At 41.7% G+C, this 285,339-nt stretch overlaps 16 protein-coding genes, 2 long non-coding RNA genes and 2 other non-coding genes across 34 annotated transcripts in view; 16 read left to right on the top strand and 4 right to left on the bottom strand.

Annotated features, from left to right (window-relative positions):
• The first annotated feature begins 10,706 nt into the window (after positions 1 to 10,706).
• On the top strand, positions 10,707 to 15,979 carry si:ch211-106h11.1 (volume-regulated anion channel subunit LRRC8D). The gene is made up of 6 exons (XM_051387972.1): positions 10,707 to 10,796; positions 11,449 to 11,802; positions 12,267 to 12,857; positions 12,989 to 13,239; positions 13,757 to 14,134; positions 14,289 to 15,979. Exons 2-6 carry the CDS (start codon positions 11,476 to 11,478, stop codon positions 15,409 to 15,411), a joined length of 2,670 nt encoding a protein of 889 aa, XP_051243932.1. The 5' UTR covers positions 10,707 to 10,796; positions 11,449 to 11,475; the 3' UTR covers positions 15,412 to 15,979.
• A 1,022-nt stretch (positions 15,980 to 17,001) lies between these two features.
• ddx39ab (DEAD (Asp-Glu-Ala-Asp) box polypeptide 39Ab) lies at positions 17,002 to 22,630 on the top strand. Its single transcript, XM_051388037.1, has 10 exons — positions 17,002 to 17,129; positions 17,960 to 18,176; positions 18,410 to 18,537; positions 18,992 to 19,268; positions 19,400 to 19,518; positions 19,642 to 19,773; positions 20,766 to 20,875; positions 21,102 to 21,246; positions 21,463 to 21,610; positions 22,029 to 22,630. The coding sequence occupies exons 2-10, from the start codon at positions 17,969 to 17,971 to the stop codon at positions 22,043 to 22,045; spliced, it is 1,284 nt and encodes a 427-aa protein (XP_051243997.1). The 5' UTR covers positions 17,002 to 17,129; positions 17,960 to 17,968; the 3' UTR covers positions 22,046 to 22,630.
• A 786-nt stretch (positions 22,631 to 23,416) lies between these two features.
• si:ch211-106h11.3 (CCN family member 1) lies at positions 23,417 to 31,867 on the bottom strand. The gene is made up of 5 exons (XM_051388038.1): positions 31,652 to 31,867; positions 30,014 to 30,227; positions 28,925 to 29,365; positions 28,272 to 28,450; positions 23,417 to 26,103 (listed from the first exon to the last, which is right to left on the bottom strand). Exons 1-5 carry the CDS (start codon positions 31,700 to 31,702, stop codon positions 25,798 to 25,800), a joined length of 1,191 nt encoding a protein of 396 aa, XP_051243998.1. The 5' UTR covers positions 31,703 to 31,867; the 3' UTR covers positions 23,417 to 25,797.
• An 11,415-nt stretch (positions 31,868 to 43,282) lies between these two features.
• txn2 (thioredoxin 2) lies at positions 43,283 to 47,402 on the top strand. 2 transcript variants are annotated; one of them, XM_051389345.1, is made up of 4 exons: positions 43,283 to 43,382; positions 44,902 to 45,179; positions 46,771 to 46,894; positions 47,041 to 47,402. In XM_051389345.1, the coding sequence occupies exons 2-4, from the start codon at positions 44,902 to 44,904 to the stop codon at positions 47,155 to 47,157; spliced, it is 519 nt and encodes a 172-aa protein (XP_051245305.1). In that variant the 5' UTR covers positions 43,283 to 43,382; the 3' UTR covers positions 47,158 to 47,402. The 2 variants fall into 2 exon arrangements, with proteins under 2 accessions (XP_051245305.1, XP_051245304.1); XM_051389344.1 differs by lacking the exon at positions 43,283 to 43,382 and having other exon boundaries at positions 44,887 to 45,179.
• A 7,128-nt stretch (positions 47,403 to 54,530) lies between these two features.
• Positions 54,531 to 87,194, top strand: LOC127357124 (myosin-9). 2 transcript variants are annotated; one of them, XM_051389338.1, is made up of 41 exons: positions 54,531 to 54,757; positions 67,193 to 67,524; positions 69,052 to 69,208; positions 70,389 to 70,416; positions 70,554 to 70,647; positions 71,350 to 71,370; positions 72,784 to 72,876; positions 72,975 to 73,038; positions 73,230 to 73,328; positions 73,440 to 73,583; positions 73,697 to 73,792; positions 73,969 to 74,240; positions 74,347 to 74,520; positions 74,637 to 74,810; positions 75,017 to 75,131; positions 76,289 to 76,476; positions 77,413 to 77,534; positions 77,629 to 77,698; positions 77,783 to 77,943; positions 78,145 to 78,253; positions 78,389 to 78,520; positions 78,602 to 78,808; positions 78,894 to 79,031; positions 79,217 to 79,340; positions 79,487 to 79,658; positions 79,818 to 80,030; positions 80,145 to 80,289; positions 80,391 to 80,597; positions 80,819 to 80,923; positions 81,525 to 81,677; positions 81,790 to 82,038; positions 82,154 to 82,366; positions 82,472 to 82,684; positions 82,981 to 83,142; positions 83,239 to 83,367; positions 83,463 to 83,551; positions 83,661 to 83,784; positions 83,983 to 84,191; positions 84,806 to 84,914; positions 85,207 to 85,379; positions 85,529 to 87,194. In XM_051389338.1, the coding sequence occupies exons 2-41, from the start codon at positions 67,198 to 67,200 to the stop codon at positions 85,635 to 85,637; spliced, it is 5,883 nt and encodes a 1,960-aa protein (XP_051245298.1). In that variant the 5' UTR covers positions 54,531 to 54,757; positions 67,193 to 67,197; the 3' UTR covers positions 85,638 to 87,194. The 2 variants fall into 2 exon arrangements, with proteins under 2 accessions (XP_051245298.1, XP_051245300.1); XM_051389340.1 differs by lacking the exon at positions 71,350 to 71,370.
• A 162-nt stretch (positions 87,195 to 87,356) lies between these two features.
• LOC127357125 (mitochondrial glycine transporter A) lies at positions 87,357 to 93,557 on the top strand. 3 transcript variants are annotated; one of them, XM_051389343.1, is made up of 9 exons: positions 87,357 to 87,375; positions 88,442 to 88,514; positions 89,761 to 89,839; positions 90,773 to 90,897; positions 91,167 to 91,251; positions 91,365 to 91,544; positions 92,082 to 92,250; positions 92,361 to 92,521; positions 92,680 to 93,557. In XM_051389343.1, the coding sequence occupies exons 2-9, from the start codon at positions 88,459 to 88,461 to the stop codon at positions 92,800 to 92,802; spliced, it is 978 nt and encodes a 325-aa protein (XP_051245303.1). In that variant the 5' UTR covers positions 87,357 to 87,375; positions 88,442 to 88,458; the 3' UTR covers positions 92,803 to 93,557. The 3 variants fall into 3 exon arrangements, with proteins under 3 accessions (XP_051245303.1, XP_051245301.1, XP_051245302.1); XM_051389341.1 differs by lacking the exon at positions 87,357 to 87,375 and adding an exon at positions 88,118 to 88,351; XM_051389342.1 differs by lacking the exon at positions 87,357 to 87,375 and adding an exon at positions 88,121 to 88,224.
• Positions 93,558 to 94,975: 1,418 nt separating this feature from the next.
• rpsa (ribosomal protein SA) lies at positions 94,976 to 97,748 on the top strand. Of its 2 annotated transcripts, none has more exons than XM_051387397.1 (8): positions 94,976 to 95,117; positions 95,732 to 95,903; positions 96,045 to 96,163; positions 96,423 to 96,668; positions 96,966 to 97,094; positions 97,204 to 97,363; positions 97,469 to 97,504; positions 97,608 to 97,748. In XM_051387397.1, the coding sequence occupies exons 1-8, from the start codon at positions 95,046 to 95,048 to the stop codon at positions 97,700 to 97,702; spliced, it is 1,029 nt and encodes a 342-aa protein (XP_051243357.1). In that variant the 5' UTR covers positions 94,976 to 95,045; the 3' UTR covers positions 97,703 to 97,748. The 2 variants fall into 2 exon arrangements, with proteins under 2 accessions (XP_051243357.1, XP_051243359.1); XM_051387399.1 differs by having other exon boundaries at positions 97,469 to 97,489.
• Positions 96,211 to 96,350, top strand: LOC127357219 (small nucleolar RNA SNORA62/SNORA6 family). The gene has a single exon (XR_007882179.1). It is a non-coding gene; the product is annotated as a small nucleolar RNA SNORA62/SNORA6 family (small nucleolar RNA).
• Positions 97,749 to 98,081: 333 nt separating the features above from the next.
• LOC127357220 (small nucleolar RNA SNORA62/SNORA6 family) lies at positions 98,082 to 98,221 on the top strand. The gene has a single exon (XR_007882180.1). It is a non-coding gene; the product is annotated as a small nucleolar RNA SNORA62/SNORA6 family (small nucleolar RNA).
• Positions 98,222 to 100,490: 2,269 nt separating this feature from the next.
• On the top strand, positions 100,491 to 111,121 carry ubn2b (ubinuclein 2b). 2 transcript variants are annotated; one of them, XM_051387395.1, is made up of 17 exons: positions 100,491 to 101,187; positions 102,040 to 102,168; positions 102,282 to 102,383; positions 102,987 to 103,118; positions 103,274 to 103,380; positions 103,602 to 104,100; positions 104,618 to 104,688; positions 104,803 to 104,932; positions 105,326 to 105,432; positions 105,532 to 105,642; positions 106,176 to 106,319; positions 106,463 to 106,513; positions 106,613 to 106,655; positions 107,189 to 108,481; positions 109,415 to 109,622; positions 110,137 to 110,205; positions 110,446 to 111,121. In XM_051387395.1, the coding sequence occupies exons 1-17, from the start codon at positions 100,834 to 100,836 to the stop codon at positions 110,490 to 110,492; spliced, it is 3,597 nt and encodes a 1,198-aa protein (XP_051243355.1). In that variant the 5' UTR covers positions 100,491 to 100,833; the 3' UTR covers positions 110,493 to 111,121. The 2 variants fall into 2 exon arrangements, with proteins under 2 accessions (XP_051243355.1, XP_051243356.1); XM_051387396.1 differs by lacking the exon at positions 110,137 to 110,205.
• A 128-nt stretch (positions 111,122 to 111,249) lies between these two features.
• trir (telomerase RNA component interacting RNase) lies at positions 111,250 to 113,175 on the bottom strand. Its single transcript, XM_051387400.1, has 3 exons — positions 112,306 to 113,175; positions 111,838 to 111,909; positions 111,250 to 111,744 (listed from the first exon to the last, which is right to left on the bottom strand). The coding sequence occupies exons 1-3, from the start codon at positions 112,594 to 112,596 to the stop codon at positions 111,637 to 111,639; spliced, it is 471 nt and encodes a 156-aa protein (XP_051243360.1). The 5' UTR covers positions 112,597 to 113,175; the 3' UTR covers positions 111,250 to 111,636.
• Positions 113,176 to 114,801: 1,626 nt separating this feature from the next.
• On the bottom strand, positions 114,802 to 128,273 carry hook2 (hook microtubule-tethering protein 2). The gene is made up of 22 exons (XM_051388176.1): positions 128,068 to 128,273; positions 127,142 to 127,224; positions 126,552 to 126,624; positions 126,357 to 126,407; positions 126,102 to 126,234; positions 125,705 to 125,772; positions 125,308 to 125,373; positions 125,079 to 125,159; positions 122,979 to 123,145; positions 122,520 to 122,660; positions 121,297 to 121,498; positions 121,021 to 121,131; positions 120,292 to 120,379; positions 119,929 to 119,995; positions 119,423 to 119,560; positions 118,482 to 118,569; positions 117,797 to 117,831; positions 117,628 to 117,710; positions 117,438 to 117,541; positions 117,080 to 117,184; positions 116,917 to 116,988; positions 114,802 to 116,705 (listed from the first exon to the last, which is right to left on the bottom strand). The coding sequence occupies exons 1-22, from the start codon at positions 128,110 to 128,112 to the stop codon at positions 116,577 to 116,579; spliced, it is 2,130 nt and encodes a 709-aa protein (XP_051244136.1). The 5' UTR covers positions 128,113 to 128,273; the 3' UTR covers positions 114,802 to 116,576.
• Positions 128,274 to 131,826: 3,553 nt separating this feature from the next.
• On the top strand, positions 131,827 to 134,761 carry LOC127356478 (uncharacterized). The gene is made up of 3 exons (XR_007881993.1): positions 131,827 to 132,060; positions 132,364 to 132,483; positions 132,658 to 134,761. It is a non-coding gene; the product is annotated as an uncharacterized LOC127356478 (long non-coding RNA).
• A 7,082-nt stretch (positions 134,762 to 141,843) lies between these two features.
• On the top strand, positions 141,844 to 163,460 carry LOC127356477 (uncharacterized). 2 transcript variants are annotated; one of them, XR_007881992.1, is made up of 3 exons: positions 141,844 to 141,929; positions 151,492 to 151,614; positions 160,710 to 163,460. It is a non-coding gene; the product is annotated as an uncharacterized LOC127356477 (long non-coding RNA). The 2 variants fall into 2 exon arrangements; XR_007881991.1 differs by having other exon boundaries at positions 141,850 to 141,929; positions 151,502 to 151,614.
• Positions 163,461 to 166,737: 3,277 nt separating this feature from the next.
• Positions 166,738 to 168,526, top strand: junbb (JunB proto-oncogene, AP-1 transcription factor subunit b). The gene has a single exon (XM_051388250.1). It carries the CDS (start codon positions 167,070 to 167,072, stop codon positions 168,042 to 168,044), a length of 975 nt encoding a protein of 324 aa, XP_051244210.1. The 5' UTR covers positions 166,738 to 167,069; the 3' UTR covers positions 168,045 to 168,526.
• Positions 168,527 to 174,651: 6,125 nt separating this feature from the next.
• On the bottom strand, positions 174,652 to 185,639 carry rtbdn (retbindin; the record flags this gene model as incomplete). The annotated part of the gene is made up of 6 exons (XM_051388732.1): positions 174,652 to 176,086; positions 182,385 to 182,481; positions 183,007 to 183,135; positions 183,772 to 183,871; positions 183,986 to 184,165; positions 185,363 to 185,639. Coding segments are annotated over 6 exons (1,140 nt in total), but the record flags the coding sequence as incomplete, so codon positions are not given.
• Positions 185,640 to 198,935: 13,296 nt separating this feature from the next.
• LOC127356443 (microtubule-associated serine/threonine-protein kinase 1-like) lies at positions 198,936 to 243,473 on the top strand. Its single transcript, XM_051388177.1, is given in 28 exon segments — positions 198,936 to 199,916; positions 209,349 to 209,380; positions 220,660 to 220,754; positions 221,951 to 222,026; positions 223,356 to 223,428; positions 225,255 to 225,415; positions 226,447 to 226,522; positions 227,309 to 227,518; positions 228,519 to 228,620; positions 230,517 to 230,649; positions 231,092 to 231,159; positions 231,664 to 231,740; positions 231,835 to 232,043; positions 234,000 to 234,138; positions 234,295 to 234,427; positions 235,272 to 235,437; positions 235,614 to 235,715; positions 236,134 to 236,256; positions 236,624 to 236,733; positions 236,831 to 236,991; positions 237,202 to 237,461; positions 237,564 to 237,788; positions 237,879 to 238,108; positions 238,348 to 238,470; positions 238,582 to 238,715; positions 238,819 to 239,006; positions 239,751 to 240,982; positions 240,984 to 243,473. Coding segments are annotated over 28 exon segments (5,133 nt in total). The 5' UTR covers positions 198,936 to 199,877; the 3' UTR covers positions 241,440 to 243,473.
• Positions 243,474 to 245,466: 1,993 nt separating this feature from the next.
• Positions 245,467 to 252,938, top strand: LOC127356077 (cysteine protease atg4da). 2 transcript variants are annotated; one of them, XM_051387511.1, is made up of 11 exons: positions 245,467 to 245,619; positions 247,149 to 247,399; positions 247,523 to 247,606; positions 247,716 to 247,889; positions 248,673 to 248,976; positions 249,055 to 249,119; positions 249,927 to 250,054; positions 250,327 to 250,405; positions 250,515 to 250,591; positions 251,063 to 251,182; positions 251,361 to 252,938. In XM_051387511.1, exons 2-11 carry the CDS (start codon positions 247,207 to 247,209, stop codon positions 251,529 to 251,531), a joined length of 1,395 nt encoding a protein of 464 aa, XP_051243471.1. In that variant the 5' UTR covers positions 245,467 to 245,619; positions 247,149 to 247,206; the 3' UTR covers positions 251,532 to 252,938. The 2 variants fall into 2 exon arrangements, with proteins under 2 accessions (XP_051243471.1, XP_051243472.1); XM_051387512.1 differs by lacking the exon at positions 245,467 to 245,619 and having other exon boundaries at positions 247,221 to 247,367.
• Positions 252,939 to 253,922: 984 nt separating this feature from the next.
• Positions 253,923 to 268,755, top strand: smarca4a (SWI/SNF related, matrix associated, actin dependent regulator of chromatin, subfamily a, member 4a). Of its 7 annotated transcripts, none has more exons than XM_051387503.1 (34): positions 253,923 to 254,071; positions 256,130 to 256,393; positions 256,736 to 256,868; positions 257,609 to 258,067; positions 258,431 to 258,529; positions 258,620 to 258,875; positions 259,531 to 259,657; positions 259,814 to 259,987; positions 260,305 to 260,478; positions 260,616 to 260,783; positions 260,877 to 260,927; positions 261,050 to 261,180; positions 261,298 to 261,373; positions 261,451 to 261,560; positions 261,684 to 261,831; positions 261,979 to 262,142; positions 262,267 to 262,333; positions 262,459 to 262,569; positions 262,655 to 262,897; positions 263,052 to 263,165; positions 263,373 to 263,480; positions 263,596 to 263,682; positions 263,819 to 263,865; positions 263,984 to 264,150; positions 264,317 to 264,480; positions 264,651 to 264,917; positions 265,306 to 265,383; positions 265,485 to 265,703; positions 265,827 to 266,089; positions 266,265 to 266,373; positions 266,505 to 266,606; positions 267,051 to 267,183; positions 267,270 to 267,409; positions 268,059 to 268,755. In XM_051387503.1, the coding sequence occupies exons 2-34, from the start codon at positions 256,172 to 256,174 to the stop codon at positions 268,089 to 268,091; spliced, it is 4,944 nt and encodes a 1,647-aa protein (XP_051243463.1). In that variant the 5' UTR covers positions 253,923 to 254,071; positions 256,130 to 256,171; the 3' UTR covers positions 268,092 to 268,755. The 7 variants fall into 7 exon arrangements, with proteins under 7 accessions (XP_051243463.1, XP_051243464.1, XP_051243467.1 ...); XM_051387504.1 differs by having other exon boundaries at positions 266,268 to 266,373; XM_051387507.1 differs by having other exon boundaries at positions 264,651 to 264,878.
• Positions 268,756 to 274,762: 6,007 nt separating this feature from the next.
• Positions 274,763 to 285,339, top strand: part of ldlra (low density lipoprotein receptor a) — a 12,540-nt gene continuing 1,963 nt past the window's right edge. The window contains exons 1-18 of the mRNA XM_051388270.1: positions 274,763 to 275,005; positions 278,293 to 278,418; positions 278,533 to 278,655; positions 278,837 to 279,217; positions 279,311 to 279,433; positions 279,541 to 279,663; positions 279,807 to 279,926; positions 280,193 to 280,318; positions 281,449 to 281,620; positions 281,705 to 281,932; positions 282,051 to 282,169; positions 282,285 to 282,424; positions 282,595 to 282,736; positions 283,217 to 283,354; positions 283,478 to 283,792; positions 284,386 to 284,466; positions 284,572 to 284,735; positions 284,909 to 285,339. The exon at positions 284,909 to 285,339 is cut by the window's right edge and continues 1,963 nt beyond it. Of these exons, the coding sequence (XP_051244230.1) occupies positions 274,921 to 275,005; positions 278,293 to 278,418; positions 278,533 to 278,655; positions 278,837 to 279,217; positions 279,311 to 279,433; positions 279,541 to 279,663; positions 279,807 to 279,926; positions 280,193 to 280,318; positions 281,449 to 281,620; positions 281,705 to 281,932; positions 282,051 to 282,169; positions 282,285 to 282,424; positions 282,595 to 282,736; positions 283,217 to 283,354; positions 283,478 to 283,792; positions 284,386 to 284,466; positions 284,572 to 284,735; positions 284,909 to 284,965 (2,763 nt within the window). The 5' untranslated portion in view covers positions 274,763 to 274,920 and the 3' untranslated portion in view covers positions 284,966 to 285,339. The remainder of the gene's footprint in view (positions 275,006 to 278,292; positions 278,419 to 278,532; positions 278,656 to 278,836; positions 279,218 to 279,310; positions 279,434 to 279,540; positions 279,664 to 279,806; positions 279,927 to 280,192; positions 280,319 to 281,448; positions 281,621 to 281,704; positions 281,933 to 282,050; positions 282,170 to 282,284; positions 282,425 to 282,594; positions 282,737 to 283,216; positions 283,355 to 283,477; positions 283,793 to 284,385; positions 284,467 to 284,571; positions 284,736 to 284,908) is intronic.

Consider the following 285,339-nt stretch of genomic DNA (forward strand, 5'->3'; position numbering starts at 1 on the left):
AACATACCTATGAATATTATATTCCAAATCTGCCAATAGATCCTCCTGAATGTTTCACATGTCTTCTGTGTCTCTGGAGCTTTCTAAAGTCTGAATAATTATCCTGAATGTGTCATCAGGTGAAATTAAGTGAAATACTGAATCACTGGAGTACCTTCTCACAGAGAAACTTTAATAAAGGCTGTGTCCATGTTCATCTAACACATTACAGATCTCTGCATAAAGATGGAACCACAACAGCAGAGGATATACATCTACTGTGTATGTATGCATACATGTCTGCTGGCCAGCTGGAGGACACACAGGAACAAGCCCAATAACGGAGAAACATATGCATAGTTTACAGCTCACCAATAGTCCTAACAATGGAAAAAATTATACATGTAAGATCTTGTAATTATGACACACACGCACACATATATGCCGCTGCAAGAAAATTATAATCAGTGGAGATTGAATTGATAAATTAACTGATTTACTTTATATTTCCATAAAATCTCTTTCAATTAGATATAATTTTGATGCAAAGTATAAGCAACAAAGCACATCTAGGTGACAGATATTTGTGTACCAACTCATGTACTTTTCTCAATATGCCTCTTTTGTAGTGCATTAAATTAACGCATCAAATGAACTGTCGTCAGTGATCACAGAAACATCAGGAAATCAGGCAGACTCAGGGTCAGGCCGCAGTCTCAGCTCTTGGTGTTTATCTGTGTAGCTGGTGGCTTACTGTGGTTTCAGTCAGTCCGGGGATTTGAATAATGAAGTGCTATGCCACTTTCTCACGGCCAACAACTTCTCTGTCTTTCTGTCACCAGTTTGCCCCCACCCACCCATTTTACACTCATTTCCTCAGAACTTTTCAACTCTCTGTCACTTTGGTTGGTAAAAGAGTGAAGGTTACAGACAGTGCAGGACTTTCTTTTCCTTGACAGGCGAGGGAAAAGGAAATAGAAAAAAGTCAAAGAGCTTAGTTAGATGCTTGTAAGGTCAAGATTTGCTGTATGTGTTGAGTAAGCATTTACTGCAAAGTTGACTTCACAAAAGTCAAAATTATACATAATATAAAATAAAAGCAGTGGTGAAAAAGTGAAAAAAATAAAAATTGCTTTACAGTACATAATATATAAGCAAACAAATCTATATGTAGTATAGTCATGGGAACTGTGGACCGTACCAACTCTCAATACCACCATATACCGCAGAGTTATATACCAAAGTAAAGCCACAACACTGCTGCTGTGCCTCCCACTGAACAGGAAACAAGTATTCTGCTGAGGTATTTTTCTTTCTATGTTGCAGCTTATCACATCCTCCTACTCTTTTCAATCAATTGCTGTCAGATTGAAAACATCACAGATTCAGATTAAAATCAATCATACTGTTTTCCATCTACAGAAAATGTTGTTCTCCCAGTGTTGTCTATGAATATTAATTAGTTATACAAATATGTTCCATTCTTGCTAAATAACCATATAAGGAATAAAAATGACGGTGGTGGCGATATTGATGATGATAAAGATGATGATGTCACCTTCTCAAAGATGACAACAGATGGGCATCCCCACTCCCACACATACTCTGAGATTTGTATTACTCTGATAATTCAGGGTTACAGAAAGGTAAGGGGGCGTGAGAACTCCAAAATGACATGGTACCCAAGACAGTCAGGGCTTACATCTGCAAAATTGGTGGTGGAGAGAGCCTAAATACATAACCAGAAACCTAAATAGTAAATAATCTTATGATGTATTACAAAATGATTGACTGTGATTGTCATATTCACCTCTATGAAAGACATAGTCCACAGCAATGCCAACAGCTCCATGAGGCTTTGAGCTAAATGCTAACATTAGCATGCTGACGTGATAACACAATGACAATGCTATGTATGTTTACAATGTTAATCATAGTTAGTTGAGCATATTAGCATGCTAACGTGATAACCATGGAATGGCGCCGGCGACAACGGCAGCCTGTCATGGCAGCTCCTTTCATTGTTGTAGTTTTAGTGTGTTTTCAGTGTGTTTTTGCTATTTTGAACTCTTTTCTTACTTTCTTACTTTCTTACTTTCTTACTACTTTGTTCACGTCGCCTAAATACTTTTTTGGCGTTTTTGAGCACTTTTTATTTTTTGTTTACGCTGGTCTCCATGGCGACGGGGAGTCGCATTGTTTTCACCCGCGACCAGATGATCGCCCTGAGGCCCCCTAGCATCCTGACTGGAGAGAGAGCCTCCATACCGGAGGAGCTGAGGAGACGGTGAGGCTGCAGAGCGGGGGTTAAACGGAGGATGAAGATGAGGAGCTTTAAACTCTACATCCCTGCAATCATCGAGCAGATACCGGACTCCATCGTCACCATTCCCGGCTTCCAGACGGTTCGAGCTGACAGGGACACCACCGCGACCGGCATGAAGAAAGGAGGGGGACTGTCCGTGCTCATAAACAACAGGTGGTGTAACGCCGGGCACGTCTGTGTGAAAGAGCGTCTGCAGCCCGGACATCGAGCTCATCGCCGTCGGACTTCGTCCGTGTTGTCTGCCACGGGAACTTTCCAGTGTTATCGCCATCACTGTCTATATTCCTCACAGTGGTCTTCATCATCACCATCACTGTTTACATTTATGATGTCCTATTTATTCTCCTGTACAGCACTTTGGTCAACTTTGGTTGTTTTTAAAGTGCTTAACAAATAAAGTTGGATTGGATTGGATTGGAACATTTGCTAATTGGCGCTCCCTGATGGGAATGTAATTAAACCAAAGTGTGGTACAAATTAAAGTTATAACCGTTCATCCTGCAGGGGACATGCATGTCTGTACCAGGCTAACCCGGAAGCAGGCACTGTGTAAATCAACTTCCGGTTTATACATCCCATTAAACAAGAATGGCTGAAGTAAAGTCTAAATGTCATTGTTCTGTGCCTTCTTGTAAATCGAAATAAACAACAGCAACCTTACTTAAGTTTTCCTCGATTCCTCAGTGACATAATTTAAAGGACACAGTGGGTTCAAGCAATTCGTTGTTATGAAGGTTGGGACTTCACATACTCAGAGGGAGTACATTTGTTTGTAGGCGGCGCTTTAATGAAGCAGATCACAGTTCAGCTACTGGATGCAAGCTGCTGAAAATCAGGACAGTCTCAAGTCATTTTCGGTGGAATAATTGATAGAAACAGTTGATGAGACATTTAATCAAAAACAAAAATAACAACTTTACTCTGAAGAGCCGCAGCACATATTTCAGCCTAATTTCTCACCGCAGATGAAACATACTGGAAAGCTAGCAGTGTTGGTGGTGAAAGTAAATAAAAATAGAGAGGAAAAGGCGCCAGGTCAGGACTTAACATATGATGCACATTTTAGCTCACAAATGTTCGAAAATTCAGCTACACATTTTTACAACTGGAGAATGTAAGAAGCTGAACAAAGACAATAAATATTGAACTATTATATATACTATTAACTATTATATATATATATATGTACAACTAGATGAAACAACAATGAACAACATACAAGTTCTATTTACAAGTCAAACCGTTTATGTAAATTGTAATAAAGACACATAATGTGATGGTCCAGAGTGTAAAGACTGTTGGGATAATGATTAATGTAATTGATATTTTAAATACATTAAAATTTAATGTAAGTATAAAATACAAATTAACCCAGAAGAACACAGTGTTGACCAATCCAAGAACACATTCAGGATAGATCGTTTTGTAAAGTGAGCGATTAATTCTACTGTTTACCTCAACATCGTCACAGCAGAGGATAAAGATGTTGTTAAGTAATAACCTGCCACAGTTGTAAAAGCTTGTCTGATAGTCCGTGCAGAGCTTTGGCACCTGATGAACCATAACTAAAGAAATAGACATTTGGGTGAATACGTTTATTTGCTTTCTTCATTAGAGAAGACTGATTCCACTCTCAGGTCTGTGCTGTAAATATGAGGCTACAGCCAGAAGAAGGTTATTTGTTGAATACGTACTATACTACGGTATAATGTCTTAGCGTCTTATTAATTTTCATGTTCACACAGTCTTGAGGAGGCATATTTGTATACACATTGGCCACAATATAACCCTACATTGGCCATTTGCATTATAATACTGATATTACTGATTGTTCAGAATAGAAACCGGTTAGGCAGCAACATAATATGTGTGTAACTCCTGTTTGAATATAATTAGCTATTTGATATGCTGAGGTCTGTGGCCTGCATCTGGTTTTCTTGTATGATATGGACGTGTGAAGCCTGTCACATAACACAACCCCACCCAAAGCATCCCTGCCTATGGGCACGGTTGTCTGAGCGTGTTAGTGTCTGTGTGAGAGTGTGTGTGTGTATTGCAGATGAAGAGGTGTGAAGCCACAGGCCTTTTAGCAGCAGAAGAACCCAGAAACCGAGGGTGTTGTTAGGATCGGCCCCTCATAGAACACAGGGCCTGCTTTCTAAATTTAAAGCCATATTTCCCTGAAAGAGAGAGCTTGATCGTGAGATCATGAAGCTTAAATGTCAAAACAAACAAGCGACGGGAGGAGGAAAAAACTGAGAGATGAGATATATTAAATAAGATCTTGTTTACCAGCGTTATAGTTGACCACTATTACCTCATTGCCGTGATGTCAGACAGGCTTCATCATCACCAAGCAATAATATGATATATACAGAATCTGAAGATTATGACATAGGAGCTTGTTTATGCAGCATCTAAACATCGGACATTGAGTTGTTGTTGAAGTCGGAGGCTACTCTTGTAAGCAAGCATATTAGTTCATGTTCTTTCTGTTGACGTTCATTTCAAACGTCAAATGGTAGCGTCCTCTTCCTCTTCCTCTTTTAGATCCCTTTCCTCATTCTGTCTCTGTTTTTCAGCAATAAAGCAATCGTAAAAACAACCTGAAAATCTATGGTGATTAGAAGCTGGCTACCAACGGCTGTTGAAAGGTGAAATAGTAATGTTAATAGTAATGCAGCTTTTAAACCTTAACGACTCAAGACAAGCTTGTGATCAGTTAAAGACACTCCTTTAAGTGGGTCGCCCTGTAATGGAAAATCCTTTTCACTCAAGCCAAGCAGGCACATGTTTGTGTATGGAAAATGGTTAAATGTTGTGTTTACAGCTCTTTGCATTGCCACCCAAAAATGAATAATTCAGGTTTAAGACAATAGCAATTAGGGGCGCCCTGATAGCCCCATATACCAAGGCTGAGTACTTACTGCAGCGGCCATGGGTCGACTCTGACCTATGGCCCTTTGCCGCATGTTATCCCCTCTCTCTCACCCCCCTCTTTCTGTCACTCTCCATGAAAGGCAATAAATGTCTGTTTATGCTATTTCAGTCTGCTGGGAGGGTGTGGTCCCCGGTGTAGTGGCTGTGACGATAGTCCATGCCGTCAGTGGAGGTTACACATACATCAAATATACATCGCTTGGGCCCTAGCAGACCCTCGTGTATAATTCCTGCATTGGACCGGAGATATACTAGTTTTTAACTTTTGAACTACACATTCACATGTGCATAATGGTTGCTTCATGTTTCCTGCATCTGTGTGGAGCGTTGGTTGTGCTGAGATATCTGATCATCAGTTATCGCAAGGCTAAAGTCAATAGGAAACTTGAATTGTCCAGGTCAGGTCAGGACACAAGTCACGTGAATAATTTCCTACACACACTGCTCTTAAACAGCCTCACAACAACATCTGAATGTAGTCAGGCTGCCAGTTCGATACTTCCTTTTCCTTATGCTGTTTATTAGATGCTGATACAGATTGCACTTGCAGCAGGTGTCCTTTGTTGCTGAATTTAGCTTTACCAAGTCTGAAAAGCACAGTAATCATGGTGCAGTATACACTGGTAGAGGGTGGTAGGATGTTATCTGAGGAATTGTCAGTGTCCGTCACAGTAACAACTTCACACTTTATCTTGAGATTTTTCTCTGTGGCAACAATATATGCCAATCTCACTCACATATAGCGTACCGTTTAGCACCACTGCTGCAACTACCACACCACTTTTCTTTCTTTGCTCTCTAAAACCCCATACCCTTCACACCCTCCCCACAGCTCTGCAGTGCAGACACACAGAAAATACACACACCAGCTGTGTAGAGTAGATCACGTTGTGGTTCATTGTCAGTTTAAGTCTTTGCTCCAGATTCTTCTTGGCCCAAATTCAGAGAAAACAAAGAGTTACATATGACCCTACTGTGCATGCACACACACACACACACACACACACACACAAAAACACACACACACACACACACACACACACACACACAAAACACACACACACACATTCACATGGGAATTTTGGAAAATGTAATAACTTTACATGGTCATCAGACTTCCTTTACCTTTAACCTCTATGGAAGGACACATAAATCCATAAAGTCGTAAGAGTAACGTGACACTGAGAGCTGCAACATCAACTCAATTACAACTGCTGCTGTCTAACTCACAGTTCAGTGACTTCAGCAGCCCCTGCTGGATAATGCTGGATTCAATGTTGTAATTTTCAACTTGCACATGAGGTTACACAAGAGGTTAGAGCAGTGGTAATCCAAATTTACCAGCAAACACCAGTTTTATTACACAGGAAGTCTTTTAGTTTCGGTTTTAAGTATATTATCCAAGTAACTAATGGAAATGTTTCTTTGACTTAAAGGGGACATATTATGCAAAACCAACTTTTTAATTATTTGATTATGTACATTTGGGACTCTGGAGGGCCTATCAGCAGGCAAAGTATGAAAAAAAATGACTCAGTCATGTTTTTGTGGGCTGCCTCAGTCAGAATATAGGAGACAAATCACACAGGTTCAGAAGTGTGTAGTTTGTGACGTCACATGCTTTGCCTGTTGCCACCCACCTCTCTTTACTTCCTGTTGACTATCGGAGCTCCGCCATTGCTACTATAAAAGGCAAGCTAGCGGCCTGCAGCCTAATGTCTGGGCAAAGGCCTCAGCAGACAAACTGTTCAGTCATTGGCTGCACAGCCCAACACAAATTTACATATGTAAATTTATGTAAATGTATGTAAATTATTTTTTACGGCAATGTCCGACTAGAGTCACAAAAACCGGAATGTGTGTGTGAACCTTTGTGTCGGACTGTTTTCACAACCTCGGTCAGTACAACAGTGGACCGGCTAAAAGACTGTTCCTGAAAGAGGGATTGTACCAACTGTCTGTGGAGAGACGGCAGAGGAAGTCACTGGAAGTATTTTTAATAATTTATGTTTTTCATTGTTCGTGTAGCGCTAGCACATGCTAACCGTTGTTAGCTGCAGGAGCCTCAGTGATGCTAACGTAGTTATTGTTTGTTAAATGTTAAAAGATGAACATGAAACTTATAAGGTGAAGTTAGTGTATTAACCAGCTGGTGCAGATGTCTCCATATTCTCCCCTGCTGATATTTCTATAGAGATTCACACAAAGTTTATTATAAGTTTATACCGAGAATCACTGAGCTTCGTGCCGGAGGGGGGGGGGCTCTGTAACTCTGTAACTCTGTAACTGTTGTGGGTTTTGTGTCCGGGGGTAACTGGCTTTATGTTGGTCTGTATTTAGTTAAACGTGCTCAGTCAGTAATATGTTTGTGTAGCTGCTCATCAGCTGTTAGCTCGCTGAGCTAGCGCTAGCTTTGTTATTCTGGAGCCAGTGTGTGTGTGTGTGTGTGTGTGTGTGTGTGTGTGTGTGTGTGCTGCTGTATGTAAATGTACCGGAGGTAAAGATAGAGCTACCATGAGAGAGAAATAGTCAGACTGTGATCAAGCCTCCTTAGAAGCTAACAGAATACAGAGAGTGAGTTATGGTGATTATTGTGTAACTTTATACTGACGTGCTAACGTTATCTCAGCTAGTGTTAGCTTTGTTGTTTCTCTGCTTCGTTCAGGTGTGTGTGTGTGTGTGTGTGTGTGTGTGTGTTACTGTGTGTGTTACGTGTGTAAATTAACTTGATCAACGTGCACCAGAGTTAACACTAGAGCTACTGTGAGAGAGAAATAGTCAAACTGCAGGGATTCATTAGTTTAGTATTATTGTGTAACTTTGATTAGCACCGAGCAGCTGGTGTTGCTCACTAGGTTGTTTTGTGGAGTCAAACCGCAACGAATAAAAGTTTTCTGATCTGTTTATTTAGCGTTACTGAAGTACTGCTATTACTGACGATATAAGTGTAGGTCCAGTGTAACATCCTATACTCATATAATCTCCTATTGTATTATAAACACTGAGGCTCACTGCTAAATGTCTGTTATTGCACCGGGAACTTGTCACAACATCAGTTACAGTCAGTAAATGTCCTGTGTGTGTGTGTGTGTGTGTGTGTGTGTTTGTGTGTGTGTATCTGCTGCCATTAGATAGACATTGTGTTGGTAACCTCAGACTGTTTCAACAACACATCACTACATTTAGCTGCAACAAGGAACCCACCAGTGACACTGCTTATTATTTTATTTAGGACTACTGTGAGCCACAATGAGCTGTATTATATTACACTGTATATTATATTATACTGTATTATATTATACTGTATATTATATGCTGTCTTACAAGTAACACTGAATCTGCCTTGTTTTACAGGTGACCTGATGAAGCTCAGGTGTTCCTGGACCCATCAGAGGACAGAGACAGCTGCAGCATCAGCATCAGGACAGTCTGGGTATCCAAAGGAAGACTCATCAAGATGAACACTGACTGCAGAGCTCCATTACCAGCTCACACTTCAGTATACTAGAAACCATAAACCTTGATGGAGAACATGATCTGCACAGTTTACATAAAAGTTCTAGCTTTGTTTCTTAACATGTGTAACTGGAATATGAATGAAATATAAATAAAGTGTTTTACTTTTAAGAAGAGTTTTTGTCATTTTTAAATTCAGTAATAAGTGTGGTTTTATATAAATAACATGTTATTTCAGAGGTTTTATGAAGATTTCCTGGATGTACAAGACTTGAAAACCTGATTCGTGTAACATCTATCAATATGAAAATGTGGAACTTAAACCTGTATTAATGACTGTAAGCAACACAATACATTACTGTCTCACATTCAAACTTTATTATATTGGAAGATAAATTACATCATAATATATAATATAAATGATAGAATATTCAGTATATATACAGTATTTTTAATGGGGTTCAAACATAATTGCAACTTTTACACATATCTGAAGGTGAACTTTGGTAATAATACTTTTAAGTTAAAATATCAGACTATGAAATATGGATACAGTACAGTTAACAGTTGGTTACTTGGCAGTTTTTAAACCACATGAACAAGTTACTTTATTAGATGAGTGATTCCTTCAGTTATGTTGACATGTTGTACAGGATAAAGTATTCCAGGTTTCTGTTTCCATGGTCTCAGTAAACTAATGGTTATAAAGAATATAACAGATGGGAGGTTACAGTAATCATTATACTATTACTCTGAATACTTTGGTATATTTACTGGGTGTTTCTTCACTAGAAACAACTGCTTGACTAATGTTGTTAATATTATGTAATATATAATATGTTTAACTTCACTGGGCTGTGTAGACTGTAGGTCACTGCTCACTGCTGTACCTGTAAAGACAAGCATCGAACACAGTGTTGGTTCTCATAGTTAAGGTATAAACACTAACATTATGTGATAGATAGAGGTTAATATATATATATATATATTAGTTATATGTATGTATATGTAGTTAATACAGCAGTATTTACCTGAGGAAAACGTCACAGAAAGCTGTAATCCTGATTGTTGTTGATGTTCATTTCTCTGTGATTTCAGGTCAGACTCCCGCTCTAACATGTCCGCTGGTGAAGTTTTTGGTTAAGACGCAGTTATTGAATTAATATTGACGGTAGAAATGCAGATAAACTCAGTAACAGTGAGGAGCTACCTCCCGGCAACGAAGGGGAGGGGCCGGAGGGTCAGCCGCGTCATCCGCGAGAGCCGCGTCATAATGCCGACCAATCAGAGCAGACTGGGCTTTTCGGGAGGGGGGTCTTAAAGAGACAGGCGCTAAAACCTAGCGATTCAGACAGAGCCTGAAAAGAGGTGCTCAGCTGCAGGCAGTATGAGAAAAATAATGTGTTTTTTGAACATTAAAACATCTAAACCTATTGTAGGAGAGCCACAAAATACAATTATGAACCTGAAAAAGGGGCATAATATGACTCCTTTAATTGACTTTCAGCAAGCATATCATGGAAAGTACATTTACTCTAGTACTGTAAAACTTTACTTTTAAGTATTTCCACTTTATGCTACTTTATTACTTTAATTGGCAACAGTGCAGTTTTTACTCCAGCTCATTTATCTGACCGCTGTCGTCACTATCTTTATACTTTATAACATGTTAGGATTTTATAAACAAAAGCAATCATAAGCTTATATAATATGATGAAAGGTTAATTTATCCATGAGTAGCCTATATAAAATTATCTCCGCCTCAACCAGCTGCAATAATGAAACTCTGAAATGGGCCATTTTGCATAGATAGTATGTTTATATTTGCTCAGTCAGTCCTGAAGGAGTTAAAGGGTGCAGGCATGCCCCCACTGGGTCCTGAACGGGTTTCTAGTGCTGAATTAGATTTTTTAGCCACACATCCTCTGCTGTCATAGCAACCGTTGAAAAGCTGTGTGGTGGCCAGCTGAGGAGGAGTTTGTTGAAAGTTTCAGGAGTTTTTCACGGCAGAACCAGACAGCGCCGGAATGAGGTTTCTGTGAGGCGGCTGTGAGCTGCTCAGAGAGAAAAACAGGAGAACAAGTTATTTGTCCTGGTAGGTGAAAGTTAATCCTGGAATCTAAAATGTTCTGTTATTTTTTGTGTATTTTTGCCAAGAAGTACACTTAATGTTGCCAACAATAGAAATATTTCATTTAGTTTGTGTGCAACCACCAATCACAAGATTTTTAAAGGTGCAGTTGACTTTGATATGATCAGACTTTTACGTACATCAAGAAGCTGATGTAGAAAATTAGTTTTTTTTTGAGGACTTTAACACAGGATATTTGTTTTATTCTATAATCTGATCAGGATATTCCTGGATCAGGTCATACATACTGTACTGTAGTGTAATTGCTGTTACTAATTGTAATATTTATCTAATATTGCCCTAATGCTGCACCTGCTAGTATTTGGACAGATCGTCAATATTTCTACATAAAAGAAAGTTTCACAGTTCTTATGGTCTTATGCGATAGTCTGCCTTTTACTGGCTTCACACAGTGCGTTTCCTTTTCTTTGTGATAGTTTATTTTTCTTGTGAGGACAGCCGTCCATGCTCCCTTCACAGCCACTGGATGAAACCTAGAGTTTAGAAAAGCATCAGTCCTGACTGTCCAAAATGTGGGACATCTGGTCCCCCTATTTGTACATCACTATATCACTTTATGTGTGTAGCCCAATAATTACACAATTATTTTTTACAGTTATCCTTTTAGGACCCAGAGGTCGCTATGTTTTCCCTGTCGGAGCTGGTGCCTCAGAACCAGCATCAGAGCAGATCTAAGCTGTTGAAGCCCTGGTGGGAGGTCTTCATGGACTACCTGGTGGTCCTGATGCTGATGGCATCTGTCCTGGCTTGTACTGAGCAGCTATCCAGGGACCGAGTGGTGTGCATTCCCTTGGATCCGCTTGTCACTGTAAATACTAGTGATCACAGTCCCTCAGTTGGCGGGGATGTGGCTCCACCTTCAAAGCCCACAACCAGCCCAAATCTTCATTCTACAGTCCGGGGTCGACGCACGCATCTGGTCTACCAGCAGTATATTTACATTAGCCAGGTACTGTAATACTAACATTATAATATAACATAAGTTCCCTTTGGAACAGGTGAAACCAATGAAAATATTGACTGTTAAGTCCCTTAAAGCAGCTATAATAAATCTTTTTATATTAATAAAGGATTACATGACTTTTTGTACAAAATGGTTTATCTAAGTGGTCAAAAAGTCAAATCATTTTATTCAAGCTAACGGTGAATCGTCTCTTGTCACTAGAACTAGAACACATGATAATACATCGGCTACGTCAGAGAGTGAGGAAAGAGTCAACGACAGTAAACGTAAAGCTTTAATACATTACCTCGTCTTTGAATATGATTTCTGTCTGAGTCAGATAGACAATGAAGACAAAAACTCCCAAGACCCCACGCTACTTTACGATATCACCCAACTGTGTCTTTTGTAATTGTTCTGGAGACCGCCTAGTGGCTGAAATTACACGTGTGTTTAATCTGTCTCTCTAGGTGTGCTACCATGAGGCTTTGCCTTTGTGCTCCCGCTTCTTCCCCTACATGGCCTTGCTGCAGTCTCTAGTGCTGGTAGCCAGCGGCTCCTTCTGGCTCCACTTCCCCCACACCTCCGCCCGCATAGAGCACTTCCTGGCCATCTTGGCCAAGTGCTGCGAGTCACCCTGGACATCTCAGGCGCTGTCCCATGCCGCCCGGCAGGAGGAAATCCAAGAGAAGGTGGTGGTGGAGGAGAGACGACCACCCCAACCTCCTCCCTCTTCAAGTTCATCTTCACCCCCAGTGACGCGCACAAGACAATCAAGCATAGACTCGGGCGCAGACAGCCCACTTTTGAAGAGGTCAGATAGTACGTCCTCTGCTGCGCCTCCCTCCCCGTGCCCTTCCACACTCTCCTGTAACTCCACCATGTCGTCTATATCCCTCGGCTCCCAGGTGCACTTCCCTTCTTCCAAGCCTTCTCTCATGGTTGACAGTCCCAGGCAGGTAATCAGTCTGGACAGAAGTGATGGGGAACAGGCCAGAGCACTATTTGAAAGAGTCAGGAAATTTCGGTCCCACTGTGAAAGCTCAGATGTCATCTATAAGGTGAGACATCCTCTAGTATAGAAGATATGATATCATCTACTTTGCTTGTTACCTCAAACATGATGTTATAGGGCTTTACAGCAGGTTGCAGTTAATTTGTTCATTATCTATCTATTCTGTTATCTATTCAGGTCTACTTGGCTCAGACGATATTCAAATTGCTGATGGTAACGTTGATCGTGAGTTACACCATCCCTCTTCTCAGTGCCTTCTCCTTCAACTACACCTGTCACCCTGAGGAGCAGGCCTTGGTGGGTTACTCTACCTTTGAGTGTATCCATGTGCTCTCCTCCCTCATACGCAAACTACTGGTAGCCTATCTGACCCTACTGGGGCTGTACGGCCTGCTGAACTTTTACACCCTCAGTTGGATTTTACACAGGTCAGTGCAATGTGTTGTAACAATACCTAAACCCATAACTTTAAAGCTGCACTAATCAATATTTTTACATTACCCTTTATGATACATTACCCATTTCATAAGTCCTGGAAATGGGTAATGTGCTGTGCTCCTGTTGAGCCAACAGTCGGACAACTATATAGTGATATCTGATACAAACGCTAACTTATTTACATCAATCGTTACTTAGCTATCATTTAAGCAGCTTCCTTTAGCATCTTTCAGCTCATTGTTTTGGTTAAATAGGCTTATGAATATATAATTACTCACATTGTTTGAACAAGATGTAAAATGTTTTTTTTATGAATAAATTGTTGAGACTTTAAGTAGACAACACAGGCTTCAATTGTTCAAAGAGCCTTTACACAGAGTAATGCCCATGAGTTTGAGCATACCAGAGGCCTGATAATAGGATTAGAGTGAAATGCTCTGTTTAGTGCTACACTATATTCTGTGTAATATATTTCTCATTCTGTTTTTCATTCCGTGCCCTACTTAGCTCTCTACGGCAGTACTCCTTCCACTCACTGAAGGAGTTGTGCTCCCTGAGAGACGTTCCTGACCTGAGAAATGACCTGGCCTTTCTTTTACACATGTTAGACCAGTATGACCCTTTGCTGGCCCAGCGTCTGTCCGTGTTCTTGTCCCCTGTCAGTGAGAGCAGGCTGCTGGAGGAAAACCTGGAGAGGCGATGGGGGGAGGAGAAGCTGCGTGCCATGATTAGTGTGGATGCAGAAGGCTGCTCCAAACTTCAGCTGGTGGCCCTGCCTCGCCTCCCTCCAGCCCTCTTCACCCTCAGCCAGCTTCAGGTCCTCAAACTGGAACTCATCACAGATGCCAGGTTCACTGCACAGGTCATCAACATGACCCAACTCAGGTGAGTTTTAAGGTGTTGCAATCATTCTTTACACATTTTGAACAATGCTCATCGATTCTAAAGTCGATTACTCTGGATGCTGTTGTGTACATACGCTTGTTTCTCATTTTCTTACACATTTAATAGTCTTTTTAATTGTTGATTGCTAACACAGGGAGCTCCACCTCTATCACTGCACAGCAGCCGTGGATCCTAGTGCACTTGGAGTCCTCCAGGAACGTCTCGAGGTCCTCCAGCTCACCTTCACTCAGGTGTCAGAGATCCCCAGCTGGGTCTTCTCCCTCCGCAGCCTGCATGAGCTCCACCTCTCTGGCCGCCTGAGTAGTGATGGTGGGGTGGGCCGCAGCTGGGCACTGGGCAGCCTCCGCCAATTACGCCACCTCCGTATGCTGGTGATTCGAGGCATGTTACAGCGGATCCCTGGGGAGTTATGTGAGGTGGCAGGCAGCTTGGTGAGGCTGGAGATCTACAACGAGGGCACCCGGCTGCTTGTGCTGACAGGCTTGAAGCGGATGGTCGACCTGACAGAGCTGCTGCTGCAGGACTGCCAGCTGGAGCGTTTGCCCTCTGCCCTTTTGGGTCTCACCAACCTGCGGACACTCGACCTGCAGCATAATAACCTGAGAACTCTGGAGGAACTGCTTAGCCTGGCTCATCTGCGGCGTCTTTCTTGCCTCAGACTTGCCTTTAACCGTGTTCTTGCACTGCCAGCCAGTGTTGGTGTGCTGCGAGGCCTAGAGCTCCTAGATCTATCCAACAACCAGCTCCAGAGCCTTCCTCCAGCGCTCTTCACTCTGCGTCGCCTTCGTAGGCTCCTACTGGCTGGTAACCTGCTGGAGGAGCTGCCTGCAGAGGTCAAGTCCCTGCAGCTGCTTACAGAGTTGGACCTGAGTGGGAACAGGCTAGAGAGACTCCCCCCTGGTCTATTCAATAGCTGTTTGGAGCTGCGCATCCTTAATGTGGCTCACAACTCTCTTAGTTCATTACCCAGGGGGATTGCAGCTTTAAGTCAGTTGTGCAGGTTGGACTTGCGCAGTAACAGTCTGGAGGAACTTCCTGCTGAATTGGGCTGCTGTACAGGGCTGCATGGAGGTGGACTGCTGGTGGAAGACTGGGTATTTCTTTCCTTGCCTCCCCATGTCAGGGACTTCCTGAGTCGTTCTTGCCCCCCCTCTGGTACATACTCAGAGGTTCATTCCCGGCCCGCGTCCGACAGTTTTCCATACTTCTCTCCTACACAGTGGAGCTTCTCTTCTGCTCTGGAATCACAGATATAAGACTAATCTATTTTAGTGCTAACAGTATCCTAACACTGGTTGTACTTGTCCTTTTTGTATATTTTTATATTTTTGAAGTGGGATTTGCTGTTGCAGTGTAAAAGCTAATTCTGTGTACATTTTGCAGTTACACTGAGTATAGATTATTTGTAGTAAATGGGATAAAAAATATGCAAAAGACACCACCGCAGTTAAAACTCCTTTATAGATAAATTGTTGGGGGCTTACTGTAGACGTCTTGTTATTCCTGTAATACACAGTAAGAGGAGATTGCTGAATGCATTGTAGAGTTTAATAATGGTTATCTGGAAATTACTCCTTTAACTAGAAGTGGTAAAACGCATTCTCAAATTTTTCTGAATATTTTATGTGGAGCAGTGTATATAATATTAATACAGAAACTATGAAAATTAGTATTAACATGAGTATGAATATAAATACTATTGATTCGCCCAAAGAATAATAATAATCGCTCTAGATAACTGTATTATTTCAACCGAAGTATGTGCAGCTGTAGTCACTAACTGTGACCGCTAGAACAATAAACATGATTATTATTAATTTCCGTTGGTGTGTTTGTTTTTGGTTGCTCTGGTTTTGCCACCAATGCTATCAAGTTAGACCTGATGCCAGTATGGCCATTTCTACTGGGTTATACTCGTCTCTACACCAAAAAAAACGTTAAACTTAAGAATAAAAACTCTTTATTTACACAATTATGATCAATACTGGGGTCAGTGTCAACAATTATCAGTCTAATTTGGTGCTGCAGTTCCTCATTGTGACCACTGGAGGGCAGTATTCCTGAATGCACTCAGGTCACATCAACGCAGACACAATACCATGCCACAGCCTACTGAGACCTCTGGTAAAATCTTTGAAAATAAAATGATAATTGATTTGTACAGGGTGTGTTAACTCATCTAAGGTCAAACTACCAGTCTGCATCAAAAGATAAATGTATGGAAGTAAATAAAGAAATCAATAGATAATGAAATCAATAAATACAAAGGAACGTGGGTTGATGTAAGTTTTTTAAACTAATATTTGTATTGATCTTTTGGGGATAACAGGAGTATAGAAGAGGAAACTGAATGAAGAAATAAATAATTTCAAAAGAAGAAATAAAATACATACACAATATACATTATCTTGTCCTCTTGTCATCTGTACAATTAATAACAATCATAATTGCATTAAAGTTACATATATTTGAGCCAGGTCAAGTCCCTTTTCCAGACTAGATAAAAGTAATAATTATAAGATAAGAAAGGTTTGTCCTTCAGAGATGAAGAGAAGCCTCAATATATATTAATATACTAATATAACAAATACTACTAATAATAAGGAAACTGCTGTAATCCAAGATAACACATTTTATTTAGACGTAATTGCTCCCAGTTACGTATTAATTTCCTTTCTATAATAATAATAATACATGTATTTTATAGTGCACATGTATTTATTTGATATTGATATGAATGTATGGTCTTCCATTACAGACTCCGGCACTGCTCTATCCCGCTTTTTTAAACTGCGGTGGACTGCGGCACAGTTTTTGTCCAATCGCTGGCCGACTTTGCCGGCGGTTGTCCGAATCCACCAATCAGATCAACGCGCTGTGGCGGAGGCGGGACTTCCGGTTGCCCGTATAAACCAACCGAGGCCTCCCCATGCGGTTGTGATCTGTAGTTGGACGCGCAGCTAACACCGTAAAGGTAACCATGTATTATCGCTTTCATTGTAGCAATTAGATACTTTTTAAAAACGTCGTTTGACGTCTAATAAGTCTGGAATTAGCTTTAGTTTGCTTAAATCCGAGAATAACGTAGTTAGATTGTAATTAAATGGTTTCTTTCATTGTTTGCTTTGAGGAGGCTGCCGAGCTAGCTAGCGTGATGTAGTTTAGCATTAGCTAGATAGCTTAGCCTACCCACCGATCTCCCTCGTATTTCTGTACGTTTACTTAATGCGTAGCTTTTTATATTTCGCCTGTCGCATTCTTTATAATTACTGATATGTTGCCTGGTTATATTAGTTGGTTAGTAGCCGCTCAGTTAGCAACATAGTTGTTACCGTATACCGTGTTAGCTTGCCACGTTAGCAATGGTTATGCAACACAATAACTTCCCAGTGTTGTAAACCGGTGCGGTTAATCCGACAGTGTCTGCTCAACTCAAAGGTTTCATCAGGTTTGGTTCACTTATAGCCAACTAATATCTACATACTCTTGATTTTTTTTCTGAATTATCTAGCATATCTCACTGTGGCCTTGTGTTTTTAATGGGGTTACTGCGGGATGCACGCAACAATGCTGATCTTCAATGTCGGGGTTACAATACTGCTCGTATCACTGTTTATATGCCACCAGATTCATCTTATAATGAAAACATTGAGGCATTTATTCCTGACCCACACACGGTATTTAAATGTAGTTGTGTGGTGAAACCTGGCACAAAGGACGGCAACAACAGGTGGGCTTGGTTAACAGCCCCCCAATGTAAACCCAACAAGGACAGCCATGGTAACTTTGTTTTCTCTCTTTTAGACTAAAACCATGGCTGAAAATGATGTTGATAACGAGCTGCTCGACTACGAGGAAGATGAAGAGCCTCAAGGAGCCCCGGAGAGTGCCGCCCCCACAGGCAAGAAGGAGGTGAAGGGTTCCTACGTTTCAATCCACAGCTCTGGCTTCAGAGATTTCCTGCTCAAACCAGAGCTGCTCCGCGCCATCATCGACTGTGGTTTTGAGCATCCTTCTGAAGGTGAGGGGCACTTGGTTGTAATACAATTACATACCTTACTAGCCAGCATGGACGCTGTATTAGTGTAAAGGTCTGGATGTGGTTACTCGTAGATGCCCGACGAGTGGTTTTCTACTTGTTTCAAGTGTATTAATTGCTGGATATGGGTTTAAAGCAGAGTTACTGTAAATAAAGCCACTGTAGCTGATAATAATAAATGCACTAGTCTAAATCTTTTTGTGTTTTTTATACAGTCCAGCATGAATGCATCCCACAAGCTATCCTGGGCATGGACATCCTGTGCCAAGCAAAATCTGGTATGGGCAAGACAGCCGTGTTTGTGCTGGCCACGCTGCAGCAGATCGAACCTGTTGATGGACAGGTTAGTACATATGTTCAACACACAAGGTCTGTGTATGAATCAAGTAAAGGAAATGTCATCTGTTGGCTTATGACCAGGAACACACATTTGTTTACGCCCTCAAATCTAGTCTCAACCTGATATTTGATGTTTAACTCACATGGTATTTTTAGATTTTATGACTTCAACCTCAGCTGATGGAAGTTGTTGATGGAAAACACCAAAAGTTATGTTGGGCTTACGCCACATAAATAACATAACAATAATGTGCAGATATTTCACAATGAAGGCTGCACAAATTACTGTAAATTACACAAATTTCCCTCGGGATAAATAAAGTATCTATCTAGTCTATTTACACTTTGATTCTTAATTATTTTCCTCCATGACTAAATGTTTACATGCTCCACATGTAAAACTTGCAGCTTATAGAGCCCACAGTGTCTGACTTTGTCTCTGTATGTCTACTCCTCAGGTGTCTGTATTAGTCATGTGCCACACCCGAGAGCTGGCTTTCCAGATCAGTAAAGAGTACGAGCGTTTCTCCAAGTACATGCCCACGGTAAAGGCAGCAGTGTTCTTCGGTGGCTTGGCCATCAAGAAGGACGAGGATGTCTTGAAGAAGAACTGTCCTCACATCGTCGTCGGAACGCCGGGCCGCATTCTCGCTCTCATACGGAACAAGTCCCTGAGTTTGAAGAACGTTAAGCATTTTGTCCTGGATGAGTGCGACAAAATGTTGGAGCAGCTAGGTGTGTCTTTGGTCGAATATTTTCTCGCATTTCTTCTGCATCAGTGTATTCTGTGAGGGCACCCACCCTCCAGCGCAATATTAGATCATAATCATATACATTATTCATGTGAATGCCTTTTTGTGTAACAGACATGAGGCGTGACGTACAGGAAATATTCAGGATCACGCCCCACGAGAAGCAGGTCATGATGTTCAGTGCAACACTGAGTAAGGACATCCGACCAGTCTGCCGCAAATTCATGCAAGATGTAAGTGATCGAGGAGACGTTGCTGCTTCGGAATTACCCTGAATATTTATTTATTATTTATCAATAAGTTAACAGTGTGAATAACTAGAAAGTTCACCTAGCTGACCCTCATCTCCTCTACAGCCCATGGAAGTATTTGTGGACGACGAGACCAAGCTTACACTCCATGGCCTGCAACAGTACTACTCTAAGCTGAAGGACAGCGAGAAGAACCGCAAGCTCTTTGACCTGCTTGACGTGTTGGAGTTCAACCAGGTAAAGTGATGGAGCTGTTGCATAGTGGATGTCTGTCCCAGTACCATTTGGGATATTGTGTTTTTGCTAGTTTAAGATTTGTCCAACATACAAAAGATTAGTAATTGTGTTGCTTAAATTGCCATTACAGAGCTGGAAATTTTGCTTTCCAGGAGTTGATGAGTTTGGTGTTTTGGAAAATGTAACTATAGGTCTTTTTTAATAGACATGCAATGAAACCTTGCTAAGAGTTAGGTGAGGATGTCAAGCAGGTAAATATCAACCTAGCTAGTGAGCATGGCTTAGCATAATGAAGGGAAACAGCTCTGTCTGAAAGTAAAAAAAAAACACTGTCTACCAATGTTTAATCTGTAAAAACACAAAGCAAAAGTATAAAAATGACACCTGGTTTTAGGGGGTGGTTCCAGAGTATTTATTAGTTCTGAGGTTTTCAGGTAGCGGAGACTCCAGGAAGTTACAGGTCTGACACATGCGCTTCCATAAAAGGATGAATTATTTTACTACTTTTTTCATACATATATTGCCATTACAATATGATTCATGATTGGTGTGAGAATGCTGCTATTTTTCCGTCACAAGTTTGATTTTCACCAGGAAAAACAATATAAATTGTGAAAATGTGACATGTTGGTCTGTAACAAACAAATGTTTTCTTACATCTGGAGAACAAGATTTGTTCACTACAGTGCTTCATTATGATGCTTTACTTTTATCAAAATATTGCAACTTCTGTGATTTGCATATTGCACATTGAATTGCCATATTGTGATTTTGATAATATTTAGATTAATTGTGCAGACCTAGTTTTCACACCTTTTGCCAAGTACTAATTCTTGGCAAGGAAGTATATTTACCACAATGCCAAACTGTTCCTTTCTTTTAACGCTGTTCAGTTAATGAGTTAAAATCCCTAATTCGGGATCTGAAGGAAGTCCAGCTAATGCTTTCTGTTGTTGTTCAGCTGCATTTCAATGCCTTTGCTTTGCCTCTAGGTGGTGATCTTTGTCAAGTCAGTCCAGCGCTGCATCGCTCTGTCCCAGCTTCTGGTGGAACAAAATTTCCCTGCCATTTCCATCCACAGGGGAATGGCCCAGGAGGAGAGGTGAGACTCACAGGCACACATCATCCTCTTACATACCTACTCTCATAAACATATGCTCTATTGAGCTCCGAATGCTAAGTATGTTTATGGAGCATGAGGCCTCATCAGTTAACTCAACACACCATTACCTTCAAAGGGGGGATACAGTCCAGTAATGTCTACAGCAGCTGTGTTGGTAATTCTCTCTCGGGCTCTGTGCTCCCTCCTGCCCCTTCCTCCTCCACAGGCTGTCTCGCTATCAGCAATTCAAGGACTTCCAAAGGCGGATCCTGGTGGCAACTAATCTGTTTGGCCGAGGGATGGACATCGAGCGAGTCAATATCGTCTTCAACTACGACATGCCAGAAGATTCTGACACCTATTTACACAGGGTGAGAACTGACAGAGGGGGAATAACTGCACATCTCTGTTATTTGTAGGGCCATTGCAACATTCTGGGAATACCTAAGAGTGTGTCATAACCTCTGCATGCATGAATCGATTGTTAGTTTGTCATTGTTGTTAAAGCATGATATTATTGGTACATGTGGTTTTTTTTTTGTTTTTTTTTAGGATTTAACTTACTCTCCCTTTTCTGAACCCGTTAGGTTGCCCGTGCTGGTAGGTTTGGGACCAAAGGCCTGGCTATAACTTTTGTGTCTGACGAGACCGATGCCAAGACTCTGAACGATGTGCAGGACCGCTTTGAGGTCAACGTGGCCGAGCTGCCAGACGAGATTGACATCTCCTCTTACAGTAAGTCTTTCATTTCCAAATGGCTGCAGAAATGCACGGATGCTTGATGTCCTTCATAAAGTTGGCCTGACGTGTGGAATGATTGTAATTTGTGGATTAACGGGGCTCAAAGCACTTCACTAATAAAACAACATGTTATGACTGCTAATTGTTGATGGTCTGTGATTTGCTGGGCTGTTTTTAATCCAGTTGAAAAGTGCCCCACAGATAATCAGCTGGCGTAATCAACTTTAGCGACATCTTGGCAGCTACAGGCAGCAGTTGGTGCTGCCATTTAACTGTGGGGCTCTCATCAAATGGAAATTGCCCATACATGTTTTTAACCCGCTGGTGAAAAGTTGGTATGGTCAGCTGTTGGTCATCGCACTGATCTTTCACATGCTCAATACATGTCCCTCCTCCTCTGTCCCTCCTTTAGTTGAGCAGTCCAGATGAGTCCTCCGGCCGAGCAGAAGTCTCCTCTCCTTGGATCTTGAGTCTTGTATTTGGAAGTAGACGTACTTCGCTGTTGATTTGAAAGCTCTGCTCTGTTCCCTGTGTTCACCAAACATTTATTTTTATTGTCAGTTTTTGGGGACAGGAGTCTGGTTGATTTTTATTTTTTTTTAATTTGTCTTTTACTGGGTTTTTTTGCTTAATGAAATTAAAACTTTTTATAAAATGCCATTTTTACTATTGTGGTCTCTTGTGAGGCTATTCTTGTCTCTACCCCACTTTCATTTATTTCAGTCTCAAGCAGAGCTTCAGGGAAACGTATAGGACAGTAGTTCTAAGGAACATGTGATTTTTAGCCCCTTTTTAAATGTTCAGACTAGTTTGTATAGGAAGTTTTGTGTATTTTGTTTTAAACCTCCCCCACTGCAAGAGTTGATCATTACAAAGAAATCAAGTAGTCATGTAGTGACTGTTCAGTAAAACAATTCTGGCTATATGGCAGCTCTTTCTTTGAATTTCCAAGTGAATGCCTCCAATAAATGAAGTCACCAAGTGGAGTCCTAGTGGTGAATTTGCCAATTTTGATTTTTATTGTACAGTGTCTTCTTTTGAGGTTAAAAAAAATGTATCGCACAAAACTACAATTAAATTGACACAAATTTCAAATTGTTGTGCCTATTAAAGACTACTTCCACTACAAGCAGCCAGAGAAGTCTGGCATTGATGGGTTTTTAGCCACACTAGCAGCATGTCTGTCCCAACAAATCTTCAATAAACTGGCATGAAATGTTGTACAGATCTGCATAGTCCCCAGAGGATGACTCTATTCCTTTTGAGGGTAAATTTTTAATGTGTCTAAAATTGACATTCCCATCGGCCTCATAACTGTGTGTTCAGTGCATAGTGGCCAATGGTAGCATGCTAACTTATATCATTCTGTTTGCATTTAGCTCAAAGTAGAGTCTCAAAGGTTTTAGCATCACTGTATTCTCAACTTTATCAGTGGTTCCATAAGGGATCCATTTCCTATAATTTAAAAAACTAATGACCTATAAGTGACATTTAATGGTTATATTCAGTATTATTTAAAACTGAACAAAGAACCCAAATGGAGAACTGTAAAACTAGTGATATGGATGAATTTGAGCAGATTATTTCCTGTTTAGGGGACTTTTGGGAAAAAAAATTATTCAAACAACAATTTAACATAGGTTCAAGTTAACAGTCAACAATGAGATATGGGCCCACTGTGTGTATTGTCATTTAGTTTTCTTATGACACAAAATCATGAAGGCCTTGCGACTGCCAGGTTGGGAACCACCAATCTACATGATAAATGATCATTTTGCTAAATATGTTCAACACCAAGTGTAGAAGTGAAAATTTCTTTATTGAAAAATGCAAAATGAACTCATTCCATCTCTTAAAATCAAATGTGTGTCGGGCAGCAAGTTTCCAAAAGAAGTTAATTGTGAGGAAGATGGAAAATTGATTTTTAGTCTGTTTGTGAACAAGTTTGTTTTTAATACGTAATCTTAAAAAGCATGACTTTATCAATACAGATGGTGTTAATGTACCCTAGTAGGGATACAATCATCATGCTTTCAAATTGGCACTTAATGCTCGTAAATGATCTGAACCCTGCCTCGTTCAGTGCTAAACTATACATGGACTAGTATAACTCGGTGAAAGGATTGGCCCTTATACAGCAGATAGAACTACAAAGAAGGTAACGATGCATCTGTACATAGCTGCTCTATAGTGTCCTTAAACAAAACTAGACATACAGTACCAAAACCACAGCGTCTACATAGGCAAATAGCAATGGCAACATGGCAAACAATTACCAAAACACTTTTTTTTTTTTTTTTTTTTTTTAAATCACCTGTAAATTTAAAAAACTTTCTAGGCTTACAGGCAGCAGTCTCTTCACTGAGAAAGTCTGCTGTAGACAAGAGACGGTAGAAAATGCAAATATTTTCGAGTTTTACAGAAGACTGAAAACACGACAAAGCCACTATTTTATGGTACAAGAGAAAACAAATCTTTGAAATAATAAAATTCAGATCACTTAGAAATCACTTATTTTAAAGTGTGTATTCATTGAAGATAGTTTGAATTGACCTTTTAATCCCCCTTTGCACGACATAACAGGTCATGAATCAAGGCTGTCGTAAGGTGCGTGAACTTAACCCAAGTCCCAGTAAAGTAAGATGCTTGGGTTCTTTAATCATATGAAAGGATTTTGGCCATGAAAATTGTAGAATAACACCAAATTCCTCTCCTTCAAAATGTCCTTACAGTTCTTATTGACCTCTGGCCGCCCGTCCTCTGCGGGGCGTTGAAGCTCTTCTCTGCCCCCAACAGTGATGTTAACTGACAACACAGTCTTCAACAGCATTTCCCAGACACCACTGAAACACGAAGAGGCGTGACTTATTGTTTTGTTTCAGCGAGCTGGCATACTGCTCGATTACAGGCCAGATCGGGCACCAGAGCGGTTCCACCCGCCAGTCACAAATTACATGTTTACATCAGTACCCGCAGTTTTTTTATTTTTATTTTTATAGCAAACAAGAGAGTGGCTGATTTTCTCTCACTGCCCCCTCAGAGTCAGGATTGTAATTTGCACAGAATTAGGTGGTTGACTTCTTGGCGCCAGAATCCCAGGCTTGTTCTTCTGGTGCTTGCTAAATGTCTCGGTCTCTTGTGGAGGCGAGGCAGGGGATGAGTCCAGCTGTGTAAACAACCTTCGACGTATTCCCTGATGCATACAAAGCCTCAACCCATCAGGTTTAACTGTACATAACTCCTCTTCTCCTGTAGCCTTCATCGTCCATCATTAGATATGGCTTTCTGACCCACGTGACCTCTGATGCAACCCTGGGGTCAAGCCCCAGATCTGTGGGAGTCTCCCTCTCCCTCTCTTGGCTGACAGCTCTCAGCTGTTTTGTCCCTCTCAGATCCCTGTTCAGCCACTCCAATGCTTCCAAACATAGCAGCACCGCCTTCCCTGGTGGCAGGCCCCTGTGTCATCATGTCTGTCTCAACAATAAATACCAGTGAATAAATACCATAAAAAGACACAAGCCACTCTCCTGTAAGAACATCTGAGATGCTCCTCCATCTTCTGCAATCAAGATCCCAGTCTTTGCTGTCAAGTCTTCTCCACGAGTCTTCCTTTGGTTTATCAATACTAATGTTATTGGAGTGTACAGACGATATGATTCCAGCTGGTTTCGTATTTGGCTCCAAAGCAATGTCAGACCAGCTTTCTATTGCCTAGTCAGACCTGTTGCTCAGTAACTGTAATGTGAATCCACACCATCAACAAAAGGAACACCAACACCTGTGTGTGTGTGTCGGCTCTTACTCCAGTGTCCCCAATAAAGTCTCAGAGTTCGAGGGGACATTTGGTGCATGGCAGCAACATGGTGGCTGGTTGCATCCATGATTTCCATAAAGATTTTGTTACAGTCTGTAGTAGTCTGGCCAGGCCAGAAACAACGTTTTATCTACACTAAAGCAGGGGCTGGTCACTTTGTACTTCCCAAGTTGGAGACGTGCCCATCTGATTCATTCCCCATTGCTCCCCGAATAATCTTCCAGAAAAGATGTTTTGACGTGTGCACCTCGCTTGTGTCTACTCATAGATACACTAAGGACAGCTATTCTATAATGGGGATCACTATGGGGGAGTTAATGTCTTTTTTTTTGTGAGGGAATGTAGGTTGGGGGGTGGGGTGGTACCGCTAGTCGATGAACTTGTGTGTGTCTCCGTAGAGCCATCGCTGTGGAGGCATGGCAGCCTCGTTGAGATGGTTGCACTCGTCGCTGCACTTGCAGGACTGGATGAACATCACGGACCTGTTGAAGCGTTCGCCATCAGGGCAGGCGAAGGTCACGTTGGCGGTACGTGTACGACGGGGAGAGCAGCAACGGCCGTCCCTACATACACCGCAGTAGTTGGGCCTGTACAGGCGAGTGCTCCTGCAGCCGGCGTAGGACAGGCGGTGTGGCTCCGGGGCCTTATGGGTACGAGAGCACTTCCTTCCTTTCTGTGGAGGGAGAAAGAAGACAAAGACAGTGAATTTTCTGGTGAAATAAGTTTAATAAGAGATTCTAAAGCCATGCTCGCAGCTCTATGAGGTTGTACGTTAGAATTCAGTGCTGTAGTCCGCACTTAAGACGTTCTTTCTATTGAACAGGCATTGAAAACAGGCGGCCAATCAATGTCACTTCTGTAATCATATGCTTGGCTGATTGGTAATGGCAAAAACGGTCTTGACTTGGCCACTCTTATTTGGACTTGGACTCGAACCTCTTTGGACTCGGTCACGACTAGTCCTGGTCTTGGACTCGACAATGGTGGTCTTGACTACAGCACTGTTAGCATGCCAACATGCTCACAGTAAAAAGGCAAATATGCATATGATGTTTAGCAGGTAGGCCTTTAATATTTATCATGTTTAGTGCGTTAGCATGCTAATATTTGCTAACTAGCACTAAACAGAGAGCACAGCTGAGGCTGATGTGAATGTCATTAGTTTTGGAGGTATTTTGTCATAAACCAAAGTATTGGACATCGATCTGGTGATAAAATGTTGGGGGATCAGCAAAGTTATTACAATTCAAGTGGAACATAAAGGTCTGAACCAAATTTCATGCAAATCCATCCAATAGGATTTTGTTGACAAAAAGAAGTGGTAGAGATATTTTCAGTCAGGAGTAGATTGACCAAATAACCAGCTTTGCAATCCCTAGAGCCTCATAGCTAGCATGGCTAAACTTCTTTTCTTTGGTTCAGCTGTGATGTGACTCTCATGTGGAGCAGGTTAAACTTTCTAGAGGAAGCTTTATAGGATCACATTGCTATTTGCTTGGAATCGGAACTGCCATACTACACAGCAAAATGAAATAACTCAAGCTCTGAGACATGAATAACAAAGCTAATCCAGTAAGTACAGAGACAGGGAAAAACAAAATAAAGGTCAGAACAACAGATGAGTGCCTGAGAGAGGAGCATGCCAACAATAGTTAAGGCTTGACACTGATGCACATTAACACCCACAGCTGCTCTGCAAACACTGGGAGAGCACATAGAAACAGGTGCATAACAACCCATCAGCCTCCTGAGTGGCTCGTGGCGGGAGGCAGAATGTTTCTGAGGGTGTTGTGTATGAAATGTGAGAGAGCAACAGAGTGGGCGAATCAAGGGCTAGCGAAGAGCCACTGAGTGCAGCTTACAGCCACAGTGTCGCAGGTTCAGTGTGGGAGAGTTGCACATCCAGCCCCCACTGACAAAGGAGGGGAGAGTTTTTCCTTTGTCACATCTCTGAAAGGTTCTGGGATTTATGCCTACGTGAAATAATGTCTTTGCTTATAAAGAAGAGCTGCATTATACATCATATTCTGCTCTTGACAACGTTGACAGTAAAGTAAAGTACAATCACTGCGTTTTTAAAGCTACCAGAGATTGTGACAAAAATATGGTACGTGCCAGACTGCTTATTGGCTCTGAGCATGTTCCCAATCAGGAAATAGTCCGGCACATAAACCTCCAAATAAAACATTGCAATATAATATAAACAATATAGCTTCATATTTACTGTACAGACAATATCAATCCTCTGATCTAACTCTCTGCCAGAAAGAGAATAAGAGTATTTCTTCTGTATTTGACGACCTGGGAATTGGTTTGTCTGTTCAGGGCTACTGGAGAAACATGTCGGTTCAACATGGCTGACTCCGCCAGAAGAGGACTCGCTCACTCTGTAGATAAAAATGTCTCATTCTAACCGAAAACACAACAATTCCTATATTCTGTAGATTATACGCTAATGAAAACATACCTATGATTAATATATGAGATTTATGCCAAGAGATCCTCCTAAATGATACACACTGGACTGGAACCACCATGAACCAAGCATGAAGCTGCACAGGGGAAACGTGGTCTAAATCAGCTCCGTCGTCGTCCTGTGGGGGAAGTTTCCCACACAGCAACAGAACCACGAATAGACAGAATGGACTCTGGCTACAGAGGGATTTAGGGGTGGGGGCTGTATACATGCCATTATATTAATACCAATCTGACCCCTTGAAAGCAATCCTTTCCTAAATCTATTTAGCATGGTGGCTGGACTGCATGGTTGTGGGCCACTAGAGGAAGGACTGCGATCCATCCCTTTATGAGAATCTTAAAAGCACCAAACACATTCCTCACCTTGACAGGGATAGACATGGAGCTGCAGGGCCGAATGTTGCACAGACGCGTCTCCTTGATCAGCTTACACCGGGCATTGTCATTGGTAACACGAGAAGAGACGCCCATCCCACAGCTCCGAGAACACTGGGACCAGGAAGTAGTCTGAACCACACACTGATCTCCCACCTGCCTCCAGGCTGGGGAGATGAAAGACAGGACGTGTGAGGGGGAATGACAATGGATGATGCAGAATATGGAGAGTCAGAGAATGAGATCAGTAAAGCTGGGGGGGAAAAAGGGCCAGCGGGAGAGAGAGGGAGAAGGAGAGGTCCAGAGATGCAAAGCACACTAGCCTCATTCACTGAACAGGCAACACTGACGCATAGAGAGGGTGATTACAGAGAGGGGAAAGCTGGGTGACAGAGGTATGTGCTGTGTGAGAGAGAGAGAGAGAGAGAGAGAGAGAGAGAGCACCTCTGGTGTGCAAGGAGCCAGTGGAAAACAAGCCTCACATAAATGCTGACACACACGCACAGATGCAGAGTGAAAGGCTCACAGTGAGGCCGTTTGTGCATTAGGAGGCTAAAATGGCTAAAACATAAACATGATGCTTTACTGCGTAGAGGAAACAGACGGCACTCTGGAGGCGACATGGCGGCACCCTCTCTTACCCGCCAAGTGCTTGTTTCCACGTGGCTTGTCCCACTTGCGCCCCACCTCCACCAGCTCGTTTCCCAGGGTGTCCTTCTCCTTTTTGGGTTTGTAGGGGTACAGCTTCCGGTAAGGTTTTGGATAAGGCTTTGGGTAAGGGTAGGCCGGATAGGGAATGAAGGGGTAAGGCGGATAAACTGGAGGCTGGGGTCGGCGGTGCACTGGAGGCACGACGGTGGTTCCTTTGTGGCAGTCGATGCTGAGGCAGCACTGGCCTGGCACCTTGACCAGCTGCGGAGCAGGACAGGAAGGGGATGCCAGGGGCACATGGCTGGGGCAAAGGGGCACGCAGCCCACCGCTCCATCGATGCAGGTGCACTGGTGCTTGCAACCAGCGCGGAAATTCTCGCCGTTTTGATAAATCCGCCCGTTGTATTCGCACGAGCGGCCCTCTGCCTTTGCTGAGGGAGAGGAAGTAGACAAACAGGTTGGTCAAAAATACAAAAACATAGTGTTCAGATATCAAATATTCTTGAGCTCATATGTAAATCTTCAATATGTATGAAAGGTCAATAAGAAGAGTTAGTTGAGAGACACACTATCTCCAGATTTATGAAGCAAGCTCTATTCTTAGACCACAGAGGAATTTTGACTTGTTTACAATGTCCTTCCTCTTCGCTCCCTCAGAGGGACTCCCCCACACAACACCCCAGATACCCCCCTTTATATAGAAACACCCCCAAATAAACACACATATAAAAATACCACTGTGCGTGCATGTGTGTTTCATGGGGCTGTTTGTGTACACACTGAACTACTTATATAAATCCCGGACTTGGCCAGGTTTCAGTCGCAGCTCATGAAGGTGCTCTGTTTTTGAAACGTGGCACGGGCTTCAAACCTGAACCCCCTATCAAAGAGAAACTCCAGCCACTTGGCTTGGAAGCCAGATTCCCCACCCTGAAATTACACATTCCCTCACTCAACCCCGAGCTAAACCCCAAACTTTGTGCCCAATCTAAACCCAAAAACTCCTCCTGCATCTGACCCTCCCGCCTTGCCACTTCCCTTCTCTCTTTCAGCCTTCCCACCGACTCTGTGGTACGTACCCCTGCAGATGCCGTGGGTACGGCCCACATCATTGCCATAGTTGCACTCTAGGCCTTTATGGTGGTCGCATGGTCGTCCTTCGTGGCAATCCTGGTTGAGCTGAGCGGCACACACCTTGCAGCAGCCGCAGCCGTCCGGGACTGAGCTGACCCCTGGGGGACAGGATGGAGGCCCCGCCGGACACTCACACACCACGGGACAGCCAGCAGTCACCTACAGGAGGGGACACTTTAGTTAACCTGAATATTGGCAAACCAACTTCATACGGTGCATTTTCCATGTAAGGAGGAGCCACACTGGACAATAGTTTGACTCATGTTACACAGATCACAGAAATTCCTCAGTGTGTGAGGCTTAAGCATTTGGTGAATACCCAGCACTGTCCCAAGCCCCACAGGGATATCTGTAACCCTCTGTCGCCTTCCGCTTGGCATTCGCCGGGCGAGCGGGGATGAAAGGTACGTTCTCGGGCCCAAAGCACCCCCACCAGCCACCCCAACCCCAACCTTCCTGCTCCTACATCTTTTGTTTCTCACCCCCCCCACCACACACCAGAGCAGCTCCAACAACCCCCAGCAGGTATGGAGATCACAGAGAGCTGCCGGCCTGACTGTCCACAGTCAGATCAACTAAAGGGATCCCTTCCTGACTCTGTCTAAACCCAGACCAGGTCCTGGCGTGCCGCCGTCACTGGTTCAAATCACTCTTGTGGGTCTCGGGTAGGCATGAAGGTTGAATATGACATTACACAATGCAGTGACAACAGCTTTCCATTTTTAGCATTACCGTTGGGTTTAACCTGGTACTTCAATCATCCCCTAACCAAAAGTCCCACAATATTCCTGTAGATATTTATAGTGTGCAGGGAGTTCGTATTGACCTCAGTGTATTTTGGTCTCCATTTGTATTACTGTTGTATAATATTACTCTAGGGTAATTTTACAACCCTTATCCACTTTATGATCATATAGTTTGTAAAAGGGTGAATTGTTGTGTTTTTTTCAGGTTATTTATTATAGTTATTTTTTAGTTATTTATATAAATATTGTACTTTTTACTCCACTTTAACATTTAACAACATTAGTTACTATATACTTTCCGGGCTGTGATTTTACATACGAAACACATTATGATAGATTAGAAAATGATTATTAAATATTAAACCTACCCAACTGTAAATAAAATAGTTAAAATTGACAACAGTAAAATGCTATTTACAGATTAATGCATCCAATAATATAATATACAATACTTACAGGGGCCATTTATGCATTAAGGAGTGCTTTTTACTGAACCTGGAAAGTTTTGAGCACTCTTTTCCTTAAATATCCTGATACTCATTTTACTGAGGACCCCCTGAAACATCCCACAAAGACCTCTAATGGTCCCCAAACCCCCCATTTTGGAAAGAAAAAAACCCACAGCTGAACAGAGGGCAGGATTTCATGAGACCATTATTCTGACATGCAGCACTGTACAACAAGGAGATGGATGGAAGATTAGGCTGTATGGCTGAATGTTACCAGACGACAGCAGCTCAAATCCGCTGCAGTTACAGTAGAGTACAGACACGTGAGTCTTTTATTCCTCAGTGTTTACATGAAGCAGCGACAGAAAAGAAACGTCAACACACTCACCAAGCCGACTGTCACCACTTGCAGGACAGCAAATAATAGAAGTATCCCCATGCTGTCAGCTGATTCACATAGAAGAAGAGAAAACAAAAACAAAACAAAAAAAAAAAAAAAAAAATACTTATATCACAGAAGAATAAATCCTCCACCGGCTCAGAAACAATAGCTTTTGTCCACAAAGGTTAAATCCGACACAGGCGATGGTCCTCAAATGTCCTCCATCACTTGTAAATTTTCATCGATCAAAGTTTGAGGCTTGTTTTTATATCAGCCCCGTGCTTTTTATGGCGGCCACGCCCACCCGAGACCTCCTTCAACCAATTAGGAGGCAGGCGCCCGGCCAAGGTATCCCAACAGGGAGGGAGGTGTGGGCGGGGCTTGGAGCTCCGACAGGGAGAGCTGAGGTTTGGCGAGGGGGCGTGGCCAACCATGAATGCAGTCATTCATAAAAATTCAGAATTACTACATTCCAAAGAGGACCTGGCTTCTGGGTGTTTATTTATTTATGTTTGAGCGAAAATAATATTTTTGATGCTTTAAAGTTCTTTTCACACGCATACCTCTGTCCGGCTGCTGCTTTGTGAAAAGTAAAATAAATATACTCAGCTGCTAGTCTGTGCTACATTAATACTCGGGGCAGCCATGGAAAACAGCTAGGAATTTCCTTCCCCCACTTTATAAAAATACTTTGAGACAAGAGCTGGACAGATAAAGTACATGTACAAGGAGAGCAGAGTGTTCCTTGGAGCGGAGTACAACTACGTGATTGAGTGATAGTGATGTTGAAAATGATTATGATAATCTCCCGTGCAATTCATCACTCTCTTTTCCTCCCTCCATATCCTGTCTTTAGCCCCCACATCCCCTTTACCTACTCAGAGGTTCCCAGGCCACCTCTCCCTGTGCACACACTCGTACACACACACACACACCAACAGCTACCCATGTAAACAGACAAGAATTTAGTTGGTTTGGTTTAAGGTTTTCATTGAAGAGTGCAGAGCGGAGGCGAGGACCGCCTGGATAATCTTCCTGTCATCCCCGCAGACACGCACACAGGAAACCAGACATCTACAGTACCTGAGCTGGTGGCTAACATACACACTGATACTCTATGTGAGAGGGTTAAATACATATTCCAGATTTATGTACCCTCAAACATACTAACATTAAACTGTTCACAGGAACACGCAGTGGGCTGCTTGTTGAGATTCAGTGAGAGGGATTGTGGGTGGCTAAATTATTGTTTTCCCTTGCAGTTTCCCTAAAATGTATCATTAAGCAGGGGGATGCCTGCAGTCATTTGTGTCAACAGGGGAGATATCATCCCCCTTCATCCTCTATAAACCACCCTCTGCACTTAACAAAAGGGTCACATGTAGAGCGATGCATTCAGTAGGCTTGTGCTGCACAGGCTGAGGTTGTTAGAGTTGAGTAAAACTAAAAACTAAAACTCGGTGTGAAAAAAATTTTTAGTTCACTGAAATAAGAATAAAAACTAGACTTAATATTCACTTAATAATATATTATATAATATTGTGTACTTACAAAACTAACAACAACAAAAAACTGAACTAAAACTGTATAAGAAATGTCTTTTGGGTTTTTGTCAGTTGGGTCAAATTTGTCAACATGAAGAGACGTTGGTGCATTTGTTTACTGAGACTGGGGGTGTCTACATGACTGTGAGTCAGTGGGTTTGTATCGTAATACCTGTTTTGACCCTGACAAGTTACATCATATTACTGGTTTAAAACTAATACTGAAACTAATAAGAAAGTAAACTAAATTTTAACATTTTTGAAAAATAAAAATGAACCTGAAACACTCTGGAAACTAAACTGAAAACTAAACTGAAATGAAAACAAAAATTAAAAACAAAATAAAGATAAAAACAAATAGAAATTATAATAACCATATTAACTCGTGCACATATACACTCACATTCATACACTTAACACAGACATACAAAAGCACTTTTTGTGCCTCTTATACATTACTGACCAAAGCATCCGATCTTAAATAAACTCCCAGAAAGTCGCTTTCAACCTCTTTGTGCGCTTTTGAGAGTATTTCCTCAATCCTCAAGGACTCTATTTTCTATTTTTTTTTCCAGTTGTTGATTTATGTAATGTGAACAAAATAGAAAACATCAGTTATATTTGTCTATATTTTTGATACTGTTATATTATATTTTTAAATGAAATAACACATTAAAACTTGCTCTGTGAGGCTGTACTGTTGGAAAAACAGGCTTTTCTTTTGGACAGGCTGTTCGGTCCAACATTTTGGTGGATCGACTGAACTACTGACCGACAGACTGATGATACAATTGCAACTTGAAAAATGTTATTGTCCAACAGACTGAATGTTCTTTTATCCTGTAAGTGTTGTTAAACTACCTTTTGGGTTTTTAAAATGTACAGTGGGCCTATTTCTAGGGGTTAGGGGGTTAGGGGTCTCTGAAATCAAAACAATAACAAAGAGGTAGTTTAATGACATTATGAAGTATCTACAGCCAGTGTGTAGTTTGTCCGTTCTGGGCTACTGTAGAAACATAGTGATCCAACATGGCAGACTCAACTCCCTCTGTAGATAAAAACGGTTCAAGGTAACAAAAACAATTATTCTTATTTTCAGGTAATTATACACTAATGAAAACATACCTGTGAATATTATATTATATTATATTTCTGCCAATAGATTCTCCTCAATGTTAAACACTGGATCTTTAACATAGGTCTGTTCATTTTAAGACATTTTAATGTGGAAATATGACATATTATTGACGTTCACAACATGTGGCTAATAACACACTATCTTACATTCATCATACAGTATGTGCTCACACTCTCACAGACACCTACACACACACACACACACACACACACACACACACACACAGCAAAATTATGTATTCACCAAACTTCCATCCTCTTCCCACACAATCCATCTCTCTCTGTCAGTGCGCGGAGGTGATGTAACAAGCCTGCATAAACAAACCCAATATGTAGAGAGAAAACGAAGAAAAAAACCACTGGATTCTCTGAAGCCTGTGTGTGTGTGTGTGTGTGTGTGTGTGTGTGTGTGTGTGTGTGTGTGTGTGTGTGCACCCACCCTCACAACACACACTCATACAGAGAGAGAAATGTGTTTTTGCTGTATTCATATTACGTTCCATTGACTCATCAAAGAATGTGTCTTTTCCACTTTGAGCTCGGTGGCTTCCATCCTAGACATAATAAACAAACATGCAGAATTTCCAACACACCAAAGTAGAGGCATTCATTCGCTCTTGGGGATACGAGACACTGCTACTGGGAAGTTGCCCTGCAGGGTGACCTTTACATTCTGAGTGGACGGCGAACGTCAGCCCGTAATGGTTAAAGTGACACAAGTCTGCTTTAAGAGTTCGATGGAAAACCTCCCTGTCACTACTATTAAAAAGTCAAAGGAATGGTTTGGGGGGGAGCAACGGCAGGTGAGAAACAGATCAAACCTTCAAAAACAAGTCAGTGGAAATACAAGACCGACAGACTGGGGGGGTGAGGGAGAGGGGGAGAGGTGTGAGGCACATGCATGAAAATATCAGGCAAAGAGAGTAGATAGAACAGGATAGTAGAGAGAGTTCAGTGGAACAAAAGCAGCTGTCCACCACAAAGAGCACAACATTGTGAGTCAGGCAGAAAGGTGGTGAGGAGAGCTTTGTGTGTCTGTGAGAAAGAGTGTGTTTGTACACGAGAGGAATGGAAGTGGAGAGGAGGAGCAGAGGAAGACAGGTGTGGAGTGTTTGTTCAGGAGAGCTCCTGCCACACCTGCTGCGACACTCCTCTAACTCTTTATATGGCACAGCCTAAAAACACACACACTGATATGAATATGTACACAGATATACACACATAGAGCAGCTTTTCGTCCAGGCTGGGCTGATCAGGATTTAAAATCTTTATCATGAGTTTACGTCATTTCAGGAAATTAAAACATATAGAATTCCAACAAATCTTGTGTGTGTGTGTCTGTTAATATCTAAGCAATGTAACAGCCTGAAGCTCTGTCCACCCTTTAGAAAATATCACATTGGATGGAAGGACATGGGTGCCTTTATTAAATAATCCCTTTTTTGTGAGGCACCGTATGAAACTTATTAAGAAGGTAGGGGGCCGCAGAAGGGGGAAGAGTGTTGAAAGCAGAAGGTATTTATCTCATCATAAATTGTTTCCTGTCTTCATTGACTGTCAAATTAAGGCAAAACACTTACATAAAAAGGCTGTTTTTATTTGTGGCATGGTTCTTAAAGGAGTATTTTGCCACATGCAGAGCACAGCAGTTCTGTCTGTGTAAAGTTATATAAAGTTATAATAAGTTTAAACAGTTTTCATTATGTCAGATTTTAGGCGGTGCTGCAGCCCCCTCAGCACCCGTACTTCCAGCGCTCATGTGCAAAACTAACAACATTCCCATGAGCCTCAGCTGTAGCTACTTTAGTGCTAATCAGCAAATGTTATCATGTTAACAGGCAAATTCAGATGGGGAGAATAGCGAACAGTAAATGTACTCAACATTAGCATGTTAGCATGTTGTGTGTGTGTGTGTGTGTGTGTGTGTAGCAAGGACAGATATAAGTTGACTGAAAGAAAAAGAAAGACGCAGAGTGCACAGCCTGTTCCAAAACAGAAGAAGAAAGAAAAAATGAGGGAAAGGGGAAAGAAAAATAAGCAAAGGGAGAGGTTAGGAGAGTGCCAGTAAGAAAGGATGAGAGGGAGGGGGCAAGGAATTTAAGTCCGAAAGTTATTTTTAAACCAAGAACAGGAACTCTACTGTTGACTTCCCAAACACTGAAACATAGATCGGTATAAGAGTCGAGCTGGGAAAAGGAGACAGGGAGGGTACACACACACACACACACACACACACACACACACACACACACACACACACACATAACAAACACTTATACAGCTGTCAGGTGTGTCATCCCATACACATGTCTACATCCAAACACATTCCTCTCAACATTCACTATATTACAGGCTCATAAATTCACACTCTCATCAGGATGTGTGCGTGTATAGCCTACTCATCAAAATATATACCCCTCAATGTAAATGCCCTCAGACCTTCAAGGACAGAGGATAAAGGCATTCATTTGAACTTCTATTTGCGCAATTTCTGCATACATATGTGTGTGTGTGTGTGTATATATATATATATATATACACACACACATATGTATGTTGCATTTGGCCTAATTGACTATAATCAAGACATGGTGTACATAAGGAACAGACAGTCAGAATATCCCAATTACAGGCCAGTGGTAAGCCTAGACAGCAAGAGAGGAATCACAACATTTAAAAAAAGATGACCAGCAAAGGGACATGTGAGCAGACTAAAAAATCATGGTGGATACAGTTTCACACTAATTGAAATAAATACAAGGTCATCAAATGTAATCATCCTCTTGGCACAATCTGCTCAACAACCTTTATACTGTGTGCTTTTCCACTGGGTAAAACCACAACAGCCACCAGGCTGTTATTATCAAATAAAGACGTTTGGGTTTCTGGGGACTGAGCTGGGACAAAACTCACACACAAAGACGGGGAGGAGGGGAGCGTTCTGTGTACGCAAAGAACACACACCCTGCCATTCATGTGCGCTTTGTCAGGGGCTGTTATGAAACCTCAGCTTCATCAATGGCTGTTGTATTCCCAACTGCAGGCTTGTGCAACCAGGATGGGAGTGGGAATAAACAGCCCCAAGAGGAGAACGATCAGGTGCAGCGGTTACAATGATCCCAGGAAGTTATTTGTTAGGAGACACGCAGTACAGTCTGCTCTGCGTCACAGAGTATCATTTCCCCCTTGACCTTTAGCCCAGGTCAGCGCCTTCTGTGAAGAGCGGGGTCAGCCTTAGCACGCACTCCAGACCCCGGTGCTCCTGAGGGGGTCAAAGGAAACTGGGTCACCTGTATGTGTTCGTCAGTGGATATGCATCTTACTGATGCTGCCCACCCCACAAACCACCCAAGGCAAGGTCACGCCCTCCCCTCTGGATTCCCCCCCTTCTTCTGCGTCTTCGCCCTCCCCTCACCTCCAAGGTGTCACAGAGAGCACCCTTGTTCTAGCCCTCGCCTCCTTTCCACCGGGACCCCTCAAAAATCCCAGATATCCCTGCAATTTCCGGTGCAATGTTTATTTGGCGGAAAGAGGGCTGGGGGGCGAGCTGCGTTGAAAAAAGAGCCTCACTCACAAACAGTTTGGGCTGCGTTCGAGGGTAAACATGTGCAGGAGGGGTATGCGAGGCGAGCGGTAAGAGGGACTGAGGCTGGTGTGTTCTGGTCCTGACACACAGATCCCACCTCAGCAGGGACACAGAGCATGGCTCTGTTCAGGCCCCAACCGCCACAGTCTAATAAACATCCCCCCGCCACCTCCTGTCTGTTCCATGGACAGCGCCCTCTGCTGGAGAGCTGAGGACATGATGCAGAAAAACATGGTAGAACAAACATACCTGAAATAAATATCTCTCTCAACACTGTCATAACTTGTAAGTTCATGTATCATAGTCAATACAGGGAATGTGTGCAATACCGTAACCATTTCTAGAACAGTGGTTCATGTCTTGTCTACCTCACAGTATCTCTTCATCAACATCAACACCGCCTGACATGTTCCAGATTGAGTTGATTTTACACTGGATGATGCCAACTATTCATTATTATAGAGTAATATGTTTTCATATAATTTAATTTTGTTAGGTCATGCTTGCATTCATACTGATATCACTCAGAGTGGCAGAAGGTGGATGTTTCAACCATTTAGCCTTCTACTTTTAGCAAACTGTTTATTGATCACTTTCAGTCATTTCAACCATTAATCCATAGTTTTTAAACTAGCTAAATATTCTGTTCAATTTTAACCATTAATCTGTTACTTTTAACTATCTAAAATGCCATTATTTTATACCTATTTGAGGTTATTATAATTATAATAAAGGAATATCTTATCTTATCTTATTCATTACTTTTGAAGGTCCAGTGTGAAGGATTTAGTGGCATCTAGTGGTGAAGATTGCGACTAACTGAACACTGCTCGCGTCTTATTTTGTAGACCTAGGAATAAAAAAAAGGCTGTGAAATATGCAGGAGAAACTATGGTGGCTGCAAAACTTGCAAAAGTTTTCATGCCATGTCAGATTTGTTGAGGTAAGTGTCTCTCTGTATGGAATATTTTAGGAGTAATGGAGGAAGAGTATAAGATAATAATGCCGATACATAGCAGCTCCACCGGCTGCACTCAGACTGTACAAGTGTTTGTGTTATTGTGTCCACATCTTGATTAATCTAATCAAAGAACAGATAAAATGCATGTATAGTCGAACTAAGGTTTAGAAGAACCTAAACAGACTTTTTGTATATCCATAATGTTTTTATTATGTTTAGGGAAATCATTCAAGAGCCGGTGAGAACATTGTGAGACATAAATCTGAAACGCAGGTCAGTACACAACAAGAACCTGTAGACCTGAGGAAGTCTCCTGTCTTTGGCTCGCCGACAGCCTCTCACTTCCTCCTCGATGAGAACGGCTGCAGTGGCGGTACAGGCAGGGAATGGATGGAGGGGTCTGGGTAGGAGCAGGGTGAGGGCGGGGGGGTGTTTTCAGGGAGCAGGAGGGGCACATGTAGGAGGGAGTCTGACTGACAGATGGGAGGTAGGAAATGTGGGCGTCTGTCTCTCCTGTGGCTTGCCGCTGTGTCTTTCATCCAGTGGCTTGTCACCCCCCTGCATCTGGATACAAATAGCCCCTGCTGGCTGTTTGTAGTGACTGAGTCCTTCTCCCTGCCATCTGCAATGCCCAGACTTTGTAACCACTCACAGAGCCTGGCATCGTCCTCTTTCTTAGTGACTGATGACACTTCATATTTCTGTTTCCCTGCACAGTCCACCTTATATCTCCTCTTTCTCCTGTTTTGCTGCTGCTTTTCTTTGATCGCAGGATCCTCTGATGTCTGAAGTGGAGTCACCAATCTGCCCTGTCTGCCTCTGTTTCTGCCACTGGCTCTAGCTGACGGACAGAGGTGAGATAACAGCTGTCTGTCCTGCTGCCCACATTGTACCTGAGGGCTTGCTGACATTATAGACTGTGTTTCTGCAAATAGCCCCGACCTTAACACAGCTCTCCTCTGTAGATCCACTTCAGGCTGAAGTGCATTCAGCACTGTGCAGGACTGAATGTCCTCTGAGAGTACATCATTGCACCCCAGAGGACACGTTATTGTACAAGCCTGGCTGCCTGTCTGTATGTCCGTGAAAGTGTGTGTATCTGAGGCTTCAATGGGATGTGTGTTTGCAGGCAGCACAGCTCTGGACCTGCAGAATATAGAGCGCAGTCGTCTGTGTGGGGGCAGGTTGGCAGTGAGCCCAGGCGGTCCGATGCTGCGAAACAGCGGTGGAGGTTGAAGACTTGAAATTCCAACTTTCCTCTCAATGTTTTTATGCATCCTGCTCAAAAGTGTTCGGATATTTTCTGTACACACATCCACAATGGTCCAAAGTGAGGGTGATCAAAAAGACCTAAATTTATAAAAGCAATCTTCTTCACAAGCTTCTTGAAGAACTGAGAAAAAAAGACGTCTAGATGAAGGTAGTTTGGTATGTGGTGCAAAGAAAAATAAAACAGTTAGTGCTAAGGTTAAGGTAGAAGAAGGTGAGCAGAGGTGTGATGGCAGAGGAAAACACGGAGGGAGTCTGACTCTTCATCTATATATCCTAAGAACAAAAGCTTTTCCCCCGTACTCCTGTACTCCTCATCTGGTCCTGGACATGGTTTCCCACAATTACTTGATGCTTTAGTTATCCTCTCTGTTCCTCTCTGTCCAGTGTGTTGTTCAGCCTTTTTCGGTCTGACTTTTTTTCACCGAGCCTTGGATGACACCTATTTCTATTCCAAACAACCCACCCACATTCTCTCTCTTTCATCCTGTTGCCCTCTTGGACATGAAAGGCACAGTCCATCAACTATTCCATCCTAATAAATTATGAATTCATCTTAAACAGAGCGCTGGTGATGTTATTACTGAAAAAAACAAACACATAATTTATCACTTGTTTAAATTCATAATAACACAAACAAAAATGCAAGTGTTATGTATCATACAAACAAGATATAACATGTTTATGCCCAATGTTGAGAGTTGCTGGTAGTATAAAGCTACTGGTTAGTTTAGCGTGAAGACTGAAAACAACAGTTAGTATGGCTCTGTCCAAAGGTAACCCCTCTACTGCTCACTGATTAACCTGTTAAATCTTATGTGTTAAATCCATACAATATATAAGAATAAGTGTAAAAATAACATTGTGTTTTTATACAAGGGTTATGTGCTATTGGTATGTCCTTTGAGGAGATCACACAAGTAAAATATAACATGGTTATATATTTGTGAGCTTTACGGGTGCTTGTAGGATGATATTGTCTACTTTATATACACTTGGGTATTGTAGTCTATAAGATAATTTTAAAAAAACAACATAAATCTATGTTCATGTTTGGAACTTGGTATTTAAGTATAACAGTGAAGGGTAAAGGGGAATGACACCTGAAAAAGTGACAGAGGACAACAATCAGACACTGACACTAGTATAATGTGTTGTATTTTATATCATCTTGTGTTCCTAATCTGTAAAATGATCAGTAACTCAATCTGTTAGATAAACATATTCAGAGGTGGCACAAGTACTCACATTATTTACTGAAGTAGAAGAACACATTCTTGTGCAAAACACTGGTAAAAGTAAAAGTACAAATTCAGCTTTATTACTCAAGTAAAAGTGAAAAAGTACAGGCTCTGAAATGTACTCAAAGGATAAGACAAAAAAATACTCTCTCTGTTAAAAATAGAAAAAAATGTCTAATTTCCCTCAAATGCATTAGAAGTAGAAGAAAGTACAGATGTTTGTGTAAAAATATAGGGTTAAAAGTAAAATAAATAAATACTCAAGTACCTGAAAAAACTACATGGGCACAGTAACAAAGTATTTGTACTTAGTTACTTCTTATCTCTGAATGTAGTTGAGTAAAATGTACAATTTCACTCTGTTTTTACACATTAGTTGAGTGACTGTACTTCTACTAGTTACTTTTCACTACTGACAATATACTACAGAAATCATAACACATGCCTGAATTGTTTTAAAGGATGATTTTCCCCTTTTGTATTGCCACAAGAACAGTTTTTTCCTGTCTGCATCTGGCATCATCAACAAGTCCCTGGACCCCCACTGACACTGACTCTTAAACCCACCAACCACCCTGAAACTATGTGTTACATGAATGCACATCCCTTGGATTATGTCTTTCACATTGAAATATCATTATAGGTTACACTGCTAACTTGAACATTCGCTGAACAATATTTTGCACATTCCTGCAAAGTTCATTCATTTATTGAAATAATTGACAGCAGTGTCAGAGAGGAGGCTGCTGTCCAAGCTACAGGTCATGTTGGACAATGTCTCCCACTCCACAAGGAACTGGTCAAACACTGGAGTACTTTCAGTGCAGGACTCATTCCACCAAGACGTGGCCATCAAACTCTTCAACTCCGCCCTCAGACTGGCCTTTTTAAATGTGCCAGTGGTTAATGTGCAGAGGGAGACACATGTGTGCTATACTACCTGTAGTAATGTTTGAATAACTGGGTTTGGTCAGGTTTTTGTTATCATTCTTTCATTATAAGTAGTTGTGAGGAAGAAACCGTCTATGGCAACAACTATTCTATATTGGGGAACTATAAAAACGACTTTCATTTTGGTCAGTAACTATTTTTTCATACATTCAAACACTGCATGCCATGACCATTTTCACCTTATATCTTGTTGCACAATATGCAAAGCCAACTTGATTAATCTAGCCTTTGGTTTGTTGACTGGGAGACCAAAGTGTGTCAAAAGATTATGTGGCGCACAAGTAACAATGATTTGCTAATATGCTTTAATTTGGTAGTTTACTAGCCACCACTAGCTACTTTAATATCTCAATTTCTCCAAATCAGCTTGGTGCAAATCAGACAACAGGTTAAAAATGTATTGTCAACTTCTTTGGAGACTCTTCTTAACTACTTATCTTATATATTCTACAAATATAAGATAAGATAAGATAAGATAAGATAAGATAAAATGTTCCTTTATCGATCCCCTGTAGGAGAAATTCAAGTTAGACACGGCAGCATAGGGGAATGCAGTGCAAAAGTACGATAAAGAATCACAAAATAAGAATACTATAAAATGTAATAGAAAACATAGACTATAATGAAAATATATTGTTTAATATTGTAATATAACACCTTTTTATCGTTCTTCTTATTATTTCTTTAATGTCTTGTGAGCAGCTTAAGCAACTGTGATAAAATCCCCCCCCCCCCCGATCAATAATGTATTTCTGATTCTGATTGAACGACTCATAATTGTATACATCATCTCTAATGTTATCTTCATTTGTATTTGCTCTACGTTCTCTAGCCTATGTTTATAATAATGCACCAATCCTTGTGAGTGGTAAATAAAACCAGATTCTGGGCGGCTGTTCCCAGGCTGGCCAGCAGGGGGCGCTCCTCACTGCACTGCGGCCATGAGCAGCAGGCAAAAGCTCTCCGCTCCGTTTTTGTCTCTGCGGCACCAAAGCGGAAGTACTTCATTGGTCCGCGAGGCCAAGATCAACGCTAGCTGAACATCAAGGTAAACACGGAGAAATGCTCGCTATTGTTTTCATCCGTCCTTTGTTGTGTGGGACATTTTAAGGGAGGGATGTGTCGTGAAACTTTGAGTGTTTTGAGTGTTTGCACAACGAGAGGAGACGACGGCGGGGAAGATTAGGAAGAGGAGGAGGAGGAGGAGGAGGACGAAGAGGGCAAAGTCACACGTAGCGTAGGTTAACGGAGGAAACCACCGGTAGATACGTAACAAACATTAATATGTGGACACAAGTTGGTTGGGGAGTGGGTAATGAAATATTAATGAAGTCTGTTTTAATGTCCGGTTGTTTCTTTATCTTTGGTTGTGTAAGTTTGTGATTAATCAATCTGTTAATGATGTTAACCTCATTTAATTCTAATATTAAATATAAGCCTATAGACCTTATTTAATTATTGAAACACTGTAAGAGCTGATCAGTGTTTGATAGAGTAAACTACCACTAGTGCTTCAGAGTGCAACTGATTAAGTGATCAATAAAGCCCATGTAACATATAATTATGTATAATAATAATAATAGATCAAATATATGTATGGTGAGTGTTATTATTTCTTCTGTCAGACAGCTACAGGGAGCCTTTTGTCAAGTTTTCTAATCGACTAATAGTTTGTGTTTTCTTCTTTTTAAGTAAAAAAACAAAAGGCAAAAAGTCATCAGTCACTCAGTTTACCAATTATATATAATAATATAATAGTTTCTGCTCATCTTTGTCTTTAATGGTAACAAACTTAGTGTTTTGGGGTTCTGGACATTTTATAACAAATGAAATAAGAAAAGTATCAACATATTAGTCAATAATGAAAATAATTGTTAGTTAGAGACTGAAATTTAATTATTATTAAAGTCTGTGGATTACTATATTCATCGTTTCGGGTATAAAAGGTAAATTAAAAGAAAAAAAATTCCCAAGTTGACTTGCTCAGATGTTTTGTCTGGCTAACAGTCCAAATCCCACAGGTTCAGTTTACTATCATAGCAAACTATGTGAAGCTCAAACCAGTGAACAAGTTACAAACAAAACAATATTAGTAGCTTAAACACGTAATTCATTGTTAACATTGTTGCACAGTTGTTGGCAGACTATCGATTAATTGGCTAAATCTTTCCGCTCTGTTCCTGATCCCTGGGTAATAACTGCTGCCAACTTGTAACATTGCTTGGTATACATAAAGTAGATTCAAGCTCCTTATGTTGCTTTCCCAGCTTACATAATGCTGGTTACCATGACATAATATTCATGGGAGAAGCCCAGTGGAACCTTGTTTGAGCTTCAGCTAAACACACATAAATCCTACAGGACCCCCACACCCACCCACCCGCGGAGGCCCTGCATGTAGAGAATGACTGTAAACATGCTGCTCTTACATAAGTGTCCTCTCTGGTGGTACAGTAAAAACATTGTGCAGTCCCTCTGCTCTTGGCTCAACTAGTGGCCTGAAATCACAATGAACTCTATTAACAAACATTCTTCTTCTGTTCTTTTATTCTATGTATTTGTCCCAGATGGCTCACAGGCTGCTAGTACGTAGAATTTGGACGCTGTCTGCGAAAGATATCCGCTGCCTCCCAGCATCCCCTGCCACCACAGCCTCCTCTTCTTATTCCACCTCCCTGCAGTCCTCCACGGCCCGGGTCTCCTTCCTTTCTCCCTCACGCACTCTGCCGCGCTCCCTTCCTCACACCTCCCGCCGGGAAGTCTCCTTCAACGTTCAGGACCATGAGGACTTCACAGAGAGGGTCATCAACAGCCAGCTGCCCGTGCTAATTGACTTCCATGCACAGTGAGTACCCGGGGGAGGGGCAGTTGTAGACCCACAGACCAACTATATGAAGGCATAGAGTAATTAAAGAGTCCAATGTAATGTGAGATTAGATTACGGTTGTGGTTATAACATTTATTCACAAATTATAAAGAAATGAAGAAAAGCAAACAGCTCTTTGAATTTGAGGGACAAAAAAACAATATAGTAGTTTACTTTTATACTACAATCAGTCAGAATCTACAAATTCTCTGTTTATTGAATAACTGTTTAATTGACTAACCGATGGAAGTTCAGTCTTGTAGCAGAAGTTGGTCAATCAAGCCAACTTTTGAAGATTGTGCAAGCAACAACAACATAAACACCCCTGTAGAGATGTTCTTTAGATCTCATTTTAAAGCCTTAAAGTGTGAATAAATGTTATGTTTAAAATCATTCTTTCAGCTTGTTGGAGCATTTGTTTGCCATCGTGCTTCTTTTCTAATCCTGGGAAAGTTTTCACGCTGGTCATTTATCCAGATTGTATTTACACACAGGGTGATTGTACTGTAATAAGTGTTAGGTATGCTATAAAACCAGCCTGATTCTCAGTGAGTAGGACTGATGAGTGCTGCTGTGTTGGAGCAGTTTAATCCAGGAGAATCTGTATTAACACTGATGGTGTATTGTTTGGGGGATTCAGTCACTGACCTTGAAAAAGACCTTGTTTTATAGCTGCCCTGCCTCTTTAAATGGCTATAAGTGTTACATATAGTGTGTGTGTGTGTGTTGCTGTTTAAAAATACATGCACTCTCAAGTCATGTGAGGTTACACAACAGCAAGAGGGGGTCTTCATCTCCTGAGGTTATTTGACACAAATTCTGTTTCAGACTCGTTCTGGTTACATTTAAACCCATGTAAAGGGTCAAGTAGATGAAGTACATTACAATAAAAAGTTACAGTAAGTAAAAGTTACAACATTAACAGACATTTGATCTACTGTTTACTCGCAGGTTTCAGTAACTCACTACTGTTTACAACTTTAGTCACGCAACCTGATTAACAGGTCCTGCTGTTTTGATAAAAAGTTAATACTTGGAAGTTAATTATTCAGTATTTCAAAACTGACAATAACTCCACCTCCTGAAAAGTAGTAAACAAGGTTCAATGTTAATGTTTTGCCCACTCAGGCAACTGGGTCAAAATTCTACTTGCGTGAAGTCAATTTTTACTTGACCGCTTTCCAAATAGTTTTATTTATTAGCACTTATCAAATAACAACAAAGACTTTAATTGTCGTTAAATCTTTATTTAAGTAAATTAATCAGAACACAGTGTGTCAGGTACAAAGCAACCAAACATTCTTGCAGATCAAAACAACAACCACAAAGCTGTTTATAAGAAATGTTTGGACCTTGTGAATGAGCCAAGAAGCATTTGTAATGCAAAATAACCAATATGGTATATTTTGCACCAATATGACAAATATGCAAAGTTACTCAGAGGGCTGCTTTCTGAAACAATTAAATGAATACGGTAAAAATGTCTGCTTTGGAATTGCTTTGATTACTCAATACTTCTGTCTTCTCGAGAATGAGCACTTTGACGTTGGTTGTGTGTCTGTGTTTTTAGGTGGTGCGGTCCCTGTAAGATCCTTGGGCCAAGGTTGGAAAAGGCTGTTGCGAAACAGCAAGGCCGTGTTGCCATGGCGAAAGTTGACATAGACGATCACACAGACTTGGCTATTGAATACGGGGTGAGACTTACAGTATTTCTGTGTAGTTACTGACATTTGGTTTTGCCATATAAACTCAAATTCTGCCAATTTCTTTCCTTTTTGTCAATGTTAAGTCATAATATTATAAGTCTTGTCTTGTAACCCCCAACTTGGTCTGTCTCCAGGTGTCTGCGGTTCCGACAGTAATCGCCATGCGGGGAGGCGATGTGGTCGACCATTTTGTGGGGATCAAAGACGATGATGAGCTGGACTCATTTGTCAGCAAGATCATTGGACAATAAACCAACTGTCCCACGCCCTGCCGTTGACCACCATTACGGTGCTGTTGTACGATTGTGGCACAGTTGGCAGCCCTTAGCCTCCAAACAAATAAACAAAAAGTTGCCACAGTCCCAGCTGGCAAATGTTCAAATGCTCACACCCATCCCAAGACACACTGCTTCAGCTTTGTATTACTGCGTCTGTCTCCCTGTTTCCCTCCGTTTCTTTTGTCTTGTGATGGGTGTGTGCCTCCAATAACATTTTAGTTCATGCCGTGCTCCATTTTGCAGCAGTTTATTTTCTCTTTTATAATGTGACGGCTCCGTGGCTCTACTCTTACTGCTAGAGCAGCTGAGCCGGTGTATAACAGTTTGCTGTAAAAGTCTGTAGAATGGGGGGGGGGGTAAGACACCGCTGTACTGCACTTATACTTTATAACATGAGGGATGAACATGTCTAGTTTTGGTGGTGGAGAGGATTTAACTTAAAACCTGACGATACTGAATGAGGTCTGTGACAGTGTTACCTGTAGTTCCTGCTTTTGTCCACATGATGGTGGCGTTTGTCTAACATCTCAAAGCCACACATGGTCATTTTACACCATTATGCCTAATAATGTGAGAAAGGAAGATGTGTGTAAGTATCTGTGTGTATGTGTGCGTGTGTGTCTGTGTGTGTGTGTCCTGACTGTAAAATTTAAGTCAAGCGGGAATTGCAAATATGAGTTTAATTTAGTTTATTACTGAAATGAACTCTATGTACCGGAAACATGTCCAAGTGAAGTAATAAAGCAGTCAAAGATGTTCTGTATCTGAATAGTGTTTTTGTTTGTGGTCTATAAACAAAAAAGGGGGTCTTAGCTTTATTCCCCCTAATGACACTGATGCAATATTAAAGTTATGTACTTTCCCTGTGTTGGTTGTTTTGACAGCACTGGGAAAGATGTAGAAATGGGATACTGGTGAGGCTGTGGGAGTTTAAGGGGAGGAGAAGGGAGTTTTTAAGTCTACCAAGTTAAATTTTTTCAGTGTTACTATGATGAGGTAGCTCTCAATCATTACCTGTTTCTTCGTGTTTAGTGGTCTCTGTCACCCATCTCTCCACCTTCTGTCTGAACATGTAGGTGTTACTCAAACTGTCACAACCCTCTCATCAGCACGACTGCCACGCCCACACACCACCCCCCACTTATTGCTGCCCTTTAAATTACCTCCCTTCTGTCATCCCCCCAAATCAACAGTGTCTGCTTTCTTTCTCTCTAATCTTGACCTTTATAATGTTTTGAGTCTCTCACCTGACCAGAACTCTCAACCAAAACCACATTTCTCAGTTGTGCCTAACTTCTCACCTGCCTATCTCACGCCAGCTCAAATGTGTGTGATTCCTGCGTTTGTGCAGTGTAGACACCATACCAACACAGTGTGGAGGCCTCAGACCCCTCTGTGCTGTCGATTTCTGACTTTATGGGCTTTCTGTTTGTTTAGAAGTTGCCACGTCTCTCAATTGTAAAAGCAAAAGCAAAAAACTGGAGCTTTATCACTGGACATTATAAATAATTAACAATGGAATAGCAGGGCAAGTTTATTTGAGTAGCACCTTTCAACAACAAGGACATTTAATGTGCTTTACTGTCCACTAAAGTGTTTTACCTGTGCTGCTGCACAAGGACTAGTCCCTATAAAGACTGTGTGTGTGTGTGTGTGGACTGTAGGATTAAGGCATTTCTGTGTCATCGCCCGCTAGAAACACTCAAGTAAATGAGGTCAAATGAGGCTGAAGGAGACAGGAGAGCACCTGCAGTCGTCATTTCATCATCCCCTCTTCTCTCACGACTCGCTAACCAAAAGCCTTTCCCACCCTTTGCCTGCCTTCCCATCCTGGCATGTCATTACAGAGCCCACAGCTGACAGAATCATGGCGAGGGCCTCCAGACTGCTTATTAAGAGCACATCATTTGACATGTTCCATCTGCACTTTTAGCTGTGCTGGCTTTGATTAGATCATAGCAGACGAAGCCCAGGGAAGTAGCAGAGCTCGGTAGCAACCAGAGGTTTCTGAAGAGGGGGAATTCCAATGGCATTACATGAGCAGGTGTGAGTTAAGGCTAGTGATCCAGATGTAAGAATGCAGTTTTTGTGTGCTTGGATGAAAGGCATTAGCTTTGAGATGTCTGGGACATGCATGACAGTACCCTTTGTTGATCTGCCATTTTAACCTCTTTCTGCCTCTACTTGCTGTTTCTCTGCTTCTTGATAATCAGCAACTAGTCTCTAGACCACAACATTCACACTCATGAACCAAGCTGCCCACCCCCCCTTCACACACACACCTCCCCATGTTGTCTGCTCATCCTCTTTGTCTGCCTTCAGACGGAGGAAAGAGGTGACTGAATAGATGACGACAAGCTCCAAAGGTTCAAGAACAGCACGTAACCCTACACCTCTTCCGCCAAAAACAATAGACCACACCTCCATCCTCGCTCCCGCTGTCTCTCTCTCTTACTCAACCACTCTTGTGACCATATAAGGCAAAAAAAGACAGGGGAAGCCAGCGGCTGCTGCTGAACAAACGGGCCGAGAGGCACAGTTGCAGAGTTCTTGCAGTGACTCTCTCTCAATTTGTCCGCCTTTCTCAGAACCTTAAACTGTTAATGTTTGCTGTTTGTTTGTTTGAAATGAAATCGCCTCTCACTGATCCAAAAGCTTTTGCTCTGTGTGTGTGTGTGTGTGTGTGTGTGTGTGTGTGTGTGTGTGTGTGTGTGTGTGTGTGTGTGTGTGTGTGTGTGTGTTGAAATTTGCGTGTGTGGGAGAGTGAACTACTCTGTAACAACACCCAGATCTGGCACAGCCTGAGAGCATTCTGTGTTTGTAGTAAATACATAGCTGTATTTATATTTGAAACACATGCTGCCCTCCACCTTGTTAGATCTCCATTCTGTTCCAGACAAATACCAACCCGAGACAGACAAAGCAACCACTGTTGCTCTTAATATCACTCTTTTTTTTTTCACATGCAACATACACATGGCTTACCATAAGTGTGCATTAGAGGTACAGATGCTAAAAGAGCAAAGAGACATTTTAACAAAAGAGGGAGAGCTTTGCATTTTTTTCCTTTTACTCCCCAGTCCAGAGTTTTGTGAGTCAACATGTGTCTTATCACTCCTTCCTGTGTGTTAATTACAAAGGAAAGGAGGAGGAAACCGGGCAGACTAAAGGACAGAAGACAGTTTCTCTGCCATAATCCCATTATTGCATTATCTTAAAAGCTGGAGGTGCTCTTAATTATTCTTTGCGGTTTTGGCCTTTCATGTACACACAAACAAACACTTTGCTTTATAATGTCAAGAGGCTGTGTGAACTGAAGCAAGTCGCCTAAATAGTCTTGGCAGGGGTGTGTACATGACAGGGCAGTGATGTTGAACAAAAACACAAGGGTTGGTTGCTCGAATGAACGCCAATGTTTTTACACTCTTGTGTCAGGTAAGAGAATCGGGGTCAGACAGGAGCATTAAACAACCTATTTACTCAAAAAATGTATACAAATCTAAGCTATATATATATACACATAGATATATGTCTCATGCACAGACACACGTTCTCACCAAGACATTCGAGCGTGAATGCCCACACACATGAATTCACACAAGTAATTACACAGCAAGCGTGGTCGGTGAGTTAACATGCCACCCTTTTAACATGCTGTCACTGAATGGGACCCTTTCTTTCTGACTGCATGATATAATGGCTTTACACACCCTGAATTACAGACACACCCTGCTGCTATTACTACCAACTGAAGGAAAAAGAGAGAGAGACTAGGTCACAGTGAAAAGGAGAGTGAGAGGCAGCGAGAGGGAGGGAGATAGTGAGGTCAGAAGTGTCCATATTTGGTAATTCATGCCTGCGTTTTAATCCCACATTTCTTTCTGTGCCCCGTTCTGTTTTTTCTGCGTCTTTTGCCGTTGTTGTGTAATTTGTGCACTTTGTCAGCACACGGTTTTGATTATGTGTGAACTTTTTGTTATGTTGAAATTTGCTTTGCATTAAAATTTGTTTATTGTAATATTTTCTCTATGTAAGAAGTCCCTCTCTCTTATACTCCCCCCTCATTCTCGTCCCCTTGGCCTCTCTCCTCTTACGGCATCTGGTCCTGCTCAAGTAACGGGTGACATGCTGACCTTTGACCCCCTCCGTTGAAATTTTGGATATTTCCCATCCATCCCAGAGAGGGGAGAGAGTGTGAGGTTTTTTTATTGAATTTTCCAGGCAGGCATGTTGACTGTTCAATGTTTTGCTCTACATACATGTGATGCCCAGCTGCTAAACATATAGGACAACACACAGACACATTCCTTTCATAATGACACACAGCGAACATAAATCACACACTGAACAGAAAATGTGATTTTCCCATGTTTGTCAGCGGATGCCAGCCTTTCCTGACTGAGGCCCTGTTCTGATGTGACTTCTTGGGGTAAATAGCCATAAAAGTTGCCTCTGTGTGGTGTGCTGAATGTGTTTGTTGATGTTACCTAGAGAGGAAATATTTGCATTATGTACTTCAGAACAGCAGCATCTGTTTCGTATTTCGGCCTCTTATCTGGCATCAGCCCCTAATTGTACATGGGAAGACAAAACATAAAGGGGCCAAGCTTTCGTTTGTCTGAGTGAAATTACTTTTACCCCACAACACTGCTAGGTATGTATTTATCGTCACCACCTGTCATCGTCATGTTCCAAATGTGCTCATTTTAAACTGGACGTTATTTAACTACACATAAGTGGCTATTGTAATATTTTTTAATACAGTTTAATTTTCAATGTTTAGGTTGGTTTGCTCAAGCATTGCATTTGTACTGCTTGTGGCAGAAGGCAGACATTTCAATCATTTATCCATTAGCTAGCTATTTTAACCACTTATTTCTTCCTTTTAGCTAACTATATAAAAAGTGTATCCATTAGCTATGTCAACCATATCCATTTATTTTAGAAGATTAAACTGTCCATTAGCCTTTTTTTTTAAAATCAATTTATTGATGACTTATAACTAATCCAATTGTCTTTTAGCTAACTATTTAAAATGTTTATCTGTCATCTATAATTTACTTTTAGCTGTCTGTTTCAACCATTTATTCATTACTTTTAGCCAACTATTTAGCCTCCTCTTCTTGGTTGCCAACTCTAAGTTCCATGCACTCTAATTTCCTGGCAACCTGTGGCGCTCAAGTGTCACAGCTGACTCAATAAGTGGATATTTATTTTTTTTTATTAAATAATAATTTCTATTATTCTCAAATTTGGCATCTGCATTTAGAAACCCCCCGAGGTGGGAATCACTGCTCTAAATTATGTTTCCATCTCAGTTTGTGCTGATCAAAGCTGCTGATTTTCAATCCATGGTTCACACTGAGAAGGTACAAAATATTTATTTTCCATTTCTAATGTCTCCCTGCTGGTTGTGGCATGTGCACTGGCTCAGTGCCTCCAGTTCCATTCGACAAACTAGGCTCAGATTACACAATCTGAATCCCAGGACAGTGTTTGAAGTAAACAGGTTCACATTGTACTGTTCCATTCTTCTGTTTAGACTTTGGCAATGGCACCACACGACTTTCATCTCAACATCCATCATTTTACTCATTCCTTTTCTCTGCGTTTTCCTGCAGTGTACTTTCCTCTTTCCTACCAGCGCCACACTCCTCTCTTTTTATTCCTCATTTTATACAGCCAATTAAACAGCTGGCCTATTTTCCAGATATCTGTTGCTTTATTTGAATTTCACCTGTACGTAAATGTGTTATCTCTACATATCTCTCTGTCATCTTCATTGCTTACACTTCACAAGAACAAGTCAGGAAAACAAATGTCAGGAATGATTTGAAGGTTGAACAAGTGTTTCCCTCCCTCACATTAATTAGATCACCTGCAGCGATTCCCATGTAGTGTTAACATGTCTGATCACGACTCTAGGCTTACCTGTTTAGGTGATGGGAACCTATGACAGTAAACCAAACAACTGCAAAAGTCAACACAATCACTGACAGAACTTGCAGAAAAGTGCAGTTACAGAGATGTTAAACTAAAACTGAGTGTTTTTAAACTGTTCTATCCTTAAATTTACAGGTAAACAGTTACAGCTTAGAAATCCCAAATTATTTGTTTTCACTTGCATCTCAAACTCAAGCAAGCAAGAATAAACTGTTTATAAGAAGTTGAAGTAGTTTATATAATATATTCTAATTCCCTTGGTAGAAGTGGGAGCCAGTATGGTAAAATAATTTATTTGAAGCAGTAAGAGGTTCAAGGGCCTTCAGGCCAAACATACACCCTGCTTAAGTGTCCTTCAAACCTTATCAGCACCAGTGGCCCTGTTCTGCTGCTGACCTCTGACTTCCTTTTGGTAAAAGGAAACCAACTGACATTGATAAATAAAGTGCTGTACTATTGGTATAATCCGTATGAATAAATCATCTTTATTCCATTACAGGGGCATAAAAAACACCCCAGCTGCCACCCCAGTTTTATGTTGAATGCTGTCAAATTTAACACATTAATTTAGATTAATTTGGGGAATAACGTGTTAGACTAAGGGTTAAATGAAAATAGACATGTATTCGGGAGAATGTCGTAAGATTTATTGATTTTTAGTGCCTATTTTAAGATATTTCTACCCAATGCTTTCCCTATGTACCACAATAATGTAATATTCAGGGGCTTTTCCAAGCAAATATGTGATTAATTCCCACTCCATGAATATTTCTCTATAGATCCACCCCTGTTCTAATAATGGACAAAGGAAGAGTGTTCAGTATTTGAAGTAACACAAACATATTAGTGATATGAGAAGCAGTATATATAGAGTAGCCCAGACAGGTATGTATGTGTGTGGGGGATTTATCTGATATTTGGCAACCCTACAGAAGAAACACTATCAAACAGTTGGGAGGCATCACTTCTGCTTGTTTTCAGAGCAGACAGTGGTCAGACTAGATCCCGTTGACACACGAGGGAGACCTCGGATGATGCAGTCCATCCTGAGAGTGACTGGTACTTATATGGTCATAAAAATCCTTAGTATGCACATACCTTTCTCATTAAACACAGCTTTATCGGTACCCCCCTCTCCCTCCCTCCTCTCGACTCTTTCAAGTTCAGTTTTTTTTCTGCGCTTTTTGCCCTGCCCAGTGGCTGTCACCCCTCCACTTATGCGCAGACGCCATTGGTCCAAAGTGTGCGGATTATCAGAGCGCGGCTGCCATTGGTCGGAGGGGCGGTGCTACGCGCCGGGGCCCGCCTCATCCTGGACCGCACCCCGGCTCCCGCTGGCTACGTACTGAGTGAAATTACGCGAACCAGTGAGCAGCCAGTGGAGGAGGGAGGGCAGAAGGAAGAAGGGGAGAGAGAGAGAGAGAGAGAGAGAAAAAAAAAAAAAAGAGATAGAAAGAGTGACTGAAGTAGAGAAAGAGAGGGAGGAAGCAAGCACTGTAGTTTAGCCCGAACTCTCTCTGTGAAGCTGCTGTCGACAGGAAAAGAAGTTTGACTCACGGCGACGCTGACTGAGCCACCCGGTTGTTGTTAGCCACCCTCTGAACGGCGTCCTGCACCCAGAAAAAAGCAGGTAATATTCCCCATCTTGAACACTTTTGTCCGCCATGCTCCCTCCCTCCCTCCCTCCCCTCTCCCTCTCTTTCTGTGTACTCTTTTCATAACTCATTCAGTCCGCCCGTCACTCCAGCAAGTGCAGCGAACCAGGAAGCGCGGTTGCTTTTAGTTCACGGCTGCAACTTCAGCAACCGCGCTGGGTGGAGTGGGACCTCCTTAAACAGATTTAAATCCGAGGTTTTCTTTTTAAAACTGTACAGCGCCGGAGTGCTAATATATGTATGTGTGTTTATATATGTGTATATTTATATTTATATGTATATATTGTTCTCATTGTTCTCATGTGTGCGTCAAACATATTTAAGCACCAACGTTGCGGCCGTTGGCGAGACGTTAAAAAGCCACAACGGCAGAGGCAGGAAGTGATTCGCTTGAATGAGTTGCAGAAAAGGCCGGTGGAGAGCTCGAGTGCGGGGGAAATCAAAGGAAAGTTTATTTTTTCAGACGACGTGTACACCGGCTCCGTTAGGGAGGAGGGACGTGTTTGATTAATTTGTGTTTTCGGGGGTTGAACTTCTCGGTTTTGTCAGCGGTCAGAAACGGACGCTGTGTGTGGCCAGTAATACGTCTGGCTCACGGGATGACGTCAGTGGTTCACCGGTGGACTGAAGAAGGGAGAAAAAAAAACGGTGGTGTGCGTTTCCGCCGCCGACCAGCTCAACCTCACTGAACCATGTCATCAGCATGTCTGCTGCTAACATACCGGGGCCCTTGAGGGGTGTTCAAGAGGGGAGGGGGCCCCACGAGGAATACAGTTGACTGTGATTTAGTTCACTAGAGGTTAACTGTGTTGGTTGGAGCTCAGGGCTGCACAATTAATCGAAATATTATAGAGATTTGCGATATGGGCCCAAGTGCAATATGTAAATCCCAGAAGCAATACGTAAATTGCAAAAGCTGCAGTGTTTTTATAAAAAGTGAAATGCGTGACAAACAGCGTTACAATGAAGTACTACAGGGCTGCAGAGATTCGCTGGCCTGCAAATCTAGTTCCAAAGACTTAAGAAAACAAGTTTGTTGTATACATTGCCCCTCCAAAATTTACATCATCATAAGTTGAATGTTTTTTTTGGCAGTATCTGTCAAAATATAGTTATAGTTATAATATAGTTTGCCCTCAGCCTTTGTAGATAGGCCTCCTTGATCCTATAAATTGGAGTAATAGCCTAAGGACATTTCGAAATTCCAGTATATCAATGTTTATTTATCTGTAACTGTAATGTGGGATTCAAAAAGCATTAGGAGTAGCACCATGCCTCGTCACCCCAGTTTAACACACACATTAACTTAGATTTAAAAAGGAAATTACTTTAATGATCTGTTATGGACACAACAAACATCTTCATTTGCGAGCTTTTCCAAGCAAATATTGATATATGTGATTGTTTGCGAATAAGTCAGCCTGTATTTCTGCCACACCTTAAAGTCTCCATGCCACCACATAAATATTTCTCTAGATCCAGCCTGGCAACATTAACATAAGTGACAATATGACCTGAGTGAAATAAAGCGAGAGCGTACTTATTTAAAACATTTGCATTCTTCATAAAACACATTTTGAATGCCTCCATATGAAGGCAGTGTTTCCAAATGAGGTTTGGCTTTTAAGTTACTCCAAGCCCAGAGTGCATAGAATAAAAATGTAGTTTTGACATGCTCCAAAACAGTCTCTGGTGACTGATAACTGAAACAGGAGAGAGCATTTTACACAGGCATTGGTTGTTACATCAATTTGCCTGATTTTAGCTAGAATGATTCCTGAAATACACAAGAACGGCAGCTGAAAATGACCAGGTTTGTCTTCTAATTATAGTGCGGGTCACTGTGATGAACATCAGCTGGGCAGCATGAGTTTTCCATGGTGATTTTATGGGATATATCAATACCAACCTGAGTTAAGATGATTTTATTTACTTAGCCCAGTCACAAATCACAAATTTGCCATAGAGGGCTTCACAAACTGTAAAACAAAGGACACCCTTGAATCTTAGACTCTTGATTCAGATAAATAAAAATTCCTCAAAGAAACCTTCAATGGCGACAGAGAGGAGAAACCTCAGGAAGAGCAACAGAGGAGGGGTTTTGTTCAGTTTGCAGCCAGTATATCAATGGTCACAGGAAACTCTCTTCATGTAGCCTAAAACAAGCTACAGCAACACACTTTATAATCTCAGTCGCACAGGCTAATCTCAGACAGAGGTTTTTACAATCTCAGGCTTTCCTCATTCTCATCAGGCCTATCTATGCTGTGTCATTGTGCATCTATGTAAGTACTGTACTCTGTCAGTACAATTTGTGTTTGCTCTGTTAAATTGCACAAAATTTGTGTTTGCAGTCTGTGAAGCAAACAGACTCTGGTATGCTTCCACGCCATTACAGATTTGAGTAAGGTTGTTTATTTTTGGAGTATTTTAAAAAGAGTATGCATGAACTCAACTTTAAGTCAGGTTGAGCATTGAAGCCTTCCCAACTTAAGTGTTATTTCACCCAAACCTGCTTCTTATTGTTCAAAGTGTTAGAGGTCTCGGAGAGAGTGAGAGCAGCACCTCTTAGCTCTCATTTGTAGTAATCAGAACCATACACAACTTTTCAGCTGCTTCTGCCAAGAAGCTATTAAACCACAGTGTGAGTTTACCACTTTAATAACCTTTTGATACTGAGGCATAGAAATGATTGTGCAAATCATGGTTCATGTTGAAATAGCAATTAGTTGTTGAAATGTCAACCAGTTGTGTGTGTGAGAGTGTTTTATCAAAGCCTTCTCTTTTGATGATGTGATGTTTCTCCGGATGATACACCTACACTCTTTCATAGAGCAGTCCCAGGCGTGCGTGCGTGCGTGCGTGCGTGTGAGATCCTCGTATTGCATTTGAGTCATGCTCTGGAAATGCATTGTGCAACAGCTTCTAACTTATTGCCAGTTTCAGTCTCCAGTGTTATGGAGCCCCCTGCAGAGATCGTTACATTCCATCATTCTCATGTCAGCAATGTCCATACTCAACCCCCCCTGGGAGAGTTATGTACTGTAGGGTAGACAAAATTGCACACAGACATCTTAAAATGTGAACAGGGAGCTGGTGTGCGTGGCTGTTAAAGCTTCTCAAAATGATACAGTCTGAGCCTGTTTGGATTTCATTGAAGGACGGTCATCCTGGCAGAGATAGATTAGTTACAGGCCCCTTGTGTTTTTTTGCAAATGAGAATCCAGTGTGGGGAGGGCAGTGTGACACAGATTGGGACCCTGCGACTCACAGTTGCCTTCTGGTATGAAGTCTCATGGTTCTTTTAACAAACCTGAGGTATTTCTAATCTTTTATCTGTTTTGTGTGTGACCTTCTGACTGCATTCATAAGCTCAATTATCCCTTAAACTCAGACTGTCAGGCTAAGAGAAGAGGAATGCATAACACAGGCTGGAAAAGCTAAAAAAAAACCCTGCTGTATTTGAGCTGAAACAATTAGTCCATCCATCCATTTTGATAATAGATTAACTCTTGATCGTTTTTGTTAAAAAAAAATTATGATAAAAGTTCACTGCTCCAGCTTCTCAAATGTGAATATTTTCTGGTTGCCTTAGTGATGTTTGCAAATGGAATATCTATCATTTTACCAACTCAGAGAAATTAATCAAGAGAATATATATATATATATATATATATATATATATATATATATATATAATGAGATTAACAATAAAAATGTTAGTTGCAACCCTAGTCTGAGCTAAATCCTTCTACATTAACATCCATAATATATAACATATCTAAAGAGTTGCCGAGGAGGCTTAACCACTGTGTCAACTTTCTTTTTTGAGTACATTACTCATGCATTTTCTATCATTACTTGATACTAGTAATAGCTGTCGACGATGATTGGTAGGCCAGAAAGTGCCATGCATATCCTAGTTTCCTACAGTCAGCTGATATTCATTCATGCAAGCACAACATTCCAGTCAGAGCGGAGACTGTTAAGATTCTCCATTAACCATGGCAGAGCTGATCAGGCCATTTCTCAATATGAACGTAGTTGGAGTGTTGCTCATAGTCAGCACTGGATGAAACACACGTTTGTACCCAGAAATAGACATAATGTCTCTTTTGTTTTAAGTATTGTCATGCAGACACTATCAAACAACGAGACTTTGCCTCGTACAGATACTGTCTCTCCGCTGTGCCGTATGTCACTAATGGTGGCCTTTAATTTAGGTCTTTCAAAACAGATTTTTTTTCTTGAATGTCTCGTCTATTTTAGTTCTGCCCAAACATATTTCTTCTGGTTGACATGAACAGCATAATTAAGTTGCCTCAGTCAGAATGGTTGAACTGGCTGGGCTGAAGGATAGTGTCTGCTGTGGGTTTCCCATTTACTTCCACTGCTGTTTATTTCTTACATTTCCTCGTAGGGCTGTGCAGATCACTCTTTACGGCATTATTTTTTGTGATTTTGTGACTGCGCATTGCATTCTTCCACACGGCACAGATGCAGGCAGGAAATTAGCATGAAGGCAACACAAACAAACATGGAGGCGAGTGAACATAACACAGAACGGGGTAATTCCAAGCAGGAGAAGGACTCTGACCAGCCAAGACAAAACAAGGAGCTTGTACCTAAAAGGAGGGGCTACTTTTGTCGCATGGATGTGGTTTGGGTATGAAAAGACTCGGTTTTATATACACGAATAATTCAGTGCATTCAGAATATGTATCGATATGAAATTACCTATATCGGGATATGAGATTTTAGTCACAGCCCTAATTGGTGATCTCTGTTCCCTGTCATTATGTTCTCCTTCATTTCCCTTCCCCTGCCGCTTTTCCCCTGCTTGTGTTTTTTGCCAACACCCCATCCTTTCCTCCATCCTCCGTCCTCCCCCTCACAGCAAGCACCTGTAAAGTTTCAATAGAACCAAACAATACCAGGAAATGGTTGTGCTCCCCCATTGAAAGTTTCTGACTACATTCAGAAAGGACTTGTTGAGGGTGCCGTGATTACTTGAGGCGCAGTAGATGTTTTTTTTTCTTTCTGTTTTGTGGCATAAATGATGAGGTAATGCTAGATAAGGGATTACTGACCTACAGTCTAGCCTTCTCTGGAGTGCCAGTTTAAGGGTTAGGTAATACTCACCACCTGCCTGTCCTTTTCCCTATGTAACTTCCTTGTAGAAAACCGTTTTTGTAAAGTTATTCCAGTTGCCAGTCTTTTAACCATCACACTGGATTGGGACAGGTTATGCAAATGTGAAGTGAAGCAATGAACTTCTTCTGAAGCTGAGAGATATCACATATTGATAATAACCCTAAAACAGAAGAGACCTATATGGTGGTGACTGTGGTAAAGCACAGTTGTGTTACTGTACTTTTCAGAAAATGGACTTTGTCCATGGCTGGGTGAGTGTGAGTTGCACACCTGGCCCCTGTCTTTATAGAGAAGTGGTTACTTTGGAAATTGCGCAACACATTCACCGCAGACACTTTCAACTTCTTTTCCCACTGTGAACTTTGAAACATGCTGCGTAATGGGTCTACCTTCTGTCTCTTGTTGGATATTTTATTCCCATGTCATTCCAAATCGTACTGCTCACCAGATGTCCAGGTTGTCAAACTAGCATGTGGCTCTCTGAAGTCTGTGAATTCATTGTTTGATGAGATGTTTGTCTAAATTAGAGAGCCTGTTATTGTCTGTGAGTGACTCAAAAGGAGTGCCCTAAGCAGAGATAACAAGTGATATAACTAAAACGAGCCATGAGATAATCCAAAAGGGTGAAGGGGGGGGGGGTCTGGTAATTGGATGAACAGTGTGAGAACATAGGATGAATATTATGGAGAAGTGAAGCAGCACATTTTCTTGACAGGGTCTGTCTGAAGTTGTAGCTGTGCCAGTGTAGCATACCACATAAAGTGTTACTGACAAACTGAGGTGTGTATCTTAACTCCCCTCTGCATTCTTTCACCGTCTGTTAAAAGGCTTACGTAACCATCTATCTGTTTATCTAATGGTCAATACTGTCGGGTGTTTTAGTAAAAGGGCAAGCTGGTGCAGTGCAGTCTCTGCACTCTCTTTTTCAAATAACCAGCCAGTTGTGCATTCAATGGTGTAATCAGATGCTGTTTGAATGAGAGATGTGGAATTTGTTCTATGGCCCTGAAAATGATGTGCTTATCAGACCAACGCCCTACTTCCAATTATTTGTCCTCACTGTCATTTAACTTAATTGCTCAACAGGTCTGACTTCTGTTGGAGAAATGGTTGGTTGAAATAACTAAACAGACATTAGGCAGGATGTTTAAACATAGCCGAAAACACCTGACTTATTACTTGCATTTGCATGGTCTACATCTTGTATTCATTTTGGTGCCACTACAACAATAATCAAGCAATACTATCATCAGCAGCAACAACTTCAGTTGCAGGGCTCGAGACTAGTTTGAATTCCACGGCTCATTTTGTTTTGTTGCGTTGTTTTTTCTTTTTTCTGTTTCTGATGATAGCCTGCCAGAATTTCCTGTAATGAGTTGGAAAACCTCAAAACCATCCAAAAAAAAATGACAAATGAGACAAATGAACAATAGCTCAATGTGAGCCGGACTGAGAAGACCTCTTTTCGTTAGACCAAGATTCATCTGTTTGGAGGTTTCACACCTGTAAGTTTGTCATCAGACAAGAAAAGGTTGGGAACCGCTATGTGCTGAGGGCTTTACTAAGACCCAGTAGGGGCCTCTAGTTGTAAATGGGAGATGGCATTGGCGTGCTTACAGTTGAAAGTGAAATTAGATCCTGGTTGTGGCAGGAATGTGAAAAGTAATGTGGAAAGTGATGTAGATCTGTCATGCAGTGCGGTTATTTTCCAGCAAGGGCTTAATTTACTTCTTGGTCCACATAGCCACTCAGCATGTGCTCAAGAAAACGCCACCTTCCCTCCTCCTTGAAAGACTCGCACACAACACAAGTTCCACAAATGGCAAAATAGTTTTCTCAGTTTGTCATTTCCTCTTTCCTCCCCTCTCTTCTCCTTGCCCCACCCTTCCCACTTTCAGAGAAGGAGGCCAAAGGGGAGAGAGAGAGAGAGCGAGCCGATGTGTGAGCCCACAAGGAATTTTAACTGACTCGGTACCTTTCTAGTCCCTGTCTGGCACCCACTCTCACCTTCATGAGAGAACGACCTCGCAGTCAGCAGATCATTGGACTGTTGGGGGGGGGGGTATGAAAGCCAAGACCCGGGAGGAACTGGCACTAGAAATAGAGACTGGAGTATTTGTTGGAAGGGGTAATATAAACAGTTGAAGCCTAACAGACAAGAGTGACAAACAGTATCCACAGCATGAGGAGGACAGCCGAGGACGAGGAGATTTGGCTCAGCTTAAGCTAGCTGGGATGCAGTTGGTGGGAGTATAGTGTTATTGACTTTTCTGTCGTTCTATTAATATTCCTGTCAATGGGACCGTCAACACAGCACCGAACGGTTTATAGGTTCCCTGTAGCCGGAGCAGGAGGGTTTGACTGTACATGGTCATGCTGTGGTAGAGGTTGTCACGACTCCTGGTTTTTACAGTAACTCGGGGAGAGTCAGTGAGGTGGAAAGGAATGAGAGGGAGTCTGACTGACGGATGGATGGCCTCAGTTTTATAAAGACCAATGCTGACCTGCTTTCTAAACGGGACAACCAGGACTGAAAAGGACGCTCTGCAGCTCTTCCCTTTTCCTTTCCTCTCCTTGTTCCTCCTCCACCTCTTTCTCAAAGTCCTGGCTGCTGCTTGACTTCCTCTCTTGTAGCCACATTCTGGTCTCTGTGATCAGGCCAGTTTCTAAAACTGGCCTTCGTTCTCTTCCTTGTGTTATTTATTTAATGGTACCTCTTCCTCTTTCAAGAAGGCTGCTGCTTTGACAGGACACTACTAACTCTGTTTTCATTCGGGCATTTTTAGAATATAATCCTTTAATGGTATCTCAGTCAGGTTTCATGAAGTTCAGGGATTTTTGCCAAGGGTTAGTTTCGAGGTGACTGTGTTTTCTGCCTTCTGCCATGTATTCAGTTAATGAGTAATCCTTGTTCTGAATATCTACACAGGCTAATCTCATCGTAAATGGGTCTCAGCAAGACAGATAGGGAATGCTTTCTCAGCCGAGCGATGTTACAAAGTGACAAAGAATCAGGGAAACCTTGATTCTTAGAGGATTATGGACTACTTGGCAGGGCGGCAGCAGGAACCTGAGCCAACTTGGGTGGGGGGATTTTAGTGCACACAGTTTTATCTCAAAGTCAACATCCATGTCTTACTATAACTCTCAGCTTCCACAAGGAAAGGCCTACGTCTAAAATTGCCTGATGGGAGTTCTTTCTCCCCTCCTCTTCTTTCTACTTTCAATATAGAACAGCACTTGTCAAACTAGAATAGCTGATAGAGTAATTTTAGTCCTCATGCCTCTCTCTGGAGAGGTAGTTTGAAGTGTGTCACTGAGTTATCTGTGGCAAGCATGTGTGTCGGACTGAGGCAGACATCAACAGACCTAACTATAAATAATGTCCAAATTATAGCTCAAACGCTTGGTTGGTTGTCAGAAAATCTATGGGCAACTATTTTGATAATCATGCAAGTCATTTTTTAAGCAAAAATATCAAAAATGCACAAGTTTCAGCTTATAAAAGATGAAAAGTTTTGCCGATTTCTGTTTTGTTTTTTGCATCAGTGAACGGAATTTGTTTGGGTTTTGGCCTGGTGGTCGGACAAAACAAATTTTCAATTTTTTTTTTTAATGTCACTTCATAGACTAAACAGTGAATCTAGGAAATTATTGGCAATTTTAATATAGAAGAAAATAACTTAATTGGTAGCATGTCAGCAGCTCACAGAAATATGTATATGATCAGGATGTTTCTGTATTAAACATTAAATATGAATATGTAATCTGCTGTCTCTTGTGAATGGTCTGTATTGATATTAATGACCTAGTAGGTTTTTTAAAATTATTTTTATTTTTTAAACATACATATATTTACATGCCATTTAACTGCAGCAACAGATGGTGTCTGTATTTGGAGTATTTAAGATGTGGGGGTGTCCCTGTACCTCACCAGGTAGAGTGTGTATGGATTATCAAGGCTGCATGGGCATGTTTGCATATCATACAAATATTATAAAGAAACGTGTTTGAGATGCTGTTTTCATGGTGGCCAACATGTCTCCTTACACTCTGGGTAAAATAGTAAAAAATCTATTCAACATGAACACAGCTTTGGGTGTGTTCAGCCTGTTATATTTCACTTTTTGTTTTTGGCATACAACGAAGCTACAGGGATCATAATCAGTCATGGCTCATATTCTGCATGTGGCCAACCGATCCAAATGTACTGGAGTGAGTAATGGCCAATTGAATTATTAAGGAGCATGGGAACATAGGACTCTTTACTCTATTCAATCTATGCAGCTATGGGTGTGCTGCCAGTGTGAGGTGATGCTGATCTCCCCTGAGTGATGAAACCCCTGAAGGCACACATGACCTGCCAGTTTGATGGGAATAAGAGGAGGGCAAAAAAAGAGGAAGGAAAGCCAGAGAATAGGTCTGAGAGCGATATAAGGGGGGAGGCATGGAGGACAGAAATTTGTGGAATGCTTTTGCTTGCTGTCTATCCCTGATAAAGGGTGAGTATGGGAGGAATGTGACCCTGAAAAGACTGGATAAACAGAAGGGGAGGAGGGGGCGGTTGTTAGGATTCTGGAGAGGGCGAGGAGGGTGTCTGAAGGCAGAGGAGGGAGCGCGGACCCAGCTGAGAAGTATATCGGGACTAATTTGCCCCACGTTCTGTTACAGGATGGGGTCGTACACAAGAGATGAGTTGGGAGGCGGGTTGAGCAGTGATGGACGTCAGCTGTAGTGCAGCCTGACAGAGGGTTGATAGAGGATGGAGGGAGGCAGGGGGTCATGAGAAGAATAGCTCTTCCTCTGCTTTCTTTCTCACAGATCAGGGTTAATGTGCTGGAACAGACAGGACCCACATAACCCTGTTAAACGTTTCTTTCTTTCTGAAGATTCTCAAGGGTCTTTTACCTTTTTCAGTAGAGTTGAGGAATGCTACATAGTTTTATAATTTATTACAACTTTTAACAACTGTCAGAAGTAGATTTAGACCGATAAATTGTCCAGGGTGAAAAATTTCAGTACAGAAATGCCAAACTAGGTTTGAGGTAATTTAGACACCGTGTCATTATAACATTGCTTGCCCCCTGGAGAGAGGTTTGTTTTTTCAACTGTAAAATGCTCCGTATGCATCTTTGTCACAATAAAAAAATAACTGACTATCATCCAATAATTTGTTATATATCGTTGTTTTGAGGCAGTTAAGGATGAGATGCACATATCTCTTTTCGGAAATATGTTATAATGTTGAGCATGAGAATTTGGCACCATAACCTCATCCCACTGGACGGCATTGCAATGCGAAAATGTTCTCATGGACATTTCCAACTAATATATAGTTTCAAACATAATGTTAAGACTGGGCTGAACCTGACCTCTGCTGTGATTTTTCTAGTGTTTGCACAGGAGCAATACAGCATATGCAAACAAGCCTCTATATAGGGCAGCTTTCTGTTTTTTCGTTGGAGGTGAGGGAACGTTGAGAGAGGCTAACGACTGGTGGTGCTGGGAAAACGGTGTCATGGTCCCGCTGTGTTGGAATGATAATTGAGATAGTAAAGTCTGGTGCCCCGGTGTCAGTGAAAGCACCTCATGTTCAGTTAATTTTCCAGAGTCTCTCTGCCCTTCTTTTAGTTTGGTGGGTTGGCTCAAGCACACCGTCTTCCCTGGATACTGGTAATACTCGTCTAGTCACTTTCTTTATGGGTGAAACCGCAGCACTCCTTGTGAACAAAATGTTATTTGTGAGCTTTCTGAGGTGTATTAAAGCAAGAACAGCTTGTGCAGAGCTGGTCGTCTGTATGCCTATACAAGATATGTTTACAATTGGCACTGTGGTCATATTTAATATGAAACTTCTGCACACAGCATTTAATGTCAACCATTTGTTTTGTTTTACTTTTTAAATTGTTTAAGTTTTATGGGAAGCTTAATCTAGCCTAGCTGTTTTTCTGCCTCCTCAAAGTGCAAAGCACATGTTGACTTTCTTAGCAGTTGTAGAATCTTGTGAGCGAGTTTGCTACCAATTTCTACTTATGACCTGCCAGAGATGTGGATCATCATGTGCCTTTTTCAACACAGAGACTTCACCAGTGGAGAGCTTTATCTGCACTGTGACCACAATAATCTATAGTATCTTCAGTTTTTGTCCACATCACAGTAATTTCTGATTACCCAGGAATATTTTAGGTAGAGCTTGCTGTACTGAACATTGCTCAAACACAAACCTCCACGTTGATTGTTGCTAGAATCAATATTAAGACTGGACGTTATTGACATAAAAACAAACACCCGATATCAAAGTCTGAAAAGGGAAACAAGAAAAGAGATGGTAGGCTAACAAACATGAACTTTATTTACTAATTGTTTCAATATGTTTATGTACTAAATAAAAACCTAAATAACCAAGAAACACTCAACAAATCGGTACTTTGAGAACGCTAGAAACTGTAAATTACAAAGATGATGACTCTGTGGTGTTGTATAGAAAGAATTGTTCTCAAACAAACATGCTTTTTATTCTTTTATCTTAACGGCTCTTCTGAAGCAGAAAAAAAACGCAAGCAGGAATGTACAAAGGGGACTTTTGTTTCCTGGTTAGTTTCTGGGTCTATTCCCTGGAACTCTTTGGTTGATAAGGACCATAAGTAATGTAGAGGTTTACGCTATCTCTCCAAGATCACCCACAGACAACACCCCCCCTCCAAACAAATACATGCTCCCTCACAGGCTTTCTACCACCAAAGAAACAGTAGTGTTTGTGGAAGCACTCAGCCAAACTGGAGGCACCTCTGCTGAGAGATGAACTTTAATCTCTGTGATCTCGGGCAAATGTTTCTTCTCTGCCACTGACGGTCCAGCAGCTGGAAATCTGATATAAGTGTTCACAGCAGTTGGCCAAGACTTAACGTTGAGCCTTGTTTGACATGGTTGTGTTTTATGTCGACCCGACCGAACTCGAGCAGACTCTTCCTGTTGTACATCCCATCAGTGGTGACCTTTGCATTCTTCAGAGATAAGATGATGAAGAGGGAAGGGTAGCAAATGTCTGGTCCTGTAAACAAAACCGTTTTTTTTTTTTTTTTTTTGCCTTTCGTGTGTTGATGGATTGCAAATGTTTGAATAATTATCAGAATTAATATGTTTATAATTCTTATATTTCTTGTGGCTTGATGTCTGGGTTTCTGACCTCTGTCAGTGCTTTTCTCAATTTAACGGCACTAACCACAGAAACTCTTTCTCCTTTCTCTCTGAAACAGCTACCATGTCCGCCGCAGACAAGTTCCTGTACGTGGACCGCAATCTGGTCAACAACCCACTGGCACAGGCTGACTGGGCCACCAAGAAGCTGGTATGGGTTCCCTCAGAGCGCCTGGGCTTCGAAGCTGGCTCTGTGAAGGAGGAGCGCGGCGACGAGTGTGTGGTCGAGCTGGCAGACTCAGGGAAGAAGATCAAGGTGAACAAGGATGACATCCAGAAGATGAACCCGCCCAAGTTCAGCAAGGTCGAGGACATGGCCGAGCTCACCTGCTTGAACGAGGCCTCTGTGCTGCACAATCTGAAGGAGAGATACTACTCTGGTCTCATATATGTGAGTATGATGCAGTCATGGTCGCACCCCAAACAAAGTATTCTTTCATATGTCACGTTTAGCTGAAATATAATGTAGCAGTGATGCACAGGGCTTTTGTAGTTTCTTTCCCAGTTATGGGAGTTAAGAAACATTTCTTTTATAAAGAGTCTTTTATTAAATATTTTTAAATTGTAGGCTTACGATATGCTTTTAGGATTAAATTACAGCCATGTATCACATTTTTCTCAGCATTGTGTTGCTTACAATTACAAACAATTATGAGGGTATCATGGTCCCATTCACGTGGTTTAGAGCTTTTTCCTCTTTAATTGTCATGAAATCCCCACTGGCTTATAGAAAACAATCTTCGATGGCCAGTCTCCAAACCAATTTATCACTCTGTCCAACCTCCTTATTATCTCATTAAGTCTCATTGTTTAAGACAACCCATTGTGTGCAAATTGTCACTATAAAGGAAGTGTGCCTATGAACATACTCCCATACTCGTGGTATGCTAACATTCTTTTCCTGCACTCTCTCCCCCTCTGTCTCTATTCCCTCTAGTACTGTCTTGTTTGCTCTCTCCCTCCTCTCTTTGTTCGGGGTTATCTTGTAAACAGGAAGCTGCAGGGAACAATGCAGTCCAGAGTACGAGAGATGTGAAAAGTTAGGGAAGGGAGGGAGGGGCTTCAGAGTCCAGTTTTTTTCAGGGATGGACATGGAATGTAAATTGTGTTGTAACTGCTATTACTACTGCCATAATTAATGTTATTTATCCTATGTGCTGGGCTGGGAGTGATTTGGTCTCTTTTGTGGCGTGACCGGGTCATATCAACACAAGTCAACCCCTCCCTCACTCCCTCCAGAGATCCAGGCCACGGTTGGTTAGAGTTCCTCCAGGCTCTGTAGTTGTTAGATTGACCATCTCTCAGGGGAGAGCTGGTGCACAACAGAGGGAGAAATGCCTGGTACAGAGATGTTGGGAGGGCAGCACAGGAATGCAGCACATAGAAAAATCAGAAATTATGGGAGGAGGAAAAATGAGTCTAGAAACTCAAAAAAGTGATTCAGTGGAGTTTATAGAAAGGAATTGAGGAGGGTTTTAATGTTGGCCTCGTAGCAAGAAGAGATAATTCTACCATGTAGATCTGAGATATGACTTGGCTAACCTGTCAAGTAGCTGTAGTTTTACAACGCCAAGGTCAGTCATCAGTTTAAATTTGCAGCAGGGCGGGGTTGAGATTACATAATGTGGAAGGCTAACAAATCAGAATTCATGAGAAACTTTCAGCTCAGTTGATGGGGGATGGGAAGGACTCATTTGTGAATCAGTGCTGAGAACAATTTCTTTATTTTATAGAAAAACTAATTTCAGGGGAAGCAATTATACTCGCACATTAGCAAATGACCAGCATCCCCGTCCGTGATCCTGATTCTGCTCTGCACAATAAAGGAGACTTCACTTCAACTGGTACCTTCATCACTTCCCCTTATTCCATGTTCAAGTGCAGTTTTTTTTAAATGCCCCCTCCATCTGTCTTTCAGACATACTCTGGTCTCTTCTGTGTCGTCATAAACCCCTACAAGAACCTGCCCATCTACTCAGAGGAGATTGTTGATATGTACAAGGGCAAGAAGAGGCATGAAATGCCACCTCACATTTATGCCATTACTGACACATCTTACAGAAGCATGATGCAGGGTAAGTCACTGTCTGCACTGAAAACTGTTCTGATGAGTATTGCTTGAGTAATTAGAGTAATAAAGTGAAGTTAGTTATTTTAGCATCCCCCAAAGCTTGTAATATAGGTCCCTTTAAGATTTAATTATCAGTGAAGCTACTGTGCTCGAGAGGTACCACACGAAGCTATAAACTGTAAGGCTATTAGGAGACTAGGTTGTATGCATAAATACTGTAATATTGGTAGTTTATTTGTGTCAGTACGCTCTCTAAAAATGTAGACGAGGTGCATGAGAGTAGCTTGTATTGTGGAGTTTTGGCCCTCGAGTGAAAGCCCAATGGGACTAATTGCTGCAGAATATTGGATATGATGCTAGCAAAGTATTTCATATGATTTACCTGCCCCACTGGCCTTGGAAAATACCAGATGCTCTCAGTTCATGCTAAGAGAGTTTGTATTTAAAAAAAGCTCATTTGTCACATTCTTTCGAGGGTTATACAAGGAAAGAAATCTACAATAAATACATATAATTTTGTTAAGCTCATAATATTTCTGTCTGTTCTCGAGACTGATACAGCTAAATTAAATTAGACTATAGTTTACAGTGATTATATTAGGAAAATGTCAAGTTAAGTGCTTCTTACTTTGCAAATGCAGATTTCCTGTGTCTGGCATATGTCATATTACTTTTTTGAGGCTTTTACCCTTGCCACATTACATAAATATGCAGCGTTTTGTGAACATTACTAGCACCTAATTGGCATTTCCTGCAGGGCTATTGTGTTGTGATGTGTTTCTTAAGTCCACCTCCTGTACATACTCTGTTAGCTTGGAAAACAGACCTTTTTTTTAGGCCTGTTTTCCCGCTGTGCTGAGCTGGGTTGTCTGTCAGGCACACCAACCAAAAAACTCCCCTTTGTTCCATTGGTGCTCTTTTTCTCCATTTTTGGCCACAGCAAAGTGTTCAGACCACATTATGGGAGGCAATGGGTAATCAGCCAGTTAGTCAGCAACCCAGCAGCACCGCTTTCCAGTCACAGGAAGCCGGATATTGATTTCCTGTCTGTGGCCGACGTACTTCCTGTTGTACATACAAAAACTGTATGCACTACAGTGATAACATATATGCTCACTTAAAATATACAGCATTGTTGCTCTGCAGAATTTGCATTTACCAACATTTACACATCTTTTCTGCAGATCGTGAAGACCAGTCCATTCTTTGCACGTGAGTTTCAAATCTATGCATAGACATCACATAACTACATATTATTTTGATTATTTTTATCCACTCTTTTTTTGTGTGTGTTTTAGACCATCCCTCTCCAAATCCTTTGACTCTATTTTTCTCTGTTTGTTTCATAGAGGAGAGTCTGGTGCTGGTAAGACAGAGAACACCAAGAAGGTCATCCAGTATCTGGCTCACGTGGCCTCCTCTCACAAGACCAAGAAAGATCAGGTCAGTCCTGCCTCTCATCCACACAGTTCATCTTTCCAACCTTCCTGTAGTACCTCTCTCTTCATTTCTTACTTCACTCCCTGCTGTTGCTTTCTATTTGATTTATTTTCAAGTGAGACACAATCCCCAGTTCCTCCAGTCATTTTACCCTACAGGAACGACATTTCCCTATCCCTCCTTGCACACTCGATCGACCACTTTTTCATTGTGACTGTAATGTGTATCAGTGTGTGTATGTATGTGCACTTGATTGTGTTCATGATTGTTAATCCATCATCACATTATTGTATTCAAACAGCTTATTTTCTTCAGTAGACAAGTTGTACAAGTGGTACAGCTGCCACAGAAAATAACTGCCATCAAAGGAAATAAAAGGGGTGGCAATCAAGATAATAGCCCTGCAGGCACAGAAAAACAGTAGTGCAGCTTTAAAGGCTTCTGGGACTCATGACAATGTATATAGACCAGAGGCCTTACTTCATCTGTGATGTATTCAGTTTTGCTGATTTTATTACAATCTTCTCATGGGAAATAAAACTCAGTCTACCATCTAGCAGTCAGGCATTACGTCAGACTGCAAAACCTGCACTACTGTTATCTGGCCTGCCAGCTTTATGATAGATGCGACACAGTGGGGTTTGATGAAAACCACACGTATCATCCCTTTTTGAGGTTGTTGTATTTCTCTCTTCCCATCAACAGAACAGCTCGGTCCTGTCACATGTGAGTTAACTCTCTCCCTCCATTCACTACTCCTCCCCACCTGCTTCTGTCATCACCTTCCTCCTCCTCAACCCCTCCCCGCCCTCACCCTCATCCTCCCTCTTTCCCCTCGCTGGAGCGCACTGTTGTGGGAGTCACTTTGTATTAAGAGCAGAGGTGACATGTCTTGCCAGCCGATAGGAAGTAGGGAGGAAGTTTGTTTGCAGATCAGTGGCAGACGTATGTGTTCCTGTGAAAAATTCAGCCAGACAATGGTAGGATAAGAGGGTGGGGTCTTTGCTGAAAAACACAGCAATGTTTGGTCTGATATATCTTTTTATGCATTTGTCTGGTTGAATTTTTCATTATTTGTATCGCTACTCTGTGAGTCCAAAGTTTGACTGTGCTTTTCTCTTTTTGCATTAAAAAATGCTTAAGCAGTGAGTGTGTTCATACTATACAATTGCCAACATCATATTCAATACGCTCCACACAGACACACCAAGATCTCATGTAGCGTAATATCCTGTTTTTGTGTCATTAACATACACATAAGTGATTGGTTATCACAGATTTTTATCAAGTTCGATGGAAGAATAGTTTTCCAGAATCAGATTTTCTAAATAATTTATGAATTCTGTCATCAAGGGCCTTCAGTCAGTCTCACTCAGAAATCAGCTCACTGACTTCAGACAAAAATATGTACAGTAGAATATATTGCTTTGAATTCTTATGCTTCCTCTACTCTCACCATATAATATGTGCTTTACCTATAAATCAGCACATTGGTAACTTTTGGATTTTAGCTGATGTCATTCCATGTTTTTGCTGGATATATATGAATGATTGTCAGGCAGATGGGTCAAAGAATAGGCCTTTGACTTTATAGTATACACAGTGTGTACTGTATAGGAGGAAGTTTATTAAAGCTGAAAGGACTGTTTGTTTTTGTGCTTGGGGTACACTGGATTATTCTGCTCTGGGTAACAGGTGATGGGTTAGTGATGAAGGTCACAGGGTCTCTGGGTGTTTGCAGATTTGGGCACTAACATGGCATTATGTGTGGGGGAAAATGCTTGGGTGTGATTTGTGTGTTTGTGTGTATTGCTGGTGTGTATATGGTATCCCTTTTTTATTATCACTTTGTTTAAATGTTTTGTACATTCCGTGTTCTCCCTTCTCCTCAGACGTAAGTACAAGGGTACATTAACACATACTATTATGTCAGCATATGTATTTAAAAAGAAGCAAACTAATCAGTTTCTTACAATCAAGTTAATTAATAGCAGATCATATTATGAGGTTCTCACAATCCCTCATGGTGAATTGCCCATTTAAGTGATGATAAACGTCTTGATCTGAATCCATGGCTATCCTGATACAATAGAAAGTGTACTTTATATTTTGCCTTGCTGTTCTCTTCATTTCCACCAGGGGGAGCTGGAGAAACAGCTGCTGCAGGCTAACCCTATCCTAGAAGCCTTTGGAAATGGCAAGACAGTCAAAAACGACAACTCTTCCCGATTTGTAAGACTTGGTGCTAAATCTTGTGATTCAGACCTCCCATTTAACTGCACTGCTCCTCTTTCCTTACTTAAATGTTCAATGTATTTTTCCTCCCCTAGGGAAAATTCATCAGGATCAACTTTGATGTCAATGGTTACATCGTTGGTGCCAATATTGAAACTTGTATCCTTGATACTGGCATTGCTTCTCTTTTGGTTTGAAGTTATCATAGTACTTGTTGTTGGCCTCTAGTTTAATGCATTTTTTTGGAGGTGATGCATAATTTGTCAATGTCTCACTACAATACACCCACTGACTTCAAAATGTAGTCTTGGTAGTATCAGAAAACTTGTCCTTGACAGATTGCCCACTAGACCTGTTGGAGAAATCCCGTGCCATTCGCCAGGCCAAAGATGAGAGGACCTTTCATATATTTTACTACTTGCTCACAGGAGCTGGAGATAAATTGCGTAGTAAGTAACATATAACATAACCCATAGTGATCATTTGTATTTTATTCTGAAGGCATACAGAGGTCCTTCCTATTTGCCATTTATCTCACTCTGACCATCCTTTTCTCTCAGATGAACTCCTCCTCGAAAATTACAACGACTACCGTTTCCTTTCCAATGGAAACGTTACAATTCCTGGACAGCAGGACAAGGACCTGTTTACAGAGACCTTGGAGGCCATGAAGATCATGAGTATCCCAGAGGATGAGCAGATAGGTAAGTCAGACATCAAATTTAACGTTCTGTCTTTTATGCTTCGAGTGGGTTTAGATAGACTTTCCCTATGTTTTCCTACCGTGTTTATGCTCTTGTGTGTTCTTTTTATACAGGTATGTTGAAGGTGGTGGCCTCAGTGCTGCAGCTCGGGAACATGAACTTCAAGAAGGAGCGCCACACAGACCAGGCCTCCATGCCTGACAACACTGGTATGTCCGACATTACCCTAAAATAGTTGGATGTGTTCTGCTGCAAAATGACAAATGGTGTACAGTAGAGGAGTACACAAGCTGACGATCCTGCAATTATATCCTAAGTCTTATTGTTTCCTTCTCCTCTTTTTCTCTCTTTCCTTGTCAACTTCCTCTTCTTTCCTCTGCAACAGCTGCCCAAAAGGTGAGCCACCTTATGGGCATGAATGTCACAGACTTCACCAGGGCCATCCTGTCACCAAGGATCAAGGTGGGCAGAGACTACGTCCAGAAGGCCCAGACCCAGGAGCAAGCAGAGTTTGCTGTGGAGGCCCTGGCTAAGGCCACATATGAGAGGATGTTCCGCTGGCTCGTCATGAGGATCAACAAAGCCCTGGACAAGACCAAGAGACAAGGAGCCTCCTTCATCGGCATCCTAGATATCGCTGGCTTTGAGATCTTTGAGGTAAGTAAGCAATGCAAACTGTACATGACTAGACAAGTTTCATCCATGTTTTTATTTCTGCTGTTGATCAACAGTGTTCTTAATCATGTTTTCTTGTGTCCCCCAGCTGAACTCATTTGAGCAGCTGTGTATCAACTACACCAACGAGAAGCTGCAGCAGCTCTTCAACCACACCATGTTCATCCTGGAGCAGGAGGAGTACCAGAGGGAGGGCATCGAGTGGAGCTTCATCGATTTCGGCCTGGACCTGCAGCCCTGCATCGAGCTCATTGAGAAACCTGTGAGTTTGAAAAGCATACTCCCCTGTCAAGCTTTCATTTTTTTGTAACTGTATTAAGTACTTCAGGGCTGTTCTGTGCCATGCAGTAAGATCTGTACTCTCCCCTCTGTGTGCAGGCCAGTCCTCCTGGTATCCTTGCTCTCCTGGATGAGGAGTGCTGGTTTCCCAAAGCCACAGACAAGAGCTTTGTGGAGAAGGTGCTCCAGGAACAGGGCACTCACCCCAAGTTCTTCAAGCCCAAGAAACTGAAGGATGAAGCTGACTTCTGCATCATCCATTACGCTGGAAAGGTAAACATGCAGTGTTCATTATGATGCATACTCATTAACATAATATAACATAATTTTCTGAGGCATAATTTGTCATAAATCTATCTATTTTAGACACGCATGTGCCTTTCCTGTCATGCATTTGTCCAGTTCTCAAACGTCATGTCCCAACAATATGTGAGTCTAAGGAAGTAACTTAACACTTCCCGCCCTAATGTTATCCCCAGGTGGACTACAAGGCAGATGAGTGGCTAATGAAGAACATGGACCCCTTGAATGACAACGTGGCTACACTGCTCAACCAGTCCACGGACAAGTTTGTCTCTGAGCTCTGGAGGGACGGTGAGTTGAAGCAGATGTTAACTTATTGCATTAACCCAGGAATCACTGCTTCTCTGGTGGCGGTGTTTGATGTGGGAAATTATTTTATGTTGGCTTTCCTGTTCCTGTTTTTGTATTTCATAGTGCTTTCTCTCTTTTTATTGTCTGGTTTGTGGACCTTTGTTTTTACCTTCTCAAATCCCACTTGTTGTTTCCATCGATTTCTTCCTCTGTATGGCCCCGTTTTGTCTGTCATTTTTTCTTTTACTGGGTCTCAGAGGTACAGAATTGTCAGAGAGCCTATTTTTATCAGCGTTTTCCTATTCTACACTCAGACTCAGGTGACCGTTTCTTTTTCATTTATTTAGCCTTTCCCTCTTACTCCTGTTGTCTGTTTAAACATGCTTATTTCTTCCATAAATCCTCTCTGCCGTCCCTTCATTTCTCCTAAATGTTCAAACTTGTGTTTTGGGTTTAAACTTTCAAAAGATCTAAGATTTTGTGAGTTGTTTCTGTGTCTTTTTAACCAGCTGTGTGTGTGCAGTCTTCTTACCACTTGATGCTCTGTCATTGAACTCTCCTTTTCTCCCTCTGTGTAATAGTGTTGTTTGGGACTCCTGGTGTTGGTCATGGGTACTGCAGCAATGGGTATATACTGCATGGGTTTGGTTTGGTTTGATATTTTTTATCACCACAGAAAAACATGCCCACTGCAACCGCCAAAGTTTCTCACCTTCCTGACACACATACATATTTACCAGAAACATCACACATAGTTTCCACTCAGAACTACAAGCTGGCAGTGTTAACCGCTGACCAGCCCCTTCTACTCACTGCACTGAATATTTTTATGGTGTGTAATCTCTCCACGCTTCACTGGCTTTTTGTGACTCCACTCTGTCATCCTACTCCTGAATCCTGTTTCTCTCCGCATCCACTCAGTGTTTGTGTGGTGTTTCACTGGTCCTGGTATTGTGAACTGCCTCTACTCTCTCCTGGTGTATGTTTGCCAAGAGGAAGTGGAGAGACAATGGTCATATTCATTCTTCCTTGTGACATGCATTTGGTTTGAGTTTGCCTGGTTGAGTATTCAAATTATTCACTGGCTTTAACCCTCTGGCTTCTCACATAATGTCTCACTATTTCTCTATTTTTCTCTCTATTGTCTCGTCTTTCAGTGGACCGCATTGTAGGTCTGGATAAGGTGTCTGGCATGTCCGAGATGCCGGGTGCTTTTAAGACCCGCAAGGGCATGTTCCGCACAGTGGGCCAGCTGTACAAGGAGCAGCTGTCCAAGCTCATGGCCACGTTGAGGAACACAAACCCCAACTTTGTTCGCTGCATCATCCCCAACCACGAGAAAAAGGTACCAGAGAAACGCTGGTATCTATTAGAGCATTTTTACTGTAGGAACTTTCCCTTGGGACCAGGAACTAAACCTAAATTTGGACTGAAGGAACTATGGAATACATTTTGTTCCTGTATGATACAGTTCCTGCTGTTTGGGTTAAACTCTACCTCCTGTGTTTCTCCTTTTCATTCATTAATTACATCCATCTCAAACATCAGAGTCACGCAACTGTAAATACATAGAACAGAGTCATTCTGTGTTTCCTCATTAAACACATGGTTCTCATGTGAACACAAGTCTTTATATATCATCAGATACCATGGAAAGGCAAACAAGAATGTGCTAAAGGGACTTTCAGTTCCTGTGTTTAGTTCCTCTGGTTCTATGGAGCAGGGATGCACAATTTTTCATTTATTTTTATTTCTTTTCAACCAAAACAATAATCGATAAGATGACCAATAATTTAGCATTTTTGTTCCTAACCTCTGTAGTTTGGGTAGTCTGAGGGTAAGAATGGCTAAGCTGTAGTGAGCAAAGATGCACACAACCAACTCTGCATCTAACCTGTTCTAACCAAATCTGACACCACTATTGTTAACACAGCAACAAGCAACAGTTCTGACTCTTCAAATGTTAAAATTTATTTCTTCTAGTAAAGTTCATTAAAAAACTTTGCAAACATACTTTGGCTTTCATAGAGCACAAAGTCAATCAATTGTTTTGCATAAGAATTCCAAATAAACAATTATTAATATCAATTATTAATAATCACTAATTCATTAGCTGTAATAAAATTATCCTCATAATATACATTTCCCATTATCTGCTGATAATGTATCTGTCCCAATATTTATTGGGACAGATATTAAAAAGTGCTACAGGCCACTGTGCAGAATAGAACTTTTGTGTGTTTTGCCACACTGCTGATCAGTAAATGTTCCCCTTTCTCAGGCCGGTAAACTGGACCCCCATCTGGTTCTGGACCAGCTGAGGTGCAATGGTGTACTGGAGGGGATCCGTATCTGCAGACAGGGCTTCCCCAACCGCATCGTCTTCCAGGAGTTCAGACAGAGGTAACAGAATAATAACACTGTTCCCAATATGTTTTGTTCTCTGGTGGGTATGTGTAAGAAAACATTAAAATTCCACCATCTGCCCCTCTCCAAGGTATGAAATCCTGACTCCCAATGCCATCCCCAAGGGCTTCATGGATGGAAAGCAGGCCTGTGTGCTCATGGTAAGAAGTTTAAAACATTCTAGCCAAGCACCACAATAACAACCTCTGCAGTGTGATTGATCGGTGTGTTTACTGTGCTGTCAGATCAAAAGCCTGGAGCTGGATCCCAACCTGTACCGTATCGGCCAAAGTAAAGTGTTCTTCAGAGCCGGAGTTCTGGCTCACCTGGAGGAGGAGAGGGACATGAAGATCACTGACATCATCATCAGTTTCCAGGCCTGGTGCAGAGGCTATGTGGCTCGCAAGTAAGCACGGATAATTGTTACTTTCTATATTTCAGCCTTTATTTTGCCATGAAATTGACCCTGCTGAACCCCTGAATGTACAACTTAGTAAAAGGAAATTTCTTGTTTATTGATGAGTTAAGGGTATTACCTGTAGTTTGTTGCATTGTACTTCATGGTGAATATTGAAATTGCCTGACTCTGTCTGATATTGCTTTGTAGGGCATTTGCCAAGAGACAGCAGCAGCTGACTGCAATGAAAGTGATCCAGAGGAACTGTGCCGCCTATCTTAAACTCAGGAACTGGCAGTGGTGGAGGCTCTTTACCAAGGTGAACCTCTTACAACATCTTCGCCAACATTTTAGTTATTGTTTGTGGGTTTTTTTTGGTGTTTTTTGTTTTCACAACCATGCCCATTCTTTCATTTTTCTCTTTTCTAACTGAATTCCACCATTTTGTCCTCAGGTGAAGCCTCTGCTGCAAGTCAGCAGGCAGGAGGAGGAGATGCTGGCAAAGGATGAAGAGTTGGTTAAGGTGAAGGAGAAGCATTTGCATGCTGAGGAGCAGCTCCGGGATATGGAGGAAAAACAGCAGCAGGTAAACTTTAAGAAAGTTTAATTTTTCATGGTTGGACAGAAGAAGTGCGAGATGTTAAACGTCTTTTTACTCTTTTTGCAGCTGAATGCTGAGAAGATGGCCCTGCAAGAGCAGCTTCAGGCAGAAACAGAACTATGTGCTGAGGCTGAGGAGATGAGAGCCCGTCTGGCTGCCAAGAAGCAGGAGCTGGAGGAGATCCTCCACGACCTGGAGGCCCGTGTGGAGGAGGAGGAAGAGCGTGCCTCTCAGCTTTTGACAGAGAAAAAGAAGATGCAGCAAAACATTGGAGTAAGTAGGAAAGGTCTATAAACTTTATAGAATACACGCTGTACGATTTGCCTTGCCAACCCTACTGTCACTTCTCTGTACACAGGACTTGGAACAACAGCTGGATGAGGAGGAAGCAGCCAGACAGAAGCTCCAGCTGGAGAAAGTCACCCTGGAGGCCAAGATGAAGAAGATAGAAGAGGATGTTATGCTTCTAGATGACCAGAACAACAAACTAAACAAGGTTAGAAACAACCCCTATACCCACTGGGATGGACATTGTGATTGGTCAGTTGGAGTAGTGATTACTCTTACTCTTACTTTGTTTTGATGTAGGTCCACTGACTTAACTTGGATGAGGCTAGTGACTACTTTTGTGATCAATTTAACTATTTAATGTGCTCTTGTTTACCCTGTTTGTGAATACAGGAGAAAAAGTTGATGGAGGAGAGGATCTCTGAGTTCACCACCAACCTGGCGGAGGAGGAGGAGAAATCCAAGAGCCTGCAGAAACTCAAGACCAAACATGAGGCCATGATCACAGACCTGGAGGGTAGGAAGAGAACACAATGGGGACATACAGTCACTTACATGTTAACCATTATAAATCCCACTGGTCCTAAACTGGACAAGGTGTTAAGCACACAGTTTTCTATTTTACTTTCCCTATAATCTCATATTGGTTCTTCTTTATGTCAGACCGCTTGCGCAGGGAGGAGAAGCAGCGCCAGGAGCTGGAAAAGAACCGACGCAAGCTGGAGGGTGAATTCACAGATACACACGACCAGATTGCTGAGTTGCAGGCCCAAATTGCTGAGCTCCGTGCCCAACTAGCCAAGAAGGAGGAAGAGCTCCAGGCAGCGCTGGCCAGGTCTGTATGAGTAATTGTTTGCCATTATGACTCTATACTTAGTCTTTCAGCTAGTAGTAGTATTATAGGTTAATTTAATCAAATGGATGATAGAGGGATGATAGTTTGAAGATTCCCCATCCCCTGCTCCATTTACCTATTTTTGCTGACCTACTCCAGGATTGAGGAGGAGGCAGCGCAGAAGAACCTGGCCCAGAAAAAGATCCGTGAGATGGAGGCTCAGCTCTCTGAACTGCAGGAGGATCTGGAGCTGGAGAGGCAGGCCCGCACCAAGGCAGAAAAACACCGCAGGGACCTGGGAGAAGAGCTGGAGGCCCTCAAGACCGAGCTGGAGGACACTCTGGACTCCACCGCCGCTCAGCAAGAACTAAGGTACAGATATTGGTCCAGGCATAGCAACAACAGTTAAACCTCTGCCCATTTATGCTAGATAGCATTACTTTGAGTCTTGACACAAGCAGATTAACCTCTCTTCTCCCTGCTCAGGACCAAGCGTGAGACAGAGGTGGCACAACTTAAAAAGACTCTGGATGATGAAGCCAAAGTTCACGAACAGCAGTTGGTTGAGATGAGACATAAACACGGCCAGGCCTTCGATGAGCTCAATGAGCAGCTGGAACAGGCTAAGAGAGTAATTTTAAAACCTTTTATCAAACTACTTTGATTTCTCCTTGAGTAACATTTTGGGTTTTTTTGACTGCAGAAACCATTAATACTTGTCCTTCCCTGCAGAACAAAGTGTCCATGGAGAAAGCCAAGCAGGCTCTGGAGTCTGAGAGGAACGAGCTAGCCATTGAGCTGCAGACGCTGATGCAGGGTAAGACAGACTCCGAACATCGCAGGAAGAAAGCTGAAACCCAGGTCCAGGAGCTGCTGCTTAAACATTCAGAGAGTGAGCGCCAGAGGGTGGAGCTTGCAGAGAAACTGGCAAAAGTGCAGGTACAACTTTTTGAAACATTTTGAGGGTTTTCTTGTTCAGTTCTGTTTGCACCTGCAACTATTACATCTGTGTTTCTTGCTGTCTGTCTGTGCACCTGTGTGTGAAAGATGACCTTTACGTGATAATATTAAAGCTAAATCTGAGCCATTATTGACTGAACACTAAGTAGATGACATGTTGTTTCTGATCAATGCTTCATCTGTTGTCCTGTTGTCCACAGGCTGAACTGGAAAATGTAAGCTGTGTGCTGAGTGAGGTGGAGGGCAAGTCCATCAAGGCAACAAAAGACTGCTCTGCTGTGGAGTCCCAGCTGCAGGATGCTCAGGTACGCAAACAACACTGCTGTTTATACCCTCCTGTATGTGTAGAGATAAAACTACCATGGTCTAAACTAGAAAATACCAGAAGTCACAGCCTACGGGATTTAACTCAGTGGAGTCGAAAGTGACTGCTTTTAACTCATCCTTAACTCAAACGTTGCACTGCAGAGTAAAACCCAGCACACATTTGTCGTATGTTTGTGTGCCAAACAGACAGAATCAATACTTAAAAACGTGGTAGAAACCCTCAGCATAGGTTTTTTTATTACATGACTATTTTGGTACATAATAACCTTCCTGAGTCCTCCAAACATGCCTGTAATGGGCTGTATTAACTGGTTTAATTATGTAAAATTGACATTCTTAATATGACGAGTAGAGGGATTAAGACACTTTAATTTATTATTCAAAGCAGTGCTGTGAAAATATCACATGCTAGTATAATGCTCTTATTGATTAAAAATTGTTATTTGATTATTTTTTGTTTTATAGGCTGTAAATTATTAAAGACAGACATATTTTAAGATGGTTTGTGTCCAATAGTTTTTACATGAAAAAAGCTCAATAACCTCCTATATATTTGTATTACTATTATTATTAAAACAGGAGCTACTCCAGGAAGAGACACGCCAGAAACTGGCAAATAGCACACGTCTGCGGCAGCTGGAGGATGAACAGAACAACCTGAGAGAACAGCTGGAGGAAGAAGAAGAAGCCAAGAGAAATGTAGAGAAGCAGCTTCAAATGGTGCAGGGTCAGGTGAGAATGAACATTTAATTTCAACTATTGTTACCTCAGACTGGGATATTTTGAAGCACATATCTGCCTCACAGCGTTGAATATTTGAATGACGCCGCCTCTTTCCTTCTAGCTTGCTGAAATGAAGAAGAAGGTTGAGCAGGACGCAGGTTGTCTGGAGACTGCTGAGGAGTCAAAGAAGAGGCTTCAAAGGGACCTGGAGGGAACAAACCAGCGCCTGGAGGAGAAGTGTGCTGCCTTTGAGAAGCTGGACAAAACCAAGACGCGTCTCCAGCAAGAGTTGGACGACCTGCTGGTAGACCAGGACCACCTCCGACAGATTGTCTCTAACCTGGAAAAGAAGCAGAAGAAGTTTGACCAGGTGAGTTTTTTTTTTTCATTGTGTGAAATTAATATACATCAAAGATAGGAAACACATTTTAGAGACTCGAAGTCTTAGGGTTAAGATTTGACACTGTCCTCGTGATTTTCTGCAGATGCTGGCAGAGGAGAAGAACATATCTGCTCGCTATGCAGAGGAGCGTGACCGAGCTGAAGCTGAGGCCCGTGAGAAGGAGACGCGGGCACTTGCTTTAACCCGTGAGCTGGACTCTCTGATGGACATGAAGGAGGAGCTGGACCGCAACAACAAACTGCTGCGTGCTGAAATGGAGGACCTGGTATCCTCTAAGGATGATGTTGGCAAGAATGTAAGTCCGAAAAAGTGTGTTTTCAGTGCTGTGTGTGTGTTTGCGCTCACATGGTCCTGTTCATACCGTTGTCCTCATCACAAATCCTTGTCCCTGTTCCTACAGGTCCACGAGCTGGAGAAGTCTAAACGTGCGATGGACCAGCAGCTAGAGGAGATGAAGACTCAACTGGAGGAGCTGGAGGATGAGCTGCAGGCCACAGAGGATGCCAAGCTGCGTCTGGAGGTCAACATGCAGGCCATGAAGGCCCAGTATGAGAGAGACCTAGCAGGACGTGACGAGATGGGCGAGGAGAAGAAGAGGTCACTGATCAAACAGGTACTAACAGGATATAGTCTGAACTAAATCTAAAAGTATCATATGTTAACTGTTTTCTGTTGGGAAACTGGTTATCAAGTGCAGCCCTATCGGCTTACAGTCCTAGATCAATATTCTTGTTCTTGATGCTTATTAAATAAATGTTTTTGACTAAACTGCTCTTTAGAAACACAAGACATGCACATAACTCAGGGCCTGTTTGTCCACCTTGACAATCATTTGAAAATGAGAGAGAATATTCAGAGATAAAGTGATGCTTTTTAAATATTGCTGAACTCAAATGTTCCCTCCTTCAGGTGCGGGAGATGGAGATGGAGCTGGAGGATGAGAGGAAGCAGCGCTCTGCTGCCGTGGCCGGTCGTAAGAAGCTGGAGTTGGACCTGAAGGAGCTGGAGGCGGGCATCGACATGGCCAACAAGAACCGTGACGAGGCCCTGAAACAGCTGAAGAAACTCCAAGTGAGTCAGCTGTTGGATTATCTTCAACACAATAAAAGCATCCACATCAACTCAATGATGTGTTTCAATACTAACCGTGTATGACTGTTCTTGTAGGCCCAGATGAAGGATCTCATCCGGGAGCTGGAGGATACTCGCATGTCCAGAGAGGAGATCCTCGCTCAGAGCAAGGAGACAGAGAAGAAGCTGAAGGGCATGGAGGCTGACATGCTCCAGATGCAGGAGGTCAACATGCTTATCTGCTTAACTCTCTATTCTTTTCTCTTGCCTCTGTTTCACACATAAACTTATTGCCGTCTGCTCGTTCATCCTCTGTGCAGGAGTTGGCAGCTGCAGAGCGAGTAAAGAGACAGGCCCAGCAGGAGAGAGATGAACTGCAGGATGAGATTAACAACCAGGCCAGCAAGAAGTAAGAAATCTATCAATCTGCAGTAAAATGGCACAACTGTCAGTTGTGTGTATCACCTGTTACTGACTTATTGTGTGCATATACCTCCCACCTTTTCTTCATCTCTCAGCGCTCAAGTGGTAGAGGAGAGGAGACGGCTGGAGGCTCGCATTGCTCAGCTGGAGGAGGAGCTGGAAGAGGAGCAGTGCAACACTGAGCTGACCAACGACAGGCTGAAGAAGGCAATGCTGCAGGTCAGTGTAGAAGAGTGCAGAGCAACTGGTTATAGTTAACGTGCCTGTTGACAGAGTTGTTAGCCCATATAAGTTGAAGTGATTGGAGGCTTTTGTTAACACCCAGTAGTGTAACCGCAGAGGAAACATTGATTCTTCTCCATTTTTGGATTGAGCCAGTTATAGTGAAGTGTCCCTGTCCAACTTTTGTTTTGTTAGAATGACCAGATGAATGTGGAGCTGACAGCAGAGCGCAGCAGCTCTCAGCGCGTGGAAGGAGCCCGGGCCCAACTGGAGCGTCAGAACAAGGAGCTGAAACTGAAGCTGCAGGAGCTGGAGGGAACAGTCAAGTCCAAGTACAAGGCCAATATGGCCGCCCTGGAGGCAAAGATTGCCCAGCTGGAGGAACAGCTGGACATGGAGACCAGGTGATAGCCTGCTTCACTACATGTATTTTTTACACCACCCTTACTTTCACAGCTTTACTGTTACATACCACATTTTACGTTAGCCGGTATCACATGTAGTTGTCTGGCAGATGAAAACATCAATGGCCCTAAATGTCCATTGGGAAACGTGCTAAATAGACAAATACTAGAAAAATAAAAAACAAAATTAAAAGCATATTAAGCCTAATGTTGTGTGACCTTTTTTAGATATTTTGCCAAAACAACTTAAATGGAAACTTATATTATGCAAAGGATTGGTTCATCGTCAGTTAATGTATTTGTCATAATGTTTGTGTTTTATTGCTGTTTAAATGTAGGCTGGTAGTTAAATATATAATAATAATAACGTCCAGATTGGCCTGTAAGCTGGTCGGCTATGTATAATAACCCTCACAGGGGACATTTTCCTGCACACTTTTACTCTTGATACTTAAATTACAATTTAAGGATTTTCAATGCATATTTTTAATTTATAATGTAACATTTTTATATTGCAATATTACTGCTTATATGTAATTAGAGGATCTAAATACACCACCAGGTAACAATAGCTTGACAGTACGTGAGTCTGACCAGTTGTGCTCTTCACTCAGGGAGAGGCAGGGTGCCACCAAGCTTGTGAGGCGCACAGAGAAGAAACTGAAGGAAGTCATCTTGCAGGTGGATGACGAGAGACGCAACACAGAGCAGCACAAGGACCAGGTCAGAGTTTTTCCATAATCCCAGAGCTTTACGTTGGCCAATTCTGTCTCTCTGTTCTGGCTTTCCTGAGTATTATCAGTGTAATGTGTTTTTAGATCTACATCTGTACTTTCCACATTCCTTGTGACTGATCTGCTATATAAGGGAAATTGTTAAGGGGCCAGAATAAGCTGGTGATTTAAATGCTGTCAGATGAAATATTAGGCAGCTCCTCAGCAATATATCAGACGTATTATGAAGATCAGCATTGGAAAGAGTTGTATATCTAACTAACATCTGTGTCGAATTATAGGTCGACAAGTTGAACTCTCGCATGAAGCAGCTGAAGCGTCAGCTGGAGGAGGCTGAGGAAGAGGCTCAGCGAGCAAACGCCAACCGAAGGAAACTGCAGAGGGAGCTGGAGGACGCCACGGAGTCGGCGGACGCCATGAACCGTGAAGTCACCACCCTCAAGAACAAGCTCAGGTGGGAAAGGGGACTTTAGAGTACCAGTAGCTTTAATTTTTATCTACAGACAGTTGTAGCAGTCATTGAGGTAACGCCCAGTCCTGCTGCGTATAAATGTATTTGGGAATCATTGTGGTCACTGTTTAATTTTCTCTTGTCTGTTTTAGGCGCGGTGACCTCCCCTTCACCGTGCGCCGCACAGTTCCCCGCGGTGGTCTCGAGAGCGACGAGGAGAGCGAGCCAAAGAGCGAGCCCTCTGAGCCCAAGCCTGAATGAACAGCCACAGTGCCACTTGACTCCTTAAACTGCATCATAAATAGACCGACCCAAATTCACATATGAGCACACATTACTGTACCTACTGAACGGAGAGGAACACAAACATGAGAATGTTGTTGAAACTAGAGTTTAGTCGTGCGACAGTGATCTGTTCAACACTGACAATCTATGCATTCTTAACACACTTTCACACATACAGAAGCCAGTAAAGTGGGACAATCACCATGCTGACAAATACACACACATTATTTTTTTTTGGGCCAAATTTTTTGTTTTGCTTCATTTTTCATTCTCTGGGAAAAATAAAATAATATTTTTATAAGGAAACATTCCAATTATAATAGTCCTGATTTAGGATCTATTTTTCTAATTGAAGAAAGAGAAAACAAAGAAAGAAGTATACATAAATGAAGACAGATTTACTGGAAGGGGACCAAAGTAATATCTCAATCTATAGAATTGTATTTTATGCAGAAGTTTTTATAATGGTTAAGAATGGAAGTGCTTCATGTTTATTATGCTCGCGCTCTCGCCTCAGTTTATAATGAAGGTTTATATGCTGAAATGTATTCTATCAATTTAGCTGCAGTTAGTACTCCAGACTACGCTTTTGAGCTTAATGATTTGATCTACACACATTTCATGTGGAAAGTTTTAAATTGGAGGCAGATTTCAAGTATCACAATTGGAGACTCATTGACGCATACTGAAGGCATTTGATTGTGACTGTGCGGAAATTTCTTCATTTTGCACTGAGATGAAACAAAAACAAATACTTAAGCCTTGACATTATAAACCACTGCATTTGTGTGTTTTCATTGAAACGTTGACGGAGAAGCTTGGAAGTTTTGGAAAACAAACCGTGCACATGCTCATTTAGTTTAGTGCACAAACTTGCCGACGCACACTAAAGCCTTAAATACAGCTGAATCCTACTGGGCGGGGTGGTTGGCTTTCTGGACGTGCATTGATTTTTACATTTATCACTATCAGTGTTTTTGTTAATGTTGAAGGTTAAATGGGGTGGTGGGGTAGCTTATTACTCACAGCACACACTGTATTCTCAGAGCACAGCTTGGGAGGGAGGAGTAGCTGAGGTTGTTACAAACCAAAGGCAGATTCAGGAGGAAGGGACGTACTTCATCACTGTAACCTGTACGCTATACTCGGGCTGATTGGGCTTCATGTACACATGGGGACTTAATATGTAGCCAGGTGTTGAGTAGATGTATTAGATGAACAGTTCTATAGAAGGAAAAAAACAAACAAACAGCTCTTTGTGTCAGGATGATGTTAAACCCCTCACAGGCTGCACTCAGGGGTGGCTTTTGGCTCACACTGCTGGGAAGTGAGAGGAATGTGTTGTTACTTAATAACAGCTCACAGCGCACTTAAAAAAAAACAAAAAAACAATGTAAATCCAAAAAAGGAAGGAAAAAAAAAAACCATCTCCAACAATTCTTCTGTAATGTTTGTTTGTCTGCACCTCTGGAATGGAAATCATGTTGTGAAATGTTGGTATTATTGCAATTAAAGAGGCTTTCTAAACTGCTACATGTTGTGTCATTATTTCATATTGATTTTGATTTTCAGAACTCGATCTGAGGCTGAAGTTGATGTTTTTATTGAAGGGATGTATTTTGTCCAGCAGAGGGCAGTCAGGGTTTTCTTTAAAGCAAGTCAGAACCGGTTTCACCAGAGTTTAAAAATAGTAAACAAGGATGAGGATATTTGGGTGAGAACACCTTTTTTATTTGGTCCTCCGTTATAAGACAACTTTGAGGTGAACACTTCTAGTCACGACATGAGCAGTTTGTTGTTACGTTAAGATTTCTGGTACTAAACCACACTTGTGATTTAAATATGGATAGAAATGTCCCGGTTATTCTTAGTGGTGGAGGTACGAACAGGTTTGAGGTAGTTGGAGTATTTCTATGTTCTACAGTAATTTTTACTCTACATCTAGTTGCTAGTTATAAATTAATATCAAATACAAACAAACAACACACATTAAAGCAGCAATAATAGTAATGCAATATGTGAACGTATTAAGCTCAGTATAAAGCTCTTTTTTTACTTTTAAATATATTTTGCTGATGACACTTAAGTACTTTTACTGCGTGTTAAGATGTGCGGGATATTTACATGAGGGGTTTGTTTGTTTCAAAGTAAAACTTTTTTTAATCCCTCAACTTGATGGATGTAGTTTATTAAATACACAGTTGTTCTGCCTAAATGGGTTTTTTCAGATCCATTAAGATATAATATACCTTCTTATATATAATATATCTTCTTATTTTTTATATATATATATATATATATATATATATAAAATCTTAATGGCTCTGGACTTTTCGAGGGGGTCTGGTCTGGTTCTCGGCTCCTGATTGGTGCTCGTTTAATATCTCACGTCACGCTCAGCTGGTTAACCAATCAGAAGCCAGGAGCTCCTAAATGGGGCGTGGCTTCCTCGCAGTTACACGACGCAGCGTCGTCAAACAGGAACCGGCCGGTTGTGAATGGGACAGTTTTCATGTTGCAGCTATTGGCAGTATATGGTTACAGCGCAGAGGTTCAGAGACAGGTGAGCTTACAGGTGTGTCTGTGCTCGGGTTGTTACACTCGGTCAGAAGGATTTACGCTCACATTTAACTGCGTTGGTGTTATTTCTCGGGCTCTCGACGGAGGGACAACTTGCCTGCGACAACATAGTAAGGCCACATATTTAATGGAACAGGGGGAGGGCTGTTAAACACGGCTGTTTGAGTTTTATTTAACGTCCTTTATGTGTTTTACTGAAGGCTTTTGAAGAGGATTCATGCCAGAAGCTCAACAATGGCTTCAGACTTGTCATATCTGTGCGTACTGCAGAAGGTAAGCAACAGAGGAACTCACCTCAACTATAGGCCTATTTAATGTTTGTTTCATATGAATTGGTAATTGTGGCTCCACATGTAGATATCACACAGTAGTCTCATAAGAACATTAATAATCATATTGTAGTGTTTTAAGGAAAATACAGAAATGTCAAATGATATTGGCGTTATCAGGTTGTTAGATAATGAACTATATCTGCTTTCTTTTCCTTTAATGTCCCACTTTGGTTGAAACTGAATACATGTCTGAATACATTATAACCAAAACTTTAACCCCACAATCCATTTAGAGGAAACAAACCAAGACACTGCTCACCAAATGATGTTCCCAGACTATTTTTTACCCCCTTGTGCTGAATCAGTCATTACCCAGATAACTCTAGTGCAAACTTCATTCATGTGCTCCCTTTTGAATTCATATTTCAGCCAAATACCCTCTGATCAGTGCAATACAGCGCTGCACCATCAGTGTCTGATTTATTAGGAAACACACTTAAATTTAGTTTAGAATCCATCACTTTTTCTATTTTTGTCATCACACAATAAGACTGCATTGAAATTGCACTGAACTGCATCTTTTTGATTTAGTGAGAAACTTTAGGCTTGTGCTTCACTGAGGATCTTTGTCATTCTCAGGGAGGTTTTACTGCACCAAACTCTGTTCCAGAGGCAGTAAATGATTGCATTGATAACAGGAATACTGAATATAAAACGTGGTTTGTTGAACTTACGTGTGCATTTTTATTGAACTTATGGTGTAATCATTTTAGGAATAATGCATGACAGATATTTTTTAAATGAACACAAAAAAATTGAGAAGCACTGGTCTAGTGCATCATGCTTTCTAACACACACACACACACACACACATACACACACACACACACACACACACACACAGATTGCATTAGTTCACAATCACACACACGTGAAAAGCATGCAGCAGAGTGACACGCAGCAGATCCATCCTAATATGTAGCGCAGTGATCTTCAGTTAGTTAATGAATAGCTGTGTGTTGGGTGGTCGCAAATAGGAAACGCAGTGTTCGTCAGGTGATCTGTATACTTAGTGTGTGTGTGTGTGTGTGTGTGTGTGTATATATAATCACCTGCAGCCTGACACAGACAGCCAGACTGTGCACATGCTCCCTCATCATCTGTAAGAGATGCTCCGTAAACTGTGTTGTATAAGTGACTGACCCCATTACTCAAAGGCCACTTCTCCTTTTTCCTCTTTTTGTTAGGTATTTCAGAGTGGACGGCAGCAGAGTGAAGACGCTACAAGAGGAGGATAAAGTACTAAGAACTATGGAACTGTCTCTGGTGAGTTTCCCAGCCGGAGCCACAATGTACACTTTATGTTTATCTGATATTAGTGAAAGGTGATGAGGCTTTCTTTTATTCGGTCTGAGTGGAAGGATCACCCTTGTCGTTTTTTATAACTAACTCGAGGTCGGGGCATCCTGTCTGACCTGCTCATGACCCATTTTACACTTGTCTTTCTGACAGGACATGCAGGGAGTCCACAGGTGTTAGTAGAGCTGCAGATAAAGTGAGAGCAGGTGAAAGGCGGCTACAGTATTCAGGTTTATGGAGGGAAACTGTTGTTACATCACAGCTGAATAATATAACTAGGGTGGATATGACAGAGTTCATTTTTTAGTGTCTAGCACAGTGTATACGCAATGTGAAAGTAATGAAGAATAATACATGGTTTGTTTAACCTAACATAATTGTAAAAATATACTTGTTTCAAAGCTGTATTAGTCATTTTAGACTTGACATTATTTATAATATTATTTATAGGGAAAAAAACAATGCGTTAACACCCTCAAAGAACCAATAATTGAGTGAATTCATGTCATCTTAGGACATTAAAACATTTATTTGGAAAAAACGGTAGGGTTAGGGCTAATCATACTATGACTGTTACTTGCATAACTACTATAAGTGATTAAATGCCTTGTGGCTTATCAGTAGCTTTGGAGCCAAGGTTAGCGAAACAAAATAATTACTTACTAATAATAAATAAATGTAATTATTAAACATTAGTAGTTTTTTTTTTTTTGAAGTTTTGAAAATAATTTTTGTGCTCAACAAAGAGGCTTCACGGAGTAGCAATGCTGTAAATCAAATTATTATTAGCTGCCCCCCGGTTTATCTTCCATCGTATCCTCCCTCGCTTTCTCCCACTCCTTTAACTCCATACCTCCTCTCTCCTTGTGTCTGTCTAACCCTCCCCTCTCCTCCCCTCAGGCTCACCCAGCTATCAAAGCCTTCATGTGTGGCTCCTTCAGTGGGACTTGCTCCACACTGCTTTTCCAGCCTCTCGACCTGGTCAAGACCCGTCTGCAGACCTTACAGAGCAGCATGCAGCCTGGGTGAGTCTGCACACACACACACACACACACACACACACACACACACACACACACACACACACACACACACACACATAGTTATCGGTATCACTAGCTTTTCATTCTATCACATGCTTTCTTGCCCTGTGACCTCCAAAAACTGCTCTATTGACTGGATGAACACAATAGAAAGTTTTACCTCAGCTAAACCTTGTATCACACATTCAGCTCATCAAAGCAGTGTTCATGATTTACCATTCTGTCAGCTTATCTGAGTGTTCCTCTTTCAGTTCGGGCAGAGTGGGGATGGTGACTGTGCTCCTGAGCGTGGTGCGGACAGAGAGGTTGCTGGGACTGTGGAAGGGAATCTCACCGGTTAGAACATCTTTTCATACCTTCTTTTCATCCACGTGCTGTCATATAGAAACTCTTCTGTGTGCATTAAAGTCCTTTTCTAACTCTGCTCTCTCATCCATCTGCTCCTCCAGTCCTTTGCTCGGACCATCCCAGGAGTGGGGATCTACTTCAGCACCTACTACTCTCTAAAGCAGCACTTCTTCCCGGACAGCAGCCCACGGGCCATACAGGCTGTGCTGCTGGGAGGCGGGGCCCGGACGGTGGCAGGGGTCTTCATGTTGCCAGTTACTGTCATCAAGACCCGCTTTGAAGTAAGCAGTGGCAGACATTTGTGTGTGGAGGAGATGTGTTTGTTGTGGTACTTTGTTTAAAATGTCAGTCTGTTGGGTAATAGATTTCTCTAAATGCCCCAATACTGTAACTTAAACCAGTGGTTCCATACCGCCACCCTACTTTATGTTGATGAATAGGAAAACATTTAATATGAACTAAAAAAAAACCAAAAAAAAACAGCATAATGCCACTACCTTTCGTTAAACTATTTTCGCCAAGTTTAGCTCAATTCCTGAATGTCCATAAGATCCTGATATGATCACTTTGTGTTATTATAAAATTATAATTTATTAGAGCTGCAACTGATCTTATTCATATCCATGAAATAAGATAATCTCATTTTTAACTGCATGCACAGACATACGAAAGGCATCTTTTAGTTTGTTTGAGTCAGACTTATAGTATAAACTACTAGACAGAACATTAGATTGCCATAAGAATGAGTTGCACAATGTGTGTTGTCTGTATGTGTGTTGTGAGTATTAAACTGAACTAAAGGTGTGTTTTTGTTTCAGTGTGGCAGGTACAGCTATGGGAGTGTGACTGGGGCTCTGTGCAGTGTGTGTCGGACTGAAGGTCCTGCAGCTCTGTTCTCTGGCCTGATGGCCACTCTCCTCAGAGATGTTCCTTTCTCTGGTATCTACGTCATGTTCTACAGCCAGTCCAAGGCCTCATTGCCAAAAGGTAAGTGTACAGCCAGACCTCATTCAGTAATACAAATAACCCTATTAAAGGACACAGAAACTGTGGGTCTTTCATTTGGATTAAATCCCTATTCTCTGTTTTCCTTGAAGAAATCAGCTCGTCTGCGTCCGCCCCCTTGGCTAACTTCAGCTGTGGGATCATGGCGGGTATATTGGCCTCTCTGATCACTCAGCCTGCTGATGTGGTTAAAACACAGGTCCAAGTGAATCCACAGCTGCGGACAGGCGAGGCTATCAGATACATCTATATGGTAATTATCTCATCCCTCTTTTACTTACTCCATGATTTCCAGGCCAGTCCAGGTTATGTTTTGGCTGCATGACGTTATTAATGATTATATCTGACGTATATTCTTCCACCGTTCTCTCTCTCTCTCTCTCTCTCTCTCTCTCTCTCTCTCTCTCTCAGGAACATGGACTCCAGGGGTTCTTCAGAGGGGCAGTTCCACGGACACTGAGGAGGACCATGATGGCCGCCATGGCGTGGACAGTGTATGAGCAGATGATGACTCGTGTTGGACTGAAGTCCTGAAGGGAAGAGTTGATGAGAAGATGTTGAAAAGAAAGAAGAGAGAAAGTCACAGAGTGAAGAACAGGAAAGAACCGCTACAGTGCAGATGAGCCTGATGATGTTTTGCTCATAAGAGCTGCAGACTGGCGAGCGCAGAAATAGAACACTTGTTGTCTATATGACTAATACGCACGATACAAGAGAGATGTGGAGGATTTGCTCCATGAAATGTGCTTTGCTGAAGTTCACGAACCAGGAAGACATTTTGTTTTGTAACTCTGGAGAAAGTATTTTTAATATTAATATAGGTATGCTGTGATGTTCTGTATTGCACTACAATGTTGTAAAAAAGAAATCCTAATCCTTTAAAGAGTATTTAGACTCGGGTGTTTTTAGAAACGCCTCAGTGGGAATTCCTCTGGTTTTTCCCAGTTGTAGAATAAATCCATGTAATCTCAAAAAAACTGCAGTGACCTAATCTATCGTTACTCAAGACAGTGTCCCAGATTCAGCTCAGACCTCTATAATGCACTTTAACCCCCAGCACAAATTTAAAACCTGGAGAGGCTTAAAGGACTCTCCAATAACACAATGGATATTTATATTCTGATATTGTTTGTACACAATATGTAACACATTAATCTGCCTTAAAATGTAATGATTTTTGTTTTGATATTCCTTTTGAGATGTATTTTCATGCAATAGCGTGTTCAACCTTTTTTTTTTTTTTTCTTTTTAAAAAGGATGTTTAAGAAAATAAAACCCTGAACCCACTATTCTCAGTGTGTATGATTTAACAGTTGTGCCTGAAGCCTGGCTGACCTCTGAACCGTTTTAGTGCACACACGGCTCAATCGCATGACATACTGAATTCTTGTCCCAAACTGGGCAGGGGTCACAATGACACAACAGACTTCATATTAAGCTTGTTTCAACTCAGACTTTCAGCTGTGTGCTGAACCAGAAACAGGCTGCTGGATACATAAATCTGATACTTTTGGTTACTTTATTTGTTGATAACTGAATGAAATCCTTTACTAAAAAGGACAATATACCAGAATGGATGACCACTTTCAAGCTGTCTCCTAAAACAATCAAGTTTAAGTACCTGAAGTGCATGTTCTGTACTTTCCTCTCATTAACTGAACAGGATAAAAGACAATGACTGACTGCCAATCTATAATGATTGCAGACTAAGAGATTAGAAAGAAGTTCTGCTCAGCATATTGCAGCGACTACCAGAACATAGATGCCAAAAACTTATCATAACGCTGTGAGACAGAGATAAGCAGCAGAGGGGTTTCAGCTATCTGCTGAAAACAAAGTTAATTATTCATCACAGATCAGCTACTTAGGAGTAATATATGTTTACTAAGCTTATTCAATACTAATTTCTCTTTTTATTTGATTTTGTCTCCAAATATTGTATCTGCAGTTCATCAGATGCATAAATCTCTATATTATGTGAATAATAGCAAGTTTTGGATGACAATCTGTGTCACGTCCAATGACTACTGCTGACTATTTAATCATTTAATCAGGGATTTGACACAGTGTGTGAATTTGTGTCAGCATTATGGACCATGGTTTCAGATGCTGAATGCAAAAGGACAAACCTACCAGTGTCTTTAGTTTGAGTGAGCATAATAAATCAATTATGAGGCTCTGATGGGCAAAACAAATATGTTTAGACAACCTGGATTTTCCCCAGAAATAAAAAACATGTTATTCCACCATGTGACACCACCCCACTCCTTCTTTTTTAGCCTTATTTGTAAGATCCTCTAACGTCCTTGACATCCATCCAAACATAAGTTTTGAATCAACACATCATTACCAGCAAACCTACTTATCTGGCTGTGAGTCAGTTCAGTTTCCCACCATTAACGTGTCCTGTCTGGATTACAGTAAAACTTTCGGCACATAAAAACACCATTAAAATTATTCATCTAAATTATTTCTCAACTCGCTGTGTCATTGTGTACATACTATGTCCCCTTTGCCTGGAACTCTTTATCTCTGCTGGCAAACATAGTTGCAACACAGGTCAGTCTTTCACCGAGAAGTCAGCGTCTCAGCATTATCTTAATATGGTCTTTCCATCTCTATTGTCTTAATATGGGAGACTCATCCGACCTCTGGTTACCTCCGCTGCCATCACTGCGGCACATGGCAGGAAACCCCACCTGGTGGCCAGCTTGCAGAGCTACGCCCGCCCCCATTCGCACCAACCGACCAATCACAAGCGTGGAAATTTGGTACTTATGTTACGTCATTTCCTCCCAGCGCCCTCTTTTTCACCGTGTGGTCAGACTTCCATACGGCGTTGTTTCGTGGTGAGTTTTTAACCGGTCGTATTTCGGTAATAAAGCATTAATTAACCACAAATAGAGAAAGTAACGATAGATTGAGAATAAAGCGAGCAGCAGGGCAGCATAAATCCGACCTGTCGCGCCGTTAATGTCCCAAATTATCCCAAAGTAGAGCATGCTAATGTGATAGCTAACTTGCTAGCCGTTGACACGCGCTCATCTTGCAGTGTTCCTCTCGCGCCTGATTATAAATACTGAACAGACTTTGACACAGTTTTTTTTTAAACTGGGAGCTTACCAGAAAATGAAATACAGTGACAAATGTGCCATTAAAGCCGTAAGAATGAGATGAAGTCGGTGAACACTTTGGTAGCAGTGGTTGTACGCGCCTACAGGCCGCGTGTAACCCGGATGCCATTAGTTAACTCCCCTTGCTATGCTGTAGTGCCATTTTTAAGGAAATTTAAAGCCCCATCAAGTCAGTTTTATAGCCAACAAATCATCCTGGTTTCCCTGAATAAGAAATAAACCTTGTTGGGTCACATTAGTTCATGAGACATGGAAGTTTTTATTCTAAACTGCCTGCACACACTTGACACAAACTTGCTGTGATTGACCTGTGTTCATCTTATTCCCAGCTCTCCCATCTAACTCGTAACGCAGGGAAAGTGGTCACGATGTCCGGAGGTCTGGATGTCCTTCAAATGAAGGAGGAGGATGTGCTGAAGTTCCTGGCTGCAGGAACCCACCTGGGAGGCACCAACTTGGACTTCCAGATGGATCAGTATGTCTATAAGAGAAAAAGCGACGGTGAGTGGTCGAAGATGGCGCAGCAATTATTTGTTGTGTCCTTTCAACAAGATAGACGGATTAAGTAGTGAATAAGTCTGCACCATGGTGATACATAAGTTATAAATGAATGAAATAAGTTTCTTCTCCCTCAATCATCAGGTGTGTACATCATTAACCTGAAGAAGACCTGGGAGAAGCTGCTGCTGGCAGCCAGGGCCATTGTTGCCATTGAAAACCCAGCTGATGTGTGCGTCATCTCCTCCAGGAACACTGGACAGGTAAAGTTAAACACTGACGTGGTGATACATCAGTACATTAACTTTGATATGCACTCTGTTAAAGCCGGGCACTGATGTCGGTGTTCAGGTGTCGGAAGAGTGCAAGAGAAAGCGGGCCAGGTATTCGCTAACACCATTAGGACGGCTGTCCCATGAATGGGGTTTGATAGCAACCTGAGTCACAGTTCAACCTAACGAATGAGAATAATCATAAGAAGTGAACAGATTTTAAGTAACTTGTTCTTTCTGGCCACTTTAGAGAGCAGTGCTGAAGTTTGCCTCTGCCACCGGTGCCACCACCTTCCACGGTCGCTTCACCCCTGGAACATTCACCAATCAGATCCAGGCTGCTTTCAGGGAGCCCCGTCTCCTGATTGTGACAGACCCTCGTGCTGACCATCAGCCACTGACTGAGGCTTCCTATGTCAACATCCCCACCATTGCTCTGTGCAACACCGACTCTCCACTGAGATACGTGGACATTGCCATCCCCTGTAACAACAAGGTGAGAACAACTGAATAATGATTCTGACCACAAATGTTTTCTGTTGATAAACCACGCACACTGTTAGAGCCCGGCGCTGCCCTCCGTGCAGTGCTGGGTGTAGGATGTGTGCTAAATAATAATGCTTGACCTCTAACCTCCACTCTGAACCACTTGGGGATGGGGATAGTGGTTGCGCCACAAGACAAACTGTATATTTTCATCCCTCTGTGGCTATTATAAAACAATGTATAATAGAACCACAGCAGGTCTGAATTTTATTCAGTGGTTCTCACAGCCAATCTGTGACTATTGTAGGGACACCACTCTGTGGGTCTGATGTGGTGGATGTTGGCCAGAGAGGTTCTCAGGATGAGGGGAACCATCTCCAGAGAGCACCCATGGGAGGTCATGCCAGATCTGTACTTCTACAGGGACCCTGAGGAGGTAAGACTCAATCAGTGAATGTTGAGAGGTGTACACAGGCTTGAGGTTGTTGCACATGATGGTTACACGAGTTGGTTTGCACACTCTAATGCACACATCTCCAATGCAGATCGAGAAGGAGGAGCAGGCTGCAGCTGAGAAGGCTGTTGGAAAGGAGGAGTTCCAGGGTGAATGGAGCGCCCCTGCAGCCGAGTTCACCCAACCTGAGGTTGCTGACTGGTCTGAGGGTGTTGCTGTCCCATCTGTGCCCATCCAACAGTTCCCTGCTGGTACAGTTTCTTTTGATTGACCAAACTTGATCTTTATTCAAACCTGATGAAACTACAATTTTATGATTGTGACTTAACTGTCTCTTGTTTTGTTTTTTGTTACAGCTGCTCCAGCTGTAAAAACAGGTGAGGCGTTACCTAGTGAGTTATCTAAAATTCTAATTAGGGGGGTGGTTTTATTTCATTTTTTAATTTTAATTTTTATTTTTTATTAAACACTGAATTTGCTTTTTCGCCCTCACAGAGGACTGGAGTACCCAGCCTGCCACGGAGGACTGGTCCACCGCCCCCACTGCCCAGGCATCTGACTGGGGTGGCGCCACTGCCGATTGGTCTTAAATCATTGACTATGGCAACAATAAAACAGTGTTTTTTTACACTTGGACTTTGTTGTTCTGTTGGTTCATTTGACATTTACTGAAGATCACTGTTGGCTGTAATGTTGCTGTATTTCAACATCAAGTGCAGCCACAATTTGTTGTGTGAAACGAATGTGTTGCGGTGTAATTGTAGAAAGGACCACTGTAACAAGCTGGTGAACATTAGCAGGGTTAATGTGGAATGTCTAAATGAGGTAGGCTCTGAAGGTTATCGGACTATATGACTGCTCTGTCAGCCCAACACAGGTGAAAAGGAGGATGTGGATATGAGTGGGCTTCTGGGTTTTATATCAAATTGCAAAAGTCTTTTCCTAAACTCTTTAGTACATTAACTTTGATATGCACTCTGTTAAAGCCGGGCACTGATGTCGGTGTTCAGGCGTCGGAAGAGTGCAAGAGAAAGCGGGCCAGGTATTCGCTAACACCATTAGGACGGCTGTCCCATGAATGGGGTTTGATAGCAACCTGAGTCACAGTTCAACCTAACAATCACAATGAAATGTGTGGAGAGCTCTTAAGACAACTGCAGTGATGAAGGAATCTGACTACTTGTGGGTTTTTATTTTTTATTTTTTAAACTATATAACTCAAGGAAGATAACATTGACAAATGATGCTGTACAACTTGAGCACGGTTTCTTGTCTTTACAAAGGGTACATTTAATCCTCAAATACTCATGGTAACAAAACCCAATATTAAATGGGATTGAAATAAAGTTGGGCCATTAAAATAATTACATGAAAATAAGGAACTGCACAAAGGGCAGAGTAAACTATATTCAGGGTTAAGTGTATAAAGGTTCTTGGCCTGAGGGCTTTTGATTTTATTTTTTTTAAATATATTTTGAGTACAGAAAGTATAAAAGTTGTTTCTATACTAGTCTGCTGTGGTGCTAGTCTATCCTACGCTAAAGGAGCTAAGCACTGAAGCACCTTTCCATAGCATTTAGAGATTTCAATCAGCTCGTCAGTTATAACTGCCAAAGAAACACTTTCTGGGTGTTACGAAGCTTCAAATGCAGCCCTGGTACTATTATAGACCCGGAGGACTTGACTAACTAGCTGACTTAAAATATCTGACCCTAAATGTTACATAGCCCTTTAAAAATGCCAGGTTCTGAATATTAACGGACAAGCTCTTTGCACACTGCAGAACAAAGGATCACTTGCCCAACTATGTAACACAATGAGTTTACACACATGAAGGAATGGCTTCATGGAAAAGTGTTTACAGCAGGTTGGTTCGTTGCAGCTGATCTACAGTAAGTGAATATGAGTGCAGCAATAATTTGCTTGTAGACGAGTGTAATAGCATGGGGTGTACATGAATTGCAACATTTATTATTGATGCATATTTATTTTCTAGAAAGCCAAACCTCTCATTTACGTTTTTACTGATTGACTAATGCTATCAGTAGAAAACTAACTGAGGGGAAACAGTATGAATCGAGGTACAGCTGACCTAAAACTGCTAAATGAAAGAATAATGCCATTTTTGATTGGTATTTTTTAGGTTTTTTTTATTGTCTTTTCCTCTGTTCTAAAGAAAGCGTTAAACAAAGGGGTGCCTTTAAAGAAGACTGGTAGAATACATGGTTTGGATTATATGATGAAGACAAGGCCAACTGTGTGTGATCTGATGGTGTCAATCAGGTAAGAACTGGACAAAAAAAATCTAACTTGTAATTATCATTTCCTCATCTAAAGAATAAATTGCCAATGTTCATTGCAAACTGCAGTACTGTCTTTCTTCTCTGTAAGATAACGGTTCATTTTTGGTTATAGTTTTCGTTTCCATTTTGTATAGTTGTACCTCCTCAGGCCTTTATGAGGTAAAAATAATAACAGTGTCTTCTCAAAGTCTTCACAGGTCATACTATGTAACCTTTGTTTAGGGGTCTTATTGCTATGAAATCACTTAATTTGAGGAGGGTTTTTACTGAACTTTATTCTGTTATTATAACATTTGCAGCAGCGGATACAGTTTTCTGCGCGCTGTCAGTGTTTGAGGTTTTTGGCAGTGATCTTCAGCTTCACCAGAAAGAAAACTGAGCAGATGGACAGGAACATATTTCATAAAAATAAATAACTGACAACCATTTGCATTTATGATTGACAAATGTTGCCAAAAGAATTAAACTGTATAAGAGAAATAGTCTCTACATCTGTATTGCAAAATTGAAAGTCTATGTACAATTGGGAATTAATTAGAAGGGAGAAGGTCACTCAATATTTTGCACCTTAAGGAGGGAGGGAGGAATTGATCTATATAGTTTACAGTTTACATAAATGAACAATTAGGTATTTTGCACTGATTTTCAGTTGGAAAATAAATTTTACTTTAAAGAACATGATTTTGTATTAATATTCACCATTTCTAAATTCTCAAGCAATGAACAATGAACAATATATAATTATTATATTATTCTAACTAATTGTTTAAAGTTGCAAAATCTCCACTTTACATGACATTTAAACAAACAGATCTAAAAAATAAATAAATTAAAAATAAAAACCCCACTTAACAACACAAATGCCTCCCAACATGTCTCGCTGTAGTAAACACAGCGGTGAGGCGTTCAGGGACCGGACCATGACGTCTCACATCCCGCCTGTTCAGAACAATCATCTCGTGCACATTCGCGCTCGTGTGTCAGGTGGGCGTGTTTCGGCTCTGCCATTGGTCGACCGCTGTTCCCTTTCCTCCCCGGCTTCCGCTTTGTTTTCATACCCACGCCCAGCCACTGAATAATGATAATAATGATCAAGATGGCTACTACAGAATCCTCCTTGCGGTAGCGAACCACCAATTTCATGGAAGCACTCAAAACTGCGATTTCCCACTGTTTAAGTCCCTCGTAGGTGACGGGGTCGGTGCCAGGGATACTACTATATGGATTAAAACGGGCTGAGAGGAGATAAAAGTGATTGTGTTGCCTGCAGCACTCATTCTGAGGACGCTAGCTAGCAGAGCAACTCGCTAGCTGTACTTGTCGACCATCTCCAGGTTTAGCTTTCCAGCCAGCGGCGGCTCAGAGGAGTGCGGCGCTCCCCGTTTTGCGTGCCCCGGTCGTCGGACGGAGAGCGTCAAATGGCAGAGCCGAGGAAAGTGCCGTTCGTCACCATCTCGTCCTTCAGCACCTCGCCGCCGACCCCGGAGTCCAGCAAGAAGCGCCGCCGCGAAGATGAGGCCATCGATATCACTTTTGGGAAAGATGGAGGAGGTGGAAGTGCCGCGGCTGTCGGGTCAGGAGGAGGTGGTGGTGGTGGTGGTGGCGGCGGAGGAGGAGGCGGAGGAGGTCCGTTTGGTAACGCGAAAGGAGGCGACGCCGAGACCGAGGAGGCGAAACCCACCGTCCGCCTCAACCTCCCGCTGACCGAGCCGAACGAACGAGCCTCCGCCGAGTTCAACTACGGCGAGCTGGTCCACTCAACTCTCACTCAGGTTAGGAGAGAGTCACACACAGAGCACCATGATGTGCACAGGGGGGGGCCTAACCTGGCATCACTTCAGGACTGCTGCACTGTGTGTGTGTGTGTCTGTGTCTGTGTGTGGGAGATTGGATGTCACACTCGCCGGTGTGGTGTTAATATGGCATGGTGACCCAGTGAATAGCTGCTATTCATATGCTCAATATTTTATTTATTTATTGTGACCCTGGGCCAAAGTCTGGGTAGATAATTTAAGACAGGGATTTGTTGATGGTGTAATCCAGCTATTTTAGTATTGGACATGGTAAGAGACCTGTGGTAGGGCAGATGCTGAGAGATCTTTGAATTTTATTTCCTTGTATTAATATAACTCCAGAAAACACTGGAGGCTCCTCTTCATTTGGACCCTCTTTGCTTGGTTAACGCTGCGTTCATGTCATACGGGATAGATGGTGGAAATAGTCCCACTTTAAGGAATCAGGCCACAACGTAAGGCTGTTGTTCCAGTGTGGATTAAAAACGTTAACATATGACATTAAATCCTTTTTAAATTAGCTTTTTTTGATGTAAAATGTCCATATTTGCTTGATTTTTAGGCAAAAAGTGTAAAGTTTGATCAGTGCACTAAGAAAAGTAAAGGGTTTCCCAGTTGTTATTCAGCTTTGATGTGAACTTGATTTACACACAGAACGTATGCAATGTTTTCCTCAGGTTTAGTAGTACTCTTAGTGAAACTGGATCATGTGTAAAATTGGCACAGTGCTCCTGACTGATGAGGTTCCTGTCCGGTAGTGAGAATAGGCACTATATCAAGAAAAACATAAAAAACCAACCACACATTTGACATTTTCCTTGTTGTCCACAGGTAAAGCGTGCAGTTTCAACAGTCCCTAAAGGACTCGCTCCTCCCCTGGACCCTAGCGACCCCTTTGCTGATGATGACAGGGAGAGACGGGAGGTGGAAGAGCTGGCCAAGAAATTTGAGAACAAATATGTGAGTGTTTATAGTCTAAAAAATATATATGAATACATTGTTACAGCTGCATGTAGTGCACTCAGGAGGATGTCTAATATATTTATATATTTAAAATGTTGTTCTGTTTGCAGGGTGGTGGCCCAAAGAAGAAGAAAAAGGACAGGATGCAGGATCTCATTGACATCGGCTATGGCTACGATGAGACTGACCCTTTCATAGATAATTCAGAGGCTGTGAGTTCTCTCTTTGCCAAAGCACACAATCACATTTCTCAAAGGTCGTCACTTTTGTTTCTTAACTGTGAAAGTGAAAATGAAACAGAAGTGTGTCCCAGTTCCAGTTACTACTTACTGTTTGGATGTTAAGTCAAATATTGTACTAGAAAAGTAAAGAAATCAAGTATACTCAAAGTTGTAATTTTAGCCCTATTTGATCTATTCTATTTAAAATCTATTTGTTTATATATGTTAATGAGTGTGCAAAGGAAATTAGGTACTTATTTCAGGCAAAAAATCTAATTCATCCTGCTTCATAAAGATCTTGGAAAACAAAGAATAAAGTAAACATTTATTGCTCTTAGTCAAGTTTAATTGTAACATTAGTCTTGTTAAGTTGCAGTTATTCTGGTAGGACATTACTTTCTTAAATACAAACAGCAAAAACAGTACACCGCAAAGATTAGTATAAAGTACATACAGTTAAGTATGATGTAGAATAAATTTGGGACAACAACAGTGTAATTCTTGTTGTTTTTCTAAGCAGTGGTTAAAGGTTGGCGCAGCACGCAGTAGTAGAAGAAGAAACTAACAGTTATTATACTTCTCTCCTGGCCTCAGTATGACGAGCTGGTACCGGCCTCTCTCACCACAAAACATGGAGGTTTCTACATCAACACAGGCACTCTGCAGTTCAGAGCAGCATCCGACTCTGAGGGAGAAAATGCAGGCACAGAGGATAATCACTTCAAGGTAGGTTCTTGTATTAACACAAAGTAAAGCGCGCGCGCGCACACACACACACACACAAACACGCACACAGGCTTTCTGATTATTTACTTACTGCTCTGTAAACATCTGTTGTTGTACCATATTAATAAACCCGAGTTGTTTGCATCTGTGTGTAGAAGATGAAAGACGGCGAGGAGCGAGTGATAAAGAAACGCCGGAAAAAGCAAGAAGGGGGAATTCTGGAGGACAAGAAACCCAGAAAGAATAAAGTACCAAAGCAAGGGTGAGCTTTTCATTTCTCTTCAGTGTTTCAGGCTGGTTGGTTCTCTAATGTTTTCCAGGCATACAATATTTTGTCTTCTCACAAGTCTGTGGTCATGCAGTTAAGTGTACATATTTTAGTCTACTAGTTGTGCAGTCATGGTTTTACCATCAGCACACACCAATACATGCTCTCTGTGCTCGTCAGCTGAAGGTCTGTCTTCTTGTTGTGTCTCCTGGCAGAGTTTTAGCCCTGAATGTTCATCGGCCAGAAAAGAAGAAGAGGAAGAAGCTGATGAAGGACTCTATCCATCTGGCCAACATGCTGCGTCGCTTCACCAGGGAGAAGGAGGAGATGCGCAAGAAGAACCTGGTTGCACCCGGTCTGCCACGACCCAACACCAAAGTGCCCAACGCCAACAGTGCTCTCCTCAACACCCACACCAAGGCTGCTGGCAGCAACGAATGCAACATGACCGACCTGTCCGCCGACCCAGCCGTGTTGTCGCTGCTGGGCTCAGCCAATAACGACATACTGCAGGACATGATGGGTGACCTGGACTTTGGGATGCTGGACTCACCTCAGCCCTCCAGTCCGGGGCAGGGAGAGAACGGCTCGTTTGGGATGGGACATAAAGCAGGCGGCAGCAGAGTGACGCAGGGTAGCATGATGACCCCTCCTCCCCCTCTGCCCACGGGACTCCCGGCCCCTCTCACGAAGCGCATTGAAGACCTGAGAGCGGTACAAGCCTTAATATTCCACTGGATATCATGTTTTAGATTTAGGCTGTAACTAAGAAATTACGTTAATTAATCTGCAATCATTTTTTATTAGTAGATTCATTGTTTTATCTACAAAATAGTCTTTTTAATTATTTCCCAGATCCCAAAATGATGCATTCAAATTACTTGGTAAATCTGACCAACAGTCTAAAACTGAATTTATTATGTTATAATAAAAATTACTGAAAGGGTTAATCGCTTTCCAACATAGCAGAAGATTATTTTTGATCAACTAATTGTTGAAACTGTTGCATAAATTAAATGATTTGGACTATTTGTGATACACATCATGTTCTTCTGATGTGACGGCTGCAGAAAACCATCCTGACAGTATTTTGTTTAACAGAGGTTAAACATTTAAATACCCTCCTGATAGTGGGGTTTGTTTAGTCAGTGACAGATTGTTTCAGAAATGTGAACCGGATTAACAAAGACACTGTTTCTGAAGTCTGTCTCACACTTGTCTCTTGTTGCAGGCTTCCCGTCTGTTTGATGAAGAGGGCAGGAAGAAATTCTTCACATTGGACATGAACAACATCCTACTAGAGTGAGCACCGTGTACATTTTTCCATACTGATATAAAACAAGTGTAAAACTATGTAAATCTCTGACATCTGCCTTTGCGTGTGTGTGTGTGTGTGTGTGTGCGTGTGTGTGGCAGTATTGAGCTGCAGGTTCAGGAGCAGCCTACAGAGGTGCGGTCAGCCGTCTACTCTCACCTGGAGGCCTTTGTGCCCTGCAATAAAGAAGCTCTCCTCAAACGCCTTAAGAAGCTCAGCCTCAACATACAGGTGTGTGGGAGTGATATTCTGAATTATGCAACTTCAAGTCAGACCACAATGCAGTGCAGGAGGACTGCTTTCTCTAATGTGCTCATTAGATATCAGTTTTGAAAGGAAGTGTGCTTTAAAACCAGTCCTCTGCAGAACGGAATCAATGTTTTTGTTCCAGTAACTTGATTAGAAAGGAATGATTCCCAGTATTTCATGGGACACAATCAGTAGTCAGAGCCTGTGAGCTGGCAGGTGCATTTAAATGTAACTGTGTGAAAGCTAAGTCATTGTTTTTGTCACTGCTGCGTTTGCTGGCGATGTGCCCGTGATACAATTCTATATTTAGCACGCGATAGTGCCGCTGAGCATATGTGTGTGTGATTTCTAACCATTCCCATTCTCGCTGCCTAGGATGACCGCCTTCGAACACCCCTGCTGAAGCTGAAGCTGGCAGTATGCAGCGTGATGCCGGAGCAGATTGCTCGTTACAACATGGACTGTATCGCTAAAGTGGCAAAGTAAGGACACTTCTTGAGACAGCTCATGTGTGACGTATCTGCTGTCTTCTTCACATAAAGGTGTACGGATATATGATTTTCTTTTTTCTCTGTCCACAGGCAGCAATCTGAGGAGGGAGAGAAGAACGGGTCAGATGATGATGATGAGGAGAAACCAGGGAAGAGGGTGATGGGCCCTCGAAAGAAGTTTGTCTGGGACGACAAACTCAGGTCAGTTTTTCACGCAAGTGGCCGTAAATGTACAATATTAAACATGATTTTGGCAGGTCTTAAAAATGTATTGGATTGATGAAGTTAAACGTTCAAATTCTAGTTCTATTAGGCAAACATTAGTATTTAGCTTAAAGCACCACTGGGTCTAAGTATACCTAGTGCATTAAATGTGCATTAAAGGTGCAGTGTGTAACCCTTTATGAGGATCTATTGGCAGAAATAGAATATAACGTTCATACATATGTCTTCATTAGTGTATAATCACCTGAAAATAGGAATCATTGTGTTTTCGTTTGTCCTTAAACGTATAAAGTAGCATTTTTCAGTCTTTTAAATGTGTTTTGGGGAAAAATTTGTATTGATCATGCTGTACCAACTACACAACGAAACCATCATAGTGATTTTACTTGATGTCCTTCATACTTTTTTGCCAGTATGGACGTGAAATCAGTCTAAAAAAATGTCTTAAAAAGGTCTTGTAGAAACCCTGATAAAGTGTATTTACAGTAGATTGCGTGTGTTCTCTCCAGGTCATTGCTGTGTACTCTGGTGCGGGTGAAGCTGGGCTGCTATGAGCTGGAGGGCAAGAACTCACTGTCTGTAGAAGACTACCTCAAAGCCTTCATGGAGACTGAAGTCAAACCTCTATGGCCTAAAGGCTGGATGCAAGCCAGGTGTGTGTCCTTTCACAGTAACTACCTGCTGTACTGCATGGCTTCAGCATTAGCTTTGACTAGCAAGACTGCAGCTCCCCTAGCTAGAGTAGTAAATTCCCTCTACATGCATCTCGTGTTTATATGTTGATTTCTGTTTATAGGATGCTGTTCAAAGAGAGCACTATGGTTCACGGTCACCTCACAGGCTACACGTGAGTCATGTTACTTATTAACTGATTTCTTCATAATTAACTCTGACATCATGTCTAGCTTGTTCTCACTCACTTATGTTGTTGTTTTTTTCGCTCCAGGGCAAAGAAAAAGATGGTTCCTACTCCCAAGGCCAAGCCAAAGGTTCGACTTTACTTTAAGATCAAATGGTTAAAGGTTAACTATCACTCATGTGACTTTTTTTTAACTGGGCACATTTTTTGCTGCTATAGCTCAATGCAGATAATTGTGTATATTCTTTCTTACAGTGGCTAATTATACATTTAAACTCTGATCAAGCACTTATAAGCTCTCTCCTTTTAGCAACTTTCTCACCCTCAGTGAGACGTTACATGGTATTCAGTTCAGCAACATAATAAGGCACTAAACACCACGGACATGAGACACACGTCTAATGGCTGACATGTACTTGCTTTTAACTTTTAACGTACTACATGATGACTGCCTCGCGTATCCTGCATCCGTTTGGACTTTTGTACGTAACCCCAGAAAATAACGTATAATGTTTGCATCCAGCTTCAAGTATAGCTCCAGGTTAAGAGGGTGTTCAGGTAGAAGATAGACAATAGAAGGAATTAGCAACTAAATATTCTTTAAATGTACATACGTGAAAGTTTATAAAATAGTTTGTGTAAATTTTGTTTTTGTACTTCCAGGAGGCTGTGTGGGTTCAGCGATCCACACCTTCTGCAGGTGCCACTCCCTCCCCTGCAGCCCAGGTTGCCAAGCGACCGCCTCAGTCACCATCTGAGCCAATATGTCTCGATTCCCTCGACGAGGACCTGCCAGCTCCCTCCCTGGACTCCATCTCCCAGGCCCTGGCCATCCTCGGCAACGCAGCCAAGGGGCTGGCCCATGGAGACAGCCCCCCGTCCCCAGACGCAGCCAAGACCATCACCAACCCCTCTTCCCTCCACACCTCGCCACTCATACAGCAACAGAAAAAAAACTCTGTCAGCACTCCCAGCTCCAATGCACCTCACTACATCTCTACCTCTTCGTCTTCCTCCACCTCTCTGTCTCGGCCTTCCTCCATCGCGTCCTCCCCTCTGCCCTCAGTGAGGGTGGATGGGATGGGGGTGATTAAGGGCACGGTGCAGGCGCACAGACACTCGGTGTTGAACACTCAGAGAACTTTGGCTGTGGGTGTTGCTAAAGCCAACATGCCTGCCTCAGCGTCGCCACCTAAACCGCGTCCCCCACCCACTGCGTCTCCGCTTGTGCCCCCAGGATCAAAGATGGGGGTCTCCACTCCCCCTTCTGGCCTCCTCAAAGGCAGCAATAATAATAAAGCCAACAGTGGTGACACACTCATCATCACATCGCCTCAGTCTCGGCCACACACCCTCACGTCCCCCTCACACATGATCCCCAAAACCTTCCAGACGCCTCGCCTTTCACAGACCCCACAGAGTAAATCCTCCCCCTCCCTCTCTCAGACGCTCCCTGGAGTTCAGCCCCAGCCCCGGCCTCAGTCCAACTTCATCACCCCTATGCACGCTACTCTCACAAAGTCCACACACAGTAGCATCCCACCCATCGTCAAACTCACCCCCCGCACCCCCAACCCGGCTGTGACCACAACCACCTCAGTCTCACCCTCCATCTCTCAAAGCCCCAGGTCTCAGGCAACCCCTTCCATACACCAGTACTCTCCCAAAAACCCAGCAGGGTTCCGCCCGCCGTTCTCAGGTGCCCAAGGAGGAGTAACCAAGCCGGGGCAAGGCAGCTACACTCCTCCCGGCAGCCAGAAGACCCCCAACAACAACAGCACCACCAACGCCAGCCTTATTAACACCATATCCATAAGCAAGCATTCAGGATCCAGTGCCTCCCCCACAGTGGTCTCTGTCAACGCAGGCCAGCGTCAGAGGCCCGGGGGTGGGACACCTCAGGGGGCCAAGCCAGTCGCGTCCGTCTCATCATCTGTCTCTTCTCAGTTGCCACAGGTTTGTACCGCCACCATGTCCAGCAGAGTAGTAACCTGTAGTGTGTGCTTCCTGTTGTCCAAATGCATTATTATTCAGCACATTTACATTTACTGTAGTAATCTGATATTCCCCCACTTTTGGGCTAATCAGTCATAAAAAAAAAAACTTCATTGAAAAGGGACACATACTTACTGTTTCAGGTTAAAGTCCACAGGAAAGGTGGCAGTGAATATTACATACAGTAAGTGCTGATTTTTTAAAGGGCCAGGTGTGTAATGTTAATTTTGAGATGTTCACCCCTGAAATGTCCTCTGTCATGTCATTTGTGATGCTTGAAACACTGAAAAATGAGACTTCAAAAAGTCAAAAGTAATTTGGATTTCCAGACACTACAGACCTCGATGTGAACAGCGTTCTTATGGAAACATTGCTAGTGTCAGTAGTCTGAAGGGTCGACGCCTCAGCGAATGCTGCAAAGATTAACTGCATGATTATTACATACCAGTAGTGGTGTGCAGGTCAATTAATCGGTCAGTTGACTGACAGAAAATCATCAGCAGCTATTTTGGTAATCCATTAATTGCTTCAGTATTTGTTCAAGCAAAAATGCTAAACATTCACAAGTTCCTGCTCCTCTGTTGCAATGTGATTTGTTATTCTAACTGTTTTGAACCATTGTGAATATATTTGGGATTTAGATCGTTAGTCAGATAAAACGAGCACTCTGCAGATGTCCTCTATGTTTCTATGTGATTATGATGACAAGTTGTACATTAATCGAAAATATATAATCTGCAGATTATTTGAAAATAAGTCCCTCCATTATTTTTAAATCAGAACAAGGTATTAAAGAGATCCACTTTACTTTGCTTATAAAGATAGTTATTGTGTTTTCTGACACAACACCCAGTCTGCTTCAATTTGACAGATTAACACTCTGTTTCCACTCAGGTCTCCACAGCAGGTACCGGCAGCCTGCTCGGCTCAGCCTCGACTCTTCCCCTTGGGTTCGGGATGCTAGGGGGCCTGGTGCCCGTTTCCCTACCCTTCCAGTTCCCCCCGCTGCTAAATCTGCCTCCGCTGGGTACAGCGGGTTCCAGTACGGCTGCCAGCGGCTCTGCAGCCAGTAGCAATGCCTCGTTCTCTACCCTGACCCAGAGTGAGTGATGCACGCAGGGCAGAAACATGGATACTGTATACTGATTAATTTAAATGATGCACCACGCCTACATCTAAAAGTGGTGGCAGTATAATGTAACATGGAAACACATTGTCAGTTTGATTTAAATCTTCTGACACACGAGGCAGGCACTGTGTGTAGGTTGCTCTGCTGTTGTTTGTAAGCCTTGTTTTGTGTTTTCTGTTAGAGCATCATTTGTTTTATCACCATATTGTGTGTCAGATTTTGATTATTCTCCTGTTTGACATTATTCCATTTTGTTTGCTTCATTTCCCCCCAAATTTCTCTTTTTTCTGCACTCCAACCAAAATCATGCCAATCTTGTATTGGTTACTTTCCTGTCACTCACTTTGCCTCTTTCTTCTTCTACCTTTATCTCCTCCTCTGTTTGGCTGTCATTACCTCTACGCCAATCTTGCTCCCTCCCCATTTTGTTGGTATCTATCCCCCCCCCCTGTTCCCTGTCCTCTGTCCCCCTGTCCTGTCTCCTCAGATCTGTATAAGAGTCTCCAGTCAGGGTCTCAGGTTGCTCTGCCTCCTCACTTGCAGCTCGCTTTCTCAGGTAAAATCTGACCCTCCCTCCACCCGCAAAGCCTGCTCCATTTACTCCCTCCTTCCCCCGCCTCCCTTTTCAAGTGTCTGGTGTACTTTGTCTCGGGTTGTCCTTTTCCGTCTGGTCCTGTTCTCTGCTTGTCTGTTGGTGATCGCATGCCTTTTATTTAATGTAGTCAATATTTGCTATTGTCCAATGTGCCTATTAATGCTTTTCACCAATTTCAAGAACTGTATTATTCCTGTCCAGATGTCAGTCAGAGCCAGGGAGGAGATGCCAAGAGGAAAACCCTATGAAACAGCTGGATTTCATCGCCCAGCGGATGCTGTCTAATGAAAACAATGAAGTTTTTGGACAAATCAGGATGGAACGTGACTTTGAGAGACCACTTGTGATAGGGGTCTAAGATGAGGACTGGGTTAAACTTAAGATACTTGATCTGAGAAGATCAGCTAAACTTTTCATGAATACCACAGTTAAATATAACTTTTTAAAAACAATTTGATAACTTTTAAATACTATTCTTCATAGAATTGTTAAATGAAATGACAAATACAGTTTGTCAATGTTTACAAGATAGACCTATATCACTGTGGACAGGGAGAAGGAATGAATGGGATTTTTAGGTGAGTGGGTGAGCGTGTGGGTGAGTGGGTGAAGGTTTGAATGTGTTTGGTTGGTGGGACTGAAAGTGTGCCTTTGTATGTCTCCCCCTCTGATGCATGGTCAGTGTGTCTATTTGGTGCTGTTTTTATTATAATGTAATTATCACTGATACCTGTAAGAAATGTAAACTGCAAATTGAATTTGAGCTTTTTTTTCCCAATGAGAGCTGTACACTTTTTCATTGTACATTAATTCTTGAATGAATTTGTTCCTGTATAGAACTCAAACCTACTTTTAATTAAAATCTTCCCCTTCACAATGGAGTAATTTGATGCAAGTTTAAGACACTTAAAAATCTGGTTTCCTCTGGACTCCCTATAACACACCAGTCTCAAAAGGTATCATCTGTAAGAGAGCCTAATAAAACTGAGGCACAACACCACACAGTAATGGGCAGTGTAGATTTAATTGACACCTTGATTTGGCTATTAAATCAAATTCAAATATTAATTAACCCTAACTTAACCCAAACATGAGAAATGTGAAAATATTTAACAACGATCAACAATGCACGCCAAGTTTCTGAAACATCTTTTGACACCAGATCAAATTACCAGAGTCCAACAAACGACAAGCAAGGCAAAAAAAAAAAAACAATACAAAAAAAAGAGAGGGAAAAAGGTCTGTGAATCTAAGCAGTTTGTGAAAAACTATGTGAAAGGTAACTCGAACTGGCAGTATGAGAAGGTCAGGATTGGCCGGCCCTCCCGGAACTTCTCTCTGATGATTTTTGCCCTCAAAAGCACTGTCGCTTCATGTCCGCCTTTCGGGAACCTACTTGACCAGAGGCCTGGTCTTATCGTCGTCACCACACTGGTGGGCTTTGTACTTTTTGACCTCGGCCATGTACTTTGACCAAGCATCGCTCTTGCCTGGCTCAACCTGCAGGAGAGGAAGCACAAGGGAGATTAACGGTGAACTAAAAATACAAACAATTCAAATCAAATCACACCACTACCACCAAACCGCACTCACTTCTGTGTCGTTTTTCTGCTTCTTCGCAACCATGCCGGTCTTTAGGAACACACCGCCTCTGCGCTTCCCCACCTGGGTTAGGGGATAGAAGACTGAAACCGTTATAGGAGCCCTTGCAGATGGACTGTCAATGAAGGAGACTACACCAGAGCAGAAGGTCTACATTTAGTCTCTTGCCGCAACCACCAGCGTAACCATCATCAGTGAGGAGCATCCCTAGTCTTGACTGGTCTAATAGATATCACATATTGCCACAACGTGTTCATAAAATAATGCAAGTATAACAAAAAAAAAAAAAAAGCACTGTGTGTAATGCTACTGGCAATCAATACTGAAATGTTGGTTATTTCAGGATGTAACAACTCAAAGTGCCAGTTAGAGTAAGGCTGTGAATCAGTGCATGGTGCTTCAGTTTTGGATGTGTGTTGAACTACTGCTATCTCATCTTACAACTGCCAAACCCCTTACAAAGCTCGTCACGGGAGGGGGCTTCTTTTCCACTGGGGTCTGTCCTTGCTCGGTAGCTCTCTCCTCTCCACCTGTGTGCTGCGTCTCCTTTTTCCTCTTTTTCTCCTCCTCCATCTTCTTCTTGAACATCTCCATGAAGCTGCCGTCGTTGGCGAACACGTTTCCGCCGGGCAGCGGGGCTTTGCTCGCTGTCGGTGCCGGGCTGCTGGAGGGGGACGCCGGGCTGCCGCAGCTGGAGTCGCCGCTGCTGCCGCTCGTTTGAGGTTTGCTGTGTGACCGCTTTGAATCCATGATTTCCTGGGGGCGTAAATGTTCACAAACAGGCAACAAAAAAAGAACAAGTCCAGCGGTGTGTGTCCGGTTATTGAGGAGTATGGCTTTATCGCGTTAAGTTGGCCTTTGATGAACAGCACCGCCAACACGCTGCACGACGGACGGGACCCCACCTATATTATATAAAAAAAAAACCTCCAGAGTCTCACTAAACGGCCACAAAGTCCAATTCAGAAAAAAATGCTATTTTTAAGAAAGAAAGCGAGCTGAAAAAGGCTAAAAATGCCCACCAATGTCAGCCCTCTGGCACATAGCTCCCTGACAAAAACAAAAGCAGGCGCTGGTTCGTCTTGCTAGCGAGGCTAATGCTGCGGGCTAACACCCGGGTCAATGAGGCCTTTTACCGGACGAACTCCACTTAAAACCTCCGGTTCGTGTGCGGGACGCGTCCACGTATAACAACACAGCTGCGGTGCGCAACAAAGGTCGAGTACGTGCAGCACAGACCGAGAGGGTGGCGGATCTTTTAACACCAGCGCTGCTCGCTAACTTTCGTCCGTCAGTCGCCGTCGGTCATGTTTGAGGTCCTCTGATGACGTCACGTCTCGGCGGTTGGCGCCCCCTGCCGTGCCGGAAGTGGAACTGATAGTTTTTCAAAATTAAATCCTCACTAGGGCGAGTTTATTAGACCAGGGTTTCTTCAAAGTGGGGGCCAGATTGAAACCTGAGGGAAAATGTAAATACTAATAACAATAATAATAAGTGTGTATTTTATAAAATATAATTGATAAAAAATATTATATAATATATAACTCATATCTTCCAATGTAAAAGTGTGCATGCTGCCTGTTACAGTTGCTCCTGTTTAGGCACTTATTATGTTTCTAGTTCCATTTTTATTTTTTTACTTATGTGTATAAACCTATACATACATTTATGTTTTATATATTTATATTATATATATTGTGTGAGTAGAACCACTATAACAAACAAATTTCCCCACATGGATCAATAAAGTATTCCTGATTCTGATTCTGATTCCTCTAATTGTCTGACAAAACATCATTTATCACATGATGAACGGTCAGTGTGTGTGACTTTGTAACAGTCTAACTCTAACTCACAAAAACAGATATACTGAATCTAATGTAATGATTAAAGAATTGAAATACAAATATAATTGTTGGTGCATTAATAAAAGTAAAAAAATATAACCAGAAATGTTGTTTTTTTTTACATTTGCCATTGTATTGTCAAAGGGTTTTTAAAGACCTAATGCTGTTTGGGAACCCCTGTATTAGACTACTGTTATTGTACTGTGTCCAACATGTTACACAATATAATACAAACCTAAGTGTACATATATTTAACCTGTGTCCTTCACTATAATATGGTGTATCAATCTTTACAGCTGTTATCTAGTCCCATTTGACCGGATCCCTCAGGAATCAATCAATCAAATCTGGTTTCCTCTGGACTCCCTATAACACACCAGTCTCAAAAGGTATCATCTGTAAGAGAGCCTAATAAAACTGAGTATCAATCTTTACAGCTGTTATCTAGTCCCATTTGACCAGATCCCTCAGGAATCAATATAATCTTTTCCCCTTTATTTGTCCCTGTGTTTGTTGTAATAACACGTTCTGGATAGATTAAGGTACGGCAGACTTATACTGTATATAAGAGTGTATAATATTCACCACAGTGAAAGTTACCTCAGTAAATTGAAAGTTAAACTGAACCACTGTCAGCTACATTTTATTATCTAACTGTTGGATACATCTCACCAAGAAGTTTTAGACTAAAGCTCTATACTGAAATTTGTAAAATCAAAAACACTTTGCACTGTAACATGCCATTTTGAAGGTACATGCTGTTTAGTGAAACAGCATGTAGTGATTCATTGTTGGCTAGTTAGATTTATATACGCCGGTTTATAATTCTCTTGAGACACAGAAGTGGTGTGACAGATAAACAATGCTTTCACCATTTCACTCAACTGCCTGGGCTGTTGCACAAAGGATGTGAGAAGTCTGACTAATCAGTTTGGCCTTTAGATCATGACAGAATTAAAGTGTACCCACGAGATGGACCAAGGTGATAAAACCTGGGACAGTATTCTTTCTCACATCCTTCTGGCTAAGTGTTTATAAATGGTTTTGTCATTACGCACTGTTAAGTTTACTTTAAATGTATTGGTAAAGAGGACACCAGACCACCATCTCTTATCTTAAGATCCCATTTATTTGTAGTGCAAAAGTAGAACAGACAGGACTACAAATCTTTGACTTGCCTCAGATCCCTGTGTGAAGTACACTATGCTATAATCTACTAGACCATTAATATGATACAAACAAACACCTAAAAGTTAACCCCTTCAAGCCATGCAAATGTGTAGCAAAGACATTATCATCATACACCATAAATATAAACTCAAATAATGAAACATCGGTAGAAAAATGTGTGCACACAACAGCAGATTCTGGTCTGCGTGGACCATAGCACAAACACTCACAGGGACCAAGTACAAGTCACAAAACAGCAGCTCTGATATGGGACACACGAAAATGACGACATCTGTTGGAAAGGAAAATTAACCAGTAGTGAGTAAAGGCAGACGTAGTGTCTATTACGGGCTCAACCTTTATGTCTGCCTCTGACTTCCTGTCAACAGAAGAATTCCAGCGTATTGATGAATGCATATCCTTCCAGTTCAGTTAAAATGTAAAGGTCAAGCAGCGGTAAACAGCCATTAGCTGAGTCATTTGTAGTGTTTTTATCATTATGTACTCACTGTATATATTGGTTTTTTTGTGATAAACTAGGAGGCCTTCAATTATCAATATTCACATCAGTTTTAGAGCCTAAAGTGGTTAAGTGCAATTAGGTCCTACTCACAACCAACACCCTGTTTAAATTTTTGGGAAGAAGAAGAAGAAGAGGAAGAAAAAAAATCTTCCAGTAATAACTGAATTTGTAGGCAACGAATGAGAACATTGTTCATAAAAATCATTCACGAAAGTCACATGATCACCAGAATCAGCCTGCAGTGTGACGTATACTTTATGTAAAATGTATTTGTGTCAAATGAGACAGAGCAAAGGGGTTGACCCTGAATATCTAAAACGTCAGTCTTATCCACAGAGGGAGTATTTTTAGTATTCTGAGAGGCACTAAACAAACCAACCCTTCTATGAAAGTGCTTTGGTGTATCCTTTGAAAGTCTAACTATTTTACTTATTATGAATATTAGAGTTCAGAGAACATGATTCGAGGGAACACAGAGAGGGAAAAAAAGAGACTAAAGCCATTAACACACCCTCACGATCTTTACGTCTTTTTGAGGACTTTCAAATTAAAACTAAACGCAAACTCATCTCAAAACACATAATCAAGAAGACAAAAATCAAATCTATGAGAAAATTCAAAACAAATGATCCAAACTAAGGACATGTACTAACAGCTGAATGTGATAATTGGTTTTCAGTCTACAGCCTGTGTAGCTTCAGGGCTTCTTAAGCACTTCCAGTAGTAATTCAATAGTAATTGCAATACCCCTAATAGCTCATCTAACCGTAACCTTGACAAAACTATTTCACATTACATCCATTTGTATAACATAAAAAATAAAAAAAAAGGTTTAAAACAGACCTTAAAGAAAAAGGACCAAGAGTCCAAGAGGCTACAGAGGAAATAAAAGTCACCTTAAAAGGTGAGACAACCTCTTTCCAGGTCCTACAACTCCTACTCCATTCATTTCTGTTTCTGTGGGTTAACACAGCAGTGTGTCTCTCCTCTTGGGGCTCCTCAGAGAAAATAAACATTCTCGTACCATAACGAGCCAGCAGGGGGCAGTAGCAGCATGAGGAATACTCTCTGAGGTGCACTGAAGGCATAAAGGCAAACAAGGTACAAGGAGTTCAGATGAAGTCTACTGTAGATCACCTCATCTTCTCTACGCTTCCTTTCAGAATGTTTGTTCTCCTGTCTGCACATCTTTATCTCGGATGGTGTCGCATCAGGCCCCTCTTGGCGTTGGTGGACTGCCTCTGCTGGGCGAGGAAGGACATGGCCTGGTTAGAGGGACCCAGCCGCTCGCCGGACACCTTCTGATGAAACGCCATCCCCTGAGAAAGAGAAAAGAAAGAGTGAGGAATCAGGTGTGGGTGTAATAACAAGCGGATGTGCAGAGTGAGGACCCATGTGGTCTTAAAACATCAACATCTGCCTTCTTGTGGTTTTCAACTACAGAGCAACTCACTTAGATGAAGTTTTTCCTCACATGAAAAAAAATAAAAGGGCCTTCTACATGTTTTATGTATTTCTACACCCACTTACCATGTTGTGCCATGCAGTAATGATGAGTTTCTCCTCCTGGTCATGTCTGGCTCGGCTCTTCTCATAGTCATGCTGCGCAACAGGAACAGACAATCATGCATTAGTGAGACTTAAAAAAAAACTACAGTGACCGGATTTGCCTCTTTATGTCAAAGGTTCAAACCTCCAGGTGCTGGATTTTTCTCTCCTTCTCTGTCAGCTGGTTCTTCAGTGCCTGAATGTCAGGAGTCGCAGCCACTGGCTGCTTGGGATCCAGGGTTTTAATCACCTGCACACACACACAAAGGACATTTCTTAATAGAGTACTCCACTGATTTAGCTGATTTTATTACATCCACGATGGGCCCACATTACCCACAATATGTCTGCCGACAGTTCAGTCAGACTTTTTTCACATACTCTCGCAGACAACTTTGAAATGTAAAATCAGTGGATTTCCCGAGTAAAAATTAACCCTCATATTTTTTTTATCTTAAAGCCATATATGATGAGGACAACATGTTCCCTTTAGGTGCACTGACCGTTCTCGCCTTCTCCACGTAACGTTTATATCGCTCCTCCATCTGCTTCATGTCCTCATCCTTCTTCCGCAGGATCTCCTGGAGTTCGTCTATCTTCTTTGCCACTGAGAGGGAGAAAAATAAAGTGTTAAGAAGAGAAGAAAGAGCGGACACTGGCAGGTGCTTAAAGATCGAGCGAGAAATGACTTACTGTTGCTGTCCACTTTGGGCTCGAGGTCATCAATGACCTCTCTTTTCTTTTGGAGATCTGAATGAGCTTCGTGGAGCTTCTCCCTGAAATTAGCACACAGTGTGTGAATTCACTTTTGTTTGGAACCCACAGGGATAAATAATCTGTTAGAAGCAGCATCTGTACTCACAAATGCTCCTCAAGCTTTTTCTTCAGTAAGGAGGACTTTAAAGAAGAAAAAAAAGGAATTAAACTCAAAACTAACACACAAAGCTTTCTAAATGGCACACACAAACACACAGTATGAGCTGTGAAAGTCAAGCTGTCAAAGAGTTAAATCATGGGCCAGTTGGACAGAGGGTGGGCCGTACTTACGATGGCCTGATTTTGGCAGAGTTGATCGTTGGGGGCAGGCAGAGGGAGGCAGACAGAGATGGGCAGGCGTTAACAGTAAATCACCACAGCAAACATGGGTTAAATTTCCACACAACATGTATCAAAAGTAGGAGAACAAACACTGCAGTTCTCAACAGCCTTTTCAATATACTCAGTGTGCCATGCAAACATCTTGCTTTTACACAAAGGGAGTGCTACCAGAAACATTACTGCTTCCATTATGAAAACTTATTTTGACTTCATCACTTCTAAGAATGTTTGACACTCATGTCTGTCGTTCAAATTTCACACAATTGTCATATAAAACAACAACATTGTTACAAAAATGATAGGTTTATCACTTGATTTCACTTAGCTTATAAGTTTCATGGGGAGAAAAGGATTTCACACACTCAATATTCTGTCAATTCTGGTTTGTGATGAGGGCAATTAAGTGACACAAATGCGAGGAGGAGAAGGAAGAAGGTTCATCCACTCACATCCTCAGTCTTGCTGTCTTGCTCCTGGAGCGCTTTCTGGAGCTCCTCCACCTGAGAACGCAGCTCTGAGATCTGCTGCTGGTTTAATCTGGGAAAATGGACAAAGAAAAGGGAAAGGGACAAGAAGAAAGGTTAGGAACAGAAAGAGCGAAAATAGATACAAGAAACGCAACAAGAGAAAATGATTTAAGGAACATTGTGGGAGAGAGTAACATAGAAAGGGAGGCAGATGGTAAAGATGAAACATAAGGTCATTTAGTTGATACTGTGGGTGGAAGATGTTTTCAAAATATAATGTGGATCTGTGTACATCTGCTGCAGGGAGTGTTCATCCATTCCACCAAGTGTGCTGCCTGGCCATTCACTGCTTTGCTCTACTGAGCATGCTCACTCCACTCCTCTCCTCCTGTTACTGTTGCTGAGGATGCTTCCCACACCCTGGGCCTGGTGTTGCATGGACACACACACACAAACACAAACACAAACACACACACAGTCCACCCACATGTCCACATGCCCACAGGCATGTAAACACACACATACACACACACAGTCAAGGGACAATCTGGCTTTCTCCTGTCTGTCCTCCAGTCCAGCCCACACAGCTCAGTTGAGCACACAGTCCAGAGGGTGAGTTGACATTTAGGCAGATATCACTCCTACCATCAGCCAACAACCAGCTTAATGTCCAGGAACACACAATATGGTGGCCTAGAAGGGACTTATTACTTAACACTTAAGTCAAACTTCTTATTTATCATTGCGTTTTATTTTTAAATCCACCGTATTTAATTTTTACTCCATTCAGTCCTATTATGGTCTTGTCAATTGTCTGTGAAGCACTTTGAACTGCACTAAACTGTATGAAGTATTCTATATAAATAAAGGTTTACTGATTGATTGATTATTTAGTGTTAAATATACACACACAAGTCCCCTACCTGTTCTGAGTTTCCAGGACGTTCTTGCTGCGCTGAGCGTCCTCCAGCTCAGCCTGCACCTCCACTAGTTTCTGCCTGTAGGTCTCCTCTTGGACACACAACATCTTGTTTTCACTCTGTAGACGCACCACTGTCTCCCTGTTGAAGGAAAGGAACAATGAGAAGAGAGGGGGAAATAGGAGAAGGAGGGAAAAGATAGAAGTGGAGGGCAGCTGAAATGGGTCAGCAGAGTCATAAAATGTCTGACAAGCTGGCTGAGTACTTCTATCTGACAACGCCCCGGCCAAATGTGCAGCACTGACATGTGTCGCTATTTCTGGAGTCAATTGCGCCTCACACTACAGAAGATGAATATAGGGCACAAGTGGGATACTGATAGTGACACCAATGCCTGTCTGTTCCAGGTTTAGAAGGAAAATCTCATCCGTTACGCTCAAATTTGGTTGAAACGTACACATTAACCCCCACAACGTGGCTCAGACACAGATACGACACAATAGACATACTTGAGCTCAGTGGGCATGATCTCTGCAGCGAGGTTTCCCACTGTGACAGTACTGTCACACAAGCCTCCTGCAGAGAGAGAGGGAGAGAGAGAGAGAGAGATTAAGAGTCAGCTGGTAACTGGTAAACAGCCCGATTTGCTTATTTGTCTGTTAATCTGAGAAAAAAAAAAAGAAATTACACATTCAAAGAACATTTTACATGCGTATATCTGTGCCAGTTAATTAATGGTCAGCCACCAACACACTCAGCTCCAACACTGTGAACGGTGGTGCATAAACAGTAAATGCTGCGTAGTAACAGCAAGCTAAAAGAAAAATGTAGTTTACTTATTTGTTTCTAAATTTATTGCAATTACAACTCACCAGCTCCACTGAGACACCTCTGTTGGACTTGTGCACACCTGAGCTCATCGTTTGTCTCCCGAAGCGTGTCTCTTTCTGAGATCAGACGCTACAGAACAAAGCACAATGTGACACAGGCTTTAGCTTCAATTCACACTGTTGTTTGCATGTTTAAAGAATTATGAGGGTACCAATTGCATCTATAAATTGAATCCAGCAAAATTCAAACTAAAACAAAAAGGATCGGCCACACAGCCTATCTGTTAAGGTGAATACCACATAACCTCTCTCTATGTCTATTAGTGACTGTAATAATATAAAAGACTAAAATGCCAAATGATGATTATCAAAAACAGTAATGCTCCATTTTTATAGACCAGCTGTGGTATACACATGGAAATGGACTTAACCCTTAAACCCCACGTGGTGATGAGTTCCTTGGTAAATGCACACTTCATGTCGGTACAGTATGTATTTCCTAATCACTCCCACAAGTAACCGAGGACATTAATCACTCCTGTCAGATTGCGGAAGGTGTCAGAACTGACACGGAACGTGGGAGTCCACTGAAGAATAGTACGATCTTGTCTTGTCTTGTGCATCTTGTCTAATAGTTTTAGTGTGTGACCATGATATGAGACAGATGCTCCACACTGATAAAACAATAAAAGCACTTTTGTAAGTGGCAGGTACTCATTCTTTACCCAACAAAATCCAACTGTTTTTTCCTGACAATGTTCACCAACTCACTTCTTTCTCCTTCAGCAGTGCGTCATACTTGTCGTGAAGGTTCTTGTACTCAAACTGCCATTTCTCAGCTTTCATGGCCTCTGCCGAGTGCTTGGTGTGAAGCTCATGTGCCTGCAAGTCAGGGAGCATAGCAACAGTCTACATTGGCAAGAGCTCTTTATAAAAGGTGCAAGGTTTTCCAAACACGTGCACCAGCCAGACTGTGTTTAACATCACTTAGATGTCAACACAGGAACAAGTATCACTCTCCGTCCCTCCTTTCAACCCAGAGCTTGCCTGTCTCTTATAGGTGTCCAGCTGATTACGGACAGAGTTGGCCCTGCGGAGCTCCTCTTCCAGCTCACAGGTGCGCTGCATGTACACGGTGTTGCGCTCCTCCAGGAGGCGCACCTGTCTGCGCAGGTCTCCCAGATCCTCCAGCTTCCTCTTGTACGTCTCCACCAGGGCTTCAAGTTGGTTCACCCGGTCAGACGAGTGCCTGAGGGGGAGGAGAGGACAGTGTGGGAGGCGTTGAGTACCACAGGACAGGAATACGACTTTTACACAATACATCCGTGTGGATATGTACTTAACTACTGAAACTCCAACAACTCTGACGCAAACCAGTGTCAATGCATGAAATTCATATTATCAACACAGATGTCAGAGAGGAGCTGAATGGACGTCTGTGTGTGGGCAGTGTGGGTGTTGTTTCTGCGAGTGTAAATTGATAATAGAACAACTACTGCTTAAAAGGAAAAGGCTTGTGATATTCTACATTTTTGATATTGTCCCCTTGAAAATAAAAATAAATAAACCAACAATGTGTGTGTTTGTCTCTCAATACTCTTCAACTTCCCCGTCTGTGTCTCTCAGCTCCAAGACCATTTGTTTCTACTAAAAATGTAAATCTTTAAAAAATGGGTTCAGTCTTTTATCTCTATCTGGTACTGTAGTATCCAGCAAATGTTCTCAAACACAAGGAAATAGTGCATTTGTTAGTGCTAGTGAGTATTTATGATACCAATATGATATCAATATAAACTACAGTGCCCAAGTTTATGTAATAAAAGAACACAGAGGAATATGCTACAGTAGGCTACACAGACAATGCTAGAAGGATCAATTCATTATTGGTTATGGTCTTTTTGGGGGTTTTGCTGATAGTAACAAAAATGGAGAATATCAACAGACTTTGTCAATAAAGGACTGGTAGACTGAAGTTTTATAATAATAGGCATTTAGTTGTCTTATTCACAAAAATTCCAGAAGTTGACCAATTATTGGCTCAACAATTATAGTCAGTCAATATTAACAATATGTTTCACATTGTTAACATAGGGAAAGTTTTGGCATATAAGGCACTGTTAATTCTGAATTAACTGCATTAAAAAAAAAGCAATCTTAAATGCTCTGTTAGAAAGCTACAAAAGAAACCCTCAGTATCCATTTGATTTGTGATTTGTGAGAAGGCCTGCACTACACAATAACAATAAATTCTATGCAACCGCTGGTCTCACCTGAGAATGTCCATTTCATCTTTGAGGGCCTGGGCCTCCTGCGCCAGGCTGGTCAGCTCCTCGTTACGTTGCTGCAGCTCGGTCACCTCATGCTCCAGTATCTCTCCCCGCACGCGCATGTCATCTCTGCTGTTCTCCAGTCTGAGATATACATAATACAAGAGCAGTGGTTTGTGTAACTGAGTTGACTGAGAGGACTCGACAAAGTCAACTGAACAATAGCACTGGATTTGCATGTGTACATAATGTTAACTAATATTGTATATATATATATATATATATATATATATATATATATATATATATATATTAATAAATAAATAAGACTTATGAATAGTGAATTTTCAGAATATCTCCACCACCATTTTATTGAAAGTTAAGCATATTATGTAAATGTCTTATGTAAAGGGCTGACTGTTTTCCTCAGCAACTCTAACTCTGTGTGTGTACTGCCTGTACCTGTAGTTCTCCTCTTGAAGCTGTTCCATCTGACTCTGCAGCAGCAGCAGCTTCTTGCCAGTGATGGCAGTGGTTGAGTTGTCCAGAGAGTCGAAGCGACTCAGCTTCTCCTTCAGGGAGCAAGTCTCTGCCTGTAGGGACGACTTCTCCTCCAGAGCCACCGACAACTGTGGGGGAAGAGAGAGGAAGAAAGAACAAACACTGTAAAAAGACTGGGGGATTAGGTAATGGAGTGCTGAGACAGAAGTGATGAAGATGCACAAAGTGACAAATCTACAAAAGGAAGGGAAAAGTAGAAGAGATAGAAGATGCATCAGAAGAGTCCTCAACGCTGATTTAAAGAATAACTTATCAAGAACAACTTACATCTTTCTGACAATAAACATGAGAAAGCCACAGTAGCGGAACACGACCTATTCGAATGAGTAAAACACAGATGCACAGCGACAAACTCACCACTTTTCATGCTTACAGGACCTCGAACACATGCTTTGCTCTCATTTCACATGCTCAGTCGTCGATAGTTAGTCATCTGATGTGCAATGGTCACAGGCAGAAGGAACTTTCACAATAGTGAAATTGTTAGCTTTAGCCTCAGGGTCAAAACCTTGATATAAATAGATTAATGTGCAAAACTCGTTGAGGACCATTATTGCTATTGGTTATACAGTTTTAGTACAGGGGGGGGGAGAATGTAACTTCAGGCCGATGAAGTTGGTGGGACTAACTGCAGTTTAGAGTTGCAAGAATATGCTAAAAAATGTTTGAGTCAAGTTATAGTTAGACAAGCTGCCATTCCAGTATTTTTTTTAAAAAAAGGGGGGGAGTGTATACTTACCTGCTGGACATCTTTCCAGTTTGAATACAGCAAAACCCTACACTGAACTTTAAGGACAGATTGCATGCTTTAGCACAAGACCAGGAACAGTAAATAGCTTTCAAAACAACACAAATGACTAATCCCTAACGCGTGGGCTAAGTAAGTAAACAAACAGGTGGGCTGAGAGCAGCACAAATTATTGTTGGCTACTGCTCCATCCCAAGGCAATGTGTCAGTTTTATCTTGATGTTATGTAACTATTGACTAGAATGTATCTTTAAAAAATACTAAATTAGTCTCCTCTCAGTCAGTGGTGCAAAAACAAGCGATGGGAACACAAACAAAGTCTCAGGCAGGCTAATCAATAAGGGCCAGGGCACAAAAGCAGCAGGCGCACACATTCAACAACATGCTACAATCACACTACAGCAAAACTTGGCCTCAAAGTATCTGAAAGTCAAGTACATAACGTGTGAAATGGTTTTATATTACTCCAAAACAACAAAATAGTGTGCCTTGTGTAACTGCAAGATAAAATGAACCCAGGCCCCAAAATGCCATCTTCAAAATCAAATCTATTTTTGATACCATTCATAGTCAGCAGTTTTAAAGCAAAAGCAATTCAATTTACATTCTGTAATTACCTCTCTTTATAGTTGCTAGTGGCGGAGTCAGCCATTTGCGCTAAATTGAAACTGCCTACCTACACTCAAGGGATTCACAGGAAACAATTCAGCATGTAATACAGAGAGATACTGTTTGTAATGTTATCTCAACGATAACAAACTCACTGCTTACGTTTCTTACTGTTGCTGCTTCACATTAAGAAGAATTCCAACTTGTGAAATATTGGGGTGGATTTTATTGTGAAACAATTACAGGAAACGCGATTTAGTTTTTCACTGTGGTTGGCGCCGTCGTTCATCTACAAAAGATGAGTCTACAAAACAAGACTAACAGAAATTGCACACCTACAACTTCTCAGCAAGTTAACCAACTGTCCTGTGACCTGCTGTTGTGTTGTGTGGAAAACCACTCTTGCAATCTTTCACCTATGAGAGTTTGTTTGGCTGCACTGTAAACAAATACACCAGTTGCTCAATATTGTCTCTCTGTTAAAGGAGAATTCTGGGTCCTGTAGTAAGAAAATGCACTTGATGTTACCACCAATTACCACATGTGTAACCAAATCAACCAGGACTACAATCTTAAAGATTCAAACTTTAAGGTCTTGAGAAATGTTTGTGAAGTAAGATGTAGGCCTCATTTGGTGTACCAACCTGATGTTCCAGGTCTCGACAGCGCTGGTTCAGGTCCTCTTTCTCGTCTGCCTCCTCACTTAGAAAATAATACTTCCTGGACTGCAAACACAGAACCAATGGAGACAGAGGAAGATGTAATTCTAGTCACAGTAGGAGGGAGTAAACTTTAATGAAAGACAAAAGGAAGATGTAACAGATCTGCTGAGCGAATAACACAAAAGCAGAATAAAAGTGTGGCGGGTTTCACCTGGTAGTCAAAGTCCCCATAGGTCTCTGGGCTTCCCGGTTCAGATGAAGGCTCCTTTGATAAGAGCTAATACAAAGCAGTCATAAGAAAGTTAATGAAAGGCTTAAATTCTGGGAAAGAAAAAAGAACCTGTGCCCAAAAGCAGGTATTTTTTCTCAATAACTTTGGTAAATCCTGGAACAGGTTTTTGTTTTCCCACATTCAACATTTTTCCCATCCAATGGGTGCCAATAAGACACAAAAACATATTCTTGAAATATCTCAGAGTAGGGTTTCTGGGACTCTGTTCAGTCTTATGCTTATCCGGATTTCTTTGATTGCGAATTAACCATGACTAAGAGCTGGGATTAATGCAAAGTAGAGAGAACCAGGAGGATAAGCGAAGAGGCTCACTCACCTCCTGAATGGCTGTCATCACAACGTGCTGGACGGATTCCTCAAGTGTCATTATCTGCTGGATTTGCTCTGTGTTTAGGGAAAGACGACACAGCCAAATGCAGATGAACACAAATACTCTCCTAAAACCAGACCAGCACTGCATCTACCAACATTTGTTTGTTTGAGTCTACCAAGACTCGTACAGCTAATGTCTAAATGCCAAATGATCAGTTTTTCTTCTTGTAATCTTGTAATCTGTAAAATGGTCTTTAGTGTGAGGGGAAAAGCACAAGGTCATCTTATCAACTTGAGATGATCATGCACTGACTGACAGAACATGTGATTCGACTTTGAGTTAATCCTGTGTGTTATTTTCACAGATGGCTGCATTTCTTTTCTTTTCAAGCACAGTTTACCTTGTTTCTTCTCACAACTGACAGCACAGCCCAATACGAGCTGTACCAGCTTGCCCAGTTCAGTGACATCGCCCATCTCTCCTATGAGGTTCACGTCTGGCAGGTGCTCATCTGATACCGGGTGACCGAGCACCTGTTCATGGAAAGAAGACATTAAGATTCAGCTTCGAGCAAATGTAAAAGTGTACTGGAAGTGGCAAAGTTAGTAAAAAACAATCTTAATAATAATAATAATAATAATAATAAAGATCTTACATCGTGATAATACTCCAGCATGCTCTTAAGAATCTTTTTCAAGTTGCTGACCTGAAAGAACAAAAAAGAAACCAGAGATAAATTCTCGATGCTCATTTTAATCAGGGAAAAAGAAGTAAAAAAACAACCCAGACATCTTGGTCATTCTAGGTTGCCATGGGGTATTCTGTCATATCCTGCCATTTCACAAATTACCTTGAGGCGCCAGTTGGCCCCGCTCTCCTCCTTGATCCTGCCGAGCCATGTCTCATTAAACCAAGAGGGGTCTCTGTTAATGAGAGCACAAGAGAACTCGAGTGACAACGAGGACGACACATCTCTGGACATCAAGAATCACAGGAGGCCACAGGGCAACGAGGCCCTGAGCTTCTCTTCTGCTAAGCACAATGACATTTGAGTAGAACAGTTCGTTCAAGTCATGAAATGGTTCAAGAAGCAGAATTGGGTTCTAAGTGACCTTAAAAATAAGCCTTTGCTTTGATTGAAAAACTGTTGTTGTCTATTTACCTGTGGGGGCCTGAACACAAATATCCCACCACCACAAGCTACAAAAGGTCATCAGGCCTGGACCGAATAGTCACATCACACCCACGTTTCTGAGTTGACCTCACAAATCCAGATCATTCTTTACATGGTTTAAACTTTTGCATAGATAACGGCCATGTGCAATTCAAAGGGCCATTTAGTGCAAAATCACACAGATAAGCAAATCTCACGAACTGTGCACTTACAAACTCGAAGCAACACAATAACCACTAAATACTTGTGCAGATGTGTACCCTTACATTCTGTGCAGCACATGTGCAATGGCCACGCCGCTTGTTAGGTCTTGCTTGCTGTTGCATGACGGCACCTGAAATGTCTGTAACTGAGAATAAAGACATCAAGAATTAGTCACTGACCTTTAAAAAAGCTTTAACATTTGATGCACAGACAGATTTTGTTTAACTTCTACACTAAACTGAACCAGACTCATAGGTCTTTAACCTATTAATGTCTATAATCAGCTTTAATGTCACTAAAAAGCTACTTGCAGGAAAACATATTATAGTGGGCTGAATATTACCAAACCACTGACAAGTAATGCGGCTAAATAAACCTTTCAGTCTTTGCAAACACTACATAAATGACAAATCTTAAGCAGTTCTTATAGAGGATTACAGCTCTACTTAGCAAGCTGTTAATATGAGCTGGTTTCTTAGTTTAGTCCTACACTGGCCCCCGTATGGAAAAGAGCCAAACAGGTGGATTTTCCCTGGGACTTGAGAAGTCACTATGTTGTTACTCTCTCTCTCTCTCTCTCTCTCTCTCTCTCTCTCTCTCTCTCTCTCTCTCTCTCTCAGCTTACACTCAGCTACTTGGGTTTGCGTTTCTCTGGCAGCCACCGTTTTGCTGACACCGCAGTCAGCTTGACAACAAGGTAGAAAAGACCACCAGGGGAAAACTTCCAGTGTGTTTACCTAGCTAGCTGGTTAGCTTGGCTAGCTAGCGACAAGCTAGCTTCCCCACACACAACTTTGATACCTGCGAGCTGCTCCACGTTAACAGACTTGTAGTCAACAAAGACGCGCATTTATCGACCGCGCTAGGCCTCCATTCACTTACTAAAGGATGTTTTTTTTACCCCTCTCTAACTTCGCCGACACCTGCTGTCACCTGTTAGCCCGGCTGTGTTAGCCCGGCTAGGAACCCGGGCTAAAGTCAAACTTACCCAGGTTAACAGAGAATCACACAGCTGTGCTTTATCCAGACTCATTGTGCTGCGTCCGGGCTAACTAACTGCAGCTCACTCACACACGATCGATTTCTCTCTCAAGACTTTTTCTCCCCTGAAGTTTGTCCCTCAGTGCTGACACTCTCCACGTCAGTCACCGTCCAGCCATGGCCTCCCGCTGCTCCTACCACCTCCTCCCCCCCTTTTTTTGCGTTTCAGCTCCTGTTATCCAAGCGAGCTTCCGTATTAAGAACGTTCCCATGGTAACGGATTATGTTGCGGGTCAGCTTGTCTGGTCGTCGTTAATAATGATACTACAACTAATAATCATAACAACAACACCTAATAATAATACTTATAATAATAATAATTATATATATTTGGTCTTTTAAGCTCTCTGGCTAAATGTTGGCGACTAACATTGAATTTGATACATTTATTATTTATTTATAAAAAATATCTATAAAGCAGGGTTGAGGGGATTACTTTAGAAATGTAATCCGATACAATTACTAATTGCCTATTAAAAAATGTGGTCAATAACCTAATCCAGGTATCATAATGGTAAAGTAACGTAACTTGATTACTTTCCATTGCTTTTGGATTGCCCCGACACCAAATATACAAAAGACAAGATAAAAAAAAACACAATAAGAAGTATTTATTAAAGTGTATTCTATAAAACAACAGAACATTGTAACCTTGGAAAAGAAAATCTGGAAACCAAGATTTGTAGCATTAAACGTGTGTCCCATGCTCAGTGTATGTTTAAAGAAAAACTGATGTATTTTAAATTTGTAATCCTACTAAATAACAGTTACTAAAAACGTAATCTGATTATGTCTTTTTTCTGTAACTGTAATGGATTACAGTAACCTTTATTTTGTATCCTGATTACATAACTTAGTTACATGTAATCTGTTATTCCACAACCTTGCTAGATAGACAGAAATAACAATAAGTTACAGACAAACACAAAAATCTCCCAAACATTAAAAAGGAATGCCACAACATAATCAGAGGTAACAACAACATTTTCAAATGAGACTAGTACACCACAAATACCAACCAAAGCACCAGCAGGGACCAGTTTTTACCTAAGACAAGACAAATGGAAAAATGGAAATGGAAAATGGAAATATACCAAAACTAGTGCCTATATTTTAAAGGGAGAAATGTGTTTTGTGTTTTGATTAATAACTGATTATTTCCCACAAAGTATTTGCCACCTTCTCACCTAAGTAGAATAAAGGAAAAGTTATATGCTGCTGTTCATTTTGTGTTGTTTTTTATGTAAGGAAGCAGAGAATGGTGACCAATACCTCTACTGAGGACCTTGTTGTTTTCTTTTAACTGTATTCAAAGTTCCTTAAAGCACCACTGGATGGCTCTAGTTAACAAACAGCTACAGAAAACGTGTTGATGCGCCACTGGCTGCCCCAGTGTAAGCTACACTGCCCATGACAGGTGTTTTGTAAAATCTTTCTAATAAGACATGTTGTCTGAGTGGCCAAAATGTTGAAACAGATCAACTCTTTAGTGTACAATTGGCATTTTGTAATTTAATATGTGACACCCTCTGTGATATAATGATCCAGTTAGTCTTTTTTCTTGGACCCAGATTGTCTTGAGCATTATCAAATGGCCTCACACTGACCAGTTCACACTGTTTTGTGATTCACAGGTTTGAAAAACCTTAGCAGGTTTCTGTCAGAAGGCCTCTCTTTCATATTATTAACATGCTGTCACACACGTAGTCCCTTTTCTCTGTAATCTGCATATCTCCCAGTCCACACGTCTCTTTCCTGTCACAGTCACAAATCAAACTATAACAACCAATCACAAAAACACTGCCCACTGCTTCCTGTTTGCTTTGGCAAACCAAACTAGTGACTGTGAACCACAGTCCAGTGTGCTCATTGAACACCTGCATGAGATGAAATATCTGCTAGTCTTCCGGTCCTTCCCATTCAAAACCAGTCTGGTCACAACACCCTCTTACATCTGGCTTTACCATATTTGTCTGGCCAGAGTTCCTGTTTTTCTAGATGGTTTTCTGCCAGAGGAATGCACATGTTTACCCGCTCTCCTCCCCAAGTCATAACTCACCTACACTAACTCCTGTTATCGCTCTCTAGTTAATGATGGTTGGACTTTGATTATGTTTTTTTTTTTATTACATTCAACTGTTTGTACATGTCTCTCTTGTTCTGATACCACCACCCAGATGAGGTTAAATTGGCATGTCCAGTCCTATAAGAGCCCAGACAGGGGCTCTCAAGTTGTGTAACCCCGAACTGAATTAAGACACCTGGGAGGAAGTGAGGTTCATGACTCGGATCGGGGCTCAGCAGAGAAGTTAGTCACCCGCTGAGGGATAGGTCAGGGCTGACTAATGCTTGAGTGGAAGGAGGTGTGGTACAGGGGCTCTGGCTCGAGCGGGGGCTGACTATTTTTGGACAGCTCCTCTTCCTCCACACTAATTCCTCTTTTCACCCGTTCTCTCTTTCCTTATTCCCCAGATGTGTTTCCTTCCTGAAAGTCAAAAGGCTTTACTTCTCCTCTTTTCCAACCCCACACTGACGCACTTGCATCCCTCTTGGGGGAACTAGAAGGGTGGAGGTGGGAGGGCCGGCAGCTAAGATTGAGTAATTATTCCTTTTTTTGAAGCTTGTGGTTTTCTTGTTTGGAAAAAAAATGAGGATACTTCCTTATTTTTGAAATTCTTTGAGTGCAAAGTGCAAACTATCTGCTGCATCTTACACTTGTAGTTTTGTGAAATTATTCTGACTAGTAGATACACATTTTTAGAAATATTTTTTTTACAAAATACTTCACTCAGATATGTTTTTTGCTTATTGTTCACTTTGGTGTTTAAGCTTCACTGTGCAGAATGACATCTGTGCAGTTTTTAGGTTGTTTTCACATTCAGCTGTTGGAGGAGGGAAGTTACTAAACCTCAGTTTAAAATGTGCATACGAGCATCATTTTATTACATCAAAACTAGTTTGGAAGTCAATCATGATCCAATACTTCAACTTGATCAAGGTTTATGTTGTTTGTCTTATGTTGACATTAAATAGGACTAAATAACAATCAAAAAATCATATTTCATATTTTTAGGCAATATTTAGGCCCAAGAATTTAGTCAAATTGAACTGAAATGTTGAATTCAAATCTTGAATCCTGGAGCACAAGACCCTACGTGACATAGAGAGCACAGAGAAAAGCAGAAATGCAGAAAATGTGAAACAACTAAAAGTGTTATAACTTTGGCAGAAAATAGTGTGTTAATGTAGAATCACTTCTAGTAAGAAGTTGAGTTTTCGGGACCTTTTTGAATTCCAAATTGAAAAACCATATCAGACAGAAATTATTCTACCAAGCAGAGCATTTTCATATGCCTCAAAACATGTCTGAAAGGGGAAGTACTTTTGTCCTCTATGTCCTAATTTTCAGGTCACAGTTCAACAATAAAGTTCACCAACCAACTGTAAAAACCTAATGCCTCAAAAGGTCCCCACATGCCTGCATTCAAATGAATGCTGTGGTGTGGAGAGACAAAGAAATACTGCACCTTTAAATGAAAGAATGCCAACAATGTGCGGCTGTGCCCAGGCATTTGGAGCTGGAATGTGTTGGAAAGCTGGCAGTGGTTTATTTTCCCCTGCAGCTTTCCCAGGTGTTACAGCAAAAGGAAAACAACAAAACCACGGAACAGAGATGGACAGGACATGAATAAAAGAAGAGGGCGTGTAGTTGTAGGTGACAAACACCCGGGAGTCTGATCAGAAAGCCCCTTTCTAGACATGAGGTCACCCATATGGGTACGTGCTGTCAAGACATGTAAACCAGAGGAGGGAAAAAGTGAGATTCACGGCCCTGCCTCCTCCCTCGCTCTGGAACCACAGCCTTTATTAAGGGCAAGCAGTCAATAATAACCTCACCTCTAGGACCTGCCAGGGAGTGTCCATTTTGAAATACAGGCATGTGAGTACACACAGGTTGTTGACCCATAGAAAGGGTGTCTGCCTCTAAAAACTAGTTCTGAAATCCCAGTTGAATTATTATAGCACGTGTTGAACACATTTCTCCAGCAGAATATACAGCCAGTTAGTATGGCTCCTCTTGGTGACTCAGTGATTGTCTGTGACACTTAAGAACAGCAAAGTTCTACTCATGTTATGTAACAGGCACTGAGTGACCCTCATACTTATTGATCTAAATCTTAACATGACTCATGGCAGCAGCAGCAGAAACTGCAGCAGTCAAACCCTTCTCTGTTCTTTTCAGGCTTGACCCACTGAAACATCAAACCAGAAGCCCAGGAGGAAGAGGAGGAGGAGGAGGGATCAGCTGTGATGTGGGAGCAGGCACCCCCAACACAATCCATCATTGTTATCTGCAAAACAGGTGTGCTCTGTTTGCTTTTACTTTCACTGCACAATTAAGTTTTGATTTACTCCTTGTTTGTGTTTTTGATACGCCCTCTCTCTCTCTCTCTTTCTCTCTCTCCCTCTCTCCATGTCCCGCTTTCTGTTTCGATGCCTCACCCTCCCTATCTCCCTCCCTTGCACACACAAACAGGCAGCACATGGCCAGCGCAAGTGAGTCAGAGTGGTCTGGTAACGAGTGCCTCTTCACAGGGAGAGTCCCTCCATGTGTCCTTGTGATTAGGGCCAATCCCCTTCAGTGAATCAGGTGCACTATTCCTCTAGGCAACGTGAGACTCGTTGGTTCATTTGTCTCCAGGTCCACAATAAATATTAGCTCATGTCAGATAATACCAACTCCTTAAAGGTTTTCATCTTAAACTTCACGAAAACCAACAGATTGCAGTTGTAGTTTCATTTCTGTTGTTTTGACACAGTTTTGACATGAGACTTGTGTATCTAAAAATAAAAATATTGTGTAAGTTGTATTCTAGGAGACATTGGAGCTCTGGAGGATGCAATTACTTGGATATCTCTCTGACATGGGCTCACAGACAGTATGTAGAGAGGGTCGACCTGCCCAGAAGCAACAAGCGCTGTGCCTGCTACACACAATATGATGAGATAGACAGTTGACAAATTAAATTAAAACATTTATATGACTATCAAAAAGTCAAGGTTAGATTTCTTACATAGATTACAAAATCACTTAGGACACATTTAAGGACCAATGTGAAGGATTTAGTGGCACCTAGTGGTGAAGTTTCAGACTGAACACCAAAAACTAACTGAACACCACTCACATCAGTAACTGACGACCTGGAAATGATAACGGGCTTTGAAGTGTGTAAGAGAAACTACACTGGTCGTAAACTCGTAAAACTAGAGCCAGAGTTTGGTTTGTCCATAAAGGGCTACTGTGGAAACATGGTGGTTCAACATGGTGGGCTCCGTAGAAGAAGACCATTTAAAGTAACGTAATGATTCTTATATTCAGGTGATTACACACTAATGAAAACATACCTATGAATATTATATTCCATTTCTGCCGATACAGCCTCATAAATGTTGCAAACTGAACCTTTAATGCATGAACACATATTGGTTGTAGCTATTTCACTAGCTATAGTTTTGCTTTTTAAATGCTAATCTCAGCATAATAGATATATAATAAAAACTAGATGGATAGTATCCTATAATAGCCTATTCAGTCCAATGCAAATTGCTCGCCTGACACATTCACCCAAATTTTTCTAGCTTATGCAGCCCACTGAATATGCGCAGTAGTGTTTCTCCTGGTGGTCCTGATCGCACATTCCCCTTTGGCCCATAGACTTTACATTGTGATGACATCATGGATTTTGCTTTTCTCAACTCGAGAAAAGTTTTACGAATATTAAACCTCCATGGATCAAAAATTCATAAGATAAAGAGTCATAACTGACCTTGTTTGAGGAGTCCTGTCAGTTTTACAGACATCTCTTTTATAACAGTGGTCTTTGAGGATTACTGCTGAGCAGCACTGCCCGATCCAGTTGTATGATGTATCTGCGATCAGCATGCTCACATGTTGACAATGACAAAGCTAACATGACGAAAATGTTTTCCTATCTGTCTTAGTTGAGTGTGTTAGCATGCTAATATTTGGTACTAAACACAAGGTACAACTGAGGCTGATGAAAATAGTTTTGCAGGTATTTAGTCATAAACCAAAGTATTGGACACATTTAAATTTGTTCATCTTGCAGGGTACATCAATGTCTGTATCAAATCTTATGGGAATAGTTGAGACCTTTCACTCAAAGCCACAAATGTGAACCTTGTGGTGGAGCTACAGGAAAAAGTGAAGGGATCAACAAAGTCAGTAGAATTAATCCTCTGGGTACCATGAATGTCTGTACCAAATTTTGAGCCAATATACATAATAGGTGTCATCATATTTTACAAATAAGCCACAAAAAAGTGTCAAACTTCTGCCGGCACAAGAAGTAAGAACAAAAGTCAGTGGGATTAATTCTGGTGTCTGTACAAAATGTCATAACAATCCATCCATAGAGATAGCATGGTTGAAAATAAATGATATGACAATGCTATTTACTGTAATGAAACATCATTTATTTAAACACAGAAAGGTTATTTAGAATAATTAGGTATGAAGTATTACATTTACAAATAGCTATGGATTGTTAAAAGCTGGATTCCTTCTCCAAATTGAGGGTCTATATTGTGAAATAAACTTGCATTTTCCACTGGAAGAACTTCTGCTTTACTCATTTATTATACACCAGTTGTTTATACTGTATTAGGCCTGCTAATATGTGTTTGTTTTTTTTATTGCCATATAACAGAAGCAGATCATATTGCTGTCATCAGTATATAATATCTGCAAATATCACCTCTTTAAGTGTGGCTTAAAGCAGTTTGAATATGGTATTATTTAGTGGTCATGAATGCAATAATTAGCGTGGAGACCTAATAACAGGTTTGTGGCATAGTGCTTAAGCCTGCTCCTCCTCGCACATGTTCACAAACCAGCAAACACACCTCATACACCCACGATCAACTGCAACAATAGCGGAACGTGCAGTACGCTCCACCTCGTGGACACAAGCCAGGTATAGCTTTCCTCCACCCTGTTTGCCTTTTCAGATACAGTCCACACACCCATAACCAGAATATTGTCTCCTGCTGCATGTGTAACAGGACTCGGTGGCGTGGTCTTACTGGTGGTGGCTGACCGGATTGACGCTGACAGGGTGTGTGGTTAACAAGAATGGACCTGCTAGAGGGCCTGTTATCCCAGTAAATTGAGCCATCAGTGTCAAAATTGCAGAAAATGAGTGAAGGCTAATGGAGTCGTAACTGTAAGGTTTCTCTGCCTGTGTGTTGATCTGTGGATGTGAGTACTGTGTAGGGTTAAAGATATAGGTCTACACAATTTCAAGTCCCGTCTTAAAACAAAACCTACATGCCCATTTGTATGTGGAAAGAGTATTGGGTCCCTGCTTTTGTTCCTTCTCTCCCTACTGGCCCTGAAAAATCTGTTTCTAATGCAAAATCCACAGTCCTCCTTCTGTGTTATCAGTCTGAATGAGAAAAACCTCAGAGTCTTTAGTTTTGGAATCATGTTAGGAAAGTATTTCTTTATAGCCAGTATGACATTAGGAATGCTCACAGTAATCAGAAAGTCTTTCAGTGCAGATTTGCACATGCAAGTGTTTCAGACACGTGAAAGAATGTGAACCTAATCTTTAATAGCCACCAGACGCCACCGTTCTTGACCGTTTGCTGGGTGTGATACTAGAGTCTAATGAGTTGTCAACACATGCCAAAAAAGTCAACCACACCTTCAACCTTGCACAACTTCCCTATTCTTCTGGTCCGCGTACTCTCAAACACACCCAAACAATCTTCGCCCTTTAGTCCCTCGCTCAGTCTTCTGCAGTCAGCCCAGCTTAATTGATGCCCTTCCCTAACAGCCTAAATTACACAGCTGGGCTTTGAGGGCAGAGAGTGGGTTGTCAACAAGTGTGGCCTGAGTGAAGCCACGGCCCTTCACCCAGAGTGACACTCCACCTGACTCAGCAGCACACAGGCACTGTTTACTGGACCTGTCCACCGCAATCAACACGCCTGCATCTGTCCTGACTGTAATTCTACTGTTAACCTCAACTCTGCCAAGAGAGGAGAGACTCGGGCAGGGGGAGGCTCATCTCCTTCCCTCCCTCCCTCCCTCCCTCCTTCTTTTGTCCTTCCTCATCCACATCAGAGTGCATCCAGTCAGACACGCAAGCAGCACATTAGGCCCACACACACACACACACACACACACACACACACACACACACACACACACACAGGCACCCACAGGAAGCATCTGCATAAATTAGAGAATGTTAAATTGAATTGCATTTCATTTCACTGGCTGCACATAATGCACATCAAATCAAATTAAAATTCAATATTCCAATTACAGACAAAGTTAAAATGAAAATGAAAGATGTATTTAGGGCTGAATATATTTCACAGTGTTACAAAGCAGAAAAATAAAACTGAGTGCACACATTTGCATTTATATTTTCTTACTGTGTTTGCATGGTTTAGGCAAACATACTCTGCACTATATGTTTTATTTATTTTGTATTTAGAATAACTGCCTTCTTACTGTCTATATGATTATATGCATGCATGCAATCTGCTGGTTGCCCACTTGTTGCTCCCCCATCTGTCTTTAGCACTGTCAGCATAAAGCTAGTGTGGACTGTCTAACTGAGACTGATGCATTCAGACATCCCCCTATAGTGACTGATCTGGACACAGGTAAACTAACTGTCCCCTCGGCTCCTCAGCAGTGATGGAAGGGCTGCTCTGCTGACTGACACGCCATGAGACACAATGAGCTGATGACCTGTAAGAGTGAAAGCTGCTGACACCACATGTTGTCTCATTTCTTAAGAATCCATCATCCAGCGTAAAGCTACGTTGAGCTTGTCTTTGTCTCTGATCTCTGTTTAGCAAAAACCCAGCCGGTGATGGAAAAGCTGAGTCGGACTTTGAGCCAAAATTCAAAGCCTCTCTGAAGTAGCGATGGCTATCACAAGGTCAACACACATTAAAAGGTATGTAGCTGTCACACACTGCTGCTACAAAGGGATATATACACAAAGATGAAGTGATAGCACCTGTGGTTTGGAGATAATTACAGGAGAGTGAATAGAGGTTCAGTTTAAAAGGTGTTTGAAAAGGGAGTTGTCATATAGGATTAGAGCCTTGTTGAAGCGATAACTCCCATGACCTTTCAACTCTGTAGGGTCAGCCAGAAGTCCCCCCAGCACAGGGCCTGCAGCACTGCTCTCCCTAACCACAGAAAGCCAGATGAGATCACTCCCACTCTCAGTTACACCTCTGTTACTGTTATCTGTGGGTGACTTTCCTAATAATCCTGGACTTGTGAGAAGTTCAAAAGTTTAGTATAAAAGTCAAAGATTTATTCCAGTTTGTAATACAAAACCTTTTTTTTCTATGCATAAAGGAATCGAAATTGTTTTTTTATTGCATTGACTGCTAAGTTCTGCTAAATTATTAATGTGTATCATCAGTTTCTGGTTATACAAGTGTTCATTATTAAATGATTAAAACTCTTGATTTCCCTTTTTAACAAGCTGGTTTTCAATTTAAATGTGCATTTTCCCTCCTTTTCACTTTTCCTAATGATTTTATTTGATACCGTAAACAAGGTTACACATGCCAATTACCAAGCTAGCGAACTAGCGAGGCTGGGTTTACTCAGCATCAAAGTGAAGTGTTAGTGGTGTGACCACAGAGAACGTCTGTTTCTTTTTGTTCTTGAGAGTTGTCTGTCCTTCTCTGAGGAACATCTTTAGACTCTCTTGACTTGAGTAATAATTTAAGCTCACAACCCCGCCCAGCTAGTTTGGCAGCTAGATAGCTAGCATGTACAGCCTTGTTAGGCCAAAAGGAAAAGATTATTTTATGTGTCTTTGTAGGAGCTAGTTAGTTGACTTTGACATTGTTGCTGCAAGAGGCAAGAGCTAACTTGTACTGGCTAAATCTAGTGCTTAAGAGGCAGGAGACTGATTGGCTGAAAGGTGAGAGGGTGGAGACGACGCATGGTCATGAAAAGTGACATTATGAAAATAAAAAGTTATATTAAATAAATGATGTTACTGAATAAAAAACAGACTACTGAACACCTTAAAATCTGCTGGTTCAACATAAAGCCAAGACCCACCCTGACATCATTATGACATCACATGAAACGGCTGCTCAGCTGCTTAAATGTACAGAGGTCAAAGGTCATTGGGAGTAAGTGGATGGCCAGAGCAAGATCAAGATATTTATGCAACCACTTGTTATCACGTGACTGACACTCCACACTCGGGCTACATCACCTGGGCCAGTTTCATTTGCTGAAGAAGACCATGAGCTGAGGTTCACAAAGCTAGAAAGGGGACCTTGAGTTGACATTATTTGGTCACATACTATATGAACATTATAAACTGCACACAGGTCTACTTTGGATTACATTACATTGCTGAGGTGTTTCTTGTATTGTGTCCCAATCTGGCACACAGCATACAAACTACTTACATGTAGGTTAAATGCCATAAAAGCCACATTTAACTACTTTGTCAGTAGCTTGTTTGTGCCCTTAGGGCTCCTGGAATATCTTTCAATAGTACACAGGCCAAAAAATAAACAGCTTATGAAATTCTTCAAGTGGCTTAAAACAGTGTATATTAAAATCTCTTTAGGAAACATAAAACTAAGCGGCTCATTTGAATTGATCCTCTAATCCCTTTCAGATTAACAGAGAATTAATTTGGAAGTTGGCAAATCCCAGCCTCACCACTGAAATGACTGGTATAAAAGATCTGGTTATGATGCAGAACAAAGGCTTATCTGTTTCACAAGTGAGTACTCCATCTATTCATGCCCTCCCCCACACTGCTAACAAACTTTCAAATGTCCGCCTCACATAATTAAACCCGTTTGGCCCCCACGGAGAGGGATAAAACAATCCCACAGACAAACATTAACCCAGGGCCTGACCCTGTAGCTTGTCAAGAAGATGAACGTCTGAGACTGGAGGAAAAAAAAAAAAACAGCATTCCACTTCCCGTAAACCAGTAAGGGGGAGGGAGGGGGATTTTGGGAAGTTTGGTGAGTCATCACTTTTTCTTTTCTACCGGCGCTCCCCCCTTTGGCATCGCAACGCGGAGCCTGAATACCTTCACGGCAGATTGCCCTGTCATGCCTTCAATAGGCCCTCTTAAGATCTGACAAGTGTCTCATATTGAGCGTTGCTGCCAGAGTCGCAGCTGTCTGCGCGGCTGTCACCGTCATAAGCCGTCTTTGTTGGTGCACACTTTGAAACCTGAGGAGAGATAACAAGTTAAGACTTACAGCATGAATAAAAAATAAGCATGCAATGACATGAACCGCTGTGGCTCAAAGCCTCAGTTTGTCACTCAGGTTTGTTCTTGTGAGTGTGCATGTGTTAAACAGTTTCTGTGATCAGGTCAAATACAGTGGGTGAGATGAGTCAGTGGATATCTGCTACCATGCTGAGAATTTATTACTCGCTAACTTCATCTTCTGTGACAATAACATGCTGACGAAGGCTTGTAAAATGATGACAGGGCTCAAATATAGGAGCTTTTACAGCAGTTTTAGGAGCACCCCATAATGGAAAGTGCTTAAATTCTCATAGAGAAAAAAACCACACATTTTATTGCTCCACTTTCTTCTTCTATTTTTATGTCAGCTCTTTTGTGTGACCACTCATTCGTCCTTAAGGCATCCTGTTCCACTAACTGATCATGGACATCATTTTGCGGTTAGGGACTCTCCCCAGAGGGCCCCCTCCTGCACGCCGCACAATAACACCCTCAAACCTTCTATTAGGGGCCATTTAGCTCCTGGGGCCAGAGCCTCTCTCTCTCTCCACTGTTCAGTGCTACACACACAGGATATTTATCACTCTTTAATGACAGACTCCATAAAGGATGATGTCACCGGCCGCAACACAACAACGTACAACAAAAGGGCGGCCGTCCCTCTCTACTCTCAGTCCGACCACGGTGACCTCACTTGAGTGGTGGGCCTCAGTCTTGTTGGGCTCTTTGTGCCAGTGTGGCCGTCGTGGTATGTGGCACATGAGGCCCCAGTGCTGCTGCTGCTGCTGCTGCTGCTGACTAAGAGTGAGTAATCAAAACAGTCGCAGAAACGGGCCTGCTTCACAAAGATGGTTGTTACCATTAAAATGTCATCGAGCACTTGATATAAGGCAGTGTTTTGCTCTTGTGGACAAGCGTCTCTCGCCTTTGTCAGCTGTGGCAGACTGTCGGCCTGTTTGTGTTGTGTCTGTTGTGTCTTAGTTAAAAGCAGTACATGCAAACAGTGAAATATGCGTGTGTGTATGTGTGTGTGTGCTCCATGTAGGCTAGTTTGGATGTGACATATAGGCCTTATTGGCTTTGTGTCACCTGTCAGGCTCCATTTGGAAAAGTGCCAGTTGTTGTCGGGAGACGTTCGTCCATCATCAGTCATAAACACGCATTGTATTCACAACAACAGCTTGCGCGGTGCCCCTGTTTTACCTCCCCTTCCAGTGTATGTGCTTAATTGATTTTACAATAAACAGACATTAAAAAATCCCCTTTTGAACACAAATCTAATCTTAAATATCACTGAAAGTGAAAAATGAGATTTATTTCAGTGGAAAATTCTAAAAATAACTTTCTTTCGCTTTCTATGTCTGTCTCTAGTCCACACAGGCCCGTTACCGCACACACATACACAAACACACACACACACTTATGTGCACACATTAAAAAGCCTGTATTAAGTTAAGAGCACGAATCATGTCCCACAGCAATTACACACAAGCTTCTTTCAGTTTCCAGTAAAGGTAAATAACTTCAACAGCATTTCTCTGAATGTGTTCCCATGTGCATAAACACACATATTTAACTAATGTACTCATCAAAGACCTTCCGTTTGAAATATAAAAAAACCCCAACAACCTCTACCGTGATTTATGAAAAACAAAATCCATTACTTCTCCAAACCCCAGCTTGTGGTTTTCCTTCAAACGGGTGCTTTGCTAGCTGACTCACTGGCTGAAGTACAGCGGATTTCCACTTCCACTTTGGCCCGTTGATCTGAAATGCTACAGAAAAACAGCGAGACGGGGAAGGGGAATGGAGGGAGGAAGAGATGGAGATCTGGAAGCCATTAGAAGCTGGCAGCTGTGGTCTGGAGTGGCTGATTCAGAGAAGGAGAGAGAGGAAGAAAGAGAGAGGGAGGATACGGCACATGATTGCCATAATGAATTTAATATCTGTGCATGTGTAGGTCATTAATGCAGAGCCTTGTGATTTAGCAGCAGGGAAGATGAAGAATGTGAAAAAAATCCTTTTTCTAAAAGCAGTCGTTCCTTTTGACAGCTCCTACTGCTCCGCCTGCATTTCCGCTAGAGAGTAATAAAGTCTTATCTTGCTGTTTATCCATCCTTTCTAATCTGTTATCTATTTTTTTCATGCTTCCTTCCGCTCTTGGTAAGTGTGCAGATACCACACACACAGTCACACACACTCTGTTTCTCTCTGTCATCCACGCATCTCAGTACCATGAATCTACTTATAGAATACTTATAGAGAAATTCAACCTGGTCCAAATATAGGTAAAACTGACCGTTGGCTAAACTCCTTCCCCAAACAGCAAATTGCCCAATCACAGCTTAGCAACTGTAACTAGGCATGACAAGTCTGTGAAGCTTTAGATTTCTCCATGTGACAAAGAGCCGTGCATGTGGCTCCAGTACAAGCAATCATTTGGAGAAGAAGTGTAAGGAATATATTACACAGTGTATTTATCACTAGTGTTGCTTACAAAGGCAAGGTGAGTGCCATTATCTAACTATTATTTTACTATGTGGGGTTACAGGTTATGAAAAATAAGGACTGGAGCAATGCTTATTTGGGAGCTAAGGTGCTCGTATATCAGGGTTTAGAGTCCTGTTATAGCAACTCTGGCCAAATTTGGGTCATGTTAGCCAAACTCACTGTATAATTAAAAATGGACACAATACCCTTCTTATGCATAACATCGTCTGTATTTGATGACCTGGGAATGTGAACAGGCTGTGAAGTCTTTAGGAGAAACTATGATGGCTGTGAAACCTGCAAAAAGGTCCCATCTAGTGTTTGGTTTGTCTGGTCTGGGCTACTGTAGAAACATGGTGGTTCAACATGGCGGCCTCCACGGAAAAAACGGCTCATTGTGTACAGTAGCTAATGATTAGTTAACGATTACTTAATTAAGAAATGAGTGAGGAACAAATCAGGAACAACTTGAACTGATGAATCGTTTAGTAGTTCCCTAAAAATTCCTAATGGAGAATTATATAGTAGATAATTAAATGTTACTAGACTGTTAGATCTTATCTCAATGAATCATTAGGTAATGAATGAATGACCACTTTCTTTGTGAGTCGTTCCTGATTAACTCTGAACCAGCTGGTGGTTACTAGTCTTGAGTCTGAGATTTTTTGTTTGGGCCAATATTCTACACACTATCTATCTTCTGATGCATCCATGTGAAGTCTAGTTTGAAGTTAGGGTCAGACAGAGGAAGTGGGAAGGGTTTGCCATAAACAGAAACCAGTCAGATTCCACAGGAGTGATTCCAATTCTCCCATATCCTGTTCAGAAAGTCCATAGAGAGGCTGCTCGTAAGAGAGGGACCTAAAGTGGGTCTCTGGGTTTTCACCCATGACTCATCCCCACGAATCACAAGGATACACAACACACGACTCATCCATGGCTCAATCACACACTCTGACATATGCAAATACTGATGAATGTCATACACAGGTATACAAACACACACAAAATATGGATGTAAATATTCATGGTTTTGTTTTGAGTGATGGCAGCTTTTGGCATCGAGAGCAGTAGCGTTCAGTGATTGACAACCATGTGAGGGCGAAAATATTACTTACCCTGATGCTCCACGGGGGATTTCTCCCTCTGTCACTGGCCTGCCCTGATAATTCCACAACATCACAAACACACACACAAGCCAGATACATAAATCCATACGAACACAGATAAAGTTTGTTTGAGAATGCTGATTTAATCGCTATTTTCGTGTTATGTCGTCTTGGTTAACCACTTCAACTTTATGGTGAACCGTGAGCAGCAGTGTAGTGTAGTGTGAATAGTGAATATGATTAATAAAACACTCTCTTTAACTCATTATCTGCTGTCAGAGGGGATAAAGGACCTGGCATCATCTCCTTTGCGGTTAAGGGGCCTAATTCTGAGCATCATTGTTCAGTGAAACATGAAACAACATTGGTTGGGTCTGTCCCTGTGGCTGTAACTAGATTTCATATCCTCACTCCAAAATTGGACCCTTTCTGCATGGTTGATTTTCAGTTGCACTCATCAGTTGCATCAAGAGCTTCTCCCTCCTCACCTCTTCGCTCATCTCCTCACCCCCCCCCGTGTTGTTATTCTCCTTCCTTCTAACATCTCCGGTGGTCTGACATCATCACTGCGTTGGTCTGACACCCGTGTGGTCCTCTAGGTCAACAGGGGGAACGCAGACATTAACCGGGTCAGAGAACACACACACACACACACACAGAAAGAGAAAGAGAAAGGGGGATTCACCTGGTAAGAGTAACTTTGATGGTTGAGAAGAATAGTCCTGCTTGTAAGACCCCTCACAGAATACAATGATGATTCAGAATCATAGTGGTAGTGGTAGTATAGATACAAACACTTGTGTGTACTGAACATTACTGCCTACAAAGCATCACAAGTTTCTATGATTATCAAGGTCATCTAAGCTGTTGATTTCAGCTCATGCATTTTGTTGACATGCTTGAAATAATAACTAAACTAACTGAAAAAAAAAAAACTAAAAACTGAACTGAACCGAAACCAAGCTCTCTGCAAAGTAGGAAATCAACATTTGTATGCAATGGGCCAGAGCCACAAAAATCCTTAGTCTGAGGCATGAATCGACCAGTCAATCATTTTATTCATCCCCAAAAGGAAACTTTACTGCAGTTTCTTGAAATCCCAAAGCACTTCAAAGATTTAGTAAAGATACAAAACCGATTTAAAAAAAATAAAACAACAATGATGCAAACAGAAACCACTAACTTCACGCCACTGCCGCCAGTGGCTGTGTGGGTGTGCGTCCATCAGAATATAATCAACTGTAGTCCTGTCAGTTATGAGAGAGATCTAAGGAACTGCAAAAATCTGTTTATGTCACATAAATATCAGTGTTCCTATCTGTATTCAGATTGATAACTATTTGTCACACAAGAAGTTGTTACAACTTTCTGTGTTTATATAAGTCAGAACTGTACAGGGTACAACTCGGTACATAACTTCAGCTTGTTTACAACAAATGTGGTGAACACTGGAAAAAATTTATTCAAAACTATCAGTCAGTGGTGGGAGGCTCAAATATTACTGCTGAAATGTAGATACTGTTTGAATAATGTATTTATATTTGTTTACATTCCCACAAAGGAGATTTCAGGCTTAAAGATTCCCTGCCTGCATGTATTATAGACATATATACAAATAGTCTGCTGGGAACAATAAAGGTTGTCTGACTGTTTTTTTCTGCAGAAAAAAACCCAACTATAATTCCTACATTAAAATCCTTAAAAGCATTATTAAAAACAGAATCTATGAATATGTAAATGTTGTTCAATTCTAAAGTTTTCCTGCTGGACACAAGATGTCTCCTACTTCAATGTAAAGTCCATTCTCAGTCTATGTGCAATGGTGGCTTCAAGTTTCTACATCACACTTGCAGAAGCTGCATAGTAGACCAACATTGATTTCTATTTCTATTAACTATTTGTGATGTTACAAATCATGCTGGTTGGCCCCGCCCCTTAAGATCAGATGTTCAATGAGGTCAGACAAACTTTCCACTTCCATCAGATGAATGTGAAAACATCCTTCTAGTGTCAAACTCGACTCATACACCATTCAAACATCCAACTGTAGGAACAAGAAGAAAAACATATTTCTGAGTGGCGGGGGACTTTAAAGTACAGTAAAATTTTAGCAGCTCAGAACTGAAATTTCAAAAGATCCACTTCTGTCAGGCAGGATCATGAAGAAAAAATTATAATTTCTTTACTTCAGGAGGATTCAGGCTGAAGGTTAAAGGTTTCTTCATTCAGTGTGATTCTTAGAAGTTGAATGTGGGGAAGAGAGTGTGCGTGACATCTGTCTCATGTCACATCTGAGCTTGACGTTTGAGCTAAAAACAGAAAAATATCACTTCCTTTTGGCAGTATTTTTATACATTGTCATGGAATTCATCCCAAAATAAGTTTGTCATGGTCAGATCCACCCATGATCTTTGCGTGTTGAAGAGGTGTGAGATGCAATGTGTTGTAAAAGAGGCAGTGTGCTAAGATGATACAAGGATATACCATCTTTTCACGTCACCACTGTGGTTTTTTTTATCAAGATGTTTTTGAGATTGCTCAAAAGGAATTACGACACAGGATACGTGTGAACTCACACATTCACATACTGTATCAACTAGTAAACAAACTGGAGCCCTTTATTTTTAAAATGCATTCAATAGATTAATTTATTCTAAGCAGCATGTGCAGGTTATTAGGTAAGTCAACACATTTTATGAATGTCGGAACAAGAAATAGGGCAAAAGAAAAAAACACATTCAACACTACCTTCATCCAATGGAAAAACAGGACTGACTCATGAATCACATTAGGAAGCTATTCTTATTCTTCTGTATCTTTATGGAACAAGTTCTGTTCTTCCAAACTTTAGCCTCTAACAACTTTTCTTCTGTGATAATCTGCATAGACTACAGTGCTGGTGAGGTCACAGTTTCCTTGATTTGTGGTTTGTTGGAGGGTTGAGCAACATTGTTCATTGACGTACAAAACTTAAACTTGATGACTCGACTTCCGATAACTCCCGGTGTGTAAAATCCACCTGTGTCTTGTAAAAGGAAAATTACTTATGATACTTATGACATTGCCATCTGAACACCACAAACAGATACATACACAGCAGAGGAAATTAACAGGGAGATAACAACATAATTCACAGTATAATGATCTGCAGCAACTACAGCCTTTGTAAAGGGCTTAAGCTTTGTGTTAAGACTGTATCAGAGAGGTAGTCATTTTTAGCATCCTAGCTGCACGGCTTAATAGTAATGTCGGTTGGTCAATCGGTCCACCACTTTGGTCCAGACTGAAACATCTCAACAACTATTGGATGGATTGCCATGTAATTTTGTACAGACATTCATTGTTCCCAAATTATGAATCTTCCCCTGCGTTTCCCTGTAGAGCCACCATCAGCTCAAACTTTTAATTTGGGTCGTCCGACCACATTGGCAGGCAAAAGTGTTAATATATAAAAGTGAAGTAAAATATTGCCTAGAAAGAAGCACGCTATAGAGAGAGAAGCTCAAACCTAGCTTACTTTCTCACCTCTGCACAGCTGGTCAATCAAGTTGTGAAGTGGGTGTGAACATCTGATCGTTGGTTTGGAAAGTTACAGAAATGATCTCACACAGACTCCTTAATCCAACATCAGAAAGGTGTAGGTATGGGAAGCTGACAAGAACTTTTAAATGGTCCCATCAGTCCTGTTGCCATAGCTTGAGCTGGTATTGCATTGTAGTGTTAGGTTAACTACCTTTGCTGAAGGCACAGTGAGAGTGTATTGGACTCGGCATCCTGCCACAAGTGCTGCAGCTTTCAGGGACTTTCTTGTAAATCCATTGTGAAAGCTTTGGCGCACTGACCAGGATAAACAGAGCAAAAATGAAAGTATGGACGGTTGCAGTTCGAGGGAAAGATGTAAAAATACAGAAGGCTCTTTGTAAAAGCATGGGGAAAATCCAGGATGTGTCCCTGTTTTGTTGGAATTTTGTATTGTGTTGGCCACCTGAGGGAAAGAAAACAAATGCACCCGACAGAGGTGTTTTATGAAACGATACTTTATACAGTTAAATGCCATGACAGGGTGATATGAAGATCAGATGAAAAGATATGTATTGTGTTTGGCATTCCACTCTGTGCTATCTGACTCCACACATCTATTGTCTGTTCTCCTTGACTGTGTGTGTGCACATGTGCGTGCTTTAAAGTGGGTAGCTCTTGATAGATTCTTGTTTCTCGGCACAAGATCAAAGTAAGGTGGCCTTAAAATTAGCTCGTAGGGGTTTGCATTGTATGTCACCGCTGAGTAAAGACCTGGAGGAGCGAGCGAGTCCTTTAATGTTGATCCAAAAACCAGACTATCCACTTCGTAACATCATTTCACAGGTGAGAGCCGTGTCAGCCTCCATGAAACTAATTCCCACAGTGAGCCTTTGCAGTATAGCACGGAGAATACTAAAGTAATGATTCTGCATCCAACCTGCTAATTTATAAGTGATCCAAAGAGGAAAAGCTATTCTCAGTGACAGAATCGGATTATGTGACGATCCATATGCAATCACTTTATGCCAAGGGAGAAGACAGACGTGGAGGAGAGATGGCAGAGAGAGGAGACAGAGGGATTAGAGATGAGAAGGAGGTGTGGGGGTGTGAGGATGAGGGGGAGGAAGATAGAGAGGGAGAGGAGGGCGATGGGAGAGAGAAATAGCAGGGTTGCCAGGACTCCAAAGCTTGTCTGTCATTCTGTGCGTCAGTCAGCCTATTCCCAGGCTCAGACGCAGGTACAGTATTTGCGCAAATGGGAGTATATATACACACGCACGCACACACACACACACAAAACACACATTTTCTCACTCTATCCACGCAAGCTGGATGCTGGAAATATCCCTATTTATCCTCTGTCACAGTCTAATTAGATTCCACCACCACAGCAATCCCTTCCCCTCCACATTTTCTCTCTTTTCTTACCTCACTCACACTCTCTGCCACACTATAGCACTGCAGACCTTCTGGCTGTTTCCCTGGCAACAGCTGCTTCCTGTTTGTCTGTCTGTGTTGCCATGGAGGAAAGGGTAGGGGTGATGCTGGTGGTGGCAGCGGCGGCTCACTAAGGATAATAAAGTGCCCCTGAAGTGGGCGTCAGGTGTGTGTGCCGTTAGTAGGTGTGATCAGCTTGTAGCTAAGTTCATGGTAAATCATAAATATAGAAACGTAGATACCTCACTGGGCGCTGCTGCATGCCTCGGCCGCCAAACTGCAGAGGTCAAGATCTGCTAATTAACAATACTGAGAGGTGCAAATAACACTACAAACTATAACTTGCTTAATTCTGCACCCATTTTCATAATAGTATGTTTGTTATAAATGTGAGAAATTTTAAATGATACTGGTTACTTATTGGAATTAAATTCAGTTACTGGGGGTGGATCTTATCGGCTCTAGGCCAAAACATGAACCTTCTGAATAGCCACAACTTCCACTGGGAGATACAGGCTACGATCTATAAATAGGCAACATGGAGTGTAAATCATTAGGAATCCATTGTATTATATATATATCTTATGGATGGTTTGGAAGCTCATTATAGTAAAACATACACACATAAAGCAACACAGTGGTAAGATTTATGTTTTAATGTTTTTTGAGAGTATGCTTTGTTTTGACTAGAGGAAAAGATGTCTGGATGAGGAATAACCGTTGGGTTTAACAAATGTAATGCTATCTAACGCAGGTTTGGCTGTATTTAATGGAATATAAACTTCCCCAAACCGAACAAAGAGCAGGACAGAACCGCTATTCTGACCCTGATATAAAAGCACCCTAGCTCTCCTGTGGCGGAAGTGATCAACAGGTGTATTTCAACGTAACCTATAACCCCACATAACAGGAGTTAGCTAATGACCCCCCTCTTGCCTTTACTAACGTTACTGTAAGCTAGTTAGCCAGGTATGCTAACATTTGCAGCTTACACTTTAGCTCTTGTGTTTTGGAAAGGTGATAAAAAACAGACATGAGCCTTCAAACCCTTCAACTGCCATGTATCTCTCTTACATCAGCCCCTCACACACCTTCAGCATGTGGAGAAATCAAAGCTTGACGGGCCTGGAGGGCCTAGTTACGGTTGCTAAGTGATGATTGCACAGTCGCTGGAGCGGTCAACTGTCACATGAGTTTGAGTTGAACATATTTTTATATTTTTTATGTTTCTATGAACCTGAAGACTGCTCCTACAGTCAGTAGTTCTCAAATGGGGTACTAAGGGTACTTTGGATTACTGCAGGGGGTATGTGAGATTTTAAAAAAAGGTTAAATTAAAAATATCAGTCATGCATAATTTCTACAATATTTGTACTATAAGTTCCATAGAAATGTAAATTTAAGTTAGATAAACCACATTTTATATTCAATATTCCTGATTTCAGTGCAGTCGTTAACTGTTGTAGACCTGACAGCAGTTGAAGAAGAACAAGAAGGATGATGATGTGTGTTCACTGTTAGTGGGAAGCCAGATTCAATATTGAATGACGGGCGAAAATCAAGAAAATGGATTTGTGGATGGCAGCAACACAGCTGAAAACACAGAGAAATGAAAAAGAAAGCAAAAACAGAGCCAGCAAGAGACCGGCAGTATAAGTAAGAATATGTTTTAATAGGATTTACCCCAACAAGCTGCAACCCTCCCGAGGCATCGTGCTTTTACAGTTACAAGGTTGTTCCAACCCTTATGGCACTGTGCCGTATTAAACCTCTTTATATAGGTTGTTTTTTTTTTTCTACCAAAAGTTTTGTTTGTCAGGGGATACTTGGCTGAAATATTTCAAAGCCAGTACATTATTGAAAATGTTTGAGAGCCAGAGGCCTAGTAAAATAATTCTGTTTTTATCCTTTGTTGTGTTTTTTAATCATAAATACATCCACCAGATTAGAAACCACAGGGCCCCACCTGACCCCATGGTTGTAAAACGTTGTTCTGTAACTGATGACTAATTACAGGATGGTGGTTTAAGATTTCTCCTTTCATTTACAAAACTTACATTTTGTCAAAACAGCCTGTTTTTCCAGCCTGTGACTGTAAATAATATTCCACGAGTAATGAGTTGCACAAACATCGTCCTGTTTCATATAACCTACGCAGATCACAAATATAATTAATAATTTGCAGCATCGGTGCACTGTAAACATTGATGTGGGCAGCCACTGACCTGTGGGATGAACTAACTCATCGTGGTGGAGAAGGTCAGTGCAAGTCAGCCGGAGCAAATTAGACCCCAGAGTCCCTGTAAGTGCACAGGCCATCGCTGTAATTACTATGAAGACTGCTGTGCTCCACACCAGAGTACAGGATTAAATCCTACAGACTGGCATAATAAAGCATGATGTATGAAAGCTGCACATTTCTCCAACTCTTCCAGTTTATTAAAACTTAACGCTTCGCTGAAAACGCCCAAATCAACACAGCTTTCTCAACCTGAAGTTGACGTGAAAGTTCACAGTTATTGCAGCTGTGTTGTCTTTAGCCAGCTGTGATTTTACACAACCAAAGTCAATGAAAAACAGTCGTCACAGCGTTGCAACATCTGCATCACACGATGTATTTAATTTCTCATTAACCTACTCGAGCGGAGCATGTGTTGCAATTTTCATCCCTGAAAAAGGGCACGTCAGCATTAGTGTATCGTCTGTTCTTGCATGTTTTGCGCTCTGTGTTGACATTCCCACTTGTGACTGACTTTTATATGTGAGTGAGTGGAGCTCAGAGTGTTTAGCTATGCTTTAAAGTTACTGTGTCTTTGTAGCGCGAGAAGCCATAATGACACATATTTGTTGACGCATACCAGGCGTATCTGAGTGCCGCTTCCCCCAAAATGGTGTTTGATAAATGCCTGGAATGATATCAAAACGTTGCTCCTGAGGCATTTATTTGTAAGAGGAGCTCTTCGACGAGAAAGCGACCGCAGTGTTTTGGCAAGAGGTGGTGTGTGTGTGTTGGGGGGGGGAACAATAGCTTCTGCTTGAAAAACTTCTCAAGTTCACAGGTACAACACATGGTAAACAGGGTATGTGGGGCAAGTATCTTGTTCCATGCCGGCCTGTTTGCCTCCCAACTCGCAAACTGTCAGAAGATAAAAGAGGAAACATAGCAGAAAGAGAGTGGGAAACACAGAGCGACTTCAAAGCTGGAGAAGAATTTCTTTAAACATGGTTCTCTAAAGACCACATCAAACACAAGGGGAGGCGAATGGGGGAGGGAGGGAGCTGGGTTGGGTTCATGTGTGAGCGCATGTACATGGATTTGTGTATGTGTATGTGTGTGCATCATAACATGTTGTAGAGATGCATCTAGGCTATGCCGCTCCAACACAAGTGTAGAGAAGAAAAAGAGGCTGTCAGCACTGATAAAGAGTTTGAGTCTGTGTGTGTGTGTGTGTGTGTGTGTGTGTGTGTGTGTGTGTGTGTGTGTGTGTGTGTTTCTTCTCGTTCTGGGAGGCCTCTTCAGCACCCAGAGAGCACTTCAGCACAGCGGCTGCCAAGGAGACGATCAGAGGGTGGCCCCGCAGCCCACACACACGCTCACGCATACTCACCCTGCTGCATCAGGGCTCCCGTCATGTAAGTGCACAGCCGCACACACACATACACGCACATACGAAACCACACACTTCATGCTCTTTTATAGTGTATAAACCAGAGTGGATATTGATTGTTTTAAACAGAGCATTTACGACGCAAATGCTATTCCTAGGGCCTTAGAGTACACCCACACGTTTTCCCCCATGACACACACACACACACACACACACACAAGCAGTACGAACACACACGCACATACAGAAATGCACAAACAAATACAAGCGATACATGAAAACAGACATTTTTGACATTCCTGCAAAAGCCCTCTGGTATCATCTGCAGGCAACACCACACAATCACCTCTGACTCAATGGCCCATTGTCAGAAATAAACATGACCTTTGTCCTGTTTTCACCAAGGCTGTCTGCGGGGTTTCAGACCTGGCGTTTCAGGCATCGCTCAATAACAATGGCGCTGTTGGAAAAAGACAGCCTACTTAAATGGAAACTGTGTAAAGTATTCCAGTCTGAGGTTTGTGTACTGTCTGACCCTGTGGCTCCTGTTCTTCCTTTCTTTTCATGGAGTTCTTCCTATTTCTCTGGTATTCTGCCACTCTGGCAGATACACTGTGGGCCTGTATCCTTCCTGTCTGCCATTGCCTGCCTGTCCTTGGCCGTCTGTTTGTGTTTCTGCCTGTCTGTCTGTCAGGCTTTGTTTGTTTCTTCCTGCCCTCTGTCAACAATTATGGTTGTGTCTCTCTACCTATTCTATTCAGTTTTATGTCGCAGTCGCAAAAAAGTTTGTAGAACTTGACTAGCAGCCAACCCCTACATCACTATCACTAGCAGCAGTAGTTGTTCTCTCTCTCTCTCTCACACACACACACACACACACACACACACACACACACACACACACACACACACACACACACACAGTTTTGGGGATGTTACATTAATTTGGTTATAAATCAAAATATTCATGAAGAAGAAGATTTACTTTATTAATCACCAATGTGAACATTAATTTATATATTTTATATGATTTTATATTGATACATAGAAATTGTGGAACGATGGGCTACCAGCTGGGAGCAGTAACTGGATCGGTGCCTTGCTCAATGGCACCCCAGCAGCTACCAATCCACGCTGTATACTGTGGTTTGTGCTGGACTCAAACATGCCACCCTGAGGTTCCCATGCTTACAGACTGCTACTCCTGCCCAACAAACTAAAAATTCTCATTCAAATTTTGATAGTACAGTTGTTGAGACATTGCACTTAAAAAACAAAAAATATCAATGTCATGGTGCCAAAGATAAAGTCAGAGGATCACCAAAGGCGGTGTGATTCATCATCTGGACACCATGAATGTCGGTACCAAATTTCATAAGAATCCATTTTATGATTGTTAAGATTTTTGAGTGTGGTGGACCGACTGACAATCATTATTTTTTTAGAGTTTTCTAGGTAGCACTTTGCTATTTAAACAGCATATAGCTGGTAACACGGGTTGATATCAGTAAATGAGTTGTTCTTCACAGAATTTGATTTGCATACTTAATCTAGATACTGAAATTGTCATAATGTGTGTTTAACCTTTACTTTAGATTACTAATACCATCACTGATGTTACTGCACCAGGTGTATAGGAAATCATGTCTTCACAGCACAAAACAAGAACTCCTTTGCTCTTAATTCTGTAACTTACAACATGTTTTTACTTGACTTTCACCTTTATGAAGACTTGTTGTCTGCTATGCACCTTCCTGTTAAAACGCCATGGATGTAAGGTTGGGTGGGTGGGGGCTCTTTACTGCAGGAAGAATTAAGGTGCATAGAGTCTGTGGTCATTACACAGATATGATATTTTTTGACACTTCCAGCCGAGTAGGCGTTATGTTTATCATTAACAGGGGGGTGGCGTGCAGAAAAGAGATGGCCAATTATTTTAGGTAACCTGCTATATAGGGTATATAGTTTAAAGAATATGATGAAATACACAGCAACAGTTTGACTACTGATATTTCAGAGCAATGGTTGGGACATCTTACTTGCACAAACTTCAGTCCGATAAAGGATCAATGAGACAGACTTCATATAAACAACCCTTCGTCCTACTCTTGCTGCTACTCAGGGTTGGGATAATCAATTCAAGAAAATGTCTTCAAGCAAAGGACATGTCTCATGTCTAGCCTAATGATTGTCTATAGTCAACAACTGAGTGCAATCAAATAAAGAAAATAATATTTCAACAGCATCCATTGTCAATATTCACTGCCTGCCTAATAGTGACCTTGGTACCAGAGGATGCGGGGGGGGGGGAACAACTGTTGAAGTATATATCCAGTTTAATGAGTTTAGGTTTAATCACTCATAAGGTTTATGCTTCTTCCTGACTATCAAAGATTGTTAGAAACAATTTTTATGCGTGGTTTATTATAGGTTTCGGCTAATCTTCAAGTTTGTCCCCAATCTTCTGCGCATCTGCATACACCGCTGAATACTGCATCCAGCACACAGCTGTAAAACAAGGCTTCTGAAGCTATTTAGCCTTTTTTATTTCCTTTTTTATTTTTATTTGAATTTCTTTATTTATTATTTATAAGTCCCTGATAATGTTAAGGTAAAACATCCAAATAATAACATTACACCCACAAAAAAACAACACCTCGGTTGTGATAAACTGGTAGGAGTTGGAAAAAGCTGACCTGTGGAAAATGACACTGTCCTTTGATGGCAGGGGTTGCTGGAAGCCTATCACAGGCACAATCAGTTCGCATGTTGGAGTTTACGTTTGTCATTTATCATTTGCGTCTTCCACTGAAATTAATAACAGATACAGAGAGGAATATACACAAACACACACGACCACAGGATGTGATCAGAATTCGAACATCCTCTCTGCCCCCTCAACATCCTGTGTGAAAACCCTACTACAGCAGCACAGGAAGTCGTGTCTGTCAGGAAGGACACAGGGGTTAGTTGGGACAAGACTAAGCCACAGTGAGCTGAGCTGAATGAAAAAGTGACGCATATATTGCAATCAATACTAATAGAGTTTAGGTTCAATACAACTTCCTCCTCGCTGCCATATGCAAGCTGGGAGTTGAAAAGTGTCTGACAGGCGTTAGATAACCTCCATTCATAAGACACTCATACAGCTGATCGAGCGTACCAACCTGTGTGAAAGAGTCGGTACTAATGTGATTAGGTTTGATGCTGCAGATGATTTGCCTCGGGACATTGTTCTGCTCTTTGATCCTTCTTAATTGATACACGGATGTGGGTGGATGGCTAAAGCTAGCAAGGAGGGAGGAAGATGAAGAACGGGAGTAAAAAGAGGGGATTTTTTTTTGTGTATGCAGAAAATAGGGCAGAAAGGGCACCTGCTGGTTTCACATGGCTTTGAATGGCCCCGTTTAAGTGGCTGTACTCACGCATGCATCAGTCTGAAGCGCTGCCCCTGCTGTGAGCAAATGTGGTTTCGAGCACGTGGTGCCTCTGATCAAGGCTATTGGCAAGGTGGTTTGTGTTATCCGGGGGGCGGACCAGAGATGGTGGTTTATTTTTTATTTTTGAGGGAGTTGAAGCACAGGTGCATGTTGTAAAGAAGGATAGTTAAGGATGAAATAGGGATAGAGAAGAGAGAAAGAAGCAGCATGAAGTTGGGGAAGGGGGAAAAAACAAGTACAGCAAACAACAGAAGAAGCATTGACAGATGCCAAAGTTTAAAGTTTACTGTCTACAATATCTGCACTGTGGTACGGTTGAGGTTAGTGTAAAAGCAAGTAAATTATTGTTAGTATGTTTGCTTTTTTCCCTCCTTTTTGGGCTTTTTATGCCCTTAAAGGATCGAGACAGCTGGAAGTAGGGAGGAGATAGAGAGAGGGAATGACATGTAGCAAAGGGCCACAGGTTGGAATCAAACCCCGGGCCAATGTAAGTAGTCAGCCTTAGTGGGAGCTCTAACAGGTGAACTCCTGGGACACCCCATGTCATCACCTTTTAAGTTTATAGCCATAAGAATGAAAGCAAGAGAATGAGAGTGAGTGAAACCAAAACAACAAGCTAAGAGATGCTGTAAGGCTCTGTAGAGCTGCAGAGTCTAGGGTGGGTTGGTCACTAAAAGACCCCTTTCAAATAAAAATAGTTGTGATGATTGCCACATAAGGACATGAGAGTATCATACAACTTTCAACAAAAAAGGGAACATTGCTTTAAGGTGGTCATCTTAACTCAAGTGATCCCAGGTTGTCCTCTTTGGTTTATCCATTTAGGCCACCGCTCTGGTTCACTGAAAGTCCAGTCTGGTGTGACCGTAAGGCAAAATCAACCCTAACTACAACAGTTACCTTGCACACAGTGGTGGTGCACCTTTTTCATTTTGCCCCTCACCTTTAGAAAGTCTGCATACGCCACTGATCATAGTATCATTACTGTCCTGTTTCTGTGCTACACTTTAATACTATGATGTCTTTCATCTTAGATTTTCTTTATGCATTCATCTTGCCCGAGTGCCAGAGGTGGAAATTCATTAAGCTTAACTTTTTTTCCCACAAAAATACCTTCAGATTATTGCAGCATATGTGGGCCTATAAAATGATTACTAATATATTACTACATGATTACTCATTATTAGATTTTAATATAGAAATTCATTGTTAATATCTTCTGAACTGCACTGATGCTGTCTTTTGTTGTCTGAGCATTTCTTCAAAAATCAACTTATAATATTTCTATAGTATAGCTTATATATATATATATTTATACATATGTGTTTGTGTGAGCATGTGATGGGAAGAAAACCAGATGTGGCAGACAACCAGTGTGTGCACGTGTGTTTTCGACCCACTCAGCAAAGAGAAACATCTGTCTGTGGATCCACCTGCATGCAATCATCTCCACACAACATCTGCGCTTATCTGTCAGTAAGCACAAAGAAACCATTCTGCTTTACCACTCATTAGATGCCAAAAACGACTTTTCCATTTAAATTCTGAACCACCATACACATGCCCATATATTCAGGATCAGATGTCAAGAGTGTTTGTGAGTCACGGCCTTTGAGTGATCATGGTCTTGGCAGAGGTTACAGCCAGATAACATCAAATGAGAGTTGGACACACACACACACACACACACACACACACACACACACACACACACACACACACACACACACACACACACTATACACAGTTGGAGGAGTCCTCTATTTGAGTAACTGCAAAGGCTGAGCTGAGAAGTCAGTTATCGAGTGCTTGTGGGATAAAGACGAAGCCAACTAAATGCGCATTTGCCAGCCAAGTCTGCGCTTAAAGTTTCTACATCTGACACCGAAACTCATTTTCCTCTTTAGTGTCATGGGGCGTTGCATTGATTCAAATAGATGAACGGAGGTACTCTCTAACAGTCACCTCCACCGCATCGTCGTCTTAGAACGTCAATGGGATGCAAGTACAACTTTCATTATTACTCACAACAGAAGAGAAAGTTGACAGCTCCCTACAGCTGCTCTGTTTTACAAGGGAATCTTCAGACTGCAAGAATACTGCTGGCTTGTAAAATGTTCAACACAAAGAGAGGAACTTGGATGCAAGTGCAGTTGGAGTTGGTGATTAGCATCAGTCCCTCAAGAAGGGACCCAGAAATAGAATAAAGTAAGAACGACCCCCCACCCCACAACCTGTAGGGGGTCTGGTAGCTACAACTCGTTAAGGTATGAAATAAAGCAGTAAAAATGTGTATCTATGAGCGAGTGTGAGGGAGTGAAAAACATCTACAGAAGCACATACACCAACAGCGTGTCTGCATGTGTGTGTGTGTTATGCAGGTTGTGGGGCAGCTATGTGTGCATACGCAGTGTGAGGAGAGTGCTGGGGGGAGACCACCTACACTTCCACCTGCTCTGCCTTTTAGAGGGGCCTCTTCAATCACAAGGCTGGGGTCATTATGGATGCGAGCCTCTAGCCGCCAGGCATTGTTTAGCTATTTCTGTCCTCGCGCTTTACAGTGAAACATCGAGCAAGAGCCCTATTAAAACCTGTGCTTCAAAACAAGAGCAGGCACGACAGGAAACATCAGGTCCTGTACATCAGACTCTCCAGTTTCTCATGTGGGAAATAAAATCCTGAACAGTGTGTTCTGAGACAACATTTGAACTATATGTTCTTAAGATTGTTCCTCTGACACACGTGTTTCATTATTTCTTCTCAAGAACAGAGGATCAAAAGCATGCAGCTCTGCAGAAATGCAGCACAACAAACTTTTCTTTATTATGGAGGTAGATGTGCTAATAAACGAGGACACCTCTGACTTTGCCCAGACTGACACGGTGATGAGTAATGACAAAGCAGTGAACTGTTTGACAGGCACTGTGAAGATGACTAAGTCCAAACTTTCAGAGTGAGATATGAAGGGGGAAGATGTTGTCTGTTCTTCACTTCAGGGAAAACTATTTGAAGGCTTCTGATGCTACATGAGTTTTTCCTGTTTTGGTAGCTCTTTGAAAGGTTCTCTTAAAATCAGCCATTTGTCATATTAGGGGTTGACTTCTTGGGAAATAGCGCATATTTGTTTTCTTGAGATGAGATGATTGATATCACCCTCATGTTTATACAGTAAATATGAAGCTAGAGCTAGCAGCCGGTTAGCTTAGCTTGGCATAAAGTCTGGAAACAGATCACGATATACACTTACCTGCACAAAAAAAAAAGCTCACCAATTAAAAGGTTGTATCTTATTTGTAAATAATAATAATATTAAACACACAGTTGCTGTTGCAAGTTGCGAGACAGGACTGAAAATTGACACATTTTGCTTATATGGGGGATTATGTGCTAGGTAAGCTGTTTTCATATTTATCATACGGACATGAGAGTGGTATTAATCTTCTCATCTAAGTCTCAGCAAGAAAGCAACGTTAATTTCCCCTCCCCCCAAAAAAGTCAAACTCTTCCTTCAAATCATACAAATTCTCAGTGTTTTCTTAAAGCTGTGCAGCTTCAAAACTTCTCAAATTCAGCCGAATATTTCTTTCCTGTTTGAAACACAAGTAAACAACTCTGCAATGCAAACAATTAAACAGTGATTTGTGACCAAATGAGACTATTAAATTGCCCATAGAGAGTCTATATTTGGAGCCGAGCTTCCTAAATGCACTACTTAAGGTAAACTACATTAAATGTGAGGTAATTAGCGTGCCACACAACAGACCACAAACTGCTAATTGTGCTGCCTGTGGTTGTCTCTGCATGCCTCCACCCAACAGAACCTGCAGACTGCTCTTAATAGTAACCTCGCATCTTTTCTGCACGAGATCACGGTCCGAGAGCACAGAACACACAAACAGTAATTGTCAGCTGAGGTGTGATACAAAAACATGTCTGATAGCAGCCTGAGCTGAGGCATGGGGCACACTGTGGTCTATGTGTGACTGTCTGTTCTGTTCAAGCTGTGCACAAGGTGGTGCACCAGCAAAAGTGCATTTACATATGTGAGTAAGAGTGTGACTGTGAGCTAGAGTGGAGTGCAGTGTCTGTGTTTGTGTGAGTGGATGAAATATGTGGGTGTTTGTGGGGGAGTTGGATGATTTTTACAGGCACTGATTCACTCGAGGGCGTCCGTGTCCAGGCTTGTTTAAGACGTGCTGGGTCCCAGGCGTTGGGAATGGCGCTCAGTTACAGGATCACGCAAAGTCTCCCTGAGGCTTAACAGGAGTTGCCGACGCAGACAAAGTCTGAAAAATTTGTGGTCTTTTATGTTGACAGAAAAACTTGCATGTGAGTGTTTGCCCCTAGAAACTGCTGGCACTGCACCTTTTCTCTGAACCCTCTCTAACCTGAGAAAATCCCTGTGGATTTTTATCACACGGACACAAGCAGACACAAGCAGAGTAAAAGCATGTGTGTTATATGACTGATTGTGTTGCTGTTTGTTTATATTACTTTATGAGGTTTGAGGGCGTGTGTGTGACTTGAAACTTACTCACTCTGCCATCATCGACTTGAACTCTGCACCTCTTCTTTGCAGACTGGTGACGTCATTCCTGTCAAGGTCATGACCTTCCCGCCATTCATATCCCCCCTGAAGGGATTCCCTGGTCTGGCTTTACCTACAGTATGACGTCCTGGTGTCTAGTGCTGTAAAGTTTCCGCTGTATTTATTTGGACTAAACCAGGAAGTGGACCAGACACTGAGGATGAGATTTAGCACAGACAAGAAATAACTGCTGACAAGCCAAGAGGAAAGGGGAGTTTTGCAGAGCATATGTGATTGTTCATGCACCCAGATTTCTGATAAAGATTTTGTTGGTTATCAAAAAAATGTGTGCTGCAACGAGGGCAGATATGATGGAGCAGCTGCTTTCAAGTCTGCCAAAGGGAGAATAACTGCTCGGGTTGATGATTTACATGATTCTAAAAACCATGAGATCCACGGAGGCTGACATGGCAATCCTCTGGAGGCATTTTGTTTTAATAAAAGCCAAAGCCATGTTTTGACCATGTGGCAGATAAAGAACTAAAAAGAAACACACACATAGCGCAGCGGCTGTGGCTGTGTGACTGAGCCAAACCATAACTGAGAAGACCCGCTCAAAGGAAATCTCAAAGTAGCTTGGCAGGCAGCAAACGCACTGAGATCAAATGTGTGTAGACTTTGGTGGAGAAAGAGGAATTCATGCAGTTTTTTTTTTTTTTCAATTTGCCACTTCAAGACTGTGTGGATAACATTTCAGCTATCTCAAATCCCTGCCTCTCTTTGCCCTCCTCCCCTGAGACACACACAGGAAAGATCTGGAGCCAATTGTTATTGCCACAACACCCTCATCCCTGCACTCCCCTCTGTTACACCCTCTGTTACACTGTGCTACAGGCTCCCTCGCTTTTAACCTTTATAACCCTGAATTGTGCAAGATCATTAAGAGCACATTCTGTATTCATTACTGTGTTTGCATGCTCCTGTATTACAGACTGATAAACAGGAAAATAGGAAATGCAGGAGGAGGACAGGAGCAAAGCAGGGTTGAAGGGAGCCATGAGACACAGACAAACATGTTGACCTCTGGCGCTAACATCAGTGACCTACACTTTAGACTGACTAACAGTTTTTCTCCTCTCTCGCTCTCTGCAGAATGTGGCTGACTGCCTGCGAGCGAGGCTGCCCCCTGAAGCTCCCGTCAGCTACCTGAGTCACAGCTCCTAAAGGGCAGTTTCAGGTTCACTGAGCAGGATGGACATGGGACCTTGCAAAGGAGATCTCAGAGTCCCTTTAGTTAGCACGGACATGGACCGCACTGTGCGTGAGACCATGTGGCTGCCCAACAGGCTTTTTTTACCCCCTCCCTGATTTATCATAAAGAACTAAGAAAGAGGTTGTGACAGGGCCGATGCACACAGAGGTCACACGTCTTCCAGGGATGGAAGAGACAAGTTGTCCTTTTTCTGCAAAAATGAAAAGTAGTTTGGCATCATTGCACACAGAGAGAGTGAAGATTAATGATTCTAAAATGTTCAGTGACATATAATGTAAAATGTTTCTCTGACTGATAGATTTACGGCTCACTTGGATCTAAATGTGTTGTGCACATACTCAGCACACTGCCACGGGCATGGGCGTAGGCGCAGTCTTTTTCCCTCCAACTACATCTTTGTGTAAGAACAGCAAGACCTCTTTTATTTGCTTTGGCAGCATTTGAGTCTTATATGTGTCCATCACTGTGTCTGATATATGTCTGCCTGATGTTCTTAATGATTTCAGTCCAGCAATTTCTCAAAATGTACGTTAGAAATTGTGTTCATATTGTTATAGTGATCATAATGATAATTTAACAAGACAAAGAGTTATAGCCATAGTCTGTTAGCTGTACTGAGGCAATATGGTGGTTGAACTTTTGTTATAAATAAATTGCTTTGAGATATTGGAGCGGTGGGTAAAGCAGGTTTATTCCAAGTCAAGGGCAGGGTTCAAAGAAAAAAAATGCTGGGGAGGACCTTGTTTTTCAACAAAATTATCTCCCCTCCCCAATAATTTTTATACAGTCCCTAACTTGCTGTTACCATGCTAACATTTGTGAATTACCACTTAAAACAAAGAAAAAAACAGCAGAGGCTGATGGGAATGTCATTCATTTTTCAGGTATTTGTTCATAAAAACTGAAACTTTGACCTGATGATGTTGCTGGAGAAGTGAAGAGATTTTCTTGAGGGGGCATGAATGTACCAGATTTCATTGCAATCCTTCCTCTGGGGACCATGGATTTGTATAAAATTCATGGCATTTGATAGTAGTGTTCAGATATTGTTTATCTGGACCAAAGCAGTGGACCGACTGACCAACAGACCAACCAACGGTCTAACACTGAGCCGCGCTGCTAGTGTAGCAGAAAAGAAATCCTATTCGACACACTCATGATCGAAGTAAAAACCAAATCAAATCCCATGAAACATGATTAGTTCTGTCATTCATTATTCTATTAGTTCCTTGAAAAGAAGTCCCACTACAGTTAGGGTGTGGGTCTCTCATTGCAACACAGTTTCAGTTCCTCTACAATATTAAAGCAGATTGCAGGACCTCAGATACGCTCTTATATGAATGCTGTCGTGCAACACTAAATGCCCCTGCTGCATGTCAGGCTTGGAATGCATCAGATGCATCAGACCGATTAGAAATCTCATGAACTTTAGTCTTCAGATTATCTGCACGCAAATATGAGGTTGAAGCTGTCAGCAACATCAGCAGGCGAAGTGTTAATAGATCAACATCGTCTGTTTGGGAATAATAAAGTGGAGAGGAGGAAAACACCATCAGGCCATCATGTGATGTTGACGAGGATGATGATGATGATGATGATGTAAACGATGATGGATCCCTCTATTAATAGACCTGGCAATAAAGTGACCACAGTCACAAAGGAGAACAGCAACGCTATGGATGAGAGACCCCATTATGTCCAAATGAAGGAGTCAGCCACTCTGTCAAGAGGGCACTTTACAAACAAACCTCATTTGACTGAGCACGTCTTTCTCTGTCCCCTTGCCCACCCGCTCTCCCTGCGCCTACCCCCTACTCTTTTCTGCTGAGTGGGTGTTTGGAGGAGTTGTGAAGGTCAGGGAAGAGACTCTGAAGTGAGGAGCGAGCCCGGGGCTTTGACCTCTGATTGGCCCCTGGCCCAGCCGAGCTGCTGTGAGTCACAGAGACGGAGCGCCAGCCGAAAAGGGGGCCCTGCGTTGTTGAGAAGCAGACGACGAGGAGGCTGCTGCCCGGCTCTGACAAAAGGAGAGTTGTGCAGAGGTGGCGAGGCACAATGGGACGGTTTGAGAGGAGGAGGTGTGGAGAGCTCAATCCCCACCATAAGCACCTTATTGTGAAAGCCTGCTTTGTTAGAAGAATGCATAGGGTGAAGAAGGGGATTTTCCCTGTGTGTAGGAATTAGTGATATTGTGCAGTTGAGGTGGGAAAATGTTCATCACTTTGCTTCATTAAAACAATTCAAAATTAATCTCTTTTAGACATCACATGTTGTTCCCTACTTGATCTGGGAATAAAGACATAAAATGGTAAAAGTTTACTTTCCATGATTTATTATGGAGGTCAGAAAAAAGCCTCTTTAATCACAACTCAATACAATTTCCATCAGTGGATATGTGGGAGACGATTGGTAAACATTTCCACTTAATGTGGATGCTTATTTTTCTTATCTCCTCCCTTCATGCAGATGTTCACACTTCACAAATGTCAGCACTCATGAATACTCCACCCTAAGTGATATATGTGCATGCTCTCACACACACACACACACACACACACACACACACACACACACACACACACACACACTTACGGTAACTAGCTTCCTTCAACCCTCAGGCCTTGCCTTTCCCAAACTCACCCAGGAACAAGAGCAGGTAACACTCGGTTGGTTTTGGCACTCATCCATGTGATCCTGACTGTTAAAACTGAGTCTGTTGCCAAGCAGCTTGCCTGCCCTGGAACTCTTTGAAAGTTTGCCCAAAAAATATGCATAAAAAAAAAAAAGACAACAAAACATAGACACAAAATCCTGGAGCAGTTTTTGACGATAAGTAGGACTAGGGAAGAAAAAAAAGCAGAACTCAGAGGAAGGAATTTCTGTACTTAAGAAAGAGGACAACTCTAAATCTAAACAGACTAAACAGAGATGTGACTAATCAAGATGTGACTAAGATGTCGGCCACATTTTTTTTTTTTTTGGTTTTTTCGCAAAAGCTGAAACCTGATAACGACTTATCACCACATGTCATTGTTTGGAGCCGAATCCACCCAAAATTCACAGCACTAGTGTTAAAAAATTGATGGGGTGATTAATAGAGAGATTGTTCAGGACAAAAAAAACAATATATGAATCTATAACACATCGTACATCTGCCTCAGTGTTCACACATTTCTCTCTCCCACTGGTTGGGTAACATGAGTGTTTTTGACTAACATTTGGCAGGATGGCACGGTGCCACCTCACGAGTGTTCCCGTAAACACTCACCACTCTGGACCCTATACTGTTGTGCTTTGCCAAAATGTCACAGGGACTGTGGTCAACCTCGACCACAACGCTGAAAAAAAACTTAAACCCGAGCAGAGCAGGGCAGCAGCAGAAACAGGCAGCTGCACAGAGAATAGAATTTATAAGGGAGGTGGTAAAGTGGAGACATAACACTGCCAGGAACTGTTGTTTTCCTCTGTTTATTCATATTCCCATGGATACTGACAAAAAGGCATAGAATTAAAATAGTTGTTCCGAATACCAGGGAATTACCTGAGATGAGGCCATTATGCATGGAGACCCTAAAAGTGGTGATTTCAGACTTTCCAAATCAACTCAGACATTTTAAGGGAAAAGATGTTGAGTAACCTCTGTCCTAACAGGAGTGTTCCCTGTAGGCCAAAACATGATAACCAGGTCTGTCGGAGCAATCTTTGTATGTGCTTTTTCCAACAAGTACATGTTGTTACAGGGTAGTTCTGACTGTTAATCGCCAAAGGGAAAACCTGTTGAAAGCTCAATCCAGCCCCCTTCTCCAGCACAGGCTGGATTGTACACTGAGTGATATTTTGTGGATGAGAAGGGCAAAGTTAAATAATAATGCTGCACTCATGGTGTGAACCACAGGGAAGCGAGGGCGGGGGGGCTTGGCTCCTCTTAATAAGACATGAGCTGTTCGGACATGATGAGTCCAAACATGACTCATGAAATTTTGACAATATCCTATTTTTGCCATTTGTATCTTCTTTATCATGGGTCATATGTAAAATTAGTCCTAGTCTGTTATTGATGTATTTTGCACACTTGCTGCACTTGTTTTGACCTATTCAACGATATCCTTCTTTAATTTGGCAGTGTGCTGAGTTTAATTGTATTATCTAGACCAGATATTGGGAATATACGGTGTACATAAAAAGCTCAAATAATTAACTCTATATTTTAACTTAACTTTTCAAATATATCCACATATTTGTATCAAGGATGAACAGGAACAGTTGGCCAAAGGTAATGCATTATCATCCATTGAAAATTCAATAGTATGAAAAATATTATTGTAACAATATCCACTTTTGTATAATTAATAGTGTTAAATAACATCCTGTTCAGATTCGTATTTGGAACATGGTGGTGTTGATGAAGGGGGTCCTTGAGCTCAGTTGTGGGGAAGGTTAGGAACCACTGATCCTCTGCCTGTTTCTATATTTTATCATTCAGTTATATAGTATGCAGTCTGGCCATGTCTCTGGCAGACATCTGTAAACAAAAACATTTGTTATTGATGTGTTCAACGACTGTTGACCGTGATCAGAGATTCATCCCTCAGGTGCCGCCGAAGGATTTAGCGCCTTCTGAAGCAAAGCATCCCACCTGACTTGTTTTTATCTGTGCGGGGATACAGGATACTTCGGTGGAGGCATGTGTGTCTGTGTGGGCGTTGGAAGACTTACAAACAGGAGACAAAGGTTTCCTTCTCCACAACTGAAACAGGTGCACTATTGAGGAATCACATTTCCTTTCTCTGCACACTGTGCTCTTACAGAGTGAACCACGATTCCTCTACCTGTACAGCTCAACCAGATGAAAGGGAATGTTTGTGAAACAACCATTATAGATCAAAAGGCTAAAATTACTGAACGTGAATCTTCCTGCTTGAGATAATTGACTGGGTTTGGCTCATTTTGGTTTTTTTTTGACAAAGTTTCCTCTGTTTCCCATTCATGATCAAAGCAGGGCTACTTCAGGCACCATGCCCAACATCAGCAGTACCTCACAAACCTGTCAGGATACTGTAGGAGGAAGTGCCTGCTTTGAAACGGATCAGTGTTCTGCTTCACTGCTGTGTGTGTTACTGAGCAGAGTTCTGGTGCATGGCTAAACACTGAGATTTTAATGTAAATGTCGATAGACTGTGTAGGATAATTCCTAAGAAAAAAAAAAACTGTCTGCCCTGGTGAGTAAATACAGACAGCTGTTCACATCTCCTCCCAACTGAGTCCAGAAAGTCCCTAACTCACTCCCCATGGATGGGGTTTATACAGGAGCAGGACTGCTGCTGGAATGAGACCCGGATGGGCGTGGCTTCCCGGTTCTCCCGGAGAGGAACTGGCACGTCATCATGCCCATATAAGGCCTAAGGACTTCCTCCACAGGATGGATCGTAATAAACCTCACAGTAGTTTTATATAGGCTATAATTCATATCTAAGGGAACCAACATCAGGTTGCAGATGATAAGCTCACAGGTTATATTACATTAACTCAAACAAACCAAGGCTTTTCTTTTTTTCTCCTTTTTTAAAAAAAATAATGTAAAAACATGGATGAATGAAAGCAGTGATTTGATCTAACTGAGTAATCTCACCTCTTCCCTTACACAACAACAACTTATTCAACCTATAATCGCGCAGAAAGCCGTATAAATGAAGTGGGCTCTTCTATTTCTGACACCGGTCTCCGCTGCGAACCCTCCTCGGTGCGCTCTTTTTGCCTACAGGCTTGTTTACAGTCGCCTCTTCCCGGCATCAGCGTCGGGCAATGACGTCGCGCTCACTGGGGGTGGAGACCGAGCTGCCCGGCCAATCACAGCGCGGCACTGCCTTGGCAGCAAGAGTGTGTGTATGCCTATATAAAAAGGCACGTATCAGCCCTTCTCAATACAACTCAACAAGCACCAAGAGCAGCACATCAGCTAACAGGAATTTCTGATAAGTTTTTCCTTCCCAGGATTGCGAAGAGAACAGCAACCGGACACTGGAAGAGACTTTTAACAGCTGACACTGAGCTGCAAACACTTCTTGTTGGACCTTGGACTTTTCACTCTTTCTGTTTTTGGAGTGAATTTGACGTCCAGTTTGATTTTGGGACATTGTTGAGAGAGACGACGAGTGCATGCGTCTCTGCTGACACTGACATTTGTTGATTATCCAGAGACTGTTTCTATAAGCAGCTGGTAAGCTTACTTTTCCTACGACTTTATGTCTACAAAGATGGAACAGCCTTTTTATCATGACGACTCTTTTCTGTCGGCTTACGGCCACTCAGATGCAGCAATGCACGACTACAAACTGCTAAAGCAGAATATGAATTTGAACTTGACAGAGCCCTACCGCAACCTGAAATCCCAGCTGAGAGCCGAGACAGACCTGTACCAAGGGGGGCAGCAAGACGTGGGGTCCCTGAAGCTTGCCTCCCCGGAGCTTGAGAGGCTCATCATCCAAAACAGTAACGGTGTGATCACCACTCCCACCCCGGGCCAGTACTTCTATAACCGGGGCATCACCGATGAGCAGGAAGGCTTCGCCGAGGGGTTCGTGAAAGCCCTGGACGAGCTGCACAAGATGAACCAGATGCCTTCTAACTTAAACAATGGAGTTACGACGTGTTCGGCGGCGGCCTCTAGTGTCTTCGGCTCCGCCTTGCAGCCCGAGCCTCCCATCTACACAACACTGAACGCATACTGCCCGAACACAAGCCTCTCTTCCGCATCCAGTTACCCCACAGCCACCATCAGCTACCTGCCGCCGCACCAGCAGAGCCATCCGCAGACCTCGACGCACGGCACGCACCCGTACCAGCACGCTCTCCCCGGCTCCGGACTCCATCATCAGCGTCTGGTCGCTCTGAAAGAGGAACCTCAGATCGTTCCCGACCTCCTCAGCAGCGACGGCTCGCCTCCAATGTCCCCGATCGACCTGGAGACCCAGGAGAGGATCAAGGCGGAGCGCAAGAGGCTGAGGAACCGGCTAGCGGCCACCAAATGCCGGAAGCGCAAGCTGGAGCGCATCGCCCGGCTGGAGGACAAGGTGAGAGGTCTGAAGAGCGACAACCAGGGGCTCTCCAACACGGCATCGGTGCTCCGGGATCAGGTCGCCCAGCTCAAACAGAAGGTCCTGACACATGTGAGCAGCGGCTGCCAGCTGATGCTTACAAGCAAGATGGAGGTATTTTAAACAACAGAAACTACTAACGGACTGAAAAGTAATAACACTGGAGTCATTCTCTGCATGCGCAGCACTGGGACACCGGCTGATGTGCTGTCAGCACTGACAGCAACGCAGGGCCGGGGGCGATGTGTAGACAACTCTTTAGACTATTTAGGATGAAAAAGACTGATTGAAATGGTACTTCCGGATGCTGGACATCGCTCAAAAAAAACCATTCAGCCCTTGACACCAGGGCAGCATCCAGACTGAGCAGACACTGAGCAACACACAGGCCCAGAAGTCGGGTTTACTAATGGTAGAAAATGGGAATGATTATTGTATTTCTTTGTACTTTTTGCAACCGATATTGTCATGCAATGCTGCATTTATTCATTGTGTAAATTATTTTGTTTGTCCGGTTGATCCGGACAAACTGATGATGTCCAATGTTTACACTGTCTTTTTTTTTATTTGTGATGTGTATTTAAGTAAAGTGTCTTAAAATGAAACGGAAATGGCTTGAGTGTTTGTTTTCTATATTTCTATCACTTGAAGACATGCCTCACATATAAACAGCAGGAAGGAGTGGGGAAGATAAAGAGGTTTCTTTCCTAGCATACTGTAACCATAACAGTTACTATGGCTCCCACCGAGGAGCCTTACACAAGCACAATCTGGTTTCAGTGTTTTTACGCACAGAGCGTAGCCTGCGTACGTAGGCCTTTCCTAATTACGCACGGGCTTGTCCATATACGGGCATGTTGTTGAATACTTCGTCACAGGGGAGGATTTCTGGGAACCCCCGCCCAGGTAACGCAAACTGGTTTAATCGCAATCCCTCCCTTCTATTGTATAAATAAGATACGCGAGCGTCGTGAGGGTGGCGGAATTTCCTTTCCTTTTTATGCAACCTTAGAACTTGAACCCTAGACGAACGGAGCAAAGTGCAGCCTTGTTATCAGGTAGATGGTTAGAAGTTTGTCTAAGTTGCGGCAGGACACCAGGAAGTAGACATAAACACATATCTCCACCATGAAACACAGCCTGGAATGTAACATTAAGGTTATTAGTAATAAAGATCCCACATAAAGCCACAATGTCACATCCGTTTGGGATCCACATGTCGGTTCGGTGCCACTCGCGCGCGAAAGTCGTGAAGGCATATTTGAGGTGTCAGTATAATTGAGAGATAGCACACGAGGGGAAGTGACAGCGGCTCCAGGAATGTCGGGGGCGTCGCAAGATGCCACGCCGCTTGGCAGAGCAGTGGGTGAGAGTGGGCGTCCGGAGCGCGCAGGAGCATCTGTGTGGATGGATGGATGATGATGTGCGCGCTGCCAAAGACAACATTCTGGTGGGACTCATCATAGACCAGATATGTGCCGGACCATGGGGCTCAAAGGATTGGATTTAGAGAGGGGGAAAGTCCCGCGTTAAGTTGCCTAGATAGGTCGTGAGTCATTTGGCCATTAGCCAGGGGTCAGTGAAGGTTTGCATGGCCCCAGATGAGGTGGGGAGTTTGTTAATCAGCTTTTGTGACCGTTGGCGGAGAGAAAAGTTGTAAACAAGCTGGTCTCAGGAAAACCAGAGGGGGATTTCTGTCCTGTATAAAAGCAGTCAGTGACGTACAAGTAAACAAGACAGCACTGAAATCTCTCTCTCTCTCTCTCTCAATACCCATTAAACCACTTCAAACGAGCCCAGGAGCGAAGGCTGCGGTTATGAGCGCACTCTCACCTCAAGGTGTTTTGGAGAGGAAGGTTTTTTTTTTTTTTTTTTTTTACCTCTTTTCATCTGAAACGTATTTTAACAGTCTAATTTCCATCAATAACAACTCCTCTCTTTATTTTTTTGTATTGCCACGGACGTGGAAACAGAACCAGGCACGCCCACACAAGTTCTCCTTTCCTGTGACTTTATTTTTTATTTTCATCAAGAAACCTATATTTCAGGGGATGTACATTTTTGAGCTCATTGCCTGTTTTTCTGCTTCATTCGACAGTTTGAACTATTTATGACAAGAATCTATAACAGTATATCGGGACTGTGGATCTGAAGAAGCAAAAATATTTCATTTTCCATAAAATATTCATGAATATGTATGAAGTGCCAGCAAAGTCGAAACCAATAACGATTCTCCATCACACACAGCTATTTCATTTACTGTTGACTCCAGCTCCTACTCAAAGGAATACTTTTAAATATCACTGCAGTGTCTCAATTTACGCACACAGCAGACCTACATATTATAATGCACACACACACACACACACACACACACACACACACACACACACACACACACACACACACACACACAAGAGAGAGAGAGAGAGAGAGAGAGAGAGAGTCCAACAACAAGCAAAAATGAAGCCATACTGGCTCTCCACACGCCTCGGCCCACAACCCACACTGAGTGTCTGTGGGAACATCTGTGATGCGAACCGTGACGTCTAAAGAGCCCTGGGTGGGTTTGATTTTCCTCTCCAAGAGCCCCCTTTCCCTCCCACAGACAGACACACAGGCCTGGCTCTCTTGCTCACTCATTCTCTCCCCCCCCTCTCTCTCAGTCCCCCGGTCTTCTGTTATTTTCTCGATAACCATGAATTATTCCTCCCACCTTGCCGCGGCCATCTGAGGTTCTTACAGAAGTTGCATCAGTAGTTTTTTAGACTAACAGAGCACTGGTTCGAGAAGGGGATGTGACCTTGTCCGAGGAAGGTTTTCTTCAGTCATAAAAATCCTTTTGAACCATATAAATGTGAGATGTGATGGTTTGAACACGTAGCCTAAAACAATATCACATCAAGGGAACTTTTAAAGGTCTCTTATGATGATTTTAGGAATTTTTTATACATTAAACTTGACTCCTGAAAAATTCTGATTAATTTATTATCTGTCACATGAATTCAGCACAATGTCATAGTCATGCACCAAATGTTCCCGTCACAATGCTGCCGGTAACATGAATGTATTGAGGAGCTCATTTGTTTGGACAAAGCTGTAACACAAACACAGTAAACAGAGAGTTGGCGTTAAGGCAGCATTTACTGAAAAATACTCACACTTTAGTGTATATATGGTGTATTAACACTACAGTAGAGCCGTGGCCCTGAAAGCAGGTCTAGATTCATACATTACTGTACAGAATAAAGCAGTGAGTGAATCACAGGGTCGTTTGGAGGGGTTTGGTAGGTGCACATTGCCATCTAGTGGAATAACTGTGGAACAGCAGCTGGAATCATGAACCTTAAACAAGAGAGATTTAGCTCCAATAATAGCTGTCCTACTTTCAAAGACTACTCCATTTGATATGAGCATGAAATCACACACACACACACACACACACACACACACACACACACACACACACACACACACACACACACACACACACACACAAACACTTAATCAGTTAGTAAAGGGAACATTTTGGTTACTAAATGAAGATGTATGTGTGTGGGGGGCGTATGTTAATTTCATATCGGATTCACACAATTTCTGTCTTATAAAAGGAATTCCTTAATTAAGGTCAAACACTGGACTTGATATTGGCCTGCAGGACAATGGCTATTATGTTGCAGATGTAACCCGGTTTCCAAATGAACAACTCTGGTCTGCAGTAACTGTGTTATTGTCATTGATGGAAGAATTAAAGTTCAAATTATTCCCCCTATTGCTATAATATATAATAACCATCTCTCGATTGTCATCCCTTATACAGGGAGATTGTATTCATTATTCATTTTTATAGCTGCAAACCGGCCTTTCTGCACAGCTTCTAGGATTGTATACAGTGTGTATTTCATTTCAGTAAAGGGCTGTGTGGAAATTATAAAGGAGGGAGGAAAGGGAGTCAGAAAAGGGGGATGTTATGTACTTTTTCTTTCTGCTGAAGAATGGCAATCTAGTTTTTGGGTAAGCAGGGAGTGTCTTAATTTTCTCTCACCCCAGATTTATATGTGTCTTTATCTTAATTGTAAAAAAATATTATTATTCCATTAACTTATTAATATTAAGTGTTATTATATAATTATTATTGTGATTTGAGATGGGCTTTTACTGTTATAATATTTAGATATTAGAGGGAGAGTCTTGAAGTAGTCAAGGAAAGGTCCCATATAAAATATTCATAATGTTCTGTAGGGTCTGGCTTTAAAAAAAAGAGTAAAACATAAGATCCAATCTCTGTCCCCGACCCCAATAATTTTCATACAGTCCCTAAAGTACTGTGTTGTATTGTATATATAGTATCAACTGCATTGTCCCTTTGGCCATCCATAAGCATGTTTCCTCTTTGATGTAAGGGTAATCCACAGATCAAGGACGTGACTGAAACCCGACATAGACACACAGAGGCACCATCAGGCACCATTAGATGTGCTATGTGTGTAAGAATAAGTGAGTGAGTGAAAAGGAGAGAAAGAGAAAAACAGAGAGTGGTCAGATTTTTTGGGCCATGCAGGAACAAATTAAAAAGATAACCTTGTAGAACTTATTTCATACGTTGTCCTTGTAAAAAAAAAAAGAAGTCTGGAATGATACAGAAACAAATTAAAAAGATAACCTCATCTCATTTATGTTACAATTTCTCTTATCACTAAAGCGCTCATACTTGCAGTCATCAGCTTAAATGTGTGTGTGCGTGTGTGTGCAGAACGACACTCATTTGTGACCCTCTCTACCCAGCTCTGTCATTTGCTGTGATGATGATTTTCACAGAGGACACATTATTGGCTAACATCATTAAGTAGCACCAGTTCACTACAGAAATAGCTGCAGCGGATTCACAGGCACAGACACGCACGCCACACACACACACACACACACACACACACACACACACACACACACACACACACACACACACACACACACACACACTGTCCTTTCAACAGAAAAAATGTCAAGTGTTGTGTGGCATTATCAACATGACACACGGCTTGTGTTCATTTTCACCTGCAGAGGGCACACACTGTTCCACTGAGAAACATCTCCGAGAGGATTTATGTGTATTGATGAGATTAAAAAAACGCCACATTGAGATGATAACCTTGGTATTGTTGGTTAATCCTAACAATATTCATGGGACCTGATTCTATGGGGAGAGTCTATTTGCTGGATTCAGGTGATGTCAGTTCAATTGCTACAAAGCTGAATCTGTGGAAGGACTTAAATCCTTCCAGGCCCTTAAAGGCATTTATTTAAAATGTGGCCCAGAAATAAAATCAGACTTTGACAGTGTTAAAATATATTGTTCTGATACGTATTTAAATAAGACTATTTGAATTTCTCCCTTAAAGCAATAGTTAGGAACAGACGAGACTGAGTGACAGCTGTCGGGATGGGAGGGTGAACACACTTGTCATGCTGTATCAGTAAATTGTTGTCTGACAGTGGTGAGAAAACATTGCTCTACTCCCATAATCAGAGGTTGAGGCCATGTTCTGAGACACCAACACTGCCAGTCAGATATATCTCAAACATGAAGTGCTCGGCCTGGGGTGGTGTATATGGGTGCTTTGATATAATTTGAACAGGAAGAATGTCTTTATTTAGTCTTTATTTAGAATTAGTCTAAATCTATGTTTTTCTTATAAATCATGAAGAATTGACCTCGGAACTATAATTGACAATATATAAGAAAGTTAAATTTCAGTGGTGTAGCAAGTGACAGAGACAGAGGGAGCAATGTATCTGCAGTGTGTTGCTTTTATTTCCAGAGAGTTGAGATTCCTGATGCATAGTGTGCAGACATTCTCTAGGTAGCTCTGCTGAGTAAGGGTTTTATGTATTTGAAGAAAGGATTACAGTACAAGGCCACTCCATTGCAAAATCCACCTGCTCTGATACAAGAAGAAAAAAAAAAAAAAGGAAATCTTCTTTGTCTAACAAAAGTTTGCTTGAATTACGTGTCCATACATATTACATTATAGTACATGGAAAACTCCACTAAGTAACTCAAGTAAACTAAACTAGAAAATTGTGATTTGATTAAACAATTAAGAGGTAGTAGGATTACAAGTTGATGTCAATCTTTATATGAAGTCTAGTTGAAATGGAGAACGAGTCAAACTAATTAGCAAGTGAGCAGAGAAGTTAAAATAGTAGCTAAAAGCAATGAATAAATGGTTAAGAGTTAAGGTAATGGCAGTTGAAATACCTAGCTAAAATAAATGTATTTAGCTAATCGATAAAGTAAACAGTTTAGATAATAAAAAAATAGATCATGCAGTTGAAATATTTAGCTAAATGTAATGAAAAAATAGCTGAAATAGTTGGCCAGATGTCATGGATTAGAGTTGTAACTGTTAGTTAAATGTAATGAATTTAAATAGTATTATTATGGACATGTAGCAGCAATTAAATGAGTGTAGTAACCATGTCCACTTCAATGTAATTAATAAGATTAAATGACACACAGTTTTAAATCCATTTAAATGAACATGTTAAGTTGACCTGAATTCCTAAATAAAAGGTTGGACAGTGTATTACACAATGTCCTCTACCTTACTCGGCTACATAGATAGAAACATCGGGATGAATCTAGTACAGTGTACCGTCTTTCAGTGTTCTGGGGACTTGATGAAAAAGGGCACTAGTGCAAAGTGCAGTCAGAATGACAGGCTCGGGATGGCATTTAGAAATGTTGTCTTTATTGAGAACGTAAAGCACGGAAACACCCATTTCAGCAAGCTTACCATAAATCAAACAAATCAGTTTCCCTTTTATTACAAAACATTTACATCTAACAGTGCCTCACTCTAGAAATACATGATGTAATTATAAAAGAAACACCCACAGTACATTGACGATAGACATGATCAAACTACCAGAACGACCCTAGCTGGTATGAATGCTGCTTTCTGAATATTGAACCTTCCCTCAGGTACGAATCATACCTCTCTAGTGTCATCATACCTGATCCCTTACGCTCAGGCCAGCAGTCTATGTTAGAAAGCCTAAGTTACATTCATGGTTATCATTACTCTGCGTGACTTTCTCCGCTATCATACACCTTATGACGTGTAGACTGCACGATACGGCACCACAACAGCAAGATCTGCATTTAACAATTGACTAATGCACAGATTAAAGTCACCTAGATGATTGAAGAGAGTAGCAGGGTAGTGAAGCACTGGCGCAGGTACATCATGTTTACAATACTGTCATGAGAACTCCTCTGGTTAATGATGACATGTTTGATTCATGCACAAGCTTCTAATACTGCAGGACATTTCCCATGTGCAAGACTCATAATGTCAGAAATATGTTTTACTGAGCCAAGAAGCAAATAAAATACCTGACTTTGATGAAGACTTCCTTAAAAACATCAGCTTATTAGCTGGCAATAAAACAATTGTGCAGCCATTATGGGATATAATCGATATAATTATTTTTGGAGTAAGAGCCCTTGCAGAATTTAAATACTCATAGAATTGACTGTATCATTTGGTTGTGGTATCTTTTTTAGAAATCTGGCTGTTAAGGTTCAAATAACTGACCATATGTAAGCTTGTCAGTGTGTCTTGAAGCAGATATTATTCAAACCATAGAGATTATAAGTAGAATGTGATGATAATGATAATGAGCTTAGGTTTGTGTGGTAAGGTTAGTTACAGGAGCGAGGTTACACCTCCATTTCAAGAGAGATTTTGTATATTAGGATCTAGACAGTTATCTCTATATATATTGCCATCTATCACTCCTCTCTACAAGCCGCTCCCGCTGCCCTCCACGTCGTCCACCATGACGGAGCGTTTGCGCAGCACAGAGTTGCCCTTCCTGCCGCTCCTGGCCTGCAGGGGCAGCTTGGTCTGGCAAGGGGCCCGGTACTGAGGCAGGCCAGCCTTGGTGGTGTCCAGCTCCTCCGGGTCGTCCTGCTGGGCCCTGAGGGCGGCGATCACGTCTTTGTCCGAGGGGCTGAGGGTCAGGCAGCCGCAGGGGCGACCGCCGTCCCCCTCCGCTCCCACCTCTCCGGCCTCACCCACCTCCTCCAGCTCATCCTCCACTGTCATGAAGGCGTCCCCCCACAGGCTCTCGCAGAGATCCCTGCCATGCTGGTACATCTACACACACACACACACACATAACACACACACACACACACACACACACACACACACACACACACACACACACACACACACACACACACACACACACACACACACACACACAGAATATTAATAGGAGGTGAAGAGATATCTACCTCCTCTGACAAAATGGTGGCTGTACATTATTGGTAACTTACCAGTGCTGAAAGAAAACCACAGTGTAAAAATACTTAAATAATATCCTTTTTGAGTACACAAGTACTACAAGTATTATGTAGCCTAAAGTATCACAAATGAAAAGTACTCATTATGCACAATGGTCCCTTTCAGAGTGTTGAATTATGGAGCCTGCAAGGCCTTGAAAGATTATATATATATTTAATCTTTCATGTACAAGATTATAAAAGATGAATAAACACACTGAAATTATCATCCTCCCACAGATCCCAGTACAGGTTTACAGAGCACCAACCTGAGTAGGTCTATTCAGCAACAGTGCAAGGCCTTTAATCTATAGTTATCCATTTTATTTTATAAGTTGATAATATGTTTTGAAATCAAAGTAACTGGAAGCTATAGCTGTGACTTACAATGGAGTAAAATGTACAATAGTATAAAGTAGCACAAATTGGAAATATTCTCTTCTTGTTCCTACAGACTGATGTTTGAGCTTCACTGTGCAGAATGATGTATGTGTAGAGTTTGACACTAGAAGGATGTTTTCACATTCATCCGATTAAAGTGGAAAATTTCTCTGTGAAAATCAGATTTTAAGGGGTGGGGCGACAAGCATGATTTGTGACTTAGTCCAGTATTCAACTATACAGCGTAATGTAGAAACTTGAAGCCATCAGTGCACATACACTGAGAATGGACTTTACAGTGAAGTAGGAGACATCTTGTGTCCAGCAGGAAAACTTTAGAAATGAATAACATTTGCATATTCATAGATTCTGTAATTTCTAATGAGGCAGAAGGAGTACATTTTAAGGATTTAAATTTGAAATTGTACTTTTTTGCAGGAAAAAACATATTTGACACACATTCCTGTTACAAGCTGACAATTTGTATATGTCCGGAGGGGGTCTTTAAGTACAGTACTTACTTTCTGATAACTGATCACTATTCTAGTTAGGAGAGCTCTTAATAACAGCTAATACATGTAAAAATTTTGGATTTCCATTCTTGTATTGCGTTTTGGAGTAAACTTACACTAATGTCATTTCTATATGTCTTTTTTTTTGTTGGCAACGTTAAAGTACAGCCTTTCTTTCCTTGTAAACATCCATCGGAATAATTGATTTTGGCCTTTCAGGACAGCGCCAGCCTTGAAAACAAACACCCTCTGCCAGGTGTAAGAGGGGGCTGCAGGCACCTGGCAGCTGCTCTCGCAAGCGGCTTTTTGTCTGCCTCTCTCTCGCTCGCCTCACCTCATCTCCACCAGCCTTGAGAGCAAATTATAAGACGGGATGACCTTGAAAAGCTTGTGCTGGTATCTGAAAGACTCCATCTCTGGTAGAACGATGATTCTGTCAAGCCTCACAGAGTAGACGGATCTAAACTAATCAGAAAGGTCACTTTTGTGTTGCTGTCTGACATGAGATTCATTACAGCGCTCTGTCTTTATAAAGTTATTTCTGGAGGAAAAACTCCAATTACTGCTGACATTAGCTTTATGTTTTCTGGAGCATGAAAAATTATACCGCTCTCTAATAAGACACGTATAGGGATTAAAAGGGATACTGCACAACGCTGGCAAAAAACAAATCACAGTTCAGCATTTAAGCTGTTTAACTGTAAATGGTGTACACGCTTAGAACTAGTTGGGAAAGCTAATTAGTGAAGTTTTAGTGACACACACGCTGTTTAAGCTCTCATTCTCTCTCTAGTGACAGCCTCATAACCAGTCATTAAGATGTGCTCCCAAGTCACCGTCTCTCTCTCTCTCTCTCTCTCTCTCTCTCTCTCTCTCTCTCCTACTATAGCTTATTTCATCTCCTACCTAACTTCCACTGTATCTCCCCAGTGCCTTTTTTTTTTATCTTCTCTTGCTTATTGCCACACTCAATGTTTGTACATATCGCTTTTATTCTTCCTGTTTCTCTGTTGCACACCCCCACCCACCCCAACGTCTGCTTCCTTTCATCCTCCTGTCTGTTGGGGGATTAAGACTGACTCACACAGGGTGCTCAGGGAAGAAAAAAGCTGTAATATATTTACCATGTTGGAAGGACAAAGAGGATGACGGCTATTTCTCTCTACTACACATACACTCTGTCTGACACTTGGGTCTTATCGCAGTGACCCCAGAATACACACAGGGTTGCACACGCGAACATTTCTGTCCTTCCCCAGGTGGGTAGACATGGTTTGCTGCCAAAGCTAATTCAGTACAAGCACAAGTGGCTTTAGACGACATGGTGTGATCGAATAAGTGAGATACTGAAATTTCCCGGGGCGCTTTCCTGTCCTTCCCATCCTTATCTTATTCAATTCAGCCCTACTCTGTCCGAAACCCAAGACATTACACATTACACCTGGTGTGAAAAAGAAACAGAAAGAACTCTAATCTTTGAACCGGCGGGCAGTGAAAAAGATATATTTTTCTTATAGCGGTCATCTATTGCAGTGATTCTCTCAGCTGGGGTCAAGATGAGAATTAGAAAAAGGTTGATTACGTTTTCTATGGAACTGGATGGAAATTATCCCGATTTGAGAACAAATTACTAGACTAAAAATAACTGCACAGCTCAAAATCTTCTGGAATACAAAATCAGGACAATATTCAACATTTTTCTATGATCCAAAATGCAAATTTGTGAAGCTGATTATTTCAAAGGTAACCCAAGGAATATAAATTAACTACCTGTGTTTAAGGGGAAATAAATTATTTTAATTAATTTTATGTGCATAATTATTGTTCCTGGGAAACAAAACATTAGGCTAAGACTGCAAATATAGGACGCACCTCTTTTAATGTAGAAATAGTTCTGTTTTTAAAATGATGATAAAATACTTGAGAGCAGTCTTGTGCTTTTGGGATCCATGTAACAATCAAAACTAATGTCAGAGAAAAATCTGCTGATCACAACTGAATATATATACTTTCACATACAAATAAACTTTATTAACTTTACTTTGAAAAACAGTACAAAGAATACTGCAGGGAGCTATATAAATTCAACAAATGACATGAAGTCAATTTTCTTTTTTTTAGTGATAGATTACGATCAGGTTAAAACATTGAACATGTGTGAGAAAATGTCCTTATTACTGTTATTGCTGTGTCAATCTGTGGTACGCAGGCAGTAAGATAAAGGGGTCCTCTATTAAAGGTCCAGTCTGTAACATTTAGGAGGATCTTTAAATGGAATGTAATATTCATAGATAGGTTTTTATTAGTGTACAATCACCTGAATATAGGAAATGTTGTGTTTTTATTATCTTTAGAATTAGTCACCGGTCGCCTTCCATGTAGTCCGTCTTTTTGAACCGCAATGTTTCCACAGTAGCCCAGAACAGACAAACCAAACACTGGCTGTAGATAGGGCCTTTTTGCAAGGGCGAGTTTTGTGGCCACTGTTGTTTCTCCTACGCACTTCAACCCTCTCATTCTCAGTTCATCATCTGAAACTTCACTGCTAGATGCCACTACACCCTTCACACTGGTCCTTTAAGCCCTTTTCACTGCACTTACAGCATATGTGGGAAGCAAAACAGAGGTAATTACAAAGGTAGTATTGTATATGCTGGCTGTAATATATTGCATTACTGTGAAAGGACATATACATATATACATACCCTGTAACTATTTATTATATACCAGGTAATGTATTTCTAGGTCCCCCCCTAAATGCAAATTTGTCACCCCTTTGTGAGTCTCTGTAAGGGAAGAACCCTTGTAACTACAGATAAGTACCTAGTAAAACCACATGATGCAGTTTCCCTTCCTCAGACTGTTGCTCTATGTGTTTTGTGCCAGCTTCCGGCACAGACATGGACACTCTTTGCAGATGTAACCTCATTCCCACAAACTCTGGAGCAGAAAGAGTGTCTAATGCTGAGATAAATCAGACCTTGGCTGGCAAATAATGTCACCAATGAGAACAAAGAGAGAGTGAGACGCAGAGTGCCAGAGGGATTTTTGCATGCAGTGGATGTGTATATGTTTGCCTTTAAATGTATTAGCTCGTTTCTATGCAAATTGACATCTACTGCAGTAAGCATTTACAAATCCTGACTGTATCTGTGTATATTTATTCCACACACACACACAGACCAGCAGTTTGTTTCTATCTATCGGCTGAACTTTCCAGGATTATGAAAAGATTTCATGAGGATTTTTCGACCCGTAGTGAATCTGTGTATTCTATAATTTGAATGTATAGCTTAAAAATCTTCAGAGATTGTCTGTTTGCGGTTTTGCTTTCCTGTGTGACACGTCTCTCAGCCCTGAGGTGGACTAAAGTGCTGTAAGCTCAGACCACGAGGTTGCCCACTGTGAAATCTCCCATCTATGCTGGCTGAAGAATAAACAAAATGAAGCTTTACTGCTGTGACCTCCAAAAATGTTGCAAGAGAGGCAGGCACTTGTTTGCAGTCTCTCTAAGAGGGACAATTTGTTGAATGCACTGAATGCAGTGACTCATTTCTTTGTATTCAGGAGCTGTATAAAACACTCAGCTCTGAGAGCTTCTTAAATTTATTGGAGCCTATTTTGTGCCATTAGTGGCACCCTACATGAAAATGGACTAATCCAAGCATGCAAAGCACCCGTACACACACACAGACACACAAAACACTCAGATATTCTCTATTTGCATTTTTTCCCTCTTACCACAAATCGGTCATTTCCAGTAATCATCTAATATCCACCAGAGAGACTTATTGGATGTGGTGTCTGGGGATGTGTGTTCATTTGTTGATTGTTGGTGTCCTCTCTCTCTCTCCCTGTGTGTGTGTGTGTGTGTGTGTGTGTGAGAGAGAGAGAGAGAGAGAGAAAGAGAGAGAGACACACAAAGACAGAGAAAGAGATAAAAGAGGAGAGAAAGAGGGGAAACAGACAAAAAGTACACACACACACACACACACACACACACACACACACACAGATAGATAGATAGATAGATAGATAGATAGATAGATAGATAGATAGATAGATAGATAGATAGATAGATGGTGTCATGGCCCCAACTGCACACGAGCCCCTCTGTAACTCTGCCTCTTTTTAAATCACCCAGCTGGCCTCTGCCCACTGAAGCAGGACCGAACCTTTTCATGCTTCAGCCCACAGCGCCGCCCTGCACTGTTAACCCTTTGCTCACAACCCACTCTCTTGATCACCAGCACACCGAATCGACTGTGACACAGTATATGACCTTCTACCTGTAGCACAAGGCTCAAATGACAAGCTTTGAGGTTTGAGGTCAATGGGATTCAAACCTGTGACACCTCATCTGCTGGGCAGAAAATCTCAGCTAAGGCGTGACGGTACTCACGTAAACCCTTCACTTTATGGTCTTGTTAATCTTAAGCTCTTTATAATTGTGAAACAACACTATCCTGACAGCAACATGCTCACAATCCTGATAAGTAGCAAGTGTGTCCATCTCAAGGCCAATTCATGGTTTGAATTTGATCAATTTTGTCCAATAACATTCGGAAGAAGTCCAGAAGAAACTAGAAGAGCATGATTAAATCATTTTATCCCCCCCGAAGTTAGCAGAGGGCTAAAGTTAGTTAGTCTGGTGTCCATATGTTTTATGGGATTGAGACGGAAGATCTGGGTAATTATATACCTGCAATTTTTTTTTTTTCATGCATCACTGTGCAACATTCACTGTGCAGCATTAACTGTGCAACATTCATGAGAGGAGCCTTGCTTCCAACGCTGTATCCAGTTCTCCTTACAGGACCAGTGTGTAAGATTTAGTGGCATCCAGCAGTGAAGTTGCAGATTGCAACTAACTGAATACAGCTTGTGTCTGTAGTTGACAACCTGGGACTAAAAACGGGCTGTGTAGTGTGGAGGGAAAACTGCGGATAACGCCCTATCTATAGCCAGTGTTTGGTTTTGTTTGTTCTGGGCTTACATCCATGGTGGGCGTCCACATTACGTAAATCATATTTGAGGGTCAGGGCACCCCTTTGGACGTCTGCTACAAGAGTAAACTTCACATACTCTTTTCTCACTTAAGTCAGTGTCCATCCCGAAGTAGGATCGAGGCTTTAGTTGATCTTAGTTTAACACACTAAATGTGACCTCAGTTATGTAAGCAGCCAATCACAGACGTGCCAGATGAAAGCCTACCTGCTGATACTGAACACAGGTTCCAGTGCAGTTCTGTCCCCTTGGGTCTCTGGCCCAGTTACGAGCACACGTCATGTCCATCCTGCAGGCATCAAACCTGAAGAAAGGTATGTAAATTCTCAAAATAAAATATCTGAAATGATAGAACAACTGTAATTCTCTCATGTGACTATATTTATGTACCAACTGATGTACCAATTTTACATTTGCTTTCCTGCTGAGAGTCTTAGAAGATTGATACCACTCTTGTGTTTTTACACTTTTTGTATGGATTAAAGATACTAGGTACAACATGTTAATTAGTTTCATATTTACTCTACAGACATTAGTGGTATAATCATCTAATCAAACTAAAACAAGTGAATGTTTCCCAAATGTTAACTATTCCTTTAAATATGCACACTGTAAATATAAAGCTGTTTCTCATTTCTCATGGGAAAAGACTGATATATGTAACCCTGGTCTTACCTGTGTCATACAGTTTATTAGACCCTCTGTGTAAGCAGGGATAGCCCAGTATGCTGCTCTTGTTAAATTGGCTGGCAATATCTCTCTTGACAGCCTTACAGACAGATACTGATTTTGATTTAGGTTTGCCTGGCAATGTGTTTGGCAGCCTCACCAATCACGGCAGAAGCTGTGGCAGAGCGGCACAGCCTGGATGTATGAGCGGCGATGGGGATGAGGCCAGCGCGCGGCATCAGGGGAGCAGCGGTAAAAACACGACACACGCTTCAGGAAGCCTTCACACCTGAGGAGCGAGGGGGGACCAGTTAGTGCTAACATGATGTATGGTGACACCTGTATTTAAACCTTTAGTGACACTGCGGAGGTTGACTCAGCATAGTTTCTCGTCTCACTCTGTTTTTCTGCCCACTTTCCCCTTATTCACCAGCAAGGTACCGTTTTCCATTTGACAGGGATTAATCTAATCCACAGGCCTATGTCAAATCTCAAAGTTATTTTACAGCTTCATTGAAGTCTTGGAATAAGCATGTACAGAATGGCCTGTTTTTCACACTATGGGGAGAAAATCTTACACTGAAGCTACACAAACCTGCAATAACTTTTGATTTTTTTGGCCTCTTGTGGAAAAGAGGAAACAAGCTGTGACACAACACTGACATAGATAGAGTTGGCTATTTACACATCTAGCAGATACAAAGCAACATTAGCATCCATTTGGCATCAGCAACCTAACAATATAACTCTCCTTTTAGCTCTGTTTTTGGTCTGCACCACCTCCTGAGGGAAATATCCCTTTAATATCGTCGATTTTTACAACTGTTTTCTTAAACACTATGGAAAGACTGAACCAAAACAGTAAGCTCAGTGGCAATGAGCTGAAAGAGTCCAGATCAGAAGAAATCTACTGGGCGAGACTTACTCAGAGCTCAGAGGCCCACACTTGTCCCAGGGTTCATTCTTATTGATAGTAGTGGCAACGTGGGAGATATCCTGGATGTCTTCTTCTGTGCAGCAGCTATCTGTCAGCAGCAAGGACAGGAAAGCATTTCAGCCAGTTTGATAGATTCATCATGTATGAATCATCATTATCATCATCATTATCATTACACCATTGTTTCCAGACAAACACTCACTGTCAGAGTACAGCGCACACTCCCTCAGGTGTGGCTCTGGGCTGGGCGTGGCCTTGTGCTTGCCGTCTTGAAGACACACCCCCTCCGAGCGGGTTCCACCAATCAGCACAGCCGCCAAATATGCGCAAACCAATAACAGAGGGCGAGATGTGACACCCATCTCTACAGCCACACACAGGTCTGGAAAAGAGTTCAACACACACACGGAATCACAAAAAAATAACACACCACTAAAGATAATGCACACACAATGCTATATGATATAATGAGTATTCAATTCAGTTTTATTTGTATAGCACTAATTCATAATAAAAGTGATCTCAGGACACTTTCCTTATAAAATTATTTAGAGACCTTACATAAATTACTTCAAAAGAAATAAGTATTGTTACATAATCAGAACTCAACTTTAAAATCCAACACACTGGATGTCAAATCTGTAATCAAAGTTATTCTCACGCCATACAGTGAGTCTATACAGTGTGAGTGAGACAGGCTGTTGAGCTCTTCGTGTGGTGACCTAGTAGACAGGGTGAGCCTAATTAGGTGGGACTGAGGCACCGTGCTGAGCTGGATGACATGCGTAGCTGTTTAATCTGACAAGCGGCTGGCCGATGTGTAGCCTACATAACACGAATAAAACAAATCTGTTGGACATGGCCGCATGGCTCTGGATATGTCCAGTGTGTCCCTTATTTTACACAACAGAGATATACAGTAAAACACCGAGAGCTTCAGCACATTAGTTTACTTTCCTAATTTCCATTGTTTTGTTACTAATAATTTGTAAACAATTAAATATTATATGTATATATTTAGTTGGCTACAGTCTGTAATTTAGGCTGCTTCTCAACAATATCATTACAATTATGTATTAAATGTGAATCAGTGCGTCCAACCTTGACAAAATCTCCATTATTTTTTATATAATTTTATTTGTTTTATATAACAAACTATATAACAAAATGTACAAAAGGACACCAGCTCAACAGGCTGTACAAAGTAAGGACCAGCTTGTCTAATTTAAATGAAGAAATTAAGAACATTTTAACAGAAGCTGAAACTCAAACAGGGTAAATATCCCGCAATTGTCTAAACAAATATTGGAGAAAAAAATGACGAGAATTTCTTTCTTGTGGAGTCTGTTGCTCATTAGTGAGTTTTCACTGACCTCAAGGCACTTGATGGTATTTTTGTTTCATGTGCTGTGGCAGCTGTGGCACAATATCTTTAATGTAATATCCTCAACCTGTTGTTCTGCTGCGAAATAATCATGTTCCTTCTAAATGTTACTCTGAGATTACGACGACCTGTCGAATCAGGTGTTTCTATAATCTATCCGATTAAAACACTTTTGTGATCGTCTGTTTCTTTTACCTGTCGGTGGGTTCGAAGGATGCTCGGTCCGTATTAGTTTCCTCTGCTTTTCTGCTTTGCTCTGTAGGTGAGTGTTTTCTCCGGTGTGTTGCTGTGGATCCTGTGCCTGTACGCGATGCTCGGTGCTCCGGTCTCCTCTTCCTCTTCCTCTCTCTCTCTCTCTCTCTCTGTCTGTCTTTCTCTGTGCTGGCTGTGATCTCTGCTGCCTGGGGGCCGCTGCTCGCCACTTTGTCACCGGTTTATATGAAGGACATTTCAGTCCCCTCCACCAGGCAACTCACCCCCTCCCTCTGCCCCATGCTGGGAAGTCCTCTCTCTATGTCTCTCTCTCTCTCTCTCTCTCTCTCTCTCTCTCTCTCTCTCTCTCTCTCTCTCTCCCTCCCCTCCCCTCCCTCTCTGGCACACACACACACACACACGTAGAAAAGACTCCCTCCTTGTTAATCTCCCAATGAGATGTTTACCAAATCCTCCTTGTTGACAGCCTTCCATTCCAGTTTGTCTGAGCAACGTTAAAGATGGAAACACTGGCAATAAATTGATCTTTCAAATTGATTCAAAGGCACAAAAAAAAACACCCCACAAGGCATGTGTTGCCCTTGATTTTGAGAGGATCATTCACAGGTGGTGCTGAGTCACACCTGTCCTCCCCCAGCTCTCTCTTTCTCTCTCTTTCTCTCTCTCTCTCTCTCTCTCTGGAGGTCAGGGCTTTTTCCAGATGACAGGGTTAGAAGAGGGTATAGCTGAGATTTAATACTGCCTGATATGCTGAGGACAGGGAACACAAATCTCTGCAGAACAAAACACCATGAACTCACAGGGGGAAGCTGCTGCGTGGTGCAAAACCCATCCTGTTATCATAAAGACACTTCAGCCTGTTTTTCTGGATGCTTTTTTTTTTTTTTTTGTCACCTGTGCTGAGGCATGTGATGGGTCGTCTGTGTACAAACCAGGAGGTGGTGACCTTGCCAGCAATGCTAAATTAAGGTGTAATCCCTGAAAGCATGTTATTAATACCTTCCTTTTGGTTGGCGGTGGTTGGTTTTAAACATTCACGTTTGTTTGCTGACAGCCCTAAAGCACTTGGTCTGAATGAGGTTACGCGGGCAGCCGGTCTGTTTTTCCACCATGTGTGTATTACTGCTCCTGGCTTTTAATCTCACCTCCCCTTGGACCTGGTGTACCAGCCTAATCCCTGGCTGGGTGAATTTTTCTCTCTCTCTCTCTCTCTCTCTCTCTCTCTCTCTCTCTCTCTCTCTCTCTCTCTCTCTCCCTCCGAGTGACCTCCCAAGGCTTTTGGCCACTGAAGAGCAGATGGAGAGTGTCTTGTGGCCTAGATACGTCCGCCTAAAACCAAGACTGTGAAATTGGTGACATGCCTTAGACATGATTGGTTTTGGCAACAAAACCACGCAGGGACGGGAAGGGACCAGACAGATTGGCCATAACATAAACACACAGATTGAGTGCAGATGAAATGGTCTCAGTGGAGACTCAACTCAGATTCATACTGTATGAGCTGAAGGAGGAAATGAGGGCTCGCTCAGGCCCTGTTGTCCGCTAGACTGTTTCGTAACTGCTGAGGGTCGTCACCACAGAGCGCTTTATTTCTGGGGGTGAGAGCAGAGGAGTGAGAGGCAGACAAACAGCTCTCCATCTTGTAATTAGAGGAGGAATAACGATATCCTTTGTGTGAGAGCTATTCAGGGAACAGAGAGACCGGGAGGACAAAGCAGGCCATCGCTGCTCTCTGTGTACCCTTGTTGTCGTTCTCATTTAACAGGGTTGGGTCACTGCCTGCGCTCGAAGCCTTAGGCTGGCCCTCAGCTGGCAAACAGTGTCACCCATCCTTGTCAACTCACTAACTGACAGACATTCATTTCCGCCAGTTAATGTTTCTTTGATTTGTTGTTCCACTGACCTATTTCTCCAGAATAGATACTTTAACCAGACACATGAAGTTTGGAAATAAAAGGTGAGAAGTGGAAAACTGTCTGGAAACTCTTCATAGGAGGAGGAACACAAGATGGGTTGTGTACTGCAGTGATTTTCCCAAGCAGGAGTACTTGTACCCCGGGGTGTACTGCTGCAGTTGCCAGTACATGGATGTCTCAACTGTCACGCTTGTCAAGCTGCAGGAACACAGAGAACTGAACCCAAATGCAGACTAGGGAGGCAGAGCTGGTGCGGTTCAGATGATTTAATAAAAAAACATAAAGTCAGGGAACAAAAGGTTACAGAGTCAAGAAGGCTCAGGTTAAAACCAGGTAAGGCAGAAGCAAGAAACAAAGGTAAAGAGGAGGAAAGGACACAGACTGGCAACAAAATGAGGAAATGCAAAGACTAAATACAGGGTGAGGGGAGCTAAAGTAATCGGAGTGGGGCAGACAATCCAAACTGGCGGAAAACACACAAAGTAAAACAGGAAATAACTCAACTAAAACCCAAAACCATGACATCAATTAGTTAAACCCACAGTAAGTAATGTATTTTAGACACACTTTTTGTTATATTTGTTGAAATTCTCTTTACATCCTGAAGGAAATAAATGAATCAAGGGCTCTGAAAAAAAAATCTGGTATCTGTAGCAGTCACAAAGCTGTGATAAGCCCAGCCTGGCTACTTGCTACCTGCGGAGTCACAAGCTGGCCAGACAGATATCGCCCTTTAGATTTCCACCTTTACCTACTAAAGTTTGCACTAAGCAGAAAAGGCTACAAACAAAAAGTTTGGATAATAGGTCGGTTGGATACTTTCAAAATCTGTCCATCTCTTGCTAGTTTCTCCAAAGTAACTGTGACTCAACTAACTTTTAAATCAAATCACAGCAGCTATTTTTCAGTTCAGTTACATATAACTGTGATGCTGATCTTTAGTAAAATGAATTGAAAAATTGTAATAATAATAGTGTATAATCACCTGAATCATTATGTTTTTGTTACCTTATAGAATGAGCTCTGTTTTTATCTACAGACGCCATGGGTCGCCCCTCCATGGAGTCCACCATGTTGAACCACCATGTTTCTACAGTAGCCCAGAAGGGACAAACCAAACACTGGCTCCAGATAGGGGCATTCACGTTATTCGCGAGTTTCGCAGCCAGTGAAGTGACGGACTTGCAATCTGCAACTACGCCGCTACACACTTATACGACACTGGTCCTTTAAAAGTAATGAATAAACTGTTGAAATAGTTAACGTAATGGATAAATGGATGGTAGTAGACTTGAATACAAACTTGACAATAACATTTAACAATACTTACTTATATTTAATGGTTATAATTTAACATTCAGTTTATAATCCATTAATGACATATTTGGAACATAACACCAGGGTACCAGGGCTCATCTGTAGGGCTGCAGGGGTATGTCAGATGAAAAAAGGCTGGGAACCTCTAGTGTATTGGATATTGAACACATTGAAGAAAGTCATGAGAAAATCCCAAGCAGAGGATATCTGAGATTATCCTAGACATGGAAACATAGGAAACCCCTTAAATCACTCATGAAATGATCCGGTCATTTGGAAAATGATCCTGCATTTCAGTCAGCTGTAGTTTATATTATGTTATAACATTTAATGGTGAAAGGAGCCACTACTGAGAATGTAGAAGCTACCCTCAAAGAAAGGTCAAAGTCAATGACCTTTCAGTTGACAGAAATGTCACTGGTCAAATACCAAATTGTTGGTGTTGCTAATTAAGGTTTTTGCTAAGAAGAAATGATTCAAATGTCACCAGGAGTCTGAGGGTTGCAGTTGGATAAATAGGAGCAATGACTCGGATTTATGTTGTATTACTCAAAAATAAGTCATGACATGAGTTAAAGCCTAAATTAAATGCTAGTGTTGTGTCTATTTAATCTTTATTTTGTATCTCCTAGAACCTACCATGACCTTTTTGTCTAAATGCTTGCACATCCGACGTAGGTGTGAGGTGACAACAAATACTTTCAAATAAGAAGAGAAACGCTAGAATGTATTTCACCATTTATTCAAAGACAGTGTTTCGATCCAACATGGATTTCTTGAAAGCCATTTTTTGTACAATCTGCTGACAGACATTTGAGCAATATGACATTATATTTAGAAAAGAGACATCCCCGGTGCACTGTCACACAAGGTCACACAGGCATTTTTAAAAATCAAAATACAATTTTATGACAAAGATTTAAAAAAAATACATCCAAGTACATAAACAAATATTAAAAACTGTAGCGGTTAGTCTGAATGAATGTGTTTAATTTCCATCCTGTCTAATACTTTGAAGTTGTGTTCAATAATGTCCTGTCTTGCTGAGGTGTCAGACGTCCAATCTCCCATGATCCTGTTGTTTGTTGTTGTTGAAGAAGTCCCAGTTCTCCACCAAGTGGTCACATGGAAGCACTGCATACAGAGTATTATATCCCTTTCATTATTATTCATCAATGGCTAGTACACCTACTTTGAAACCTGACTATATTGTCTTCTTGGTAAAAGCTCTTCTCTACATGAGTCCTGACTGACAGTAGCTGATTTTATATATTTTCTCTCCACATTCTTGCATCATACAGTTGAGATGAGTTGAATTGATCCATTCGAGTTGAGGCAAAAAAAAAAGTTCTGTTGTTTTCAGCTCTTTCTGCCATTATTGTGAGACAGAAGAAAATCCAGATCTTTGATGATGAGGCCATTGTTGTTAGTTGCCGTTTGGTTTTAATCGTCGCTCCTGGATGTTCTTCCCAAAGTTCATTGTCAGGGTAGCGACAGCATAAGTGGACAAAACCATGATGGTGCTGCCCACAAACTGAGAAGAGGCTCCGCGCTTCGCCGGAAACCTCCAGCCTCGCCTTTGCAGCTGAGCATCTGCAGCCTCCACTGTCTGAGCGATGGACTCCATACCCGCAGCTCCTTTAACTCCTGCAAGAGTCGGTGAATTCAAATGTCAGCGCTCCTGTTTGTCTGTCAGGATGGATGTGGTTTGTCTTTGTTGCCTGGTTTCCCTCTCCACACATCCTACTTTATCTAGTCGGCCTTGATTGCGCAAGTCAAATCCTCAGACTCAGCTGGGTGCCAGAGTGCGTCAACAACCTGTTGGGAGACTGACAGAATGAACAAGGTCTCCTGCCTGCAGTGCAAACTGTACAGCCGGTGCTCAATAATAGAACGACAGGAGTCATTCAGACTGACCTTCTCTGTATTTCAGGACCGAGGTCAGCACCAGGCAGGGCGCAAACTCCTGAATACAAACCATTAACAAACTATTACCTAACCCCACCACCTATCTGCATTATATACTTTATAAAGTATTAAAGTTACAAAACGTATACATTATTGTGTTTTAACCTTTTAGTGGTCTTATAGAGCTGTGATTTTCAAATCAGGGGTATTCCGTAGGTTGTAGGGAGGACCAGCAACGGAGGGATAGAATATCTTAAGTTGGAACAACATGGAAAGAAAGGAAGAAAATCATTTAATCTGCATCTATTGTGCACATTTTAAGTTGTGATAGTTTCTTCTGAATGAGTCTTCTCTGGAACTCCATTGAAGTATGACCCCCCCAAAAAAAACCCAGGGTGCACTAGTTTTTATTTAATAGTAATTTTTTTTTTTTTAACAGTTCTATTTATGGTAGAGTAACTAAATCATATAATTTTAATTTAGTTAGTTTCAGAGGGCTTACTGAATAGAATGATGTCAGTGAATACCCCCCAAAAAGGCCGATGACTTTTGACTTAAAAAAACACAAAACCCTGCTCTAATGATTGGTTGAGATGTCAAATAATGGTAATATTTTTGCTGTACTTTTTCTAAATGTAATAGGTAAAAAAAAATCAAATCAAATGTAAAGGGAGCATTATACAGCATTGTGAGTTCCTGGAAAGCAGAAATCACCGTCCAGTTTGGACAAGAAAGATGTGTGTGACTGAGAGGCAGCTTCTGATTATTACGTTGTAAATATTTTAGTTCATTTAATTTCATTTTCATTTTAGTTCAGGTTATTTAATTTGACTCAAAAATGAAAAACAAAATGTTTCACATTAATGTTACATTTATTCAGTCGGTTTAAGATATTGCTCTTGTTCAATTGTTTAATTATTTAATGAACATATCAACCATTTGGTACAGTAAATCTGTTTCTGTAAGAAAACTGACTTCACAGCAGCTGCTTCTGTAACTACATTGTTGTCTTCTTCGTCATCTCTCTCATATCCAGATTATTGCTTTCTGGGATGGAGCCTGTTGTTTATCGTTTCTCATTTCCTCTGCTCACATAAGGAGGAAATCACTTGCTAAAGAAATGGAGCAGTACATATAGAGGAAGAATCTCTGAGTCATCATCAGACCAAAGTTTGTCCTTAAGGAGGGGATAAAGAGACACACACAAGAGACAAATCTTAATGCCTGAGCTGTGTGGGTGCACCTTTGGCAAAATATATCACACGACAAACGCCCAGACAGATTCATGTTTGTATTACAAGCACAAGCTCCGCGACCGTAGATGGATGTTGGAAGAATGTCCCGACAAATGCTGTGTTTGTCCCATAACTCTGCGTCTGAAATGACACCTGAGTGGGAGCAGATCAATATACAAACCTTGCTTTCACTTCCTCTGCAACACTTCTGTTCTCAGGTGTGTCTTCAGTGTCTTATCGTCATGTTTTTAAATCATTAATATGCCAAACTATCACACAGTACTTATTCAAATCAGATAAGACTAGTTGCTCGGTTGTTTTTTAAAGACTCAAGTTTAACCAACCACATGAGCATTTTTGTCCACATGCAATAGGTCAGTCAAGGTTGCATCAGTCTGAGCACGAAGCTGCAGCTGTGTGCTACTTTTTGGATGTTGTGTACTCTTGCAGGACTCTTTGCGTCATCGGAATAGGCTTAGCTGTGTGTGTGTGTGTGTGTGTGTGTGTGTGTGTGTGTGTGTGTGTGTGTGTGTGTGTGTGTGTGTGTAGGTAGGTAGGTCTTTGCATCAACTGTCTGAAGGACTAAAAACACTGGTTGGGTCGTTTGCCAAGGCTACTTTGAAGCTGCAGCCAATTACCTTTCATCCAAACACTAAAACACATACACACACGGACACACATATATGAAAAAGAAATGCCTTGACTTTAATCAATTCATCAACTCAGTCTCTAAAAGCACTTTAGTCTGATAACATCTGCCTTTGTTCTTCTTTCTGTCTCTTTGTTGACTGTTCGGTTTCCCTATTGCTTTAGCTAAGTAATAATGAATAATACAACAAAGTTCCTGTCATTTTTTCTGTCTCCTATCTTCCCTCTGTGGTTTATCTTTCTGTTCCTCTGCAGATCAACTGATACCATACAAAGGAAACAGCCCAAGCTCTCTCAGCGTAAGTGTTGTTTACATTGCCATAAACCAAGAAGAGCCACTTTAAAAACACAGCCTATTCATGTGAAATGAAGCCTGTAAGACCCTTGAAAAATATAGTTTTCCATGAGCTTGATAATTATCTAGTTACCACTGGCCTTTATGACATCTTTTAGTTTGGATTCTGTCAGAGTCACAGAACTGAGACAGCTCTTGCTAATGATCTTTGCATGAGCTCAGTTGCAGACAAGACTTATGTCCTTGTTCTTCTGGACTTCAGTACAGCAGTGGATGACAAAACATTGTTGGACTGACTAGAACATTGAGTGAGACATATTTACAGAAGTGGAACTTTTTGTCTCTATTGGAGGTCTGAACAATCTAAAACTTCATACGGGGTTCCACAAGGCTCAGTTCTCGGTTCTGTTTTATTTTATCTCTACATGCATTCACTAGGACTCATTACTCACAATAACAGCATGTTCTATCATAATTATGCAGATGATACTCACCTTTACGTATCACTTTCTCCAGAGGACTTCCATCCCATTAAGAAAAGACTGAATCTTTCAAGAATCTTTTCTCAACATGGACAAAAATAAATTGTTTTTAAGTACTCCACAACATACGTAGCAAACAATTAGTGGTTAGACTGTCAATTAAAAGCTTAAGTCAGGAATCTTGGCATAGTCATCAAGTCTAACCTAAGATTTGGCAACCACATTAATGCGGTTAACCCTTTTATCATCTTAAATTATATAACAAGAATAGGAGACCTCCTTTAGGGATTGTAATGTCAGTCTTTCAGTCCATCACTTTAGTCTGAAATATCTCAACAACTACATAATGAATTACCATGAAACTTTGTACAGTGGTCCCCAGATGATGAATCCTACTGACTTTGGAGCTCCACTGACTTAGCACAAGTCTTGTTTACATTAGTATTGCCTGCATATTTGCATATATGTATATTTTATTTATTTTAAAGTTTAACTAAATCAGTATTTGTAACACATTTTAATATTTTTTGCTTATTTTTATATTTAATATTATTTATTACATGTCTGGAAGGATGTGCTGACCTTGTGTGCATTGGTTTGTGACTGTGGCATTTGTGTGTGAATGTGTTTGTCTGTCTGTTGATGCGTGTTAGATCATGTGTGTGTGTTTTGGCCAGAATGAATGAGGCAATCCTCTTATATGGTGTCCATTTGTCAGGAGCAGCAGTGTGTGGTGCAGTGCTGAGGAGGGTTTAGGGATGTCCTGCTGGGCAGGGCCTTTGGGCTGCCAGCAGGAGAGGCGCCTCCTGATTCAGAATGAAACACGGTGGCCACCAGGATTACCCACAATGCCTGCTGCCGCTGTCTAGCCTTCTAATTGGTGACGTCAGTCCGTGGGTGTGTAATTAAAGATTGGGGCACAAACACAGGAAGGAGGGATGGAAAGAGTGATACAGAGGAAATAACAAATAAGATGGGAACATTTTAATCCGCTTCTATTTTATCTATAAACTGTATTTGAGAAAGAAAGGCAGACATTAGACAAAGTGCAATGAAAATCTACCTTTTGTTATCTTTCTTTCTCTTCTCTAGATAGGAATAACAAGACTAAGCACCTCCGACTTAAGACTATTTGCCACAACACCTGACACCCTGACTTCAATTACCTACTAGTGTGTGTGTGTCTTTAATTCCGGCCTTTTCGTGACCCTGTGATCGTCTTACAGATTAAGTGATGCTTCAAGTGCTAATTTGTCTGATGCAGGTGGTGACAAGTGTAAAAATAGTCAGCCAAGCATAATTTAAATCAACCAGGAGGATATCCCTAAAAAAAATGTCTATATAAATGTGTTATTTCAGATTGAAATCTTCTGCAATTCAACAGAAGAGCTAGGACATTGACTTTTTTCTGCTAGGTTGGTGATTAGTTGTCATATTTGAGGATAATATAAATCATTATTGAATATTTTCATTCAGCTTTTCTTACACATAACATACAATAACAATAAACATACAATGCTATGCAATATTCATGCAGTGTCTCTTTTGCACTGCCATCTTCCTCCACAAGGAGTCATAGTGGTGATTTATTGGAGGTGAAAGGAGATGTTACCTTCCGGAAATCATGTGTATAAATGTTGCAAGACAACTGTAAACCAAACAACAACAGCTAAATACAGACTATGCAGGCAGCACAAAAAGCCAAAAGCAGCTTCTGATAATTTCACCTATTCTACCAAAATAGCCACAATAGCAACACACACCAGTGGTAACAATCCTGATTCGTTGCAAAACAGCAAGCGCCTTGTTTGCTCCAGCAGTGTCAGTTTCCTGGTGACGGTGATCCTCTAGAGGTCTCTCTCAACACAGGCATCGTGTGTGTGTCTGTGTGTATGTGTGCCCAGTCCACACACACACGCACACACACACACACATACCAGCTGTTTAGGAGAAGAGGTTTGTTTGTGCTGTGTGTATGGTGTGGACTGGATGACTCGGTTGTTGATGCTGTAAAATAATAGAAACAGAAGCTTTAATGAGCCTGTGGATATTTGCTCTTTCACACTGTTTATGACCATTTAGCCTTAATGATCTGACAGAAGCTTAAAAAGGCAAATCATCTAATGTACAACCCACATTATTTGAGGATCCTGGTTTTGATATTGCACATTAACTTTGACATCAGAGTCTATGTTAGACATCTACAATGTTGGTAATGGTGCTTTTCATTGTTTTGTCAATGGCACAGGGTTTGGAGATAAGATTACTTGGATGGGGCCACTGAAAATCCCTATCTTTCACATGAACTATTATGAAAAATATACATTTATGAATAGTACCTAATATAAAATATCAGATAAAAGCATATTATGCATACAGCACTCATTCCTCAGATGCATCTTACGCAAAGGCGACTCACAAGTGCCCTTGGTGCCACCATTGGCAGCGGGAACAAGCCATAAATACGAGACTGACATAGTAACATAGCACCCTCTGAACATCTTGTTTTTGTTGACCTTGCTCCAGTGATGTACATATGTACTCCAGGACCTCAAGACATCTCTGTTGGGTGTGGTTACAGATGTACACTTTTCTGACCACACTGAGAGGACTAGACACTGTCAACCAGAGAGGGCAGCAATACAACGCTTTTAAGTCTGGTTTTAATGCATTCTTTAAGTTGGTATGGTGAATTTGTTAGCAAACATTTGTCTATTCACCCAGAGCAACAAAAGCTTTAATTGAGTCATGTTTCTGGTCCAATATCAACTCTTATTTAGCTCTGTTTTTAGGTCCCCACCATCTCTTTGTGAAATATCTGGCTCTTTAGCTGCTAAACACTTCACTATGTTCACCAGCTAGTTTCTAACTGTGTCTGTCTGCTGTTTATAGCTCAGCAGGTAGAACGATGAGCTAAAAGACACTATAGAGCCCCGTAGAGCTTAGATGAAATGCAGAAGTAATACACAAGTAGTCATGTGAGCCATTAACATAAAAATATTGGTTCTAGCTGCTAAAAAAAATAGATGTATTTATTTTAATATAAGGTAATTAGGATGGTTTGTCCTTGAGTTTTGCATCAACTCTTGTTAGAAACAAAACTGAGCAGCTGTTACTCTCCAAACTCAAAGGGATTACAAAATCATTATGTAAGAGGATATGAAAGCAGCCTCACTTCTGTGTTCAGCAGCAACCACTGAGCTCCAGCAGTTCATTCTACAGCGACCATAATGACGACATTATGAAACTCAATGAAGTGCGGCTCCCTGGCCAGACATCCACCTGCACTTGGCTTTTCACTGCATTCTCAGTTGTGCCGGTGCTGGAGCAGAAATCAATAGCCTCTCCTGCCTGCTATGTGTCCACCGGCTCCACTGCGACACAAGCAACGCTCTTGACTTTGACAAGGCTGAGAGGAGGCAACAAGCTTTGTGTGCATGAAAGGGAGTTGACAGTGCTGCAAGAGTTTTGCCTGTTTGTCAGGGTTTACACAGCATACAGACCACAGAACAAAGCAAAGCCATCAGCACTTAGACGATCTGGCTCTCTGACTGCCAGCCAGACGGCCTTGACAGCTCCATTTAATCTAACAAATAACAGCCTGCTTACTGAGGCTTTTTTTGTGTGCGTCTCTGAACACATTCTGCCACAGCAGGAGAAAGGTTTTCTGATTTCACTGTTTAGACATTTGTGAAAGAGATCTAGACATTAAAATAAATCTAAATATGAGAATTGCAAATTTGTTTTACCGTGTGCGTCTGTCTACCAGTACCTGGTTGGTCTGTTTACAGCCCTTTTATCTTTGCATGTTTCTTGGCTTTCATCTCTTAACAAGATAAAGACTCTACAGCCATGCTAGCAGCTCTTTGAGGCTGTATTTAGGCACAGCAGTGCTTTCAGCTAAATGTGTGCCTGCTAATGTTTAGCAGGTATAAACTTCACCATCTTGGTTTAACATTTGACTATTAGTTCTAAACACAGAGTTGAGCTGAGGATGATGGGAATGTTGTTGGTTTTGAAGGTACACCTACACGGCCGTCCATGGAGCCGTACTGCTAGTATGGCTAAGACATATACGCAGTATAAAAAAAAGCCACTTAGCTCATCAGTTAAGCAATGCATTCTTTGCAGACAGGCAAAACATTTGAACACAGACCAGCAGCGTCCCTGCAGCCTTCCTGCCCATTTCCTTTCAGATGGGTCAGCGTGGGCCGCGTTTGGACGCTCTGATGCAGATCTCTCGCTGTGTCTGGCACTGATGAGGTCATGGCTGTGTGGGCAGCTCTTACCATATGTTACATAAAAACTGTGTGAAAATCCTAATCCCCAGCAAGGCATTATGCACTGACTTTGCCAAGGGGCCACCTGCCTGTCAATCATGGAAGTAATGTCATGGGTGGAAACATTGTGTTGCCCAGTGTGACCAGTCTTCTCTTTGTTTATATGTTCTGGCCTCAGGCTATGTTTGTGTTGGAGAATCTATCTATCTATCTATCTATCTATCTATCTATCTATCTATCTATCTATCTATCTATCTATCTATCTATCTTATCTATATATTGTTATACTGTGAGCGTGCAAGAATAAAACCATAGGTTAAATCGGGATTAACCAGTTATGAGGTCCCTTGGAAACTATTGGCAGTTGGGTCCATATTTGTTTATTTTATTTAACAAAACTTTATTAGGAATTTTAAGCATGCGAAGAAACTTAAAGGGCACAACACTGCAACGACTACATAATAATAATAAATAATAAATAAATAACCACTCATGTCTGTATGCTAAATGAAGGCAAGCTGTTTCCAGTCTTTATGCTAAGCTAAGCTAACCACCTGCTGGCTGCATCCTCATATGCCTATTTACTGTACTGCACAGATTGTAGTCGTTTGTCGTTATTCAAGTCAATCTGTAATTTAAAAAATACATTGGGTGCACCTGGATAGCTCACCTGGTAGAGCTGACGCCCCATGTACAAAGGCTGAGTCCTTGCTGCTGCAGTGGGGTTTGAATCTGACCTGTGGCCCTTTAGTTGCACACCCCCCCCCCCCATCACTCTTCAGCTAAAATAAATAAAATAAAATATATTGATGACATTAAAACTCTTAAAATACTGTAACTTCTTCTTGGGAGGATGATCCTCCACAGTTTATTCAACCATTGTCCTCTACACTAAGTGTTGCCCTGTACACTAATGTTCTTGAATTAACCTTCAATGTGGACCATACACTCTCTACTTGTTGACTTTATGCCATCATGTTTCCTGCTGTTGATACATTCAACAATGCATCCGCCTGGAATTCCTGTGAAAATCATAGCCTCACTTAGGAAGTCAATAAGCTATATTCTGATAATTACTTTGAACCATTAACGAGTGCTAGTTACTTATAATTAATAATACTACTAATAATAATTAAGGTAATTTGCTGTATATTTCCCATTAACAGTAAGTGAATCCTATGTCGCTGTCTGTGGTGCTGAATGTGGCTCCAACCGGCGTCCATACACACATTTACACATGCTTGGGTGCTCCAAATGTGGGTTTGAACTATCCAGCCCATGTTCGGGATATAAGAGCAGCAGAGATCTCTAAAGACAGCCCTGATGTGCCCTCACATACCGTCCTGAACAGAGACCGAGTGAGCCCATGTTGTGACTCCCGGACCCGGGTTGGATGTTCCTCCATTCATCTGAAGGGGAATGGTGCGTGTGTGGGAGGAGGGGCGAGAGGGAATCCCAGGAAGGGGTTACAAATATCGCGTTGCTGCTGTCGCCCCGTCCAGTCACCAGTTTCATAGGAAGTGGAGGTTGAGGAGCAGCGAATTGATGAATGAAACGGAGCAGGGTTTCAACTTTATGTGCTTTTTGAAGAGGAGACGAGAGGGCGGGACGCGCTCTCCTCACTCACGGTGATGTTGACGGGACCGGACAGCCTCCTCAGCGCCGAATCAGCGGCAATGTCAGCCCGACCGAGGAGCTCAGGGATGAAGCGCGTCTCGGAGCTGCGCTGCTCAACCACGGTGCAGTAGTGTGTAAAATAATCGCCCGGTTGTTTTTTTCGCCTGCGCTGGGCTTTGAACACGTTGTCCCTTTTTGTGACCAAATGTGTGAAGGAGCTCGCGTTTTTCTTCGGGAGATTGTTGGGGGCAAAACAACAGGAGAACTTGGGTTCAGTATCGGCTCGGCTGATCCTACGTGGACATTGTGATTGCTCGGGCCTTTCGGTCGCTCGGTTGGACAGCATCGAAGCGCACAGACCTCTGGCAAAATGTCAAGGATGCTCCGAGAGAAGGAGCGCAGACCGCAGCATGACTGGCAACACTGAGACACAGGACGCAGCTCACAAGTGGGACTGAGAGAAGCCTTGTGCTGCTTTTTCTTAAGAGACATTTTAACCAGACAGAATGGGACTGCTTGACATGAGTGTATTTTCTTGGGCTTCTTCGACGTGACACCGGACCTCCCTCTGTCTCTCTCTCTCTCTCTCTCTGTGTGTGTGTGTGTGTGTGTGTGTGTGCGCCTTTTGGCTCCGAGTGCGCCTGGACGCTGCTGTGCAGTTCGGGTGTGAGCTGGAGCACCGGTGGATGCCGCAGCCCGACTTGGTCAGAACACAGATTAGTGAGGAGGGTCAAGAGATCGTTTTAGTGAGGGGAAATCCCCGCCAGGAGCCCCTGGCACCGCTGCTCGTCATTACGCCATGGATGACTCGGGGATAATAAGGCGCCGGAGGCTGCAGGTGAGCTGGTTTAGAACACTGGACATCATCATCCTGTGATGTGTCTCTTCTACTAAAAAAAAAAAAAAAAAAATCCGTCCCCATTGTTTCCAGCTCTAGGAGACACAGTCAGACATCATCTCATTATACAAAGGCTTATTTATGCATTCCTAATGACAAGTTTTCAGTTTGAATGTTATGGCTTAAACAATACAATATGAATCCTTATGGTATCAATCAATAAAACGTATCAGTATACATCATAATAGTGTTACCAGAGAGACTCTTAAGTAGATTTTACCTTGTAGTAAGGCCTACATCGTGGTATTTATTACCCCTATACTGTTTACTTAAAATGAATGGAGCTGGCTGTCTATAAAGATTACAGCAATATTACTCTTTGCTGTTACAGTGTACACATTATTCAACCATATGTTACTGTTAATAATTATTTTTATCATATCAATTCATCTGCTGATTATTTTCTCTAATATTCGATCAGTTCTTTGGTTTGGAAAACATCTGAAAATATTGAGTCATCAAATAGCTTTTCTTTGTTTGACCAATCTAAAGATATTCAGTTTACTATAATGTCAGACTGGAAAAAAGTGGCAAATCCTTACAGTGGAGAAGCTGGAACCATCAAATGTTTTGCATTTCTGCTTATAAATTGACTTAATGATTAATCGATTATTGAAATCGTTGCTGTCGATTGACTAATGGATGAATTGAGCCAGCTGTTTCTGCTCTGATTGCAGTATTAAGAGATTACAACAATCTGTAGTCTAATCCTCAAAGCCCCCAAAACAAAAAAGTATTCTTTATGTTTCCTAAGGTCTCAGGTGGTGAGCGAACGTATCATTTACAAAAAAACAGGTCACATATTGACCTTTAGCTCTGCTGTGATGTTCCCCTCATCACCATAAAGCTCATTTTAGGATCATTTATTTATTATCACATTTAGGTGAGCTTACGCAGGCCACACAGTCTGTTTGACAAAATGTTGGTAATGAATCGTCACTCATGCACGCTGATATGACGTGTGCAAATGACTGTGTTCATCCATTATGGAGCAGCCTGCTTAACCACGGGTCATACACCCCCCCCTCCATCTTTGTGTGATTCAGTCAAGTGAACTGAGCATAGATGAGCAGCCTCCTGTGGGCATGTGTGCATGCAATTGTGTGTGTGCATTTATTTTATTCAGTCACTCAGTTTGTCTTTGATATGGTGGATATATAGCAAAAAAAAAATAAAGAATTGTCAGCGAGTGCTCTGAATAGCACCTCTGAGGTGCAAATTGACCCCTATTACTGCGAAGAGAGGGAGAGGGTATAAAGGAATCACGGGAGGATTAGTAGTGAGGTGTGCTGATGGTTTCATGTCTCATCATCTCCACCGCTCAGCTCACTGCTCTGCTGCTGTGATGTATGACAGGAGCTTTGAGGGAATTAATCATCGTAGAGTCAGACTCACAAAGTCTCTGGCATTTTATAGATATAGGCAGGTCAGCTGAATGATTGGTATCTGTCTGTCTGTGTGTGTGAGAGAGAGCGAGAGTGTGTGCGCAGACTTATAGTTTAAGGGATGTGTGCATTTAACTTATCTGCATGGATGTGTGTGTGTGTGTGTGTGTGTGTGTGTGTGTGTGTGTCTATAAAACTATGTGTTGATGTGTGATTGGCTCTAGGTGTCCTATTCAACTGCCTTGTCACTCCCCTGGGTCTCATCATCCCAACCGTCACTCTCTCTCTCTCTGACACACACCCACACAATCATTCTCTCAGCACCATATGGTGACACACCCCACTCCCCTGCAGTCGGGGTCAGAGGTCACACCCATGATGCATTGCTTCAACATGACTAAATGATTTCATGACTGAAATTTACTTCTTTGTGGCTCTTTGGCTTGCTGGCACACATACATGTACTATCATGATATTTAGAAATATTAATAATTTCATTAGGTTTGCATAAAATGTGCTAAAACATACGTATGTCATAGGAAATATAAACAATAATGATAATACAGCTATGGTGCAACTGTTTCCTTTTTTGAAAAGAGGGTAAAAGAGATAACCTATTTGTGGAAACAGTGTCTAAACTTAAAGTCTCTGGAGGTGCTTCCCTTGCTCTCAGCTTATAGGGTTGGTTATTGACTGCAGTACAGCCCTGTATATCCTGCGGATGTTGATACAAGTTACAGGCCCACCTAGTGTTTGCTATCAACTCTATGTCCCTTTACAACACTCACTGTTTGGGAGGAGCAGCTGTGTTACTGAGTTTGTATTCCACTGGTAAAGTAGAGGCTTGCAAGCTAGGCTAACTAGCTTTGCCTTGGAAAATGTAGCCTAGCATGCTCGCATTTGCTCTGATTCTCAGAAGACTTTTTGTTTGTTTTATTGGAACAGCTGCTGAGTCATCAGAAACTCCCTGCACACTGTGTTCGATCCACATTATGCTAAAGAGCAGGTGTAGCTAGCGTTAGCTATGTCTCTTTCATGGATCTAGTTGTGGTTACACCACACTACGCATGTTCCCCCGTAATTTTGAACGAACCACATAATAACGTATGCCGTAAAGTGCAGAGTGATAAAATCACAGATGGGGTTAATCAAAGGCTAACAACATTGGCCCTCAGCTGGTTAACTGTCTGTGTGACTGTTGGAACTGAAGCGATATTAGTAACTATTGTAACAAGTACAAAAATGTAATGTAAAAAAATACTCTGGTAAAGTAGAAGTACTGATTCAACGTCTGTGCTCAAGTAAAATAACAGGCCTTTTAAAAATGTAAGGAGTAGAAAAGTACAGATGTTGCAGCTCATTTGTTTTTGTCGCTTCCCACCTCTGATTTTAAGTATCCGCTCACACACATTATAGACCAATCAAATGACAGTACTGACATGTTCCAAATAAAACAAATAAAACTTACATTTTGTTTACACTTTCTTTTTTTATTTTTGACAAAATAATGAATTTGACTTCAGGTTTGGCATTCACAACTTTTCTTCACCGGTCACTGTTATAGAAGGCATGACATTCACATATTAGACATAAAAATAAAGGGCACCAGGCCATCTAGTATGCATGACACTCATGCCTCATCCCCACCCTGCCCCTCAGCCTTCTCCATCTGTCAAACCCAGATCGGTTAGTCAGTCACTGCTGTAGATAATGACTGGGCAGGTCACTGTCTCTTGGCAGCAGGACACTCCTTGATTGATCCCCGTTGTTCATCTCCCGGCCTACTCCCCACCATTTTTCTTTTGCAGCGTGTCCACAAAATGATTGGACAGGCCGGCTCGTCCTGACAGAGCAGCACTGTGCTTTATAGGATGCAGCTCTGCCATTTCATTATTACAGGGGCTGTTTTTACTCCTGTAGTGCAGGCAAGATGACTTGAAGGACAGAACGGCAAAGGACCTTTAATAGGTTTGTGTGTACCAGGAGACAGAATTCACCGGACTCTGAAGTCTCAGTTATGGTCTACTGCCTGCATCAAAATGTTTACCCCCTGGCTTTTTAAATGGCTCACTGAATAGATGGAGGGAGGGTGGATTGACTCACCGGTTAGTAAAATAGCTGATCTAACCTTGCCGAATGCTGAAATGTGGGATCCCAGACAAATCTTATTGTCATCATTTTTAATGGTTAAACTAACAATTGCTGGTTCAAGACAACACTTTTTTTTTTTTGCATTAATCGTACAATATCTTATTTTTGTCTTTCTCATCAAAACAATAACAGTCCAGTTAGGATTCCTTTAGTTTTGATCATTCAGGAGGTTTCCATTGACAGGCAAATTATCCACAGAGGTCTTCTCCTCCCCAAAACAAATGGACCCTGTGATTAAAACTGTTAAAACACTGAATAAAGCAGTTTCACCTTAAAAATCAGTGTTTTTCCAACGCAGTTCAGCAGACAAAGGACGTCCCGGACAGCCTGCTAGCCGAGCTGCTGCTAACGTTAGCTCAGCTTGTTTCTCTGATAACTTAAGATCCATATTTTTTTACCGTGAGAGAAATTATCCACAGAGGTCTCTTCTTCTACCTTAAGACGAGTAAAAAAAACACATTTAAGCAGTTTTACCTTAAAAATCTGTGTTTCTCCAAAGCTGTAAGAGCCAGGCTGCTGCTCACATTAGCTCAGCTTGTTTCTCTGATAACTTAATATGACACCATTGATGGGGCGACTGGTAAAACCACCGTTACCTGAATAACATTACAGACTTCTTGAACATTGAACCTTTAAACATTTGGGATGATGCATATGTATAATGGAAATAACTTCAATTTCATAAACATTCTTTTTATGTGTGTACATTCATGCCTAAGGCTGAGTGGATTCACAAATGATGCAACAAGAATGACAGTGAATCCAAACACGAGGCGACCATTAAAACAAGCCCCTGAAGTGAAGACATATACAAAGACACATATAGAGTACATGCACACAACTGCATGAGTTGAACCATTAACAAGGTTATTTGTTGTCAAAGTGAACATGCTTTGACAGAAATAGGACATCTGCAGGTTAGGTATTAAAGAGCCCAACAATAATCTGTATCTGAAGCCTGAAGTAGTCTTAAGGCAAAATGCTCATACATAAACCATCAACATTATAAGACAATCACCCTCCAGTGAGAGCATTTGAACATTTGTTTTACACAAACACATAAACACACACTCCTGTGCATGCCTGTCAGTGTGATAGCCTGGGACTAAAGGGGATCAGACAATCGTTTATAAGCTCAAACCTCAGCTCACTCCCCCAGAGGACGAAGCTAAACCTGGATAAAAAAGAGCAGCCGTTTCCTGTCAGAGAAGGGAGCTAATATAGTGTGGAATTGTGTTGCTTTCTAATCTGTGATCAGTGGGCATGTCATGTTTGTGACAGAGCCTCCCATCTGTTGTCAGTCACCCTTCACCACCGCCAGACTTCATTAGCGGGACTCAGAGCGCGTTTAGCTCCTAAACCCGGTTGCACATTGGCCTCGGATGATGTTTTTTCAAACAATTTTTACATGCTGTGACGTGGCAAATGCAGCCATGCAACAAGCAATAAGCGTGGCATTCTGACACACTAATTATACCACAGGAGAATTAAGTCACGGAGAATTCAGGCTTCAGAATATGTCCTCGATAAGATTTCCTTAATGATATATTGTCTGCTTATTCTTTGCTTCGTGGAAATGCTGAGACTGTGAGTCACGAAGGCAGATTTAGAAGTGGACTGGTGAGCCAGTCTCCTGGCACAATGACAACTGTCTAGATTGGAAGTGGGAAATGAGTTGTCTCGTACTGACCTTTTTACAAATTAAAGTGGAATTGAGGATTATGAGGGGAAATTCAGGCAGATACTATATGACATTGATTCCTAAGAATTATAATATGTAAGCGAGGTGACAGAGGACTGTTTTAATGGAATTTATTCTGTGTTAATAAAGGCCATGTCACTTGAGGATTTAATAATTGAGCTACCACAGCACAGGGACATAATCTACAGTCCTGTGGATTCACTCTTTATACTCGCAGTTATAATTCTGCATTTGCAGCTACGTTTCTAGATTACTGTGTGCAACCTTGAACCAGAGAGTCACGTGAGGAAGGGAGGGGAGATTGCCTGCCTATTTATTATTTCAGGCACCAGTAGACGGCTGTACTTTGTTTAATGTGCCAACTGGTTCTTTTTATTGTCTAGACATGCCTGAACATTAAAGAGCCCCTCAGAGGGACACCAGACAGACAGTGAGCAGATGTTCACAGGTCTGGATTCAGATACAAAAGAGGTATGGCAGTCTGCTCTGTTACACTAATAGGTTTGGGTTTTCTTTTTGGGGTTTTCTTAATGTTTATTTATTTACAGATTTTTATATGAATGCAACACCTGAAGCAGTTAGCAAACCGCCTGCTACTTCCTGAGGACATATAAAATGCATGCCTAAATTATACATGGTGTTATGCTGATGTCCAGGGCTATAGCTGCCACTGAAGCCTTTGTATTTATTATATTATCATTATTGTTGAGGCAACATGGGAGTGTTATACAGGGTCTCCCTTATCTTCATGATAGCTATACTACACATGGTGTGAATTTAAGGGATCAGTGTGTAGGATTCAGTGGTATCTTGCGGTGAGATTGTAACAAACTGAAACCCACCAACTCAACCAAGCATGTCAGAAGGGTAGCTGCAGAAAATGCAAACGGGCCCAAAATCTGCTCCCTTTTTAGATAAAAACCGCTGTGTTAGTGGTGATTATTATATTCAATTTCTGCCAATAAATCCTCCTAAATGTTGCATACTGGACCTTTAATTGAGTCGCTGCAATATTTTTAGATTCAGTATATTTAAATTAGATTTTTAAAGTCAAGGATTCATTTATTTACAGAATTGATATAGTATTTAGACCACCATCACATAGTAAATTTTATTTCAGAAAATACAATTGAGTTTAGTACAAAAAATATAAACAGTCTAAATAATAACAATTAATCCTGCCCCCAGGAGCAGTTTAATATGAGACGTACACATAAAAAAAAAAGCACTTTCATGCTGTTCTTTAATAGCACCGACTGTCTGGGCTCGTTTGTATAGTTAACGCTCCTCGTCATTGAGAAGCCTTTCTTGATGCGTCTTGCTCTTGTAAGCCGTTGTCTCTTCAGCTCTGACGGCTCAGGGTCAATTAGCCTGATCAATGAAGGACAAAGTGAAGAGGGATCAATAGGTTGAATATTCAGTTGTCCTTGTAAAGAGGGATTTGTCTCTGTTAACACGTAAACACTCGGGACACGCAGTTGAATGGCTGTGTAACCTCTGATTGGCTTATGATGCTGAGATGAAGAGAGTGCGAGATTATTATTTTCTACTCTTTTCTTATCTGGTTAGTGTTTTCCACTCAGGTATATTATGTTGCCTCACTACTTCGCTTTCTCCCCAGGAGGTAATAATGACATAGACTTACTCTTACTGACTGACAACATAAAAACACTCTGCTTTGTTGGAGGTTTGTCCTTGTAATTCAGAGCTTTCAGGCAGCCACAGTATAATAACATGTTTTGTGTTTCACAGGAGACCAGTAGCAGGTCCACACACACGCATGTTCACTCACACACAGGCAATCTTTATCTTAAGGTTAACCCAATAATTGCATTGACTGTGGTTAGGAGGCGGTCAATGCAATGCTAACACCACCTTAACAACATTACCCTGCATGTGACAGGAGAGGGTGTGAAGCGACTAATGCATTAATTGCATCTGCTTCTATACACTGTGAGGGCTCACATCTGAGACACTAATTTACACGCAGGCACCCGTGGAGCTGAAGGCCAGAATACTTCAGGCTCAAGAGTAAGGCCGTGGGGGCATGAAAGCATGATCTCTCTCTGCCCCTCTGCTCACACCTTGTTTACACCCTCTGTCCCCTCCCTATCTCTCTATCTCAGTGTGCAGGGTTTTGTAAAGAGCCAGGCTGTGCTGGCATGAGATCTGGCTCTGCTCACACTGTTTTCATTCGATGCAGCGAGTGTCTGCGGCTGCTTCAGCCCAATGTACTCTGTCCATCTGGACTCAGGAGATGGGAGGAGAGAAGGAGGGAGAGAGAGTCGGAGGGGGGGGGCTTGGCTCAGAGCGGTAGCAGAAATTAACAGACTGACTGGTTTGAAAACAAACATACATGCAAAAACATAATGTACATACTGTAATAGCCCACGCTTTTATTTGCTTCAGTCACTGAACTCAGCCTCTATATGGGACAGGCCTTTAATTCAACATGATGAGAGATACTATAAAATTGATTATTTAAACCAGTATGACTTATTATTATGGGCTGGTTTAATGGTTTATCTGTTACAGATCATTAATTTGATCATTTGATACTTTGGTGCTCATGGTTTCTGTAAAATGAACTGAAGGATTGAATTGTGGAGAATCTAATTGACCTAATGATGTGTAGCATGTCCGTATTGTCAAAAGTTTAAACATTTATATTTGTATAGGTGGGCGACCTGCTGGAAGATTTTAAGGTCTTTTCAGACGGGGAGCTATTGACACGCCTTGTAGCCTTGTACATACAACAATTTTTTCTATTAAATCCGGACTAAGCATCTATTTGAGACCTGCGTTTATTTGTCAAAACGTGTATCCACACCAGGCTAGTAAAGCGGACATGTGTCTAATTTGGACTCTGCTTTTAATTGAAGTTTTACAGTACATGCATAATTAAACAGAATAACATCAAGTTGCATTTATTACTATTACCATGTTAGTGTGGATTACCAGATTCCCAGAGGCCTCCAAAAGCCTGCATAGAAATGACCTGTTAACTTAGCTCCACCCGCTTAGTTCCTATTGCTGTCAAGCAGTTCACAATGATAATGGAGGGAGATTTACCACACAAAATTATTGCAAAATTTCAAAAACAGTGGGTCCTTGATTTCAGACGGGGGTAGAGATGGAAAATTTTGCCGGTTCAGCTGATGAGTTGGTTGAAATCATTATCCCAGGCTAACATTTTAATATTTCCATCTGACTCATCAACTAATGATCTATGCAAAAAGACATACAAATAAAGACACAAAATTAGTCTTGTGTTGCATTGTAATATTATATATATATATATATATATATATCAAATAACAAGTTCATCGGTTGGGGTCATTGGAGTTAAACATACTGAAATCCAATAAAGAGCAGGACAAAGCTGCTAACGTTAGCATAAACACTGATAGCATCCAGAGCCTGTTTTGCCTTGTTACGGCTAGCTATTGTTTGGACAGCTCCTGTTGAGGGGGGGGTTAAGCAAACAGTCAATTGGTTGGTGGTATGCTAATTATAACTTAATTTGGGAATATGGAAATATGCTTTACTAAAGCCCAACGGACATGATAAGGGCCTTAAGGTGGGTCTCTCAAATTAATTGTGTTTAATCAAATTAGGACACAAACCTGGGGCCATGTAATAGTTTAGCAAAGGAGTACATACCAGCATTATCCACCCATGGCTCTTTCATGCCATATGTTCCACATATTTAACAATAAATGTAAATTAAAATTACAAAATGTGTACTTCTTCTTTCTAACAGTTACGTAATTTAAATAAACCTTACAACCATTAAAAGACAGATTTTTCAACAATATTGCTTCTTTACTCAGAAACATTAAATTTTTCTCACTACCTGATCTAACAATCCCAACATCCCTATTCAAGGAAACTTTTAAGGATGAAGATGCTCTCAACATGCTTGCTGTGACTTTAAAGGGGAACTCCATACATTTTACATAAAAATGCCAGTTATCTAGTTATAGGATGTACTACCCATCCTGTGAAAACAGTGTCTCCTGTTGCTCTAGAAGAGCTTCATCTACTCTGTAAATAATTTTTCTTTATTGCTCATGTGAACATTTTCTTGTACCTGATCTCTCTTTTTTTTCTTTTTCTTTGTCTTTCTTCCAGAAGGATTTGCCACTGCCTCGCAAGAACAGCAGGTGAGCGTTACTTTCGTACATCCATCCATCCTTCCCTTCATCGATCCTCTCGGGGGAGAGACCGGGTCTCTCGAAAAAGACAATCACACCAAAAGAAGCTGCTGAGAATTATATGCACGTTGTGTTTTCAAAGCTCTGAGGATGCTTGAGTGGTGCTTGTGGTGTGGAGTGTGTAGTGAATGAGGGGGAGGTCGGCTGGAGGGATGCTGGGAGTCTGTCGGAGTCTGATTAAGGCCAGCCGGGAGCTCTGGATGCTGTCCATGGTGCTGAAAGCCATTCTGCCTTTTGCAGTCGCACAGTTACTGGCTCTTTATCTCCCCTCTTCTCTTCCCATTGCTGGGTTATTAATCTGTTTCTTTTCCACTCTCATTTCCACCCCTCAGCTCTCTGGCTCCACTCTACCTATCCCTCTTTTCTAAATCCCTTCTTGTTCTCTTCTTTCTATCTCCCTCTACACACTTAGAGTTTGTCTGGTAGTTTATCAGTATATTAGCAATCAGCTCAACCCATGGGCTACAGACTAATGGAAAATAATCTACAAAACCAGACACACAGGTAGTGAAACACAGCAAACACACAGACACACACACACACACACACACACACACACACACACACACACACACACACACACACAGTATAGTAAAACAGTAAATCCCACCCACATTCAGTAAAACATCGTAAAACAGCACAGTTAAATTTACCCATCACATGAAACAACAATGAATGAAATAGCATTGAAGAATTTTCACCTGATACATTTACAGGTGTATACAGGGATATTTTATAATTTATTTTTTACTCTACTATATTTATTTTAACGCTGTAGTTTAGTTATTTTAAATAAAAACACATTATTAGTTGATAGAATATGATCATTTTTATTTTATTTTACATTTAACTGGAAAGCAGTTTAAATAGTAGTCAATACTTGATTCACCTCAATCCTCTACTTTGTAACATGCTGCTAACACAGTGATTTATTAGTAATAATAATCTAATATATAATAATATAACACTCACATTCTGCTGTATAATGAATACTTTGGATTTTATATCAAAGGTCTAGTCTGTAACATTTTAAGGGGTATGTTTTCGTGAGTGTATAATCACCTAAATATAGAATTTGTGTTTTCGTTACCTCAGAATGAGCCTTTTATATCTACAGAGTTCATCATGTAGAACCACCATGTTTCTACAGTAGCCCAGAACGGACAAACCAAACACTGGCTCTAGATAGGGCCTTCCACATTTTTTGAGCTGTATTCAAATTGTTGTAAACTGCAACTTCACACTGGTCCTTTAACAGTAGGTGAAATGACAATGAAAAGATTTGCTTGTAGTGAAATCACCCCTCTTATCACCTGACTCTGCCGTTCCCGTCAGCGCTTTTTTGCCTTTTTCATTGTTCTGCTTCTCCAGCACCAAGGTTAGTGTTTTTGGGTTGACTCTCACAGCTCTCATCACAGTGGTTTCTAGTTGCCACAGGCAGCTGCCTTTAGAGGAAAAGTTCTAAAAACCCACTGTACTCTATCTGCTCAACACCAAACTGCAGAGAGACAAAGTCAGAGCTCAAACATCCAACTGTAGTGGAGGGCACTTTAATACAAACACCTGAATAGGTCCTCCTTCACTGCATGATGACGAGAGTATTAAATAACACTAATAGCGTTATAATTAGGCTCTTAAAGTGTTTCATTATAATCTCTTTGCTCCACTGAGTAAGAGTGTCTGGGTTTATGATTGTGTGTGTGGTCACAGCCCGCTACCCACTCCCAGCCTCTCCTCTTGTCCCCATTTCTCTGCCCTATCCATCTTTTCTACGCTGCCCCCTTGTCCCGAGTCATCATGGGTAATCAAACATGAAATGAAGCCGCAGACCAACTCTTGTTTGTGTACGGGCCGTGTTCTCCTATCCATCTCACTGTTGTCCTTCACTTCCAATACTTCCCATTTTTACCATCATGACCCTCTCTCTCCCGAGACAGCTTCCATTTGGATTCAGTCTGTCTCCTTCACATCACATCCTGTCTCCCTCTGTAGGACGCTATCAGCCCCAACATCCATTATAGATGAGCTCGGTGGAGTTGGCTTCACATTCAATCTGCCTGCTGCATCCATTCATGGGTAAACACAGCCCTTCAGTATGTGTGTGTGCGTGTGTGTGACATACATTGTCATCTGTTATGCTTTTTTAAAAAACTATTTGATTCCATTCATCATCTGTTTCTCAGTTATGTAACAGTCCAAATGACCTTGTCCCTTAGTCATTTCTTCACTCTCTGCTGAGGTAAATTAACCTCCCTTTACTCTCTGCTTCATTCATTCATTCATGGTATCCATAGCCTGCAGTAAAAGCTTTTAACTTCCCATCAGGTTCTTCCAGCACAGAAAGAAAAGATGGAAAACACAACCACAAATAAGTCACAAAATAACACTCTGTACCACGGCACCTTAGCCTTGAGAAAATGACCCACAATCCCCTGCTGCCTTTTGTTGTTCCTCTCTAAAAAGACAGACCCACCCATCTCCCTCCCTCCCTCACTCCCTCCCTCTCTCTCTCTCCTTTGGGTCTTGGCCACACTTGCCCAGACACACAGACACCAGCGCAGATCTAAAGGTTGTGGGAGCTAACAGTATGCGTTGCATTGCGATGACTTTTTCCCAGAGATCCGCTGCTTTCTGACCGCTCTCCCTCACCGCTCAGCTGTTGCTACTGCTCCTGTTGCTTAGAGCTACGCCTAGACATCCAACCAGCAACATGTTCCGACGCACTAAAAGGTACAGCAATAGACGGGGCAGTGATGATTTGGCTTATTTGATGCAAGGTGTGGTAGCACTGGCTCTCCCTTCTCTCTCTACAGCTAATTCTTTCCCTTGGTTTAGTCTCTCTGATGCTCTGTCCTTTCTGTGTGTGCGTCTACAGGTCTGCAGTATACATTACAAAGAGGCTCGTATTGACAGTGTGACTAGTGTGTAAGGTCACTGTTTGCGTGTTTGACTGTGTGTCTAACTTGGTTTTAGATGTCCTCTCTGTTCTGCTGAGTGTGCATGATAAGAGAGATTTTAGCACAGAATACTGCACCACTAAAGGTCTGGCAGCTGGATTGTAGGTTTAAAAAGTTTCAGTAAGTGGTGTCGTGTACACTTTTTTAAAATGGTATGATATTCAGTCATAAAACTGACCAATATCTGTCTCAAGACAGTCCTTTGGCCATGCTAGCAGCATGTGGATGACAATGTCAGTTGATCGGTCTATTATTTTGGTCAATATCTCACAAATTGTTTGATGGATTTCTATGACATTCATGATCCCCAGAGGATGATTCCTTCCAACTTTGGTGAACCCCTGGCTTTACCTCTAGTGCCAACATGAAGTTGACATTTGTGGTTTTGAAGCTGCAAATAATAGTTTTGTCATATTTGCTGAAACTTTCACTATATCCTGACAGTAGTACATGAGACCAATAATGTATGAACAAATCAGGTTCCTCTGGCTCATTCTAGTGCTCCTAGGCCCAGTGGATTCTTTCAAATTCAAACTAGGAGCCTTAGAACGAACCAGAGATATCTGATTTTTCACAGACTTTCTGTATCATGTACTATTGTCAGGATAGTGAAAGTTCCAGCAAATATTACAGAAAATTATTTTTATAAAATGGTACATGTACCACTGATGTACTGATACATAATACTATAAGACATCCATCATTAGTTGTGAGCTAAAATATGATGGCTAGATAGTAAACAGTAATAAAATGAATGATTCACTATCATCATGTCACACACTTTGTGTTTTATGCTAATTAACAACAGTTTACATGGATTCATACTAAACTAGCATAGTGACCACAGTAAACATTGCAATACGTTATTGAAAAGGGGCATCAGTGACTCATCATAGTGACATTTCCAGCTGACCTGCAGTTAGACTGAGTCACTGTCTGAAGCGTCCAATCGATGATTAGATGAGCCAAAGATGAGTCAGACAGAACAAAGTTTTAGATGGATTTTTCTGGAGTCTGAATCACGGATGTTGAGAGACGTCTGCCTGACGTTGGATGATCGGGTGGGACTGTTTTACCCAACTATAACTGCATTGTGATTTTACTGTGAAGCGCTGCAGGTAAAATGAGCATTTTTAATAAAATATCACATTATTACATTTCTTAAATAGATAATATGAGCACTACTGCTTATAATTGATACTTTTAATCACTCTGATACAACAACAGCCGGAAAATTTGAGCTGACATTCAAGCACCGGGGGTTTCCTCTTCGGCAGCGGCAGTAGTGGATGTCATGCTGAGTCTCTCAGAGTGACTTCATTCTCCCCCTGCTGATCAGGGATTAAACTGACTTCTATTACAGCAGAGACTCTCACTATGGCACACCTGAGCCCAGACACACAGGCAGGCAGATGGAAATAACGCAGAAGTCTCTGCTACACTTCAACAGTGATGCACAAAGCCAAGAAAATCCTGCGATATGTATTAAATGCAGGGTGGATTCAGTGTATGAAGAGTGAGCTAAAGTGTCTGCTGTGTAATATGTAAAGTTTAAGATTCAAACATTCAAACATTTACCTCTAGTTGCTCCTCTAGTTAACAGTCAAAGTCACATGTAGGAAAAAGAGAAGAACAAGGGAATGAGTGATTAAGATAATGAAAGCGAAGGCGGAGGAAAAGAAGGAAGGTTGTGAAAGAGGTGAAAGGAGGAGAGAGTGAGATAGAGCGCGGGGCCCTGGGGTAATATCTGTGTCTGCGCCTCCATTAGGGACCAGCTCACTAAGGTTACGTGAGCATACAAGACACGCACACTAGCTTGCTCTCACTCTTTCTTTCTTTCTTTCTTTCTTTCTTTCTTTCTTTCTTTCTTTCTTTCTTTCTTTCTTTCTTTCTGCACTGCACAGCTGTTAGTAATACAGACCGTAGAGGGAGCTGGGCTGAAAGCTGCACATCAACTTAATATCTCTGTTTTTCGCTGACATCAAACTTTCAGAGGAGAGAACACAAGTTTACCTCTGAAGTTTCTGAACACTGACAAACGTTTTGACATGGGGGGGGAATCTGAATTGGAGATAATTATTTTTTGTGTGTGTGTGCGTTTCCCTCAGGTGCTTTGGCTCAGGTGCACTGTGCTATGGGATAAACAGCTCATACACAGACATAATTACAACCCAGTCTTTGCCTGCGTGCACAAACAGATTAACACCACTCTTACACACATACGGTAGCTACATCCTGTCAACACACCAACACTCACACAGTCGTATCCTCTGCTCATAAACACTCCTCCTCTGTAACTAAATAAGCCATTACACTTCACTTAACCAATTACGTACAAACCAAAGCAGGACAGTGGGAGGCCCAGACACCTGAGTCAGTCCTTCTAAGTGCTGCAGCTTTCCCCAAGAGGAACGCGGTGTTCAATACACACGACCTTATAAAGTAGGTGCTACATCTCCCATTAGCTCCTGATTTCAGTAAAGGGCCTTGACTTTGTGCTCCTCTTAGAGTAATGGGACTCTTATTGTCTTTGATCCTCCTTCTCCTCCACTGTCTCCCTCTCAGGGCTTCTCTTACAGGAAAACACTTTTGAGGACGCAGGCTTCTCAGCGGCACTAAATTTACCCGTGGTTGATAGATATTGCAACTGTCAGCGGCTGTGTGGTTCCACACACGGAGACAGAATTTGAGCCTATTACAGGAAAAACAACAGCAATAAAATAGTGTGTTTGATCCAGGCTGAGTGACTTTGAAGTGTTGTCAGAGGTATTTAGGACCCAAAAGAGCTTGGGAACCTGGGATGGAAAGAGGTGCAAGAGAAGGGTAATTTTTTTTTCTGGCCATTGTGTTTTAGGCCAAGCGATGATTTTGACATTTAACACAATGCTCGGTGCAGTCGAGTGCAGATCTGATGGAGCTGAGTGAGGACAGTGATGTGCCTCAGGCCTTCACCATGACCATTTTAGTTTCTGTCCTTGCCTTTTACTGCTGCTCATGTGACCAGCTGGACAATACTGTTAGATCTACTTACTTATAGAGACGTTTACAGGCCAATAGGAATCAATACATACCGTCTATATCCTGTAGATAGACCACTTTATTTACTGTACGCCTGATATCATGCCCTAGCGCTAGAGCTGGAACACTTACTTGATTAATTTTGAAATCAACTGACTCAAAATCAATTAATTATTTAATTAATGTTTTAAGCAAATATATATAATAATAATAAGCATTCCCCGCTGGTGGTGAGGAGTTTCTCTGTTTTATATAACTGTACGAAATGTTGTGTTTACTTAACCCCAGCCAAGGTCACTGAGATAGCATCATGTTAGCCAAACACATCAGTTATTCCTCTTCCTAGAAGTCCTGTCCCTCCTCCGGTCATTTTAAAAGTGAAAAGATACTGTATGAATAATATGAATAATGTTCAGCTTAACAGCCAAATGGGGTTGTGTTAGAACAAAATTAAAAGTTAAACTCACATTGTTCCTTATCATACTAATACTAGGAATAACAACACACTTTCCATGTCTTCTACATGGATCACTTACTGGTGAGCCTGACTTTTCCTGGGACATGTAGTTATAAGCTTCAGTCTTTCAGCGTGATATCATTGATATCATGTAGGTAGTCATAAAGTGGATGTTTTAAACCCTTAAAGTCTAGCTCATGGAGCTCACATTAGCTTAATCAACTACGGTGGTATAGTTGCTGCTGTTATCTTTTCGTTTTCAATTTTATTTTATTCATTATGAGAACACCTCCCAGATGGTATAATATCTGCACAGACATTTGCTCTGTGCATACTAGGCTACCTACAGCACAACTGCAAGCACATATGTGCCCTTATACATACAGTACATATGTTCTTTTGTCAGAACCTGTTTTCTGGTTCAGTTGTTTGTTTGGTTTTCCAATTTTTTTTTAACTTGACGTTTATTGTTTTTGTGGTGAGTTCATGGTCCACTTCACAGTGAGTGATTCTCCCCCTCTACTGCTTCTGCTTACACTCTAAAAAAAAACCTATTGATCTTTTGTCCTGACTCATATGTGTTTTTTTTTCAATAGTTTTCATTTTAGTCAGGGGTGTTTCAGGGATGAAACGTGTGACATTTTGGTTATTGAATGTCACTCTGCCAGTGGCCCAATGAGTTACTTTACTCTACCACTAGTTTCCTTCACTTGACACCAGGTGGTTTGTTTGACATTTCACGTCATGTCACCAACACAAAATCGTTTCTCTCCTCCCTCTCTCTCGCCTTCCAACAATGAACTTGAGTGACATCTATATGGAGCAGTATGTCTCCCCCTTCTCCTCTCCTTAGCTGTGGTCCCCGGTCGGCATTATCAGAAGCCTCCTGGCTGCACGCTGCATAGCAACAAGCTGTCATGTGACCATGACTCCCTCCTCTCCCATTCCCTCCAGGGCTGTAGACACCAACTATATTTCCTGTGGTTTATGTTCCTGGAATAAAGTGCTTTACATGCTTTACACCAGATATGTATACAATTAAAGAGAAAGGGGGCGGAAGCAAGAATTTATATTTTTGTTTCTGCCTCCCTTTCTACTCATTCACCCCTTCCCTGAATCGTCCCTTTCATCTTTTCCACCAACACACCAGTGATTTATTCACCGCTATAATTTCTGTCTCCGGCCATTCATTCACTGCTCTCCTCATGTTGTGGAGGTAAACACACCAGCCTTCCCCGACCCCTCATCAGCAGTTCTCTCCCTCTGTGCCTCCGCCTCTCTCTTTCCTCTCTTTGAAGTGCTCTTGCTTTTAGTCTTACTTTCTCTTTGTTATCTGCCTCTGTGTTTGCTCCAATCCCCCACTCCTTCCATGCCTCAGATCTGCTTTCTATTTGACTTTGTATATCACATACATTTGTGTGGTTTCAAATGAATGGGCGGTTTGATTTGATCAATATTAATAGTCCTCCTGCTGTTAAGTAGAGGGAGGAGTATGAGCATGCAGAGGATGAAGACTCCTGTTTGTCTGGCTTTGTTAGAGCCAAGCTTTTCCCCCCTCTGTGTCATCTGCTCAAGCTTACAGTGAACAGTATTTCCCCCCATGTACTCTGTTTATGCATTCTGTCATGTTTGTGCAGTGTGAATATACTTATGTGTGTGTCTAAGGGTGAAAAAAACTGGGTCATGTTTACCTTGCGCCTGTGTGGGTGATCAGCACCACTGAGAGCACTTTCAACCTGCATCTCTAATTCTTGTTTTTCTCATGTTTTCCCCTTCGTATCAAGTTTCGTTCTACTGAATTTGCAGTCACCCCTTTTCCCTAAACATTTACTTTCCCTCATCTCGCTTTCATGTCATGATTGTAGCAGCTAACACCCCTATCTCTCTGCACATCTCCCTCCTCATCCTCCACACCTCCATCCCTCTCTCCAGCCCCTCGGCTACAGCCGGTAGAATCCAGATTTACTGAGTGCAGTGGAGTGCATCTCTCCCTCCCCTCCCTCCCCTCCCTCCTCTACCACCCCTCTCTTGATCTTGAATGACCATCGAGCAAGAAACAGGCCCCTGGCATCACTCTGAATGATTTGGACTCTGCATCAGCAGCTGCATATTTGCTGGATGTGTAAAGCAAATACACGCCAGTTAGCGGCTACACGTTTTACATATAGCACCGAATACTGACTACTGTTTTATTCTCAAGCCATACTGGGGAAAGTCAAGGCCAAGCTCTGTGTGTTTTGGTGTGTTTACAGCCAGCCTCCATTGATTTCCTGCAGCACAGAGAATCCATTAACTGAGAATAGTCCTGCTGCTCGGTTTGACTTTGTTTTAGTCTCTCTCTGTCTTTCTCTTTACTCTGAAGACGCAGTTACAGAAGTAATGGAAGCCAGTGAAGTTATGTTGAACCTTACACACACACACACACACACACACACATACACACATGCACTCAGATGATTGGTAACTCTGGGATCAGCTGTAGGACAGGGTGTGTGTGTGTGTGTGTATGTGTTAGAGTGAGATTATTGCAGCTTCAGAGAAAAAGGTTTAAGGTTACAGAAAGATGTCAGAATATAATTGATCCAGTTGAGAAAGTGTGAAATGGCACAATAGCAGTTATTGGACCTGCATGATAAAGCCAACCTATTGGCATATGTAATCAATATCCATAAGGCTACTTATAGATCTGATCGACCAGGACATCCTGTGTGCCGTTAAAATGATGAAAACTGATTAGATGAGATGGCTCTGTTCTTTTTGTGGCCTTATTGCAATATTTTAGGTGGCAGTATGAAATAAAATTCCTCATTAGTGATCATCCATGACACCATTGTGTTGCAGATGGTGTCAACCTCAGTTTTTACCAGTTTACCAGCTTGACTTATGTTGCACAGGTGTTATTTTTACTTCATGATCTGGCATCTTGCAGCACATAAGGAACTGGTTAGGGACTGTCTTACAGGTGAATGCAAAAGGGCCAACAGAGCTTTTCAGATTTTGGTCAGTAGCTTTCTAATTGTTTTTTTTTTTTACAGACACTTAAGGCTGACTTTATTTTCATGTGAAGGTCCTCCCACTGCATGCATGGGGAAGTATGACCCAATGAACTATTATGCCCATTTAGATCAACTTTTCATTCATATAGACCTATTTTATACACAAGCTGTTGTATTTTTAACTTTTCATTCAAATTCATTGTCACCCAGTTACACAGCTTTTTATTTAGATTTTATTTTTTATTTTGGTTCAAGTAATAATCATGTTTTATTAAATTATTTATTTAGGTACATGGGTAAATCAATTATTTGTAAATTTTGTTGGGAGTTATGTCACATAACTCTATATGAATCAGGAATATAAATGGCATTAGAAAGATTTCACACAGAAAATTAAGTTATAAGGTTAGGTCACTGGAAGGTCACATTTGTGTGACATAAACACACCGTTTATAGCTTTGCGTTACACCCCTGCAATGCAGGAATGAAAATGTATGATTTCTTAGATCCCCTTGTTGACAGCTTGTCAAGGTGGCCCAGTACTGTCCAAGTAACAATGGCAGGTGTTAACACATAGTCGCAGGCGGTGTGAGTCCATCTACATCCATGGGAACAGCGTGGGATTGAATAATATCTTCTGTTTAACTTGGCGTTTCTAATCAGGTTTAATGTGTAATATGAGTAATTTTGTTAGTTTTGTGTGTTGTACTATTCCTTGTGAGATCGGTCATTAATTCAGTCAGTGGATAAATTATTCACATCCATATATGGAGTTGAAAACACTGTAATGTTAGAGGTATTTCACTGTCTCCCTCTCCACTCGTCTAACACTGTGTGTCTGCATCTTCAGCTCACTGTGTTGATCCCATCTCAGTCTGCTCACGTCTCTACACTGCAAGTGTTAATGAAAATGTTAGTGTGTGTGTGTGTGTGTGTGTGTGTGTGTGTGTGTGTGTGTGTGTGTGTGTGTGTGTATAGAGGTGGTGCTGCTCACATGTGAACCCATGTGACAGGGGCTGAAAGTGGAGAGAGGGGAAACCAACCATCCTCTTCTTCTGACAGTGAAGATGAGATGCTGTTTGCATTTTGTTTGTTATCTCCTCTTTGTTCCAAGTTGTTTTTGTTTGCATTTATTTATGCCTCTCAAAGTACATTGTGCCGCACATTTTAAAAAGCCGTTGAATTAAATTGCACCGTTTCACCGAGCACCGAGTATTCTAACAAAATGAAGGGGCTTTGAGACAAAAGGCTTACGCAGTTTGCCACCTAATGGAGTGTGATGTGTTAGGTACAATAACATCATGTGCACATAATGTGTGTGGCGTCTACAGGCAGATTTGAGGTGACTCAGTGTGGTAATAACTGCTATTAAGAACCCAAAACATACCAAGTCAACAAGTCAAAAAAGTGGGTATTTTTGCAACATTTCAACTGGGACTGCTCTCCATTTTTAAAAGTCTCCATCCTTTCTTTTCACGCATTCTTGTTGCCACTATTCTTTCTAACTTTGCCACGTTCTCATCCGGTTCCACACTCTCTCCCCTCATTTCTTATCTCCGCTGAGAGGGGGCAGACAGGGATAGATGACTGAGGAAATTGAATTCTCTCTTATCGCTGTTGTGCTCCTGCAGTGATCCATGCATTTGCACATGTCTGCTTCTACTTCTTCTGCTCCTATACATGCAGCCACAGAGCGCACGTATTCATGCACAGCGAGACACAACTCTGCTATGGACACTTCGACACAGTAATTGTAATATTCTCTCATGTTTACATGTACCTCTCTGTTTTTTCTTATAGCTGTCGTACAAGCAACAGGAAAAGTCTGATCCTGACCACCACCTCTCCCACGCTGCCTCGCCCACACTCCCCCCTTCCCCTCCCTGGACACCTCGGTATGTATAGTAACACATAACACTTCAGCTGAACCTGTCTTCATATGTTTATGGCAGACAGGCTAACTTTATTAATCACTTAATTCCAAAATAGTTATGAAAGAAAAACATATTTCTACCCACAGAATAACAAACAGTTTAAAGATATAACATTGTTTCACTAAAATTGACAATAATAATCATAATCCCATTATTTAAAGTTTGACATTTTGTGATTAGTCAGGTAGGAATGATAACACTCTCACGTTTGTACAATAAATGTGAAGCTACACACAGCAGCTGGTTAGCTTAGCTTAGCACAAAGACTGGATACAGGGGGAAACAACTAGCCTGGTTCTATCTGAATGTAACAAACTCCAGTTATATATAAATAGTCATAGTTTTTGCCCTTGAGTTTTTTTATGCTAGCTATTTTCCCCTGTTTCAGCTCTTTGTGCTAAGCTAAGCTAACCCGCTGCTGGCTGTAGCTTAATAGTTATCATATCAATATGAGAGTGGTTTCTATCTTCTCATCTAACTCCTAGAAAGAAAGGGAATGTCAGACTATTCCGTAGTTAACTCAAACCTGTTGGATATTAAACATGCAGATAGATTTACATCTTTGTTGATCCATAAGAAGCCACTTCTTTCTTTAGTATGTTAATCTAAAGTATTCAGTTGGGTTAGGGACTTGACTCGGGTGCTCTCATGTTGGGTGCCACATACTTTCTGGGTTGTGTGAATTCTGTCTTTGCTTGAGCTGCTCTCTTAAATTAGAGTGCTTGAATCTTTCACCTAAGAAAAAGCCAAATCAAATCTTTCTGCCCATTAATCAAAACAGCCACATTAATGTCTGCAGAACAAGGCTGAATAAATAAAACACTCAGGCTACAAGGCGTTCATCAGTCAGAAAATCAATGACAGGCCTTCGTGATTTGGAAAAAAATGTAATCAATTTCAAACCATTTTATCACCCCAAACACAACACAATGATTATGAACAGTCACACTGTCGTATTGAACCACATATCAGACAAGTGTGAGTCAGCTTTACTGCACTTCACTGGAAAAAGGAGGAAACCGTGATAAAAAGGCTTAAAGTGTGCTTAGTTTTCCTGTGGCCATTTGGTCACAGAATAAAAGGGCTTGATTATACCTGTCACATCTTCTTTCCCCACCCTCTCTCCTGTGTCTCGTCCTCTGTGTATGTCCCTGCAGGAAGCAGCCCTCTGGACAGCCCACGAAACTTCTCTCCCAGCAACCCTGCGCATTTCTCTTTTGCCTCCTCCAGAAGGTCACTGCTTTATATCACTACATATATTGAGTGTGATCATTGTACATGTTTACCCTCACTTGTTTGTGCGCAGAGACGTGAGAGGGACAGAAAGTGAGACAGGAGAGGAAAGCCAGACAAGACAGACAAACAGAAGTCAAGTCAGCGTGAGACAAAGGGAGGGGAGGAGAGAGAACAAGTGAGCATCAGAGAACAGACGAGGTGTGGATCTGTTGTTGTGTGAGGTCTCGCACATCCAGGGGAGCAGGGAGCCTCCCGCTGCACTCGCAGGTTCTCGCAGTGTAACAGGCTGACTCATGTATTACAGGGCCAAGACATTACATTCACAGTGCCTCTGTTTATTCATGCTGCTCTAATGACACTGTATGTTTGTGTGTGGACAGGTGGCCATGAATCTGTTTGTATGAATGTTTTTACATGTGAGTTTATAGTAGAAGGTTTTTAGGTTGCTTAATATATTACAAAAATGCCTATAACATTGTCCACATACTATAATCTATTTGTGGTCTGTTTTTTGTGTTTTAAGTTAAGGCAGTGAAGCAAAATCTTAACGCTATAGAGCACACAATGTTATTGTGTGACAATTTCAACATGACAGTGTCCCGTGCACAAAGCCCGGTCCATAAATAAATGGTTTCCCCAGTTTGTAATGGAAGACCTTGACTGGTCCACAGAGCCAGAGCCACCCCAACACCTTTGGGATGAACTGCGACATTGGCTGTGATCCAGGCCTTAACAACTGGGGCTGAGTTCACTGATGCTCTTGTGGCCATTGTACCATATTAAAGGAAGTCAAAGTGACTACAGTAGTGTAAGGGTCTAAAATAATTGTCAAGCTGTAGTCTGGATGGAGAAACAAGGTCGAGACTTTACTCTCATGCGTTCTATAGGCAGAGATGTATGTGAAAAAGGCCAATTAGACTGTTATTCACCTCTGCCTCTCCTCAGTCAGACACAGTGTTGGGAGCCTGGTGCTCCTGTAAATCCTCTGTCCTCATTTATCAAATCCCTCTGACTGCCTGTCACTTTTGCGATCGAGGCATACAGAAGCACAATGAATGAGTCTTCTGTGCTCTCTTCTCTGAGGAAGGCCCCTGAGACAAACTAGATGTGTAATAAGTCACTGGTCTGCTGAATTACATTTTTTTTAGTGCAGCTAAAATTGAGATCAGTCCACATAGTTTGTGAAAATAGCTTGTCAGGGTTTTGTCTTACAGTCAGATTTATTGTTACATAGGTAATAAAAATAATAAGCTAATATTGTATAGATTTTATGACAAGATGTACAAATCACATTGAGCTTTTAAGTGACATTTGTGTTCTTTGCAGAGCGGACGGACGACGATGGTCTTTAGCGTCTCTGCCCTCTTCTGGATATGGCACTAACACTCCCAGCTCAACGGTAAATAACTTTACTTTCCTCCCATAACATGAATCACTGGTTCCTAGTCGGGGAGTGCATAGCTCAACCAACAACTAAACTTCAACAGTTGAAATAGATTGCTAAAGAGTCTAAGTGACAGCTTCCTTCAACCCCAACACTGAAGTCATTGAATTGTCGGTGTCATAGATCCTGAACCATTTTTCTATAATAAACATGAAATTCCACACAGCGATGCCGTTTAGCGTGCCCGTGAAGAGTCTCGTCAGCCTGGGCAGTGATGTGCTGATGCTGAGGAGGAACAGGTTGTCTGTAACGATTTGAGAGACTCCTCCTCATGAGGTATAACCACTGCTTTAGTGATAAACACGTCAAATAAACTGGATTAATCAACTATAAAGCCACAGTTTGGTTGGCTTTTAAATGCAGCTCATATTACGTCATCTCAGGCGATGTTGCTGAGTAACGCAAAAGTAATCTAATGAGTAGTGTAACAAATTACTTTCTACAGGGAGTAATATAGCTAAGTAATGCATCATTTTTTGAACAGGGAATGAGTAATACATGACTTGTACATCAGATATGAAAGGTTTGAAACCACTGACCTAAATTATTGTAATTGGCATATATACAATTACAATAAAGAATGCAATCTGTTTTAAATTCTTTGACAGATTCACACAAAAGTTTCATCAAATGTCTTAAAATATTTCACACACTTACAATACATTTCAACTTTATCCATCTCCAGCGTGCTGTCACTTCTATTTCTTTCCTTCGTGTATTTTGCTGTGTGTCTTGTTGCGTAACAGCAACGTCAGAGGAGGCCTGGTTCCTTCTCTCCATCTGGCTGCGATGGAGGGTTAGATGGATGGAGAGAGGAGGACAGGAGGGGAAAGTGATGAATGCCATGGCCGGTGGGACTTGAGAAATTCGACGTAGAGAGGAGAAGCTGGCATGAGATAGAGCACATTCTGTTCTGCAGTCATTTTTATCTCTGGCTAAATTTAACCATATTAGAAAGAAAACGATATTTCATTGATATCAATGATGTGACTTTTATTAATCAAACTGAACTGTGGTGCTTGGTGCTTCCTTCAGCTCTCGACTATCTGCTCCTCAGTCCCCTCTCTATTTAAAGTGACCATTTGAAACATTACACAAAACATTTACTGAATAATACCATGGTTTCATTAATGCTAAAGGTAGCCTATCCTAAATATCTAAATTGCTAACAACTCTGACCAACATTTTGGCAATAAGGCTTTCTTACAGACAACAAGACTACTAGAGGAATGGTTGACAACCTCAACACAACCGGTAAAAAAACCTTGACATACATGAAACAGACAAAGAAAAATGGAGTCTTTAAGCCTGTTCTATTCACCCTGACTGTTTTCAATTAGTCTGTCACCAGTGATTGATCAGTGATCGATCTTTCGGTTAGCAAAGTAAGTGAAGGAGTCTCACTGCTTTGAAGAAGGCAAATGAGGAGGTGAGGCGAGGGGTTCGTCTGTGAGACAGACTTGTGGGTCTGACGCGAGGCTCATTGGACAACCTCATTAACACTTCTGTTCTCGGTTTGTCATCAGTGGTGTTCACAAGGAATGACAGCTTCAGCAAATACTGTAATAATTGATCTATTAGTTGCTTCACTTATTATCGTACTTATGATCCGTCCAACTCCACCCACTCCAATATTCTTGTTTCCCTTCCTGCCAACTTCTCCCCCTGCCCCCCACTCCCCTCCTTCGTCCTCCTAATCCTCTCCCTTCCCTCATCTGTTTCCTCTTCCTTCTCCACCCTTTGCTGTTGCTTCCCCTCCTCTTCCTCTTCTCTCGCTCCAGTCCTCCAGCTCCTCGCAGGAGCGACTGCACCAGCTGCCCTTCCAGCCCACCATGGATGAGCTCCACTTCTTATCCAAGCACTTTGGCAGCACCGAGAGCATCACAGATGATGACGGGGGCCGCTGCTCTCCCCACATGCGCCCACGCTCCCGCAGTCTCAGGTCAGCAGCAGCAGCACCCAGGAGATTAAACAGTGGCTTCAGCTGCCCAAAAGCACTATCCTCTTTTTAAAAGGACGCTTTCAAAGCAGATTTACAGGGGTTGCCCCTGGTTGATCTTGTTGTTGCTTTTATATAACCTTAGATTTTTTTCTATTTAAAAGCTACCATGTCTGAACTATGCTTAAGTTTTGAGAAGGACCTAAAGTTAACCAATAAATAGAGAAAGTAAGTGCTGTACATATATCAAGAAAGTGAGACTATAGCCGCGTTTCCACCTGAAATACTTTTAGTCCCAGGAACTTGAAGAGTTCTTTAGCCTGTTGTTCTCTGTGTTTCCACCGCGGTCTTAAGACCTGCAAAGATAAGGAAAATGTGTCTGGGACTTTTTGGGTGGTAAAAAAATTCAGTGGAACTTAATTCAGACCCCGGTCCCTGTGGTGGAAAGGAGTTCCTCCAAAGGTTGGTCCCTGGGAAAAGTTCCTGCTTTGGAAATGCGGCTTCCTTTTTAAAGAAGAAATAGAACAAATGAACAGTTGAACGTATCAATAAAATCTGTAGTTTATGTTAGTTTATATTAGTTAACTGTTACATACAGTAGGCTCTGTTAAAATGAAATATAAAATATATATTGACCCAGTATTGTCATTCAACATCTAACATCTAGCTTAAAGCAGCATTAAGGCATTAGTATTAAATTGAGTTTCGTAACCAGTTAAAACTCCTTGTAGTAGCTTTAAGGTAAGGCCCTGAGTTTATTGAACTGAGCAGGAGCAGGTGTGTTTTACTTTCTTACTTATGACTTCATGTTTCCATTTTAAAGAGGAGGAATGTGTTATTTTTCCACTCACTTTAATGATGATATACATAAAGTACTAACTTTCTCTTTTTATTAGATAATTTAAAGCGCTAATAAAATCTTAAGCACAGTTCAGACTCTATTGCACTGAACACATTATATAACTGAATTTCATTTTGGGTGGGAAAACCAGATCTTTCTGACTATATTCCATGTTTTTCTGTTTTACCCCCAGCCCGGGACGTTCCTCCTCCTGCTATGATAATGAGATAGTCATGATGAACCATGTGTACAAAGAGCGCTTTCCAAAGGTGAGACACACACATACGAAGCTGCTTTATGACAAACATCATATTCCATAAAAATGAACACAACAGTGAGCAAATCCTTGAGCCCACAGAGCATTAAAACAATCTTTCACAGTAACTATCTAATCCTATCAAGTCAGAACTCAAATATCAGAGAAATAAAAAGGGATATAATTTATGATTGAACATGTTCAGATATTTGTGTACACAAATGTTTGATATCGTACATCCAAACAGTCAAAAAAAAGAGGAGCCATGGGGGCTGCTAAACCATAGCAAACAAGATTATGTGACACTGCCAAGTTGTGATAAGTTCGCCCTGTCAGAGAGAATATTACGTTTATTCACTGTGCTTATAAATACTGCCACAGCTATGAACAGTTAAATAAAAGAAAGTTCCTCATTGACGCCTTTTTTTTCTGTTTCACTCTCTTGACGGGTTGGTATCAAAAGGAAATGGGCTGAAAGCTTCCACAATGATAAAAATCGAGCCGTAGGAAATTGGGCATTAAAGTTTGGAGTTCATGTGAGGTGAAAGCTCTTTGAGCTTGTTCTAACCAGTCAAATGGAAAAAATGACATTGTATTGAAGTTAGTGTAGCAGCAGAGTCACACTGTTGGAGCCACAAATGAAAGTACTTTTTGAACCTATTGTCACATACCCCTGGGTCTTCTAAAGAAATTCAACCTTTTCTAATCTTAATCTGTGTCACTTCCTCTTCTGCTCTTGATTCTCACCATTCTCTTCACTCCTGTTCTCTCATGCTCTTCACGTCTTGTTCTCTGTCAGGCCACGGCACAGATGGAGGATAGGCTGGCTGAGTTCATACAGGCTTTCTCACCTGAAAACGTTCTTCCGCTGGCCGATGGAGTACTTAGCTTCATTCACCACCAGATAGCTGAGCTGTCTAGAGACTGCCTGGCCAAAGCCCGCGAGGGCCTCATCACTTCTGTGTACTTCTTTGAGCTACAGGAGAACCTGGAGAAGCTTCTTAATGATGTGAGTTAGAATGTGTGTAATTTTGTTGACTTATGTTTAATCACACTATTCCTGACTTAAAGACTTTTATTTAAAAAAACGTTAATAAGTAATGTTGTAACTTGTTGGTTAAATCTAGCTCAATTTTAGCTGTCGTATCTTATAAAGACAAAGACAAAGATATGTTTTCATAAAATGAGATTATTTGTCTAATGCAAAACATGCTTTAATAGATTATAGATTTTCCAGAAACAAGGCTTTTATATTTGCAGTATTTACACCTTCGTCCAGAAGGAAGAACCTGAAATTCACTGTGCAAAGGATAGGAGTAATTTTTTTAAACTCAGCTGGTTGTGTAGCATAACCAGACAGTAGTTGTCTATAAACAGAGCTAAAAATTGTAAAGAGAAATTTTATATTTGTGAGGTCAGGACCAGAAACACAACTCCTAATGAATGATAATGCTGCTCTGCCAGGTGTGAAAATCTGTTTGCGAACTACTTTGTTTATAATTTATAGAAATGAGTCATAACCAAAACAAATACATCTGTCGTCTCGGTGACTGGGATGATTTGATGCTGTAGAAGGTTACTGATGGACAGATTCACCTCAAGTCTTCTAATTTCATTCAAACTCGTGATGCCTTTGGTGAGAGACGAGACACTGAAATGGGAATTGTGCTCGAGACTTGCCAGAGCAGATAACAGGTATCATGGAATTTCATCACCAACCCAATTTTGGCAGCTTGATTAGATCGCTGTGATTACTGTGGGTTGCCTGATTTTGGTTTGATTGTATCTGCTGTGTTTTTCATGATCAGATATTCTCACAGGCTTTTGAACACCTGCCTTTGTCAGTCCGTCTTTTTGTCTCTCTTTTAAATGCCTACAGAGCTGTGTCTGTATATGAGTGTTGCATTAGGGATTTTACCATCAGGTGGCTTTTTATAAATCTTGTAAATGGTGATGTTATTCTCCTCTCTTTATACCTATCTGTCTGTCTGTGTGTCTCTCTCTGTCAGGCCTTCGAGCGTTCAGAGAGCTCTGAGGTAGCCTTCGTCACAGAGTTGGCAAAGAAGCTTCTCTTCATCATCTCCCGTCCTGCCAGACTTCTGGAGTGTCTGGTAAGATACACACACACACACACACACACACACACACACACACACACACACACACACACACACACACACACACAGTTTTCAGTATTTACCCGTCATTGTGAAAATCCTGCTGCAATTTACGATCCTCATCCAGCCCCGCCCTTCATGGCAGAACATTTCACAGCTCGTGTCCCTCTCGTGACTTAAGACAAATTGATTTCTTTAAATAGACATGAGCACAGATACTCATTTGTTAGCCCATTATAAGCATTTAAGCACTCTCATGTATTACACAGCAGGGGTAGAAAATCAGCAAACACTGAAGTAAATGTCCAGTCTGTCTGGATGGTGACGCCATTTGCATTTAGATTAAAATTTGCCCCGCCACAGTACGACTAATACCAGGCAGCGGCCCCCTGCTGCCGGCCTGCCTTCTAGTCTGACTCAGATGGACCGTGACCATGGTGTCATTTAAAGTTGGAGGATGCCTCTGTGTGTATTTGTGTGTGTTGTGCCTGCATGTGTCATCTAGCTGGTTGTTTTTCTGGGCAACCACGTCTTTCATAACAGTCTTGTGTCCCTCTCTATGAGTCAGGCCACGCTGACGTGTTTTTTGATCATGAGCGACAGCTGAAACAGTGACATGGAGAATTGATTCATCGATGTAATTCCACCCTCGTTTTCTGCATATTGCTGCATTTTGATTGCAGTGTGTGTGATACATTACACGTTCCTGGCATCACTAGCAGCCAGGTTTGGATCAGTAGTCAGGAGTTGCAGCAGTGGTGCAGTGGATGAAACCCTCCATTGTAATGCAACATATATTCAGTGTTTGGTTTAGGCTCTTATGCTGCAGACTCACCCTGTTGCGTTGTATTTCTGAGCAAATATTTGGACTTTCTGAGCACAGAAAGATTTTATTATCACATAAAAAGTACTTGTTTTACTACTAGCCAGCAGACTGGAGACAAAAAAAACAAGATGAACTCAACAACAAGGACAATCAGAAAGTTTCCACTCCCACTCTCCAGTTGGCTGAAACTGTGGCATAATGTGACACACAGAAAGTGTTTAGCCAAACTTAAAGTGCCTGTGAAACTATGTTCAGGAAGATAAAAGACAGGATTTTTGCTATGAAAATACAAGAAAATTATTATTTTTTTTTACATTTGCATTACTTCAGAAGAGATAACCAAACAATTAACTTGGCGACACAGGATCAGAACTTAGATTAGATAGATAGAGGTAGATTTAAGTTTTTATTTCACTGTGTCTTGAAAGAAAAGCAGACAAAAACATTTGAGCACATAATTGTTCTTTTTGCTGAAGTTAAATTATTTGTCTTTTTTAATTAAACAATTTTGACATGACATATTTTATGTGTGTACAAATCATTTCCTGTGGTTAAAATGTCCGGTCACAGGGTCAGAATTATGGAACAAATATGACTATTTTCCTGTTCTTGCTCTTCTGAGGAAGTGGCTGTGTTTCTACCATTTGCCGATGCTGTGCACCTGACCTAACAATTTGGACTGACTTGGATGATTGATGGTGTATGTTTAAACAGAACATTACCTTGTAAAAGATAACTTTCAATGGGGGACATCAGTCCTAAAACAGAATACAGAAGCCTCTCCTCAGGCCGAACAGCACAGACAGCAGACTCCAGAAACAAATCCTGGAGCTGCTCCAGAGGCAGTGATTGAACAACTGCTAAAAGCAGCCACGGTGGCTTTACTCTGACATGGAAACATTTTCTGATTCACATACAAATCTTATCTAGAAGCAATTTCTCAAACAAAAATCCAATCATCCCACAGAGTCTGATTTAATGTCATTAATTCCATGTTAATGGACCGGCTCCCAGACTTTCCACCTGATGACATCATGTTTAAGTCTCAATGCTCTGGTTTCCAGGAGTTTAATCCCGAGGAGTTCTACCATCTGTTGGAGGCAGCAGAAGACCACGCCAAGGAGGGTCACTTAATGAAAACGGACATTCCTCGTTACATCATCAGCCAGCTGGGACTGACCAGAGACCCTATTGAAGGTGAGGGAGAGAGAGATGGAAACTTGGCACACACAGATTTTAAAGGCCCAGCGTGTAACGTTTAAGAAGCTCTATCGTCCGAAATGGAATATAATATTCATAGGTATGTTTTCATTTGTGTGTAATCAGCTGAATACAGGACGTTTTTTTATCTACAGAGGGAGCCTCTTCTACGGAGTCCGCCATGTTGAACCTCCACGTTTCTACAGTAGCCAGAGTAGACATACCAGTAGTCAAGCCAAACACTGGTTGTAGATAGGGCCTTTTGTGGTTTTGCAGCCACCGTAGTTTCTCCTACACACTTAGCAGGTTGTCAAATCCAGACGTGGTTAGTTGCAATTTGCAACTTCACCTCTAGATGCCACTAAATCCTACACACTGGTCCTTATTAAAAAATAAATGAACGGACACATGATTTAATCTGGTATATTTTTGTCCTCAGAGATGGTAAACCTTGATAGTTACGACAGCGAGGGGCCGTTAACACCTGAGACGGATGACTCGACAGAGGTGAGTTCCCAGATTCTCCCCAATTCTCAGTCTTCATCCGCACATTCATTCACCATTTTCTTTACATTGCTTACTCTTAAGGTCTGTCTTGCCAAGGTCCTTGTTGCTTTCACTGAAAATGTCTGCCTCATCTGCTAATGACTTGGCATACATGCTTTTATCTATCTAATTTAGCTAATTTATGCTGAATTACAAAAAACAGGATACCCCCCCTCCTTGAATCTCTGGGCCCTGCCTCTAGCATCAGGCCCGGCTCCAACTGCCAAAATGAAGCTGCGTAGACAAAAAAACAAAATGGGGTGGAGGATGGTATAGTCCAAAACTGACGAGGCCTTAGAGTTATCTGTACGGAGGATTTAAATGTGCATCACCAAAGTTAAAACGGTAAAATAAGTGATTTTCTTGACACTATACAAGGCAATATTATAACCAGTTTTTTTTTTTTTAAGCATTCATGTTGGTTAGACACTGTATCATATTTAATAACAACATTGTGATCCACAGGGTAAGATTAGAACAATGAAACCACCAGGAGAAGCAGACTTTCAGACCATTAAACTGATCAGTAATGGAGCATATGGGTGAGTATTAGTAAGAACATTAGGACAATGTGTTTTTCACAAGCAACACAGAGGCCATAAAGTAAATTTAAATGTGTGTCTGTGTTTGTACCAGCGCCGTGTACCTCGTGCGTCATCTGGAGACACGCCAGCGATTTGCCATGAAGAAGATTAATAAGCAAAATCTGATCCTGAGGAACCAAATCCAGCAGGCCTTCGTGGAAAGAGACATCCTCACCTTCGCAGAGAATCCCTTTGTCGTCTCCATGTTCTGTTCCTTCGAAACCCGCCGGCACCTCTGCATGGTCATGGAGTACGTAGAAGGTAAGAAAATCTGTGTGTGTATGTGTGGGTGTGTGTAGGTGCATGAAGGTTGAGTGTTTGTTGGTTAGAAGCTCTGCCCACTTCTACACCTCCAGTTATTCTAGTTATATCTCCAATCTTACCTTTTCAACTTTTGTGCCTTTAGCTTTGATTTTAAATAGGTATAAACAAAACTAATGTGTCCCAAATCCACTCTACATACTAATTCTGAGCAGGTTTTGAGTATGTAGTGGGTTCACACTGGAGAAATGAAGTATATTCAAAGTAGACAGTAGGCCATAGTGAACTCATTCTTTTGAGTGTGCTGTCGATGGACATTATCTTTTCACAATGCAAAGAATGGAAAGGGAAATGGAGTAGCGGCTTAAAAAAATGACCTAATAACTTGTGGGTGGTGGTGAAACAGATCTTGGAAAACAAAAACTGAACTTTACATTTTAAGACAGACACGTTGCTGTAAGCAGCAGTTTAATTGACAGTGGCATCATCTCTGACACTGGATGTATTGTATAATTTGTTATTAAGTCTGCTGATTTACTGACAACAGTATGCTAGGACATTTAGTCTGGATTTGGGACACAGCTTTTGAGTCTTCAGCCGTGTTAGCATCACCTGTAATCACTGTAGACACAGAGGTGTTTTGAGCTAAATGCTAATGTCAGCATGCTAACATGTATAATGTTTTTGTAAATTAGTTAATTTATTTTATACGTTTACTTGATAGGGACAGAGAATGTTAATGAACATCAATATAAAAATCAAAGATTAGTGCTGTCAAACGATTAACATATTTAATCGCGATTAATCGCATTACTGTCATAGTTAACTCGCAATTAATCGCACATTTTTATCTATTCTAAATGCCCCTTGATTTCTTTTTGTCCCATTATTTTTTCTCATTTTAATGCTCTTATCAACATGGAAAAGTGGATCGGCTTGCTTTGTGCAAATGTTGTTTTTATTGAAAACAACATTGGCATATACTGTAGTGTTCAATTTCACACTAACACTCAAAACGTAACGTCTACAAACCTCTACTAAAATGGGTTTGCATTAACGCCGTTAATAACGTGTTTAACTGACAGCACGATATAAGATATAAACATGCCCGAATTAGCAAAAATCCAAATTATGTCCATAGTCCCTAGGCAGGTTCAAATAGAAACCTTACAAATGACAATATCCAGATACACATACAATACACACATAGAAAAGGAGAGAATAGATTATGTCAAGTTAAAAGTCATCACATGTTGGCTCATTGCAGAGGCTCTGCTACACTAAATGGAACGTATCATTGGTGTTTACCCTACTATTTCATGTCAAAATTCCTGCTGTGAAAAACAATTATTGGAAAAATTGACAAATTTTGACGTGAGGATAGCACTAGATAAGAAAATCATGGGATTACCAACGTTAATAAAATGCATCCTGTGGGGAACATGAATGTCTGAACCAAACTGAATGGCAATCCATCTAATAGGTGTTAAGACATTTCACTCAAAACCACAAATGTCAACTTAGAGGAAAAAGTCAGAGAATCACAGCAGTAAGCATGTTTAATTCTTTTGGATGTTTGTACATAGATTTCACGGCAGTCCGTCCAATTAATTTTTGAGAGATTTCAGTGTGGAGTGATGGATCAACAACGCTAGCATGGTTAGAAATCTAATAGCACTGCTGTCTTATTTTAGGCCTAGCACATAGGTAACAGAGACGTCTAACCCTTTCCATAGGCTGTTCATACAACATTTTAAGTATAGTTGGTCTGATGCATGAATAGATTCAAAGCAGTCGTTGTAGTCTTTCTGATTGCCTGATTGCATTCTGTTGTGCACGTTGCTCATCAGCCTAAGTGGAAACTAAAATGGTCTTGGAAAATAGGTACCAGGAGACATTCATGGTAATTGCTAATGTCAGCAATAAGACTAATCAAATAAGGAATTCTGCTGTCAGGTGGAGACTGTGCCACTCTGCTGAAGAACATCGGGGCTCTGCCTGTGGAAATGGCACGCATGTACTTTGCAGAGACCATCCTAGCACTCGAGTACTTACACAACTATGGCATTGTGCACCGTGACCTCAAGCCTGACAAGTAAGACGCAGTTGTTTTACATCTGTTGCAAAGAGATAATGCACATTGTGACTGTATTGTACATTGCTGGACACTTGTTATTTAATTGCTGTTTCAAAAGCATATAAATGAAGCGTGTATAGCTTGATTTATTAACTTTGCTGTTTCTATTCTCAGCCTCCTGATTACCTCAATGGGACACATCAAGCTCACAGACTTCGGCCTCTCTAAGATGGGTCTGATGAGTCTGACAACCAACTTGTATGAAGGACACATAGAGAAGGATACTCGGGAGTTCTTGGATAAACAGGTATGACGAAGACAAGATACAAATGATAGCAGAGCTGTATACTCAAGTCCCGGTCCATTTGAAGTAACTCCCGCAAGGAGTTGGAGCCAAATTTTACAGACAATTTAAGTCATTTTAATTTATCTTATAATTTCAATTTAACTTTCAATTAATTTTAAGACAAGTGGTGAGCAATGTTACTTTGAATTGTGCCTTTGGCTGTTCAGCTACAGTATGATCCAAGTAAGGTTTAAATATGAAACGTCCTTTGATGTCTATCATTTCTATGCAAAGATATTCCCTGTCATTGTGTGCCAGGCATATCTGAAGGATGACAAAATGTACAGTTGGCAGAACAATAGACCAGTATTTCCTCAGTTATTATAATCATTTCTCTTTTAGGTGAGGTTTATTTTTCTCAGGTCTTTCATGCAGTGCTCATGCTTTGAATCTAAGCCTCATTATTTCCTGCGTATGCATTATGGTGGCCAGAAATCTGTTAGCATTCAGTGCATACCCATCTGCACATGAAAACCCTCACCAGGGCTTTCATCTTGTCTTGGCATCTCTGAAGTGATCTACTTAGCTAGGCAGAAACACGCATGCTCCACACGCGTGCCTCCCACTCAGGGTCACCTGTCTCCCACTTAGCAACAATATACTGTATATGTAAAGCAGGTAGAAAATAAGCTGATGTGAGTAGCTGGTTTACAATAATCTGAGCTGAACTCTAGATATATTTCAGATGCAACAACCATCAAAGTAAATATCTGTGAAGTTTAATTAGATACTACAATAAATGTCAGTGATTATTAGAGTGATAAAATCTAACAAACAACTGAAAGAGTTGCCGTTTTTCCTTTAGGTGTGTGGTACTCCAGAGTACATTGCCCCGGAGGTTATTCTTCGTCAGGGTTACGGGAAGCCAGTGGACTGGTGGGCTATGGGCATCATTCTGTATGAGTTCCTGGTGGGCTGTGTGCCTTTCTTTGGAGACACTCCTGAAGAGCTGTTCGGACAGGTTATTACAGGTGAGGGATCAATAGTCTTGAGTGTAGAGTTAGATGATTTTTACATTATACACACTATACATTGCGAATAGATAAAGCACATTGTAAGAGACATATTTATAATTTCTGATGATGTCTCTTCACCAAACACATGTTTCCTCATGTCTTCCTCCCTTTCTCTCCACTGCTGCTGGTAGATGACATAGTGTGGCCAGAAGGGGATGAGGCTCTCCCTGTCGATGCCCAGCACCTGATCTCATCCCTTCTGCAGACGAATCCACTGGTTCGACTGGGCACAGGTTGGTCACCTTGATATGTGGTTTCCAATCCTAAAGGCTCAGTGTGTAACATTTAGGATGATCAGAAATGGAATAGTTAATGTATAATCACCTGTCAGAACTGTTATGACATGTTTGCATTCATATTACTATTCCTTGGAAGAGAAGAAGCTGGATGTTTCAACCATTTATCCATTACTTTTAGATAATTGTTGAGACTTCTCTGCTCTCTTGATAACTAACACACTTACCCCTGGTTGAGAATCACTGACCTAGTACAACTGTCATCCTGCCTGAAGGCTCACAGGTTCAGTGTACCTAAATAAGTCAACTTCTGTCTCAGCCAAAGTGCCTCTACTTGCTTTAGGACTGCAGTTATTACCTGTCAGTCTTTGTCTCCTCCGCTCACTCTCTCCCCCTCCCTTCCTCTGCCCTCCAGGTGGAGCTTTTGAAGTGAGGCAGCACTCGTTCTTCACAGAGGTGAACTGGAACAGCCTGCTGAGACAGAAGGCAGAGTTCATTCCTCACTTAGAGTCTGAGGAAGACACCAGTTATTTTGACAGTAAGTCTACTGTTGGGGATTCCAGACACGGACCACAGATCCCTTTGAGATTGGGAAGATCTTATTCATCTATACAGCTCAGGGTCTTCTGAATCATCACCATCTCTGCTACAACAACATCATTAAGTCTCCCATGTAACCATGATAACTGCTGTCAAGGCAGTTACTAGTGTAATGTGCATTTTTAGACTTGAATGGGTCAATTTACCATGATGACCTTTCAGTACACAGTGACTGGTTTTGTCTCATGTGGCCCGTAAGTAGTTAAAAATGTGTGTCAGTACAATAAGTGAGATCAGTAACAGAGAGAAACTGTTCACTGTAACCCATTGTAAAGCCATGATATCTTGTTATCGTTCCTCACCAGCCCGATCTGATCGCTACCATCATGTGCAGTCATACGATGAGGATGATACCAACGACGATGAGCCTGTGGAGATACATCGCTTCTCATCCTGCTCCCCTCGCTTCAGCAAGGTCAGATTGGACATTCACATTAACACTATCTAAAATGTTTGAAGCATTAAAAAGGCTATTCGTCAGTCCGCATAACAATACAATGTTGTATGTGCAGGTGTACAGCAGTATGGAGCATCTGTCCCAGCTGGAACATAAACCCCCTGGTGTGACTCTACGGGAGCACAAGGTCCCCAGGGAAGATCGAGTGGCTAAGAGAGAGAGCCTGGGTAGCCTCACACTCAGGGACAAGAGCTGGAGGACTGGATCACCCGAGATGTGAGTGCAGCCCACAAAAAATAATACAGCAACCGTCAAATAAAGTTGGATATAGGTCTGGTTTGTTAAAGATATCATTAACCCAACAGCAGAATAAAAATATTTTTCTCATGTCCAAAGAAGTGTCTATCTAACCACATACAGTAGTTTTATGGTTGTGAACAGATTCGTTGAGAATAACAGTATTTACCGACTGCCTTGCTTTCTCAGGAAGCGCTTGTCCTGCTCAGAGTCCTCCTTCACCGAGAGTGACTCCAGCCCGCCGTCTGGGGCCCGAAGACGCTTTTCTGCCCTCATGGATACACACCGCTTGGCCTCCCCACTGGAAGTTGACTCTGAGCTGCCTGTCCCCACCAGACAGCCTCCAGTGAAGACCAGGGGGGCTTCTCTGGAAGGAGCCATGGGTGCCATCACATCTCAGGGTGATCTGAGACCATTACTTAAGGACAGCAACGGGCTCACAGCCACAGGTAAAACGGGATGAGGTACCATGACATCATGTACATGTATATCACTATTTATAACAAGAGCATTTATTTACTGTTGCCTTTCATGTCACTACCATGCCACAGACAAGCATTTGAGACCTGCTGATGCATCGTTGCCTCTACCAGGCAGTGCCACTGTTCTGGGGCTTCCAGACCCACAGGCGCCCCGTGGGGCCACCACTGACCTGGTGCTGCGGAGGGTTCGCCACCAGCAGCTTTCAGCTGAAGGAGAGAAACCTAATTCACGACCAGGAACCAAAGTTATCAAATCTGCTTCTGCCACTGCTTTGTCTGTCATCATTCCTGCAGGTAAACACACTGGTTTTGTGACAAATGAACTCTTAAAAACATACCTATGAATAAATCTTGTAACCATAACTCCATCCCTCTCTCCCCTAGTTGAGCAACATGTTGCCTCCCCTCTAGCGAGCCCCATGTCTCCTCGCTCTCTCTCCTCCAATCCCTCCTCCCGCGACTCTTCTCCCAGCAGAGACTTCTCTCCCATGGTCAACGTCCCACATTCACCAATCACTATCCACCGCTCTGGGAAGAAGTATGGCTTCACTCTCCGAGCCATCAGAGTCTACATGGGAGACAGTGATGTCTATAGCGTACACCACATTGTCTGGGTAAGCAAACAGTTTTCAGAGTTCTTGATGACTCTAAATATGTTTACTATAACTATTAGTACTACTACTACTAATATTAACAATAATAATAATTACAATAATGTTAAACATGAAGAGTAATTAGCAAATAAAAAGGTAAAATCCAATGAAACAGGGTAGAATAGTAAGAATAAAGAATAAAATCAGCTGCTTCTGTGTAAATACCTAATTCTGTTTCTGTTCCATTGTTCTAATCACAGCATGTGGAAGATGGAGGTCCCGCCCAAGAGGCTGGACTTAGTGCCGGTGATCTCATCACTCATGTAAACGGGGAGTCAGTCCATGGTCTGGTCCATACAGAGGTGGTGGAGCTCATTCTGAAGGTGAGGACTATAGATTAGGTAGTTATACACACATTTTAAGGTTTTTGTAAGATGGTTCAGTTAAGATTTGCTCATAAAATAATATGACTCATATGAATATATAACCTACAGAGTGGAAACAAGGTGACAGTGACAACTACCCCATTTGAGAACACTTCTATAAAAGTGGGTCCTGCCCGCAAATCCAGCTATAAATCCAAGATGGCCCGGCGCAGCAAGAGGACAGGAGCCAAAGAGGGACAAGAGTGCGTTATGGATGCATTTCATCACAAGAATACATCATATTTTAGGAGAGGTACATGCCTTTATTATTATATGCCCTCATCATATTATTTTTTATCTTTTCAGTAAGAAGCGCAGCTCCCTGTTCAGGAAAATTACCAAGCAGTCCAACCTGCTCCACACCAGCCGAAGCCTCTCTTCTTTAAATCGCTCTCTCTCATCTGGAGACAGTCTCCCAGGCTCCCCCACGCACAGCATCTCTGCCCGCTCACCCACCCAGACTTACCGCTCCACTCTTGAATCCCCTCACTTGGGTTAGTATGGACAGCCTTGAACACACGTGTCTGTTCTTACCAGGGTTGACTCTCTGCTGGCCATGAAAACAATCAGTATTTTTAAAACATTGACATTGTTAAAGGTCCTGATATTTTATTTATATAGTATATGTTTTGCTTTTAAAAAGTAACTTAAAAGTACTGTGTGGTGTTTCCAACCCCTAATAGCACTGTGGACCACAAGTCCAAATCATGTGGGTCTTGGCCTTGTGTGCCAACAATGGGCCAACAATTGTATTAATGCACCAACAAGTGAAGTGAAGAAGAAGACTGCTAGTAGTATACCATGGGTGTAAATAATGCAGATTCTTTTGCAAAAACAAAAAGGCTTTTCAAATGTTTAATGAGGTATTAAAGGCACTCCACACACTTTTCAGACATCAGGGATACACACCTGGTTTTGGTGAGAAACAGTCAGCAGAAACTTTGTTTACAAGAAAACTCCAGAACTCCACAGGGCAACTTTAACACAAGGCTAAGCAGCAGTGTACAGCAACAGAAAAAAGTTACTTTTTAATCATGTCCATGTCCTTTGTTTCATCCCAATTTCTCTCTTCTAGCCTGATCCATTACATAGTTTCTGGAAGAGTATTAACATGTACAAAGTATAAAAAAACAAAAGAGCAAAACACATTTCACTGTAAGAATTTCAATTCCTGACTGAACTGAAATGCAGTGTTGACATATTGTGATAGAAATGTTTATTTCCTCTCCTCTCCTCAGGCACCTCCTCCCAGAGCAGCTCCCCAGCATCCAGTACCCCGAACTCCCCAGCAGCCTCTCACCACATGAGGCCCAGCTCCCTGCACGGCCTGTCTCCCAAACTCCACCGCCAGTACCGCTCTGCTCGCTGCAAATCTGCCGGCAACATCCCATTGTCCCCTCTGGCTCACACCCCTTCCCCGACCACCTCCTCTCCTCCACCTCTCAGTGGCCACACTATAGGAAGCTCCAACACCACACAGATGTTTCCTGCCAAACTGCACTCCTCCCCTCCTGTCGCCCGCCCTCGTCCCAAAAGCGCAGAGCCACCCAGGTCCCCCCTGCTGCAGCGGGTGCAGTCAGCGGAAAAGCTAGGAGCACCAATTCTGCCTTCTTCCTCTTCATCATCATCATCGCCTTCACCTCTGACAGGTGGGGTGTCATTACGTAAGCATAGCCTGGAGGTGGCGCATGGGGACTACAGGAGAGAGTCCTTCCACTGTGAGCACAGCCTGCAAAGTCTGCTAGAGATGGAAGGAGAGAATGGACCAGCTCCCCCGTCTCCTTCATCATCTTCTTCCCCTTCTCCTCCAATGGGAGGGGAGATTGGAGGCCTGAAGCCTGTAAGGAGGCTGGGAAGGCAGGAGTCACCGCTCAGCCGTGACACACTGGTGACAGCAAAAGAGAAAGATACCCAAACCACACCGTCTGAGCTCACAGGGTCACAAACTGAGAGCATGGCTACTAAAGCTGAGTCCAAGACCAGTGTTGTTGACACAAGTAAATCATTATCCAATGCTGAGGTCCTGAAGAAAAACATAAGTGGAGCAGTGGTGGAGACCAAGTCAAGTCCAGCAGTGGTTTCATCCACTAAAGAGGCCAAGTCTAGCCCAGGGGACAAACCTCAAACTGCAAGCAGCTCAAGTTCTGAGGCAACAGTCTCCAAGAGTAAAGTCAGTGAGAAAATCTTAACTCCCGGCATATCAAAAGCCCTCCAACAACAAGACAGCAAGCAGCAGAGTACACAGACAGGCAGCGGACCGGCAACCAAAGCTCAGGAGAAGACTGAGGAGAAAGTGAAAGGTACTGCAAGTACAGACAAAGGTAACATACAGAAAGTATCATCTGCAGAGCCGTCCAAGCCACCACGTAAAGGCGCAGAGACGGTTGAGAAAGGAGGCATCGGTGGCAGTGATAAAACCGCTGATAAAGCAACTGAGACGCCTAAAGTCAAAGGACCTGCACCCCCCAGTTCCCAGCCAGGTTCAAAGCCACCCTGCAGCTCATGTGCCTGCTGCCACCAGATCCAAAGTGGAGAAGGTATCAAACAGTTACCGCGGGGCCAAGGAGGAGAGGGCCCACCTGGAGGTCCTGGAAGAGAATCCCATGTCGCCCTCCTCCAATGCGGGTTCACCTTGCTCGAGCAAGTCTCGCCCTATGTCTCCGGGGGACAAAACCAGCTTTGTCACCCAGCTCACGAGCGTGGCCAAAACGGTGCTTGGGCCGATGAAAGGGGCATCGCAAGAGGGGGCCAAGGTAAAAGACACCTCCAAATCAAGTGAGGAGAAGCGAGGAAACGCGGCAGGAAAACCAGAGGCTTCGTCCGGGGGTGGCCGCCGGGGGGCGCAGACAGCGGCCTCAGTGAGCACCGGCACCGGCACCGCCCAGACTGATAAAGGAAACAGTCGGAGCTCCAAGCATCATTCGTGATAAGAGAGCTTGAGAAAGAGCCAGACTCTCCCATGTAATGCCTTTTACTGTAGCATCACACTGACATATCATGAATTAACATGACTTTTTGGTTGGAGGGGAGATGTGAATGCCTGAAGAAATAACACCAAATAGATGACATGTGACATGTAGACACATAAGATGTGAACAAAGATGCATTAGCCATGTTGGAAAATGTGCGCTCATGGTTTCATAATGTAGGCTTGTGTATGTACTGTATGTTCATCACAATGTGTTGTATATAGAAAAAAAATGCATATGTCTTAATGCATGTCTGACACTGTACATGGCAAATGAGAGAATATTTAAAAAAAAAACAAAAGATGAAAAATATAAAGCAGACCTTAAGGTGGTGAACACTGTGAACAACTTTTCAACAACAACAACAAGCAAACTGTTAACTATGTGTAAACAAGCTGGATTCTGTTATAAACGGGCATTACCCACATTTCAGATCAGCTCCAGTGCCATCATTTAGTTTGAGTTGTAAAATAATTAATAAACTGTATTCCCTTAGAGTTCAGTTACTAAAAGAGTTCAGGCTTGGATCATGTAGTGAGGAATATAACAAACATACTGGAAACTGGACCAAGATACAAAAATGCTTGCAGCAATGGACTTAGAGCTGGTTGGCTTCAGATCTGTTTAAGGGCTGAATTTCAGAGGAATTGAAAGAGGTAGATTAGATGAACTTGCACAGGGACACTATGCAATGTGCTAATAATGCCAGTTTTTATTTATTTATTTATTTATTTTTTGGTGTCCCCAATTAACTAAGTTTACATTGTGCTTCAGACAAGAGGAGAAGAGAGAGGAAAGGGTTGCAATAAGCCGAGCTAACACTTTGTGTTGTAAACGTTGTCTCCGTTGATCGTAGTGAAATGTGCAATGATATGTTTTAGACTATATTGAGTGAATATACTAGTGTGTTGGGAGACAAAGTGCGTAAAGTACCATTATGAAAGCAGCACTTATAGGTGACTAGGCTAGAAATGCTCTTTCACTCATTCTTTTCTATTTATGCAGATGTATGGTATATTGTGTATAATGTTACGTGTGAAGGAAAGTGCCAGTCTTTTAATTTAGGGATAATGTGATTTTTTTTCTGTTTACAAATGTATAATAATATGCAATCCAACAGTGCCCAGTTCCATAAAACTGAGCACGCTTGTCAGTGAAACAGTAGTAGACTACACACAAAGCCAGGAGTAGATATGTTGAGAGCATCTTAGTGGTGAGGTCTTGTTTGTACTTGTGTATTACAGAAAAATGATCTTGATAGTTTTGGGACACCAGGCTCAGACCTGTCTTAGACTGCCACCTTGTGGACGACATCACATGACACCCTAAGTCCTGAGGTACAAAGACAGATAGGTGTACATTTTGCCTGTGGATCTTTCCATTTCATACATTATTATTCTGATGCATCAGTCTTTCGTCGATGAACACATTTAGGTTTCAGATGAGGTTTGCAGTCAAAAAGTCTTTATTTTATCCATTAGGATGTAGTGGTTATCAGACATTAACCCACTGTTTGGACTTTAAACAGCTGGGTTTTTGTGTGTGATGTGAGAAAATTGCACTTTATTTTGTGTCAAATATTTTTTATTTAATTATCTTGTATATTTATTTTATTACTTTTCTATTTGTTCTATTTATCAATTTTTTTTTATTTATTCAAACATTTTTTTTACATGTCATCAATTGGTGAATTTCTGCTTTACTACTGAAATTAGTTATTTATAAATTTTACATTTAGACTGAGAAATCTACCAAATCTCTGTTGCTACCCCATTGTGTGCAGTTTTGAAGTTGTTATTCCATAAGTCTGAAATTGTAATATTGCTGTCATGTCCACCTTTGTCCAAGTGTTTGACTTTTTTACAACAACAACTTATCTCTTGACTGTTGTTGTCCATTACATTGCTACATATTTACTAGCCACTGTTGTGAAAAACCAATGCAAAAAAGCCTATAGTGAAGAAATGTAATAAAATGCAGGAAAAAAAACTAGTTTTGTCTGACTTTTATTTTTAGATAAAACGTTGACGGTATATATACACTACTGTTCGAAAGTTTGGGGTCACTTAGAAATGTCCTTATTTTTGAAAGAAAAACACTGTTTTTTTTCAATGAAGATAACATTAAATTAATCAGAAATACAGTCTAGACATTGTTAATGTGGTAAATGACTATTCTAGCTGGAAAAGGCTGATTTTTAATGGAATATCTACATAGGTGTACAGAGGCCCATTTCCAGCAACCATCACTCCTGTGTTTTAATGGTACATTGTGTTAGCTAATCGTGTTAAAAGGCCAATTGATGATTACAAAACCCTTGTACAATTATGTTAGCACAGCTGAAAACTGTTTAGAGAAGCTATAAAACTGGCCTTCCATTGAGCTAGTTGAGTATCTGGAGCATCAGCATTTGTGGGTTCGATTATACTCTCAAAATGGCCAGAAAAAGAGAACTTTCTTCTGAAACTCGACAGTCTATCCTTGTTCTGAGAAATGAAGGCTATTCCATGCGAGAAATTCCCACGACACTGCAGATTTCCTACAACGGTGTGTACTACTCCCTTCACAGAACAGCACAAACGGGCTGTAACCAGAATAGAAAGAGAAGTGGGAGGCCGGTGCACAACTAAGCAAGAGGACAAGTACATTAGAGTCTCTAGTTTGAGAAATAGACGCCTCACATGTCCTCAACTGGCAGCTTCATTAAATGGTACCCGCAAAACGCCAGTCTCAACGTCCACAGTGAAGAGGCGACTCCGGGATGCTGGCCTTCTAGGCAGAGTGGCAAAGAAAAAGCCATATCTGAGACTGGCCAATAAAAGGAAAAGGTTAAGAGATGGGCAAAAGAACACAGACATTGGACAGAGGAAGATTAGAAAAAAGTGTTATGGACAGACGAATCTAAGTTTGAGGTGTTTAGATCACACAGGAGAACATTTGTGAGACGCAGAACAAGTGAACAGATGCTGGAGGAGTGCCTGACGCCATCTGTCAAGCATGGTGGAGGTAATGTGATGGTCTGGGGATGCTTTGGTGCTGTTAAAGTGGAAGATTTGTAAAAGGGAATTTGAATAAGGAAGGCTATCACTCCATTTTGCTTGATTGGAGCCAATTTCCTCCTACAACAGGACAATGACCCAAAGCACACCTCCAAACTATGCAAGAACTACTTAGGGAAGAAGCAGTCAGCTGGTATTCTGTCTGTAATGGAGTGGCCAGCGCAGTCACCAGATCTCAACCCTATTGAGCTGTTGTGGGAGCAGCTTGACCGTATGGTACGTAAGAAGTGCCCATCAAGCCAATCCAACTTGTGGGAGGTGCTTCAGGAAGCGTGGGGCGAAATTTCTTCAGATTATCTCAACAAATCGACCGCTAGAGTGCCAAAGGTCTGCAAGGCTGTAATTGCTGCAAATGGAGAATTCTCCAGAAGGACAAAATTATTATTTCAAATAAAAATCATTATTTATAACCTCGTCAATGTCTTTACTATATTTTCTATTCATTTTGCAACTCATTTGATGAATAAAAGTGAGTTTTCATGGAAAACATGAAATTGTCTGGGTGACCCCAAACTTTTGAATGGTAGTGAAGATAAAACTTTAGACAATAACAGTCCAGTTTTGTTTGTTAAAATCAAAGTAATGGAAATATTTCCAGCTGCTGAATGTAATTGTTTCCATCTTCAAAGCTAATTTCCTCCATTATTTCAATTTTTATATTTTTTTATTTTTTATTTAACCAGGAAAAGTCCCAATTAATCCAAGGATGTAATTGGATTTTAAATTAGGGAGGTGACAAAAAACAACAAAATATATTTTTCATATATGATATTGGAACTAATAATTATAATTAATTTTTTAGAGGGGTAACTGTCATATTTTTACAGTAATATTATTACGAACGAGTTCCTGCCCAACATGACGGGTACAAAGTGATTGGTCCTCTGTTGACCAATCACAGCAGCACTAATACGTGACCAGTATAAACAGGAAGTGAGTGCATATTTATTACGCTGCTGCTTTTCTAACACGACTGGAGATTGTTTGTTTGATACCGAAAACAGACCGACTCCTTCAGTGAAATTCATCCAATGACTTACTCTGATCAAAGGAGACACAATGACGGCTCCCGAATGAAGGTAAAAGATGAATTTAATGCATCGATATTTGAATAAATCCTCTGGCTGTCAGTGTACGAGCTCTGAAGTTGTGATGCTCAAAAGTTAGTGTCAGCAAAGGAAAACTGGACAATTTACACAAAACATGTTTCGACCTTGAGTTATGTTTGAGTTGCAGTGTCCCATATTTGCAGGTTAGGCAGATAGCATGCAGCTTTTAAATGAATGTACAGTAATTAGGGCTTCATGTTATTTATTAATCCCGTAGACTTCAACAATGGCCACCATTTGTTGTTATGTTGTCTAACCAGCAGTTAAAATGTTGTTTTTTTTTAAATCACATTTCATCTTTATTAGTTAGTTAACTGGAAATGATAAACTCGTTTATTTTCTATCAGCACTACAAATCATGTAGGATGTTATATAAACAGTATACTGTATGAAAGTAACGTGAATGAGGGTTTAAATGACAAAGGAGCTAATAATAACATTTTACTTTAATATTAATTTTCATGTGGGGAATATTATTATTATTATTATTATTATTATTATTATTATATAGTTATGAGTTCATGGAAAATTAATAAAAACTTTATTTTTAACAGGATATTTTTGAATGTATTACACTAAGTGGTGGAAAGTAACTAAGTACATTTACTCAACTACTGTACTTCAGCACAATCCTGAGGTACTTTTGCTTATTAAGTGTATTTTCATATTATGCTGCTTCATAGTTCTACTTCATCTCAGTGGGAAATGTACTTTTTACTCCACTACATCTATCTGACCGCTATAGTTACTTGTTACTTTTCAGATGAAGATTTTATCTCAAAAACACATTATGATGAGCTGATGAAATTCAAAGATTAAACGTGTGGTTCCCAACCGTTTTGGATTCTGGTCTCTCACTCTGGTTTATCTTGTTTTGGACAAGGTCTGACTTCTGTGTAGGGATCCACTGAACTAAAATAGGAGCTCCCTACTATCTTACACATTGATCCATCAGTATCAACAATCAAATAGTATCCTATATGATAATAGTGCTGATTATTATAATACTTAATAAGTTTTTCAATGCATAACTAATACTAAAACTAATATACTATCTTTTACATTTACTTCGCTTGAAGATCTGAGTACGTTTCAACCACTAATTACATTACTGACATACAATGTATACCTGTTTAACTGCACACATTTGTGTCAGTGAACCCTGTTTGTTGCAGTTGTCTTGTATCTACTGATGTTTTAGAGGAGGGAAGCCAAATGTGGGGGAGAACAGTCTTTTACCAGCACCTCTCCTGCTGCAGCTAAATTGACATATCTGAAATTCCTTGAGTCACAGGATGCAGTCACATGGTTTTCTCTCTTTACTTACTGTCATGGAGAATTATTCACTTTGCTGTGGTTAACATTAACCATTAATGAGCTCTGGTGTCACAACATGTTTGTTTCAAGACACAATAATATAATTTACTGTACGCGTTTGCGTCACGTTCTTGTGTCACATGTATATAATGTTGTCTAATGCCCCCTTTATGTCTGCGTAGGCTGCTGCTGTGAAAAGGAGCAATTCTTCACGCTCAGTCTCTGTCATCTCCAGTTGTTATGAATCCCAGCACCTCCTCGGCTCACTGCGTGGGCCAGTCTCCTACAGATGATCTAATGGACGACTGGCTCTTCCTCTCTACTGAGTCTGCTGGGCCTCAGCACATGGAAGTGAGCAGGGAAGACCAGGAGGGAGAGGACAGAGGCAAACTCAAATCCAAGTTGGTCTCAGCATGGAACAGCGTCAAATATGGTCTGTTTTACTGCTCTGACATAGTAACTCTTTTATATTGTTACTGTGTAATAAGAGCAGATCTGATTGTTCTCCTTTATTTTGGGATATGAAACTGTGTCTCTTTCCCCTTTAATGTTTCAGGCTGGTCTTTGAAGCAGAAATCCAAATTCAGCAAGAGCTCACCTGTGATCATGCACGGACAATCCTATGAACTCAAGGATCAAGGTAAGGACTTGGGCAGTGGGCCCTTGCACCACCTGAAATTATCTCCTACATGTGAATCTAAAACCAAAGTTTTTATTTAATTTTAATTCAAGCTCTGTAACTGTGTCAGGTGAGAGAGAGCGTTTCCGTCGCTCCTTTGCATCTCTCCTGTGGCTGACGTACAGACGGGGTTTCCCCTCACTGGCAGGCAGCTCCCTGACCACCGACAGCGGCTGGGGTTGTGTTCTACGTACGGGGCAGATGCTGCTGGCGCAAGGCTTGCTCCTGCACCTGATGCCACCAGGTGACCACACACACAGGCACACGGCAATGTCACCTGCAGCTGGATAGGTCAATAGACACACATTCATAAAAATATTGTCATCTGAACTGTCTGATCTCATGGGAAGGACTAATTCTGGTACACAACATGTAACAAATGTATCACATCATTGTCGGATATACTCAGATAATCTAAGATAGGCTAGTAAGCCTTTAGCAGGGCTAGTCCAGATCATATCTAGCTAATGCCTTACTAATGTGTTTAACTTAGTTACTAAGATGTTTGCGCATCCAAATAGATTTTTCAGTTACAGGAAACCAGTCAGAAGAAGTCTATAAATTAGCTTTAGCTAAAGCTAGCAGTGACTGCCCTCCGGCTAGTGCTACCTACCAGGAGTGCAGACACTGCAGTTTGGTTTTTCACATTTTCCTGTAAATGTTGTGTGAGGTCAAAAGGATAAACATTTATTTGTCAAAAAGTCAAATTCTGGTTCAGTTTTGACCAAATGTGTAGTTACTGAGTTTGGGCTTTGTACAGCAGTGCAGTGTTGCCATGTTTAAAGTAAGGTAGACTTCAAAATGCTCACAAAGTGTAAGTAAGATGAAATAACAATGATACAAATGTACTTAAAATATCAAAAGCTCTGTTACAGTACATTTTGTTCCTTCCACCTTTGCATCACATATTGTGACTTTCCTGTGTGTTTATAACAACGGAGAACAAAGCAGTCTGTCCAGGTCATATGATAAACCATTTCATGTTGATAATTCATGTCATATTACTTTATCTTTACATCATTTTAAGGTTGGACTTGGTCTGTGAGCCACCATGCAGTTAAAGATGACATGGACCTGCTGGTGATTCGTACCACAGACAGTGCAGAGCGTGGACTGAATTTAAAGGAAGGGCCCAGCAAGAGGGGTCGCAAACTGAGCTTGGATTCCTGCCTGAACAGAACCATGGAGGCTTCACACAGGAGGGTGGTATCATGGTTTGCAGACCATCCCACAGCCCCATTTGGGATACACAAGCTGGTGGAGTTGGGCAAAAGCTCAGGGAAGAAAGCAGGGGACTGGTATGGACCTTCTATTGTGGCACATATCCTCCGGTGAGACCTGAAGTCCAGTTTTCCTAACCAACTTTTATCAAAATGTAACATCCTACAGTAAATATCATCTTGTTTCAGGAAAGCTGTGGCAGCATCGGCAGACCTTCCCAATCTAGTCGTGTATGTTGCACAAGATTGCACCAGTGAGTAATTTCTTTCATCAGTGTATTTGCTCTCTCCTCTGAAGGGCAGAGCCAATGCAGCAGTTTCCCCACAGCTGTACAAACAGAGAAATGGATCAGTGCTTTATGCTTATTTAAACATTCCTCTATTATTGAGGAGAGTGGGCGATTTAAATCATCTGTGATTGTATTTATATATATTTTTTTATTTTGCTGCTTTCTATTTACATGATCTGCAATACCATAATAATACAGCTCAGCCTTTGTTTGTGGATCAGAAAAAAAGTGTGTTTTCTTCCCCCCCAATCTTTTTCCTTAAAGAACCCCGTTTTCTATCATTGAGTAAACTGACAACCTCTGACCAAGTGACGTATTTTATGGATATTTAATTAATTATTATTTATTATATTCACTGCGTAACAATAACAGTACAGAACAACAGGTAAACCATACAATGAACCCAAATAGTGAACAATAACTGCAGGATGTTTGCGTAAAACTAGTGATATGGATGAATTTCCTTTGAATTACATCAGAGATCCTAATAATTTAGGGAACTTTTTTACAATTCTCTGTCTGTATTATGTATTGCATTTTTAACAATCATACATACTTAACAGGCTTTGACCCCCGAGGTTGGGAACCATTGTGGTAGAACTTGCACCCCAAGTACTAAGGCTTTCTCTCTACTTTCTCTTTCCCCACTTTCCTGTCTCTCTTCAGCTGTTCGTGCCTGATAAAGGCGATCAAAGCACCAGAAATAATCTTTTAAAAAAAAATGTTTGACTGAGGAATTATTGAACCATGGCTCTTTCTTTCTTTGTTCAGTCTACTTGGAGGATGTGAGGAGTTTGTGTGAGCGGCCTCCCCCTCAGTCCTGGAAGTCTGTCATCATCCTGGTTCCTGTGCGACTTGGAGGACAAGAGCTCAATCCATCCTACATCACTTGTGTCAAAGTATTTTATGCATTCACTCCTATGTGCATTCACTGAGTAGTCTATGAGGTCAAAGTGGGGTCATTGTGGGGGTTTTCAGCAAAAGTAGTACAGCTACAGTATAATTTACTATAAAGTAACTCATTACAGTAGTGTGATTATAGGCTTCATTCTCCTTGTGTACAATGTGGTCGCACAGTTCAGTAATAAATCAGCATCCCCCTGAATGGGTTTCTCTCTAGTCTGAAAAGTAAGTACAAAGAACAACAACCCATTCATCATCTTCTGCACAGAAACTCTTGACATTACAATGCTGCATTGGAATCATTGGGGGCAAACCGAAGCACTCTTTGTTCTTCATCGGCTTCCAGGGTATGTGTGCAGCACAGTGTACATCATAATCACTGTGCCCAGCTGTTTGATGTCAGTCCTTTCACTTTTCTTTTTTTTTTTTTCTTCCTCTGGCCCTGCTGTGCAAAAGATGACCATCTGCTGTACTTGGACCCTCACTACTGTCAGCCCACAGTGGATATAACAAAGGAGAGCTTTCCCTTGGAGGTATGAGGAAGTCATATTTCTCTTCTTCTTTTTGGTTTGTTTCGTTTCGTCATGGGACACCTGTGCTCAGTCCGTGATGTAAATCAAGGGTTCCCAACCCAAGGGTTCCCTTTTTTTAAAGCCGTACCCCCACAGTACTGTCAGCTGCACTCAAGTACCCCTCCATCAGCACCACCAGTCATGTTCCAGTTGTTTTTATTTAAATAACTGGATGTTATTTAACACTATTAACTATAAGGGTGGATTTCTTTCATTTTTTTGCACAATTTATCCATTATTTTTAGCTTACTAGACTTCTCTGCTCACTTACTTACTAGTTTTCACACACTCAATTATAACGGTGATCAGTGTTACAGTTTTTTTTTTTCCCCAGTTGATGCAATCTACATCAGGAATATTTGCTTTGAATCTAATGAGACCTTTTTTCTGATTTGGGTTCTTTTGTTTTGTTTCCTCTCCCGTCGCTTGCAGTCCTTTCACTGTAAATATCCCAGGAAGATGTCCTTCTCTCGCATGGACCCCAGCTGTACCATAGGGTTCTATGCTAAAGGCCAGAAGGACTTTGAATCACTGTGCACCGTTGTTTATGAGGTATCTGACTGGGTTATTTGGGTCTCTTTTCATGGAACATTTAGCTTGTTAACATGCTCCAGTGTAGCTGTTGGATTATATAAAAGACTTACCTGGTCCAAATTTATTGAAATTAATGGAATTAATTTTGACACTCCCATAGCTAGTTGAGTTATTGTTCCGTCTGTTTCTCCCATAGGCGCTCTCCACATCTGCAGGGACGTACCCCATGTTTATATTTGCAGAAGGAAAAAGTCAGGAGGAGGAGAGAAGTAAAACGCCCACAAACAATATCACCTACATCCAGAGGAAGAGTGAACGGAAGAGAGTCGACACCAGCAACAGCCTGGACGAGTTTGTTCTATTATGAACAGAAGAAGATCAAATCTGCCCTGAGGGGCGAACTGAATGGTGATCAATGATCACACTATATGTGACAGTGTGACACTGTGTGGCAACTACTGAGCGTAAGAACGAAATGTCTTCAATAACCTGAAGGGACTTCCTTTTAAAGGTTTTGTAAAATGAAGTGGCCAGGTATCAATAATGACACTACAATATTTTTTATTGCTGTTATGTGCTCATTTGAATTTTTATTTATTGTTTTAAGATGAGAAAATTTCATTTAATATTCAACTGAAGGACTTAGAAGGATGTTTTTTTCTATCTCAGCCTATTTGTGTTTATCCATGAAATATCCATGAGGCTGTGTTCTTTTTACTTTAATATATTCAATAGAATGAAAGTATAATAATAGTAATAATACATTTCATCCAGGGACAAACTTAAGGTTTTACTGAGATACACAATGTCACTGTTTAATGTCATGTGACAGGAAGTGCTGCCTTTGAATGGATTAGAAAATTGGATTCCTTTAAACATGTGACTCAGACATTAGAAACACTAAAAGAGCACAACTTTACTGGAGGAATCAAACATTGTGGGGAAAAAAAAATATATTTACTGAAAATATTCTTACAAGCTGGATTATATTTGCTGTCTTTTATCCAAATAAACAATTTAAGAACAAAAAAGGAAAGGAATTCATTTTTAATTCTGTTCACCGTCAGATGATACATTTATTGCGGTTTGATTCCTTTTTGAGTTTTCAGGGACTGTATGAAAATTATTGGGGTGATGAGAGGGGTCAGATTTTTTTTATTTTATAAGAAAGCAAGGTCCTCTGCAGCCCTATATACTGTAATATATATATATATATATATATATATATATATAGATAAGTATTGTCTTTGGACCCTCTCCCTGACTGCAGTCTCCTCCCCCAACTATCTCAAACATGGTAAACATAACAAAATAACATTTCTGTTGGTTGTTCCCCCACTTTGGTCCAGACTAAAATAATAATAATAATAATAATAATAATATTACAGGTGCTGTGGGTCCGCCATGTTAAACATCCATGTTCCTGCAGTAGCCCAGAACAGACAAACCCTGGCTCTCGATACGGCCTTTTGTGTTTCACCATGTTTCTACTTCACAGCCCGCTCTCATTCCCAGGTTGTCAAATGAATACGCGACTGGTGTTCAGTTAGTTTCAATCTGCAACTTCACCACAAAGATTGGCCTTGTTTTGAGCCTGTGCACCTGAGTGCTGAGTGTCCCCTCTCCTTTTGTAGTCTTGGTACTGCCAGTCCCTCTCTGTCCCTTCTTTCTCCGGTTTTTGTGCCGATTATGAGGGATTTGAAAAGAAAAATACAAGGATTCAACAAAATAATATTAAATATTTCATAATAAATGTAATTTTAGATTTTCTGAATGGTTGTTTTTTTTAAACTTGGTGTTTTCCTCTCAAGCAGCACACAGTGTAGAGCTCCAGCAGATTAAAGACACTGACACACAGACCTGACATCACCTTCCTTAAGCTGAGCGATCACGTCAGCCAACATGCAGCAGTAAATAACGGTTTGTCAGGCCAAAAATTACATAGACATTTAAAATCGTTCTTCATAATATTCCTGACAATAATGACGGTGTGTACGTTTGAATTTATCTGATGTGTGTGTTGTTGTCATTAATTATGTAGATTACTAAAACAAAAAGCATTAAACTCTTCCATTCAGGTGAAGAAATGGTATGACCTACTTTTTGTAGGTAAAACCCTTACCCACTTTTAGGTCCATCCAACATAAAAGGAACATAAAAGGGACCTCTTTGTTGTAGATAATAATAATTAATAAATTATTTGATTATTTAAGTAGTTTTAAAGGCACATAGACTGAATAATATTAGGTATGGACCTGTTGTTTGGACAAAACAAGCATTTTAAAGAGGTGATCTTGGGTTTTGGGACATTTATGGACATTTTTCACTAATCTCATGCCATTTTTTTAGACGAACAAACAATCTATTAACCTACAATGTGAGATTAATCAATAATGAAAATAATTGTTAGTTGCAGCCCTGATGCTGAATAATTTGTGGGTTTTTTTTTCCAAGCACAAGCACAAACTGGCTATAATGAGATACCGAAATCTGACTGCTGCTGTCTCTCCATGTCTCCACTAATGCTCCTCGGCCTTGTAAACTTCGCCTTTTTGCACATATCAGAGCATTTTTGTGTGTTCACGTTGAAATAAACGCGCAGTTAAATGATCATTCTCGCTGTCTCCTCCACAACACTCAATGCTCTCCCATCCCCCACACCGGCTTCTCGCTCTTTCATCCCCCACTGTAACGCAGCCTTTACTGGGCATGCGGGAAGTGAGTGAGGCGGCGGATGGGGGCGCTACAGAGTCACACAGGCCGGGTCCCTGCGATACAATCTACCGAGAGAGGGGGGTGAAGGAAAAAAACCAACTGGGTAGGTCGGTCTTTGTTTCTGGCTAGGAGGAAAAAACCAAGAGACGCTGCAACCGGTGAGGACTTCAAACATCACCTTTCACCACTCGAGTAAGTCAACTATAATGTCGCGTTTGAGTCGACACAGTTTTGTCTGTGTGTTCCGCTGCTGGGAGACGATACTTGTGCCTCAATACGGTGGTTTTTTTGTTGAGGGGGGGAAAAAGGAGAGAGAGAGACGACATTAACAGCGCCGCTGCTGTGGCGCGACAGTGCAATGAATGAAAATTGTTTTTGGAAATGTGCTTAGAGCGGAGCACCGAGCCAAAGGTACGGGAGGCGCGTTGGATCAATCAGCTCCAGCGATGAGCGATGCTCTAACCTTTTCACATGTCGCCGCATCTGGACGAACATCTCGACAAACAACACATTTTTTTGTGCCTAATTGGCCTCGGAGAGCGTGGCCCGGCTAAGCTAACTCAACTAGCATGCTAGGGCACCGTCAGCAGCCAGCTTATGTTGTTGTGTTAAGCTAGCAGGCTAGCCTGAGTCGGGCTTGTGTTCTTTGTAGCTTTATCATCAGTTTAGTGTCATTTTACGACTGCAACAGTTCTCCAGTGGATACAAGTAAACCCTGCTACGCTGTGGTAAAAAAGGGGAGGTTAAAACGACGAGCTTACGGACATAATGTGACGTTAACTATTAAATCCGGCTAGGCCTGGCTAACGCTAGCAAAGCTACCAATGCTAATAATAGCTAACCTAACTGATATTTCCTTGTAAATGTAAACATTGCAACAATTGGGCTAACAGAGTTTTTACTCTGAGCTAAAGTTACTGCTCTCTCGATCACTCTTAGTAGAGGTGTGTGTGAGTATCAGCAGGGGTTGTATCATGTTGAATTGAGTCTCGTCTACATGGTTTCTTTTTCTTTTAAATCATAGTTTTGACCCATGTAGGGACAGTTTTCACGACCTCTTGGTGACCCACTGTGTGTGTGTGTGTGTGTGTGTGTGTGTGTGTGTCTGTCTGTGTCTGTCTGTGTCTGTGTGTGTGTGGGAAGCTCACATATTGCAGATACATTTACATGACCCTCATTTGTTGCTTGCATGTCAGGCGCTAGTGTTGTGAATGATCTTGTTCCATTGAGCATCTGTCACACTTTGAACTAACAAGGGGTTCAGGATTGGATATATTTGAAAGGACCGGGCACCCCACAGCAACATGAAAACTATGACTTCCTGTGATCACTTGTGGTTTAGAGGTTTTGGTTTTAGTTGACAACAATGGAGAGGAATTTATGTGTGTGGTTTGCCCTTTTGCAAAAACATCACAGCAGCATCCCTTTTCTAAAATAATCACATGATCCACAGAAGTTATTGATAGCTTCTGTCTGAGTTAACCGCCATCTGTATTAACTTAATGTGTGACTGTGATTTGCAGTGTATCGGTGGTTTGAAGGAGATGCAATGATTGAGTTCTTCCTATGTTGCATACAGTGCATTGAGCTTATTATGGTATGTAGCTCCAGGCATCAGCAGATCACATCCGACCCTATCTGGTGAACTTGTGCTTCATAAAAGATGAACATGGATGAACTGTCCCTTTTTTTTTTTTTTTTTTTTAAAGGTCCAGTGTGTAACATTTAGGAGAATCTTTTAGCAGGAATATATTATAATTTCTTTTTTTTTAAATTTAATTTTCAGTAATAGATAATTGTTTTCATTAGTCTTTAACCACCTGAAAATAAGAATCATTAGATTCAGCTTAGAATGAACCATTTTTATCTACAGCAGGTCACCTTTCATGGAGTCCGCCATGTTGAACCCTGATGTTTCTACAGTAGCCTAGAAGGGATAAACCAAACACTGGCTCTAGATAGGGCAGTTTCACAGCCACCATAGTTTCTCCTTTGCGCTTGGCAGGGTTTTACAATCTGCAACACACCACTAGATGCCACAAAATCCTACACACTGGACTTCTAAAGTTAAAATATATTCTTCACTATTGTATTCGAAGGGTTAGTACACTTCTAAAATAATGTGATTATGTGGCATAGGTTACTCTAACTTAGACTTAAAACGATTACTGCACTGTGAATTAAGTTAACAAATATGTGTGACTGATGGATTCTGATCATTGCCCTAATTCGCCTCATCTCTCTTCACAGGGGTACTTGCTGCTGGCACACATTCCCAGTTTCCCCTGAGAGATGTCCACCCCTGACCCCCCGATGGGAGGGACACCTCGGCCCGGACCCTCCCCGGGCCCAGGGCCATCTCCAGGAGGCATGATGGGCCCAAGCCCAGGTCCCTCGCCAGGCTCAGCCCACAGCATGATGGGGCCCAGCCCAGGACCTCCAGGATCAGGACACCCTCACCCTCCACAGGGACCCTCAGGATATCCTCAGGACAACATGCACCAGATGCATAAAGTACTAAACCATTTTTTTTTGTATTCCTTTTTTCTTTCTTCATGTATTTCATTAATATATTTGCGCCTTGGGTTGAAAATACACTAAATTAATTAATTCATGTTCTCTATTCATCTTTTGATATACTGTTTTGTGATTATGCAGTGTTGCCTGCTCTCTGCATGTGTTGGTATCTGTTGTTGACAATCGTAATCTAATTATTACCTTTTAGAGTTTACATCCTTTACAACATGGCTTACAAACTAAGCCTGTGTATAATATATACTTTTGTGGCAATTAAAAAATGTTCCAACCTCACATTAAAGTTTGTTCACAAATGATTATCCTCTGTCTTTTAATCAGCCCATGGAAGCCATGCATGAGAAGGGAATGCCTGATGACCCCCGCTATAGCCAGATGAAGGGCATGGGCATGAGACCAGGGGGGCACAGTGGCATGGGACCCCCTCCAAGCCCAATGGACCAACATTCCCAAGGTAACGCATCTCATAATATTGTGTTTTGCACTGTAAATTCTAGAGATTAGATGTGGTCTTGTGTTAATATCTTTGTGATGTGCTTGCAGTCTGAAGGTTGCCAGTTTGAAACCACAAATAACATGAGTGGTGTACGTAGTCAACATGGGTAAAGACAGATTAACATTAAAGATTTCCTTGTTGTCCATGAAAATCCCCACACAGGAAGAACAGCTAATTGAGTCACACAGACATACCGTACAGTGTGTGTGAACTCATCTAGCCGGTTTCTCCTCTTGTGTTGCTGTTTTGGCTGCATGAGCAGAAAGCAGTGGGCAGGACAACGGGAGGGGCGGGGTTGAGGGGCTTCCCCTTTCAGACAGCAACAAAAGCAGCTGCATCTACAAAACCACATAGTCAGTAAGCAAAAGAGCAGGATATGAAGAGAGACACATGCATAGGAAGACAGAAATGACTTGACAGCAGTGTGTTTGAGCAGAGTATAGAGTGTTTAGTTAAGCTGTCATTTTCTGGCCAGTATTTGGACTTGTAGACTAAAATAAAGACAATAAAATTACATGTTACATAGCTTATAGTCCGTATATTAATTGTAATTATGCCCAAATTTGACTTATTTGTTAAAATGCTTTGAAGCTTCCAAAAATTACTCATGGTCAGTATGTCCTCTGTATCATATAAAAAACCTTTTTAAGCTCTATGTTTTTGGCATACCCATCATGCATCTGTTCTGTGTTCCTCAGGTTACCCCTCTCCATTGGGAGGCTCGGAGCACGCACCTAGTCCTGTCCCAGCCAACGGCCCTCCCTCTGGCCCCATGATGCCTGGTGGTCCCTCTGTCCCCGGGCCTGGCGCTATGGAGGCTAGTGGGGATCCTAACCAGGGAATGGGTCAGCCTAACCGTGGGGGTCCCCAGGGACCAGGCGGACCCGGTGTTGCGGGAGGTGGACCAGTTGGCGCAGGCGGACCCACCCCTTTCAACCAGAACCAGTTGCACCAACTCAGGGCTCAGATTATGGCCTACAAGATGCTGGCACGCAGTCAGCCCTTACCAGATCACCTGCAGATGGCTGTGCAGGGGAAGAGGCCCATGCCAGGGATGCAGCAGCAGCCGATGCCTAACATGCCACCTGCTGCTGGACCTGGAGGTGGGCCTGGGGCTGGTCCAGGACCCGCTCAGGCCAACTACAACAGACCACATGGTGAGTTAAGTCAGGAAGGCTATTTACAGGGTGTCCGAGGGGGCTTACATAGTTTAAAAAACAACCAATGGAATTTTTAAATGTCTTTTTATATGATTTGTATTGATCATGCTGTAAGAACCTAAAAACAAAATTGACTTGGAACCAATACCGATTTTCCCTCATATCCTTAATACTTTTTAGCCAGTACAGATGTGAAATAGCTCTTAAATTGCCTTCATAATGGTCCTAAAATAAGCATAAAACAAAGAATTCAGAATATGTGGCAGCTCTGCAGAGACACCTGGTGGTTGAACATGAATTTGTTGCTTTTATCTGTCTCAGTGTTTACCTGGAAAAATCTAATGGGTCTTCTTGTTTTAGGCATGGTAGGTCCCAATATGGCGCCTCCTGGACCTGCAGGAGTTCCCCCAGGTATGCAAGGCCAGCCTACCAACGGACCCCCTAAATCATGGCCTGAAGGTAAACTTAGTTTTGCGGCTCACCTCAGTCAGCACCGTGTATGCTTATGTAACACAATAAAACTGATCTCTTCTGATTCCTCTCTTCTAGGACCAATGGTGAATGCTGCTGCCCCATCCAACACTCCTCAGAAGCTGATTCCACCTCAACCCACTGGCAGACCCTCTCCCGCTCCTCCCTCTGTGCCCCCCGCTGCCTCGCCAGTAATGCCCCCTCAGACGCAGTCCCCAGGACAGCCGGCCCAGCCCCCTCCCATGATGCTTCACCAGAAGCAGAACCGCATAACCCCCATCCAAAAACCCCGCGGGCTGGACCCAGTGGAGATCCTCCAAGAGAGAGAATACCGGTAGGGAACAAAAACACACTTAAGCAGTGTTGAATTACACCGTATATTTTATTTTGAAACACTCTAACACACCCTCCTCTGTTCCTTATTTGCAGGCGTCTAACCACTGTAACCCATGTTAAATTAATATTTTCTGTACTTAATCTTTATATTTGTTTGTTTATTTTAGTCCCACATAACACAGCATGTATAGCCCATCCCTAGATGGACCTTATTACAAATACACACCCAGTTAATTGTACCCTAATCAACATCAAGTTACATGTCCGATCCCTCTTTAAAAATAGGTTTAACTTAAGTTTAAAATTATCCAATTCAATTTTTTTTTGACTGAGTAGTTCAACAAATTAATCCTCTGAATAGAGATTGATTTCTGAGGTTTTCATAGAAGACAGAGAGCTTTTTAATGCATTGTCCAGTTACTTATAAATTAGTACAAAATACTGCAGTATAGTATATAAACTGAAGAGAAGTGGATCAAAAGACAGAACCCGGTTTCATTGTTATCCATGAGCTTTATTTGTTTACAAAGATGGGATTTGAACTAGTGTGGAGTTTTATCATATAGTTAGATTTTAAAGGTTTGAGAATACCATGATTCTGCAGTCCTGATGGTCATCACTAATACCATTTTATTTATATTTGATTTCTTCAGGCTACAGGCTCGTATTGCTCATCGTATCCAGGAGCTGGAGAACCTCCCTGGCTCTCTAGCTGGTGACCTGCGTACCAAGGCCACCATTGAACTCAAGGCCCTGAGGCTGCTTAACTTCCAGAGACAGGTATCTACAGTTATCTGCAAGAAATGCTTAAAGGATAGACAACTGTAGCACATTTAACTGCTGCTTATTTAATCAGTCTCCAGCGTTACTGGCCTGTTGTTTTCCCCAGTGGAACAGACACAGTATTTAATATGTCGACTTTTTTTGTGCCTGTAGCTGCGTCAGGAAGTGGTGGTTTGCATGCGCCGTGACACCGCTTTGGAAACTGCCCTCAACGCTAAGGCGTACAAGCGTAGCAAACGTCAGTCTCTACGCGAAGCCCGCATCACCGAGAAGCTTGAGAAACAGCAGAAGATCGAACAGGAGCGTAAACGTCGCCAGAAACACCAGGTACACCGGGTGAAAGGGCTCATGGGTGGTTTATAGTAGGCTAAAGGGACTCAGTTGGCTGTGTGTAGCATTTTCCTGATTGTATCTAATGAAACCAATGTCATGTTAGTGGATATTTTCTTGTGACTTATGTTGGTTAGTCCCAAAAACAAAACAGATTTACTCAAGACAGCAGAAAAAAACAGTAATATTATTTCAAAAAGTGAAACCAGAAGGTGAAAGAGAAGACAATAAACAGAGAAGCTTGTCTTCTTTTCACATCATTTCCATTTCCAATTTAATAACAGCGGTGGCTTTGTGTGTCCTTCTGTTGACAGGAATACCTCAACAGCATCCTGCAGCACGCCAAGGACTTCAAGGAGTACCACCGCTCCATCACAGCAAAGATCCAGAAGGCTACCAAAGCTGTCGCTACCTATCATGCCAACACTGAGCGCGAGCAGAAAAAAGAGAACGAGCGCATTGAAAAGGAGAGAATGCGGAGGCTGATGGTGAGACTCAAATCTATGAAGGAGATACCTGAATATCATATGCTATTAGGTGTTCAGATATATGGAAGACATGTAACTTGAGTGTGTGTATATTAGTCCAACACAAGCACCTAATATCTCTGTGAATCTTGTCCCAGGCTGAAGATGAAGAAGGCTATCGTAAACTCATTGACCAAAAGAAAGATAAGCGTCTGGCCTACCTGCTACAGCAGACAGACGAATACGTGGCCAACCTCACCGAGCTGGTGCGAGCCCACAAAGCCGTACAAGCTCTCAAAGAGAAGAAAAAGAAGAAGAAAAAGAAGGTAAATGTTTAGTACTGGCATTTGCAATGTTTCTCTTTCGTTAGTTTAAATTGCAGTTTTACATATTGTTTTAATTCTCTTTTATATTTTTAGAAGCCAGAGACTGTGGATGGTGGTTCTTCCGGCATGGGACCTGATGGAGAGGTGAGTTTGATGTTATCAGTAATAATCTTAATGTGCAGTAAGTTGCTTTACCTAACATGCTTTTATTTCTCTGTCTTTTCTTTATGGTATTAATGTTTTTCTCATTTGCTCTCCTCTCCCAGCCTTTAGATGAGACCAGTCAAATGAGTGACCTGCCGGTGAAGGTCATCAACATGGACAGTGGAAAGATCCTGACTGGGGTTGAGGCACCTAAGGCTGGCCAGCTGGAGGCCTGGCTTGAAATGAACCCAGGGTCAGTGTCATGTCTGCTTAATAAAACCTTAAACCAGGAAGATATTCACTGTTCATTGTTGTGTTGGTAATGCGTATACATATCTTTAACCTCGTTCAACACATTTGTCCTTTGCAGATATGAAGTAGCGCCACGTTCAGACAGCGAAGAAAGTGGTTCAGAAGAGGAAGAGGAGGAGGAGGTACAGAAAATGGTGAACTCCACGTCAAAGAAAATTTATAATTTGTCATTTGTGGCAAGCAGTTTTCTGACCTGTTTTTTTTTTTTTAGGAGGATGACGATGAACCTCAGCCCTCTTCAGCTCCAACAGAGGAGAAGAAAAAAATTCCTGACCCTGACAGTGAAGAAGTATCTGAAGTGGATGTCCAACACATCATCGAGTAAGACAGAACCACTGAGATTTTGGCCACCTTTCTTTTTTTTTTTGTCTATGATAGCTCTAAAAAAAATTACCACCAAAAGAAGTCTCACTGTATTATGTCCCCCGCCTCTGCTTCCCCCAGACATGCCAAACAGGATGTAGATGATGAGTACGGCAATGCAAGTTTCAACCGAGGCCTGCAATCCTACTACGCTGTGGCTCACGCTGTCACTGAGAAAGTGGACAAACAGTCCACACTGCTGATTAATGGGCAGCTCAAGCAATACCAGGTATACGACCAAAACATGCTGTAAAGAGTAGAATAACATGATTTATGAGGTAATAAGACTCTTGTGAGTTTGTGCCTTCATTTGTAGAACTCAATGGTTTAATGAGTTGAGTAAACTGATGCTAAGTTTGTCCCTTTTTCTGCTCAGGTCAAAGGTTTGGAGTGGCTGGTGTCACTTTACAACAACAACTTGAATGGCATCCTGGCTGATGAGATGGGTCTAGGAAAAACGATCCAGACCATCGCCCTCATCACTTACCTCATGGAGTTAAAGCGCCTCAACGGGCCCTTCCTCATCATCGTACCTCTCTCGTAAGCCCAAACATACCCTCCTCGGTTCCCTGAGGGTTCATCTGTGCTTTTACAGAAAGCCTGTATGAGTTGTGTTTGAATGTTAAGCAGAGTATAACATTTCTGTTGTGTCTTTTGTTCTCAGAACTCTATCAAACTGGGTCTATGAGTTTGATAAGTGGGCGCCATCTGTCGTGAAAGTCTCCTACAAGGTCAGTGGCACCAACTTGGATATTCAGTGTTGGGGTTTAAAACCAAATACGCATTCAGTGATATGGCTGCTTTATGCCCTTTTAGTTGTTGAATATAAATGGAAAGTATTTCTGTTAATTTTCAGGGGTCTCCAGCTGCTCGTCGTGCATTCGTCCCCATCTTGCGCAGTGGCAAGTTCAACGTGCTGCTCACCACATACGAGTACATCATCAAAGACAAGCAAGTGCTGGCAAAGGTAAGGAAGCATCCTCAGATTTGGCTTTAACATCAGTGGCTCGGTCTTTTGTTTCTCTTTCTGACTTCTACATTTCCTCCCAAAGCTTCGTTGGAAGTACATGATTGTGGATGAAGGCCATCGTATGAAGAACCACCACTGTAAGCTGACCCAGGTCTTGAACACGCACTACTTAGCCCCTCGACGTCTGCTGCTCACAGGCACTCCACTGCAGAACAAGCTGCCTGAGCTCTGGGCCCTGCTCAACTTCCTCCTGCCCACCATTTTCAAGAGCTGCAGTACGTTCGAACAATGGTTCAATGCCCCCTTTGCCATGACTGGAGAGAAGGTGAGTTATGGTCTGGTTGGGTTTATTTTACGTGGTTGTGGAGGTGAGGTCATAAAAATAAATACTCACACATACCAGGTAGTATTTTCAAATACAGCGTGCTTCAGGACATTTTATTTTTTTAATGTTCTCACTTTGGTCTGTTTCCCTCAAGGTTGACCTGAATGAAGAAGAGACCATCCTGATCATTCGACGTTTACACAAGGTGCTCAGGCCTTTCCTGCTGCGCCGACTCAAGAAAGAAGTCGAGGCCCAGCTGCCTGAGAAGGTAAATATATATTTATTTTTTTATATATATAATAATTGTCAATGTTTATTTACTTCAAGCAACTGTTGCAACTTCTCTGCTTGCCTGCTAACGAGTTATATGTGGTGTCAAATGACTTAAGATCAATATTTGGATATTTATTTTCGTCAAATAATTGCTATAATTTGGTGGCTTTTCTAACTTTTTCCCATTATTGTTGGTTTATAGGTGGAATATGTGATCAAGTGCGACATGTCGGCCCTACAGAGGGTTTTGTACAGACACATGCAGGCCAAGGGAGTCTTGCTCACAGATGGGTCAGAAAAAGACAAGAAGGTAAGGAGACAAAGATAATGTCTTTTAACTTTAATTGGTGAAACCTTATTTTTAAGATTACATTTAAAGTAATAAATTGAATTAAAAGCTGTATTTTCCTCTCTAAATGTTCTAGGGTAAAGGTGGCACGAAGACACTGATGAACACTATCATGCAACTGAGAAAGATTTGCAACCACCCCTACATGTTCCAGCACATTGAGGTAACAAACGGCTTAATCAGGCTGTCACAAAATATTTTCCTCACAATTTTACTAGAAGAGTAAAAACTGTTTGCAGAATGAAGGTAGAATTCATAGAAAAATAAATGTGACCATGTTTTGTTTCTTTGCTTTACAGGAGTCTTTCTCTGAGCATCTTGGTTATTCTGGCGGAATCGTGAGCGGGTACGTACAGCTTGTATTTGTGTGTGTTTCTACTACACATGTGTGTGTCTTTTCTGAGGGTTCATATGTGTTGCATGTGGGCTCTTTTGTCCTCATTTTGCTCCTTCTGCCTATCCAGTCCTGACCTGTACCGCTCCTCCGGGAAGTTCGAGCTGCTGGACCGTATCCTCCCCAAGCTGAGGGCCACAAACCACAAAGTGCTGCTCTTCTGTCAAATGACCTCACTCATGACCATCATGGAGGACTACTTTGCCTACCGTAACTTCAAGTACCTACGTCTGGATGGTGAGACACCTATGACCAACGTTTAGTCTATTAGCCGTTTGTCACACACCTCGTCATGTGTAAAGGCATTTCTTATCTTAAATATTTTTACATGGACCTTTTACTGTCACCTAATGGTATGGAACGGTTTAGATTGACTTTTTTAATCACCCCCCCCCTTCCATAGGAACCACCAAGGCAGAAGACCGTGGCATGCTGCTGAAGACATTCAATGACCCAGCCTGTGAGTACTTCGTATTCCTGCTCAGTACCAGGGCAGGAGGTCTGGGCCTCAACCTGCAGTCTGCTGACACAGTCATCATCTTTGACAGTGACTGGAACCCACATCAGGTACTGGCATGAAAATATATTTTGGCATCAACACCGGTTGTACCGAGTTATAGCAGTTATAGCAATATACTTAATACTAAAATAATATCAGCAAGGCTAATGTGACATTGCATTTTTGTGGGGTTACTATTCATCTATCATTCACTAATCATATTTGCTCCCTTCTACAGGACTTGCAGGCCCAGGACAGAGCCCACCGTATCGGTCAGCAGAACGAAGTGCGTGTGCTCCGCCTCTGCACAGTCAACAGTGTGGAGGAAAAAATTCTGGCAGCAGCCAAGTACAAACTGAACGTGGACCAGAAGGTCATCCAGGCTGGCATGTTCGACCAGAAGTCGTCAGGCTATGAACGCCGGGCCTTCTTACAGGCCATTCTGGAGCACGAGGAACAGGACGAGGTCGGGGCTCGAGGAGGCTGCCGCTCTAGGGGGGCGTGGGTGGGTGTGATCCGAACCTGTTACAACATTGCCCACCCACCCACAACCGCCAGTGCGCTGCCGCACCTCTTCTTCCTCTCCTTTCTTTCTCTTTTCCTTATTCCCTCTTTCTTCAGGATTTGTGAGCTTTCATCAGTCAAGACTCTCCTTTTCTCCCTATGTATCCTCTTTTTTTCCTCTTCTTTCACTATTTTTTTCTTTTTTACATTCAGATCCGGTTCGAGTTCAATATGCTAACCTAATACTGATATTTACATGCCTACGTATGATCGTATAACACAAATTGAATATGTTTTTTCACTGAAACATTAATTCAGAGGCAACGCTCTGAGGTGCTACACAAATCTGCCATTTGTCTCATGTGACTCAATGTTTCAATTGCCTGCAGGAGGAAGACGAAGTGCCCGATGACGAGACTGTCAATCAAATGATTGCCAGAAGTGAAGAGGAGTTCGAACAGTTCATGGTCAGTCCCAGTTCCTTATCAAATTATTAGATGCTTTGTAATTTAATTATCTGTCTCCACTTACCCCCTGCTGCGGTTCGCTATTAAAACATTTATTCCAGCGCATGGATCTAGACAGACGCCGCGAGGAGGCCAGGAACCCTAAGAGGAAACCTCGTCTGATGGAGGAGGACGATATGCCCAGCTGGATTTTGAAAGACGACGCTGAGGTTGAGAGGCTAACTTGTGAAGAGGAGGAGGAGAAAATGTTTGGCAGAGGATCCCGCCAACGTAAGGAGGTGGACTACAGCGACTCGCTCACTGAGAAACAGTGGCTCAAGGTAGGATGCTATCATATTTAGTTGTCAGAAAATAGTGTCTTTGCATCTTCTGAGGAAAAACTGAATCAAATGAAATTACCTTTTGATTTCATTCAGCTCACTGATCATTATTCCTCACCACAGGCAATAGAGGAGGGAAATCTAGAGGACATTGAAGAGGAAGTGCGCCACAAGAAGACAACCAGAAAGCGCAAGAGAGACCGTGACCATGACGGCGGTCCAGCCACACCCAGTTCCAGCAGCGGCCGGGGGCGAGATAAGGACGAGGAGGTGAAGAAGGCAAAAAAACGTGGTCGCCCGCCTGCTGAGAAGCTCTCTCCCAACCCTCTTTCCCTCACAAAGAAGATGAAGAAGATCGTTGATGCCGTTATCAAATATAAAGATGGGTGAGAACATTACAGTATCTAGCCAATATTAGGGCTTTTAGACCAAATAAAAGTGACTATAATCCAAACAAAACAGATGCTCGTTATTGATTTATTAAGCGGTACATTCAGTATTGAGTCGGTGATACATGCTGTGTGATACATGCATACTAAGAGCACAGTTGCCTTGTCTCAGCAGTAATGGGCGACAGCTGAGTGAAGTCTTCATACAGCTGCCGTCCCGTAAGGAGCTGCCCGAGTACTATGAGCTAATCCGCAAACCAGTGGACTTCAGAAAAATCAAGGTAAGGATAAAAAGTAACACCTACCTGCTCTTCATATTAAGATAAAACAGGAAGTTAATGGTTCAGCAGTTGCTCCTGTATGCTGTTTAATCTAAATATGTACTGTGTGTGTGTCTGACTGCTTCCTGCAGGAGAGGATCCGCAGCCATAAGTACCGCAGCCTCAACGACCTGGAGAAGGATGTGATGCTGCTGTGTCAAAACGCCCAGACTTTCAACCTGGAGGGGTCTCTGGTGAGTTGAGCCTGAAACACTTCAATAATGACATTAATAGAATAGGCATAAAGATCCCCCTGATGTTTTTTTCTGCAATAAAATCGTTAAAAAGGCACCTACTCCTTCTAGCTCATACATTTCAGAAAAGTCCATTCTCAGTGTATGTGCACTGGAGGCTTCATGTTTCTCACACTTGTATAGGTTGCATACTGGACCAGGTTTGGTTTCAGCAAATTATTTGTGATGCCACAAATTATGCTTTTCAATGAGCACAGATAAACTTTCCACTTTCAGTAGATGAATATGAAAACATCTTTCTAGTGTCAAACTCAGCACATCATTCTGCTCAGTGAAGCTGAAACATCCAACTGTAGGAACAAGAAGTAAAACGCATTTGAGTGGAAGGACTATAATAATATCTGTACTGCAGGGTAACATGGTCTCTGTCTGTAAACCTTTCAGATCTATGAGGACTCCATTGTGCTGCAGTCGGTCTTCACCAGCGTGAGACAGAAGATCGAGAAGGACGAGGAGAGTGAAGGAGAGGAGAGTGAAGAAGAGGAGGAGGAGCCAGACGAAGGCTCAGAGTCTGAATGTGAGTATCAGAATTTTTTTCACAGTAATCACGGAAGCTATAATGTCATAAATATGAATGTGTTAATGATCTTTGACGTCTGTCAGCTCGTTCAGTGAAGGTAAAGATTAAGCTGGGCCGGAAAGAAAAAGGGGACCGAAGCGGAAAAGGACAACGACGGAGGGGCCGCGGTGCCCGGGCTAAACCTGTGGTGAGCGACGATGACAGCGAGGATGAACAGGAAGAGGTGAGTCAACAAGTTCACACACAAAACGTCCCTCCGAGAGGCCTCAGCCTAGTAAATTTTATGCTTTGAACTGCTGGGTCAGACAAAACGAGGAATTTTATGCCTTCACTTTTTTCTTGTGAATGAAACTAAATTAAAATCCCCATTAATTAAATCTAATCCTGTCCCAATAGATTTAATCTAATTCTGCTGCTGGAATCTGTGTGTTATGTTACTTCTGCTGTGGAATATTTGAGTGATATTCAAGTCTATAGTCATCAAAAGTATTTTTAGGTACAATAGTCACAGTAGACAAGAAATTAATCAGCAACTGTATTGATAGTTAGTTTTCCCAGTTATATATATATATATTCTGAAATGTGAGGATTTTCTGCTTTTCTTTCTAAGTTTTGTTTATGTGATATGTATGTCTCTGGGTGTCGGACTGTTGGTTGAACAAAATATTTATTTGGAAACTTAAACTAGGGCTTCAGGAAATCGTAACTGGCATTTTATGACAAAATGTTAAATGGATTGCACTTATATAGCCCCTTTCTAGTCTTCTGACCACTCAGAGCACTTTACAGTACATTCCAGAGGCTCATCATGTGTAGCCTCTGTGTACTTCTGTTAGATGGTAAAAGTAAATCTTTGTTTATTTTTTCTTCAGGAGCGTTCGGCCAGTGGCAGCGAGGACGACTGAAGTCAACCACTCGTGATTCGACCAACGGCCCACTGAGCCCCTCGACTGGACTTTATATATTTTACTTAGATACAGCAGGGAGACAGTGGAAAAAGGCCTAGTTTTACCTAGATGAGCTGATTTTTAGTGAGACAATTGTATTCTCATTAAAGTATACCATTAATTAAAAACCAATTTAAAAAAAAAAAAAAAACTAAAATATGAAAGATATGAACCATCCACTTCCATATTTAAACCATTTTTCCCAGTATGAATAGTAGTGTGTCTCTTTGCCTTTTTTGTTTTCTCCTGTAAGTGGAAAATTGACAGAGCCTGAATTATAGACTGATCGTGGGCCATAAAGACAGCTAACTGTTTTTTTAAGTGGTATTAATTTTGTCGTCTTTTACTTTGAGACAAGGCGTACATGTGAACCAGGAGTCACTGCGTTCCCTGCGGTCCTTTTTGAATGCATGTCGTGCGTGTCTGTGGAAATGCACCTGGATGTGTCTTCACTATTATCTCTGTGTTTAATTTAAGACTACAAGCGGGATCACGGTACATCCCACCCTGCAGCCCCTCCCTCTCAGGTTGTGTATGTAAAGGGGGAGGGAGGGATAGGACCATTTTCTCGTGTCGGTGTCACTGGATTCCAAAAATTACAATAAAGGCATCTCATAATTAATCTGTTGGCTTGACTTCTTTTTTTTGTCCACAATGCACCCTGATAATGTTATTAACTGCACTAATTGCATCTGTACACTAGATGGCATTGCTGCTACTAGTTGCATTCCTGGTTTGATTTATACCGTAGATTATAGTATATATGTATGTGTATATATATATATATATATATATATATATTTATGTACCCACACAGCCCTGCCTTCATTAACACCACCAGTCATTTTTCTCTTTTCAAATTTACTTGAAAACTTGAAACTTTGTTATTGATGTTTAACTATACTATAAGTGGATAGTTGTTTTTTTCATGCAGTTGAACTGTCAGTGTTTTGGTTTGGTCAAGCGCAAAAAATATTTAGGAGAAAAAAGAATTTCCTATATAAAGAAGTACAATACAGTGTTGTACCATCAGTGAATAATTTATTAAACTTGTAGCTGTAAAAACACAATGCCTTTGAAGAACTGCAGCTCATTCAATTCAATTCCACGTCACATATTCTTCCTGATACCAAAGTACCCCCATTTGAGAAACACTGCTGTACAGTGCTCATGTGTTAACTCAGAATGTGAATAAATCTTTTTTTAAATCAAAAATCAAATTAGTTGAGCTACTGCAAAAATATTCCCATATACTCCGTCACAACTACAGCAGTGGTGTATACAGACATACACCTGAACTGCACGAGCAGCCCTAGGGATAGGCTACTTCATCTGTAATCTTCTGATCTTAGTTTTCCAACAGCGCTCCTCAGAGGTTGCCCGTTGACCCTGACACACATACACATCCTCCTTTCCCACACGTGATTTTGCTAGTATCTAGGGGCACATGCCCCAACACCTGAACAAACATGAGGGGTTATATCTGCCATGAATCTGCTGTGTGGATGATTTCTCATGCCTTGGCTGAGTTTTAGGGGAACGTGCAAGCACCCCTGCATGATTCTCCCAGCAGACTAATTTTCCTGTGTGTGAATGTGTATTTGTACAGTTGTGGCTGTCATTATATCAGTATTCCTTGGCTGTTTCTCCTATATTCTTAGATCTGTTTGTATTATTCACCTAAAAGATTCAGGAGGAACCTAGAGTGTTACAGGACTCTGGAATAAATCTGACTTGTCCTTCTCAAAATGAGTACGCCCTTTCATCCCCTTTCAACACAGTGTCTTATCTTCTTTTTCAGGGGTCAAATGTAACTTCTTCCAAGACACAGGCTATTCACTGAGCAGTCTCCCTATCCAGGAGCCACAATGACAGCAGGGCCAGTCCAGAAATGCATCCCTGTGCTGGCAGGCAGAGTGTGAACTACAGAGGATTTGGGGAACTGGCTCCTTCCTGGATTTTTTGTTTGATTCAGGCATGAGGGTTCATGCAATTCACTTTAAAACAGATACCGGCGTGCAAGCTATTCTTGCCATCATCATCGAAGCGTCGTGGTCACTTTAATTTAAAGATCAGAAAACAACAAACTGTCTTAGTCCCACTCAGTGTGAACGCTGAAACTCTATTATTCATTTCTCAGATTTTATAGTCACTGTCAGTAAAGGGCAAGTCCCCCACCCTCGAGAACAAAAGTGAGCTCCCCCAAAACCCATGGTATAGTTCACACACTGCTGGCAGGTAGCATTTTCAGTGGATGAGGGATAACTGAACACATGCAAAATTGTATTTGAAATCTTTAATGTAGACATTAAGTCAGACATATTCCTTTGTCCTCTGGTTCTACTGTAGAAACCAAACTCGCCCACTCTCTTCTCTGCCTGGCTATTCTGGAGCAGAAACATGCTCAACTGCATCCGGAAGAACCTGATTTGAACTTAAGCAGAAGACAGAAAATCTGTTGCAGCCAACACACTTTGTTTTGTTTTGTCAGGAGAAAAAAAGAATGGGAAAAGGGTTTGTCTGTGTGTGTGCGTGTGTGTGTGTGTGTGTGTAGGGGAGGCATACTGGAAGAACCAGAAACTGCTACAGCTAAGGTGAGGAGGCTGAGATTGTGCATAATGAGAGAGAGAGAGACCATCAGTTGTAGTAGAGGGGTGTGTTCTTAACCTCACCTGCTCCTAAGTGTTTCATAAAGACGTGAAACAGAGGATGATGATGATGATGATGATGATGTGTGTGTGTGTGTGTGTGTGTGTGTGTGTGTGTGTGTGTGTGTGTGTGTGTGTGTGTGTGTGTGTGTGTGTGTGTGTTTTGGGATGGGGCCTCACAGAATTTAGCTCATTGTGAAGTCAGAGGTTAACTCCGGCACAGTTTCGAAAACTTTTCGTCTTTCACAGCCGGTCACCCGAAGGACCCAGTTTTAGCAGAGGCCTGAAAATTCCTTGTCACTTCTTATTAAATGCAACCCAATGTGTCGTACAGTGGGGTTGGCGGTGGGTGGGTTCACTCTCTGGAAAAGGCCAACACTGGACAAAAAAAGGGGCTCTGTTGTTGAATAAACTTTTGATCTGAAGAGTTTTTCAAAAAGAAGTGAATGTTTTATCACAATTTTTCTGCCCAACTTGTATCTAATGTGCTGAGTAATGTAACAGTAACTGAGAGGAGAGGATGCACTTTTTGAGATATTTGTGCTTTACTTGAGTATTTCCATTTTCAGAGGGAAATGTCTGCTGTGGAAGATGTGTTCTTATGTAAAAGTTGCAGTACCACACAATAAAAATAAAATAAATTAAAGTACTTCTCTACAAAGTCCTGCATTTAAAAAAATGAACAGTATTGCCAACAAAATGTACTTAAAGTATCAAAAGTAAAAGTATTCATCATGCAGAACCGTCCCTGTCCTCACAGTGTTGTATTATTATTATTATTGGATCATTATTGTTGATGCATTAACATATAAGTAGCATTTAAATGTTGCAGTTGATTGATGGAGCTAATTTTAACATCTGTATGTTATTTTGTAGTTGTTTAATCTATATCATCATATTTTATAACCTCATCATAAGTTTTGTTTGTTTTAGCTGTCAGATAAACATAGTGCTGGGGAATATTGTACTTTGTACTCCACACCATGTATTTGACATATCTGGCTATTAATTGAATTACCCTGGGATAAATAAAGTATCGATCTATCTCTAATTACTTTGCAGGGTGAAATTTATATAAAACACATATGATGATCTTATAAAAAACAACACATTGTTGTGGTTTCCAAACCTTTTTGGCTTGGGACTAAAAAGAAATAGGACCTCTGTCGTGTTTTTAAGATGTGTATGAGTTGTTGTCTTTTCACCTCTAAACCTCTCAGATGATTTCCATTAAATAACTGTTTGAGGCAAAAGAAGTAAAATTATCTAATATTTTACAAAAAAGCAACAATTAACTTCCTTCTGACCCCATCAATTATCTCATGACCCCTCAGATTTATCTTGTCACGCTTTGGAGGGGCCTGATCCATGAGTTGGAAACCACTCCCTAAACTGTATAATAAAGTAGATAAACTAGCTCCACCTCAAAGGGCAACAAATGCTACTTACACATTGATGCATCTGTATTAACAATCATTAGCAGTGACGGATTTTGAATGAAGAACTTTTAGTTGCAATAAATAAATCCATTGCTACTTTTACATAGGTAAAGGATCTGGGTGCCCCATATCTGTATCATATACACTTTGTCTCTATTTCTTCCACCTTGCTCCTCTCTCACGCTGCCTGTACATATTTTATCGCTGGCAACAGTGCGACAGTTTTGGCCTCGATCCTTGAATTCCATTTGTAGCTTCTGGGAGGCAGACGTTCAGCTCTATGGTAAAGAAAGAGGCCACCGGACTCTGTACTTACTGACTGGATGATGTTTTTACTGGGAGGATATCACACGTGCTAGGTTCAACTATGACTAGACATACTTGTGTGTTTATTGTTTTTTCCTTTTTTGAAATTGTTTTTTCGTGTACATTTATCAGTGTTGGAGTCACACTGAAGGTCACACATGATAAAATGGACTTGGTCAATAATGGCTATGGAGGAGGGTGGGGGGCGTCTCATGTTATCTGAATGTATGCAACCCTTCCTGTGATAGTAACAAGGTCAATGTATTTACTTACCGCTATGACCAACTTGATGTGCGTCGGCTTCTTGTTTTTTAAACCAGTGTCAATGTTTCAGCGCCTCTTCCACGAAGTATGATCAGAGAAAACATCTGGACTTTCAGTTACGGAGGTATATTCCTGACCTAAGTTGCTCTCTCGGCTTGGTTCAAGGTTGTTGTTTTTAAGTTTTATCTTTTTAGATGTACTTTATCTCCACGCCTCTGATGTAAATCTCATTGTAAACTATCTTATGGACCCAGAAAGGTTTGAGACTTTGAACCTGAAATAACCTGCTGTTTTGTTTATGAGAGGTGAGCAACCTCAATTCAGGAAGTGTGATATAAACATAAAAGCTGTAAAATGACTTGACCGACTATTTTTAGTATTTTATGAGAAGGTTTTACTCACTGGTCAGCCTGTTTTGGTCAGTTAGCTAGTTGTATATCCCTTTCACATTTGTATTTTAGATGATTTAAATTGAGTAATTAACATGTAAAGGTCATGAATATGTACAGAATAAGTCAATAATCTCCTTTGCCCATGTTCTTATAACAGCTCCATACAGTATGAAGTAGTCCACTTCTTTGTGTTGAACAGGTTGTTTTGTATTATTTAAATATTGAACGTGTGATAGAGTAGGCCATCCTGTCACAGGCCAAATCTGGGGACAAATTTTGGACTTTAAACCAGTTGACTGGCAACATCTTATTTACTTGGGGGTGGAAAGTTTGTGTCCCTACTCGGTTTTCTAACAGTTAAAGGACCAGTGGGAAGGATTTAGTGATATCTAGTGGTGAAGTTTCAGACTGCAACTAACTGAACACCACTCGCGTGTGTATTTGACAACCTGGGAATGAGAACAGACTGTGAAGTGTGTCGGAGAAACTACAGTGCCCATGAAAAATGCAAAAGGCCCTATTCAGAACCAGTGATGGTTTGTCTGTTCTTGGCTACTGTAGAAACAAGATGACTCCATTGAAGACGACCTACAGCGTCTGTAGATAAAACGGCTCATTCTAAAGTAACAAAAACACAGATTCCTATATTTAGGTGATACGCTCATGAACATACTACATACTATCAATATTATATTAATTTCTGCCAATAGATCCTCCTAAATATTACACACTGGATCTTTAATTCACCATGAGTGAAACTGATCTGAGCATTTCTAGAAAAAAGTCTGAATACTTTCAAAGAAAAAGTTTTAACGTTTTGAGTCTGAATAGAAGTGGTATGATTTTAGAATTTTTTTAAATATATTTTTTAGACCATGTCATAATATTTTAGGGAAAGGGGATGTAATTTCCGAGAAAAAATATTTGAAAAAGTTGTAATGCTTTAAAAAAAGTAATTATATATAATATATATAATTATATTATGAGAATCAGTATTAAGAGAGAGGGTCCATTTGTCATATTGTATTAAATGTGTGTCCATACAGTATACTGTACTGTACTGTTTGGCTGTTCCACAGGGAAAATCCTAAAATCCATAACAATGAGGTTCTTAGTGGTTAAACTTAAACAGTAGGTCAACCTTCAGGTCATCTATATCCTTTACTGTGCATGTAAACTAAAATATTATGACCTTTTTCCCGAGTTTATTCTTTAAATTCCTGATGATTTTACCCCTAACCTTGACCTTCATACTGTTGCAGGGCCCCCAGAAATATTCATCCAGGTCGTCCAAACCCCTGACTCTGACCCTGTTGAGCACGCAGAAAAAAACCTCCAGAGAATGAAATTGAACTAATGCATCCAAATACTGTATGTATGTGTGTGTGTGTGCGCGCGTCTCCCCCGCCTCCCTGAAAGGGTTAAACTCATAGTAAAATCCACCTCCACAGAGCTCCGCCCCTCAATTGTTGAGGCTGTTTGCCTCAGAAATCACACCACTCCAGATCCCGCCTTCCCCCCACCCGGGGCCCCTCTCGGCCCCACCCACTCCTGGACCACATTGAAATGGGTCTGATGTTGTCAAACATTACAGTGTGCAGAGCATCCCTCCTCACATCTTCCAGCAGGAGCATCTCTAACACAGCAGAGTGTCTTACCACCACTGGCGCAGTGTCCAACAGCAGTAACCATTAGTGACACTCACACAATAAGTCCCATCAGAGACCTGACACGCTTCATGCATCTTCCAGTGAGGCTGAAAAACATGGGACGGCCGAGTTACGCGTCAGTGTTGTTTCTCATCTGCTGCCTTGTTCAAACAAGTAAGTTCCTTCATTTGAACTTGATCAATTACGCCATTAATTGCCTCCATTTTCGACTTGGCATCTGTGTTAGTTAAAGCACTACAGTGCTGTGCTCCAGCTTGATGTTGTGTGACATAAATATATGTTAGAATAACATTATAAATAGGATTTTTGGACAAGTATTTAGCCCGTGCGGGTTTAAATTGCCCACTCCTCTGACAGCACCGGATGCAAGGTGATGGGGGGAGGGCGCAATTATTCCCAGAATGTAGGTCAAATCTTTCTCCCTGTTTTTTTTTTTTTTTTTTTTTTTTTTACAATGAACATTTCACCTCCACTGAACCTCATATTATTTATACATATAACAGCAAACTCCTCTTTCAGTCATCGTGCGTCTTTTTTTTATTTTTTTATTAATGGTTTCAGCTTCCAGTTGTACATTTTTTTTCTTTTTTTCTTATTCCTGCCGGCTTTTGAATGAAGCTGCATGTTTTGTGCCTTTCATTCACTGGCGCTCCGCTCGCAGCAGGCTGTGCAGCCAATGAGGGCTGAGCAGTGTGAATACTGTCTGTGTAAAGATGTCAAGCGGGGTTTCTGAAAAGCCGGTTTCTGAAGCTGCTGCCATTCATAATGTGGGAATTGGTGCCACTTGCATTTAAATGACTGAAGAAGAAAGAAAAATCTATCATTTGGGATGAATTTGGGTTTTCACCAGTAGTGCAAGTTCATATAGTGTGTTGTTCCCATATGATGCAATATCCAGCATGTTTGCAAGAGGCGTTCTCCCATCACCTCAAACGCCCTATATTGTGGAAATGAATGGAAGCACTCCAACTCTTCCTCCAATACAAACACAGGCATTGTCTTGCATTCCTTCAGTTTTGGTTGTCACACTCAGTCTGAAGTAAAGACACTGTCAGACCTGTTCCCAAATGTTGGTTCTGGGAAATGGTGTGAGGTGAAACATGTTGGAACTGGTTGTCACCCGGTCACAGAGATATGTGTTGTACTGAAATGTGTCTGTCCCCCATGTTGTGAAATAGTTGCCTCTCACCTGTGTTTGGACAGAGGAACTTGTTCCACTTTGAGGAGAAATTGGAGAAAGTGATCAGTTATTTATTTTTTGTTTTTCGGGGGGTGTGTTAATCTCATCTTTCTGACCAGCAAGAGTTACATGATAGGAGATGCTATTCTAAAATATTTAAAAGATAAGGAGCCGTTTCCTGTCGCTCTCTCTGCTCACCTCATGGCCAATCAATTAAACACACCAGACGTCACAGCAACAAACACGAGCACATTTGTTATTTCCCCAGCACTGATTTTTGATCAATAACGCTGCCTTTCGGTCCAATTTTGTCTGTCAAGGTCTGAACTTTAAGCCCATTGAGTAAATACTCAGCGTAAAGTCGGTTTTGGGTGACGTGTCATTGGTTTCAGGGAATGAGAACTGATCTATAAAGTTGCTTGATTCTCCTCCTTCTCTCCCCTACACATACAGGGAAAAGGAAAGTTTAAAGTTAAACCATTTACGTGGGTGGTTTTATTTCTTTTGTATTACCCACAAGGATATCCGTTTGATAAAGACCAGGTTTGTCAACATACAACTGAAGACTATCTTATCTTATGAGGGCAATAATGCACCTTTCGCTTGGAGTCATAAAGAAATGACAATCAATAGTAGATTTCCTTCACAGTCCTCACACCCATGTGACTGTTTGAAGTCATAAGAAATACTACTACTACAGTACAGTGGCAAAAACACCTTGAAGAAATCACCTACTGCTAAAGCTTTAACCATGACCGACAGCGCCATATGTTTGACTTCACCAAGGAGCTATATGATTTACTATGCTGTAGGACATTCATAGCCAAGCATAATTTATGAGTTGTGTTTTCGCCATCCGTTCTTACATGTCAGTAAATATTTCATAAGATTTTTTTTGCAAAAAGCAAATCTTGCCCTTTCTGTATTGGGCTATGAAGATACTAGCTGCTTAGCTGCTACCTGGTGGTGGTCTGTGCTCCTAGTGGTAAACACTTCCCCCCCTTCACCCCTTTTAGGAACAGGTGGCCATGCAGGGTTTTGGAGCCCCTGGGGCCACAGGGAGGAATGGCCTCTAGTAACTTGTCATAAAGTGCTGCCTCTCTGATGTACAGTCTAATTGGTGCTTCCAGTTCACTGGCTTCATTGGGTTCATTAAAGATGGGGGATGGGAGTGCGACTCTGTGTCTTCCGCATATGAATTTTTGCCAGTGGGGTCCATAAACACTGGAAAATGAGATTTCTTTTGTGATTTTTTTTTAACTTGGCATATCAGCAGCAGCTCCCTGATAAAGCCTGATAAATGCAGGCGGCACTGCTTACACACGTATCGTAAGTATACCAGTAAGTAACCACAAGTCAGTATCCCTGAGTTGTGGTTTAGCCATTTATCTGCCCTGTTTAAACAAGTACCAACAGGCACGTGTGTGTCTGTTCATGTGTGTGTCATGCTAGAGTTATTGCCTCCCAGCCCCTTTCTCCTCTGGCAGCAGATTTATCACCATCTTCGCCAACACTCAAAAGACATAGCACCTCCCATAATGAAACCCAGCTTGGGAGGCAGAAGTGAACTAAAACTAACTTTCTTTACATTGCCTGTGATTTGTGACATGAGGCAATGCTGTGTTGGTGTTTGTGTGCTGACCACCGAAAGGTTTTTACAAATTACTACAACAACTGTTGGATGGATTGTCATTAGATCTTGTACAGACATTCATTGTCCCCAGAGGAAACCTAATAACTGTTGTTCCCCTGTACTTACCCCTAGCGCCAGCAGCAGGTTGACATTATGATTTTAGTGACATGTCTTGATAAGTATTGGATGGGACTACCATTTGGATTGGAATTTGGTACATATATTCTTGGTGCCCGGAGGATGAACTCTACTGACTTTGGTGACTTTTTCTTTTGCGCCTCTGTGAAGTTGTCATACCGCCCAGCGCCACTTTGGTGATCCCATAACTTTTCTGTTTGCATCATCAGGTCAAACTTAAATTTGCCCAATACTTAATGACCAAATATCCTGCATCAGCCTCATCTGTACCTTGTGTTTACCGCTAAATAGCATATGTTAGCATGCTAGCACACTGAACTGAGATAGTGAACATTATACCTGCCGAACATCAGCATGTTAGCAGTTCTTTGCACTGCTGTGCCGAAGTGCAGCCTCACAGAGCCGCTAGCAGCCATGCCTGTGTTTATGGGGGTAACTAAAACAAAGGCCCTTTTAGCTGAACTGTGTGTTTATGTCTTTCTGTCATAGATGCATTGACAACATGTGGAACCAATCAGTTCCAGTGTGGGAATGGGAAATGCATCACAGTCAGATGGGTTTGTGATGGCACAGATGACTGCGGAGACGGCACAGATGAACTTCCTGGTACCTGCAGTGAGTATCATGTGATGTCATTGCTTTGCATACCTACATTTGAATACCACAATCCCCTAGTCTGATGATTATGTCGTCTAAGTCACCGTTTTTATTTGTGTATTTCACTTTCAGTGGCCAAAACATGTAGACCGACAGAGTTCAGCTGCGCGGATCGCCTTAACCAGTGTATACCGGGCACATGGCGCTGTGATGGAAAAGCTGACTGTGAGAATGGAGCTGATGAAGAGACCTGTGGTGAGTTGAGTTAACTAAAGGCTGCAAGATTGCCACATATCGGTCTTACCATATCCTCATATATCATATGATTTACCTTTTTTTATTGCTCACAGCTATCGTCCCCTCCCTTCCTGCTTTCTCCAAAGTGTTCCTGCTCTTTCATTACTCTGATCGCCTCGTTGTGTCTCCTCTCTCTTAGCGCCAAAGCAGTGCACAGACAACGAGTTCCGCTGCAGGAACGGCCAGTGCGTGTCGTCCTCGTTCGTGTGCGACGACGAGGCGGACTGTGACGACGGCAGTGACGAGGCCTCCTGCCCGCCCGTCACCTGCAGCCCCACGTCCTTCCAGTGCAACAACACCGTTTGCGTTCCCCGCCTGTGGGCCTGCGATGGTGACTCCGACTGCCCTGACGGCTCCGACGAGTGGCCCCAGAACTGTGGCACCCAGAAACCTGACACTGCTCCCACTCATCAGTGCACATCCCTGGAGTTCAGCTGTGGCAGCGGGGAGTGCATACACGGTAGCTGGAAGTGTGACGGAGGAGCTGACTGCCTCGATCGATCTGACGAAGCTGACTGTGGTGTGTATGGTTGCTAAATTCTCCTCTCTTCTTAACTTTTAAGTCATCACCTCTTGTACTCATTCCAAACGTCTACCCTTTGCATCCCTCTAGCTCGGCCCACCTGCCGTCCTGATGAGTTTGAATGCGGCGATGGTACTTGCATCCATGGTAGCCGCCAGTGCAACCAGCATTACGACTGCAGGGACATGAGTGATGAAATTGGCTGTGTCAATGGTATGAACCTCCTCCCCTACCTTTTCCCGTCCTGGTCGCTAGCAGCTGCATGAACTCTCTCGTTTGTGTTTCTAACCGAATCTTTCATTCCCATGTCTCTTCCACAGCGACCCACTGTGAGGGCCCGACCAGGTTTAAGTGCCGCAGTGGGGAGTGTATTAGCATGGAGAAGGTGTGTGACAAACAGCGTGATTGCAGGGATTGGTCAGATGAGCCTCTTAGGGAATGTGGTGAGTACAGAGGCCTCTCACCATAACTGTCTGGTTAATTACTACTTTAATGCATTTAATGATGGTGTCCGTAGCCTCAGAATGTCAGTTACTGTATGCCGTCAGAAAAAAAGATGCTAAACCTTTTCTTCCACCTTCCTCAGGCTCCAATGAGTGCCTGTACAACAACGGCGGCTGCTCTCATACTTGCAATGACCTGAAGATCGGCTACGAGTGCCTGTGTTCTGCTGGATATCGCCTGGTTGACAAAAAACGCTGTGAAGGTAACATCCTCCCAGACAGATACAATTATAAAATAGTCAATGTGCTTTTTATCTCTCAGTCTTCATGCCAACGTGAACTTCAGTCAGATTAAGAAACGATGCCAAGCGATCTGTTTACTCTGACGCAAACTTTGTCACAGACTGTCCTGTCAAATAAAGACAAAAATTCCATACTTCTTATGGACACAGTGACTCAGCATTGCTACTGTTTCGTTACACTGTCATGTGTGTTTCATTTAATTTGTGTTCCTTTTTCTTTGTATCAGATATCGATGAGTGTGCCAACCCGGACACCTGCAGCCAGATCTGCATCAACCAGATAGGCAGTTACAAATGCCAGTGCGAGGAGGGTTACCAGGTTGACCCAGCGACCAAAGCCTGCAAGGCCATCGGTAAAGCTCTCTGAGTCTTTGTGGCATTATTATGTAACAGATGTTCAAAGATGATGAATAGTGTTCTCAAATGTTATTTTTCCTGTTACGTTTGTGGAGATAATGAATTTAACTACCTCATATGCTCCTAGGTTACTTGTTAGACACAAACTGAAATTGGATTCTCCACACTTTCTGTGTTAGGAAACGAAAACTATAATGAAATTGCAGCTATTGTGCAGAATTCATTGACTCATTTTTCAAAAGGGGATCAAACTTAGGCTAACCTAGCTAGCTAACCTCGAAGCTAGTTAGCCTAGGTTGACAACACTAGGATTGATTCACACAAGACGTTATGTTTAGTTCACGTTTCAACACCTGCTGACTCATTGGCAGCTCCCGCGTACAAAGAAGGGAGTCTAACTAGGATTAGCTGTGTATGTTTTATGGGTCTCATTGTGGTGATGATAGATTAAGGGACTGTCAAAACTCCCAGTCACAGAGTGAGCAACGGCTAACAACATCTCCACACCATCTGGCGTACTGCCTATGTGGCCACTGGAACTGAAGTGATATATTATGAGCTATTTTTAGTGCTGACCCAGACAGACACTGTTCCAATCAAATTACAGTAAACAAAATTCACACTGCCTGGAAAACAAATTAAAAAACCACCTCTTAAACCTACATTTCTTCTTTTGGTAATTACAACTTTGATCAAACGGTACAAAGCTTCCTTGAAAAATATCTTTCAAATTTCAGTTCAACCTTTGGGGGGGATCTAGAGGAGTGGCTAAAAATGCCTGGCCACCCCAGTTTGGTGTTAAAGGCTGTCACATTTAACTCATTCATTTAGATTAATTATAAAAACAATGTGAAATTAATTTGATGATCAGTTATGGCCACATTTCAGACTAAGTGATAGGCTTAAGTTGAATAAAAAAGAAAAGAATGGAATAATGTAAAAAGATTTGGAAACAAAACAATTAATTGCCACTTTTAGATATTTCTATTCAATGCTTTACAAAGATGCAATAATAATGTAATGTTTTTGAGTAAAATATCTTCATATATTGCTTTTCCAAGCATGTCTTCTGGACCTGAAACAAACATAATTTGATATAAAAATCTTATCCTCTCTGATTTTGTAGGTACAATAGCCTATCTTTTCTTCACCAATCGTCACGAGGTCAGAAAGATGACTTTGGACAAAAGTGAGTACACCAGAGTGATCCCCCGTCTTAAGAACGTTGTGGCTCTCGACATGAACATGGCCACCAAAGAGATCTACTGGTCAGACATCTCCCAAAAGAAAATCTACAGGTAAGCAAGAATGAAACCAGAGTGAAAGTGGTGTTTTTCTTTGCTTTGTTCCTGCCTGACACCAGCTCTTCACTTTCAATCCAGAGCTCAGATGGACTCGGCTGAAGACTCCACTCATCACAGCACGATCATCGGTAACGACATCGACGCTCCTGAAGGCATCGCTTTTGACTGGATCCATGGTAACCTGTACTGGACCGACAGCATTCGCAGCACCATCTCCGTGGTAACTGCTGATGGTAGCCGCCGCAAAACTCTCTTCCACCAAGGTTTATCTAAACCCCGCGCGATTGTGGTCGACCCACACACCAAGTAAGTCTAATATAACTAATAAAAGCCTAAATCCTACCCAGACTCTCTAGGATTGTATTGATTACAGTATTTTATTTTTTTATAATATTTTATTTGCAACATATCTGTGTCCTCCCAGCTTCATTTACTGGACTGACTGGGGGAATCAAGCTAAGATTGAGAAAGCAGGCCTTAACGGAGGAGACCGCACCGCTCTGGTCACTGACAACATCGTGTGGCCTAATGGGATTACACTCGGTAAACATTCATGACTCTCCGGTTTCAAGTTGTTTTTTTTATCCATTCATGTCAATGCCAGGGGTCACTCCAGTCTGACCTGTCGACCCCCCCTCCCATTATTCTTCCTCCCCAGACCTGTTGAACCAGCGGCTCTACTGGGTGGACTCTAAGCTGCACACCCTCTCTAGTATCGATGTGCAGGGCGGTGGTCGACGCACCCTCATCATTGACGAGCACAAGCTGGCTCACCCGCTGGGACTCACTGTGTTTGAGGTACATGTTTACCACCTGATAAGCTCTGTTACACATAAACCCAGAGCCTGTCAAATACAACATGCCATAAACTCCTCACTGCATGTGTAAACAGTAGTATTGCTCACTGCTGCTACTACTGTCCCTATAAGTCTTAAAGTTAAAGCTTGGTTGTTTTTTTGTGCTTCTAGGAAAGTGTGTTCTGGACAGACGTCAGTAACAATGCCATCCTCAGTGCAAACAGACTCACGGGTGGTGACATCACACCAGTGGCAGAGCACCTATCGTCACCAGAGGACATTATTCTTTATCATAACCTCAAACAACCCGCTGGTAAGGGACCCCACTCTCACATACTGTCAGAATTCTGGAAAATAAGATAAAATTCAAATTAATAATTTTTTTATTGAGATCTTTCTTGCCAAAGAAAAACAGCAAATAAGGTGTTAAATAAGGTGATGTTTTATGACCTAGTTTAACACCAGAAGGCGTGGCAAAAAAAAAAAAAATTAACATTTACACAAGCAAAGTGGCAAGATGTATGTGTGTCTAAACCCATAATGGTCTAAATAATATAGGCTACAGACTATATCGGGGAAACACTGAATATTTGCAATTTTAGGCATGTACATATTGAATATTTGGACAAAATATTCTAGATCAACTCATTGACTTTAAAGGAATTGTTTTGTTAAATATGGCTGTTTGCAAGCCTTAGCAGAGTGTATTTCAGTATGATAACATTGATAATGGCTTCAAAACATGTAAAGCAGTTAAACTAAACTAGAAAATTCATCCTCTTTTCCCTTGCAGGGAGAAATTGGTGCCAGGTATCCGGCTGTGAATTTTTGTGCCTGGCAGCTCCTCAAGTTGGCAGACATCCCCCCAAATATACCTGCGTCTGTCCAGATAACATGATGCTAGCCAGGGATATGAGGACATGTGTACCTGGTATGTAAATGATCAAAGAGCGATGTACTGAAGTATAATATTGAGGTGAAAATTAGGTGAAATAACTTTTATCTCAATTGTGTTCCTATGTTTCACTCTTCATCTATTTTTGTACTTTGCCAGCTGTGCCAACACCTGCAGCTCCCGTGCAGCCTCGAGTTCCAGCTACCACCCCCCCTCAGCCACCAGTGCCAGCCAGCACCACACCCACTCCCCAGGTCCTTACCACACCCAAGCCCCAGGTTCGCACCACACCCAAGCCCCAGGTTCGCACCACCACAGTGCCCATCCTAATCACCAGCACTGTGGCAAAGCCGGTGCCACGCTCCACCAAGCCTCCTGTAAGGACCACCACACCTGAACCTAGGACCCCGTCCCCCCAGACAGTGAAGCCTAAAATTCCCCAGACCACCACGGAGACTCCAGTTACCTCTCCAGGCAAGTTGAAATACCATAATGGTGGTTTTGTGTATTTTAGATAGTTAATATATTCAATATCTATAATTTAATTCAAATTGTAGAAAGTTCGCTTTACATTCATGTTGACCATTTAAAAAAAAAAAGGTTTAGACATTAACCAAACATGGACACAGGGAAAAGGATTGTGTGACTAGGTAGTTCCTTGTAATAGTTTCCTGCTGGGCAGCTGATTCTCAGGTCTTATCAGGTTGTAGAGATTCTCACAAGAACTTAAAGACACCACAAAATAAGTAATTGACAAACAGTTCCCACCTGCAACTACATTACCACATGACAAGTCTCTTAAAGTTTATTATCATACTGCACTGCTCGGATTAACCAATGGATGTTGGTAATCTGTTTAAAAGTGGTATTGTAAGCATGGTATGTTATGGGGAAATAGCTGTCACTAATGTAGAGTATATACTCTTTGAGGTCAGCGGGATAAAAACGTGCAAAGCCAGCAGCGTGGCCCTATGAGTGCGTTGCTCTCCCAGCTCTGACACACATACAACGTGCAGGTCAGCTTCATGTATCATTAACTTCTTTCCTTGTGTTTACCTTTCCCTCAGATTTCCGACATGGATTTGCTGCAGCTATCCCCAACCCTGCCTCCACCACCCCGATAGCTCTGTATATCGTTATACCTCTGGGTGAGTTGCTTTGTCAGTTCCCGCAATGATGGTTTCTTCACAGAAAATACGAATTATTTGAAGTTATAACACCATCGTGTCTCTTCTCCTGCTCCCTGTGTGTAGCGATCGTTTGTCTTGTGGCTGTTGGTGGTATGCTGCTATGGAGGAACTACAGGAGGAAGAACACCAACACGATTCACTTTGACAACCCCGTCTATCAGAAAACCACTGAGGACCAGGTGCACATTTGGAGGAGCCACAGCCCTGACGGTTACTCCTACCCAAAAGTGAGTCTAAGAGGAGTCACTTCAACTTAACTGTTTAAATTTTACTGAGATAAACCAATATCGATCCATATTACATGTTTTCATCAGCTAATGAAATCTGATTGGATTCCTCCTTCAACAACTGCACATACAGGCTACAGTTCCTGTCTGACATCCTTTTTATTTGCTCTCAGAGACAGGTTGTGAGCTTGGATGAAGAGGCGGACAATCCAGCCTTCACAGAAAACTGAACAATATCGGGCAGGGCGGAAAGAAGAGCCTCGACGATAAGCTACCTTAGACGTCCTTTTTTGTATTTTTTTACCTCACACAGCACAAAGATATGGAAGTCAAAGCCAGTATCAGACAAGCTTGAACCACAATATCCTCACAGATGAACAAGCGCTCTACAGTGGAGAAACCAGGGTGAAACTTTTTTTTTCAGGTTGCAAATTTTTTGCCATCAAGTGAACAGCTGACAATCCATTCCTCAAAAAATCATACCAAATCATCAGATGCTGGATTCCTCCATCTAACTTTTTTTTTACCTGCTATCCTAACCGTGAAGTTGATGACATAACTGGAGAACTGGAGTGTCACTGCTAAAGCCACATGATGTCTTATA

This window comes from Dicentrarchus labrax, unplaced genomic scaffold, assembly GCF_905237075.1.
Source record: "Dicentrarchus labrax unplaced genomic scaffold, dlabrax2021, whole genome shotgun sequence".
Classification (NCBI taxonomy): Eukaryota; Metazoa; Chordata; class Actinopteri; family Moronidae; genus Dicentrarchus; species Dicentrarchus labrax.

Coding starts and splice junctions, on each gene's coding strand:
- si:ch211-106h11.1 (XM_051387972.1), top strand. CDS start 11,476: ATGTTTTCCCTGTCGGAGCTGGTGCCTCAGAACCAGCATCAGAGCAGA. Junction 11,803..12,266: donor AGTATATTTACATTAGCCAG/GTACTGTAATAC, acceptor CTGTCTCTCTAG/GTGTGCTACCATGAGGCTTT. Junction 12,858..12,988: donor GCTCAGATGTCATCTATAAG/GTGAGACATCCT, acceptor TTATCTATTCAG/GTCTACTTGGCTCAGACGAT.
- ddx39ab (XM_051388037.1), top strand. CDS start 17,969: ATGGCTGAAAATGATGTTGATAACGAGCTGCTCGACTACGAGGAAGAT. Junction 18,177..18,409: donor TTTTGAGCATCCTTCTGAAG/GTGAGGGGCACT, acceptor TTTTTTATACAG/TCCAGCATGAATGCATCCCA. Junction 20,876..21,101: donor GGAATGGCCCAGGAGGAGAG/GTGAGACTCACA, acceptor CCTCCTCCACAG/GCTGTCTCGCTATCAGCAAT.
- si:ch211-106h11.3 (XM_051388038.1), bottom strand. CDS start 31,702: ATGGGGATACTTCTATTATTTGCTGTCCTGCAAGTGGTGACAGTCGGC. Junction 29,366..30,013: donor TACCCACGGCATCTGCAGGG/GTACGTACCACA, acceptor CCTCTCCCTCAG/CAAAGGCAGAGGGCCGCTCG. Junction 26,104..28,271: donor CCATGTCTATCCCTGTCAAG/GTGAGGAATGTG, acceptor CTCCCTCCACAG/AAAGGAAGGAAGTGCTCTCG.
- txn2 (XM_051389344.1), top strand. CDS start 44,887: ATGTATTTGTCCCAGATGGCTCACAGGCTGCTAGTACGTAGAATTTGG. Junction 45,180..46,770: donor CTAATTGACTTCCATGCACA/GTGAGTACCCGG, acceptor CTGTGTTTTTAG/GTGGTGCGGTCCCTGTAAGA. Junction 46,895..47,040: donor ACTTGGCTATTGAATACGGG/GTGAGACTTACA, acceptor GTCTGTCTCCAG/GTGTCTGCGGTTCCGACAGT.
- LOC127357124 (XM_051389338.1), top strand. CDS start 67,198: ATGTCCGCCGCAGACAAGTTCCTGTACGTGGACCGCAATCTGGTCAAC. Junction 78,521..78,601: donor TGGAGGAAAAACAGCAGCAG/GTAAACTTTAAG, acceptor CTCTTTTTGCAG/CTGAATGCTGAGAAGATGGC. Junction 82,685..82,980: donor AGAGGTCACTGATCAAACAG/GTACTAACAGGA, acceptor TCCCTCCTTCAG/GTGCGGGAGATGGAGATGGA.
- LOC127357125 (XM_051389343.1), top strand. CDS start 88,459: ATGCCAGAAGCTCAACAATGGCTTCAGACTTGTCATATCTGTGCGTAC. Junction 88,515..89,760: donor ATCTGTGCGTACTGCAGAAG/GTAAGCAACAGA, acceptor TCTTTTTGTTAG/GTATTTCAGAGTGGACGGCA. Junction 90,898..91,166: donor CAGAGCAGCATGCAGCCTGG/GTGAGTCTGCAC, acceptor TTCCTCTTTCAG/TTCGGGCAGAGTGGGGATGG.
- rpsa (XM_051387397.1), top strand. CDS start 95,046: ATGTTACGTCATTTCCTCCCAGCGCCCTCTTTTTCACCGTGTGGTCAG. Junction 95,118..95,731: donor CCATACGGCGTTGTTTCGTG/GTGAGTTTTTAA, acceptor TCTTATTCCCAG/CTCTCCCATCTAACTCGTAA. Junction 96,669..96,965: donor CCATCCCCTGTAACAACAAG/GTGAGAACAACT, acceptor TGACTATTGTAG/GGACACCACTCTGTGGGTCT.
- ubn2b (XM_051387395.1), top strand. CDS start 100,834: ATGGCAGAGCCGAGGAAAGTGCCGTTCGTCACCATCTCGTCCTTCAGC. Junction 103,381..103,601: donor AATAAAGTACCAAAGCAAGG/GTGAGCTTTTCA, acceptor GTCTCCTGGCAG/AGTTTTAGCCCTGAATGTTC. Junction 106,656..107,188: donor CTCCCAAGGCCAAGCCAAAG/GTTCGACTTTAC, acceptor TTGTACTTCCAG/GAGGCTGTGTGGGTTCAGCG.
- trir (XM_051387400.1), bottom strand. CDS start 112,596: ATGGATTCAAAGCGGTCACACAGCAAACCTCAAACGAGCGGCAGCAGC. Junction 111,910..112,305: donor CCCCTCCCGTGACGAGCTTT/GTAAGGGGTTTG, acceptor CCCCTAACCCAG/GTGGGGAAGCGCAGAGGCGG. Junction 111,745..111,837: donor AGCAGAAAAACGACACAGAA/GTGAGTGCGGTT, acceptor CCTCTCCTGCAG/GTTGAGCCAGGCAAGAGCGA.
- hook2 (XM_051388176.1), bottom strand. CDS start 128,112: ATGAGTCTGGATAAAGCACAGCTGTGTGATTCTCTGTTAACCTGG. Junction 126,625..127,141: donor GCACATGTGCTGCACAGAAT/GTAAGGGTACAC, acceptor TCTCATTAACAG/AGACCCCTCTTGGTTTAATG. Junction 119,996..120,291: donor GAGGTGTCTCAGTGGAGCTG/GTGAGTTGTAAT, acceptor CTCTCTCTGCAG/GAGGCTTGTGTGACAGTACT.
- junbb (XM_051388250.1), top strand. CDS start 167,070: ATGTCTACAAAGATGGAACAGCCTTTTTATCATGACGACTCTTTTCTG.
- LOC127356077 (XM_051387511.1), top strand. CDS start 247,207: ATGAATCCCAGCACCTCCTCGGCTCACTGCGTGGGCCAGTCTCCTACA. Junction 247,400..247,522: donor ATGGAACAGCGTCAAATATG/GTCTGTTTTACT, acceptor TTAATGTTTCAG/GCTGGTCTTTGAAGCAGAAA. Junction 247,607..247,715: donor CTATGAACTCAAGGATCAAG/GTAAGGACTTGG, acceptor TAACTGTGTCAG/GTGAGAGAGAGCGTTTCCGT.
- smarca4a (XM_051387503.1), top strand. CDS start 256,172: ATGTCCACCCCTGACCCCCCGATGGGAGGGACACCTCGGCCCGGACCC. Junction 259,988..260,304: donor AACGTCGCCAGAAACACCAG/GTACACCGGGTG, acceptor TTCTGTTGACAG/GAATACCTCAACAGCATCCT. Junction 261,374..261,450: donor AGGAGGAGGTACAGAAAATG/GTGAACTCCACG, acceptor TTTTTTTTTTAG/GAGGATGACGATGAACCTCA.